The sequence below is a fragment of the Aotus nancymaae genome, unplaced genomic scaffold (genome assembly GCF_030222135.1).
Source record: "Aotus nancymaae isolate 86718 unplaced genomic scaffold, 86718_ANA_hifiasm-v0.15.2.pri h1tg000049l, whole genome shotgun sequence".
NCBI lineage: Eukaryota > Metazoa > Chordata > Mammalia > Primates > Aotidae > Aotus > Aotus nancymaae.
The window spans coordinates 8,633,363-8,850,120 of NW_026988463.1; the positions used below are offsets into that span (position 1 = coordinate 8,633,363).

Consider the following 216,758-nt stretch of genomic DNA (forward strand, 5'->3'; position numbering starts at 1 on the left):
TGCTTTTTGATATGATATCCACTAACTACCTGTTACTATTAGACCTCAAATTAAAATTAGATACAGGCTGGGTGCGGTGGCTCACACCTGTAATTCCATTACTTTGGGAGGCCGAGGCAGGCAGATCACTTGAGGCCAGGAATTTGAGACCAGCCTGGCCAACATGATGAAACCATGTCTCTACCAAAAATTAAAAAATTAAACAATTAGCCAGGCATAAACTTGTAATCCCAGCTTCTCAGGAGGCCAAAGCAGGAGAATCGCTTGAACCTGGGAGGCAGAAGTTGCAGTGAACTGAGATCGCACCACTACACTCCAGCCTGGGCAAAAGAGCACGACCTTGGCTCTAAAAATAAAATTAGATACAGTTAAAATACAGTTCTTTGGTGCACTAGTCATTGCTTTTTTAAAAAATTTAAATTTATTTTTCCCTTTTCCTCCTTTATTATTATTTTTCTTTCTTTTTCATTTTTATTTTTTGAACATCTTGGATACCAAGATTAGTCATTTCAATACCTACATGTGGCTAGTGGCTACATGAGACAGCACAGATACAGATATAGAGCACCGTAGAAAGTTACATTACACAGCATTGATCTAGCTCTACTTCATAGATTTTTTTTTTTTTTTTTTTTTTTTTTTTTGGAGACAGAGTCTTGCTCTGTCGCCAGGCGCCAGACTGGAGTACGGTGGTGCAACCTCGGCTCGGCTCACTGCAATCTCCGCCTCCTGGGTTCAAGCAATTCTCCTGCCTCGGCCTCCCGAGTAGCTGGGACTACAAGTGCGCACCACCACGCCCAGGTAATTTTTGTATTTTTAGTAGAGATGGGGTTTCACCATGTTGGCCAGGATGGTCTCGATCTCTTGACCTCGTGATCTGCCCGCCTCGGCCTCCCAAAGGGCTGGGATTACAGGCGTGAGCCACCTCGCCCGGCCTACTTCATAGATTTAACAAAAAGTAAGATAGTACCAAATATACTGTTTTTGCGAGTATCTTTGTTCACCTAACATTTTGAGATTTGTTTTGCTTTGCTTTTGAGACAGGGTCTCACTCTGTCACCCAGCTAGAGTACAGCAGTGAAATCTTGGTCCATAGTAGCCTCAAACTCCCAGATTCAAGTCTACCTCAGTCTCTTGAGTAGCTGGGGCTACAGGCATGCCTCACGTTGCCCGGATAATTTTTGTATTTTTTGTAGGGACAGTGTTTCGATATGTTACCCAAGCTAGACTTGAACTCTTGGGCTCAAGCGATCCTCTTGCCTTGGCTTCCCAGAGTGCTGGAATTATAGGCGTGCATCACCATGCCCAGCCCCATTCAATATTTGATACTTATGTTTATTGTTTAATTTCATGCAACAATTTCCCTTCTGAGTCCCTGCTGTTGTGCATTTAAGCTGTTCCCAGTTTTTCCCTATGATACAGAAAATGGCAGTAAACTACCATTTAATCTACCTTTCATTGTTTTCAGATAAGTTCATAGGGATTGGATTGATAGATCAAAGGGTCAATTTACTTCTAAGATTTTTAAAATAGAAATACGCAATTTCTCTCCAGAAAGGCTGTGATCCTACTCCCATCTGCAATACATGAAACTCCTTGAAGTCGTTGCAAATAATAGTAATTCTAATAATAAAACAAGGTTTTGCTGGGCTCGGTGGTTCACGCCTGCAATCCCAGCACTTTGGAAGGTTGAGGCAGGTGGATCACGAGGTCAGGAGTTCAAGACCAGCCTGGCCAACATGGTGAAACCCCGTCTCTACTAAAAATACAAAAATTAGCTGGGCGTTGTGATACACATCTATAATCCCAGCTACTCAGGAGGCTGAGGCAGGAGAATCACTTTAACCTGGGAGTTTAACTTGCCTTTCCCTGACAAAAATGTCACCTCCCATGTTTATTGGCGATTGTATTTCTTTGGGCAGGTCAAGGGTAGTAAAGGGGATGATCTTCGTGGGTTTGGTTTTAAGAAAAAAATTGCTAGATTTTCAACACAGACCCCATCAGGTTCTTCAAGCAAGGTGACAGTTACCCAGGCTGGAGGCAGTGGTGCCATCTCACCTCACTGCAACCTCTGCCTACCTGGGTTCAAGCGATTCTCATGCCTCAGCCTCCCACGTAGCTGGGATTACAGGCGCATGCCACCACCCCCCGCTAATTTTTGTACTTTTAGTAGAGACAGGGTTTCGCCATGATGGCCAGGCTGGTCTTGAACTGCTGGAGTCAAGTTATCTGCCTGTCTCAGCCTCCCAAAGTGCTGGGATTACAGGCGTGAGCCACTGTGCTAGGCCTCAATTATTCTTATTTACTGCTTTGTGTGTATTTGTTGGGGGGAGGGTACCCAGAGGTGACACTAGGAAGTGAATTATTTGTTTGGCAGCTTTCTATTTATATGTTTGTTTACTTTATGTTAATTCCTTAATTTCAAGGACTATAGCTCTTGTCTAATCAGAGACAGAGCAGCCTGGATTCCTGGACAGCTGCAGAAGAGACCTCAGGGTTCAAGACTCCAGCTGACCAAGTTGTCAGTGATCAGGCTGAGTGGGGAGAACCAAGCTGAACTCTTTCACCACCTTTTAAGGTCTGTAATTTCCATCCATCCATTCACTCATTATGAGCACTTGGTGATTGCCTGTTGTCTTGATGAGCAGCTCTTTGTGTCTTTGATTTTGTCACTGAAAGATTACATCCTCTTTCCAAATACCTCTAGAAAGCTGTGGGGGCTATCCATCCTTCACACCTGAGTATTAACTAGCTTCCACAAGGCATTTTCTACAACGGTGGAAAGGCACCTTCATCACATCTAGGGTCTTGTTTATACCCACGAAGGAGGTACAATCTCTGTTGTCCCAATTTCAGGAATTTGAGGATCAGGGGGCACAGTGACCTGCCCCAGGTCATGCAGAAGAAACCACCTCTGACTCCCAGCGCCCTGTTTGTCTTCCGGAGCGCTGGGGCCAAGCAGAGGAAAGTCGCTGGCAGCAAGAAGGGCTGGGAGGGCCCTGAGCGCCGAGATGGGGAGTGAGGTGAGGAGGGCGGGATGCTCCTTCCCTCTCCAGCAAAGGAAACCCTTCCGCAGCTACACTCGCTTGCAGCCCTGAGGGTGTAAAAAGCCCATTAAGATCCAGGTTAAATCAACCTATGGAGCTGCCCCCCCAGAGGGTCGGGGGTCCCCACAACTTGACGGGGGTCCTCAGCCGTCTCCTCCCTAGCCCCAGCACTCCCTCCCAGCCCTCGCGGTCGCTCCTCCCAGCCCCCGAGTCTGTCCCGCCCCAGCCCCCGTCTACCCAGCCCACGGAGGCTGGACTCTGCCCCCGCCGCGCCTGCCCCTCCCTCCCGGGGGCGGTGGCCCGTGGCGGGTGCGCCCATTGGCTGCGGCTAGAGCGAGGGTCGGGGCCGGCGGCGCTGATTGGCTGGGGCGCTCGACGGAGCCAGGGAGTCCGGCGAGTCGCTGGGGGAAGCCGAGCAGACACCCGGCGCTGCCAGAACTCGGAGCGCGCATCCCGCTAGTCGGAACCCGGGGGATCAGAGCCCGCAGATCAGAGCCGGGGCCTGGAGGTGAGCTAGAGGCGCCCGGTGGCTTGGGGCGGGCCCTTCCGAGGGGAGCCGAGAGGAGGTCTCTAGGTCTCTAGAGGAGGTCCTTCTGCCCTGCCCCCAGGGAGCAAAACCTGGGCATCTTCTCCTAGAAACGGAGCCCTCATCTTCCCAAGACGCGGGGCCCCTCCCCCGAAAAGAGAGGGGCTCCCACCCCCCAGAGAGCAAAATGCCTTCGTTTTTCCTTCAGAAATAGGCCTTTCCTCCTGGCCCCAGCTCTAGGCAGAAATCCTCTCCCTTTTACCCCTTGAGATAGAATGTGGCCCCCAAAAGTAGTTCCTAGGTCTCTAGAGCCCCCTCACCTCTTGGGAGACTAATGCCCCTTCTCCGTCCTTAAAAAACTAAGTTTGGGTGTTATCTTTCTCCCTTCTCTTTCGGAATAATGGGGGTGTTCTCAGCTCATAAATTACAGTGACCTCCACCTCCATGACAAATGGGAGCTCTCCTTCCATCATTAGACAAGAAAATCCAGGAGCAGAGACTCTGCAAGTCACCCTCCTACCCAAGATACTGGGCTCTAGAGAGAGAAATGATTCACCCTGAGCCCTGCCGAAGACCCCTTACCCGTTAGAGAGGCAGGGTGGCCTCTGATACCACCACTAAAGGCTTTTGGGGATTTACCCTCTCTGCCCCCGCCCCCGTCCCCCCGTAAAGATGTGAAATGAGGGACCTTCATATTCAGGAGCAGGGCAAAGGTGTGGCCACTCCTCCAAGTCATCCATCTCCCTCCATTCCTCCCTAGCCCTTTCACGCAAATCCCATCCTAGTAAGGCCCTGCACCATCCTCCACTGCTCCCAATCCCATCCTTCTCCACCTCACCCAACTCCACTTCCACACCTGGCTGCCCCACCTGTTTCATATCCCCTCACCTTCGCTCACCCACCCTGGCCCAGATAAGACCAGAGGAGGTTCAGTGAGATTTAGTAAGACTGGAACTCTTAAAACTGAGATTCGGGGCCTGGAGACCCTTCCAGGAGTCATCAAACTCTGACAGCAGAGATGGCCTCTGAGGCAGCAGGACAAGCAGGGACCACCCACCTCCTCTCCCCTGCTCCCCGCCCCAACACAGGCACAAAGGGCTGTGTTCATTACATCCTCTCTTGAGGCAGTCTGAGAAGACTGCTAGTCCTCTTCCGAGAGGGCCCCTATTTCCCCCCTAAACCGTGCACCCCTGCAAGTACCTGTGGGCATTGCCTGGTGGAATTCCCTGGGCAGTCACCCAAGAGAGATGGGTGCTGCTGGGCCTATCCACTGGGCAGGAGACGGTGTTAGCTTTGCTGCTTTGATGAAGCTAGACTAAGGGATAGGATGTTGGTGACCCAGAGTGAGGAGGGGGTGGAGGGAGCTCTTCTCTGGTGGGTCAGGTTGGGAGGCAGAAGAGAGGGAGGCAGTGAGTCGTGTCTTGCTCTTTTGAGCCTGTGCTGTGGTGTGGAGTTAAAAAGAAATGTGTTTCCTGGAGGCCCAAAGAGGTCAGTCCTGAGAAGAGGTCAGTGGCCCAGTCTGGAGTCCTAAGACCTAAAAGGGCTTCTACATCAAAGACATGGCCCCTTCATTTGACAGTTAAATACACAGAGGCACAAAAGGGGAAGAGACTTGATCAAGGTCACCCAGCCTGTGGGTGACAGCTGGCCCCAACCCCTCCAGGACCCTTATGGTGCTAGGATGCCTGACACAAGCCCCAGTCCTCACATTTACAACGGAGACTTGGGGACTGCTGGGCCCCAAGTTCCCGCTTGTCAGAGAAAGCGCCGAGCCTCTGCGAAGGTCATGAAGCCAGGAAGGGGCAGAGCTGGAACTCAACGCTGTCGTCCAGCAGGCTGCCTCGTAGAATCCATTTCTGGGTGTCGGTGCATCCCTGCTTACCCTGTGTGATCTCTGTATTGAGGCCATTGCCAGATCTAGGCTTGCCAAAATCCAAATTGACCCAGGATAGCTAATAAGATCAGTTGCAGCTAATGAGAATCAGATGCTGGAGTGGAGGCTGCTGCAGGAACCTCAGTTGCATAGCTGGGTTTGCTCCAAGAACTTTGGACAGGCCCCGAGGATGTCACGTTCCTCCCCTACAAGGTCCCCTCCCTCTTAGCCCATGCCCATGCCCTGTGGCTTTGAGTTCTCTGCATATCCTCTCATCTCTGTCCGGAGTCCTGCGTCTTTTCTCCTAGGGCATTGGATGGGGAAAAGAGCTGAAATTCTGGCAGATTCTCTAGGACTACCCAGCTGGGCAGCAGGAACCGAGTTCCTACAAATGAGAGTCTGAAGTAGGGGCTCTCTCTGTTTCTGCCTCTACCCAGTTCCCAGCAAAAGGATGGGTTGTTGTGACCCAACTTTGCCAGGGCAAAGTTCAGAGCATGAGGGGAACCAAGGTAGAGAGGCCAAGAGCTTGGTCCCTGGAGACATCTTATCTGGATCTAGAGCACAAATCTGCCACTTAGTGTCTGATCTTAACCTCTCTGTGACATATCCTTGAGGTAAAATGAGTTAATCCTCATAAAATATTTAGCACACAGCAAATGAGCAGAAACAATGATTACAAGTGCAAAGTTATCAAACCTTGGAAGTGTTGGAGGGGGGTGCTTATGCTTTAAGGCAAAACTTGTAACCCTTGCTGTAGATAATCTGCCAAGGCTAAGGTGTTGGGGGTAAGGTGATGTCTTCCCAGAGAGACAGTGAAGTATGTGGAATGGACCACAGACCCTGAAGTCAGAGGGAGCGGAGTGTTGGCCGCTGGTAGTGCTGTCTGTGGAGCCTCAGTTCCTCATCTTTGAACGAGGTTTGCTGGGGATGGACATCAGATAAGAAACAAGTCTAGACGAGGGGTTCTCATCTTGGGCACTGTTGACATTTGAGTGGGAGGATTCTTTATTGTGGGAATACCCTGCGTATTGTATGATATTCAGCAGTGCCTCTGGTCTCTACCTACTAGATGCTAGAAACACTCCTCACCCCATGAGTCATGTCCATCAGAAATGTCTGCAGGCATTGCCAAATGTGCCCTAGGGAGCTAAATCATCCTTTTCCTTCCCTGTTGAGAACTGCTGGTCGAATACATGGCCTTAAACATAGTTGATACTTCGCATAAAACAGCTTCCTGGCTGAGGTGGGTGGATGACTTGAGCCCAGCAGTGTGAGACCAGCCTGGGCAACATGCTGGGCAACCAGCACTTTGGGAGGCTGAGGCGGGTGGATCACCCATCTCTGCAAAATACAATAAAAAAAAAATCAGCCAGGAATGGTGGCAGGTGCCTGGGGTCCTAGCAACCTGGGAGGCTGAGGTGGGAGGATCGCTTGAGCCTGGGGAGGTCGAAGCTGCAGTGAGCCGTGGTCACATCGCTGCACTCCAGCCTGGGTGACAGAGTGAGACCCTGTCTCCAAAAAAAAAAAAAAAAAAAAAAACCCGAAAAAAAACCAAAAGCAGCTTCCTTCTTGCATAAGCTCCTTGTGTTGGTTTCTGTGTGATGAGAAGGGGATGTGTCCAGCTGCGGAGCCTCCCCGTGTTAATGACAATTTGAATTCCTTACATTTACACAGGACTTTCTTGTTTGGTTTTTGTTTTAATTTTTAGTAGAGACAGAGTCAGCTGGTCTCAAACTCCTGGGCTTAAGTGATCCTCCCACCTTGGCTTCCCAAAGCGCTGGAGTTACAGGTGTGAGTTACGGGCATTAGCCACGGTGCCCAGTCTACACAGGACCTTATCATCTCCAAAGCACTGTTGCGTCTATTACACTGTTTCTCACTCTACAAATAAGCAAACAAAGGCTGACAGAAGTTAAAAGACTTGTCTAAGATCATCAACCCCTTCTCCACCACCAATCAAAGAAACATTCATGCCAGAAATTGTTTGAGAAACAACTGAGTTCTGGGCCTTCTTCAGATTAGTTACCTTGAATGGCATGCCCTTTGGTCCAGCAATCCCATTTTGAAAAATCTTGCACAGAAACGCTCACACTTGCACTGAGATAACATAAGAATGTCCAGCCAGGCGCAGTGGCTCATGCCTGTAATCCCAGCACTTTGGGAGGCTGAGGTGGGTGGATCACCTGAAGTCAAGAGTTCGAGACCAGCCTGACCAACATGGTGAAAGCTCGTCTCTACTAAAAACACAAAAATCAGCCCAGTGTGCTGGCAGATGCCTGTAGTCCCAGCTACTCAGAAGGCTGAGGCAGGAGAATTGCTTGAACCCGGGAGGTGGAGGTTGCAGTGAGCCAAGATGGCGCCACTGCCCTCCAGCCTGGCAACAGAGTAAGACTCCCTCTCAAAAATGAAAGAATGTCCACAGCAGAGTTTACAATACTGGTATGGGAAGGGGTTACAGTATATGCATTCATGTGGGAGAATGAGCAGTCTTTAGAAGAATGAGGTGGATCTACATTCCTGACCTGGAAAGGTTCCTGAGGCATATTATTTACTGAAAAAGATGAAGTCACAGGATCAATATATCCAGTATGATCCTGTTTAAAGAGATACATGTAAATACGTATGAACATGGATAGTTAGGGAAGTGGAGAATTAAAAGGACCTAGGTAGTATATATGTATAAGAACATATTCATGGAGGAAGAAGAAGAAAAGAAATCTCCACCTGCTTCCCATGCATTAAAAATGAGGAAAGTGGACTGGCCACGTGGCTCACATCTGTGATCCCAGCACTTTGGGAGGCTGAGGCAGGAGAATAGCTTGAGCCCAGGAGTTAGAGGCTACAGTGAGTTGTGAACGAGCCACTGCACTCCAGCCTGGGCAACAAAGGGAGACTCTAAATATTAATCATAAAATAAAAATTAAAATGAGCAGAGCACAACCCACAGAGGTTGAGAGACTTGCTCACACCAGAAGTTGCCAGTGGTGAAATTCAGCTTTGAGTTTGCTGATAGTTCTGGGACCAGGAGACAGGAATTTGAGGCTCATCTTAGCAGGCCACGCTTCATTCCTTACCATGGGGGATTTCCTTCTCTGAGCACCTAGAGAAATCCTGGTGTCAGACTGACCTCACCTAAATCAGGTTTCCACCACATGATGACCTCAGATCAGCCACTTTATCTCTCAGTGCCTCATTTCTCTATCTTTAAAATAGCTAAAAGACAAAGGAAAAAACTTGAAAGCCAAAAACAAAAAAATGGTAGAAGGAGGGGACAATAGTAGAACCTCTCTTATTGGGCTGCTGTGAGGATTAAATAAAACCATGTGTTCAGACCCCTGGTCCTTAGTAGGTGGTTGATTAAAACAAGCCCTGGTCTCTCCTGTCATTTTCCCTGCTTGCCTGCTCCTTGCCAGGAGGCAGAAGACAAAAGCCTCAGAAAGGACAGGAGCGGGGCTGGGTGCTCCTGAGGCTTAGCAGGCTGAATCAGTCGTGCCCACTTCTTCACTCTGCCCTCGGATCCACCATGACCACTTCACTACAGGAGCTTTTAGCAGAAAGCCTGGGGGAGCATTCTGAGGGGATCTGTGCTCTAGCTCCTCCTCCCTGGGGTCTAACCATCCTTGCTTTCTCTAGACACTCCAAGCATTAAACTGTCTTATCCATTGCAGGGATGGGATGGCATCATGTGGCCTGTAATTATACATCCCTTCAATAATAATATCGACTCTCCAAGGGCAAGTTTTCCTCCTCCTTCAAAAGCTATCTCACATTGCATCTTTGATAGGTAGTCTTCCCTGACCTCCCCCCACCTCTAGCCAGGAAAACCATTTCTTATCCTCCCGACTCCTGTTCCTGAGTCCATCGCTGTTTGCTGAGTTTCCTCCCAATCCATAATTGCCTGGGAGCAGCCATCACATCCATCACATTTATTCCTGTGTCCCAAATGCATAGCCCACTTCCCTGTGCACACAGTAGATAAGGAGCATTGATTGAATGCAGAAATGGATTTTTTAAATTGGGGTAAAATACACATAACATGAAATTGACCATTTTCACCATTTTATTTTTATTTATTTTTTTGGTGCCAGGGAGAGTCTTGCTCTGTGACTCAGGCTGGAGTGCAGTGGTGTGATATCAGCTAACTGCAACCTCTGCCTCCCAGGTTCAAGCGATTCTGACTCAGCCTCCTGAGTAGCTGGGACTACAGGCATGCACCACCATGCCCAGCTAATTTTTATATTTTTACTAGAGACAGGGTTTCACCATGTTGGCCAGGCTGGTCTTGAACTCCTGACTTCAAGTGATCCACCCACCTTGGCCTCCCAAAGTGCTGGGATTATAGGCATGAGCCACTGTGCCCAGCCAGTTTTAATCATTTTAAAGTATACTTTAGGTGACATTAAGCACATTCACAATGGAGTGCAATCGTCACTGCTATTGAGTTCTAAACCATTTCCATCATCCTAAAAGGAAACTCTACCCATTATGCCATCACTGCCTATTCCCCCAGCCCTTGAAAACCACTTTGGCTTTCTGTTTCTACGGACTTGTCTAATCTGGATATTTCATATAAGTGGAATTATACAGTATGTGACCTATTGTGTCTGATTCTCTGTGATATAGCATGAACCTAGTACTTCATACCTTTTTAGGGCAGCATAATATTCTCTTGAATAGCTACACCATAATTTGTTTTTCCATTCATGAGTTAATGGCATATGGGTTGTTTTACCTCTTGGCTATTGTTTTGTTTTGTTGAGACAAGGTCTCATTCTGTCACCCAGGCTGAAGTGTAGTGGTATGATGGTGGCTTACTGCAGCCTCGACATCCTAGGCTCAAGGGATCCTCCCACCTCAGCCTCCTGAGTAGTAGCTGGGACTACAGGCATGAACTACCTTGCCTGGCTAATTTTTTGTTGTTTTTTACTTTTTGTAGAGATGAGGTTTCACTATGTTGCCCTAGCCAGTGTCAAACTGCTGGCCTCACACAGTCCTCCCGCCTTGGCCTCCCAAAGTGTTGGGATTACAGGCATGAGCCACTGTCATCCACATGTGTATGCCAGGCCCACCTTTTGGCTATTATTAACATGTATGTATAAGTTTTGGTTTGAGGACCTGTTTTTAGTTATTTTGGGTATATGCCCAAGAGGGGAACTGATGGTCATGTGGTAACTCTTCTTTTCAACGTTTGAAAAATGGAACTCTGTTTATCACAGCAGCTGTACCATTTTACATTCCCACTAGCCATGTATAAGAGTTCCCACTTTTCCACATCCGCACCAATACTTGCTTCCTTTTTTTTTTTTCTTTAATTGGGACAGAGTCTCGCTCTGTCACCCAGGCTGGAGTGCCATCACATGATCCTAGCTCCCTGCAGCCTCCACCTCGCAGGTTCAAGTGATTCTTATGCTTCAGCCTCCCAAGTAGCTGGAATTACAGGCGAGGGCCACCATCACACCTGGCTAATTTTTTTGTATTTTTAGTAGAGACAGGGTTTCACCATGTTGGCCAGGCTGGTCTTGAACTCCTGGCCTCAAGTGATCCTCTTGCCTCAGCCTCCCAAAGTACTGGAATTATAGGTGTGAGCCACTGTGCACAGCCTCCATTATTATTATTATTATTATTATTATCACTCCAGCAGGTATGAAGTGGTACCACATTGTGGTTTTGATTTGCATTTCCCTAATGACTGATGACACTGAGCATCGTATGTGTTTGCTGGTTATTCGTATATTATCTTTGAGGAGATGTCTACTCAAGTTATTTGCCCCTTTTTGAATTGAGTTGTCTTTTTGTTCTTAAGCTGTAAGAGTTCTTTTTTTTTTTTTTTTTTTTTTTTTGACACAGAGTCTCACTTTTCACCCAAGCTGGAGTGCAGTGGCATGATCATAGCTCACAGCAGCCTTGACTTCACAAGCTCAAATACTTCTGCCTCAGTCTTTCAAGTAGCTGGCACAACAGGTGCCACCACACCTGGCTAATTTTTTAAAAAACATTTTTGTTCAGATGGGGTCTCCTTACGTAGCCCAGGCTGGTTTTGAACTTCTAGGATCAAGCAATTCTCCCATCTTGGCCTCACAAAGTGCTAGGATTACAAGTGTGAACTGCCTCATCTGCCTCAGAGTTCTTTATGTAAATAAATGTTTCTTTATGTCACCATTTCTTCATCCACTTAAATATTTGCTGAGCTCCTGTAGGTCAGATACTGTCTTGTGATCCTGGGATACCAAGGTGGAAAGAATACCAGTTCCTGCCCATAAGGAACTCACAGTCTGCAAAGTTGCTCAGCCTCTACAACTTTTTTTTTTTTAAGAGGAAGTCTTGCTTTGTCACTCAGACTGGAGTGCAGTGGCATGATCATGTTTACCTGGAACCTATGAATAGGACCTAATTTGGAAATAAGGTCTTTGCATTAGTTAAAATGAGGTGTTCCTACATCAGAATGGCACCTAATTCAATGACTGGTATCTCTTTTTTTTTTAATTATTCGGAGATGGAGTCTTACTCTGTTGCCCAGACTGGAGTGCAGTGGCACAAGCTCAGCTCACTGCAACATCTGCCTCCCTGGTTCAAGTGACTCTCCTGCCTCAGCCTCCCGAGTAGCTGGGATTACAGGCGCCCACCACCATGCCTGGCTAATTTTTGTATTTTTAGTAGAGACAGCGTTTCACCATGTTGGCCAGACTGGTCTGGAACTCCTGACCTCAGGTGATCCGCCCACCTCGGCTTCCCAAAGTTCTGGGATTACAGGTGTGAGCCACCACTTCCGGCCAGCCTCTATACTGTTGACATGGAAGCAAGGCTGTCCTGTGCTGGGTGTTTAGCAACATTCTTGGCATCCACCCACCAGATGCTGGCAACATACCTTCCTCCAAGTTGTGACAACCAGGAAATGTCTCCAGGCATTATGAAGTGTCCCCTGGGGAACCAGATTGCCCCTGGTTGAGAATCACTGGTTAGAGGCTAAGACAGGCATGTGTATCTACAATTTCAGTCAGATTGCTTGTGCCTAACAGGATACACACACACACACAGGAGGCATTCAGGATGTATTTGTTAGATGTTAGATGGCTGAGGGTGTGGATGGATGCTTGGATGGACAGACACGACCCCTTTGTTGGTTGGATGGATTGATGGATGCGTTTGTGAATGAATGGATGAATAAATGAATGCAATTTACAAGCTCTACCATGGGAAAACAGAACACTATTCTTCCAGAATAGCCTACCCCTTTATCTCTGTCTAGCACAGTGGTTTTCGAAGTTTAGCATCAGAATCCCCTCAAGAGCTTGCTAAAACAGATTGATGCCTTCTGCCCACCAGAATTATGATTTAGTAGAATCACCAGGCTGGCAGAATGTTCCCAACTCTATTTCCATGTTCTCTAGGAATCCTGGACCAGCCCCGCGACCCCTGCCCACCTTGTCCATTCTCAGAGGTGCCATCACCTTCACTGCCAGTATCTCCCATTTAGGTGCTAACATCTGTTACCTTGGATATCGGCCACATGCTAGCACTCTGTCCCTTGGCTGCGCTGAGAATTCCTTCAAAGGTGGGACCTACCGTATTCCAGTACCTTGCTACTAAAAGTGTGATCCAGTGGCCAGCAGCATTCCATCATCTAGGAGCTAGATAGAAATGCAGAATCTTGGGCCCCACCCAGAACTACAGAATGTGAATCTGCATTTCAACAATATCCCCTAGGGTGAATTGTGTGCAGTTTTAAATTTGAGAAGCCTATTTTAGAACAGAGCTGTAACCGCACAATCAGAGCTAAGCTAGGGATAGCTTTGCTGATAAGTTACATTGACAGCATCTGTTACAATGTAATTGGTGCCTGAGTGGAGACATCCTGCAGGCATTATTGGTCATTTGTATCTTTGCCTGATGTTATCTCTTGAAATGTCTACACTGGCCTGGCTTTACCCATGGGAAAACAGAAGCCTATGGGAAAACAGAAGCCCATGGGAAAACAGGAGCCAAGAGGAGCAGTGCCTTGCTCAAGGTCACATGATGACCACGAAACAGAGTGGAGATCACTGTCCAGTCCTCAAAGGGAATGGGATGGCCAGGAGTGGTGGCTCATGCCTATAATCCTAGCACTTTGGGAGGCCGAGGTGGGTGGATCACCTGAGGTCAGGAGTTCAAGACCAGCCTGGCCATCATGGTGAAACCCCATCTTAAAAAAAAAAAAAAGGGGGAATGGGATCAAGAGGATTGAAATGCTGTAACCACTGAGCATGGTGGCACATGCCTGTAGTCCCAGCAACTCGGGAGGCTGAGGCAGGAGGATTGCTTGAGCCCAGGAGTCCTGGGCCATAGTGTACCATGCTAATCAGGTGTTTGCACTAGTTCGGCATCAATATGGTGACCTCTTGGGAGTGGGGGACCACCAGGTTGCCTAAGAAGGGGTGAACCAGCCCAGGTCAGAAACAGAGCAGGTCAAAACTCCTGTGCTGATCAGTAGTAGAATCACGCCTGTAAATAGCTACTGCACTCCAGACTGGGCAACATAGCGAGACCCTGTTTCTAAAAAAACAAAAGGTCAGGGGAGAGAAAGGAACTGAAATGCTGCAATGATAATGAAAATATGGGGTGGAGGGGTAACATTTTGAAGCTACTTAGGTCTGTCCTCTGAAAGTAGAGAAAGGGGAGATGACTTAAGAGTGGTGCAAGAATAAGAATGTATTCTTTCATTTATTCAACCAGTGTTTATTGGGTACTTACTAGACTCCAGGCATGGTTGTCTGGCATCTGTAGTATGGAACAAGGAAAGCCAGGCCTCCCTTTTGGTGGCTTATCTGGAGTGGACAGATGTAGCCATCTGGCATTCATTCATTCTTCAATGAATGTGTTCATTTATTGTATGATTTCCATGTACTGTGTACAGTAGTAGGGATATGTGTGTGTCTGTGTGTCTGTGTGTGTGAGAGAGAGACAGAGACAGAGCGATGGAGGGAGAGACAAAGACTCAGCTACTGCACCAGTGTCTCTTCTAGATTAGCCAAGCAGAAACAGGCCCCAAAACAAGGACCGCACAGTGAGGAGAGTGCCACAGGTGTGTGGGTGTGAATAGAGGCTCAAGCTCAAAGTGGAAAGAGGCTACTACTCCCTGTTCCTGGGGATTCTGGGGAAGCAATTTCAAGAGGAAAAGGCAGAAAAGAAGAGAAAGAGACTCTGGGCATGAGAGCGTCATAAACAAGCCCAGAGAGTTCATAGGAAGCCATTCCAAGAAAATTGCAGGGAAAAAAGAACAGGCGAGGTACGGTGGCTCTCACACCTGCAATTCCAGCGCTTTGGGAGCCTGAGGCAGGTGAATCACTTGAATCCAGGAGTTCAAGACCAGCCTGGCCAACATGGCAAAACTCTGCCTCTACAAAAAATACAAAATTAGCCAGGCATGCTGATGCTTGCTTATAGTCCCAGGTACTCAGGAAGCTGAGGCAGGAGGATTACTTGAGCCCAGGAGTTTGAGACCAGCCTGGGCAACCTAGCAAGACCTCTCAAGGCCCCTTCTCTACACAAAATTTTAAAAATTTGCCAGGTGTGGTGATGCGCATCTGTAGTCCCAGCTACTCAGGAGGCTGAGGCAGGAGGGTCACTTGAGTGAAGGAGGCTGAGGCTGCATTGAGCCATAATCATGCCACTGCACTCCAGCCTGGGAAACAGAGTAAGATCCTGTCTCAGAAAAAAAAAAGAAAAGAAAAGGTCGGGGGTAAAATCATGAATCTCATACAGATACAAAACAAAAACAAATGCTCAACAATTTTATTAGGCTCATTCAATGAGGGAACCAGGCAGACATTAGAACCAGTTCAAAGGAAAATCAAATAAAGCACAAAAATGTGAAGAGTCGAGGAATGTCTAAATAGATTCTAAACAGAGGCAAACATGGTTGGACGAGGCAGAATTTGCTTGTCTATCAGTTTTCTACAACTTACCAAGGTGTCAACAAAATAGTTTGAAAATAATGAAGAAGGTCAGCTCACACCTGCAATCCTAGCACTTTGGGAGGCTGAGGCAGACAGATTGCTTGAGCTCAGTTCGAGACCAGCTTGGGCAACATGGTGAAACCCTAACTTTAACAAAAATACAAAAAAATTAGTCAGGCATGGTGGCGCGTGCCTATAGTCTGATCTACTAGGAAGGCTGAGGCACAAGAATCACTTGAGCCTGGGAGGTGGAGGTTGCAGTGAGCCTAGATCGCACCACTGCACTCCAGCCTGGGCAAGAGACCATGTCTCAAAATAATAAAATAATAATAATAATAATAAACAAGGGCAGAATCAGATAATCCAAAAATTTGTGTTGTAAGTAGGCAATGCATAACTCTTTTCTATAAAACCAATGTTCAAATGGACAGGCATGGGTGGGTGAGGAGTGGCAAGTGGAGGCTGTACAAAGAGTGGATCACGTCCGGCCAGGTGACCCATGATCATGAATTTGGACTTGACTCAGAGACCCATAGGGAACCAGGGAAGAGATTTGAGCAAGGCGGTGATGTGATTTTATTAGCACTTGAGAAAGATCCTCCTGGAAGCTGAATGGAGAGGAGACAGACACCTTTTCTCACATGCCTTTGAGCGCAGGTTTCATTAGGGAAACAGCCAATTCCAGGGGCCGATTGCTGGCCTTCCTGCAAAAGGTTTTAGAACCTGGAAGCCCCTTCAGGATAAGGTTGGCCGAACACCAGCCAAATGAGCAAGGCACTGCCCCAGCAGGGTAGGGTTGTTTTGTGCATGGGAACAAAGCCTGCCTCCTCTCTCTTTGCCCAGAGCTGTAAATAGCGCTCTGCTGGCTTTGCAGGCTGAGCGCCGCTCTGGGGACAGGCTGGAAATGTGCACACGGAGGAGCATTTGTGCAAATGAATGCCTGTATGCAGATTTGCATGCTTGGCATCCTGCCCCAGCCCTAAGCGTCCAGTCCTGGAAGGGGCTGGAAGCAGGGCTCAAAAAAGAGCCACACTCAGGAGAGCGTGGACATTGTGACCTGGGGACAGGTTCCAGGAGGGATTCAGAGGCAGGCTGGCAGGATGAACGGGAAAAAATGCAGAGGACCCTGGACAGAGTTTTGGCTCTGGCTTTGCCCATGATAATGACAATGACCCATGATTAGTGGCCACTCACACTGGCTGCATACTTGTGTGTATTTGCTCACCTTGACACTCTCAACAGCCCTATGAGGAAAGGCTGACCAGATTTCAGAGACAGGAAATGAAAGCTCAGAAAGGATGACTGACTCACCCAGAGTCTCCTGAGCATTTCTAGTGAGAAGCAAGGCTTGAGGACTCTAAGACTTTGGAGCCCTGTGTCTAGGACTGACCCACATGGACACCTCTGCATATGCCCACTGCTGTCTCTGACCTCAGTTTACCCATCTGTCAGTGGGTGTAATAACGTCTTTTCACCAAATGATCACAGCAGAGTTTGGGAAGACCAATTAGAGGTCTGAAAGTGCGTTCCTTAGCCCCCAGAGACAGGGTGTGGAGTGCAAGGCTTACCTTGTTTGTACTCAGGGGCTTTGGAAGTGCAGAGTGGCCTTGGACAGGTGAAGGTGAAAGTGTGCTGAGGCTTGCTGAGCCACTCCCAGATCATAGGTCAGCCAGGTTGGGTCTAGTCTGTATTTCCCCTTTGAGAGGAAGAGATGGTGGGTGCCCCGGGGAGAGAGTGGGAAACAGTGGCCCTGAGGTGGGGATACACATCTGGATGTCAAGTGTTTGCCGAGAGCTTCTGGCCACCTGCCGTCCCACAGAGCAGGCACTAGTCTTGGGTCCTACTCTTCCGGGTTCTTCAGAAGCTGAGCAGCCTGCTGTTTGTTTGGACTGAGTGCTCCTTCCAGCAGCAGCTGCTGCCTGCCAGTGACTTGGGTCATCCATCAGGTCTCATGCCATGCAGCCCCTGAAAGGCCTGCAGTGGGGGTTGGGGTGAGCTCTGTGTCCTAGACCTGCAAGGTCAGGAGGAAGTCCTACATCCGCAGCTGTGATGCTGGCTCTGAGTGCCCTGGAGCCAGTGACTTCTGTCTGGACCTCAGTTTTCTCATCTGTAAAATGGCAACAACAAAACTACCTTTTGAAACATTATATGAATGGTTATAAAATTGGAAAAAACTGGATGATAAGAGCTGAATGGTCTTTTTTTTTTTAAGAGACACAGGTCTCACTCTGTTGCCCAAGCTGGAGTACACTGGCACCATCGTGGCTTACTGCAGCCTCAACCTCTGGGCTCGAGGGATCCTCCTGCCTTAGCCTCCTCAGTAGCTGGAACTATAGACACATTCCCTGCCCCACTATTTTTTTATTTTTTATTTTTTTGTAGAGGCAAGGTCTTACTATGTTGCCAAGGGTGGTCTCAAACTCCTGGCCTCAAGCAACCTTCCAACCTCGGGCTCTGAAAGTGCTGGTATTATAGGCATGAGCCACTGCACCCGGTCATAAGTTGAATATATATACACACACACACACACACACACACACACACACACATATGTGTATATATGTGTGTGTGTGTGTGTGGTCAGCACTTTGCTTTTTTATTTTTATTATTTTTTTTAGACAGAGTCTAATTTCATCCCCTGGGTTGGAGTGTAGTGACACAATCTTGGCTAACTGCAACCTCCACCTCCCAGTTCAAGCAATTCTCCTGCCTCAGCCTCTCGAGTAGCTGGGACTACAAGTATGTGCTACCACACCCGGCTAATTTTTGTATTTTTAGTAGAGAAAGGGTTTTGCCATGTTGGCCAGGCTGGCCTTGAACCCCTGACCTCAGGTGATCCACTCACCTCAGCCTCCCAAAGTGCCAGGATTGCAGGCGTGAGCCACTTTACCTGGCCTTTTTTTTTTTTTTTTTATCATTAATGTTATCACAGAGATGTTTTCTCATCTCTTCTCATGACTGCAGAGTATTCCACAGGGCAGAGGACTTAATTTATCCTCCAGTCCCTACTGATGGGCCTCTAGATGGTTTGTAATATTTTGTCATTACAAAGGAAGCCACCACAACAACTGCGTAGGTAGTCATTTCATACACGTGCAAATATTTTTGTAGGAGAAATTTTTAGAGGTAGAATTCCTACATCAAAAGGAATGTGTTTGTTTAAATGCCTTTTGTAAACTGTTTTCTTAGGAAATATAACATGTATATGGAAACATACCCAAAACCAAAAAGAACAGCTCAGTGAATTCTCATGAAGCTAACAGTCCTGTAACCAGCAACCAGGTCAAGAAGGAGACCACAGCCAGCCAGAAAGATCAGACTTCCTCACGTCCTTCCTCATCATCACCCTGTCCTGGAGTGGCCCCATCCTATCACTCACAGAGAATCCTTCCTTGCCCTTCTCTGGTGACCACTAGAGAAGGCCAGTAAGGAAGGGCTTCACCACCGAGAACAACTAACAGTGCATCCTTCACCATTAGAGTGTGCTTTGCTTGGTTTTTTTAATCATGTTATTTTACATCCATTTTCTTGTGTACACCATAACATCTAAGATGTAGGATTTATCTGTGTTGTTATCTGTAACTTTTGTTTATTCATTTTTTTTCTTTTTGAGATAGAGTCTCTCTTTGCTGCACAGGCTGGTGTGCAGTGGCACAGTCATGGCTCACTGCAACCTCTGCCTCCTAAGCTCAAGCAATCCTCCCACCTCAGCTTCCCGAGTAGCTGGAACACTACTAGCCATTATGCTGGGCTAATTTTTATAATTTTTGTAGAGACAGGGTTTCACCATGTTGCCCAGGCTGGTCTTGAACTCCTGGGTTCTAGTGATCTTCCTGCCTTGGCCACCCGAAGTGCTGGGATTACAGGCATGAGCCACCACACCTGGCCAACTTTTTTATTTTTTGCAGAGATGTGATCTTACTATGTTGCCCAGGCTGATCTCAAACTCTTGGTCTCAAGCAATCCTCCCGCCTCAGCCTCCCAAAGTGCTGGGATTACAGGCATGAGCCACTGTGCCTGGTCTTCTTTCATGGTTAATGCTTTTTGTGTCCTATTTAAAAAGTTCAAGGTCATTTGTATTGTTTCTTCATCTTCTGGAAGCTTTCATGTTTTGCCTTTCATATTTATCTCTACCATCCACCTGCCATTGATTTTTATGTATTCTATTAGGTAGAATCATAATTAATTTTTTTCTATAAGGGTAGTTCATTTGGCCCAGTATCACTACCACCATTGTCAAAAATCAAGTGTCCATATATTCATGTATGTGTTTCTATTCTCTGTTCAGTTCTATTAATCAGTGTGTTTAATCTTTGCCCCATACCATGTCTTGACCACTGTAGCCTTAGAATATGATAGTCATTGCCTCATTGGCCTCTAAAGAGACTGCACCAATCAAGACTTACTAATAATTCAACAAAAATGTATTGGGCTTCCAATACAGTGCCAGATGGTATCATGATGGGAATGCAAGTTTAGTCATATGCCCAGCTCCTACCTTAAGAAGTATATAGTCTTGTAAGTGATAAGACATAAACTAAATAATTACACAAATAGAGGTAACGTGAAAGTGATGGGGCCACAAAGGGGAGCTATGTAGGATGCTAAGAGAAAGATTTGATCTGGTGGGACAGGTTCAGAGATATCAAAAGTGTGAGTAGACATGAAAGAATTAGCCAGGTGTGGTGGCTCATGCCTGTAATCTCAGCACTTTGGGAGGCTGAGGAAGGCAGATCACAAGGTGAGGAGTTCAAGATCAGCCTGACCAACATGGTAAAACCTCGTCTACTAAAAATACAAAAGTTAGTCAGGCATGGTGGTGCATGCCTATAATCCCAGCTACTCAGGATGCTGAGGCAGGAGAACCATTTGAACCCGGAAGGTGGAAGTTGCAGTGAGCTGAGATTCTGCCACTGCACTCCAGCCTGGGTGACAGAGCAAGACTCTGCCTCAAAAAACAAAACAAAACAAAAGAAATGAAGGAATCAGAAGCAAGGGAAAAGCATTTTGGGCAGTGGGAACAGCATCTGCAAAGACTGAGTAGAAGCATTCCTGGGACAGACACTAGATCCTCGTGGTAAGACCCAGAGTCAGGGGAAGGTGGTGTGCACGGAAATTGGAAAGGTGATGGGAACCAGACCTCAAGGCCTTTAAACAATATTCAAGGGCTTGTTTTTATACCTAGAACAACTATCCTAAGAACAATAACAAGAGTCACTTTGAATCTTCCAGGTTAAGGGAAGTTCCAAGAGTCTTTTCAGCACAACTAGGGTTGCTTCTTAGCAGGAGAAGAATGTGTATGACAACCCCTGGAGTGACACATTAGTTTTATTTACTTTCATCCCCCAGCTCCTGGCACTGAATATTTCATTTTGCTAGCAACAGTTTTACTGTGCAGTCAGCCCGATTCTGCCAGCAGCAGCATCTGCCTGGCACCATCTCAGGTCTGAAACCGTTTTCTCCCCAACCTAGTGAGTGTCTTGCCTGCTGGAGTGTCCCTTAGGATGGGCCTGGTGCCAGCCACAGTGCTGTGAACTTGAACTGTTTCTCCTCATTCACCATCATCTCTACTCATCACCTTTGGAGGCATGATTCTTATTCTATGGATAAGAACACAGAAGCTTAGAGAACTTACCTGACTTGCCTAAGACCACACAGCTTTCAAAGGGCAAATATAAGAGTCTCCAACTCTATAATTTTCTAGATTTTTGTGGTACTTTTTTCCTTTTCAAAATATAGAGTGAGGCCAGGTGCGGTGGCTCATGCCTGTAATCCCAGCACTTTGGGAGGCCAAGGTGGGCAGACCACGAAGTCAGGAGTTCAAGGCTACCCTGGCCAACGTGGTGAAACCCCATCTCTAAAAATGCAAAAATTAGCCGGGCGTGGTGGCACACACCTGTAATCCCAGTGCTTTGGGAGTCTAAGGTGGGAGGATCACTTGAGGCCAGAAGTTAGAGACCAGCCTGAGCAACATAGAGAGACTTCGTCTCCACAAAAAATTTCAAAATTAGCCAGGCATGATGGTTCACACTGTGGTCCTAGCTACTTGGGAGGCTAAGGTGGGAGGATCGTTTAAGCCCAGGAAGTCGAGGCTGCAGTGAGCTGTGATCACACCACTGCACTCTAGCTTGGGCAACAGAACAAGACCCTATCTCTTAAAAAAATGCATTATAACTAATAAATAAGTAAATAAATAGAGTCCGTAAAATGCTCTCGGCAACATGGCTAAGAAGGAGGCAGTAGAGCAGGTGAGGTTTGGCTCTTGGAAGCTGCATTCCAGAACATTTCAATACTGCAGACTCATAACTTTTTTGCTAGAGGGATTGAGAGGAAAATCCCCCTCAAAATGGCCTGAAGTTCTTAATACTTGCCATGTCGTGTTCTTTTCTTCCTGATGGGAATGGAGCATATTCATAAATTCGCTTCTTTGCTGCTGAGCACAGTATGCCAAAGGCCACTGCACCTGGGCTTGCTAGCTGCATTTCTATCTTGAAGGAGCAAGCAAACATGCAAACCTCATGCCCTTTGTGCGGGGGTTTGCTGCCTGGCTGATTGAATGAACACTTCCCCCACTACAATTAAGTAGAGCTTGGCTTGGCTCAGACCTTTGAAGGATCCTAAAGTATTTATTTTTGTTTGTTTGTTTGTTTGTTTTGAGATGGAGTCTCACTCTGTTGCCCAGGCCGAAGTGCAGTGGCACAATCTTAACTCACCACAACCTCCACCTCCCAGGTTCAAGCGATTCTCCTGCCTCAGCCTCCTGAGTAGCTGAGATTACCGGTGCACACCACCACGTCTGGTTAATTTTTGTATTTTTAGTACAGACGGGGTTTTACCACATTGGCCAGGCTGGTCTCCAATTCCTGACCTCAGGTGATCCATCCGCCTTGGCTTCCCAAAGTGCTGGGATTACAGGCGTGAGCCACCGCACCGGATCCAAAGGTGTTTTGTAGGAGATAGTAAACTGTTACTGAATTTTACCAAGATGGGTAATCTTTAACCTGGAGAAGGTTATAAAATGGGGTATGCTCTTCCAGGGTTACCAGGAGAGTACCTTTAAAGTCTCAGCTGGAGGCTAGAGGCACCCCTCTGTATCCTTTCCCCCAACTTGAGCCACAGTGCTGAGGGATGCCCAGACATGAAGCTGACCACACGTGAGCCAACCCCGAAAGCAATGCTGGCAATGCAAAGGTTGCTCAGGGCTCTGCTTTTCATAGGGAAGAAAAGACCACAGGAACCCCTTCCACTGTTCTGAGCACTTGCCATGGATTATCATTTAACCCTCACAACAGCCTGCAAGGTAGGTCCTATTCTCATCACCATTTTACAGATGAGGAACCAACATTATATGCAGCAGCCGGGCACAGTGGCTCACGCATATAATCCCAGTGCTTTGGGAGGCTGAGGCAGGAGGATCACTTGAGGCCAAAAGTTAGAGACCAGCCTGGGCAACATGCTGAGACCCCTTCTCTACAAAAAATTTAAAAGTTAGCTGTGTGTGGTGGCATGCACCTGTAGTGCCAGCTACTTGAGAGGCTGAGTTGGGAGGATCCTCTGAGGGTGGGAGGCTGAAGTTGCGCTGAGCCTTGATTGCACTACTGCACTCCAGCCAGGTAAACACAGTGAGAACCTAGCTCTAAAAGATAAAAAGTAAAAAAGATTATATTCAGCTGAAATTCCCATCTGAATTAATTAAAATTGTTCAAGGCTGTCTCATCCAGAGAGACAGTTCCTCTGTTTTGGGGCTGGTCCCCTATCCTTCATGAAGGAAGTCTTCTCCCTGCCCCTGGCTGTGTTGCCCACTTCTCTTTGGGGAAGTCATTGGCCCACGCCTCCTTCTCACTTGAATTTACCACTCTCTGTTGTAATTCCCCATGCATTTCTGCTTCCAGCACTAGACCGTGAGTTCCTTAAGGAAGTAGGATGTCTGTGTCCTTTCTCTGCCTCCAGCATCATTCCGGGATATGGCATAAAGTGAACATGTGGTCCATATTTGTTGAATGAATACATAAATATTTTACTTGAATTAACTTTTTCAGAGAAATTGTTGGCAAGGTTTGGTGTATACAGTTGACTCTTGAACAACACAGGGGTCAGAGACACCAACACCCTTGCACGGTCAAAAATCCACATATAACTTTTTTTTATTTTTGAGACTGAGTCTCGCTCTGTTGTCCAGGCTGGAGTGCAGTGGCGCGATCTCAGCTCACTGCAGTCTCTGCCTCCCAGTTCAAGCCATTCTCCTGCCTCAGCCTCCCCAGTAGCTGGGATTACAGACACCCACCACCATGCCCAGCTAACTTTTGTATTTTTAGTAGAGAACAGGGTTTCACCATGTTGGTCATGCTGGTCTCAAACTCCTGACCTCAGGTGATCCACCCACCTCGGCCTCCGGAAGTGCTGGGATTACAGGCGTGAGACACCACGCCCGGCCTCCATGTATAACTTTATAACTTTTGACTCCCCAAAAACTTTACTACTAATAGCCTCCTGCTAACCTGAAGCCTACTAGTAACATAAACAGTTAATTAACTAAGATTAGTCTCTCTGTATATTTTATGCATCTATGACATACCTCGCTTTTTCTTAATTTTTTCAATGTTTCCTGGGCTACACAGTTTGTCTTTGAGTTTTCTAATCGTCACAAATCTCCAAAACTTTTCCAGTATATTTGTGGAAAAAAATCCACGTTAGTGGACCTATACAGTTCAAACCCATGTTATTCAAGGGAATACTCTTTATAGGTCTTTTTATTATTTTTATTTTTATTTTTTTGAGACAGACTCTGAGTGTCACTCTGTCACCCAGACTGGAGTGCAGTGGCGCAGTCTCAGCTCACTGCAACCGCTGCCTCCCAGATTCAAGTGAACCTCATGCCTCAGCCTCCCAAGTAGCTGGGATTACAAGCATGTGCCACCATACTGGGCTAATTTTTATATATTTAATAGAGACGAGGTTTTGCCATGTTGGCCAGGATGGTCTTAAACTCCTGACTTCAAGTGATCTGCCCACCTCAGCTTCCCAAGGTACTGGGATTACAGGCATGAGCCACCATGCCCCGCTTGTTTTTAGGTTTTGAATTTGCTTGGAGAGTTTCATTACGTTTCACCTTGCCCATTCTTTTAAGTAATTTTTTCTTTTGAGATTAGCATAGATTCACACACAGTTCTAAGAAATGATACAGAGAAATCCTATGTGTCCTTCATCCTGTTTTCCCCAACAGCACCATCTTACTAACCTGTAGAGTACAATATCACAACCAAGATATTGACACGGATACAGTCCATCCATTTTACTCAGAGTTCCCCAGCTTTACATGCATTCACCTTGCACGTCTTTTATTTGTTTGTTTGTTTTGTTTTTGAGACAGGGTCTTGCTCTGTCGCCCAGGCTGGAGTGCAGTGGTACAATCAACAGCTCACAATAGCCTTGAGCTCCTGGGCTTAAGCAATCCTCCCGAGTAGCTGGGACCACAGGCATGCACCACCTTGCCTGGCTAACCCTTTTATTTTTTGTAGCGACGGGGTCTCACCATGTTGCCCAGGCTGGTCTGGAACTCCTGGGCTTAAGCCACCCTCCTAACTCAACCTCCCAAAGTTCTGGGATTACAGGCATTAGCTACTGCACCTAGGGCCAGCTTTGAAAGATTTTGACTTGAGGTTCCCAATTTCCATTGCCACTTTACTGAAAAAAAGGGGCTCAAGTTCCAGTGGAGTGTGGAGTTGGCCGTGATCATGCATTCTCAAGGCTGAGACATCCCTAGGGTAACTTCAGGTGTCTGTTCTGGGCCGTATCCAGGCAGAGAAGGAAGCACAGGCAAGGGAAGGCAGGCCGCCACGTCCCAACACCTGAGCTCCAGTTCTGGACACGCAGAGAGCTCTGTGCTCCCGCCTACACTCTGCCTTCTCCGACTTCCTCCCCATTTGCTATGTTTCACTTGATTGTCAGGCCCAGCTGGCAACGTTCTGCTGGAACCACTGGGCCAGCAAGCCTGAGAAGTGATGAGTCATTAGTACCTGGAGACACCAGTGTTCACCCTTGTCTGGCCAGGGACTGTGTCCCCATGAGCTCAGTTCTTTGTTCTGGGTCTCGAGTTCTGGAGATCCCCAGCTTTGTTTGGGGACATCCTATGGAAGTAAGAGCAGCGTGTCAAAGTTACACGGTTTTGGGAGAAAGTGCTGAGTCTACCAGACATCTCCCCACTGGAGTTGGCATTGTGGGAGGGAGACAGAACTCTGCAGAGATTTCTGCTAAAAGTCTGGAATAAAAAGCAGATGCTTCATACTGGTTGAGATAAGAGGCCAGTGCCTTGCTGTAGTTTTAATTTTCTGCGGGAGCAAAATGAGTGTAAAGATTGTATTTCTCCACCTTTACAGAATCACCCCTAAGCCCTGCGTTCATGATTCTGCAGAAAAACTAGGCAGCCAGACAGACCTGGTTCAGTTCCAGCCACCACTTACTTATGGCAAAAATAGGATGACTTTTGCTTAACCTTGTCTCAGCCTCAGCTTCTCAGTCTGCAAACTGGCACCATTCCACTACATCACAAGATGTTTCAGAGCACCAGGGATGTCGGGAAATCATTTCGCATAGGGTGAATGTCGATAAAGCCTGATCCACTAAAGGGTCTTTCGCCTTTCTTGGCCTGAGTTTTCTCATCTGCTAAGTGGGAAGACATTTTCCTTGCATTGGAGTGATGTTAAGTCTCAGAATGCATAGCACTCGAAGTCAGTAGAGATACAGAGCAGTTTTCAGTGGTAACTGAACTGAATGGTTTGACTCCAGGACACCAGCTCAATGCCAGTTCTTGGGGTGGAGCAGTTGACCCGAGGAAGAGGACAGTCAGGCACTGCACAGGACCTTAGAACCTGGGACCATGAGGGATCTCTGAGCTGACTGTCCCTTTGTGCTTAAAGTCTCTCTCCTGCATCTTAGACAAGAAGGCATCCAGCCTCCAGAGTGGGTCCCACCCCAAGCCAAGGAGCTTTCTTAGTTATTGAACCAACAGCCGCCTTCCATTATGTAACTTATTGAAGATTGCAGCCATAGTACAGGACAGAGCTGGGACTCTAACCCAGGTCTGAGTGCACAGCCCATGACCCTAACACCTAGGCCCCGTTACCTCTGTCATTCAGGTTCCTACTGTTGCACTCCATTCTGTCCAGGACTCAGCACAGCACTGGGAACACAGCAGGATTAAAGAAGGACCAGGGTGACTGTGCAGGGGGACCTTGGGGAAGGAGGCTGCCCTCTGCTCAGGAGGTCTCAAGAAGTTTGGGATCAGGCCAGGCATGGTGGCTCACTCCTGTAATCCCATCACTTTGGGAGGCTGAGGCAGGCAGATCACTTGAGGTCAGGAATTCAAGACCAGCATGGCAAACATGATGAAACCCCTTCTCTACTAAAAATATAAAAATTAGCTCTGTGTGGTGGTGCGTGCCTGTAATCCCAGCTACTGAGGAGGCAGAGGCAGGAGAATCACTTGAATCCAGGAGGTGGAGGTTGCTGTGAGCCAAGATCGTGCCACTATACTCCAGCCTAGGAGACGGAACAAGACTCTGTCTCAAAAAAAAAAAAAGAGAGAGAGAGAGAGAGAGACGTTTGGTATCAGCAGCCTGACTATGGTCCCTGAGCTCTGGCCAGCCGTTCTTCTGGTTTACAGATGCTGACGGGCCCACGGGACCATCATAGGAGTGAGCAGGAAGTGTTCCCAGCAGCCAGGTGCCCTGGGGGTCAGATCGGAGAAGCCTAGTCTTGGACAGCCTAGTCAAGCCTAGTCTTGGACAGCCCAGGCTGTCCACTTGCCCTGTGGGGGAAGCTCCTTCGGTTGAACAATCATTTGTTGATTTTAATTTTTCCTCCTGGAAAACTGGCCTACTGCTCCCATCTCCAGAGGCGTCTGTGTCCCAGGAATTACTAACACTCAACATGTAACTTACATCGCATATCAACTGTGAAATCAAGGGGAACGAGAGGCGAGGAGCTTGCATGCTGGTGGAGAGAGACTGATGAATCATGAACGAATGAGAAAGAGGTGGATAACAGTGACAAAAATAAAATGTGTTGATCAGAAAGCAGTGGGGCTACTTTAAGCTGAGGTCAAGGAAGGCTGCTCTGAGCAGGTAGTATTTGAGCCGAGGAAGGAGACAGCCATTTCAGGCCTGGGGGGAAGCTCACTCCAGGCAGGGATGCGGCAGATGCATGGCAGGTCCCACATTGGGAGGACTTGAGGTCATCATTAGAAGGTTGGGTTTTATTGTCTCTGCAATTAGAGACCTTTGGTAGGTTATTAACTAAGGAGTGACATGATGTGTTTCACTTTAACACAATCCTTCTGGCTGCTCCGTGCAAAGTGGATTGAAGAAGACCTCAATGGCATCAGGGAGACCACTTAGAAGGCTGCCACAGCCAGTTACAAGTGGAAGTAGCTTGGATTCAGGTGGAGACAGGAAGAGAGGATGACCTGGAAATGCCTGGAACAATCCAGACACGTGCAATTACAGTCAGTGCCTAGGTTCAGATCTGAGCCCCTGTGAGGATGTATGAACTTGAACCTCCCTTTCCTCCTGTGCAAGTTTTTCGTTTTGTTTTGTTTTTGGAGACAGGGTCTTGTTCTGTCACCCAGGCTGGTGTGCAGTGGCACGATCCCAGCTCACTGGCAACCTCCACCTCCCGAGTTCAAGCAATTCTCCCCCTCAGCCTCCAGAGCAGCTGGGATTACAGGCACACACCACCATGCCCAGCTACTTTTTTGTAGTTTTAGTAGAGACAGGGTTTCGCCATGTTGGCCGGGCTCGTCTCAAACTCCTGACCTCAGGTGATCCACCTGCCTCAGCCTCCCAAAGTGCTGGGATTACACATGTGAGCCACCATACCTGGCCCTGTGCAAGTTTTAAATTGCAAGAGGTGATCTTTTGTAAATTGCAGATTTAGTAATTACTGACATGATTGGTAAAAATATTCACTGAGATCATACATTCACCTCCTGGGGCTGCTGCAAAAAATTGCCACAAACTGAGTGACTCAAAACAATGGAAATTTATTCTCTTACAATTCTAGAGGCCAGAAGTCCAAAATCCAGGGATCAGCAGGACCCTACTCTCTCTGATGGTTCTAGGGCCTCAACCTTGTCTGCTGCCAGAGGAGTGGTTGAGAGTAGCCGAGTGCTTGGCCCTCCTTCAGCAACTGCTTGGTTCTGTTGTATGGAGAGACCACATTTTGCTTATCTGCTCATCTGCTCATGGATCCTTGAGTTTGTTTCCATCTTCTGGCTTTTATGAATAGTGCTGCAATTGACCAGGTACAGTGGCTCATCCCTGTAATATCAGCACTTTGGGAAGCCAAGGTGGGCAGATCACCTGAGGTCAGGAGTTCAAGACCAGCCTGGCCAACATGGCAAAACTCCATCTCTACAAAAATATAAAAATTAGCCAGGCATTATGGCAGGTGCCTGTAATCCCAACTACTCGGGAGGCTGAGGCAGGAGAATCACTTGGACCTGGGAATCAGAGGTTGCAGTGAGCCGAGATCATGCCATTGCACTCCAGCCTGGGAGACTGAGGGAGACTCCATCTCAAAAATAAATAAATGAATGAATGAATAAAATAGGGCCTCATCTGTCACCCAGGCTGGAATGCAGTGATGTGATCTTGGCTCCTGGGCTCCTCAGCAACCTTGGCCTCCTGGGCTTAAACCATCCTCCCACGCCATCCTCCTGAGTAGCTGGGACTACAGGTGTGTATCACCAAGCCTGGCTAATTTTTTTTGGTATTTTTTATAGAGACAGGGTTTTGCCATGTTTCCCAGGCTGGTGCAGTGAATCTTTTTCTTTCTTTCTTTCTTTCTTTCTTTCTTTCTTTCTTTCTTTCTTTCTTTCTCTCTCTCTCTTTCTTTCTTTCATCTTTCCTGTTTGTTTGTTTTTTTTCCTTGAAGTGGGGCCTCACTCTGTTACCCAGGCTGGAGTACAGTGGCACGATGACAGTTCACTGCAACCTTGACCTCCTGCGCTCAGGTGATTCTCCCACCTCAGCCTTCCAAGTAGCTAGGATCATAGGTGTGTGCCACCTGGCTAATTTTTATATTTTTTGGTAATTTTTATAGAGACAGAGTTTCACCATGTTGCCCAGGCTGGCCTCAAACTCCTAGGCTCAAGTGATCCACCCACCTCTGCCTCCCAAAGCGCTGTGCCTCAGTTTTTCCTTTTGTGTAATTAAAATACTGATGGTCGCTGCATTATTCCACAAATCTCAATGATCAGTAGTCATGGAGCTCTGTGATCAGGGATCCTGCATCATCCCGGTGATGTTGGGGAGACCGAAGTAAAATAGGGGATACCTGTTAGGCAGGGAGGGGGAGAGGAGGGGAGAAGGAAGACAGAGGTGCAATTGAAAATCAGACAGCTAAGACCTGAGGAAGACAGGTCAGGAGCCCCCGGGTCTCTGTGGAAGAGATTTTTGGGCAGTGGAAAGGGCAGGAGTGGGCTCTTGGGTCAGGCTCAAGCATGAGGGGGCCTGTGTGGCAGAGCAAGAGTGGGTGGCAGGGAGGGGAAGGACGTGGAGGTGGAGCAGTAGGGGTACCTGCAGGCCTCCTGGAGGCCACTCTGTTGGCATTGGCTGTCACTCTGGGATGGAGGTATATTGGCTCATCCTCAAACTGCTATAAAGAAATACCTGAGACTGGATCATTTATAAAGAAAAGAGGTTTAATTAGCTCATGGTTCTGGAAGCTGTACAGAAAGCATAGCAGCGTCTGCTTGTGGGGAGACTTCAGGAAACTTACAGTCATGGCAGGAGGGGAAGGGGGAGAGCAGGCATCTTCCATGATCAGAGCAAGAGGAAGAAAGAGAGCAAAGAGGAGCTACACTCTGTCACCCAGGCTGTAGTGCAGTGGTGTGATTTCAGCTCGCTGCGACCTCCACCTCCTGGGTTCAAGCAATTCTCCTGCCTCAACCTCCCAAGTAGCTGGGATTACAGGCATGCTCCACCACGGCCAGCTAATTTTTGTATTTTTAGTAGAGACAGGGCTTCACCCTGTTGGCCAGGCTGGTCTCAAGCTCCCAATCTCAGGTGATCCACCCGCCTCGGCCTTCCAAAGTGCTGGGACTACAGGCATGAGCCACCGCACCTGGCCACACTCTTTTAAACAATCAGATTTCATGAGAACTCTATCACAAGAACAGGACCAAAGGGATGGCGCTATTCATGAGAAGCCTGCCCCCACAATCCAGTCACCTCCCACCAGGCCCCTCCTCCAACATTGGAGATTACATTTCAACATGAGATTTGGGTGAGGACATGGGTCCAAACCATATCCGGGGGCCATTGGAGGGTGTTGACCAGAGTGGGGACTGGTGTGACCGGACCTGACTTTTGCAAAAGACCACTCTGGCTCCTGTGTTGATTGCACACAGACTGCAGCCAATGACAAGAGCAGGTTGATGATGAGGACACCATGGCAGGAACCTGGGGGCTTGGAGCACAGGGGAGATGACAGAGGCAGGAGAAGTGGGCAGATTCTGGATCTATTTTCAAGGTAGAGCCAGCAGGATGTACTGGACTAGGTGTGATGCACCAGAGGGTGCCAGGAAGATGCAGTGACTTAGAGAGCCCCGTGCAGGCCCCAGGATCCAGGCAGAGTTAAAGAACACCTCTCTGTTGTCAATGCATTGTTTTTATGGGTATCTGGTATTTATAGGAAGGGATACTGGCTTTCTAGATACAATAATGATATAAAAGTTTCCACTTAAATTACTGCTGTTAAGGGCCTGGCGCAATGGCTCACACTTGTAATCCCAGCACTTTGGGAGGCCGAGACAGGTGGATCACCTGAGGTCAGGAGTTCAAGACCAGCCTGGCCAACATGGTGAAACCCCATCTCTACTAAAAACACAAAAAATTAGCTGGGCACGACAATGGGAGCCTGTAGTCCCAGCTACTCCGGAGGCTGAGGCAGGAGAATCGCTTTGACCTGGGAGGCGGAGGTTGCAGTGAGCCAAGATCATGCCATTGATCTCCAGCCTGGGTGACAGAGCAACACTCTGTCTCAAAAAAAAATTTACTGCTGTTAAAAAGCAAGATATTGATTTGCAGTAGCTTCGAAGGTCAAAAAAAAAAAAGCAAGATAATTTCAAGCAAAAGTCTTACAAATGTTGGTAAATAATAGAACAGTTAGGTGGGCAGCAAATGCTGACTTTGGAAAAGCGTGCTTTGTGTGTTGCTGACATGTGAGCAGAAAAAAGAGGTGGTGTCTGAGGGCAAAGGTAGCTTGGGTGTGTGTGCGTTCTCTAAAAACTGGACTCTGCTTGAAATTGAGTGAAATGGATCTCAAGTTTGTTATTAGGAAGATAGAGAAGACCTAAGTTTGAAGGCTTGGAATGTCTACATGAGGGACAAACTGTTTCTGTAAAGGGTCAGACGATAAACATTTTGGCATGTGGGCCATGTCGTTTCTCTCACCACTACTCAACTCTGCCATGGTAGCGCAAAGCAGCCATGAATGAATGGGTGTGGCTGTGTTTCAATAAAGCCTTATTTTAAAAATTCAGGCCACTGGCCATAGATGTGAATCCTTAGCCTAGAGTCTGCATCCCAGGGCACAGAGCCTCAAGAACATCCTGTGTCCTGGCCTTCTGGAAATTTGAGACGTCTTAACCCCGAGCTCTCCTTTCTTCCACTACCTCGGGTTGAGTTGAGAAGTCTTCCTTTGTGTCAACTGCAAGTGCAGTAAACTCCCTGAATGTGCTGACCTACTTTCTTAAGTATTTCCACCTGGGAACTGGAATCCAATTTGACCTGGTTCAATGCCAGAAAGCTTATGTTCTTTCTGTTATAGTCTGTTTGGAAGCTCATCTCCTCTTTCCACACCTTCGGAAACCAAACTGAACACAGATCAATTTCCAAGTGCCTCTGGGGCTCTCTGTTAATGCCATGTCAAATTACTCAGTAGCTGTTTTCCTATAATTAAATGTCTGGACACATTGGACTGCCGTCCACTGAAGTTACTCTCACCCTGGTGAAGTTTCTGTGTGCATATAATTTGAGAACGCTAAAGAATGCTTTTCTCCAAACATTTGATAAAATTAATAATACAGGTTATTAATGAAGAATCGCAAACTACAAAAAGGTGGAAACCACTAGACGGCCACTCCATAGCCTCATATTCAAGATGCAACGGTGTTAAATGGAAAACACATTTCTTTCCAACCTTCGTTTATTGTGTATCAGTTTATGATTTTGTTTTTTTGTGTCTGTAAAAAATTATAGCCAGACTGCATATAAAAGTTTATGTTCTTTTTTTCTCTCTCAATACATGGCTTCAAAAATCACTTCCCTGTCTTTTTACAAGTTTTCAGTAACTGCCATAGAATCAAGTTGTTGTACCACAACTTATTGGAGCAATCCTCTATCGCTGGTCATTTACACTGTTTTTTGTTTGTTTGTTTGTTTGTTGCATGCTTCTTTTTTAAAATTTTTATACAAATGGGGTCTCACTATGTTGCTGAAGCTGGTCTCAAACTCCTGGGTTCAAGTGATCCTCCCAGCTCGGCCTCGAAAAGTGCTGGGATTACAGGCATGAGCCACTGTGCCTGGCCTGCTCTTTAAATTCCACTGCTCTGAGCATCTCTGAGCATAAAACTATTCCTTCATGTAGTATTGTTTGCATTAGCTAAATTTCTAGAGTTGGGATTTTTTTTTTTGATGGGGGCGTATATTAGTCCATTTTCACACCACTATAAAAATACTACGTGAGACTGGGTAATTTATAAACAAGAGGTTTAATTGACTTACAGCTCCACATGCCTGGGAAGGCCTCAGGAAACTTAAAATCATGGCAGAAGGTGAAGGGAAGCAGGCACCTTCTTCACAAGGCGACAGGAGCGAGAGAGCGTGCGCATGCGGGGGAAACTGCCACTTTAAAACCATCAGATCTCATGAGAAGTCACTAACAACCAGGAGAACGGCATGGGGGAAATTGCCCCCACGATCCAGTTACCTCCCATCAGATCCCTCCTTTGACACATGGAGATCACAATTCCAGATGGGATTTGGGTGGTGACACAGAGGCAAACATACCAGGGGCTTTGCAGACTTTACTGGCAAATTCTACAGGAGCTGTAACACTGACTTGGAATTCCTTGAGGTCAAAATATTTAATATCTCTTTACGTTGTTTTCCAAATGGGCTGGATTCAGATACTCTCCAGCAGGGTCTGCTGGGAGAGGAAGAGCCAGAGGTGATGGTCTGGCTTTCAGACCTGAGATCGGACAGGCAGATAGCTGAACTCCAGGTAGTCTGTTGGTTGGCGGTTGGTTTGTTGGTTGGTTGTTTTTTTGTTCTGGATCTCATTTCAAAGAGAGCAGATTGACTCCACACCTAACACACATCCTCAGTTTCACAAAGCAGTTAAGAGGGAAGAGGAAGCTTTCGTAGCCCAAAAGATGCTATTCCTTGAGTATGATTGCGCACCAGCCATTATCCCGTGTTTCTTAGTAGAGCCTCGGTGCCCTTGGATTATGAATTTGCACACAGTGGAATTGCAATAATTTGTTTTATAGTTCTGTCATTTGGGGAGCGACATTTCTTTCAAGGCCTCAGCTCCCTCATGTATAAAATGGAAATAATAAAAATTCACTGGAATATTCAGTGTGCCTGTCGGGTGTGCCAGCCCCTGTGCAGTCCATCTCTGAGGCTAGCATGGAAGGCGTACATTAAAAAGATAGTCATGTTGGGTGCAGTGGTTCATGCCTGTAATCCCAACACCCTGAGAGGTTGAGGCAGGTGGATCACTTGAGACCAGTCTGGGCAACATGAAAAAACCCTGTCTCTACAAAAAAAATACAAAAAATTAGCCAGGCTTAGTGGCACACACCTGTAGCTGAGCCAAGAGGCTGAGATGGGAGGATCACCTGAGTCCAGAAGATAAGGCTGCAGTGAGCTGTGATTGCACCACTGTACTCCAGCCTGGGCAACAGTGTGAGATCCTGTTTAAAAAAAAAAAAAGGCCAGGCATGGTGGCTCATGCCTTAATCCCAGCACTTTGGGAGGCCAAGGTGGGTGGACCACTGGAGGCAATGAGTTCAAGACCAGCCTGGCCAACATGGTGAAACCCCATCTCTATTAAAAATATATAAATTAGCTGGGTGTGGTGGTGTGTGCTTGTAATCCAGCTACTCAGGAGGCTGAGGCACAAGAATCACTTGAACCTGGGAGGTGAAGGCTGCAGTGAGCTGAGATTGCTCCACTGCACTCCAACCTGGGTGACAGAGCAGGACCCTGTCTCAAAGAAAAAAAGATACTCAATGCAAATAAATGTGTTAAGTACTAACTGTGAAGAATGGAAAGAATTACACAAGGAGCTATAAGAAATGACAGCAAGATCATTGTATTTCCATAAGAAGGTTTATAAATGCTTCTCTGAAGAGATAACATGGCATGTTTGAGACCTGAGTGATTCCTAGGTTTTAGTCAAGGAGGAGTGAGGGAAGCAGACTGGGCTGCAAGAATGGCCAGTGCAAAGGCCCTGAGGCTGCAGAGTTCTGTGTCCTCCAGGAATCGGAGGACGGGATGGGTGGGGTGGCATATCAGGACTCAGGAAACAGAGGCAGGCACAGGTGGGTTAGGCAGGGTCCCAAGTGGCTCATGAAAGGCTGGGAGCCACCACTGAGCTGCGAAGTGACAGGCTAGGGGAGTGGAGGCTGGAAGATGGCTCTCTCCTTGTGCTAGTGAGCAATGCCCATGGTGATCTAGCAGAATAATTACTTTTTTGTTTGTTTGTTTTTTGAGACCGGGTCTCCCTCTGTCACCCAGGCTGGAGTACAGTGGTGCAGTCATGGCTTATTGCAGCCTCAACCTCCCAGACTCAAGCTATCCTCCCACCTCAGCCTCCCTAGTAGCTGGGACTACAGGCACACACTACCGTGCCAGGCTAATTTTTTTTTTTTTTTTTTTTTTTTTTTTACTTTTAGCAGAGACATGGTTTCACTATCATGCCCAGGTCTCTAGCTCCTGGGCTCAAATGATCCTCCCATCTCAGCTTCCCAAAATGCTGGGATTACAGGCGTGAACCAATGTGCCCAGTGCAGAGTTAGAGACATTTTAGGGGCAAATTATAGTCCCTTTTCTTCCTCCCTTCCCTAATTTCACCCTCAAGCTGATGACCATGTAATTGTGGTTATGTTCAAGAAGTGAGAGCTAAAATGTGATTTACCTTTATGCCACTTTGCAAGAGGCAAGAGAGACGCTTACATTTCTAAAACAGCAGCCACACTGTGGAATCAAAAAGCTCGCTGGACTTACACCAGTGCATCCTAGCCAGGAATTAGGAAACTTTTCTAAAACTTTATTTATTTTGTTAAGACAGGAGTCTCACTATGTTGCCCCAGCTGGTCTTGAACTCCTCAGCTCAAGCAAACCTCCAGCCTTGGCCTCCCAAAGTGCTAAGATTACAGGAGTGAGCCACCGCACCCAACCAGAAGTTAGGGATATTGACAGCCCCAGGTTATCATTCCAGAACCAGTCATAAAACTCATGAAATATCACCACCATCCCCATCTCCAAGAGAATCTAGCCAGTACTTGCATGTCATAATTCAAATCAGTGGTCAGCGTCGGCCTGAGTAGGAGGAGAATGCTGGCCCCAGTGGCCTTCCTGAGATGTGAGCCTGTGAAAGAATGAAGTCCGCCTTGTGTTCCAACAGGTAGCTGCTCTGGAGAGTGGAAACCTGAACTCCATCATTCCCTCCAATTGTCACACCATCTAGACAAAAGGAGCCCGTCTTGGGGAGAGAAATTAATTGCTTGGTTTATTATCAGTTCTTAAAGTCTCACACTGGTAAGAAGTTCAGAATTAGTTACATACTTTTCAACTAAAGAGACAGGGACTTGCTGTGTTGCCCAGGCCGGAGTACAGTGACATGATCATAGTTCACTGCAGCCTCAAACTCCCGGACTCAAAAGATCTTTGTGCCTCAGCCTCCCATGTAACTGGGACCACAGGTGCACGCCACCACATCTGGCTAATTATTTTCTGCAGAGACAGGGATGGCAGTGACAGGGTGGCAGGAGGAGGGGGGATGGCAGGGTAAGGGGTGTCTCACTTTGTTGCCCAGGCTGGTTTTGAACTCCTGGGCTCAAGCAATCTTCCCACCTCTGCCTCCCAAAGTGCTGGAATTACAAGTGCGAGCCAGTGCACATGACCAATCAACTTCTTTACGATTAAGCGCCACAAGTTAAACTCTTTTCTCAGGGATTTAAATTTTACAGACATGTGACTGACAGGTAATAGACTATTCAGCATTCATTGGCAGAAACAGGAGAAGCCAGGTTGTTGGATGGACTTTGGGCTTTGGGTCAAACTGCAGTTCCCCAGGTCAGTAGCTCCGCAATCTTGGGCATGTTCCTAAACTACCTGGGCTTTATTTTTTCCCTCAGTAACTTATAAGAGCACCTACTCCAGAAACTCAGGAAAATAAACAGCAGGTGCTCAATAAACAGTGGCCAGTATTGTTATTCAAGATTTAGACTCATTTTAGGTATATGTCAGTCCCACCTAAGCTACATTCTCCAATGAGTCACACCTGGCTACCGAGCGCCTGAAATGGGGCTCATCTGATTGGAGATGTACTGTACACGTAAAACACACATCTGGGCCAGGTGTGGTGGCTCCTGCCTGTAATCCCAGCACTTTGGGAGGCTGAGGTGGGTGGATCACCTGAGATGAGGAGTTCAAGACCAGTCTGACCAACATGGAGAAACCCCATCTGTACTAAAAATACAAAATTAGCTGGGCATGGTGGTGCAAGCCTGTAATCCAAGCTACTCGGGAGGCTGAGGCAGGAGAATCGCTTGAACCCAGGAGGTGGAGGTTGCAGTGAGCCAAGATCACACCATTGCACTCTAGCCTGGGCAACAAGAGCAAAACTGTGTCTCAAAATAAAGAAAAAAAAAAGCATATAATTTTGAAGATGTGATATGCCAAGAAGGATATCAAAATATTAACATTTCACTAATTAGTTTTCATATTAATTAGTTTGATGCTAATTAACATTAATTTCTTTATTTTTATTGATTTATTTTTAAATGCATTTATCTTTTTTTATTTTTGTCTTTTTCCATGTGTTCTAGAAGATGAAGTTCATCTGCTTCTTTTCTTTTTTGATGTCACCACTAGAAATTCTTAATTGGCACACGTGACTCGCATTTATATTTATTTTTATTTTCATTTTTTCTTTGAGACGGAGTCTTACTGTGTCACCGAGGCTGGAGTGCAGTGCAATCTCGGCTCACTGCAACCTCCACCTCCCAAGTTCAAGCGATTCTCCTGCCTCAGCCTCCAAAGTAGCTAGGATTACAGGTGCATGCCACCATGCCCAGCTAATTTTTGTATTTTTAGTAAAGATGGGGTTTCTCCATATTGGCCAAGCTGATCTCAAACTCCTGACCTCAAATGATCTGCCTGCCTCAGCCTCCCAAAGTGCTGGGATTACAGACATAAGCCACCACGCCCGGCCTCTGTTTATTTTCAGTAGTACAGGTCTAAAGACATGATTTAAAAAGCAGGAATAGTTAAGGAGTGAGAATGGCATGAACTTGGCAATCAGAAAGATACAGGGGCTTATCAGGGTAGCAGTACTCCCTGTATGCTATTAGATCAGTCAGTTAACTTTTTTTTTTTTTTTTAAGACAGTCTCACTTTGTCGCCCAGGCTGGAGCACAGTGGCACAATCTCGGTTCACTACAACCTCTGCCTCCCAAGCTCAAGCCATCCTCCCACCTCCACTGCCTGAGTAGCTGGGACTACAGACATGTGCTGCCACTCATAGCTAACTTTTGTATGTTTGAATTTTTTTGTAGAGACCTGCTTTCACTATGTTGCCCCAGCGGGTCTTGAATTCCTGAGCTCAAGGAATCTCCCCATGTTGGCCTCCCAAAGTGCTGGGATTACAGACGTGAGCCACCAAACTCAGTCAGCCTTTGTGTGCCCAATATCTGTGAAATAGAAGCAAAAATCCCTAGCACCAAAGCACTGTTTCAATCAATGAGATAGTATATGGAAAGTACTCAGCTCAGTCCTAGGTGCTCAAAGGAATTTATCTCAAATTTCTTTGTGCACAAATTTGAGCACAAAATAGGTGTTCAAACACAAATAAAGGTTATAGCTTTTGTTACATGTGTTAGGGATGTTCAGTATTTCGAAGGGGGCTAAGTAAACCCTGAAGACAAATGAGTCACAATAACTCTCATTTGTTTAGCAAGATGGACTTTTGCATGACATTTTTACCTCCATGTCAAAGTTTGATCTTCAGAATGACCTTGGGAGGTATGGACGGGCTCTTATTGAGATGAGAGGCTGGGCACGCTGGCTCACACCTTTAATGCCAGCACTTTGGGAGGCAAGGTGGCAGGATCACGTGAGCCCAGGAGTTCATAACCAACCTAGGCAACGTAGCAAGACCTCATCTGTACAAAAAAAAATTAAAACATTAGCCAGGCGTGACAGTGCATGCCTATAGCCTCCCAACTGCTCAGGAGACTGAAGTGGAAAGGTTGAGCTTGAACCCAGGAGGCTGAGGCTGCACTGAGCCGTGGTTGCACCACTGCACTCCAGCCTGGGCAACAGGGTGAGACCCTGAGAGAGAGAGAGAGAGAGAGAGAGAGAGAAATGAGATAGGCTCAGAAGCGAGCACCTTCACCTCTGAGCAGGAACTAGGACTAGCCCTTCTTGTGCCAACCCTCTTGGATTCTCTCAGGTTTCCAAGCCTCCAAAGTGTGTTGCTGTGTTTACCTCACTCTCTGGTTAGGTGGTTTCTACAGGGGTCTTCAAAACAAGAGAGAAGACCAACATTTATTGCAACCAGCAACCAACATTAATCACTTTCCCACATCAGCACATAAAGCGCCATCTCATTCTTTTCTTTGAATGCAGGTTACTTTGCGTGATGGATGTACCCGAGTTTATTTTAACCAGTTCCCACTGATGGACAATTAGGTTATTTTCCGTTTATATCAATGAGACAAATTCCTTCAACTAGAATTATGCTAGGAATAAATGGTTTGTGCACTTACAATTTTACAGATTTTGACAAATTGCTCTTCAAGACATTTGTATGAATTTCCTCTCCTGCCAGCAATGAATAAAGTGCCAGTTCCACTGCATCATGAACATGGCCAAATATTTCATGATAAAAAGTCTGTGGAAAAAGCAGAGGAAAAGTGAGATGGTGGCTGGGAGGCCGTCAGGAGGTGGGCGCAGCTGTCCACGTGGGAAACTATGGGTACCTGAACAAGGACGGAGGAAAGAGAGGGAGAGGGTGGAGCCCAGAGCTACTGTGGAAGCGAAAGTCAAAGTCTGTGGCGTGGTGGTGAGGGAAGATAACAGAAAGGAGGAATCAGATTTCTTGAGTTTCTGGCTTGAACAAATGAGTAGGCAGTGGTTCTGTTAAGGGAGATGCTCAACATGGGAAAGGAAATAGGTGTAGTGAAGAGAAGTTGAGGACTGTGAGAATATATTGCACTTGATATGCAGGACATCCTGCTGAACCAGGGAGAGGATTTGGGGATAGTGAATCATTTTTGGAAACCATGAATGTGCATGAGATCTCCCAGAGATGGGTGGGTAGGTGGGTGGGTGGGTGGGTGGATGGTTGGATGCATGGATGGATGGATAGATGGATGGATGGATGGATGGATGGATGAGTGGGTGGATGGGAAGGTGGATGGAAAGGTAGATGGATGGATAGTTGGAAAATGGATAGGTAGGAAGAGAAGATGGATGGAGAGATGGAGGGAGAGAAGGATACACAGATGAATGAATAGACAAACTGGCAAAAACAGAAACCTAGACTTTATTGCGTTTAGATTGAACCATATGAAGTTACTATTTTTGGCCAGGTACAGTGGCTCATGCCTGTAATCCCAGCACTTTGGGAGACCAAGGTTGGGGAGCAGATCACTTGAGGTCAAGAGTTTGAGACCAGCCTGGCCAACGTGGTGAAATGCCGCTTCTACTAGAAATACAAAAATTAGTCAGGTGTGGTCACTTGCACCTGTAACCCCAGCTACTCAGGAAGCTGAGGCAAGAGAATTGCTTGAACCTGGGAGGCGGAGGTTGCAATGAGCCACGATGGCACCACTGAACTCCAGCCTGGATGACAGAGCAAGATTCCTCCTCAAAAGAAAAAGAAAAGAAAGAAATTACATTTTTTTGTTTTAAAAATTATCAAGTGCTGGCTGGGCGCAGTGGCTCACACCTGTAATCCCAGCACTTTGGGAGTCTAAGGCAGGTGGATCACAAGGTCAGGAGATCGAGACCATCCTGGTCAACATGGTGAAACCCTGTCTCTACTAAAAATATAAAACTTAGCTGGGTGTGGTGGTGCTCACCTGTACTCCCAGCTACTCAGGAAGCTGAGGCAGGAGAATCACTTGAACCCGGGAGGCGGAGATTGCAGTGAGCTGAGATCGCACCACTGCACTCCAGCCTAGTGACAGAGTGAGGCCCCATCTCAAAAAAAAAAAAAAAAAAAAATTACCAAGTGCTTAATTTTATGCAGGCTGTAAATATTTTGGGAGGAAGGATATTGATGTCTGCAGTTAACTTCGAAATGCATCAAAACTAGGATGTGATAAAGCACATGTGGTACTCATGTTAATGGTAGAGGCTGGTGGTGGGTGTATAGGTATTTACTGTAAAATTCTTTCAGTTTCCTGTACATTGGAAAGTTTCATTAAAAATCATAGGAAATGGTTTTCATTGGCAAATATTGTCAATTTCATGTAGTTCCCCTCCATCTATTTTTTATTTGGCCAAAAAGATCCTTCCAGGTTCCCAATCTGTAGCATCAACAGATCTAATTTGTGGAGTCCCTTTTGGCCCTTGTTCTGCCCCGATTTGGGGGCTGGAGCCTGACATTTCTCCCTCTCGGAGTTCAGGTTGAATTGCCCTAACGTGCTGATTCCTGCACCAAGGATGCCGGTATCTGACTTGTAATAATTATAGATTTCCTCTGCGATTTGATCCCATTGGTTGCCTCGGCAACGGCGTAATAGCTCCACTGAAGCGCTGTCACTGTGATTTAGGACCACTGTGTCTCTCCTGCAGCCTCCATTCTGGGTGCCTCCACCCCCTTGCCGTCGTCATGGTAACTGATGAGCAGCATGTGACCGAAAGCTCTCTGCCCCGCCCCCACACGCCCTCTCCCCATCTTGTGATCATCCCCATTTCCTCTTCTGGGGCTCCTGTGGACCTGCGTTGACCCAGCATGGGCTACAATGGGGGAGCTGAGTAATTGCTCCCCGTAGGTTCCTCCCTACCCCCCAGAAGGGATCAGGCAGACCACAGGAGCCAGAGCAGCCCTTCTGCCCTGGGTGTCCTGGAGATGACTTGGCGCCCCTTGGAGCCCGGTCATGGCTGTGGCTGCATCTGCAATAGTGCAACAGCAGAGTCCCGGGGAAGCCATTTAGAAATCTGAAGCCCTGGATCTCTGCTTTGTGCCTTCAGGGGTTCCTGAGCGTGTTTAAAAAAAAATCTAGGAAGAGGCCCCTGACAGGGAAAAGGGGAGGGAGATCGCCTCTTTTACAAGGTCTGAGATGATGTGACTTACCCTTGTGGCTTAAACCGAGCTGGGCTTAAAACATCTTTTAAAAAGATGTGTATTCTATTTTTTTCTCTGTTTATCTCGCTCTTTCTGCCTCTGTTAATCTTTGTTTCTGTATGAGTTGTATCCTTTCTGTTTCTGTCTGAAAACCCTTCTCTTTCTGAACCCATCTTTCAGTCTCTCACGTTCTATTCTCCCCTCCTCCTTCACCTTCCCTCCATCCCTCTCCCTTGCGCACTTGCTGGGTACCAGCTGAGTGCATCCTTTTCCCAAGCCTCCTCTGCTTCCAAGGGGCCCTTCTCGGTCTCCTCCACCTGTGCCCATGTTTTGGGGACTGCCTGGAAATCCAGGGCACCCTCCTGAGGAGGGAGCTGGTGCCCAGCGGCTCCTCTTAGGATGAACCCAGCCGGCTGCATTCCTGGCCTCTGCAGAATGACATAGAGAAGGCATTTTAAGCAGGTGGGCTGAGCTTGCCGCAGGACTCCGACCACCAGGCATCGTGAGTGCAAATGTATATGTGTGTCTGTGTGTGCATGTGCACGTGTGTGTGAGCACGCACATGTGTGCATCCTTACGTTTGTATGTATCTGCTGGCATGGGGAGGTGGTGCCAGTGTCTGTTATCTGTGCTGTTGGGGTGTACAAGTGTGTGTGCACGCACCCTTTTGCACCTGTGTACATGTGTACCTGGCTCTCTGTGTGAAGGACACGCAAATGCACCTAACAGATTTTTCAAGGATGCTTTGTGAACACAGCAGGAGGAGACCCTTTAAAGTGGAGACAAAATAATGAAAGATGGATATAGAAGTGTTAGATAAGGAATTGCTTTTATCAGTAGGCTTGCAACAGCACAATCTGCCTGCATCTGGTCCTAGGAAATGAAGTGAGAGTCACCTTGAAGAGGCATTCGTGTTCAAGCCCCAAAATATATCCTTTCCCTTCATTCTAAGGACAAGAACAGCACAAACACAAACACCCCTTTCTCTTTGAAACTCAGGGGAATGGAAGGCCGGGGGTGGGGCGCTGTCACTGGGCATTTCAGGCAGAGTTTACAGTGAGAATCTCAGTTGACAGCCTGGGCGACTCACGCCAAGACTAGAAGTCAGGAAGGTCTGGACAGCCGCTCTCTTCACATCCTGTGGCTGATTAGAAGTTCATTTTGAATTTTTTCCCAGAAGCAGCCTATACCCAGGAGGCAACCAGAAGAAAGCAGTTTTAGAAAATGCAATTTCATTTGCAGGACAGGATGTGGGAATCCTGACAGGCTGCCGCTGAAGATCCTACAGTTGGTGTGTGCAAGCTGGCAGCCAGGCCGCTGCCGGAGGAAGGGGGTCCTTTGTGCTTTGCGTGCCCCTGGGTATTTGGGAAACTTGGCAGCCACTTGTTCCAAGTGAACCCTGACTCTGGAGTAGGCACTGGCCTGGGCACCCTGGTAGAGAGGATAGAGCCGGAGAAAAGGACTGGCCTCAGGAAATTTCTAGTTCAAGTAGGAATAGACCCGGTGACATGGTACTCTCACACTCAGAGACGTTCCTGCTGCCTGCATTTCCTGCAGGCTGCCATCCTCCTTCCCCTTCCCTGGCCTCTGTCTGTCACGGCCACCCTTGTCTACCTGCCACACTCTAATCATCATTAAACATCCCCTGTCACTGCTTTCTGGAAATCTTTAACTTCCACCCAAGAACAGCTAATGCTATACGCCCTCCTCTACCTGCTGAAATCACTTTGAGCCTCTGACATCACATGTCCAACCAACCTCTTTCCCCATATTTGCCCGTGAGCTGCACTTTATTTTGCAAGGGCATAAAGAAAACTATTCACGCAACTACATGCGAAATGACTGGCTGGGCTTCTTAAAATGCCAATGTCTTAAAAGGCAAAAGGGCTGAGAAATAGTTCCAGGTTAAAAGAGATTAAAGACGCATAAGCCCAAATGCAATGTTTGATCCTAGGATGAAGCCTGGATCAGGGGAAGAAAATGCATTTGTGGGCTGGGCTCAGTGGCTCATATCTGTAATCCCAGTATTTTGGGAGGCCGAGGGAGGAGGATCACTTGAGGTCAAGAATTAGAGACTAGCCTCAGGAATATAGTGAGACCCCATATCTACAAAAAATAAATATAAAAATAAACTAGCTGGACATAGTGGTGTGTGCCTGTGGTCCCAGCTACTCAGGAGGCTGAGGCAAGAGGATCACCTGAGCCCAGGAGTTTGAGGCTGCAGTGAGCCATAAGCCGTGATCATGCCACTGCACTCCAGCCTAGGTAATAGAGACCCTGTCTCTTAAAAAAAAATTATAAAGACATTTAAGGGATAAGTAGGAATATCTGAATACTAGATAATAGTATTTTCATGTCATGAATATGCCGACAATAAATAAATAAATAGAAGATAATTATATTTTATTAATGATACACTTCGTGAGAGTAATTTAGTATCTCACAACATTTGTACTGAGGTTATTCAGGAGAATGCCCTTGTTCTTCAGAAGATAGATAATACAGTGTGTACAAATGTGGCAAAATGTTAACAGTTTCTAGGATTACAGGTGGTTGTGGAACTATCTTCAGAACTTTTATGTGGGTCTGAAGATTTTCCAGTGTCCAGCTGGACACTCTGCCTAGCTTTGTGCGTGGATTATCTCATTTCATCCTCAGAGCAGCTTGAGGATGCGAGAGCTCTATCACACCCATCTTCCAGTGGAGAAAACAGAGGCAGAGCCGGATGTGAGCCCAAGTCACATTATGCCTCCACCCCCCTGGTTTTGCGAAATTTAGTACTAAAGATACTACATGGCTGTGTGATGTTGGGCAAATCACTTAACCTCTCTGTGTTCTGTTTCCTTTTTTTTTTTTTTTTTTTTTTTTTTTTGCTGAGACTTGATAATCATAATATAAGCAGGTTGTTCTGAAGCTTACAGGGATTATGATTTATAAAGAACCTAGAACAGGATTTGGCCTAAAGTAGGTGATCAGCAAATGTCTGCTGTTGCTGCTGCTAGTTGTATTTGTTGCTGCAATTGTGATCCCAGCACCCTCAGTTTGGCCAGTGATGGGTAAACCTGGAAGGTTTTTTTACTTCTGTACCCAGGGCCTGCTTCGTCGGTTTGTGACCTATGTGGTCACACAGGGTCCTGTGTTCAGAAGATCCCCCCATGTCACTGGCTTGCAATTTGTAACCATTTTCCAACAAGGGGCTTTGAATACTCATTTTATGCACTGGGTCCCACAAATCAGGTAGCCAGCCCTGTCTGCATTCCCTTTTCATTAGATCCCATGGACAGCCAGCCACTCCTGGACTAAACCACTTGTTCCTGCATCATTGCAGCAGACAGACCTAGGCAGGCCGTGGTATTGCAGCAGATCAGATTGTATGTTCCTATAACCATACTCCAATCCTGATGCAGTGCATCAGCCCACACAGGCCAGTACAGTAGCTGTTCATCACATCTGGTCATTGAGCATCTGAAACATGGCTATTCCAAACTGTGATGTGCTGTAAGTGTGAAATTCACACCAGATTTTGAAGATTTAGCGCACACACAAAAAGAAATGCACAATATCTTATTAATAACTGTATTGATGGCCAGGTGTAGTGGCTCACATCTGTAATCCCAGCACTTTGGGAGGCCAAGGTGGGCAGATCACATGAGGTCTGGAGTTAGAGACCAGCCTGGCCAACATGATGAAACTCTGTCTCTACTAAAAATACAAAAATTAGCCAGGTGTGATGGCACACACCTGTAATCCCAGCTACTCAGAAGGCTGAGGCAGGAGAGTCACTTGAACCTGGGAGGTGGAGGTGGCAGTGAGCCAAGATTACACCACTGAGCTCCCACCTGGGCAACAAGAGCAAAACTCCATCTCAAAAACAATAATAATAATAATAATGATAACTATATTGATTGTGTATCAAAATTGTTGCATTTTTATATACAATGGGTTAAATAAGATACATGAATAAAACTGGTTTCAGCTGTTTTTGGTTTTTTCATATGGCTGTCAGAAAATGTAAAATTACTTATGTGGTTTGCATTGAAAGTTTCTGTTATATTTCAGTTGGGCAGTACGGCCTTAGACCAAACTATCTGTGACTTCATTGTGACTCCAAACCAAACCAGACCAGTAGGTGACAGCCCAGTGAATAGATTTCTAAGTCACATTAACTACACTCTGGCCCTGGTGCTCTAGCTTAGACCAGAGCCTCCCAATCAATCCATCAGGCACCTCTTTCTGGTAGGATCTTTGCTGCCAGCTAACCTTCTTTTGTATTCCTTTCCCTCTTGAGATAGTCCAAGATGCTGATTTTTATACCCAGCAAGTTTGTCAAGTAGCCTAAAGATATTTTTGAGGGAATGTATTGAGTAAAAAGAAACTGAAGTTGGAATCAGAATAACTAATTTAAGAATTAAATTAAAATCCCAAATCACCTCTTTTTTTTCCTTTTAGAGATGGGGTCTTGCTCTGTCACCCAGACTGATCTCAATCTCCTGGGCTCAAGTGATCCTCTCACCCTGGCCTCCCAAAGTTCTGGGATTATACACCTGGTCCCACATCACCTCTTCTCCATGAAGTGAGCTTAGGCATGTTATTTCTCTGTGCAAGGAAGCAGAACAGCACTAGCTTTAAAGTCTCATGGACATGAATTTGAAGACTGGCTCTGCCATTGACAAACTGTGTGACACAGAACAAGCCACAACCTTCTCTGAGCCTCAGTCTCATCCTCGGTCTCAAAGTGTTGATGATGCCTACTGTGTAATACTGTTGCAAGAATGGAATAAGATGAAGCAGAGCAGCTGAGTGTGGTGGCTGACACCTGTAGTCTCAGCACTTTGGGAGGTCAAGGTGGGTGGATGTGGATCACGAGATCAGGAGTTCAAGACCATCCTGGCCAATGTGGTAAAACCCCATCTCTAAAAATACAAAAATTAGCCAGATGTGGTGGCAGGCAGCTGTAATCCCCGCTACTCAGGAGGCTGAGGCAGGAGAATAGCTTAAAACTGGGAGGCAGAGGTTGCAGTGAGCCGAGATCACACCACTGGACCCCAGCCTGGGTGACAGAGCAAGACTCCATCTTGAAAAAAAAAAAAGAAAGAAAGATGAAGCAGAGCAAATGCCCAACCCAGCAACTGATATATGGCAGGTGTGCCCTTAATCCCTGCATTCTTAGTGGGATCAGTATTCCCAAGAGGGTGAACATTGATTTATGGGGAAGTAAAGAAGTCTTACTCTTTATGAATAAAGTACAGATATAAAATATAATATATAAGTAGATATTATCTGTGGAATTAAAATTTCAGGGGGGATGTAGCTAATAAAGAATCTTCAGCGGAATGACAATGAAAAAAAGTTTGAGAAACATTGCGTTAGTCTGACGGATGGAACTCAGAGGTTGCTTTTCAGTTCAGTTTCTGGTTGTCAGAATATAGGGCTGAAACTCCGTGATTGAATTCAACAAGTGTTTTTGAGCACCTGCGATAGCCAGGTACCATTCTGGACCCTGGAAACGGAGGGCAGACACTGGGTGCATGCTTCCCAGAGCTGGTCTCTGAGGTCCCCTCAACCAGCTCTGCCTCTGGGAAGATGACCCCTAAATGGCAGCCTTCAGAGTTCTCAGTTTGAGGGCAGAGTTTTAGAGGCCTCCTCACGCCACCATAAACAATGAGAATAGATGTATTTGCCTCCCAGGAGTAGATTGAGATGGTGTATGTGAAACTTTGACATGGTTGGCATTCATTCATAAAATCAGAGCAGATACCTACACACACAGGCGTAAGTGAAAGATATTTTGAATTACAGAAAAGTTAAGGTCTTTGCAAGTAAATGTAGGAATGCTGCCAGGCACAGAGCGTGCCTCCAGTCACCAACAAAGTGTTTCCAAGTCTGGAGCTGTGCGGTCCTTGAAGGAGATATAAATGTTTCCCTTGTTATACTCTGTGATTTTTGCGTACTTAGCAGTTTCTGGAGTCCGTGAAAGTGGTTTGTTTTCTCTGAACAGGAAGTGCGTTTCCTTCAATCACGCCGACCTGATTTGTTTGTTGCTTGTCAGGCCTCCCCACGGGAACACAAGGTCCCATGGAACACAGCAGGATGTATCCTTGTTTACCGAGGTATCTCCGGGGCTCTGCACAGGTGTACAGAAAGCATTTATTGAACTGAACAAACAGATTTTACAAGCCGGACCTTCTGTGGCGTTGGCCTGGGTAGCTACTTCAGTGTGGGTACAAGCATCCTGTCTAAGCTAATTCCATTCTTTCACTCCTCCTCCTTTGTAGGATCAGAAATCCAAAACGAGCTTATCTTCTTGCAGATGTTTGTTTCCATGTTATTTCCTACCTTCAGAACAAAGGCTATCTGTGTCTCACATTCAGAGTGCTTGGATTTGAAGCTCCGTCTGTTCACTTTTCTCTCCAATTTTTCCACACGCTGGGTAACTGCCTGCCTGCTAGCAATGATGTGTTCACGCTCCCTGCATTCCTGATTGAGGTGGGCGAAGAGGACTCTGTCTGAGACAAGGGCATGGGAATGAAAGAGGTTGAAAGAGGCTGAGCAGACCAGCTTCTCTCGCATGAAACCTGGATGTTCAGGCTGGTGGTAGGACCACTGCATGTGCCATAGTCTTTTGCAGCTCATCGGGCCGTAGAAGAAATGCCTTTACCAATTTCAAGTCCAGCCTGGGAAACATAGTGAGAACTTGTCTCTCTCTGTCTAAAAACAGAAGACAAAGGACGAAGAGGAAGAAGAAAAAGGAGGAAGACGGAAAAGGAGAAGAAGGGAAGAAGAAAGAAGAAAACAAGAAGAAATTATTGTTTACAATTTGTATTTATTCATTTATTTATTTTTGAGCTGTAGTCTTGCTCTGTCGCCCAGGCTGGAGTGTAGTGGCACAGTCTCAGCTCACTGCAACCTTCACCTCCCAAGTTCAAGCAATTCTCCTGCCTCAGCCTCCCGAGTAGCTGGGACTACAGGCACCTGCCACCATGCCCAGCTAATTTTTGTATTTTTAGTAGAGTTGAGGTTTCACCATGTTGGCCAGACTGGTCTTGAACTCCTGACCTCAAGTGATCTGCCCTTCTCAGCCTACCAAAGTGCTGGGATTACAGACATAAGCCATCGCACCCAGCCAAAATGCACAATTTTAAAGAGCTCTTTGGAAACAGGAAATGGCTTGCAGCTGGCATCTCTTCTACATCCTGTGTACTTTCTTCAGTTGACCCTAAGTCAGTTGAGTGCCTTGTGACCTCACGGATAGGTTTTGTTCTTCCCATTTTACAGATGCAGAAACGAAGGCGCAGAAACGAAGGCGCTAATGACTTCAGCAAATTGTCTAGATAATATACATGACCCAGCCGCACATTAGACCCAATTTCTGGCTCATGTTGCTTTCCCAGCATCGTTCTCGGTCTTTCTTAGGGGTGGGCGCTCGCCTGTTTCCAAGAACATATGCCTGTCTCCCTATACAAGTCACTGATGATTTTAGGATGCCCAAGAGGCAGCTTATAGGAAGTTATGCAGGGAGGGCGGGCTGGGGCCCGTGCTGAGGGGAAAGTCGGGAGGGACTGTTGCAGCTGAAGTCGGAGGAGAAAGCTGATGTCAGATAAAGCCTCTGTCCCTGTGCCACCGCCCCTAAATGGGGCCTTGTCAGCCCCATCTGCAGAGGCCCAGGGCTCTGGCTTTATGGGTTGCCATGGCGACCCCTGGCCTTGACAACCAAAGTGCACTTGGCTGAGTGTGTCTTTGTGTTCCGTCGAGTCTGCAGAGAGGCAGCTGCTGGGGCTGCAGACGAGAAAGGAATGTCCCTAGTGTCTGCCAGCACTTTTGTCTTGGTCCCGAGGGCAGATAGGAAAATGAGAGGCGGGGTCTTCTCTAGAGCGATCTGGGGGGTCCATTTCTAGCCAATGATGCAGGCAAAGGGTTTATGTTCACAGGGCCTGAAAGCAGCAGGGTGGAACAGTGAGTCGGACACCGTCTTCGCAGGCTGCTTGTTGAGCGTTTGCTGCTTATCCAGTGACTGTTTGCAGCCAGGCACTGCTCTGGGGCTGGGGAAGCAGCAAGGACCTCTGCCAGCTCACAAAACAGTTTCAATTGCTAGTACTCCCATTTTACAGATCAGGAAACTGAGGCACAGAGAGGTTACTTAATGTGCCTGCGGTTATACGGCAGGTCAGTGAGGGGCCAGGGATGGCTAGTCTGGGAGTAAGATCATTTTGAAGGATGCAAGATTGGGGAGATGCCAGGAAGAAGCAGTTTCACATCTGGTACCTCGTGCTCCGGCTCCACAAGCGGCCACCACAGGCTTCTTTCTCCCTGTATCCCTGGGTTGTTTGACCTCCGATTCCAGGGATTTGAGGATCACGCAGACCTGTTGTCATATGCAGGGTCCACCATCTACCCTTTATGGTAATTAACAATAGTTCCGGCCTCCAAGCCTCCAGAGATCCCCCAGTGCCCAGGTCACACCTGTGAGACTCAGATTTACTTGGTCTGGGTGCGGCTTTGACACAAGTGTAAGCTTCTGGTAAGCGAGCATCAGGTGCAGACTAGAAATGTCTGGCTTTTAAACTCTAAGACCTTGAACAAGCCTTTTAGGCTTCTGAACCGGTTATAGAAGGCCAATCCTGCAGATGACCCAAATGGCATATGGAAGGTCTGTTGCGTGTAGTAGGTGTACAATAAATAAATAAATAGGAGCTGGTACTTTTACTACGATTATTCTTCCTCCAGAGCAAATTGCAAGAATTCGTTTCCACTTTCCCCTGAATTCCTCTCACTTTACGGATTTAAACACTGAACTCAGCCTCTTAGCTCATCTCGCCCCTCCCCCAAAGGCACCAGGCCGATGAAGGGAGCGGAGAGAGCTAATTAGCATTTTAATCGAAAGAAAAGGGAAGAGGAGAGGGGTGGGACTGACAAGCTCACTATCTAGCTAAACCAGGGTTTGACTTGTTTTGCCTGAGACGCCCAGTAAGGAATAGAACTTACTTCAGGCCCACCGCACGGCTGAAACAGAAATTACCAGCGTTTGTTATGTACCGTGACAATTCCTATTCTGTTTGATTTACTGATTGATTTAAATTTCTCTTTCACTTCTGATCATGTCAAGGAAAAGGTCCCCTTCTGATGCCAGCCTGCTTTTGATACCTGTCTGCTCTCTGCCAGTCTCTAGGGAAAGGAGACGGCCAGGCCCAGGGGCCGTAGCCTTGGACGGTCAACTCTGTCCAGCTTTTAATTGAATGACTTGCTTTGATTTTATTATGTTCTTTTCCCAGTTGCCTTTGTAGCAAATACAGCTTGAGGGGGGAAGGTAGCAATTAGGTTTTTTTAATTTGTTACGTTTTTCTTTGTAGAGACAGGGTTTCACCATGTTGACCAGGCTGATCTCTAACGCCTGACCTCAGCTGATCCACCAGCGTCAGCCTTCTAAAATTCTGAGATTACAGGCATGAGCCACCGCACCCAGCCAGAATGTAACACAATTAGAAAGGATTCTAGAAAAATTACTTTTTTTGTTGTTGTTGAGACAGTTTCACTCTTGTTGCCCAAGCTGGGATGCAATGGTGCGATCTCGGCTTACTGTAAACTCCGCCTCCCGGGTTTAAGCAATTCTCCTGCCTCAGCCTCCCGAGTAGCTGGGATTACAGGCGCATGCCACCATGCCCAGCTAAGTTTTTGTATTTTTAGTAGAGACAGGGTTTCACCATGTTAGCCAGGCTTGTCTCAAACTCCTAACCTCAAATGATCCGCCCACCTTAGCCTCCCGAAGTGCTGGGATTATAGGCATGAGCCACCACAGCTGGCCAGAAAATTACTTTTTTAAATTGAAAAAGCAAGTTGATTTCAAGAAAAATGTCAGCCGGGCACAGTGGCTCACGCCTGTAATCTCAGCACTTTGGGAGGCCGAGGCGGGCAGATCACAAGGTCAGGAGTTCAAGAGCAGCCTAACCAACATGGAGAAACTTGTCTCTACTAAAAATACAACAAATTAGCCGGGCTTGGTGGCGCATGCCTGTATCCCAGCTACTCAGGAGGCAAAGGCAGGAGAATCGCTTGAACCCTGGAGGTAGAGGTTGCAGTGAGCTGAGATAGTGCCACTGCACTCCAGCCTGGGCAACAAGAGCAAAATTCGGTCTCAAAAAGAAAAAGAAAGAAAAATATTAAGCAAACACAAGTCATATGAGAATTAAGAGCTCAAGGGAAGGGTAGCGTGCTGTGTTAAGAACTGAGATTAGGGAAATGCATGGGGGAGATTCGGGATCTCAGAGACCAGGAGGGCCAGCACCCAGCCTGCTGTCACTTCAGATTTTCGGATTTCTCCAACCTCCTTGGTCACAAGTTCAGGGCGTGCCAGTCCTCTGACAGCACCTCCCTTCTCAACCAGGAATCCTTCATCTGCTTCTTTCCCCAGATGTGCTCATCCAGGGTCCAGCAGATTGCAAAGGGCCTGGTAGAATAAAACAGGGAGATACTAATGCCACTTCCAGGTAGGCATAAGTCTTGGGGAGAATTTTGTGGCAAATTCTCAGTAAGATGGAACTCTTAGCACGCTTCCCAGGTGGTTTCTCAGAGTCCGAACGGGCCTTAGAAATAATCTCATCGGGCCAGGCGCAGTGGCTCACGCCTGTCATCCCAGCACTTGGGGAGGCCGAGGTAACTGGATCACTTGAGGTCAGGAATTCAAGACCAGCCTGGCCCACATGGCGAAACCCCATCTCTACAAAACATACAAGAATTAGCCAGGTGTGGTGGCATGTGCCTATAGTCCCAGCTACTCGGTAGGCTGAGGCAGAAGGATCACTTGAGCCTGGGAGGCAGAGGTTGCCGAGATGGCACCACTGCACTCCAGCTTGGGTGATAGAGCCAGACCTTGTCTCAGGGGAAAAAAAAAGCGACAAGCTTGGGGTCACACAGCCTGTAGCAGGTGGAAATTCAAGAATAAGTCTGTGTGATCAGAGTGTGTCATTACTCTACACACACTCCTTTGGTCCTCTCTCTTCCCATCTACAAAAGAGAGCCAACTCCATAATCCCTTTTTCATTTTTAAGGTAAGCATGACATATAACCTTTTTAAGTGCACAATTCAGAGCCTTTTAGAATACTCACAATGCTGTGCAGCCACCACCACTATCTAATTCCAGATCTTTTTCATCACCCAAGAGACCCCCACACCCATTAACTGGTCACCTCTTATTCCTCCCAGGCCCCTGGCAACCACTAATTTATTGTCTATCTTTATGGATTTACCTACTCTTGAAGGTTTCTGTAAATGGATTCATAGAATATGGGGCCTTTTACCTCTGCATTTATTCATATAGCATAAAAAATATTCTGAGTTACCCATGTTGTAGCGTGTGTCAGAACTTCATTCCTTTTTATGACTGAATAATATGGCATTGTAAGGGTAGACCACATTTTGTTTATCCATTCATCTGTTGATGGGCATCTGGGTTGTTTCCACCTTTTGGCGATTGTAAATAATGCTGCTCTGAATTTGCACGTACGTGTATTTGTTTGAGTCTCTGTTTTTAATTCTTTGGGTTGATGCAAAAGTCATTTACTTCTGCACCAACCTAATACTTGGGAGTGGAATTGCTGGGTCATATGGCAGTAATTCTATGCTTAACTTTTTGAGGAACTCGTAATTCTTAAAAGGCCGTGCCAACTCTAGGACTGAGGGTTTAGGAGCTAATCCCTGCCTTCTCACTCTGCATCAGCTCCCACCCCAGTGGGTGCCCTCTGACATACCTGCCTTGAGAACCCTCTCCCCAACTCAGTGACCCCAGCATCTCATTGACATGCTGACTGCATGTCCCCTGCCCCTCCCTAGGAGGCTGCCTCAGCACAGACTCTTCTATTCTTTCTATTTTTTGGGTACCCATTAACTATCCACCCCCGCTTTAACCCCTCACTGCCCTTCCAGCCTCTGGTAACCTCTGGTAACTTCTAATTTCTATGTCCGTGAGTTCAATTTATTTGATTTTTAGATTCCACAAATAAGTGAGAATATGCGCCACTTGTCTTTGTGTGGCTGGGTTATTTCACTTAACATGATGATCTCCAGTTCCATCCATGTTGTTGCAAATGACTAGATCTCATTCTTATTTTTTTTTGAGACCAAGTCTCACTCTGTCACGCAGGCTGGAGTGCAGTGGCTCGATCTCAGCTCCCTGCAACCTCCACCTCCTGGGTTCAAAATATTCTCCTGCCTCAGCCTTCCAAGTAGCTGGAACTACAGGGGTGCAGCACCATGCCCAGCTGATTTTTGTATCTTTGTGGAGATGGGGTTTCACCATGTTGGTGAGGCTGGTCTCGAACTCCTGGCGTCAGGTGACCCACCTGCCTCAGCCCCCCAAAGTGCTGGGATTACAGGTGTGAGTTACCGCATCCAGTCTGGATCTCATTGTTTTCATGACTGAATAGTACTCCATTGTGTGTATGAACTACATTTTCTTCATTCATCTGTTGTTGGACATTCAGGTTGCTTCCAAATCTTGGCTCTTGTAAACGGTGTTGCAAAAAACACAGAAATGCAGTTATCTCTTCCATATACTGATTTCCTTTCTTTTGTGTATTTACCCAGCAGTGGGATTGCTGGATCATATGGTAGCTCAATTTTTAGTTTTTTGAGGAAACTCCAACTGTTCTCCATAGTGATTGTGCTGATTTATATTCCACTAACAATTTACAAGGGTTTCCTTTGCTCCACATCCTCGCCAGCATTTGTTATTTCCTGTCTTTGGGATGTAAGCCATTTTCACTGGGGTGAGATGATAGCTCTTTGTAGTTTTGATTTGCCTCCTCTGATGATCAGTGATGTTGAGCACCTTTTCATATGCTTATTTGCCATTTGTGTGTCTTCTTTTGAGAAATGTCTATTCAAATCATTTGTCCATTTTTTGATCAAATTATGAGATTTTTTTCTATAGAGTTATTGGAGCTGCTTTGTATATTCAGGTTATTAATCCCTTGTCACGGGGGTAGTTTGTAAATATTTTCTCTTGTTCTGTGGGTTGCCTCTTCGCTTTGTTGATTGTATCCCTTGCTGGAGCGCAGACTGTTCTGGATGAGACTAGAGCAGCTGGGCTCCCTCCTCCCTTTGAGAGGGTCTCCAGAGGGCCCTATCAATCAAGATCAGCCTGGGAATTATTGCCGGGGATTGGCTCCAGCTAATCGCACCCTGTCCTTCCCTCCCAGTGCTCTATGATTTCCTACCACAGCCACCCTCACTGTTGTTATAAGTAAAATTCCGATGCTGCAAAAGAAATAGCACTCGAAGATAAATCCTCTCGGCAAGGCAGTTTACTTCTATAGAAGGGTATGGCTCACGGATGAAGCAATGGTGGCCGCATGCCTGGACAAGGATGGGAAGAGGTACTTATGTCTGATGGGGGTCACGCCTACTGCTGTGTCATTCCCCTATCAGCTAGGGTTAGACTGCACAAGCTAGACTAATCCCGATTGGCTATTTTAAAGAGAACAGAGGTCTGAGCTGGAGTGGCAGGGTGGGTGGTTTGGCAAAAAGGATGGTTATAGGCAGGTCAGAGCAGGAAGCCAGGGGTAACCTAGGTCAAAAAAGGTGACTAGAGCAGGTGACCCTGATGAGTCAGGACAGAGCTGGGGGCCAAGGAAACAGATGTGAACTACTGATTAGAACCGGTGGAGAAGGTTGTCTATGGGAACTACAAGGAAGTTAAACTTTAAAATAGAGAATTAAAGAATAAGACAGCTGAACATACTGACATACTGATTCCTTGAAGAGAAACTTGAGGTTCGCTATATCTAACGCTGTGCACCAGGATTCTTAGATCCACCATGTCATCATACACCTCTGAGCACTTGCCTTACCCCTGCTTTCTTCTTTGCCTTCTGAAATCTCCTAACTTTTGAAGGTGCAGCTCAGGTAACACCTCCCTGGCATTGTCACCCCAGCCAGAATTCATCTCTCCGTGTTCCCTTAGCACCTCACTCACACCAGCAAAATAGTCGTGATTCTGTTCTATCTTAGGCAGAATTTGTTGTTGATAGTGAACTGGAAAATTTTTATGTACATATCATGCTGGGTTATTTTAAGAAATTATTCACATGATGGGTAAAACAGCCTTGTACATTAAATTCTTCCATTTTTTTCCATTCATAGTTCTCTGCCACTAATGAGCTTCAGAAAGAAAGCATTTTGCCCATCTTAGTTTCTCCTAAGAGAAGTGATGCCTTAGCCGGGAGCAGTGCCTCATGCCTATAATCCCAGCTCTTTGAGAGTCCAAGATGGGAGGATCACTTGAGCTCAGGATTTCTAGACCAACCTGGGCAATGTAGCAAGACCTCATTTCTACTAAAAAGAATTTTAAAGTAGCCAGGCCTGGTGGTATATCCCTGTAGTCCCAGCTACTTGGGAGGCCGAGGTGGGAGATTGCTAGTCCCAGCTGCTTGGGAGGCCGAGGTGGGAGATTGCTAGAGCCTGGGAGGTGGAGGCTGCAGTGAGCCATGATCTCCACACTGCACTCCAGCCTGAGACACAGAGGGAGACCCTGTCGAGAGAGAGAGAGAGAGAGAGAGACAGAGAGACAGAGAGATGATATCTAAACAATACAGTGCCTTGCTGGTAACAGGTGCCTAATGAACTTTTGTTGATTGAATTAGTGGGTGATAGGGGGTGAATGAATGGCATTAACTCTTCCAATTATTTGAAATATATTGTGCTAAGAATTAATGTCTAACAGATCAAATTTTGTTATAAGGTCAATTTTCAACTGCAGGCCACCAAAATGTCACCACGGTATATTTTCCAGTGTGTCATTTTGTAATTGAAAGTGTGTGGGTTTGGCTCTCACTTTTGCAGAGTATTCAAATGTTGAGTTCTCTGAGATCCTCAGATTTTCAAAAACAATAATGGCTTCACTGTGTGAAGCCTCAGTGCTCCCTGTTTGAGACAAGTGGTTTTAAGGGAAAGACATCAGCTGCACTTTCTACATAGCTGCTGTGTTGCTAACTTAATAGGCTTGCATTGAGTTGGATATACTAGAATAGAAAAAAAAAATCCATTGAGTTATTAAGAAAAGAGTTTAGGACCGGGTGCATGGCTCATGCCTGTAATCCCAGCACTTTGGGAGGGTTAGGCGAGCAGATCACGAGGTCAGGAGATTGAGATTGTCCCGGCTGGCCAGGCGTGGTGGCTCATGCCTGTAATCCCAGCACTTTGGGAGGTCGAGGCAGGTAGATCACCAGGTCAGGAGATCGAGACCACCCTAGCCAACATGGTGAAAACCCATCTTTAAAAAAAAAAGAGAGAGAGAGATCATCCTGGCTAACATGGTGAAACCCTGTCTCTACTAAAAATACAAAAACTTAGCCAGGCGTGGTGGCATACACCTGTGATCCCAGCTACTTGGGAGGTGGAGGCAGCAGAAGCATTTGAACCTGGAAGGCGGAGGTTGCAGTGAGCCAAGATTGTGCCACTGTACTCCAGCTTGGGTGACAGAGGGAGACTCCGTCTCCAAAAAAAAAAAAAAGAATGTGGTTTCTCAGTTAATTCATGACGACACTTTCCAAGCCCACACTTTCTCAGAAGGTTTCCTCTGGTGTAAAGCAATAAAACTTATTCTCTGAACTAGGTAATTTTTATTCATGAAGCCTCATATCAACAACATGAGGGGCCGGGCACGGTGGCTTATGCCTATAATCTCAGCACCTTGGGAGACCAAGGCAGGAGGATCACTTGGGCTCAGGAGTTTAAAACCAGCCTACACAACATGGTAAAAACCTGGCTCTACTGAAAATACAAAAATTAGCTGGACATGGTGGCGTTCGCCTGTAGTTCCAGCTACTTGGGAGGTGGGAGGATGGCCTCAGGCTGGGGGAGGCGGAGGTTGCAGTGACCCAAGATTAAACGACTGCACTCCAGTCTGGGTGACAGAGCCAGAACCTGTCTCAAAAACAAAAACAAAAACAGCTAGGTGTTTTATTAGCTGGATTAACTGATGTTACAGTGAGTAAAGCAGGGGCTTTGGGGGTCAGACAGTCTCAGGTAAGCCTATGACTGAGGCCAAATGTCATAAGCTTTCTGAGCCTCCCTTTTATCGTCTCTGAACAGGGAGATACCCTACTTCTAAGGATGATTGAGCAAAGTGAGGGGAACAATGTACCCTTCAGAATGTCTCACACTGACTGAGCACCATGGCTCATGCCTATAATCCCAGCACTTTAGGAGGTCAGGGTGGGAGTATCATTTGACCCCAGGAGTTTGAGACCAGCCTGGACAACATAGTGAGACCCCTGTCCCCTGTCTCTTTTATATATATATATATATTTAAAAATTAGCTGTGCATGGTGGTGCATGCCTGTAGTCTCAGCTACTTGGGGGGCACTAAGGTGGGAAGATTGCTTGAGCCCAGAAGTTCAAGGCTACAGTGAGCCATGTTCATACCACTGCACTCTAGTCTTTCTTTTGTCTAGCCTTTTTTTGCCTTAAAAAAAAAAAAGACCCTGTTTGAATGCTGGCTTATCTCAGTAGGTAGAGGGTGTCAGGACGTTGGCCTAGCCCCGCCTAGTCAACCACAGCCAGTAGAGCCAGGTCTGCACCCCTGTAGAGGAATAGGGAATGGTGGAAACAGAGGCTTGGTGCCACAAAGAAAAATTAGCACTGAGACAAACAATCTCTCAGCAAGCAAGTTTTACTTCCTGTAGGAACAGTACCCTTGGTAGCCATCTTGCCATGAGAGTACAATGAACAAAGGAAAAGCAGACGTATTTATCCATTGTGCATTTGGGGTCGTCCTTATTGCTGTGTCTGATCTCCGTTGGCTGGAACCAGACCTCGCAATTTAAACTAAAACCCTATTGGCTAACAACTTAAAACTTCTTTAAACAGGTAAGGGGCATAGGCTGTGAGCTGGGACGTGCCTGTGAGCACGTCTAACACAGATATCTTGGTTAAAGTACAAGGACATAGAATATACTACGTGCCTGTAAGCATGTCTAACAGCTACATAGGATAGGACTTAACAAAGAGTTACTAGCACACTTATGATTTACTCTTTAACCAGAAAGGAAACTTTGAAGAGGAACTTTTTACTTTCCACAGGGAAGTGTCTGAGAATGGGGAGGATTGGTCTGCGGAGCAGACACCCTAGAAGATAGTTCCTGCACCCACCCCACCCCACCCATGATAGTACCTCAGTTGCCTGAAGACAGGATAATGACCTGCCTCTGTCTTCTAGGAGCTACCTCCTAGGGCTCTGGGGATGAAAGGAGATGGTCCTGCAGCACCATCTGAGACCCTGCACATAGCAAGTGCCCAGTACTCAATAATGCATGGAGGGCAGGAATGGCCTCTGATCTTTGTGTGCCCTTGTGTCCAGCACACAGTAGGTATACCATGAATGTTCGTAGAACAAATGTATCAATGGCAACCACCTCCCTCCTTTATTTACCCTTTCCTTCTAATAACACAGCCAACATTCTGTTAGCTCTGTGGGCAGCCACAGCGTGCTGCCAACTTGCCATCCTGGGCTCGGTGCCTGATTCTCCACACCATTTCTGCCCCATGCTGCTGAGCCCATGTGTGTCCCAGCACCTGTATTCTGAACCCAGCCTGTCATTCATCTTTGCCCTGTTCTGCCTCCTTGGATTCAGTCCTCCCCTTCAACTGTGGAATCTCTCTAGGTCTGTATTCCTCACCTCTGGTTGGCACTTCCTACATGCTGTCATCACAGGAGCAGAGGGGTGAGAGAACCCTCCTGGTCTTCACCCATGTCCAGGATGGAATTTCTATCCACTGTGGGGCTGGGTAGAGTTGGGCAGCCCAAGCCAGGGCCACATAAGGAGAAGGGTCTGTCACAGAGTAAGTTTCAGGTGTCACAACTCACATAAATCCATGCATTAGGCATAAGCCAGGACTCCTGAGCCAGGTATCTCAACCCCAGCGCTGGCTCCACCAGCAACTTGCTGTGTCCTGGGAAAGTTATATGGCTTCTTTGTTAAAAAATAAGTTGTTTTAATTTATTTACTGTCCAGAGTACTCATTAATTGTTTATTGATCGAGAGAAACTATTTCTAATTTGTTTTTTTTGAGACAGAGCCTCATCCTGTGGCCCAGGTTGGAGTGCAGTGGTGTGATCTCAGCTCACTGCCACCTCCGCCTCCCAGGTTCAAGCGATTCTTGTGCCTCAGCCTCCTGAGTAGCTGGGATTACAGGCCTGTGCCACCACAGCCGGCTAACTTTTGTATTTTTAGTAGAGAGGGTGTTTTACCGTGTTGGCCAGGCTGACCTCAAATTCCTGACCTCAAGTGATCCACCTGCCTTGGCCTCCCAAAATTCTGGGATTACAGGAGTAAGTCACCGCACCTGGCCCATAAAAAACAACTATTTCTTAGCCTACAATTTCATATTTCATAGTTCAGGAACACAGGTCAGTGATAAACTTCTAGGTAATTCAACCCAAAGAAATTCATTATATTCCAAAATCACTTTGCACTCTGAACAATACCCCTGTCCTCATCACCTCTGCATATGTCTTCTTTCTTGGTTCAGCCACAGCAAACTTATAGAGAGCTGCAACACTCAGGGATGCAATGCCTGCTCCAGCAATGTGAAATCACAGACATTGGACCAGAAGGCCACACACCTGAGTTTTGTCAAAGCACTGGAAGCTGTGATAGTTGTCCTTGATAGGTCTGTCAACCTCAACAACAATGTCTTTCCTGGATCACTTATTTTTTTTTTAATTGTGATTTTAAAAATCACCCACTTAACATAGAACATACCTTCTTCACCATTTTTGAGTATCCAGTATGGTAGTATAAGCACTTTTTTGGTATAATGAAGCTCTAGAACTTCATCCTCCTGCAAATCGAAACTCTAAACACAGTAAAGAACATCCTTTTTTTTTTTGGCAAGGGGGAGTTGGAGTCTTGTTCTGTCACCCTGGCTGGAGTCTTGTTCTGTCACCCTGGCTGGAGTGCAATGGTATGATCTTGGCTCACTGTAACCTTCACCTCTAGGGTTCAAGTGATTCTTCTACCTCAGCCTCTCGAGTAGCTGGAAATACAAGCGTGCACCACCATGCCTGGGTAATTTTTATATTTTTGCTAGAGACGGGTTTCACTATGTTGGCCAGGCTGGTCTTGAACTCCTGACCTCAAGTAATCCACGCACCTTGGCCTCCCAAAGTGCTGGGATTATAGGCATGAGCCACTGTGCCCAGCCCCTCTTTCCATTCTAAGAGGTTGACTACTGTAGATGCTCCATGTAACAGGAATCATGCAGTATCTGACCTTTTGAGACTGGCTTATTTCACTTAGCGTGATGTCCTCCAGGCTCATCCATGTTGCAGCGTATGACAGGATTTCCTCCTTTTTTAAGGCTGCATAATATTCCACTGTGTGGATATGCCATATTTTTTTCCAGTCATCTGTCAATGGACATCTAGGTTGCTTCCACCTCTTGGCTATTTTGAATAATGCTACAGTGAACATGGGTTAAAATACATCACTTCTGAGCCTCAGTTTCCTCATCTGAAAAATGGGGATAATCATCCCTGCCCCATTGTTGCTGGCACATGAAGGAAGCCTGATAAATCATGCCCCTAGCATCTTTCACTTTTCCTTCAAGGCACTTATCCCCACCATAATGATGCCCTTGTTCATGTTATGATTCATTTCACTTTCTTTGTTCCTCTTGAGGATGTAAGCTCCATGATTGTCTCATTCATCTCTGTATGTCTAGCCTGAGAAACAGTACTTGGTACAAAGTCAGCACTCAATGAAGTATTTGTTGCAAAATAAATAGATGGATTTTGATGGAGTGCTTGAGCTAAATGAGGTTTGCTGACTCTGGGGTCACACACATCTGGATTCTGCTTTCAGATCCACCACTTAACCTCTCTGTGCCTCAGTTTCCTCCTCTGTAAAAAGACCATGGAGCGTGGTTGTCATGTTAGTAATAGGAGCAAATATTAATCATACTGTATATAAAGCGTTTTGTGCAGTATGCGTCACACAGAAAGGACGGGGAAACAGGGTCTGTGAAGAGGAATGACACGTGAATGGTGCTCTCGTTGTTCTGAGATACAATATTTGTTCTGAGATAAAATACCGTTTATGTAAAAAATACGCATGCCAAATAACAAAACAGGTTTTTAGCAGAAAGATCTACAAACAGAAAGATGCACAGAAAACACATATAGATGGTGTTCTGGGGAGAGAGAACTGGGAGATGATAAAAGGAAACAAACAAACTGAAGGATGGGGGCTGCTCCAGGCTCCCAGTAAGAATAGCAACCAGGGCCGGGGGTAGTGGTTCACACCTGTAGCCAGGCCCGGTGGTTCACACGTGCAATCCCAGCACTTTGGGAGCCCGAGGCAGGCAGATCATCTTAGGTCAAAAGTTCAAGACCAGCCTGGCCAACATAGTGAAACCTGGTCTCTACCAAAAAAATAAAAATACAAAAATATAAAAACTAGCCAGGCATGGTGGCACACACCTGTAGTCCCAGCTACTCAGGAGGCTGAAGTTGCAGTGAACCAAGATCGAGCCATTGCCCTCTAGTATGGGCAATAGAATAAGACTCCAGCTCAAAAAAAAAAAAAAATAGTGAATTAAAATATGTATTAAGTATAATAAGTTTTGGGGGTTTGTTTTGTTTTGTTTTGTTTTTTTGAGACAGGATCTCACTCTGTCACCCAGGCAGGAGTGCAGTGGCATAATTGTGGCTCACTGCAGTCTCAAATTCCTGGGCTCAAGCGATCCTCCTGCCTCAGCCTCCTGAGTAGCTGGGACTATAGGTGTGCACCACCACACCCTACTGATTTTTAAAGTTTTTGTGAAGATGGGATCTTGCTATGCTGCCCAGGCTGGTCTGGAACTCCTGGCCTCAAGAGATCCTCAGTCTCCTAATGTGCTGAGATGACAAGTGTGAGCCACCTTGCCTGGGCTAATATATAAAGCACATGTTCAGTATAAAATCCAAGGATTTGACAATGTTAGAAGAACCTTCTCCACTAGGTGGGAAGTGGTGGGGATGGGATCTTTGACCTGGAGGGGAGTAGTCTTCATGAGCCTAAACCTGCATTTCTGGTTTCTTTCAGGGTGGCAGCCCACAAAGGGTGTCCCTGTCCCTCACGGGGTCATGGCCTCCATGTTGCTCGCCCGGCGCCTGGCCTGCAGCTTCCAGCACAGCTACCGCCTGCTGGTGCCCGGTAAGCCCTGGGGGTCTTGACAAGAACTGATCCTAATGGAAGACACCATCCAGACTAGGGATTCCTGGGCTGGAAGGGCCCTTGGGGATAAAGGGACCAGCAACTGAGTGTTTCTGGGACTGTCCCACTGTATTAGTCTGTTCTCATGCTGCTAATGAAGACATACCCAAGACTGGGTAATTTATAAAGAAAAAGAGGTTTAATGGTCTCACAGTTTCACCTGACTGGGGAGGCCTCACAATCATGGTGGAAGGTGAGAAGGAGCAAAGGCACGTCTTACATGGCAGCAGGCAAGAGAGTATGTGCAGGGAACTGCTCTTTATAAAATCATCAGATCTTGTGAGTCTTATTCAATTGACTATCATGAGAGTGGCATGGAAAAGACCCACCCCCATGATTCAGTTACCTCCTACTGGATCCCTTTCGTGACATGTGGGAATTATGGGAGCTACAATTCAAGATGAGATTTGAGTGAGGACACAGCCAAACCATATCACCCACTATCCATAAAACTATCACCATCGCCACCTCCTTTCCCTCTCCCATCTCGGCCATGTATATGATCCTGTCCCAAGTGCCTCAGTGGGATGGGACTGGATCCACCCTGGAGCCACTCTGCCTGCAGGTAGGTGATGGCCTCCACAGCCAGATGGTCCCAGGCCATCTCTGCAGGGACCACTGGGGAAAACACACATCTGGGGTTGCTGCTAAGGAACAAAGAAAGCCATAAACATCTCTGAAATTGACCTAAAGGCCAACTGTGCTTCAAGGTCACTGGATCACTGGACAGGAGACACCATCTTAGGAATGTCTCACCCCTACTCCACCCCACACCCATGGCCACCTGCACTGGCCCCTTCTTCCTTCTGTTTGACCTCTGAGATCTCCCTCCCTCCCAATAGTCCCATAAGGAAGGCTCAAGTGAATCTCATCTTACAGGTAAGAAAACTAAGGCTCAGAGAAGCAAAGCCATTTGCCTAAGGTCACACAGCCACTTGCATGCACCTCTGTCTGGCTCCAATGCTGAGTACTTCTCCATGTGCCTCCGTGTGGCTCTGGGAGACAGTCCCAGCAAGAGCCTCCCTTCGGATGCCCCCAGATTGGTCTCCCACAGAGATATAAAGTGCCTGGCTTGGGCCTGGCCATGCCATAGGTTCAGAAAGACCAATGAGCCTCCAGTCTGTCCCCAGCTCTCTCAGAGCCCCTGTGCTTGTCATCACAGTGTCCCTTGTTGTCAGGTGCTGGGAAAAAGGCTGACGCATGACCTGCTTATCTGGCACAGGATGGGAGTTAATGGAAGACCATGCTTCGTGTCCAAAGCAAGGAAGACCTCTTGGAAGCACCAGAATGTGGCCAGACTTGCTGGCTCAAGCCGCAGCCTTTTCCCTATCTGATTACTGATTGTATCTAAAGTAGAGCATGCTTTGTACCTTCAAAGGAAATGCCAGACCGCCACAGCTATAGGTCATCTGCATGATGCTTCGCTTCCTTTTCACCCCTCACATCCCTGAGCACATGCTTCTTTGTTTAAACACTCAATCAATAGTGTGTGAGGGTCTCCGGTGCTCGGGCCTTTGCATCCTCCTACTCGCTTGGGCCCCCTGGGAGCCCACCTTTATGCACTCTTACTCTTGTTTCTTAATTTCTTTGTCTCCGCCGACCTTCGTTACTTTCTAGGTTGTGTCTGGGCTGGATCCCAACAGTCAGGCCTTGCCGCCTTCTGAAGACAAACTGCTAGCCGTGTCCTTGGTCTGCATGTTGAATGCTGGTGTGTATGTGCTGGGTGTGTTCGCCCCTCCCTAAGGAGTATTAGCAGGCTTTATTTTAAAATAAACATCTTGGCTGGATGCAGTGGCTCAGGCCTGTAATCCCAGCACTTTGGGAGACCAAGGTAGGTGGATCGCCTGAGGTCAGGAGTTTGAGAGCAGCCTGGCCAACATAGTGAAACCCTGTCTCTACTAAAAATACAAAAGTTAGCCAGGTGTGGTGGTGGATGCCTGTAATCCCAACTACTCGGGAGGCCGAGGCAGGAGAATCGATTGAACCCGGGAGGTGGAGATGGCAGAGAGCTGAGATCACACCACTGCACTCCAGCCTGGGCAGCAGAGTGATACTCTGTCTCAAAAAATATAAATAAATAAATAAATAAATAAACATCTTATTTTGTATTAATTTTAGATTTACAGAGAAGTTGCAAAGATATTACAGGGAGACCCTATATGGCTCTCACAGTTTCCTCCCTTGTTAACATCTTACATCACCAAGATGCAGTTATCAACACTAAGAAACTAGCTGGCCAGGCACAGTGGCCCACTCCTGTAAAGCCAACACTTTGGGAGGCCGAGGCAGGAGGATCACCTGAGGTCAGAAGTTTGAGACCAGGCTGGCCAACATGGTAAAACCCCGTCTCTACTAAAAATACAAAAAAAATTAGCCTGGTGTGGTCGTGGGCACCTGTAATCCCAGCTACTTGGGAGGCTGAGGCAGAAGAATCGTTTGAATCCTAAAAGGGAAGGTTGCAGTAAACTGAGATTGCGCCACTGTACTACAGCCTGGGCAACAAAGCAAGATTCTGTATCGAGAAAGAAAGAAAGGAAGGAAAGAAGGAGGGAGGGAGAGAGGGAGGGAGGGAAGGAAGCAAAGGAAGGGAAGGAGGGAGGGAGGGAGAGAGGGAGGGAGAAAGAGAAGGAAGGAAGGAAGGAAGGAGAGAGAGAAAGAAAAGAAAAAAGAAAAAAAAAGAAAGAAAGAAACTAGCTGGGCACAGTGGCTCACACCTGTAATCCTAGCACTTTGAGAGGCTAAAGCAGGAGGACTGCTTGAGCCAAGGGGTTTGAGACCAGCCTGGGCAACATAGGAAGACCCTGTCTCTACGAAAACTACAAAACTTAGCTGGGCATGGTGATATGTGAGATTACAAATCTCAGCTACTCCGGAGGCTGAAGTAGAAGGATTGCTTGAGCCTGGGAGCTTGAGGCTGCAGTGAGCCATGATCACACCACAGCACTTCAGCCTGGGCAACCTTGTCTTAAAATAGTAATAATAGATAAATAAATTTTTAAAGACACTAAGAAGCTGACCTTGGTGTAAGGTTTAAATGAAGCAAGTGAGGTTTGAATGAGGCAACTGAGGCCAGTTATTGAAATAAAGAAATTTAATCGGCTCCTGGGCGAGGTTCTGCAGTCCGACAGGAGGGGCCGGAGAAGTCGCACTTGACTCCTCTTGGGTGTGGAGTTTTATAGGGAGTAGAGACGTTTTGATTGGTTGTGGGGAAGCAGGATGTGGGCGGGGTCAAGCTGCCGTTGGCAGGTAGGCGGGATTTCCGGTGAGCGAGGCGCCCAGGGGGAGTGGGACCTGGAAGGGGCAAAATGCTATTGGGCAGGTTCTGGCGGGAATTCTTTTAAATTTTGGCGCGGTTCTTCAACAGTTGGCTAGGTTCTGAGTGCAGAGGCCAGTGCCGAGTGCAGATTTACATGCTGAGTGCAGAAGTGGGCGTGGGGGAGTTTAACGATGGGCTAGGTGCTGAGTGCAGAGCTTGCGTGCTGAGTGCAGAAGTGGGCATGGAGTGGTGACGTGGTTTCTAGCCGGGGATGGGGGTGGGTGTGTCCAAGCTCCCGGCAAGGCGACTGGCCTTACACTTGGTGCATTACCATTAACCAAACTCCAGACTTTTATTCGGCTTTCACTCATTTTTTCTTTAATGTCTTTTTCGGCTCTAGGATCCAATCCAGGTACCCACATCGCATTGATTTGCCACTTCTTCCATGGTCTCCTCCAGTCTGCGACAGTTTCTCAGTCTTTTCCTTATTCTTCTTGACCTTGATAGTATTGAGAAGTTATCGATGGCTTTTGAGGTTTTTCTTCTTTTTTTCTTTTTCTTTTTTGAGATGGAGACTCGCTCTGTCACTCAGGCTGGAGTGGTGCGTGGTGCGATCTTGGCTCACTGCAACCTCCACCTCCCAGGTTCAAGCGATTCTCCTGCCTCAGCCTCCCAGGTAGTACAGGCACCCACCACCATGCCTGGCTAATTTTTATATTTTTTGTGGAGACGGGGTTTCACCATGTTGGCCAGGCTGGTCTCCAGCTACTGATGTTAAGTGATCCGCCTGTCTTGGTGTCCCAAAGTCTTGGGATTACAGGCATGAGCCACTGCACCTGGCCAAGGTTTTGCTTTATTTATTTATAAGAGAAGCATATTAATGTTTACCCATAATGATGTTAAAATAAACCAGAAAGATGTAGGTATGGAGGGTTCCAGGTCAGAGAGAGAGTCTAGCACAGACGATCCATTCATTTCATAACAAAGGCTGTTGAGCACCTATTATGTGCCAAGTACTGTGCTGAGTACTGAGGATGTGGCAGTGAATAAAGAGATGTGGTTCTTGTGGAGCTCTAGCCTCGTGGCCCATGTGGCACCATCTTTAAAGGTCATTCTCAAGGACATCTGAGCCTTCCTAAGGAGACACCATGGGAAAAGCTCTAGATCAAGATTCATATGATTGGGTTACCAGCTTCACCATGCATTGGCCAAGTGAGCCTAACTGATAGTACTTCTCCAAGCCTCAGTTTTCTCATCAGGAAAATGGGTCTAATAATAGTATCCTTCCTATTTCACAAATTTCTTGCATTAGAAGAAATGGTTCATATGAGCCAGGCACAATGGCTCACACCTATAATACCATTACTTTGGGAGGCTGAGGCAGGCGGATCACCTGAGGTCAGGAGTTCAGGACCAGCCTGGCCAACATGGTGAAACCCCATCTTTACTAAAAATACAAAAATTAGCTGGGCGTGGTGGCAGGTGCCTGTAATCCCAACTACTTGAGAGGCTGAGGCAGGAGAATTGCTTGAACCCAGGAGGTGGAGGTTGCTGTGAGCCGAGATTTCTCCACTGTACTGCAGCCTGGGCAACAGAGTAAGACTCCGTCTCAAAGAAAAAAAAAAAAAGGTCCTATGAAAGCACTTCAATTGTATTTACAATAAGGTGGAAGTGTCCTAACTCCCATTTTACAAGCGTGGAAATACAGGCACAGTGCAAAAAAATAAAAATAAAAATAAATAAAATAGAAATGGCTAAATCACAGAGTTCCTTACTTTTACCTCTTCTGCATTTTCTTGGCTGGAGTTTTGGCAGATTTATGATTTGGAAAACCATACAGTGAGATTTTGTCTTTTCTTTTGACTTATTGATTTGGCATATCTACTAAACCAGAATATGTTTTTTTAAGAACGCTAAAACACAGTGTTGGCAAAGATACAGGAATATGTGCCCTCTCATATGCTGCTGTTAGGCAAGTAGCAACCAGGGGAAGGGTTAAAAAATGATAGGAATTACAGCTTACTTTTAACCCATTTAGCCCTCACCACCACTCCATAAGGTAAAAGAAACTCTAAGTCAGAGAAATTAAGTAACTTACCAGAGCCACAGAGCTGGTGATTGGCTGAGCCAGACTTCAAGCTAAGCCAGGCTGGCTCCAGGACCTGAGCCACTGTGTTAGTTATCTGCTGCCACATAACAAATACCCCCAAATTTAGCATCTTGGGATCATGTTTATTATCTCACAGTTTCTGTGAGTTGAGAATCCAGGGGGGACTTAGCCAGATCCTCTGGCTCAAGGTCTGTCATGAGGGTGGAGTCAAGCTGTCAACTGGGGCTGTGGTCTCCTCTGACGGCTCAACTCGGTGGTTGGAGGATTCACTTGCAGGCCCACTCACGGGGTTGTGGCTGGATTCAGTTCCTTGGGGGCTGTCAGCCAGAAGCAACTTTTAGTCTCTTGATGTGTGGACCTCTTCACAGAGCCATTCACAATGTGTCAACTGCTTCCTCAAAGCAAGAGAGGGTGCTGAAAATGGAAGCCCCAGCCTGCCGCCACACCCACAGTGTTTCCATGCTTCTCCATGGCATCTCCGCCCATCAGGTCACTGTGAAGCCATTAAACCTGATGATAGTTAACGATCTGAGATGACATTCCCAATGGCATCCTTTTATGCCCCCCAAAAAATTAATAATCTTATGTCAGTAAATAGGATACAGACAGTGGGAGATGACATCAAAATCATTATCACTGGGTAGAAAATTAAATTTTCTTTTTTCCATGTTGCTTATTGGTATCTTCCTCAATGAGCATGTTATCATAAAAGAAGTGGGGTAGAGAGTTGCAGGGGCAGATACATTTTGTTTTTTAACAGAAAAACCGAACAAACAACTCCAGCTGGTCTTGACCTTCGTTCCGGCCAGGCTCACGCACAGAACTTTCGCCATTTGAGAATGTGAAATTCATTTATTACTCTCAGTCTAGAGATCAAGAGCACATTAAAAATGTTTGCTGGCTGCTTTATAGTTTGGAGCTAAAAATGGACTCCGGCTTGGCATCACCGTTGAGGGCTGTGAGCCCCAGAGGGCTGGGCTGGATGGACCATTCGCCCACTGCATCCGGTCTTGTATGTCGATAGCACACTCTTGCTTTCTGGGTGTGTTATTTTATTCATGAATGAAAATGCTTGATCCTTCCGTATTAATTCAAACTGGGTTTTTTTGCATCTTTATGATCACGATTAAAATTTGCCTTTGAGAGAAGTGTATTGTTTTGCTGCAAATGTTTCATTGAAAGGCTAGCGCTAGATGAAATCAAAGATGGCCTCAGTTCCCTTCACAGCTTCTAGGAAAGAGGTCGGATGGGCAAATTTCCTGCTAACCATTTGATAGCTGTGTGATCTCGGGCAAATTAATTAACGTCTCTGAGCCCTCAGTGTCTTATTCTGTAACGTAAGAATAATAACATTTACCTCATAGGAGTTTGTGAGAATTAGATGAGGTAAGCCATGTAAATTGCTCAGGATAATTCCTGGTTTGTTCACCCTAAGTGCTCAATACACACTTGAATCTGCTTCTGTGTCTTCATAGACGAGATCCAAGAAAAGGTTTACTTGTCCCTTCCATTTTTGTTCTGTTCTCTTGTGGTACATGGTGTTATATGTCATCATTAAGAGAATATTCATTGTAATAGTACTTATTTTCCTCTTTTGGAAAAGCCAACATTTAGATTAGAAGGGAAAGCAAAAATATTGAGATTGCAACAACCTGGGTTCCAATCCTGACTCTGCAGCTCATTAGCTGTGTGACACTGGGACAGTCACTTAACCTCTCTGATCCTCATCTGTAAACTGTGAACAATACCTATCTATATTGTTGTATTTATTTGTGGATTACTTAAAGCAATAGGTGGGAGTTTGCCTAGGTAGGGCCAGCCTAGCATTTTAGTAAAGGCTGAATATGTGTTAATTTCCCCATTTCCCCCCTTTCTGATAGCACAGTTGTGAGTAAACTTATGGAAAACACAATAGGAACTGATATAGTTCTGGGAACAGACCCATCTACCTTGCATCTGGTCCTCAGCGCTCCCAGTTGACCAGTTCTTGCCCTTTCTTTACCACCTCTCCCTGCCTCCCTGGTCCTATTCCCCCACGGCCTTGACATTCTCATTATTGCAGCTCCACTTGATCCCACACTCTCTGCTTATTTCTCTCTGGATCCATTCAGCTGCGGCTCCCCCTGTGAACTGCTCCCATTCCCAGTATCTCCACACTCCAGTTCCCAAGAAATCTGATTGTTACAATGCAATGTCAAGACGCTTTCTGGAGAAAAGAAAGGAGGACGTGTGTGTCCTCATTTAAGAACAGCTTGCTAATTTCTAATTTTTCATTTTCCCCCTTTGCTGGAAACAAAGCAAGATCTGCACCGGTGAAGACCTATTTTTATCAAAATAGGCATCCCTGAAGAGCTAACTGGAATCAACGCTGTCCAGTAATCCTGAGTTCTGGTCAAGGAAAAATAAACAGTTTAGTGTAAAAAAAATAGGGCCGGGCGTGGTGGTTCACGCCTGTAATCCCAGCACTTTGGGTGGCCGAGGTGGGTGGCAAAACCCCTTCTTTGCCAAAAATGCAAACAATTAGCCAGGCATGGTGGTGCATGCCTGTGGTCCCAGCTACTCAGGGGGCTAAGGTAAGAGGATTGCTCAAAACCAGGATGCAGAGGTTGCAGTGAGCAGAGATCGCACCACTGCACTCCAGCCTGGGCAACAGAGTGAGACCCTGTCTCAAAAAAATAAAAAAAAAAAGGAACCAGGCAAAGTGGTATGTGCCTATAGTCCTAGCTATGTGGTAGGCTGAGGCAGGAGGGTCGCTTGACCCCAGGAGCTCAAAGTCAGGCTGGGCAACATAGCGAGACCTCATTTCTTTTAAAAAAAAAAATCATATATTTTTATAATTATAAAATTTAATTATAAAATTATAGTTATATCATATGTTCTATGACCTTTAACTCTCTTCTAATGGAATACTCTTTAGGAATTCCCTTTTTCAGATCAAAAAGAAGAAAATAAAGGCTTGTTTTTTCATCTTTATGTAAGTGTAGTTCTGTATTTTAACTGTACTTTTTGTTCAAAAGACAGCATGATGTTACATAATTAATTCAGAAACCTTTTTTGATAACCAAAGCAATTATGGAAAATTAAGAGTGAATTTAAATATGTTTCCAAATCTCATAGCTTTGTATAGTTTGACAGGCTATATGAGCACGCGCGCTTGTGTGTGTGTATGTGTGGTGTATGTTACAGGAGATTTTGGCACATTTCTTAACTTCTCTGAGCTTTACAGTCCCCTCTTGTTTAATGGAAACAGTTTTATATATATATATTTTTATATATATATAATATATATATATATATATTTAAATATATTATATAATTTGTATGAAGTGTCCACTGATTCCCTAGTTTGGTACAATTATGGCAACCCCCATAAGAGGAACTGACACTTCCCAACCACCGAATAGTACCAGGAAGGTGAAAGATCAACAGTAACACTAGAGGGATTTCTAGGGGTTGCTGACGGGAAACCCCGACACACTTGTCCTGGAGTCACCACACCTGTCTTTCACTCAGGGATCGGCAAGCCTTGGGCTTGAGCTACCCTTTGTGTTTCAGCAACAAGTGGCGCTACAAGGATTTGTGGGACAGGAACCCAAACACCCCCTGTAAATTATTTATACATTATGTGGAAAATGTGAAATGCGTTTCAAACAAATGATGCATGACCATGTATTAGTCTGTTCTCGCATTACTACAAAAAAAATACCTAGGATTGGGTAATTTTTAAAGAAAAAAGGGTTCAATTGGCTCATGGTTCTGCAGGCTGTACAGGAAGCATGATGCTGGCATCTGCTCAGCTTCTGGGGAGGCCTCAGGAAACTTCCAATCGTGGTGGAAGTTAAAGAGAGAGCAAGGTGTCTCACATGGTGGGAATAGGAGCAAGAGAGCAAGTGGGGAGGAGCCACACATTTTTTTTTTTTTGAGACGGAGTCTCGCTTTGTCACCCAGTGTGAAGTGCAATGGCACAATCTCAGCTCACTGCAACCTCTGCCTCCCAGGTTCAAGTGATTCTCATGCCTCAGCCTCCCAAGTAACTGGGACTACAGGTGTGCACTACCACACCCAGCTAATTTTTGTATTTTTGGTAGAGATGGGATTTCACTAGTTGGCCAGACTGGTCCTGAACTCCTGACCTCAGGTGATCCACCTGCCTCGACCTCTCAAAGTGCTGGAATTACAGGCATGAGCCACTGCGCCCAGCCAGCCACACACTTTTAAACGACCAGATCTCAGCGAGGCACAGTGGCTTACACCTGTAATCCCAGCACTTTGGGAGGCTGAAGTGGATAGATCACTTGAGGTCAGGAGTTCAAAACCAGCCTGGCCAACATGGTGAAACCCTGTCTCTACAAAATATACAAAAATTAGCCAGGCGTGGTGGTAGGCACCTGTAATCCCAGCTACTTGGGATGCTGAGGTGCAAGAATCACTTGAACCTGGGAGGCGGAGGTTGCAGTGAGCTGAGATCGTGTCACTGCACTCCAGCCTGGACAACAGAGTGACATTCCATCTCAAAAAAAAAAAAGTTAAAAATAAACAACTAGATCTCGTGAGAACTCACTGCCTCCACAATAGCACAAAGGGGGATGGATGGTGTTATGCCATGAGAACCTGTCCCCATAATCCAATCACCTCCAACATTAGGGATTACATTTCAACATGAGATTTGGGCGGGTATATAGATCCCAACCATGTCAGACCAAAACTTTGTTTTTGAAACAAAAACCATTTATTAAATGGGACCATCTGAATTTAGAAATGTGATGATTCCTTCCTAGGTAATTTTGACTGGCATAACTGGGTGTGGGTGTTCCTGGCCTCTGGTGGGTAGAGGCCGGGGATGCTGCTAAGCATTCTATAATACACAGGACAGCCCCCCACAACAGAGGATTATCCAGCCCAAAATAATTTTCTCAAGGTTGTGAAACTTTGGGCTATATACATTTGGATGTAGCTTACATTTTTACAAAGTTTGGATAATATTTAGAATCTGACCTTTCCCATGCTAATACCATGGGCATCTTTCCATGTTCATGAATATTCAAAATGTCAACGTCAAAACAATGGGTACATAAGATTCCATGAAATGGTTGACTATGCCACATTACTTAGCTGACTTCTGGTGCTGGACATTTAGGTTGTTCGTTGTTTTTGTCTGTTTGTTGAGAGAGGGTCTCACTCTATTGCCCAGGCTGAAGTGCAGTGCTGCAATCACAGCTCACTGCAGCCTCAGCCTCCCAGGCTGAAGCAGTCCTCCCACCTCAGCCTCCCAAGTAGCTGGAAGTAAAGCTACCACCATGCCCAGCTATTTTTTTTTTTTTTAGAGATGGGGTGTCACCATGTTACCCAAGCTGGTTGTGAACTTCTGAGCTCAAGGGATCCACCCACCTTGGCCCCCCAGAGTGCTGGGATTACAGGCATGGGTGACCACATCTGGCCCTCTTTGCTGTTCTTATAGACAATACTATGATGAATACTCTTTACCTCTATCTTTGTACTGGTCCCATTATTTTCTTAGGATGAATCGTAAAAAATGAGATTTCTCATTTGAAAGCAACAGAAAGCTGGCATCAGGTCGGGCATGATGGCTCACACCTGTAATCCCAGCAATTTGGGAGGTGATGGCAGGTGGATTGCTTTAGCCCAGGAGTTTGAGGCCAGGCTGGGCAACATGGCGAAACTCCGTCTCTACTAAAATTATAAAAATTAGCCAGGCATGGTGGTTGCATGCCTGTAATCCCAGCTACGCAGAAGGCTAAGGCAGGAGGATAACCTGATCCTTGGGAGGTCAGTGATGGGGCCACTGCACTCCAGCCTGGGCAACGGAGAAGACCCTGTCTCAATAAAAAAATAAATAAAAAGAAAGCTGGCATCAGCTTGTACTCATGCCAGGAAAACAGGGGCCTGCCTATTACCCTACGACTTTGTTGACACTGGGTTTTCCCATTTTTAAATCTGCAGGGTCCTTGTGGTGCCCCACAGTGTTCTGGGGTGGTCTGGCTGGGATGGGGCTAAGGTCCTGGCACTACCTCTATTAAATACATGGGGCATTTGTCAGGGCAGAATCCTCATGATCTCTGCTGTCACCTTCTCATTGTCTTTGTTTACTGCAGGATCCAGACACATTAGCCAAGCCGCAGCCAAAGTCGACATTGAATTTGACTATGATGGGCCTCTGATGAAGACGGAAGTCCCAGGGCCTAGATCTCGGGTGAGTTGAGCACACCTGAGTGGGGTATTTTGGAAAAGGGAGAAAGGGGCTAAGAAGTAAGAACACGGCTAAGCTTAGGGACTTGTATTGATTGTCAGCTGCTTTCAGAGAGTTCACCACCAGAGAGCCGAGATATTCAATTAGGCCATTTTGCCCTAAGAAGCCAAAGAAGGACTGGGCACCTTGGCTCACGCCGGTAATCCCAGCACTCTGGGAGGTCGAGGCAGGTGGATCACTTGAGGTCAGGAGTTCAAAACCAGCCTGGCCAACATGGTGAAACCCTGTCCCTACTCAAAATGCAAAAATTAGCCAGGAGTGGTGGTGGGCACCTGTAGTCCTAGCTACTCCAGAGGCTGAGGCAAGGGAATTGCTTGAATCCAGGAGGCAGAAGTTGCAGTGAACCAAGATGGTGCCACTGCACTCCAACCTGGGTGACAAAGGTCCTTGCGGTGCCTTAAGTCCAGAGTCAAGGGCTACGGTACAATATCCAGCCATGGATCAAGACTCCATGTCAGAAAAAAAAAAGAGAAGTCCACAAAGAAGCCAAAAAAGAAGCATCACAGAGGAGGATGTATCAGTTGTCTATTACTGCAGTAATGCTGCATAACAAACAGCCACGAAAACCTCAGTATTATAGAGCATGCCAATTGCTCATGTATTTAAGGTTAATTGGGAGTTGGGTAGGCAGCTTTGTTGGGCTCACCTCCATTCCTGGGGAATGGCTGGCTGTCGGTTGATCTAGGTTAGGCATGGCTTGAATCACTGCAGTGATTTGGTTCTGCTCCCCGTGTCTGTCATCCTCCAGAAGGCTACTTCTCCTCACGGCAATGGCAAAGGTGTACAAAAGCAAGAGGAGAACATGCCATAGTTTTTGTTTGTTTGTTTGTTTTTGAGACAGTACAGTGGTGCGATCTCAGCTCACTGCAACATCCACCTCCCAGGTTCAAGCAATTCTCCTTCCTCAGCCTCCCAAGTAGCTGAGATTACAGACATGCACCCCCACACCCAGCTAATTTTTGTAATTTTAGTAGAGACAGGGTTTCATCATGTTGGCTAGGATGGTCTCGATCTCTTGACCTTGTGATCTGCTTGCCTTGGCCTCCCAAAGTGCTGGGATTACAGGTGTGAGCCACCGCGCCCAGCCCATGCTATAGTTCTGTTGAGGCCTGGGCTCTACATGGGTCCGCCATCACTGCTGCCTCCTTCTGCTGGCCAAAGCAAGTTATACCTTCTCTTAAGTCCAGAGTCAAGGGCTGGGGTACAATATCCAGCCAACAGTGGAAGAACCTGGCAATGTTACGTGGCACAGTGCTCAAAGATCAAATGCCCTTGAACTTGATCTTGAAACCTTTCTAATGCAAATTTATTTTTTTCTTTGCATATTTTGCATATTTTATCCATAGCGTCTTTTTTTTTTTTTCCGTCAAAACGTACTTCTTTTGTCATTGCAACTATTTTATAAATCCGGAAATCTTTGTATTAATGTAAGTGATTATAGTTATTTTGGATAGAGTTTTGCTAACAAAATGGGAGACATTTTAAATGCATATTTCTATTGGGGGTACAGATTTTAATCTAGTAGTAGTAAAATTCTTGTAATAACTTTTCGTATTCTTGTCATGAATATTATCCTGTGTTTTTATGTGGACATATATAATTTTTAGACACTAACTGCAACATCTATTTTATGTTGAATTACTTTTGGAGTTGACATCTTTGTAATATCAAAGCAACTAGTTTCTAATTCCCTGTTTCTGTATAGAATAAAGTACAAGTGCTTTATGGAGCATTTGGATTATAATTGTAAAAGGTTCTTTGATGTGCAAGTTAATATTTTCAGTTGTTTTATATTCTTAATGAGGTGTTAACGTCTTTTTTCCCCTAAATAACAGAGAATCTGTGTTTTTATGGGCACTAGATACACACCTTCAGTTTAAGATTTTCTTGCTAAATATTTTAATTTATCTTTCAGGTGTCTGAATTTCTAACCTATCTATTGTACTGATCATTTAACTGTGTAATGGAATAGTTTCCTGCCAACTATTTATATCAAGTAATTTTTAAAGTAAGATTGTTGACTAACTAATAAACTATTAAGTTATTGGCAAAAGAGAAAAAATGCCAAGACTTGGGAAAACATGAAAGACTTTAAGCTATTTTGGCAAGAGTGTGTACTTGCTGTAATGATTTTGTTCTTCTCGCCTGCAGGAGTTAATGAAACAGCTGAATATAATTCAGGTAAGTGAGGATGAGGTAACATTCCTTTTGTTGCTTCTTTATCACAATTGAGCTAAAAGCCAGATGCTTAATCTGTTCTGACTCTTTTTTTAAAAAATGTAGTTGACTTTTGTTCTAAACGTTTTTTCTCATTTCCTTTGTGATTTCTTCTTTGACCCATTGGTTATTTACATGGTGTTGAATCTCTGTGCTTTGGTAAATTTCCCAAATTTATTTCTATTATTGATTTCTAGTTTCATTCCATTATGGTTGGGAAACATATTTTTGTGATTTCAATCCTGTTAAATTTATTGGGCCTTTTTTTATGGCCTAGCATATGGTCTAGCTTGGAGAATATTCTATATGTATTCTGTAGTCTGCTGTTGTTGGGCAGAGTGTTCTATAGATGTTTGTCAGGTCTGGTTGCTTTTAGAATATTGTTCAAGTCTTTTATTGCCTTGCTAACCTTCTGCCTAGTTGTCCTATCCATTATGGAGTCCAGATGTTGATGTCTCCAACTATTATTATAAAACTATTTTTCCCTTTAATTTTGATTTTGCTTTATTCAGGGCTCTGTTGTTAGGTGCAAATATGTTTATAACTGTCATATCTTCTTAGTGGATTTACCGTTTATAATATTAATATTATAATATTCTCTCTTTAGTAACATTTTTTATAGTCTATTTTTTCTGATATGAATATAACCCTAGCTTTCTTATGGTTGCTGTGTGCATCAGATAACTTTCTCCATCTTTTTACTTTCAACATATTTGTGTTCTTGAATATAAAGTGTCTCCTGTAAACAGCATGGAGTTGGTTCTTTTTATCCAGTCTGAAAATCTCTGCCTTTTGATTGGATTGTTTAATCCATTCACAGTTAATGTTATTATTCATATAGTTGTATTGACAGCTGCCATTTATTGTTGTTCTCTACATGTCTTCTGTCTTTTTTGTTCTTTTATTCCCCTTTTAATGTTTTGGTTTTTTTTTTAATTTGAGATGGAGTCTTACTTTGTCACCCCAGACTGGAGTGCAGTGCCACACAATCTAAGCTCACTGAAACCTCTGCCTTCTGGGTATGAGTGATTCTCCTGCCTCAGCCTCCCAAGTAGCTGGGATCACAGGCATGCACATCTGGCTAATTTTTGTAGAGATGGGGTTTTTACCATGTTGCCCAGCTGGTCTCAAACTCCTTACTTCAAATGATCCACCTGCCTCGGCCTCCCAAAGTACTGGGATTACAGGTGTGAGTCACCACACCTGGCCCTCTTGTAATGTTTTATTATTTTGCACTAAGTGAGTACTTTCCAGTGTGACATTTTTATTTCTTTAATGATTACTATATATTTTTAGTTTTCTTTGAGATTGCACTGAGGTTTACCAAACATATCTTAACAGAATCGACTTCAGATTTGTATCTCTTTTTTTGTTCTGATGTATAAACCACATACAGAAAAATTCATAAAATATAAAATCACAGCTTATTGAACTGTTATAAAGCAGACCACCCATGCACTTAGCCAAAGCAAGAAATACATTGCCAGCACCCACAGATGCCCCTATGTGTCCATAGAATGGTCATGATATGATGTACGTCAGTGATTCAAGCTTGATTCTGAAGGACCACGAATCTAGGGAATGGCAGTGAGCCTGAGTTGGTTTCTTCTTTCTCCAAGAATGCAGAGGCTGTGCATTTTTTCTGCAATTACGAAGAGAGCCGAGGCAATTACCTTGTTGATGTTGATGGCAACCGAATGCTGGATCTTTATTCCCAAATCTCCTCTGTCCCCATAGGTAAGAGCTGGGAAATCACTCCTTGGATATCACCTCCATTTCTCTCTCTGCTAGTTGTGGCTATCCAGGTTGTAGGATGTGGCTTCCAGTAGGCACATCCCAGGGTGTTGCCTGACACTTCACTCAAGGGTAGGAAAAAAATAAGTAATTCATAAAGGGTATATTATTAGACATATTATATGTCCTCTCTCATCTACTCCTCTCCCAAACCCTACAAGGTAAGTATGTATTAATTAACAAAGCTTAGAGTGGTTTGGTAGGTTGCATAGGAATTATAGCTAGAATGCAAACCCATCTGTGTGACCACTGTGGCCACTATATAGGCGTCTTAGGTTGAGTTTCCCAGAAGAGCCTGAGGTGGGGATTTCTTTTTTCCCTGGTTTTTGTTTGTTTGTTTGTTTGTTGTTTGTTGTTGTTGTCGGAGTCTTGCTCTGTGCACCAGGCTGGAGTTCAGTGGCGCAATCTCAGCTCACTGCAACCTCCACCTCCCAGATTCAAGCAATTCTTATGCCTCAGCCTCCCAGGTAGCTGGCATTACAGGCATACGCCACCATGCCTGTATAATTTTTGTATTTTTAGTAGAGATGGGGTTTCACCGTGTTGGCCAGGGTAGTCTAGAACTCCTGCCCTCAAGTGATCTGCCTCTCTCGGCCTCCCACAATGCTGGGATTACAGGTACGAGCCACTATACCTGGCCTAATTTTTTTATTTTTTGTAGAGGTGGGGTCTCACTATGCTGCCCAGGCTGGTCTCAAACTCCTGCACTCAAGTGATCCTCCCACCTCGGCCTCCCAAAGTTCTGGGATTATAGGCATGAGCCACTGAACCCAGACAGAGAGGGGGATTCCTGGGCAGGTTATTGATTGAGGGAGAGCTCCCAGGAGAAAGGGGAGGAAGGGAAACAGCCTGGGGCAGGGGGAAGAAGCTAAGAAGGATGAGGTCTCAGCTGGAACTACCCACAGCCTGACCCCACTTGGGGCTCTGGGGCGTGCGTCACACCCCAGAGTTGGTCTTGGACTGAAGCAGAGGGCCCAGCTTTTTATGCTACTGTGCCAGCTAGTCATTGCCCATCAGCTGCCAGAGGGGAGAACTTGTGTAATCTCCTCTGCAAAGCAGCTTCCATTTGCCACGGGCAATTTTCCAGGCAAGGAGGCAGCTGGAGTTATTATCAACGAACACACACAGCAGCTGGGAAACGGTGACCTCCCCAGTGAAAGTGACCTCGGTGGGAGGCCCACAGCCTCTGCCTCCCCAGGCCTACCTCCCAGCCATATAGAGCGTGACTCACTGTGGAAAAGGGCACACAGACAGGATTGACAGGCCTAATTTGGAAATGCAGGTAGCTGCTATTTGCAGCTTGGTTGGTTAATGTTCCTTTGGCTGCTAGATTGCCGGTTGCCTTCAGTAAGTCCGTGGGCTGTGTCTGATGAAGCCTGTCCCTTCACAGTTGATGCTGGTTCTTCTGCTGCAGAGGAGCCCAGGGCATCCTCTGCCCCCCATCAGCACCTCCCACAGCCCCCCTGGTCAGCAGCCTGGAGCCTTTTTCCCTGAGACCCAGCCGTGGGTGTCCACTCCTCCTCTTCTTCCCTTGCCCATTTCCTCCTACCTATTGATTTCCCATTAAGACATGATTAGACAGTAAGCAGATGACTCATTCTTTTGGGGAAGTCCGTTATTCAGGGATACCTTGGCCACAGAAGGCATTTTGGAGACAAAAATTTATAAAACCCCATCTCCCCTTTGTGTTGGAGTAGAAGGGATGGGCTCTTGAGTTGTCCTGGGTTGAAATCCTGGCTCCACTGTGTATTAGCTGTGGGATAGTGACCCAACCCCCAGGACTCCCTCAGTCTGAATGTCCAGCTACCCACGGTGTGCGTGAAGGTCAGGGAATCAGATTAGCAGCATTTGTTTAAAAAACTAGAAGTTTGGTCCAGGACAGTGGCTCACACTGGTAATACCAATATTTTTGGAGGCCAAGGGAAGAGGATTGCTTGAGGCCAGGAGTTGAAGACCAATCTGGGCAATATAGTGAGACCCAACCCCATCTCTACAAAAAAAATTTTTTTAGTGCCTTTAGTCCCAGCTACTCTGAAGTCTCAGTCAGAAGGATCAGTGGAGCCCAGGAGATTGAGGCTGCAGTGGGCTATCATCATACCACCGCACTCCAGCCTAGGCAATAGTGCAAAACCCTGTCTCAATAAAAACAAAAACAAAAACAAGCCCAGACACGGTGGCTCATGCCTGTAATCCTAGTGCTTTGGGAGGCCAAGGCAGGTGGATCAGGAGATTAGGAGTTCGAGACCAGCCTGGCCAACATGGTGAAACCCCATCTCTACTAAAAATACAAAAAAAATAAGCCAGGCATGGTGGTGCATGCCTATAATCCCAGCTACTGGAGAGGCTGAGGCGGGAGAATTGCTTGAACCCGGGAGGCAGAGGTTGCAGTGAGCCAAGATCATGCCATTGCACTCTGGCCTGGGTGACTGAGCAAGATTCTGTCTCAGCAAAAAAAAAAAAAAAAAATCTAGAAATTCTAGAAGTTCTTTCTCTGGCCACCTGTTCTCCCATATCTGTAGTCTTTGAAAAGATTTTTTTTTTACATTAATACTTATTGTGGATTTACTATACATCTGGCATATTGCTAAGTGCCTTATATGTTGTCTCATTACATGGCTACAACTGCCTTCAAGTAGAGTCTTTTAACATCACCTCCAGTTGACTAACTGGCCCAAGTCTCAAGAGCTTGCAGGGTTTGCCTGGTATACACAGGGAGTCCAAGGCTAAGCCAGGATGTGAACAAACGACTCCCTGCCTCCCAAGCTTATTTCTATGGCAGCCGTCTTGCAGACTCCTGCCCCTGCCCTGCCCTGAAATGTGGGGGTCCCACGGCATCAAAAGCCCAAGGCAGAATTTCCCTGATCAGAGGGACCAGCTCTGCTTTCATCTCTTCTTCAGAAGCCCATAAGGCACGCCACCTCTGAGGCATAATGAGGTTTACCTGGAACAGGCTTATCTCCAGAGGCAGAAAAGTTCCAAACACACAGGCAATGTTGATAAGGACCCAGGGCTTAGCGACATTTGGCCCAAAAATAGTTGGAGAAACCCAGAGTGTTCCTTTCTTGAGTAAGGCTCACTTTGCAGCCTTAGGCCCAGCGTTCGTTGGAGTAGGACTGGGGAGTGGCAGGGGTGAATATTAACAGTCCTCCCTAGCCTGGGCCCCTCCTTGCCTCTCCCATCCATCTTCTTGACAAGGCAGAGTGGACCCCCAAGGCGTTTCAGATCACTTTCACTGTTTTGTTCTATCGAGGAGAAAGTCTCCCCTGGGTGATGCCAGGTCTTTAACACTGATCTCTTACTGTGGAGGAGTGTGTGACCCAGGCACAGAGGCTTGGGCAGGCAACAGATTGTTCCTACTGAATTCAACCTCTGGCCACATTGATATAAACTCTCCTTTCAAAGTAAATGTGTTTGGCTGGGCCCAGTGGCTCATGCCTGTAATCCCAACACTTTGGGAGGCCAAGACAGAAAGATAACTTGAGCTCAGGAATGTGGGACCAGCCTGGCCAACATGGCGAAACACTGCCTCTATAAAAACTACCAAAATTAACCGGGCATGGTGGTGCACACCTGGAAGCCCGGCTATTCGGGAGGCTGAAATGGGAGGATTGCTTAAGCTGGGGAGGTTGAGGCTGCAGTGAGCCATGATCACGCCACTGCACTTCAGCCTGGGCAACAGAGTGAGACCTGGTCTCAGAAAAAAAACAAAAGGTTCAAGGGGTGAATTCTGAGATTAGCAGGTGACTGGTGAAAGGAAAGGAGAAGTCTGGAAAGTCCTCGGGCATGGACAGTTGTCTCCATGCTACTGCAGAGATTGCATGTTCAAATTCTGTAGGAGTCAGCATGAACCTTGGGGGAGAAATTCAGGCTGTGACGTCAGCACACTCGTTTTGCACAAACTCGTTGACCATCTTGGTCCCAACAGATTTCAGCCTGTTTCTTCTTGATCTCATAAGCAGAGAGAGTTTCTGCATTTTCAACAAGTTGATTCCTTTCTTTTTTTTTTTTTTTTTTTTTTTTTTGAGACGGAGTCTCACTCTGTCACCCAGGCTGGAGTGCAGTGGTGCCATCTCAGCTCACTGCAATCTCCGCCTCCCTGGTTCAAGCAATTCTCCTGCCTCAGCCTCCCAAGTCGCTGAGATTACAGGCACACACCACCACACTGGGCTAATTTTTCTATTTTTAGTGGAGACGAGGTTTCACCGTGTTGGCCAAGCTGGTATCAAACTCCTGACTTCAAGTGATCCCCCCACCTTAGCCTCCCAAAGTGAGATTCCTTTCTTACCTGCTCTCCTGCAAACTCAAGAATTTCTGTTCCTTATTGGCTTCTTACTGGCTGGGGCACAGTTTCAGCTTTTTGGTAAGTTGTTTCTTTTTTTCTCTCTGCTGTCCTGTAAGCCCAAGAATGTAGTCACTGGTTTCTTTACCTCTTTGAGGCATGGTGTCAAGTCCTGGTTGGTGGCCACCATGGGTATGCTAACCCTGAGGCAGGTCTCCTGAGACTCCCTCCCTCTGGTCCTCTAGCCAGGGAGGGCCAGGCGCCACAAAGCATCCTGGGACTGTGGAGCAGCATCGCCATGGACAGGGGACTCTGTGTATGAGGCAGAAGTGGGAACGGGCATCATCCACCATCACATGGCCACTTTCCAGGGCTTCCAGACACATGAAAGTGAGGAGGCAGCTGGGCACGGTGGTTCATGCCTGTAATCCCAGCAGCTGGGAGGCCGAGGCAGGTGGATCACGAGGTCAAGAGTTCAAGACCAGCCTGGCCAAGATGGTGAAACCCCGTCTCTACTAAAAATACAAAAAATTAGCCAGGCGTGGTGATGGGTGCCTATAATCTGAGCTACTCAGGAGGCTGAGGCAGAAAATTGCTTAAACTGGGGAGGCAGAGGTTACAGTGAGCGGTGATTGCACCACTGCACTCCAGCCTGGGTGACAGAATGAGACTATGTCTCAAAAAAAAAAGTGAGGATGCATTCATCAGGGTGAGAGCTGTGATTTTTGGAAACTCAAGTCAAACAAATGAGGTCAGGTGCTGAGTTCTTTTCTCAGAGAGAGACCCTGCCACCCTGTTGTTCTCCGACCTTATGTGTAATTGTCTCCCAGTACTGAGTGAGAGATGACCTGTAGGGCAGGTGCATTACCAGGAGATAAGAAATAGCTTGACTTCAGGCCGGGTTTGGTGGCTCACACCTGTAATCCTAGCACTTTGGAAGACCAAGGCAGGTGGATCACCTGAGGACAGGAGTTCAAGACCAGCCTGGCAACATGGCAAAAACCCATCTCTACTAAAAATACAAAAAATTAGCCAGGTATGGTGGTGCACACCTGTAATCTCAGCTACTCCAGAGGCTGAGGCATGAGAATCACTTGAACACAAGAGGTGGAGGTTGCAGTGAGCCAAGATTGTGCCACTGCACTCCAGCTAGGGCAATAAGGCAAGACTCTGTCAAAAAGAAAAAGAAAGAAAAAATGGGGAGGAGGATGGAAGGGAGGGAGGGGAGAGGAGGGGCAGGGGAAAGGAAGGGAAGGGAAGGGGAAGGAAAGAAGAAAGAGGGGAGAGGAGGAAGAGGGCGGAAGGGAGGGAGGGAGGACAGAAGGACAGGAGGAAGGAAGGAAGGAAGGAAGGAGAGAGAGAGGGAGGAAGGAGAAGGGAAGGGCTTGACTTCATAGGGGAAGCCAACCTGCAATAGAATCATTGAGATTGTCTTTGAAGAAGCCCTAGAAGATTACAACAATCTTGCTTGAGTCTGACATTACTACAGAGTAATCATTATTAATTAACTTCAAACATTTTAATTTTATTTTTTTTTATTCCTTATTTAAAAAATAGGAGACATGTACAGAATGCACAGGTTTGTTACATCGGTATACATGTGCCATGGTGGTTTGCTGCATATATTGTCTCATTATTTTAATTTTAATAGCGTGGGGACCAGTGTCTTTCCTAAGCCTGAGCCTCTTCCCAATTCCTCTCCCAAAAGCAAAGTTATTATCAGCTTCTTCTAGAGAGATATTCAGTGCCTGCCTAAGCACACACATATCCTGCGTCTCTCCTTCTTCACTTAGCGGATATCTCAGAGATTATTCTAACTCAGCACAAATCAATCTCTCTCATCCTTTTCTACAGCTGATTTGTTACATTAGAAGGCTTATTTCCCTGACCCACTATTGATGGATGTTGGGTTGCTTTCAAGTCTTGAGATATGAGAGTGTCACAATTAGGATTCATGTTCATAGATCTTTATACACACTTGTAGGATAAATTCATAGAAGAGCAATAGCTGAATCTGAGTGTGCTAAGCCTTGTCGTGCAATGTCAGGCCCCGTCTGGATGGTAAATGCCGTGGGACTCTGGGAATAAGCAGATGTATAAAGGCAGGACAAGGCATGAGGGTCACAGATTGCAGGTGGTGTCACTACTCACTAAGTCCCTGAGCAAACATTTGTCGAATCTGACTCAGCCAGCAGGCGCTGGGGAGGAAGGTGAGGATCATATCTGCAATTCAGCGCACAGGCCTCTTGAACCACACTACCCAGCCCCAGGCTTGAAATTTTGTTTGACCTTGCATTTATCTACCCCCCTTTTTTCTCTCTTTTTTGAAACGGAGTCTCGCTGTCTCCCAGGCTGGAGTGCAGTGGTGCGATCTCAGCTCACTGCAACCTCTGCCTCCCAGGTTCAAGCAATTCTCCTGCCTCAGTCTCTAAATAGCTGGGATTACAGGCACGTGCTACCATGCCTGGCTAATTTTTGTACTTTTAGTAGAGACAGGGTTTCGCCATGTTGGCCAAGCTGGTCTCGAACGCCTGACCTCAAGTGATCTGCCCGACTCGGCCTCCTGAAGTGCTGGGATTACAGGCGTGAGCCACAGTGTTCAACACACTTTTCTCCCCTTATGTTTATATAGTCCAGTAGGTCTCAAACCTGAACAAGGATCAGAATCTCCTAGAGAATTTGTTGGATTTCTGGGCTGCCCCCTGAGAGCTTCTGAGTCAGGAGTGCTAGGTAGGGCCCCAGGAATCTCTTTTTGTCGACAAAGGCAAAAAGACCCTTTGGTGTTTAAAGAGAGTTGTGGGGGTTGGAGAGGAAGGGAGGGGGAAGGAGAGGTGGGAGGGGCACAGGGAACCCTTGGATGCAGTGATATCTCTAACAATACTCTCCTGCCCTCAGGTTACAGCCACCCTGCCCTGCTGAAACTCATCCAACAGCCTCAAAATGCGGTAGGTCTTGGGGTTACACCGAAAAAGGCACAATGTGTTCATGGCCATTCACAGACTCACTGGGCAGACTTTGGCAATAGTCCATTCATTCATTCATTCCAGAAATATTTACTGAGCCCATACTATGTGCCAGATATATAGAATACCTTGGTAAACAAAAATGCAGGCAGTCAATTAATCACACAAGTAGAGAATTGCAGCCATACTAAGTGTTACAGAGTAAGGTCGGCAGTGCTTTGTGGGCATAGCTAATAGTTAATGTTTATGGAGAGCGTAATTTGTACCAAATGCTATAATCAGCACTTTATAGCTATAATATTGAAAAGTCTGTGAAGCAAGTACTCTTGTTATCCCCATTTTACAGATGCAGAAACTGAGGCACAGAGTGGTTAAGTATTTGCCCAAGGTCACACAGCTAGTGGAGGCGCTGAGAATAAACCCACAGAAGCTGAGCTATTTGGGGATGGAGCGGGTGGGTGTCAGGGAGGCTTCCCAGGGAAATGACAGTTCAGCTGAGATCGGAGGAAGGTCTGGCAGGTTGTGAGTGAGTCGTGAGTCATTAGTCAGGAAGAGGCCTAGCAGGGAGGAACAAAAACCCAATCCTGGCCACAGTAGGGAGAAGAGGGCACTGGGGAAGGCAGCAGCGTGGCTGGAGCAGAGAGAATAAGGAGGGACCTGAGGAGGACTGGAGTAGCAGCAGGGCACAGCGTTTTCAGATGCCACCTAGACCAGGGGTTCTGAACTCTCGCACTGTGGATATCCGTAGCCAGATAATTCTGTGTTGTGGGGGGGCTGTCCTGTGTATTGGGACATTGAGCAGCATCCCTGGACTCTCCCCACTAAATGCTAGGAGCACCTCCCTCCTGAGGTTGTCACAACTAGAAATGTCTGCAGACATGGCCAGATGTCCCCTGGTGGACACAGTCACCCCAGGTGAGAACCCCTGCAATAGAAGACTTCCGTCTCTATCCTGAGAGAGGTAGAAAGCCATTGCACATTTATACTAAAGTATATGGCAGGGTGCGGTGGCTCAAGCCTGTAATCCCAGCAATTTGGGTGGTTGAGGCAGGCAGAACACTTGAGGTCAGGAGTTCAAGACCAACCTGGCCAGCATGGTGAAACCCCCGTCTCTATTAAAAATACAAAATTAGCCAGGTATGGTGGTGCGAGCCTGTAAATCCCAGCCACTTGGGAGGCTGAGGCATGAGAATCACTTGAACCCGAGAGGAGGAGGTTACAGAGAGCTGAGATGGTGCCACTGCACTCCAGCCTGGGTGACAGAGGGAGACTCCATCTCAAAACGAACAAACAAAAAAAGTGTAACCCCATGCAGACATGCATAGAGCCTAAATGCACCATTCAATGAGTATTCCCATGTCACACGGCATTTCACAACTTTATTTTGTTATTGGAACATCCCCTTAAGGAGCATTTTTAGACAGTATTTTCCTAATTGTTCCCTATCCTGAAATTGTAATACATAAATGCAGTACATATGGAGTGCATCTGTGTGTTGTATTTATGTCCGTGCTTTATATGGAACAGAGTAGGATTTTTTTCACTCCCTTTGAGAATGCACAAATTGTAACAGGAAATCAGAACATGTCCCCACCCGGTTATTATTCCTTCCAGCTAAATTAAGTAGACCACTCCCCTTACTTTTAACAGACTGCTGCATTTCTCCAGTTTTGTTTATTTGTCTTTCTTGAGACAGAATCTTGCTCTGCTGCCCAGGCTGGAGTGCAGCGGTACGATCATGGCTCACTGCAACCTCGACCTCCTGGGCTCAAGCAATCCTCCCACCTCAGCCTCCTGAGTAGCTGGGACTACAGATGCCCACCACCATGTCCAGCTAATTTTTGTGGGTTTTTTTGTTTTTTTGTTTTGTTTTTTTTTTTGGTAGGAGATGGGGTTTCACCATGTTGCCCAGACTGGTCTCCAGCTCCTGGGCTCAAGCGATCCTCCTGCCTCCATCTCTCAAAGTCCTGGGATTACAGGCGTGAGCCACCACGCCCAGTTGTATTTCTCCAGTTCTTTATCGCCACGTAAGTGGAGCTTTGCAGTGTGTATCTTTACCTTCTCTGGCTTATTTCATTCAAAATTATGTCTGGGTGATTGCTCCTGGTGCGTGTAATCGCAGACCATCTATCCTCACGGCTTTAGAGCGTTCCCTTCTGTGGATATCCTGCAATCTTACTGTCTGTCCATGGGTATTTGCATAGCTTCAGTTCAGGGCTCTTATGAAGACCGCTGCTGTGGCTGGTCGAGTGTGTGTCTTTTGCTGTACACGTGTGTGTGTTTATGTTAGCTGCGAAGCTCGGAGTGGAACTGCTGGTCATGTGCAGCTCCTGCAGATCCGGCCAGACAGCCTCCACGCCGATCGTACCAACTCCACTCCCACAGCCGCGGAGAGTTCCAGTCATCACTGGAGGGTTTTTCTTTGACTCAGAGAGTGACATACTTATCCACACATGACAAGGAACTTGATCCCAAAAAGAAATCTAAGAAAGGCAGAAGAGCAAAGACCCAATCCTGGTCAAAAACGGGATCCCTAGCCCTAAAACGTTCTTCCCTGTAAATGAACAGAGTTTGAGCTAATTTCCTTCTTTCTGAGTAGGTGTGCCCTGCCCGGGAGGGGCCGGGGACGCTCTTGCCTTTCGTTAGTTGACAGGTTTAGGGGCTGCTGTAGAGGGGACAGGTGTCCTCCTGAAGGTATCTGATGAGGCCCACTTCGGCTGGAGGCTCCCGGATGTGTTTACATCCAGAGCCTGGCTTTGTTTTGAAATGTTGTGCAGATCCCAGATGCCTTGGCAGTTGGTGCTTAAAAAAGAATGTGTCAACAAACATGTCAGACACATTTGCAGTGTCAACCGCCTACGGAGGCAGAATCGTCCCCAACAACCTGTGACGTCATGACCCAGAGATTCTGGCTGGGCGTAGTGGCTCATGCCTGTAATCTCAGCACTCTGGGAGGCTGAGAAAGAAGGATCCTTGAGGCCAAGAGTTGGAGACCAGCCTGGGCAACATATCGAGACCCTGTCTCTAGGAAAACTATTTCTAAAAAAAAAGTAGCCAGGCGTGATGGTGCATACCTGTAGTCCCAGCTACTCAGGAGGCTGAGGTGGGAGGATCACTTGAGCCCAGGAAGGTAAAGCTGCAGTGAACTGTAATCTCGCTGCTGCACTCTAGCCTGGGCAACAGAGCGAGACCTTGCCTCTAAAACAAAACAAAACAAAAACATATTTCAAAAACAAAGGCCCAGGGATTCTGATTTCAGGGAACAGTACTACCCTGTCCCTGCCAGGAATTTCACCGACTTTCCCTATCCCCCCTCACCTTTCACCTCTCTCTCACCTCTCACCTAGTCAGGGACTGGACCTAACCCTCCCATCTCCCACATGGATTTCTATCAACAACCTCTCCCCATCGATCCTTCCCACTTCCCTTCTCACCTCCTCCAAACCATCCTCCAAACTGTGCCATGCGTGGAACCCTTCCCCGGTACTCACTGCCTTCGGGATGTGTCCCGATCTCCTCTACCTCAAATACCAAGCCCTTGGAGGGCTGCCTCCCCTTTTCTTCTTTAGACTTATTGCTTGACATTTGCTCATTCATTGGTTGTTGACTGAATGCTTCAATGTGCCACACACTGTTTTCGGTGCTGGGATTTGATGGTGAATCCACGGTCTCCATCCCAGTCTGGGCTGAGTTGTTCTGCAGAGGAACTGAGTTTGAGGCTTAATGAAATGAGCACCCTGATGCAATCTTAGAGAGGTGGTAGCTGACCTCCAGAAGCTAAAAGGTTTTCAGCAGGACACGCCCAGGGCAGCAGGCTGGGCGCCTTTGGCTGACATCTTGGGTCTTCCAAGTTTTTGGCTAGAGATAACTCAGGTGATGACAATGGTATTCAACCTGTACAGGGCAGGTTCCTGCCAGGTCACCAAAGTCTTGAGAAGGGGTTTATCAACCCTTTTGCACCCCAAACCAAAACCTGAAACTCTGCCATATAATTATTTCATGTGACTTCCTAAAAATGAAACCATGTCCCCTGGATCTAATATCTGGGTTCCAATTATGATATATTTTTTTAAGACAGAGTTTCACTCTTGTTACCCAGGCTGTAGCGCAATGGCGCAATCTTGGCTCACCACAACCTCCGCCTCCTGGATTCAAGTGATTCCCCTGCTTCAGCCTCTTGAGTAGCTGGGATTACAGGTGTGCGCCACCATGCCCGGCTAATTTTTGTACTTTTACTAGAGACAGGGTTTCACCATGTTGATCAGGCTGGTCTCGAACTCCTGACCTCATGATCTGCCCACCTCAGCCTCCCAAAGTGCTAGGACTACAGGTGTGAGCCACTGCTTTTTTCTTCTTCTTTCTTCCTTTTTCTTTCTCCTTCCTCCTTTTTCCTTCTTCCTTTTTCTTCTTCTCCTTCTTCTTCTTCTTTCTTCTTTCTTCTAGCAGGGTCTCTCTCTGTCACCCAGGCTGGAGTGGAGTAGCTTGATCATGGCTCACTGCAGCCTCAAACTCCTAGACTCATAAGATCCTTTCACCTCAGCCTCCTAAGTGACTAGGATTGGAGGCATGAGCCACAGTGCCCAACCTCCAGTTACTATTTCTTATGTCACCAGGACCATCTCATTACATTGCCCGCAAGTTATAAAATAATCATGAAGATTGCATGTGCGCAGTCACATTGCAGCGAATGCACGTAGCACAGTAGGCCTGACCAAGTAAGACACCTGCCATCCTGTGACCTCTGGGCCTTTCTCTCTGCATGACTCTTCCTTTGAGACTGAACTCCTGCATCCTCTGTATGCCATATCATCTCACTGGTTCCTTACAAGCACCTAGTGAAGAGTCTCCAGTTTGGCAGATGAGAAAGCCAAAGCTCAGAGAGGTTAAGTGAGTTGCCCAAGGTTGCACAGCCACTAAAGCCGAAGCTGATTCTCTTCTTGCTGCACCCTAAGACTGCTGAGCTGACTGCAAGGATTTAGAAACCTATCCTCATCTGATCCTGATACCCGATGTCCCAGATAACTTCTGTTCTTACTGTCACGCTGTCTTGAACAAGAACATCACCCCCACATTGTTCCTAGACCCAGATAGGCTGTCAAGCTGCCAGCCAGCCCCGCTGTCCCCTTCTGGGAGCCACTTCCCTGCTGCCAATGAGGGCCAGCCTGCTTCTACCCTAATCTCATGATATGATTTTTTTAGGAGCCCCACTGACAGGTCAGAGCCAGAAGGAAATGCTCCTCAAAGTCCCCTCCAAGGTTGGGCACAGTGGCTCACCCTTGTAATCCCAGCACTCTGGGAGGCTGAGGCAGGCAGATCACTTGAGTCCACGAGTTTGAGACCAGCCTGGGAAACAATGGTGAAACCCCATCTCTATAAAAAAATACAAAAAAATTAGCTGGATATGGTGGGACGTGCCTGTGGTCCCAGTTATTTGGGAGGCTGAGGTGGGAGGATCGCTTGAGCCTGGGAAGTCAAGGCTGCAGTGAGCTGATATCACGCTACTGCATGCCAACAACCTGGGAGACAGAGTGAGACTCTATTTCAAAAAAAAAAAAAAGCCCCTTCAAGGCAAGCCAAGGTCTCTGGGCTGTGCCAAGCATGAGCATCTTCAGGTGGAGGCTGCCTAGAGTATCTGACAGAGAATGGCATCCAAAGTCAGCAAACCTAGATTTAAGTTGTAGTTCTGTCTCTTCTTGGCTGTGTGACTTGGGGCAAGTTGCTTGTACTCTCTGGTCCTCAGTTTCCCCAACTCTCTAATGAGGAGGGTTAACTTCCCTCACTATTTATCCTAGACCCCACTGAGTGATTGCAAGGCAGAAAAAGCAAGATGCAGGAATCTTCCAGTTTCTAGCAGCTCAAGCCAAGTCCGAAAGCCACTGGGAGAATCATCTCTGGGGACCCTTCTGCCCCTGCGTCTCGTCCTCTGCAGTGATGCTGCTATTTGGATTTGCACTGAGTGTATTACACTGATTTTGCCCAAGAGTCCCCAAATCCCAGTATAATCCTCCCATTTTTATTTTCTTTATTATCATTTTTTTTGAGACAGCCTCACCTCACCGTGTCACTCAGGCTAGAGTACATTGGCACAATCACGGCTCATGCAGCCTCGACCTCCCGGGGCTCAAGCAATCCTCCCAGCTCAGCCTCCCTAGTAGCTGGACTACAGGCCCATGCCACCACACCTGGCTAAAGTTTCTGTATTTCTTGTAGAGATGGGGCCTCACCTTGTTGCCCAGACTGCCTTATCCTTTTCCCAGTGGAGAAAGGTTTGCTTTGTTTCCATTTTTTGGCAACTGAGTTTAAAAGCTCCAGATCCTTCCACCTCGATCTCCCAAAGTGCTGAGATTACAGGCATGAGCTGCTGCACGCAGCCATTTTTATAACTGGAACATTTTATTTTAGAATAATTTTAGATGTACTGACAAGCTGTAAAGACAGTTCACATCCACCTTTCCCCAGCTCCCTCTAACGTTAGCATCTTACCTCACCAGGTACATTTGTCAAAACGATTTGTACAAATTAACATTGCTACCTGACACATCACAGACTTTATTTGTATTTCTTCAGTTTTTCCACTCACGTCCTTTTTTCTGTTGTTCTAGGATCCAATCCAGGATGCCACATTGCATTTAGTACAATCCCTTTTTTTTTCAGATGGAGTCTTGGTCTGTCGCCCACGCTGGAGTGCAGTGGTACGACTTCAGCTCAGTGCAACCTCCATCTCCCAAGTTCAAGCAATTCTCCTACCTCAGCCTCCTGAGTAGCTGAGATTACAGGCACATGCCACCACGCCTGGCTATTTTTTTTGTATTTCTAGTAGAGACGGGGTTTCACCATATTGGTAAGGCTGGTTTCGAACTCCTGACCTCAAGTTCTCCACCCACCTCAGCCTCCAAAGTGTTGAGATTTCAGGCGTGAGCCACCACGCCTGACCACAATCCCTTTTTATAACCCAAATCCACTTCCTTGTTAACCCACTGTTTATCCCTAGTGTAGACTCCTCCCAGAGTCTTCCCAGTCTCCACTGTGGCCTGACTCATCTCCCCCCTGGGGTCCCAAGGGCGACCCCCCTGCAGCCTCCACCTCTGTTTCTTCAAGAGCTGAACTATTCTGCATTCACTGGCTTTAACACATTTGCCACTAAATCTGATACAGCTGCATCCTTCAGAATGATAGCTTGTTCTGATCAGTAAAGGGTGACAAGGTTATTATAAGGATAAGTAGACAGGGCGAGGTAGCTTGTGCCTGTAATCCCAGCACCTTGGGAGGCCAAGATGGGAGGATCACTTGAGCTCAGGAGTTTGCGACCAGCCTGGGCAACATGGTGAGACCTCGTTTCTAAAAAAAAAAAAAAAAAAATCTAAAAATCTGGGCATGGTGGTGCACGCCTGTAATCTCAGCTACTCAGGAGGCTGAGGCACCTAGAACCATGCCTTTGTTTCAGATCCAGGAGGTGAAGGGTTTTCTTCAAGAACGCATCTGCAGGAGTGTGTCCTGTCCCTTGGCCAGGGTTAGTTTTAAGATATTTTTGGCCAAGATTTTAAGGTTAGAGCGCACTACAATCTGCATTTCTCAGTCAGTCACAGTGGCTCACACCTGTAATGCCAGCACTTTGGGAGAAGGATTGCTTGAGTCCAGGAGTTCAAGACAAGCCTGGACAAGATGACAAGACTCCATCTCTAACCAAATATGTATATATATATATACTGGAATTTGGTGGCATGAGCTCCCTCTGGCTGCATTTTTGCTCTGCAGCCACAGGGCAAGGCTGGCCTGCCCCTTACACAAACACTTCATCTCAGTCACCACACTCATTTCCTGGGCGACCCCCATACTGCTTAGAAATTTTAGAGCTGCCACTGCCTCATAATGCCTTTTTTCTTCTTTATTTTTTAAAAATTAGAGCACCATTTGTATGCAGTAAAATCCCCCTTTCTTAGTACACAGTTCTGTAGGTTTGGACAAATGCATAGGCATTAGTCACCATCAAAATCCAGACACATTTGCACACCCCTGTCCACAGCCACGTGATTGACAGTGGCCAACAGTTAGAAGCAACCTCAGTGTCCGTCGACAGGTGGATGAACAGTGTGGTCTGTTCATACAGTGGAATAGTATTCAACCTTAAAAAGGGAGGAAATTCTGGCCGGGCACAGTGGCTCACGCCTGTAATCCCAGCACTGTAGGAGACCAAGGCAAGTGGATCACTTGAAGTCAGGAGTTCAAGACCAGCCTGGCCAACATGGTGAAACTCTGTCTCTAATACAAATACAAAAATTAGCTGGGCATGGTGGCATGCGCCTGTAGTCCCAGCTACTCCGGAGGCTGAGGCACGAGAGTCACTTGAATCCAGGGAGCAGCGGTTGCAGTGAACTGAGAATATGCCTCTGCACTCCAGCCTGGGTGACAGAATGAGACCCTGTCTCAATAAAAAAAAAGGCGGGTGGGGGAAGGGAGTGGGGGAGGGAGAGAGAGGAAGGGAGGAAGGAAGGAACTGCCAAACTTCTTTCCAAAGCGGCTGCACCATTTTACCTTCTCACCAACTGGGAACAAGGATTCTAGTTGCCCTACATTCATAATAGTACTTGTTATTGTCCATTTTTGGTTTTTTTATTGAGGCTTTTGTTTTTTTTATTGAGCCTTTTTTTTTTTTTTTATTGAGGCTGAGTTTCTCTCTTGTTGCCCAGTCTGGAGTGTAATGGTACCATCTCAGCTCACTGCAACCTCTGCCTCCCAGGTTCAAGCAATTCTCCTGCCTCAGCCTCCTGAGTAGCTGGGATTACAGGCACCCACTACCAAGCCCAGCTAATTTTTGTATTCTTAGTAGAGATAAGGTTTCACTGTGTTGGCCAGGCTGGTCTCGAACTCCTGGCCTCGGGCAATCCACCCACCTCAGCCTCCCAAAATACTAGGATTGCAGGTGTGAGACACTGCACCTGGCCTGTTTTTCAGTCATTCTGATGGTTAAATATATAAAGAAAGAGTTTCACAGGAAGTTGCAGAAACCAGTACAAAGAGCCCTAAGTACCCTTTGCTCAGTTTTCCCCAGCGGCAGTAGCATCCTATATAACAACAGTGCGATATTGCAACCAGGAAATTGACCCTTTTATAAAACATCCACAGCAATCCTTGTGGATTTCTCTAAAAGGTTCAGGAAACCTGCCACGCCCCACACTGACAGAACATCACCGCCCGGCAACCCCACTGGGAGGCTTTTTGAACACAGCGGCTAGGAAAAATGCTGCTTGTGGGCAGGGAGCTGGGTCAGGCCCCCAGAAGTCACCGTTTGTCTCTTGGCCTTTTGCAGAGCACGTTCGTCAACAGACCCGCCCTGGGAATCCTGCCTCCGGAGAACTTTGTGGAGAAGCTCCAGGAGTCCTTGCTCTCAGTGAGTTCTGGAGTGGCAGTCCCACGGTCTTCAGATGCGGTAGTGGCAGAGAAAGGGAAAAATGGAGATGCAAACCATGAAGAATAAGGCGTTGTACGGAAATCCATCTCTCTGCGCCCATTCTTTCATGCAGAGTATTTTCAATTTCTCTTTTAAAGAACAGAAGGGATTCTTTGTGCAGGACAAAGGGAGCTGGGGAAACGCATATGTACCGCAGATAGGAGTTTTGCATATGTCCTTCAGTCCTGCCCCCGCTTCTCGGTTTTAGTTGTTACAAACAATTAAAGTCATTGGGAACCTCAGCGTCCCATCTGGAACGTGTAGGTGTCTTAGGCGGTGTCAGGTGTGTCAGGAGGGACACAGTGGGCTTTGCCACCCTTCTTTCCTCTCCACCAGCCTCAGGGCCTCCCTGAGCTTCTCCTCCACTCCTGGAAAGGCCTGAGTCCATCCTCCCAGTCCAGCGGCTTCCAGGACAGCCCTGGTTCCCTCCGTCCCCAGCGTGGCCCTGTGAAGATTCAGCCCTGGCCAGGGGAAGCAGGAGTGCAGGAGTCACGATGAGCCTCGGCTCACGGCTGTTTCCCTCCCTGCAGGTGGCTCCCAAAGGGATGTCCCAGCTCATCACCATGGCCTGCGGCTCCTGCTCCAATGAAAACGCCTTCAAGACCATCTTCATGTGGTACCGGGTGAGCTTTGGGGCACACACACACACACACAGCCTCCCCAGCACCCAGCCACATGCTCACCCCTTGTCTGACTGTTCATTCCAATGGACTGGAGTATTAGACATCAGTACCAGGGTTAAAATCCAGGGAAGGCCACTGCTGGATGGCACTTTCCAGACAGCCCAGTGGAGCATGGTGCAAAGGGCTGAGGCTTCGGCATCAAAATTATGTAGTGTGGGCTGGGCGCAGTGGCTCACACCTGTAATCCCAGCACTTCGAGAGGCAAAGGCAGGCGGATCACTTGCGCCCAAAAGCTTGAGACCAGCCTGGGCAACATGACGAAACTCCATCTCTACTAAAAAGAATTCAAAAATTAGGCCAGGTGTGAGGGCTCACGCCTGTAATCCCAGCACTTTGGGAGGCTGAGGCAGGCAGATCACAAGATCAGGAGATCAAGACCATCCTGGCTAACATAGTGAAACCCCGTCTCTACTAAGAATATAAAAAATTAGCTGGGCATGGTGGCATGCGCCTGTAGTCCCAACTACTTTGGAGGCTGAAGAAGGAGAGGGCTAATACCGTGAATCTACAAAGAATTAAAACAGATTTACAAGAAAAAAAACAAACAAACCCATCCAAAAATGGGCGAAAGATATGAACAGACACTTTTCAAAAGAAGACATAAATGAGGCCAACAAACATGAAAAAATGCTCATCATCACTGGTCATTAGAGAAATGCAAATCAAAACCACACTGAGATACCACCTCACGCCAGTTAGAATGGCGATCATTAAAAAATCTGGAGACAACAGATGCTGGAGAGGATGTGGAGAAATAGGAACACTTTTACACTGTTGGTGGGAGTGTAAATTAGTTCAACCATTGTGGAAGACAGTGTGGTGATTCCTCAAGGACCTAGAAACAGAATTTCCATTTGACCCAGCATTCCCATTACTGGGTATATATCCAAAGGATTATAAATCATTCTATTATAAAGACACACACACATGTATGTTCACTGCAGCACTGTTTACCATAACAAAGACCTGGAACCAACACAAATGCCCATCGACAATAGACTGGACAAGGAAAATGTGGCACATATGCACCATGGAATACTATGCAGCCATAAAAAATGGTGAGTTTGAGTCCTTTGTAGGGACATGGATGAATCTGGAAACCATCATTCTCAGCAAACTGACACAAGAACAGAAAATCAAACACCACATGTTCTCACTCATAGGCTGGTGTTGAACAATGAGAACACATGGACACAGGGAGGGGAGCATCACACACTGGGGTTTGTTGGGGGGTGCCAAGGGAAGGACAGCCAGGTGGGTAGGGAGGTCGGAAGGGATAACATAGGGAGAAATGCCAGATGTAGGTGACGGGGGGATGGAGGCAGCAAACCACATGCCATGTTGCTATGCAACAATCCTGCATGATCTGCACATGTACCCCAGAACCTAAAGTACAATTTAAAAAAAGAAACAGCTATGCAGTGTGACTATTCTATTTTATTTAAATATTTAAATTTAATTTTATTTAAATATTTTAAATTGCAGAGACAGAGTCCCACTTTGTCACCCAGCCTGGTCTCAAACTCTGGGTGTCCAGCAATTCCCCTGTCTTAGCCACCCAAAGTACTAGGATTATAGATTTGAGCTAGCACACCTGGCCTCCGTTCTTCCTGGCAAAACACATACAATCTCAGCAGATCTTAATCCAACAGATCTTCATCGTTGCTGATGGTGCTTAATGCATTCTGTGCGTTTGTTTCTTTTGTTGCAAGCATAGCCTTGTGTTTCAGTACAGACCTGTAACAATGAATACCTAAGATCAACTCCTGAAAAAGCACTTTCTACTTGTCTGGACTGAATATCAGTTTGGTTAGAAAGTTGAAGCCCCGACTACCCTAGAGCTTCTCTGAAATTATGTTCTGTTCTATTTTTTTTTTAGAGCAAGGAAAGAGGGCAGACAGGCTTCTCCCAGGAGGAACTGGAGACATGCATGATTAACCAGGTAAGTGCAGCTAGGTTTGCACCACATATATCTGGGGGAGCTGCACAGCATCCCTCGGGCTGTTGCGGGCTGGCTGGCGCTGTCCTTCTCAATTAGGAAGGGCCAGGCTGGGCACAGTGGTTCATGCCTGTAATCCCACCATTTTGGGAGGCCAAGGAGGGTGGATCACCTGAGGTCAGGAGTTTGAGAACAGCCTGGCCAACATGGTGAAACCCCATCTCTACTAAAAAGATAAAAATTAGCCAGGAGTGATGGTGCACGCATGTAATCCTAGCTACTTGGGAGGCTGAGGTAGGAGAATCGCTTGAACCCGGGAAGTGGAGGTTGCAGTGAGCCGAGATCGCACCACTACACTCAAATCTGGGCAACAAAGTGAGAGTCCTCTCAAAACAAACAAAAACAAAAGGCCACCTGCTGTGTCTCATGCCTGTAATCCCAGCACTTTGGGAGGCCAAGGCGGAAGGATCACCTGAGGTCAGGAGTTCCAGACCAGCTTGGCCAACATGGTGAAACCCCATCTCTACTAAAAATACAAAAATTATCCAGGCGTGGTGACTCGGGAGACTGAGGCAAGAGAATCACTTGAACCCAGGAGGCAGAAGTTGCAGTGAGCCAAATCACGCCATTCCACTCCAGCCTGGGCTACAGAGCAAGACTCCATCTCAAAACAACAAGAAAAAAGGAAGGGCTCCCCAGGCATTCCCAGTTTCCAGTCCGTTCCCTGGGTATCAAGGCTGATGGAGGCCAGGCACGGTGGCTCACACCTGTAATCCCAGCATTTTAGGAGGCCACAGCAGGCGGACCACTTGAGGTCAGGAGTTTGAGATCGGCCAGGCCAATTTGGTGAAATCCTGTCTCTACTAAAAATATAAAAATTAGCCAGTCGTGATGGCCCAGCCCTGTGGTCCCAGCTACTTGGGAGGCTGAGGCAGGAGAATCACTTGAACCCAGGAGCCGGAGGTTACAGTGAGCAGAGATTGAGCCACTGTACTCCAACTTGGATGACAGAATGAGACCCTGTTTCAAAAAAAAAAGGCCGAGTGGAGATCTCCCTGACCAGGTTTCACCAGTTTCTTAGGACAACTGCCTGAATTTGACAGGTCTCCAAAGGCCATTAACATATTCTCTAGAATAATCCAAATTGTCAGCAGGAATGTATACGCATGAGTATTCACCCCACTGGTGTTTATAGTAATAATAACCAGAAAAGACTAGAAATCACCAGTACTGGGGGAAAGATTAATTAAATGTAGGGATTCAAAGTGGAGCCAAAGAGGCCACTGCTGGGTATCAGAGGTGACTAGGGGCCGCAGGGAAAACCAGGCAGGTGGGATTCCAAGCTGCCTATTCAGCTTCAAGCAGAACAGGCCTGGCCTCCTCTGTGTTATTTATGAGGTCCCATTAAGATTTAGACAGAAGCGTCTGCTGCTTTAAAAATACATATATACTGTTTTATGATGATCTACAAACAAAAACAAAACAAAACAAGGCTGGGCATAGTGGCTTATGCCTGTAGTCCCAGCACTTTGGAAGGCCGAGGCAGGAGGATTGCTTGAGCCCAGGAGTTCGAGACCAGCCTGGGCAACAAAGTGAGACCCTGACTCAAAAAGTTTTTTTTTAATTAAAAAAAAAAATAGGAGCCACTGAACTTAATTACCCTCTGCTAACATTCCAATATTCTGCAGCAAAAATAGTTACTTAGGGTTTCTCTTGGCCTGGACGTGTTTGCTATATTGTGGAAAAGTAGAATGTAAATTGTATGGTCACTGTGCTTTCAAACAGGTAAATAAATATATAGGAAAATACTAGATGGAATCTTGCCAAAATGTCTATAGTGGCTTGCCTCTGGGTGGTGAGACAGGGTTGTTGTTTTTTTAAAATGCTTTTTTTTTTTTTTTTTTTGAGACAGAGACTCGCTCTGTCGCCAGGCACCAAGCTGGAGTGCAGTGGCATGATCTCAGCTCACTGCAACCTCCACTTCCTAGGTTCAAGCAATTCTCCTGCCTCAGCCTCCTGAGTAGCTGGGACTACAGGCATGCGCCACCATGCCCAGCTAATTTTTGTATTTTTAGTAGAAATAGGGTTTCACCATGTTGCCCAGGATGGTCTCAATCTCTTGACCTCGTGATCCACCCGCCTTGGCCTCCCAAAGCGCTGGGATTACAGGTGTGAGCCACCACGCCTGGCCATAAATGCTTTCTTAATATTTGTTTTTTCCTAACCACATCTCTTGCTAGCAAATGTACCTACACATTTCTCCATATTCAAATAAACTTACATTTTAAAAAGTTCTTATTTTTTTTTCTGGCCCTTTGATTATGGACCTTATCCTATCTCTCTTTCTCTCTCTCTCTCTCTCTCTCTCTCTCTCTCTCTCTCTCTCTCTCTTTCTCTCTCTCTCCCTCTTTTTCCTGAGACGGGTCTCACTCTGTTCCCCAGGCTGGAGTGTTGTGGTGCGATCATGGCTCAATGAAGCTTCAACCTCCAAGGTTCAAGCAATCCTTCTGCCTCAGCCTCCTGAGTACCTGAGGCTACAGGCACATGACACCACACCCAGCTAATTTTTTTTTATTATTATTTTTTGTAGAGGCAGAGTCTAACTATGTTGCCCAGGCTGGTCTCGAACTTTTGAGCTCAAGTGACCCTCCCGCCTCAGCTTCCCAACGTGTTGAGATTAGAGGTGTGAGCCACCTTGCCCGGCCTCCTACCGCTTTCTCTAACTCTGCTTTGCTTACTTGCTATCCATGGGCATCGTAGACCATCGACATTTTTGGAGCTCATTCCTCATCATTTGTGGCTGAATCCAAATATGCAAAATGATGTGTATATATTAATTACATGTACAATCAGGAGACAAACAAAAAAATGACAAGAGGCCGGGTGCTGTGGCTCATGCCTGTGATCCCAGCACTTTGGGAGGCCAAGGTGAGTGGATCACCTGAGGTCAGGAGTTCAAGACCAGCCTGATCAACATGGCGAAACCCTGTCTCTACTAAAAATACAAAAATTAGCCAGACGTGGTGGTATGCGCTTGTAATCCCTGCTACTCGGGAGGCTAAGGCAGGAGAATCACTTGAATCAAGAATAGCAGAGGTTGCAGTGAGCCAAGATCGTACCACTGTACTCCAGCCTGGGTGACAGAGTGAGACTCTGCCTCAAAAAAAAAAAAAAAAACAAAATGATAAGATGGTTTCTGGAATTTGTAGGAGGAGGTCTTAGGGTTTTTCCCAGAGGTCTCAGGGAATTGGTGCTCAGCCAGCCTGAGAAAATGCCAACCTCCCAGAGACTCGGGGTTCCCCACAGTTGCCTCTGAGGCACCTCCAGCGGTTCTGCCTGAGTCAGCTGGAAACATGTTTGGATTCCCTTGCTGAGCAAAGAGTCAGAAAACAATGCAAGGAGTGGCAGCTGTGCCATTTGCTTGGGGCTGGGAAGGGACAGGGCATCCATGCACCCCTCCTGAATCCGAGGTGCAGCTGCCATGGGCAAGCGCCCAGTGGGGCCCTCCCCTTGCCTGCTTTCTAGCACCGCAGAACTCTTCCAAAGGCCTGGAGCATTTCCTGCAGGGTGCCCGGCTCAGCCCCTTGCCTCAGGTTACCCTGGGAAGCAGGTGTGCACCCATCAACACCTGACCCGCCTGAGACCTGCAGAGGCCTGAGTAGTAGGAAGCCAGGAGGTGGGGAGGAAGTTGAAAGCCTGTAGAACAGGGGCTGAAAACCCAGGAGTCTCCAGCAGCTGGAGGAAGGTGGGCAGCGGGTGTTGTTTGGCCACCTATGGCTGCCACAGAAGGAAAATGGGTCCAAACGGTGCAGTCCTGGTGAGAAGCCAAAAGTTCAGGTATTTTTGTGAAATTTCTTGATTTTAAATTTTGCAACTTGTTTTTGAGACAGAGTCTCACTCTTGTTGACCAGGCTGAGGTGCAGTGGTGCAAACTCGGCTCACTGCAACCTCTGCCTCCCGGGTTCAAGCAATTCTCCTGCCTCAGCCTCCCAAGTAGCTGGAATTACAGGCATGTGCCACCACATCCAGCTAATTTTTGTATTTTTAGTAGAGACAGGGTTTCACCATGTTGGCCAGGGTGGTCTTGATCTCTTGTCCACGTGATCCAGCCTGAAATTTCTTGATTTTAACTTTTGTAACTTTTTTTTTGAAACAGAGTCAGGCTGGAGTGCAGTGGCACAAACTCGGCTCACTGCAATCTCCGCCTTCCAGTTTCAAGCGATTCTGCCTCAGCCTCCCTAGTAACTGGGATTACAGGCATGTGCCACCATGCCTGGCTAATTTTTATATTTTTAGTAGAGGTGGGGTTTCACCATGTTGGCCGGGCTGATCTCAAATGCCTGACCTCAGGTGATCTGCCTGCCACAGCTTCTCAAAGTGCTGGGATTACAGGCGTAAGCCAACGTGCCCAGCCTAAATTTTGCAACTTAAAAAAAAAAAATTAAGTATGTATGCAACACAAAACATGTGTGTCTTTGATATAGACTCAATGGTCCCATGTGTAACTTCTGCCTGAGAAGGATTCCTGGTTCTTCTGATAGATTTCTGTGTCCCTCTGGGCTTGCAGGGGCAACAATCCAGTTCCCCCATCCTCACAACTGTGACTAATGACCGATATGTCTTGGTTCTAGGCCCCCGGGTGCCCCGACTACAGCATCCTCTCCTTCATGGGCGCGTTCCACGGGAGGACCATGGGTAAGGAGTGTGCTCCCAAGGTGGCGTTTAGCGTAATAATAACGGCAGCTGTTGCGGCGGCTGACGTTGGCAGTTTACACATATTGTCCCACCGATTCCACAGTCTCCTGCAGAGTGGGGATTATTATTCCTGCTTTGCAGATGTGGAAATCAGGGTTCAAGAAGAGGAAGAATTTCTAAGACTATTCAGTGACAGAGCCGGGATTTGAACTCTTGACTCCATCTTCAAAGCCTGGGCTGCATCTGTGATTAATCGCAATGCAAACACGTACCCATGCACACATGCCAATTAAAGGTTCACAAGTTCCCGTTCAGCTTCAGGATGAGAACTGGGGTTCAGTATCAAAACATCTCATGTACTCCCCAAGTATTTACACCTACTGTGCACCCAGAAAAATTAAAAATTAAATGATAAAAAGAACCAGGCAACAGGCCTCCCTGCCCGTTGACAGCCTCATGCTGAAATGCCCATCATCTCCTTTGCAAAGATAAAAAGCGTTCCCCAAGCCAAGCGTCTGCTTTTCTGTTTTGCTGAACTCAGGTTGCTTAGCAACCACACACTCCAAAGCCATTCACAAGATCGACATCCCTTCCTTTGACTGGCCCATCGCACCGTTCCCACGGCTGAGATACCCTCTGGAAGAGTTTGAGAAAGAGAATCAACAGGAGGAGGCCCGCTGTCTGGAAGAGGTAATGCTTGTACCCTCGGGTTGTCCCTAAACACGAGTTCCATTGCTCTCGCCGCCCCAAGATGTGGCCCAGGAGAAGAGAAAGAGATGAAGGGTTTATCTGGGGATCCGTGTAGTGCTCCCCCAGAGGGACGTAGGGACACAGAGGCCTTGCATCCCAAATCTTCCATATTGGGAGAGGCCGTGAGACCGTTGTGTTTATCACAGCACCCATCACTCAACTCTGATACCAATTTCTGTATCACTTAAGTTTCTCGGGGACCAAGCATCAATGACTCTAAAATAAGAGAAAATAGATTTTTTGAAAAAATATGGGGTCAGGAGTTTGAGTCCAGCCTGGCTAACGCGGTGAAACCCATCTCTGCTAAAAATACAAAAATTAGTTTGGCATGGTAATGCACACCTGTAATCCCAGCTACTCTGTTGGCTGAGGCACAAGAATCGCGTGAACCCAGGAGGCGAAGGTTGCAATGAGCTGAGCTATTAAGCTACTGCAGTCCAGCCTGGGCAACAGAGTGAGACTCTATTTCAAAAAATACTTATATATACAAACAATAATAATATAGTCTTGCTAATCTTAATAGCAGCCACCACTTTCTGTGTGACACTGTGCTATATTTTCTCTTTGTGTGTGAGAGTGTGTGTGTGTGTACGTATGTGTGTGTGTGAACGTTCTCACCTTTATTTCTCTCAATATACCCGTGTTATAGCTATTTCCCACACAACAAGGTTAAGTGACAGGTGCATGTTCCGTGTAAAGCAGGCAGAACCACAGCTAAAACATCTAGCCCAGCAGTCAACTCATTGTGCCGCGTTTTCCCATTCAGTCCTCTCCATGACCCTGGAAGGTGGAGTCTGTCAGTATGCCCATAGGACACATCAGGAAAGTGAGGCTTCCGAAGGCAAAATAACTTACCCCAGGTTATTAGTGTGTATCCACCCAGGTGCTGGCACCAATCTCAAGTAGGATACATTCCCATCCACACATGAGGCTTGCAACAGAGCTAGGAAATGCACACAAACACATTTCCAATAAAATTGCATGGGGCTCATGGAACCCTAGATTCTCACCCACCGATACTGGTCGCAAGCCTCTGCCAGCGGTGGTCACTTTCACTTTTGGGATCCAGGTGGAGGATCTGATTGTGAAATATCGGAAAAAGAAGAAGACAGTGGCCGGGATCATTGTGGAGCCCATCCAGTCTGAGGGTGGAGACAACCACGCGTCCGATGACTTCTTTCGGAAGCTGAGAGACATCGCCAGGAAGGTCAGTGGACGGGGTCAAGGTTGAATGGAGCTGTGGGGCTTTCTGGGTTGAGTTCCCAGAGTAAAGGGCTAGCATAATCTCTGCTTTGGAGTCCCTGTCAACTTCCAGACTTGCAGAGGCTGTCTATCAGCATCATGGATGGAGAAGTTGGGGTTGGGGGAAGGATGGGAGATTCTTCCCTAAAACATATTTTTTATTTGAGACAGAGCCTCACTCTGTTGCCCAGACTGGCATGCAGTGGCACAATCTCGGCTCACTGCAACCTCCACCTCCCAGGTTCAAGCGATTCTCCTGCCTCAGCCTCCCAAGTAGCTGGGACTACAGAGGGTGCCACCACACCCAGCTAATTTGTGTATTTCTAGTAGTGATGGAGTTCCACCATGTTGGCCGGGCTAGTTTAGAACTCCTGACATCAAGTGATCTGCCCACCTCAGCCTCCCAAAATGCTGGGATTACAGGCATGAGATACCACACCCAGCCTTAAAATCTTTTTTAAAAATCTTTATTAATACATGATAGTTGTACACGTTTATGGGGTCATGTGATATTTTGATAAAAGCATGCAATGCGTCATGATCAAATCTGAGTAATTGGATATCCATCACCTCAAACATTTATCATCTTTTTTATTGGGAACATTCTAAATCCACTCCTAGTTACTTTGAAATATACAGTGGATGATTAACTATAATCACCCTATTGTGCTACTAGACAGTAGATCTTAGTTCTTCTATCTAACTGTACTTTTGTATACATTAACCAAGCCCTATTTATCTCCACCTCCCCATTAGCCTTGCAGGCTCTGATACCATTCATTCTACTCTCTTTCTTTATAAGGGCAATGTTTTTAGTTCCCACGTGAGTGAGAACATGCAACATTTGTCTTTCAATGTCTGGCTTATGTCATTTAACATAATGACCTGTAGTTCCATCCACATCATTGCTAATGACATAATTTCAGTCTTTTTAGGCTGAGCAGTATTCCCTTGTGTATATGTAACACATTCTCTTTTTCTTTTTCTTTTTTTTTTTTTTGAGACAGTTTCACTCTGTTGCCCAGGCTGGAGTGCAGTGGTGCGATCTTGGCTCACGGCAACCTCTGCCTCTGGGTCCAACCGATTCTCCTGCCTCAGCCTCTCAAGTAGCTGATTACAGGTGCATGCCATGACACCCGGCGAATTTTTGTATTTTTAATAGAGACAGGGTTTCGCCTTGTTGGCCAGGCTGGTCTCAAACTCCCGCCCTCAGGTGATCTGCCCGCCTCAGCCTCCCAAAGTGCTGGAATAAAAGCGTGAGCCACTGTGCCTAGCCGATGGTGTATCTGTACCATATTTACTTTATCCATTCATCTGTTGATGGACACTTAGATTGATTCTGTATCTTGGCTATTGTGAATAGTGTTGCAATAAACACAGAAGTCCAGGTATCTCTTTGACATACTGATTTCCTTTCTTTGCATTGCGTGTTTGTTTTAATGTGTTGTGCATATATAACTGGCAATCAAACCGGTAAGTTCATATATAAAAGTTGTAAGACGTGAGTTGATTTAACACGGACGCTGAGTTAGAAATAGCCCTGGTGATAAGCAGAACACAGCAGCTGAAGTCTGGGAAGCACATGTAAGGCCTCACTGTTGGACACAGCTCCTTCTGATGGGGTTGAGACCCGAGACGGAAGCCAGATGACATACTTTTCTGTGTTGGTGCAGGGAGTATTCGATGTTCTGGGTTTTTTTGTTCCAGCTCAGCAGTTTTAGGAAACATTCAGATACAGCTCTGGTAGGAACCACTCAGCTTAAGTGTTTTGATTAGTTTTGTTGTACACAGTTCGAACACATGGGGCTGGTCTGCTGTTCGGAAAACAAGCATTATGTGTGTGGACCTGGGGTTTGGCAGTTGGTTGGCTGCCGGGGGGTTATGAGTTTCTGGCCTCCCAAGGGTGTTTATTTCTCCCTCCTCTCTCTCTTCTGGCCAGCACGGCTGTGCCTTCTTGGTGGACGAGGTCCAGACCGGAGGAGGCTGCACGGGCAAGTTCTGGGCCCACGAGCACTGGGGCTTGGATGACCCAGCAGACGTGATGACCTTCAGCAAGAAGATGATGACTGGGGGCTTCTTCCACAAGGAGGAGTTCAGGCCCAATGCTGTGAGTCAGAGCAGCCTTCCTCTATATCCAGGGCAAAGAGGGGAGCGTCCCGTTCTCCTGTCTGTTCCTTTGTCACCATCAAGGGACTGGGTGGGCACCTACTGGGTCACAGGTTTTCTAAGACCCAGTTCTTATCAATGCAGTTAGCTGTGGCGTGCCCTCCCAGCTCTCTCCACAAGGCCGACTCTGGAATGGTCCACTGTCAGCCTTCTCCTGATTTCTCTGCGTGTACACACAAGAATATCATTAACAGCTGCCACTGCAGACTGAGCATTTGCTGTGTGCCTAGTTCTAAGTATTTCTCATATACTTTTAATCCTCCGAACAATCTAACCAAGTAGGTGTTATTTTTATCCTCATTTTACTAATGAGGATAAAATTTTACTAATGAGGCACAGAGAGGTTAAGTAACCTGTCCAAGGTCACACAGCCTATTAAGTGACAAAGCCAGGATTCCAACCCAGAGTCCATGCTCTAACCCACTACCCTGTGTAATGCCATGTGTACATACCGATTCACACACACACACACACACACACACACAGCCATCAGGGGCCAACGTCCTTTCACCATTCCTACATGTAGTTTATACCCTCAAGGTGCCTCATGGTCCAAAGTGGCTTCTGGTGCTCCAGGCATCACATCTCAATTCTAGGCAGTAGGAAAGAAAAAGAAGGGAAGGACAGAGCGGCCCCCTTCTTGTCTTTAGCATCCTTCCTATGAGTCTCACATAACATGTCTATTTCCAATACTTGACCAAGACCCAGTCACATGGCCACTTCTAGCCATAAGGGAGGCTGGGAAGGGTGTTTTAGTTGGCTGCATGGCTACTCTGAATCGTTCATGGAGGAGTAAAGTGGGTGACCTTTGAGAGTCACTGCCGGCAATCCAGTCCCAACTCTACCTATAAGCCACGTTTGCCTTAGACAAATTGCTTAGCCTCCCAGAACCTCAGCTTCTTCCTCTACAAAATGAGGGTTATAGGAGTTAAGGAACCAGCTGTCTTGGTTTCCTGGGACTGAGGGATTTCCCAGGGCATGGGACGATTTGGTCTCCCCATAGCAGTTCCTTCCTGCAGGGCTGCTGTTCGAAGAATTCAGTGAGATTGGATGTGTTCTCCTAGCCTCTGGTAGATGCTTACTAGGTTAGTTTCTCTCCTCTTCAAGAGAGGAGGAGGTGTGTCTGGGGGAAGTAACCCCTACAGGGTGTGCGCATGCGTGAACCCTTCCGACACCGCTTCCTCCTTCCAGCCTTACCGGATCTTCAACACCTGGCTGGGGGACCCGTCCAAGAACCTGCTGCTGGCTGAGGTCATCAACGTCATCAAGCGGGAGGACCTGCTAAATAACGCAGCCCATGCCGGGAAGGCCCTGCTCACAGGACTGCTGGACCTCCAGGTACCGCTGCCATGCCCTGCCCTGCCCCAGCCCCCACGGCTCCCCACAGCCTCCAGGACAACACTGGAGCTCTTCAGCGTGGTGTTGCAGTTGCTGGTCCAGCAATTCGGAACGGGCTGTGCTGTTTCTAGCCTCCGGGGCTTTGCACATGCTGTGTCCTCTGCAGGGAATGCCTCCCCATCCCTCCATCCCATTCCAACCCCTGTTCCTGAACTCTTGGTTTTGATTTTTCTAATATTGAGACACGGTCTAGCTATGTTAGCCAGGCTGGTCTTAAACTCCTGGCCTCAAGCGATCCTCCCACCTCAGCCTCCCAAAGTACTGGGCAGCACCTGCCGGCCGTAGTTACCTTATCTAGCTAGCTGGCTATCTATTTGAGACCTGTCTATCTATTTATTTATTTATTTGAGACCAAGTCTTGCTTTGTCACCCAGGCTGGAGTGCAGTGGTGAAATCTCAGCTCATTGCAACCACTGCCTCATGGGTTCAAGGGATTCTCCAGCCTCAGCCTCCTGAGTAGCTGGGACTACAGGCATGTGCCATCACACCCTGTTCATTTTGTATGTTGAGTAGAGACAGGGTTTCACCATGTTGGCCAGGCTGGTCTCGAACTCCTGACCTCAGGTGATCTGCTTGTCTCAGCCTCCCAAAGTGCTGGGATTACAAGCATGGGCCACCGCGCCCGGCCCTGGTTATCTTTTGACACCAAATTCAGACATCCCTCCTTTAAGAGGCCCCCAAGCACTCCCTCTCTCACCCTCTCTGGTGTGTTCATTATTCCCTCCTCTGTGCCACCTCTCACATACTTACCACTCAGCAGCACTGCTGTCCACTGCTGGGACTGGATCACTTTCTATCCTCAGGGTTTCATCATGGGCCAAAATGGCTCCTGGAGCTCCAGCCATTTCATCTCAATTCCAGGCAATTGGAAGGGAAAAGAAGGGAAGGACAGAGTGGCCCCCTTCTTGTCTTTAGCAGCCTTCCCAGAAATCTCACATAACACTTGACTAATAGCTGGTCACGTGGTCACTCCTAACCATAAGGAGGAGGTGTGTGAATGTGTATGTATGTGTGTGTGTGTGTGTGTGTGTGTGTGTGTAACTCACAGACATCAAGGGGTGTTTAAATGGAAGAGACTTTATTCTGAACCTCCCCAGGGCCACACTCTGGTGGAAGAGGGAGGGGTGTGTTCAAACTGCCAGCTCTCCAGTAATCGACAAGTGCAAGGAATGTGCTAGAATGAGTGCCAGAAGGACTTCTGAGCCTCAGTTTCCTCAACTGTGTAGACCAAACTGGGCCCTTCGTCACTGACAGGGGATTCAAGAGTGTGCCCACTGCCTGGCACAGGGGCTTATGCCTGTAATCCCAGGACTTAGGGAGGCAGAAGCAGGAGGATTGCTTCAGCCCGACTGAGTTTGAGACCAGCCTGGGCAACGTAGTGAGACCCCATCCTCCACAAAAAGAAAGAAAAGAATTGTGCATGTAAGTGTCTAGCACAGTTCCCGGCTCTGTCACCACCAGAACAGGACCGTGTCTCTAGTTTCTACCAAGAAGCTGCCGTGAAATAAGACTTGCTCTCCCAACTCAGTCCCCAGTACCCTAAAATTATCTGAGGTTTTCCAAACGCTTGTTTGCTGTCCTTCACATGGACAGCAGAGACTAAGGTGAAATCAAGGTCCTCCAGACCAGACGCCTGCATTCATCTCCTTGGCTGCTATAAAACATCATCACAAACTGCGTGGCTTAAAACAAGAATTTATTCTCTCACAGTTTGAAGGCCAAGGTCTGAAATCAAGGTTTCAGCAGGGTTGGCTCCTTCTGGAGGCTCTGCGTGAGAATCTGTTCCACGCCTCTCTCCACCTTCTGCTGGCTGCCGGGAAGCCCTCACGTTCCTTGACCTATGGATGCTTCCCTCTGCTTCCAGCATCACTTGTCATTCTCTCCACTGTGTCTGTGTCTCTCTGTCCAAATTGTCTTCTTCTTATAAAGATATCAGTCATTGAGCCGGGCGCAGTGGCTCGCACCTGTAATCCCAGCACTTGGGGAGGCTGAGGCAGGTGGATCACTTCAGGTCAGGAGTTCAAGACCAGCCTAGCCAACATCATGAAACCCCCGTCTCTACTAAAAATACAAAAAATTAGCCAGGCATGGTGGCGGGTGCCTGTAATCCCTGTTACTCAGGAGGATGAGACACAAGGTTGCAGTGAGCTGAGATTGTGCCACCGCACTCACTTCATCCTGGGTGACAGAGCGAGACTCCATCTCAAAAAAATAAAAATAAAAAAAAATACCAGTCATTGGATTAGGGGCCACTTTAATGCAGGAAGATCTCATTTTAACCTAATTATTTCTGCAAAGACTCTATTTCCAGATTAGGTCCTATTCATAGGCTCCAGGTAAACATGAATTTAGGAGGCAGTATTGTGGATTTTTTGTGTACTTACACGCACAATTTTTTTGTTTCTTTTTGTGGAGGAAAAAAAATCCACAAATACAGTCAATCCAGTATAGCTCCCATTCTCAAAGCCCTGAGGGAGGACAGGTATTTCTTCTAGAAGAACCACCACCTTTCTAGAAGCGCTGACAATGGAGACGGCTAACATCTTTGGAGCACCACCAAGGGCCCAGCCCTGGGCTTAGGCCTTAATGTGTGAAGCTTATCTTGCTAAAGTCTCACCACCGCCCACTGGGGTCAACAACATTTATATCCTTCAGTTTATAGCAGGGTAAATAGAGGTACTTAAGTGAGTCACCCAAGGTTATATAGTGAGAAAGAGACAGAGCTGGGCTTTGTTGTTGTTGGTGGTGGTGTTTTTTTCCCTCCACACAAGACAGATGTGTACAGCTGGGCTTTGAACCCCGGCCCAGATGTCACCAGAGCTCTTAACCCCCTGGAGGTCCTGCCAGTCCATGCAGAGGCCACGGCTGGACCATGGGAGGCCTTTGATGAAGCACAGCCATTAAGCCCAGCTGGTGCACAGTGATGGGCTTTGACGCTGGCTTTGTCTCCCCTACTGCAGGCCCGGTACCCCCAATTCATCAGCAGGGTGAGAGGACGAGGCACCTTTTGCTCCTTCGATACTCCTGATGAATCCATACGGAATAAGCTCATTTTAATTGCCAGAAACAAAGGTAAGGGGCCAGGAGCTGATGCTGAGTTTCATCTGATTCCAGTATTTCCTGCTGTAGCTGCAAAATGTTGCTAGGTACTCAGCAATATTTTGGGTGGGGGGTAGGTGGGACACAGGTCTAAAAATAGCCTGAATGCTCTTTCTCCAAAGAAGAGAACGTGACGCATGGGATTTCTTTATCCATTTATTTACTCGACAAGTGTTCGCTGAGAAGGCGAGTTGTAAGGGGACACTGGAGACAGTTACAGTGATGATGAAGACCATCAGAGCCCCTTCCTTCGGGAAGCTTGCAGTCTAGCAGGAAGGCGTGGCATTACACATGGCATTTCACAAACAGTCCATTGCAATTTTAAGTCCTGGGAAGGAGGAAATGGGGCTAAGAGAGCAAATAGCTGCAGCAACTGGTGAGGCTAGGAAATCAGGGAAGGCTTCCTTGAGGAAGTAGTATTTTACCCTAAGTCTCCATGAACAGGAATTAGCTGAGTGAAGAAGGTAAAGAAGAGCATTCTGGGCAGAGGGAAGGATGCATGCGATGGCCTGAGGAAGGATGGAGCTTACAGAGGTGGTAAAAGAGAAAGAAGGGAGCGTAATGGCCAACGGATGGGAGGGGACAAAGCTGGGAGAGGAGAGGCCAGGCCCAGGTCACATGGGCCTGCAGATCAGGCTTAGTACTCCAGACTTCGGGCTGGGCACGGTGGCTCATACCTGTAATTCCAGCACTTTGGGAGGTCAGGGTGGACACATCACGTGGTCAGGAGTTCAAGACCAGTCTGGTCAACATAGTGAAACCCACCTCTACTAAAAATACAAAAAATTAGCCAGGTGTGGTTGTGGGCACCTGTAATCCCAGCTACTGGGGAGGCTAAGGCAGAAGAATCGTGTGAACCCGGGAGGCGGAGGTTGCAATGGGCCGAGATCACATCATTGCACTCCAGCCTGGCAACAGAGCAAGACTCCGTCTCAAAAAAAGGTACTCCAGACTTCATCCTAGGAGCTGTGGGAAGCCACTGAGGATGTGTGTGGCGGGGGTAAGGAGAGAGGCTGTGGTGAGATCAGAGCGCCTGCTCTATGTCAAGCATAGTGCCAGGTCTTCTTCTTGTGCCATCTCATAGAATCCTTGCAGCAGCCTCAGAAGGGCGGGGAGAATCAGCCTCCATTTTTAAAATGAGAAAACGTGGTCTCAAAGGCATAAACAGGCCAAGTGCAGTGGCTCACACCTGTAATCCCAACAGGTGGGCAGATCACCTGCCGAGGTGGGCAGATCACCTGAAATCAGGAGTTCGAGACCAGCCTGGCCAACATGGCAAAACCCTGTTTGTACTAAAAATACAAAAATTAGCTGGGCATGTTGGTGGGTGCCTGTAATGCCAGCTAATCGGGAGGCTGAGACAGGAGAATTGCTTAAACCCAGGGGGCGGAGGTTGCAGTGAGCCGAGACTGCACCACTGCACTCCAGCCTGGGAGACAGAGCGAGACTCCATCTTAAAAAAAAAAAAAAAGGCAACCTAAAATGCAATTAAAAAAAAAAAAAAGGCATAAACAACCTTAACAAGGAAAGGACACCAGCTGTAACTGGTGAAGTCACCCTTTAAAATAAGCAGGGCCTGTCCTTCCTCAGTGATAGCTCAGCAGCTCGCACGTGCTTCCGACCAGCCTGTGGTTTTGTAACTTATCTGCTTACCTATTTTCTTTCCCTACCCCTCCATGACTTTCTGGAAGGCAAGGACTTTATCTCAGGATTTCTCTATCACCAGACCTAGCTGAGGGGCAGCAAAGCAGGCGCTCCAAGGAGAGAGGGAGAAAGGGAGAGAGGAAGGGAAAAAGGGAGGGTGGAGGGCAGGAGAGGAAGAAGAGAATGCTGGATGAGATACATGAAAGGAGAGAGAAAGGAAACGAAGGCTGGATGGGTGGGTGGTAGGAAGGACAGATGGAAGCCTGGGCTTCAATGATGGATGATGATAGATGGATGGATGGGCATCACCAATGGGTATCCCTTTCCTTCCAGCTCTCCCAGCACGAGACTTTGAGAAACCATGCTCCTAACCTGCCTCCTGCCTCTTCTTGTAGGTGTGATGTTGGGGGGCTGCGGCGACAAATCCATTCGTTTCCGTCCCACGTTGGTCTTCAGGGATCACCACGCTCACCTATTCCTCAATATTTTCAGTGACATCTTGGCAGACTTCAAGTAAAGAAGCCATTTCCACTACAGTGAGAAAGCCCCGATCCCAACAGTTGTCAAATTGATTAGTTTGCCTAATTCATGTTTTCACTTAAAAGTCTCAGAGGTGAATGGACCATGAAGGGTGATTTGTGGGGAGGGAACATTTTTGGTGATCTGGGGGCGGGGAGGGGAGGGAAGGGCTGGTATTGATTTTCCTCCCTGCAAAGCCAATGGTGCACATTGGTTTAAGCCCAGAAATCCTGCTTGAGCCCTGGACTCGTCTTGGGAAGGGCCGTGGGAGGTCCTGGATATAGTTCTGCCCAACCTTGACCAACCCCAGCAATTTTTCTGAAAGCCAGTCAAGGGCGTTGCATTCGCTCCCAGGACTGGCGGCTGGGCCTTCTGGGTGCCAGTTCATTTCAAGTGCCATATTCTGTGATGACAGATGCTAGCAAACACGCTCTCACCTCCTCTCCCAGCCCCCGGAGCTCTAAGCACACCCCACACATGGTGCAGGGAGGGACTGGGCAGGTCTGAGGAAGGCTGTAAAGCCAGGGACAGGAGGATTCAGCTCAGAGGCAGGGGAAGGGGTTCTCGCGCTCCCTAAAGACAAGAATCACTCCTCTCAGTGCACCTGGGGATTCCCCTAAACTGTGAATTTTGCCCTGGACAGGGCTTTGCCCTTGGAGGATCCGCAGGTGGCATCACCCATGGTTCTTACTTGGCATGTTCCATTGCCCAAACGCTCTCCTCCCTGTAAAATGTCAACGTAGACCTGGACCTGGGTGGGAGGAAACTGTAGCCTGAGTGTCCACAGGGACACACGTGAGCCCCAGCGTTAGAAGCACAAGCCCGTCACCCCAGGAGGGGAAGCCCAGGGTCTGTGGTAGCAGAACCACTTCATCATGTTTCCCAGGGCACTTTGGCGTCCGACTTTCGGCCCCCTGCCCTGAGAGGCTCTTCCTCTCTCTTTTGCTCATCCACCTTCACTCCACTTCTGAGCAGACCCCCAGGAACAGCTAGGCTGTTCCACTAGAGTGAATCATTGCTGGACTGGACTTCTTCTTGAGGGAAGCACCATGAATCAGAGGTGCCAGAGCTCCACGCATGGAAAAGTGGCCTGTTGGTTCAACGTGGTTTCCTTGTACTTGATCCTCCTGAAATTAGAGCTTTTCCTGAGATGATTGAATATGGAGATTACCAGGCAGATTATCCCAAAATGCTTAACAGGGCTATCGCTGAGGCTATAGTATCTCTGCTGGAGGTGAGACACTCAGAACTGATTTGACCTCAAATGCTCCTAAAAGAGGACTTGATAGCCTGACAGCAATGAAGTATTATTTGGTGGGGAGACTGAGAAAGCCTGTGTTGTTTTATCTGTCCAAAACGAAGCCTCTTCATTTCCTGGTGCCTTGGTTGACTATTTTAGAAGCTAGGCCTACCAAGATTCCTGATTCAGCACTTTGCTCTTTTAAAACGAATCGTCCAAAGATCTCAAAGTAGGGGGTTTTTTTTTAGCTTCCACTCTTCCACAGACTTGGTCATCGACCTATTTTTGTTGAGGAACGAAAGGCAATGACAAGTTTAATATATACAAATTCGTGAGTTCTAGTTCATTCTGCATTCCTGCAGTCAGTGCTAATCCGTCGTTCTTAATCAGGAGTTCTGCCATGTGTAAGGTCACCTGTGCTCCCACTCTCTACAAAGTTTTACTCATTTTTATATTCATTTATTTATCATTCATTCGTTCATTCATCTAATTTTCATTAAATACCTGCACCATCCCAGGCCCTGTGCTGAGCTTCAGGAATACAAAGATGAGATAAGACATTGTCCCTGCCCCCAGGGGCTCACATCCCACTGGAAACAATTCAAGCAGGTGGCAGGTGCTATGACAGAGGTGCAAGTAAGAGCCTCAGGAAATCGGAGGGGGTACCACAATTCACCTAAGCGTCAGAGGAGGTTTCAAGGAAAAAGTGGCATTGGAGCAGTGTTTTGCAGAATGAGCAAGAGTTCACCAAGCAGACAAGGCAAGGAAGGGTGTAGAAGAGAGGGAACAGCATATGCAAAGGCATATCAGTTGATGACATCACATCTTTCACTGGGGAGCCAGATTCCACAGGCAGTATCCCAAGGTTCAATAAGGCCTTATTTAACAAGCAAGCAAAATGCAAACCAAACCATTATTCCTCTATTGGCTTAAGTACGCTTTCTCCTGAAAACTTTAGCATGGGGTGCAAATATTCAGTATGGTTCTTGGAGTCCAGAGGGTTTTAAGCCAGGGCACAACCAGAAAATTGGCTCTCTTCAGTAGAGAGAGGGGCTCCAGTATTTCATTCTCTCCCCATGGGGCACTGACAGAGAAATGAAATTGTTTTATCTGGCAAGTCATTTCCAGATTTAGTATTCACTCCTTACCAAGGGAAGTTACTTCTTGTAAAAAATTTTAAGCCATTTATCAACAAGTTCTTGTTGATTCAGGGCGTAATGAGTTCCGGAGACATCCTCTTTCAGGGGGTGGGGGTTTATTTCCAGGAAAAGAATTCTCAGCAGAGCTCAAGATTGTAGAAACTCAGCAGAGGCTGGTAAAAAACATGGGGAGCCTGGAGGACAGGTTGCTGTCTAGGGCAGAGGCCAGGAAGAAGTACTTCTGTGGCCAATGGTCTGGAAGTGAACCCATCATACATTAGTGCCGTAGAGTTTAGTAACCGTCCAGCAAGTGTCGTCACTTTTACAGAAAACAAGGTCCACTAATAGCAAGTCTTAGCACATCCTCACTTCTATTATAAATGGGTGTTTTTTAAATAATTTTTACTGACGCTCAGTAACCATGCAAAATTGTGCATAGCGTTAATGTATCTATATATCTATACCTGTCTATATCTATATATCAGCTCATGATAGAATACCATAGCTAGGGAGCATTGCAGACTTATGCATACACAGTGATTCTGTTTACAAGTAATCTGGTGACAGTGCCAATAAATGATAAAAAAAGTTAACATGTCACGACGTAACTGATGACCATATTCACAATTCCATGAGTTAAATGTTTCCTGTGTTAGTCAGTATTCTTAAATAAAATTTATAATTGAAACATCAGAGTGAATGTGGACTTTTTTAGTGGAAAGGGTTTCATTAAATAATTATGTGACAAGTACTTATCAAACGCCTGTTATATACCTACCTCTTAGGGATGTCTTGGGGAACACTCTACGTGCATAACTCTGCCTTGGGATCGGGAAGTACTGTGAGGCCATTCATGTCATTAAGTAAATTAAGGGCACGCTATGTGACAAGGACATGGGGTGGACAAGGTGTGGTCCCTACTCGCAGCTCACATTCTCCTTTTTTTTTTTTTTTTTTTTTTTGAGACAGAGTTTCGCTCTTGTTGCCCAGGTTGGAGTATAATGGCATAATCGCAGCTCACTGCAACCTCCACCTCCCAGGTTCAAGCAATTCTCTTGCCTCAGCCTCCCAAGTAACTGGGATTACAGGCACCTGCCACCACGCCCAGCTAATTTTTTGTATTCCTAGTAGAGACAGGGTTTCACCGTGTTGATCGGGCTGGTCTGGATCTCCTGAGCTCAGGGGATCCACCTGCCTCAGCCTCCCAAAGTGATGGGATTACAGGCACCTGGCCACCATGCCTGGCTAATTTTTTGTATTGTTAGTAGAGACGGGGTTTCGCCATGTTGGCCAGGCTGGTCTGGAACTCCTGAGCTCAGATGATTCACCCGCCTCGGCCTCCTGAAGTGCTGGGATTACAGGCATGAGCCATAGCGCCCAGCCGGTTTTCTATATTCTGTCCTTCCCCTGGGGAGGCAGTGGAATGACCCATCTCTGCTGCTTTCTAGATGGGTGATTGGGGGTAAGTCACTCCAGTTCTCTGAGCCTTATTCTGCAAAATAAGGATGAATATAGGATTGCTATCTAACATTTATTGAGTGCTTGCCTGGACCGAGCACTATTTTAAGTGCTTTTCATGTAGTAAGTCATTTAATCCTCCCAGCAATCCTGGGTAGGTGGTGTTATTATCTTCACTTCACAGATGAAGAAACTGAGGCAGAGAAAGGGTACACAGCTGGGAACTGACAGGGCTGAATTCAAGCAAGCAAGAAGTTTTGCTTCAGAAGCTGCATGCTTCACCCAAACACTCCACCACCTCTCTGGGGTTCTCCAACTCAAAGTGTTGGCAGCCGATTAAACGAAATTATATAAGAATTTCCTGGCACACAGTAGGTGTTTAATACTTGCTAGTGTCTTTTACTGCTTCTTCTCCATGAATAACTGAGTGTGTCTCAAATAGTTCTAAACGGCAATATTACATTTCTGTAGAGTTAACTTCCCACTGGTAAATATTAAATCTACTTCCCAGCACAGGTACAAGCCCAACTTAATCTGGGTGTATATTTCAACTGTTAATCAGTAAAACGAACGTTTTTGTCCCTAGAGTTGGTATAAACGTGGCTAGATGGTATCAGCCTTGCCTGATGGACTCTAACCAGGCAAGCTTTTAGAGCTGAATGGCGCAGGATCAAAACAAGGCCATCAAAAGTTGGACTCTGCCTGGAGTTCAGAGGGATCCTGTTGCTTTCCATTTAGGAACTCACGAGTCTTGAAGTCATAAAGCAGTAACATAAAGCAAGCTCCCAACTCCAGTTATTTGGGCAATTCATCCAGGCTGTCCTCTGCAAGCTGCTCAGCCCACCAGATCTGTTTTGGGGAGTGTATTAAACATGGTTATGTAATGATGAGGTGGGGGATGCTGTAGACATCTGGCCCTACGACAAGGTAAGTCTCATTTTTAGTAACTGGCACGGGAAGGAGAACAATAGCTACCACTGGGTTGTGCTCTTCCACGTGCACAATGGGAGCATCGTCACCAGGTCCCCAGTTTGTGCAGACCTCATGCGTAGATGGTGGCCGTATGAAAACTGACATGTGGCCAGGTGCAGTGGCTCACACCTATAATCCCAGAACTTTGGGAGGCCAGGGAGTGGGGGGATCACTTGAGGCCAGGAGTTCAAGACCAGCCTGGCCAACATGGTAAAACCCTGTCTCTACTAAAAAATACAAAAATTAGCTGAATGTGGTGGTGGGCGTCTGTAATCCCAGCTATTCAGGAGGCTAAGGCAGGGAATCACTTGAACCCAGGAGGCAGAGGTTGCAGTGAGCCTAGATTGCACCATTGCACTCCAGCCTGGGCAACAGAACAAGGATCCGTCTTAAAAAAAAACAAAAAAAACAAGCTGGGCACAGTGGCTCATGTCTGTAATCCCAGCACTTTGGGAGGCTAAGGAAGGCAGATTAAGAGGTCAGGAGTTTGAGACCAGCCTGGCCAACATGATGAAACCCCGTCTCTACTAAAACTACAAAAATTAGCCAGGTATGGTGGCGTGCACCTGTAATCCCAGCTACTAGGGAAGCTGAGGCAAGAGAATGGCTTGAACCCGGGAGGCGGAGGTTGCAGTGAGCTGAGATTGCACCACTGCACTGCAGCCTGGATGACAAAGCAAGGCTCCATTATGGAAAAAAGAAAGAAAACTGACATGCTACAGACCACCCTAAGCATCTAAATTATTTACATGATTAGTCCCTTTGAACTCCAGGCATGGCAGGGAGAGGGGGGCAAAATCCAGACAGGAAGAAAAGCCACTCAACAAGAGACAAACATGGTTAAATCACCAGGTGCTTTAACCAAGTTTTCAACAACTGCATGTTTCCTTCTATCTACTCAGCTTCTGAGTCCAGAATTGGAAGTCATGGTTGAGAAACTTTTCTTTGCCTAAAAAGCTGGTGGGAGGAGGAAGGAACAGAAGAAGAGACTGTTTATTATTGCATTTTTCATTTGTTAGAATGAGTGACGTGCTCATTATAAACTTTTTAAACAATATTAGGTTATCATGTTGAAAGTGGAGTACTTACTGTCCCATCTGCCCCTCTCAGCCCCGTGCTCTCCCAGCACTGCTCACGATTTACAATGCATGTTTTATTTATTTATTTATGAGATGGAGTCTCACTCTGTTGCCCAGGCTGGAGTGCAATGTCGCGATCTCTGCTCACTGCAACCTCTGCCTCCTGGGTTCAAGCAATTCTCCTGCCTTAGCCTCCTGAGTACCTGGGATTACAGGTGCCTACCACCATGCCCAGCTATTTTTTGTATTTTTAGTAGAGATGGGGTTTCACCATGTTGACCAGGCTGGTCTCAAACTCCTGACCTCAAGTGATCCACCTACCTCGGCCTTCCCAAGTGCTGGGATTACAGGTGTGAGCCAATGCGCCCGGCCAACATGTATTTTTTTAAAAACACAATAAGATCACACAGAACACTATTCTGTGACTTGCTTTTTTTTTTTCCTACCTACCTCATGGTCTTTTCCATAGATATAGTTCAGTCTCATTCTTTTTAAAGGTTCCATGTATACCACAATATGGATCTACCAACATTTACTTAACCATGTGGCCCAGTAATAGAAACTTAGATGATTCCCAGTTTTTACTTTTCTTCTTTTATTTTTTTGAGATAGGTTCTCACTCTGTCACCCAGGCTAGAGGGCAGTGGCATAGTAATGGCTCTGCAGCCTTGAACTTCTGGGCTGAAACAATCCTCCTGCCTCAGCCTCCCAAGTAGCTAGGACTACAGACTTGTGCCACTGTATCCAGCTAATTTTTTAATTTTTCTTTTTTAGAGATGTGGTCTTACTATGTTGACCAGGCTGGTTTCGAACTGCTGGCCTCAAGCAATCCTTCCACCTCGGCTTCCCAAAATTCTGGGATTTACAGGTATGAGCCATCGTGCCCGGCCTAGTTTTTGTGATATTGGAAATATTTCAGTGAACATCCTTGTATGTACACTTCAGTATTTCTGTTAGATTATTGCTATATTCTGAATGTGTCACCCCAAAAGTCGTATGTTGAAACCTAATTTCCAATGTGATGATATCTGGAGGTGGGAACTTTGGGAGGTGATTAGGTTGCAAGGGTGGATCCCTCATGGATGGGATTAGTGCCCTATAAAAGGGATTTCAGAGAGCTCCCTCACCTCCTTTGCCATGTGAGACCACAGCAAGAATAAGTCTGTCTGTGAACCAGAAAACAGGGCCTCCTATACCATGAACTCACTGGCGCATTGATCTTGGACTTCCCAGCCTCCAGAACTATGAAAAATAAATGTGGCTTGAGCCATCCAGCCTGTGGTATTTTTGTTACAGCAGCCTGAGTGAACTAAGACAATTATGTTTAGAATTGTTGTTAAAAGCGGAACTATCAATATATTCACCACCCAAATCTAAAGGCAACTCCCATTTTCTAAGAAGCTGCTTTGCCATCTATTGCATGGCTTTGGGTGATTCTCAAAACTTGGGGTGCCTTGGAATTACCTGGGAAGCATAAACACATGCCCAGGTTCTACCAGATTCAACAAGGATTGGGCACTTGTCTTTCTGTTTTTTCAGACAGGATCCCGCTCTGTCACCCAGGCTGCGGTGCCGCGGTGCAATTTCAGCTCACTGCAATCTCTGTCCCTCTGGCTCAAGTGATCCTCTCACCTCAGCCTCCCGAGTAGGTGGGACTACAGGCATGTGCCCTACAGTTAGCTAATTTTTTGTATTTTTAGTAGAGATGGGGTTTCACCATGTTGCCCAGGCAGGTCTCAAACTTCTGGTCTCAAGTGATCTGCCCACCTCGGCCTCCCAAAGTGTTGGGATTACAGGCGTGAGCCACCGTGCCTGGACTTTTACTGCTTATGTTGTTGACTTTTAGTTGTTTGGGGGCAGCTCTCAGGTACTACCCTAACCGGTACATGACAGAAGCCCTAACACATTTCCTGTCCTCTGGTGGAGATGTATGATTTTAGCACAGGAATAAGGGGTTGGAACAGTACATTTGCTCTGTGTGCCCTCTGCTGGTACTGCATGAGCAGACCACACATTGAATGCACGGGTGAGAATCTGGCATCTCACTTCCCAAGGCAAGCCCTTGTAGACTTAACAGCGTGGTGACTTAACAGCGTGGTGAGACTTTAGGGGCAGCAATGGTCAATCCTGGCTGCATATTAGAATCACCCAGGGAACCGTGAAAATGGAAATGCCTGGTCCTGAGCTTCGACAATGGGGTTTTAAAAACGCTCTCCAGGAGATTCTACAAATAAGCCAGTGTTAAGAACCTATTCTTTAGGCAGAAAATGGGCCCAGGACCACAAAGTCCACAGAAGCACGAATCACTCTGGTGTCTTCTGTTCTAGTTGTTTATTTCAGAAATTCCCAGCCTGCCTAAATCTCAGAATTGGCTTCAAGTGGGTCAAAAAGACAAATCCTGGGGACCTACCCCAGACATAATCACAATATCCCAGGGTGGGACTCACTCAGGTCATTACTCACAACTAGCCCAACAAAGAGAGAATTTCTGGTTTCAATGAGGTTAAGGTGAAATCATTATGAATTCTTAAGACATTTTTTAGCCACAGGCTGTATGTCTTCATGGGGAAAGGATTCACAGTCACTAAAGGAACTGATAGGCAGGTGAAGGTGAAGTACAGAAGGAATGAACAGCCATGTGTAACTGCTGTGTACGCGTCTCTTCTATATAATTGAATCTTCACTATACTTCTTGAGCATAAATAGTACAACCCCTTATACAGGGAAGACATTGAAGGGAAGGCAGTTAGTTCTCTTTGCAGGTATCCAAGGAGAAAGCTTTCCAGGCAGACGAACTGTCAATGCAAAGACTTTGAGGCTGGATCATCCTTGATTACTGGAGAACAGCAAGGCCAGCGTGACCTGGCTAAATGATCTCCAGAGTTGCGGATGAGGGAGGAAAGGGGAGGGTGGATTAGGTCATCAACCTTCATAGCAGAGTGAGGTGACTGCATTTTTAAGGATCACTTTGACTGCTGTAAAAACAGACTCGAGTAAGGCAGGGATGCAAGCACAGGATAGAAGCATCGAAGTGAAAGGCCGGGTGCAGTGGCTGATGCCTATAACCCCAGCACTTTGAGAGGTCAAGGCAGGATCATCTGAGGTCGGAAGTTTGAGACCAACCTGACCAACATGGAGAAACCCTGTCTCTACTCAAAATACAAAATTAGCCAGGCATGGTGGCGCATGCCTGTAATCCCAGCTACTTGGGAGGCTGAGGCAGGAGAATTGCTTGAACCCTGGAGGCAGAGGTTGCGGTGAGCCAAGATTGTGCCATTGCTGTCCAGCCTGGGCAACAACAAAACTCCTCAAAATAACAAAAAAGATATATTTGCTAGGTATATCTTGCTACAGTTAAGAAAAATGAAAGGCTACACAATAAAATATTGTTACTGACTTTTGAGTGGCAAAATCATAAAGGTCACACCTTCCTTCCTCTTTACTGTTACAAATTGTATAATGAACATGTTATTAATTATGCAGAGCAGTGTATATAACTGGCTTTAGTTTATAAAATAGTGTACCAGCATACGGTCCATCTGGCTTTATTACACTGCAGGGCCATCCAAAGCAAGAGTCTCTAGACCTCTGGGTGGGGTTTCGTGCTCACCTGGATGACATCTCTGCTCGCTGATGTGTAGTTAACAGTCCCTTCTGGCAGTCCCTTCTGCCGCTGGACATGTAAGGGGGCACAGCACAGAGTTCGGGAAGTCCCTACTGACTGCTCAAAGCCTTTCTTCATCCTGAAACCTCTATACAAATGCTTAATATCTGCTCTGGGCTGTTGAGTCTGCAACAATTTTGATATTTATTGTTTATTCCCACACCCATCCCCTGAAACAAGCAGGACTTTCCATTTTATAGATGGAGGTTCAGAGAGGCTCAATAACCTGCCCCAGGACAAGTAACAGAACTGAGACTTCTGGCTCCAAATCCTACACTCCCCGGCCACACCTCTTTGCCTTCCCATTTCACAGCAATGGACTGTCTGGGTGACCTTGGCATAGGTTCCTTTAATAACTGGCTCCTAACAGAAACTTCTGGCCATTATCTAACTGAATGTCACACACAAGTGCTGTGAGAACGTGCACTTAGCCGGGTGCGGTGGCTTACACCTGTAATCCCAGCACTTTGGGAGGCCGAGGCAGGTGGATCACGAGGTCAGGAGTTTGAGACCAGCCTGGCCAACATAATGAAACCCGTCTCTACTAAAAATGCCAAAAAAGTTAGCCAGGTGTGGTGGCGAGCACCTGTTGTCCCAGCTACTCGGGAGGCTGAGGTGGAAGAAGCGCTTGAACCTGGAAGGCGGAGACTGCAGTAAGCCGAGATCGCACCACTGCACTCCAGCCTGGGGGAAAGAGCGAACTCCATCTCAAAAAATGAAAAGAACAAAAGAAGAACTTGCATTTAGAGCCTTTTTCCTAAACCTGGATACCAAATCTCGCCTTGTAAATTTCTACATCACAAAACACATGTTCCCAGGGGCCCAGGCAAAGTCTCCAAGTACTCAATCCCCTTTCTTCAACCTTGCGCACACCCTTGGCCTTCCTGTCAATCCAGGCAACCCAGGGTTACCCAGAGGTCCAGCTCCCAGTTGTTCACTTGAATGTCTGCAGCACCCCAAACACCTGTGTGAAACACTCTTTGTCCAGGATGTGTCCATGGCGCAGGGTGAGGTAGAAGGTCTGTTTCCCACTGTACTGCTGGATACGCATGAACAGCTCTTCAGGCCAGTCCTTGGTTTCCGTAAGGGGTATCACATCTTCCACGGGACAGTATGTGTCCTGCCTCCAGCCCCAGAAGTTCAGGTGGGCCACCCGCAGTATGGTGCCAGACTCGTTCAGATACAGGATGCCAACCAGTCTCCGAAGGAAATAGCTCATCCAGCAGAGCATGGCCAGAGCAAAGCATGACACCCCATTCATGATGCAAAGGGACTTGAGAGTCAGGAGGCCCTGGGAGTACCAGTAATAGCCTGGTGGCAAAGCTATCACTGTCAGGGCAGTCTGTGCCAACTTCAGTCGAGACAAGTACCCAAAGGCTCTGATGGCATCAAAACGGTAAAACATTCGGAATTTCTCTGTCTCTGCGTCTGGTGGTTTCTCCTTTGAGGTGGGTGACATGCTCCCCAGCCACCTCTTGGGATCCTCCTGCCCACTGCAGCACCACCACAGCCCATGGAGAGGCCGTCCCCTCGCAGTTTTTCCCGGAAACCTAGGCACAGCTCGGAGAAGGGCAGCCTGAAAGGGAGATAGTAGACCATTTCTCTCATGGAACTCAACCACATTAATCACACGGTGAACATCTGCAAAGCATCTCACTCCAAGACTTTCGCCAATCCTGCAAGGTCACCATTATTGCCAGAGAAGGAAGGGTAAAGCCAGATGCTATCTCATGTGAGCAACACAACAGCTATCTAACATAGGTATCCCTATTTCCACTTTACCACTAGGGAAACTATGCCCAGAGACGGTAAGATATTTACCCAAAACACACAGTCAGTGAGTGCAGCAGAGTCCGACTCTCAAACCGGGCCTCCTTTCACCAGGCAATTCCAAATAAATACAGGAAAGGAGGTACAGCCTTCATTAATTCAAAACATACCTAGGCAGGACAAACTCTGGGCTGGACAAGGGATCCACAAGGTGTTGTGAACATTTCCCGAAGCAGGAAACTAAATAATCAATGTCTTAGTGGGGAACTCGAGCAACGAATCTGTGAGATATTTATCCCAATAACTTTCCAATTCTGTTTGATTTATACGTTATCTTGGGTGCTAGAGGAAACTGCTGCTTTCTTAGCCTAGTATGGGGAAGCGGAAATAGCAGAGGAGGAGGAGCGAGGCGGGGAGGCCCCAACACATAGCACAAGGATATTATTAGGTGAGTAGTGAGGCAGTAAAAGTTCTGGTTCCGGTTCTGGCTCCAACAGTCACTGCCTGTGGATTCTTGAGCAAATTACTTCCTTCACACCTCTGGGCTTCCGTTTCTTCACCTTTCAAAATGGGGACTCAGAACACAGTGAACGAGAAGATGGTTTTAGAGCCCTCAACTTAGTACCTGATGCACTGTGAGAGCTTGGCCAGTTTTAGCGAGTACTAGTGCTGCGCACGTGACCCAAGGAGGGCAGAGAAAGCCGGGGAATGGCGAACTGTAACCCACGCTGGAGCCTCCTACTAGGGATTCTCCGAGTCCGAAAGTCGGGCGTCCTGCCTGCCCCAGCCCCGACCCCGATCCCCAAAAAACATCGCCCCCACAAGGCTCGTCACCCGCCTCCTTACCATTGTCCCACCGCCTGCTGCCGGAAGTAAATGCCACCGGCCCCCGGAACCTCTAAGAGGGCATGCTCGAACGTACAAGGCGGGCGTGACCGCGTTGCACTCTGGGAGTTGCGGTCCAGGAATCGTGGCTGGCGCTAGTCCCAGGCATTGTGGGAACAGAGCCTCCTCTTCCCGACGTGCCCTGCAGCTCGGGAGCCGAATCCGGAAGTTCCGGGCCGAGCTCCAGGTGCCATCGAGTCTCGTAAGGTGCGGCTAGAAACTGGGGACATGGCAGCGTCCGGCCCAGCGCTCTGCCTCTTCGACGTGGATGGGACCCTCACCGCTCCGCGGCAGGTAAGTGGCGCCCGGCGGGCTGGTAGCAGCCTACCCGGAGCCCGTGCTGTTCCCAGTTGAAGTTTTCGACCACCCAGGGTGGGCGCCAAGGGGTAGCTGAGGACCGCAGAAGTGTTCACGGGGGCTGAACCCTATTCTGGGTGCCCTGGAGGAAAGAGTGAAGCCCTGACCAGTTCTTCAGGAGCTCTTAGTGCTTGAAGAGATGAGACGGGGCTGAAGAACTCTTAAGAGCAAGAAACTTGTGCTGGGTTGGAAAATGCAATCTGGACTCACCGCTGGTCCTCGGGACTGATGGACCAGGATTTGTATCCGAGATCTAGCCCCCTTATCAGCTATGTGACATTCTTAGTCCTGTAACCAATGAGCTGTGCCGTGAATAATATTTTAAAAAGATTTCCAGGTCAAACAGATCTAGTGGAGTCTCGTCTTCACCTCTTGACAGCTGTGTGACCTTGAGCAAGTCATTAACTTCTCTGAGCCTCAGCAGCTACAGCTTTTTTTTTTTTTTTTTTTTTTTTTTTTTTTTGAGACGGAGTTTAGTTCTTGCCTCCCAGGCTAGAGTGCAATGGGGCGATCTCGGCTTACTGCAACCTCCGCCTCCCAGGTTCAAGCAATTCTCCTGCCTCAGCCTCCGAAGTAGCTGGGATTACACGCACCTGCCACCACGCCCGGGTCCTGCCTCAGCCTCCCAAGTAACTGGGATTACAGGCACCTGCCACCACGCCATGCTAATTTTTATATTTTTAGTAGAGCCAGGGTTTCGCCATGTTGGCCAGACTGGTTTCAAATTCCTGACCTCAGGTGATCCACTCGCGTCAGCCTCCCAAAGTGCTGGGATTACAAGCATGAGCCACCATGCCTGACCTCATCTTCAGCTTTAAATGGGGATATTACCCCCTGTGCCATATGGTGTCTGTGAGGTTCAAATGAGATTGCATAAATTCTTGAAACTATATTGCACATAACACACTAGGCCTCAATAAACAGCTACCTCCACCACACCCATCTCCAGCCCCTGCAGTGGACTCGGGAGATGCAGGACCCCTAGGTTATTAAAGGCTGCCTGCTGAGACCCTCTTTAGGGCCTTGGAAACTTGCTTTCCACTTCCAGATATTGTTGCTACGGGCACAGATAAGTTTCAGTTACAATCGGCCTTGAGATGAGGCTCTTCTGTCCACTTTTCAGAAATTGGTCACTGAACACCAGCCATTTGAACTTGAGACTGAGCCCCAATGGCCTCACTGTCCTCAACTTCTACCCTCATCCCTTGTAGTTTTTCGCTTGCGGTAACGGTGGTGTGCTCCAGAAGTCCACGTCAAATGCCCGTGACCTTAGACATATCAATTGCACTTCTCAGCCACAGGTTTGATCCACCTAGTGCTGACACTCAGCTCCTAAGTTCCTCAACGGTTTTTACTGACTCTGAGATTCAGCAGTCACACACTTGTGGGTTGTTAAAAGCCTATAGTGCAGGCCAGGCATGGTGGCTCACGCCTGTAGTCTCAGCATTTTGAGTGGCTGAGGCGGGTAGATTGCCCGAGCTCAGGAGTTCACGACCAGCCTAGGCAACACGGTGAAACCCCGTCTCTACCAAAAAATAAATTACAAAAAATTAGGTGTGGCCTCATGCGCCTGTAGTCACAGCTATTCGGGAGGCTGAGGCAAGAGAATTGCTTGAACCTAGGAGGTGGAGGTTGCAGTGAGCCAAGATCATGCCACTGTACTCCAGGCTGGGAAACTGAGGGAGACTCCGTCTCAAAAAAAAAAAAAAAAAAAAAAGCCCATAGTGGTCTAAAACTGCAGTCCCTAATTCATTTTTTGTAAAGGGTCATATAGCGGATCCTTTTGTCTTTGCAGACCATATGGTCTATAGTAACCACTCAGCTTTAGTGCCCAACAAGCCATAAACCCTATAAAAACTAGTCTGGCCAACATGGTGAAACCCCGTTTCTACTAAAAATACAGAAATTAGCTGGGCATGGTGGCAGGTGCCTGTAATCCCAACTACTTGGGAGCCTGGGGCAGGAGCTGGGCGTGGCAGCAGGTGCCTGTAATCCCAGCTACTTGGGAGGCTGGGGCAGGAGCTGGGCGTGGCGGCAGGTGCCTGTAATCCCAGCTACTTCAGAGGCTGAGGCAGAAGCAATAAAATTTTATTTATTTATTACAAAAACCAACAGCTGTCCAATTTGGTCTGTGGGCCGTCGTGGTCTAGGATTTACATTGCCAACTCTTTTTCATGGCATCACTGGACCCTCTCATTCTTCCTCCATCTTTCTTCCCAGGTAGAATAGTTGTTATTACTATTGTAAACATAAGGAAACAGACCCATTGAAGACCTAACCTCCTCAGTTTTACACAGCCGACCTTGTACAAGTCCCTGGGCCTCAGGACATTGGTTCTTGACAAGTTTGCCATTTCCTGTCCATGCGAAGATGGAAGCTGTTCTAGTTAGTGGGTATGCTGTTTAGGAAAGTGCTTCTGATTTTCTGATTTTCACAGTTCTAACTTTTTTTTTTTTTTTTTGAGAGGGAATCTAGCTCTGTTGCCCAGGCTAGAGTGCAGTGGCACAATCTTGGCTCACTGCAACCTCTGCCTCCCGGGTTCAAGTGATTCTCCGACCTCAGCCTCCCAAGTAGCTGGGCCTACAGGTGAGGGTCACCACACCCATCTAATTTTTGTATTTTTAGTAGAGACAGGGTTTCACCATGTTGGCCAGGCTGGTCTCTATTTCCTAACCCCAGGTGATCTGCCCACCTCGGCCTCCCAAAGTGCTGGGATTACAGACATGAGCCACTACATTCTGAGTCTTAAAGACTACTCCTAGATTTTGTCCAATAGGTCCAGATTCCACTGTGAGAGGTAGAAAAGATTGCACTCTATTACAAACCTGTCTGTACAATTTTATTTTAATCAAATTCATGTATTACTCTTAAAAAATTTTTTTTTTAAATCATTGGACCCAGGTGTTCTTACACTGAGGTTGAATTAAATGGTTTTTTGTATTTTCTAAATTTCTAGTAACTTTTTAAAAGAGATACTCAGCCAGGCGCCATAGCTCATGCCTGTAATTCCAGCATTTTGGGAGGCCAAGGTCAGGAGTTTGAGACCAGCCTGGCCAACATGGTGAACCCCTGTCTCTACTAAAAATACAAAAAAAATAGCCAAGTGTGGTGACAGGCACCTGTAATCCCCGCCACTTGGGAGGCTGAGGCAGGAGAATTGCTTGAACTGAGGAGGTGGAGGTTAGAGTGAGCTGAGACCACCCACTGCATTCGAGCCTGGGTGACAGAGCAAGACTCTGTCCAAAAAAAAAAAAGACATTCAATGTAAATGTACCACTAAGATTGCTCAAGGTACTGAGTTATAAGACTTGTAAAAATACCTAGGGAGGGTCAGCAAGGTGTGGGGAAGTTGGGGAGGGATAACATGGGGAGAAATTCCAGATGAAGGTGGTGGGGGAATGGAGGCAGCAAATCACATTGCCATGTATGTACCTAAGCAACAATCCTGCATGATCTGCACATGGACCCAGAACCTAAAGTACAGTTAAAAAATTGTGATGTGTCTTAATGTAGGGCTATTTTTTCATCTTAGTTTACAACTTTTTAAAAATTACCACACAGTGTAGAATTTACTGTAAGATTATACCATTAAGATCACTCTTTCTAGATAGGAGCTTTGCTTTTAGAAGAGATTAAAAATTCTAGTCATCTTACTCTTTTGCATTTTTTTTGTTTTGGGCAGTAAATCAGTTCTGAGCTTCCTCTTTAATCTCATTATGTTATTTTGTTTTAAAATCAACAACTTGGGCCAGGCACTGGGGCTCACGTCTGTAATCCCAGCACTTTGGGAGGCCGAGGCAGGCAGATCAGGAGGTCAGGAAATAGAGACCATCCTGGCCAACATGGTAAAACCCTGTCTCTACTAAAATAAAAAAGAAATTAGCCGGGTATGGTGGCACGTGCCTATAGTCCCAGCAACTCGGGAGGCTGAGGCAGAGGAATTGCTTGAACCTGCGAGGTGGAGGTTACAGTGAGCTTGAGATCATGGCACTGTACTCCAGCCTGGCAACAGAGCAAGACTCCGTCTCAAAAAAAAAAAAAAAAAATTTAAATCCATAAATGGTGTATAGTGTAGCATTTAAAAGGAAGGATGAGGTAGATCTGTGTTGGCATGAAAAGATCACTACAACGTAGCGCTGAGAAAGCCAGTCACTGCACAGTACATAGAATGATTCCATATATGTTTCAAAAATAAGACCTATTTCTATATGCGCCCATAGAAGGGTATTATAAATGCATAGAAAAATAGCTGGGACATTGCAGAACAGCTACTAATCTATTACCTGTGTGTTTAAAGTTTGGCAAAAATAACACAAGTTTATTCTGGTAAAAATGCCTCCAAATTCCAACTGAAATATTTCAACTGTGTACATTGCTGGTAACTGAATTGGCATGTGTGAAAATAAGCCTTGTAGGCCAGGCTCATGCTTGTTATCCCAGCACTTTGGGAGTCCAAGGTTGGCAGATCTCCTGAACCCAGAAGTTCCAGACCAGCCTGGGCAACATGGCAAAACTTTTTCTCTACAAAAAATTTAAAAATTAGCCAGGTGTGGTGGCACATACCTGTGATCCCAGCTACTCAGGAGGCTGAGGTAGGAGGATCGCCCAGGGAGGTCGAGACTACAGTGAGCTATGACCATACCACTGCACTCCGGCTTGGGTGGCAAGTGAGACCGTATACTAAAAAAATCTTTTTCTTTAATTTTTAAATAAAAAAATAAAACTTGTGTAATTGTGTTACCCTTAGAGTTTTAGTCACCTGATTGTTTTGTGGCTAATGACTGTTGTATTTTCCTTCTTGAAATTTAGAAAATTACCAAAGAAATGGATGACTTCCTGCAAAAATTGAGGCAGAAGATCAAAATCGGAGTGGTAGGCGGGTCGGACTTTGAGAAAGTACAGGAGCAACTGGGAAATGATGGTAAGTGATAGGTTGTTGATTATATCTGGTAAAACATTAACTTCTTATGAGGATATTGTGGCTGAATATCATAGGCTGCCCCGAATTCTTATTCCCATATGGCAGACTTTCTGCTTCCTTGTTTGGGAAACATTTTAATTTTTTATTTTTATTTTTTTAATTTTTGGAAACATTTTCTTCATCTTTCTTTTTCCTCTGCTTTTAATCCAGTAAGTTTCAAGAGTTACTGATGGAGAACTGGGTACTCAGATGTGTGAGTAGATTCACCTAGGAAGGTCAGCTGCTGTGTCTTTGCACATAGTAATCTCTCTGCCTGGAATAATTCTTACTTATACCCATTCACTGCCCTTCTAGCCCTAGTCCGGCCGGTGTTCCTATTGTCCCTCTGACAGCCTCTCTCACCTCCCCACCACTGGAACACAATTGCCAGCACAGGACCCTGGAAAACTGGAGAAACTTATTGACCCCTTTATTGGAGATTCTGACTTGATAGGTCTATGGGGCCTGGGAATCCTATCTTAGCAAGTACCTCTGAGAAATTCTAGTGCACAACCCTGTTAATGTAGCATTCTGTAATTATTGCAAACTATCTGATGATACGTTTTTGAAGAGCAGGAATATGGATTATTCATCTCCATACCCCAGGACCTCTTGGCCTATAAGAAATTGTTTTTTTTTTTTTTTTTGAGACGGAGTTTCACTCTTGATACCCAGGCTGGAGCGCAATGGCGCGATCTCGGCTCACCGCAATCTCTGCCTCCTGGGTTCAGGCAATTCTCCTGCCTCAGCCTCCTGAGTAGCTAGGATTACAGGCACGCGCCACCGTGCCCAGCTAATTTTTTGTATTAGTAGAGACGGGGTTTCACCATGTTGACCAGGATGGTCTCGATCTCTTGACCTCGTGATCCACCCGCCTCGGCCTCCCAGAGTGCTGGGATTACAGGCTTGAGCCACCGCGCCCGGCCCCTATAAGAAATTGTAAGTGGGTCAGGTGTGGTGGCTTACGCCTGTAATCCCAACACTTTGGGATGCCAAGGTGGGCGGATCACGAGGTCAGGAGATTGAGATCATCTTCACTAACATGGTGAAACCCCGTCTCTACTAAAAATACAAATAATTAGCCGAGTGTTGTGGCATGAGCCTGTAATCCCAGCTACTCGGGAGGCTGAGGCAGGAGAATCGCTTGAACCCAGGAGGCAGAGGTTGCAGTGAGTCGAGATTGCGAGAGCGAGATTCCATCTCAAAAACAAAAAAAAGTAAGTGCAGACATGGATGAATTGGTTGTTCTTTTATCCCCTATTGTCCCCTGAGTTGTCACATCTTGGAACCAGCTCCTCTAGAGCAAGATTTCTCAACCTCTGCACTATTGATGTTTTGGACCAGTTAGGGCTGTCCTGTGCTTTGTAGGGTATTTAGCAACATCCCAGGCCTCTACCCACTACATGCCTGCAGCATACATTCATGCACACATACAGCTATGACAACCAAAAATGTCTCCAGGCATTGCCAAATGACCTCCTTGTAAAATCACCCCCATTTGAGAACTGCTATTGTAAATATACCTTTTTTTTTTTTTTGAGACAGAGTTTTGTTCTTGTTGCCCAGGCTGGAGTTCAATGGTGCAGTCTCAGCTCAGTGCAACCTCTGCCTCCCAGATTCAAGCAATTCTCCTGTTTCAGCCTCTCGAGTAATGGATTACAGGCATGTGCCACCATGCCCGGCTAATTTTGTATTTTTAATACAGACAGGGTTTCTCCATGTTGGTCAGGCTGGTCACAAACTCCTGACCTCAGGTAATCCACCCACCTCAGCCTTCCAAAGTGCTGAGATTACAGGCAGGAGCCACTGCACCTGTCCTGTAAATATGGTATCTTACAGTCCAAATCTGTGTAGACTGTATTTACTGGATCACCATTACTAGAAGACTTAGCTCTGCAGTCCCTTTGAAACTCTCTGTTACATTTCTACTTCGTCTCCCCTGTAGGTCTTCTACTTAGAAATGCTGTAAACCATATACTGGGGATCATGAAGCCCTGAGAATCCTGTCACCTGCTCATGATCGCTCCTTCTGCATCTAGTTTTCTATTTAACCACTTGCTCAGGGAAGTTTTGTGTCAGCGTAACAGTGTCTGCACCTTTCAGAGACACGCAACAACAGAATCAAAACATTCACAAACTAAAAGACGGTTCAAGGCTCACCTGTATCAGAATCACCTGGGAAGCTTATTAAAATGAGTGTGGGGACCCTACCCAATGCATGGGGGATCTGCATTTTAACAGGTACCTAAAGTTTGAGAATCCCTTCATTCAGGTTGACAGCATGGATAGTTTCCAAAGCAGACTGATTATAAGAATCACCAGAGATTTTTTTTTTTTTTTTTTAAGACAGAGTCTTACTCTCTGGCCCAGGCTGGAGTGCAGTGGTGTGATCTGGGCTCACTGTAACCTCTGCCTCCTGAGTTCAAGTGATTCTTGTGCCTCAGCCTCCCAAGTAGTTGGGACTACAGGCGCCTGCCACCACGCCTGGCTAATCTTTGTATTTTTAGTAGAGATGGGGTTTCACCATGTTGGGCAGGCTGATGTCAAACTCCTGACTTTGGCCTCCCAAAGTGCTGGTATAACGGGCGTGAGTCACTGCGCCTGGCCACCAAAGCATTTTTTGTTTGTGACGGAGTCATGGACTATCGCCTGGGCTGGAGTGCAATGGCGTGACCTCGACTCACTGCAATCTCTGCCGCCCAGGTTCCAGTGATTCTCCCACCTCAGCCTCCAGAGTAGCTGGTATTAGAGGCGCCCACCACCACACCCAGCTAATTTTTGTATTTTTAGTAGAGACAAGATTTCGCTATGTTGGCCAGGCTGGTCTCGAACTCCTGACCTCATGATCTGCCCGCCTCGGCCTCCGAAAGTGCTGAGATTACAAGCATGAGCCACCACACCCGGCCCAAAGAGCTTTCTTAAAATATATGTAGCCTGTCCCTTGGTGATTCTGATTCAGGAAGCCGGAGAGCAGAGCTTGGAAATTGCATTTTCACCCACTGCCCTGGTTGCTGCTGGTGAACCGTCAGCGTCATGGACCAGCATCTTCCTCTACAGACGAGCAGGCTGAAGTCAGGGACACATGGTAATCTGTCACCAAGACTCTTATCTCCTGCCCAGTTATCATAGTTGAAATGTGTAACCAAAAAGAGCCATTAAAAAAACAATAGGAACGTTTTTCCATACTCTTCTCGTAGTTTGTTTTGATGAGATAGTCTTTCACAGTCCTTATTAGAGTTCAGCAGTTTTGTTGGTAGTCATTGTTCATCAAGGAGTAGAAACAGGTTTTGATTCATTGCATTGTTTTTGTTGTTGTTTTGATTGTAGTGCTTGAAAAATATGATTATGTGTTTCCAGAAAATGGCTTGGTAGCATACAAAGATGGGAAACTCTTGTGTAAACAGGTAGGTACTTGAGTTACTATGTTCTATTAAGTGTATTCTAAAAGGGCATTTCACATTGAATGCCTCTGGGGAGTTGAGGAATGGGGTAGAAATGAATCTTCACTCTGTATTCTTTTTTGTTCTCAATGTTGAACTATGTGACTATTACATATTCTAAATTGATAACTAAATTTTTATACTTTTAAAATCTAATATGTTTTTCTTTTTTTGTTTTGTTTTTGAGACGAAGTCTTGCTCTGTTGCCCAGGCTGGAGCTGGAGTGCAATGGCATAATTTTATCTCACTGCATCCTCTGCCTCCCTGGTTCAAGCAATTCTTGTGCCTCAGCCTCCCCAGAAGCTGGGATTACAGGCGCATGCCACTGTGCACAACTAATTTTTGTATTTTTAGTAGTGTCTGGGTTTTACCATGTTGGCCAGGCTGATCTCTAATTCCTGACCTCAAGTAATCCATCCACCTCGACCTTCCAAAGTGCTAGGATTACAGGCATGAGCCACCATGCCCAGCCTTTTCTTTCTTTTTAAAGGATGGGGTCTTGCTGTGTTACCCAAGCTGGAGCACAGTGGTGCAATCCTAGTAGCCTAGAACTCCTGGGCATAGGTGATCTTCCTGCCTCAGTCTCCCAAGTAGCAGGGACTAAAGGCACGTGCCACCTTGCCTGGCTTTAAATCTATTAATAACATTTCTGTGATGATAAAACTAGAGCAGGCTGCCTCTCTCTAAGAATTTTTTTTTTTTTTGCTTTTTTGTGACAGAGTGTCACTCTGTTGCCTAGGCTGGAGTACAGTGGCTCACTCTTAGCTCTCTGTAACCTCTGCCTCCTGGGTTTAAGTGATTCTTCTGCCTCAGCCTCCCTAGTGGCTGGGATTACAGGCATCCACTAGCAGGCCCAGCTCATTTTTGTATCTTTAATAGAGACAGGGTTTCACCATGTTGGCCAGGTTGGTCTCGAAGTCCTGACTCAAGTTATCCACCCGCCTTAGCCTCCCAAAGCGCTGGGATTACAGTTGTGAGCTGCCACACCTGGCCACTATAAGCGTTTTTAAGAGATAGTGTGTAGCTCTTAGTAGTAGTAAGATCATTCTGTTCAGCGTAAGAGAATGCCGAAGTGGAACAAATATATTTCCTAACAATATCTGGAGATATTTTAATTGAATGAAAGTGGCAGCAGTAAGCTTTTTGGGCCTTACAGGAAGCATTTGAACAATAATGAGTAAAAAATCGTGGGTAATGAAGCAGAAAATGCTTTTGACTAAAGCCTTTCTGGCTTGCCTGATGTTTTTGACCAGAGAAATAAGAGAAGGAATTAAACAGGCAATGGGGCATGTCACCAGCACTGCTACATCAGCCTAGTGATTTTCAACAATAGTGATTTTCAACAATAGTGGCTGAAGAGCCCGGGTTTATTATAAAGCTATTTTGAAAATGCTCCTGCTGAATGAAATAACTCAAGTATTTTCTTTGTCTAGAATATTCAAAGTCATCTGGGTGAGGCCCTAATCCAAGATTTAATCAACTACTGTCTGAGCTACATTGCAAAAATTAAACTCCCAAAGAAGAGGTGGGTTTGCTTTTAACAAAGAAGTATCACTGGAATATAGCGTAGTGTCATATGGTGGGTTAATGTGGACATTCTCCAAATAGGATTCTAAAAATCACCTAGAGTTTTAAAAACAAAATCTGATATTTAGCCCACCCTTTGGCAATTCTGATTCAGAAAGCCTGAGAGCCGAGCTTGGAAATCCATGTTTTCTCTGGCTGCCCTGGTGCTACTGGTTCACAGCAGGGTTTAGTGGCCACCATGGGCCGGCTAATTTAAATCCAAAGCCCAGCAGTTAGTAAGGAATAATTGGAAACAGTCCACAAAGCCAACAGTATAAGAATGATTGCATAAATGATGGCTTGTCCACATGACGGAAATTTATACAGCCATTGAAGACCGTATGCTTTCAAAGGCTGTCAGTGAGAGGAAACAGCAGTGAAACACCATGTGTACAAAAAGCAACAGAAACTAGATCTGGATGTCTCAGACAGGAAGCCTTTGGGCCAGATCCATGTAAAACACAAGTCTGGTTGGCCTGTAATGTTAAAGAAAATCTGGATGAATTGCCATCATGTAAAAGTTCAATTTTACATTTGTTTTATTATTTATTTTTTGAGACAGAATCTCACTTTGTGACCCAGGCCGGAGTACAATAGCAGGATTTTGGCTCACTGCAGTCTCCACCAGGTTTAAGCAATCCTTCTGCCTCAGCCTCCTGAGTAGCTGGGATTACAGACGCATACCACTGTGCCCAGCTAAGTTTATTTTGTATTTTTAGTAGAGACAGGGTTTCATCATATTGGCCAGGCTGGTCTCAAACTCCTGACCTCAAGTGATCAGCCCATCTCAGCTTCCCAAAGTGCTGGGATTATAGGTGTGAGCCACTGCACCCGGCCCTATTTTATGTTTTAAACATCTGGATTTCTGGCTTCTGTTGGCAAATTTGAGACCTGGCTACTTTGGGTCCCCATTCCCCCCTGGCAGCTGTCACCTGAACAGCTGCCACCTGACCCATGGACATGGGTCCAGTCTTTCACAGACTGTTTCTCTAATTTTCTGACTCCGTAGGCTTGCTTGCTTTTTTGAGGAGGGGGAGGGGAGAGAGAGAGAGAGAGAGAGAGGATCTTGCCCTGTTGCCCAGGCTGGAGTGCAGTGGCATGATCATAGCTCACTGCAGCCTCAACCTCCTTGGCTCAACTGATCCTCCCACCTCAGCCTACTGAGTAGGTGAGACTACAGGCTCATGCCACCACGCTGGCTAATTTTTTATAGAGACAGGGTCTTGCCATGTTGCCCAGACTTGCCTCAAACTCCTGGCCTCAAGCCATCCTCCCACCTCAGTCTCCCAAATGTTGGGGTTACAGTCATTAGCCACCGCCCCTGGCTTCCATCAGTGTTTGATTTGGGGACCTATCTTCTGCCGCGGGTGCTATTATTATCTCAATTCCATTTTTAAAATAATAGTAATAAAAATAATGATGAACATCATGCCCACAGTGAAAAGACTGGCAGGAAGTAGACCCAAATGCTAACAGTGGCTGTTTCTTGATGGTGAGGTTACAGATGATTTCTTTGAAATACTTCTCATTTTTTTCCCCCCAGTTTTCAATGCTTATTATGTAACACCTTAATCATCAGGGTCAGAAACATGTTTTAAGTGGCAGTTCAATTTCAGGGCAGTCTGTACTTCAGAGGCTGCTTTACACTATTAGGATTCATATTCATAACCCGAGTGCCTCCTGCTCAGCACCTCCATCCAGAGTGCAGGAACGTCCCTTAGCCCAACAGGAGGCCTGCATGAGACGGGCTGGACCTGCACTTGGTGATTGTTGCAGCTGGGTAGTGGGCACATGAGGACTCGTCCTATTCTGTTTACTTTTGTGTGTGTTAGAAATTTTCCATGGCAAAAAGATAAAATATGCAAATACCCCAGTTCAGTTCCATTTTTACTTTGGGCCGAGCACTAAGGGAGGATTAAAAAAAAGAAAAAAGGCATAGTCCTGTCCTCAAAGAGTGTATCATCTAGCGAGGGAGAGGAATGTGGAGAGCCATAATTGCAGAATAAAAGAGACCTGGTGAATCCAGGAGGCAGAACTGAGACCCACCTTGACCCACATCTTTCCACATTTGCCTGACAACACTAACCATATGCCCCATGTTGGCCAGGCAGATGCGTTAAGACTCAGAGAGCCCAGGTCTTCTGGGTGGAACTGAATGCTTGGTAAACCACCTTCATCCTTCTTTCTTTTCTTTCTTTTTTTTTTTGAGATGGAGTGGCACGAGCTCGGTTCACTGCAACCTCCACCCCCTAGGTTCAAACGATTCTCCTGCCTCAGCCTCCTTATTAGCTGGGATTGCAGGCACTGGCCACGATGCCTGGCTAATTTTTGTATTTTTAGTAGAGATGGGGTCTCACCATGTTGGCCAGGCTGGTCTTGAACTCCTGGCCTCAAGTAATTTGCCCACCTTGACCTCCCAAAGTGCTGGGATTACAGGTGTGAGCCACCACGTGCAGCCAGGGAAGGCTTTCTAAACTGTGTCAGCTTCTCTCTGTGCCTTGGAAATGAGAATAATAATATGTCCTTGAGTCAGGGGAAATGAATTGAGCTCTTTTTCTGATAATTAGGACCCATAGCCCTAGGGTCATCCAGGGCATGGTCACCAGTCCCCTAGTACCTTAGTGCACATGCAGAAGTGATAGAGGACAGGCTGGGCCTCCGTCATCTCTGAGACGACCTGGACATGGGATTGAGAGAGATTTTTAGGCTTGCAATTTTTGTTACATCATTTGCCTCTTTCTCTGCAATTTGAGCACAGCCGGGGAGAGGATCCCGCTGACTGAGATTCTGCTGTTTTTGCTTTGATGTGTATTCATTGCTTCCCAGTTTACAAAGTACTTTTACATAACTGGCACGTTTGATTTTCACAAGGCCCTTTGGTGGTAACCAGAGCGAGTGCCGTTAGCCTTTCTGTAGGTGAGTAAGAGGCAGCTTGGGGAGGTGCCCAGAGCCACACAGCCTCCTAAGAGGCCACACTGACATGGAATCAGGTCCTCAGCCCTGCACGTGGCATGTGGCCTTTCAGATGGCCAGTGCCTGGAGATCAAGTCTATGAGATTAAAATAGTAGAAAAAAATCAGGAAAAATATTTCCTAGGGTTCCCAGGCATCAGCGTTTAGAATTGGAAGATACTTTTCACTGCATAGTTTGTCAGAGAATGCTTAAATTTCATCTGTCAGAATGATACCTAATTTACAAGTTATCTGAACTTTTAAGAAACTGGGTGGTGGGGTTTTGTTTGTTTTGGTTGTGGGGTGTTTGTTTTTGAGACAGAGTCTCTGTCGCCCAGGCTGGAGTGCAGTGGTGCAATTTCAGCTCACTGTAACCTCCGACTCCCAGGTTCAAGCAATCCTCCTGCCTCAGCCTCTCAAGTAGCTGGGACTACAGGCATGCACCACCATGTCCGGCTATTTTTTGTATTTTTGGTCGAGACAGGGTTTCATCATGTTGGCCAAGCTGGTTCCTGGCCTCAAGGAATCTGCCCACCTCAGCCTCCCAAAGTGCTAGGATTACAGATGTGAGCCAGACTCAAACTGGAAACATTGGGAAAAAAAAACTTTGTTTTTTGAGACAGGGGTCTCCCTCTGTTGGCCAGGCCGTAGTGCAATGATGCGATCTTGGCTCACTGCAACCTCCATCGCCCAGGCTGAAACGATACTCCTGCCTCAGTCTCCCAAGTAGCTGGGAATACAGGCATGTGCCACTGTGCCTGGCTAATTTTTGTATTTTTTGTAGAAATGGAGTTTCACCATGTTGCCCAGGCTGGTCTCAAACTCTTGAGCTGAATACATCCACCTACCTTGGCCTCCCAAACTGCTGAGGTCACAGGTGTGAGCCACCGCAGCCAGCCAAAAGAACATCTTTAGACATCTTCATTTGAAGTGTCTAAACTAAGGTTCTCGTTTTCTGTGATCAAGTCAAATGTTTAGGAGCCGTCTGCCACTGGGCAGATTGAATTTCCTTAGTTATTACTAAGGCTCGTTGGACAATTCTCAGAACTTTTTTCTCTGTAGCTATGCTTAGTACTGTCAGTCTATTCAGAAGATCAGTAGCAAAATAGGTGTGTACTGTCAGTCTATTCAGATCAGTAGCAAAATAGGTGTCTGGTACATATATTTTCAAACTCCTCAGGGAGCTGACTGCTGTTGCCAGTGCTGGAATTCATTTTCATAGCTCTTTATTAGCCATAAAATTATCTGCCCAGTAGCAGCACTGTCCAACAGAAATAGAAAGTGAGCTGTGTATAATTTTCAATTTTCTGCTAGTCACATTTTGAACAAAAAGGGGTGAAATGAATTTTAATAATATATTTTGTTTAGCCCAATATATCTAAAATATAACCTTTTTCTTTTCTTTTCTTTTCTTTTTTTTTTTTTTTTGAGACAGGTTCTCACTCTGTCATCCAGGCTGGAGTGCAGTGACTTGATCTCAGCTCACTGCAACTTTTACCTCCAAGGCTAATATAATCCTGTGTCAGCCTCCCGAGTAGCTGGGATTGTACGCACGCGTCACCATGCCCAGCTAATTTTGTGTTTTTTGTAGAGACAAAGTTTCACCATGTTGTCCAGGCTCAAAACATAACCATTTTAACACAAAGTCAATAGACAACATGACTGATGTGATTGCATTCCTTTTTCATACTAAGTCTTTCAAATCTAATCTCAATTTCAGATTAGCCACATTTCAGGTCTAAATAGTCACAGTGGTTCGTGGCTACCATATCGCACAGCACAGAGCTGAGAAACATTGACCCCACCAGCCTCTGCTTTTTAGAATTTCCCGAGATTTTAGGCTCTTTATTTATGATGTTGCCCAAATAAATAATGTGTTTTGGGGAACCTCTGTCACCCTTTCATTCCCAGGGGTACTTTCATTGAATTCCGAAATGGGATGTTAAATGTGTCCCCTATTGGAAGAAGCTGCAGCCAAGAAGAACGCATTGAGTTCTACGAACTCGATAAAGTAAGTATTTCTGAAATATCTTTGGTGAATGGCTGGGTTTATGAAAATAAGATAAGACATGGCCCGATGTGGTGGTTCACGCCTGTAATCCCAAAACTTTGGGACGCCAAAACAGGAGGATCACTTGAGCCCAGGAGTTCAAGACCAGCCTGGGCAACAGAGTGAGACCTCATCTCTACAAAAAAAAAAAAAAAAAAAAAAATTAGCCGAGCCTGCTGGCTTGCATCTGTGGTCCCAGCTATTTGGCTGAGGTGAGAGGATCACTTGAGCCTGGGAGGTTGAAGGTGCTGTGAGCTGTGATCATGCCACTGCACTCCAGCCTGGGTGACAGAGTGAGACCCCATCTCAGAAACTAAACTAAATGAGTAAGTAAATAAGATATTCACCTTGTGGCCAGTAGTTAAAAGTACGCTTTCTAAACTGCAATACAAGAGATGGTATCTTTTTGTTTTTCCCAGAAACAAAATATAAGACAAAAGTTTGTAGCAGATCTACAGAAAGAGTTCGCGGGAAAAGGCCTCACATTTTCCATAGGTATTGTATATATTGTCTGTGTCCCAGACTTGGATACCCATTTCCCAGAGTGTGTTGTGGGCCAGTAAGCTATTGATAATGGAGTATGCACAGTTTTAGGTGGGTGGGAAGATTACGTGAGCAGTCCAACCTGTAGATGAAAACCAGCCACTCTCTTTTTTGCATTATCAGCCATAATAGGGCTTGCCTAGTCAGGAAACAGCTTCCAGACTGTTGGGCTTGGTCTAAATTCTTACCCAACAGGATTCCTCCTACCTGCACTTCTCTGGTCAAAAGAGGAGCGCTTTGATTACTAGAGTAGGAATTTCAGTCAGATGCAGTGGTTCACGCCTATAATCCCAGCACTTTGGAAGGCCGAGGTGGGCGGATCACCTGAGGTCAGGAGTTCAAGACCATCCTGGCCAACCTAGTGAAACCTCATCTCTACTAAAAATAAAAAAATTAGCATGGTGGTATGCACCCGTAGTCCCAGCTAGCTACTGAGGAGGCTGAGGAAGGAGAATCGCTTGAACCCAGGAGGCAGAGGTTGCAGTGAACTGAGATTGGGCCACTGCACTCCAGCCTGGCGACAGCGAGACTCCATCTCACACACAAAAAAAGAGGAACTGCCCACACCTTTGGGTGGAAGAAAAGCACAATAGTGAACTCTGTAAGAGAGACATGGAATTGAACCCCTCAGGTAAACTAGGCTGATGTTTTGGAATCATGTAACGTTTCGACAGCAAGGATGTTTGAACAGCAAGGAAGTGCAGGAGCCACTTGGGTTGCTTTTACAGATCAAGAAACTGAGGCCCAGAAAGGAGAAGAGACTTATCCAAGTTCACAAAACTGTTGTTTACGCAGCCCATGTGTGAACATTTCTGGTGTCTAATGCAGAATTCTTCCTGTAACATGGACGTCTCAGGCTTGTCTTCTGTTAGAATATGCCTGTCAAATGCTTCACACACCAATGTCTCTTGTCAGTGCAAATGAGTCATTGCTCAAAGCCTCCTCCTCTTCCTAGCTTTCATAAAGGTAGAGGTTGTAGGAACACTGGAATGGCAAAGGGATTATATTTAACAGATGAGTGGGTGGGTTGTTCTTGTGAACTGGGAGATGGACATCTTTCTGACAAAGCTTTAAAAGGGTTTTTGTTGCCCATGACAGCTGCCTATAAATCACCTTCAGTGAAGATTTTCATTTTTCCTCCAAAATATGCCAGATGCAGTCTGCTTCCAGGCATTTTCCACTGAGCGTGTGTTAGAGCTTGAGATAAGCACAGCAGAGTGAGGCTGCTATCAGATTTTTCATAAGCATGCTTCATTTAAACCACATGCTTAACAGGGCGCTTAAATGCAAATGCATTTCTCCCTCGGAGTTGGCACTCTGTGTCTCAATTTTAGACCGAGGTGAAATAATGCTGGAAAAAAACATAATGTAGAATGAATTTCTAGAGCCTGTCCATGAAGTAGTCCAAGTAGCAAACTAGGGTACTGAAAATCAACCTTGACAATCCATTAACTGACAAAGAGTAAATTGTTTTTTTCAGCGACGGATCATCAGCCTCTTTGTCACCTTTTGCTTTCGTGTCCCCCATCCCCACCCGGCAGGAGGCCAGATCAGCTTTGATGTCTTTCCTGATGGATGGGACAAGAGATACTGCCTGCGACATGTGGAAAGTGACGGTTATAGGACCATTCATTTCTTTGGAGACAAAACCATGCCAGTAAGTAGGGAACTGTTTGTGCAGCTTCATTGTTCCATTTGGGCTTGATGGGGAAAATTGACAAATGGGCTGTTTTTCCCACACCCGCAGTTGACCCACCAGCCCTGCTCAAAGTGAGCAGTGGCTTCTGTCCTGGAGATGGAGGGCATTGAGCCTCCTTTCCCTCTGAGCTCAGACCCCCGACACCTCCATGGAGGCGAGGGTCACACTGTGTGTTAGTCGATGCTTTTCAGTTTGGCTTTGGAGTTAAACGTTGGCCACCCCATGTGCCTTCTAGATCACAAGTCCCCAGTGCCGCCGTCAAGCCCTCTGCATTTCAAAGCTCTGGCTGTTTCCGTCTCACTTTTCTACTGCATTTGTCCCCCTGAAGCTTTCATTTGATGTTGAACATGGGGGGTCATGAACTATGGGAGGACAGGGAATGATCGCATGAGGCTGAAACTCAGGAGAGGGCATCAGCGACAGTGGAGAGGCTGAGTGAGTCCCAGACATCACACACAGTGGGTACTTGGAGCTGCCCCAAGGGATGTCAGAAATCCTGAGTCCAGGACCAAATCTAAACAGGGAACGGAGAGCAGAGCCCAGTGTTAAAGGCCAGGGCCAGCAGGAGGAATACATAGAAGAAATGTCCCCAGGCGTCCTCTCCCTGGGACAAGGTGGATCCCCAGCAGGTCAGAGAGGCATTGCTGCCATCAAGGGCCCAGCAGCAGTTGCTCACCACCCAGCTTAGGGCCAGCTCCTTTTTTTTTTTTTGAGACCATGTCTCACTCTGTCACCCAGGCTAGACTGTGCAGTGTTGTAATCTTTGCTCACTGCAACCTCTGACTCCCAGGTTTAAGCAATTCTTGTGCCTCAGCCTCCTGAGTAGCTGATATTACAGGCATGCGCCACCACACCTGGCTAACTTTTGTGGTTTTGATGGAGATCGGGTTTCACCATGTTGGCCAGACTGATCTCAAACTCTTGGGCTCAAGCCATCTACCCGTTTCAGCCTCTCAAAGTTCTGGGGTGACAGGCGTGAGCGACCACGCCAGGCCCCATCACCTTTTCAGTTCCTCTCATTGTCTGGGCCCCTCTGCCTCCCTCCCACATGCAGCCTGGGAGTGTTCATTACCTTGCCATCAGCAGGCCCCTTTCAGGCTCTCTCGCCATCCTGCACCCAGCAGGTGCATCATAAATGCTGCGTATTCAGAGTTTTTCATCCCTCTGATCTCTGGTCCACTCCAGAATCCCTGCTGCTCTGCTAAGATCTGCCCATGAAAGGTGTGCCTTTCAGCAGGGTCCCCATGCCACAGTCTCCCAGCATGAAGGGTACTTGGGGATAGTAGAAGCTTGTTTCTTGCTTTCAGAATGATAAAACTGGAACCCATAAAGGGCAAGGGATTTGCCCAAGGTCACACAGCTAATGACAGCTGGTGGTACCAAAAGAAGTCTACCTGTTCTTTGTATGTTTTAAATGGCTTTATTGAAGTATAATTGATAAAAGCTGCACATTTTTAACATTCAGTTTCATGAGTTTAATCATTGTGCCCCTTTGGTTTTGGGGGTGGTTTGAGATTTTTTTTGTTGCTATTGTTATAAGAAGACTTAACATGAGATATTCCCTCTTAACAAGTTTCTAAGTGCACAGTACGGTGTTGTGAACTATAGGCACTTCTGTTTGTCCAGCAGATCTGTTGAACTTACACATCTTACATAACTGAAACTTTACACCCATTGAACAACTGCTCTCCATGTCCCTCGTCCACCACCCGGTCCCTGGCAACCACGGTCGTTTTCTCTGCTTATGTGACTTTAGCACTTTTAGGTATCTGATACAAGTGGAATCAGGCAGTATTCATCCTTCTGTGAGTGGCTTATTTCACTCAATATGTCTTCTCGGTTTGCCCATGCTGTCGCAAATGGCAAGATTGCCTTCTTTTTTTAAGGCTGAACAATGTTTTATTGTATGAATATACTACATTTTCTTTTTTTTCTTTTTTTTTCCTTGAGGGAGTCTCACTCTGTCACCCAGGCGGGAGTACAGTGGTGCCATCTTGACTCACTGCAACCTCTGCCTCCTTGGTTCAAGTGATTTTCATGCCTCAGCCTCCCGAGTAGTTGCTGAGATTACAGGAGCCTGTGACCACACCCAGCTAATGTTTGTATTTTTAATAGAGACAGGGTTTTACCATGTTGGCTACGCTGGTTTCAAAATCCTGGCTTCAAGAGGTCCATGTGCCTCGGCCTCCCAAAGTGCTGGGATTACAGGCATGAGCTGCTGCGCACAGCCAGAATATACTCCATTTTCTTTCTCCCTTCTTCTGTCAGTAGACACATGAGTTTCCATATCTTGGCCATTATGAATAATGTTTCAGTGAACCTGGGAGTACAGTTACCTCTTTGAGATCCCAACTTCTTCCTTTTGGCCATCTACCCATGGATTAAAGACTTAAACACAGGACCTGAAACTGTAAAACTCCTAAAAAAAAAAAAAAAGGGAAAAGGTAGTGATCTTTTGGATGTGACACCAAAAATACAGGCAACAAAAAAAAGCAAAACAAGTGGGACATCAAGCTAGAAAGCTTCTGCACAGTAGGAAATAAGCAGAATGAACAAGCAACCTACAGAGGGGAAGAGAACATTTGTAAACCATGTATCTGATGTAGGGCTAGTATCCAAAATGCGTAAGAATCTCCAGCAACTCAGTGGCAAAAAAAAAACCCAATTTAAAAAATGAGCAAAGAACTTGAATAGACACTTCTCCAAAGAAGACATACATATGGCTAATGGGTATATGAAAAAAGACTCAACATCAGTGTTCAAGGAAATGCAAATCAAAATCACAATGAGATAAATCCCACACTTGCCAAGATGGCTTTTTTTTTTTTTTTTTTTTTTTTTTAAATTTTATTTTGACATGGAGTTTTGTTCTGTCACCCAGGCTGGAGTGCAGTGGTGCGATCTTGGCTCACTGCAACTTCTGCCTCCTGGGTTCAAGCCATTCTCATACGTGAGCCTCCCAAGTAGCTGACAGGCGCCCACCACCGCACCTAGCTAATTTTTTATTGTTAGTAGAGACTGGGCCATGCCTGGCCACCCTGGTCTCAAACTCATGACCTCAAGTGATCTGCCCACCTCGACCTCCCAAAGTGCTAGGATTATAGGCATGAGGTACCACACTCAGCCAGGATGCCTATTTGTTTTATTTTTATTTATTTATTTATTTATTTTTGAGATGGATTTCGCTCTTGTTGCCCAGGCTGGAGTGCAATGGCTTGATCTCGGCTCAGTGCAGCCTCTGCCTCCTGGGTTCAAGCAATTCTCCTGCCTCAGCCTCCCAAGTAGCTGGGATTACAGGCATGCACCACCACACCCAGCTAATTTTTGTGTGTGTGAGTATTTTTCTATTTTTAGTAGAGATGGGGTTTCTATATGTAGGTCAGGCTGGTCTCGAACTCCCGACCTCAGGTGATCCACCTACGTCGGCCTTCCAAAGTGCTGGGATTCCAGGCATGAGCCACTGCGCCGGGCCCAGGATGGCTATTTTTTAAAAAATAAATGTTGGCAAGGGTGTAGAGAAATTAGAACTCTTGTGTAGCGTTGTGGGAAATGTTAAATATCATAGCCATGGTGGAAAACTATGTAGTCGCTCCTCAAATTAAAAATAGCACTCCCACATGATCAGCGGTCCCACTTACAGATATATATCCAAAATAATTGAAATTAGGTTCTCAAAGAGATACCTGCTCTTTAAAAAAAAATAAAGACGGTTTTGCTGTGTTGACCAGGCTATACTCGAACTCCTGAGTTCAAGCAGTCATCCGGCATCACCCTTCCAAGTAGCTGTGATTACAGGCATGCACTACCACAACCAGTGATACCTGCTGTTTAAATGAGTGTGCTTTCCACTACAGTAAGCTCTCTCAGTGGGGTAGAGCTTGTTGTAAATCCCAGTGAACTGGGTACTTTGAATACATGTAGCATTCAAGTTTTTTCTTGCTGACAGTTAGAAATGGTTTTATAACCACATCCTTTTGTTGAAAGGCTTTTGATGCAGAAATGCTTTCAATGCAGGCTTTGAAAAAGATCACTATCTGACTCCATGTCTTCAAAAAAATTAAACTAATGAAATGACACCCAGGATCTAAGGAATGCCCGGAAGCTTCCTCCGTCCTTCTCTAGTTTGGTACCATTTCTTACAGACAGAGAGGACAGCTGTTGAGACACACTACAGCAGATTGTTCTGTAATGATGACATTCTTGCTTCATGTAAATAGCCGTCTAGAGGCCTCAGTTGGGACTTTGCAGAATGGAACGCAGTTCTTGGATAATCAGAAAATGACTTTTGGGAATTCTTCATTTGGGAAATGGAGAGTTTTCTATTCTGTTTAACCATTGCATTACCATGCTTAGATTCTGTTTTTAAAATCTTACCTACTTTTAAAAAATGAATATTTAATGGAAGGCTTTTTCCCAATTGTAAATTAAATTGTGCATTCATTATAGAAAATTAGAGAATCTGTGAAGAAGAAAAGGAGAGTCACCTGTAATCATCCAACAACATCCCAGCCTCTCTGGCTATATGATCCCAAAAGTGGGATCCTTACCTGTTCTTTTTGTTTTAGTTTTCTTTCTCTTAGCATATTTAATTTTTCTCATGTTAGTGACTGTTCTTTGCAGAGAAGATTTTTAATGGCTGTATAAGATCTCTCTCATTAGGCATACCCCGACGTCCCTAATAGAGGCACATTGGGTGGTTTAAGAGTTTTTGCTCTTATAACTAATGCTGTGGTGAACATTCTCGCACAATTCTTTGCCCCTTTCTCTGATCCTTTTCGTCAGCGGTTTTCTAGAAATGGAAATTAGCAGTCCACCACCTAAACCTTCAAACAACATATCAGTTCTTGAAATGCTAGGCACAGAGCAATCCAAATACTAGCCTTACACTTTGCATTTTCAGTGATAGACATTTAGAAAGCTGGGGCTTTTTCCTTTCCTAATGAAGCTTACTGCTTTTGTTGGCTTCCAGGGAAATGGCCCTGAGCTGAGAGCTGTCAGTAAAAAAAGCCATTTCTTAGCCAGGCCCTGAGGCTTAGCAGCCTGCCAGCAGCCCCTTCCGGCAGCACGGCCTCGAGGAGGCAGGGTCTGGTGTTACATAAAGGGTGCCCTCTGCTTGGAGCAACTCAGGAGAGCACAGTGAGGAAATCAGGCATTGGCCATTGCTTTTCAAAATACTTACCATCTTCAGAAACCCTGTCATTCTTCCCATCAGCCACAAAAGCCAGCATTTCTTAAAACCTGGCTCTGAGTTGAGCATGGAGGCTCTGGGCCTGGCATGGAGTACCTTGGTTTGCTGTAGAGAGAGATGGCAAAGGCAGAGAGGACAGCACCACACATGGTTCCACATGGCTTTCTGCAGGAATCACACTGGTTGGATCACCCTTCAGTCACCCTGAATTCACAGGCAAGAGAGCCTCTACTTATCCATGCTTTCCGTAAAAGTCATCTTGCCTTTAAGGCAGTTGCAACATGAATACTTTGAAACGCTTCATAAACATTAGCAGCTGGTTTAGTTTTTGACTGAGTGTTTCCATTTTGGGTAATTTGGCTATCAGTGCACTCAAGTATGTGTGAAAGATTCAAGCAGAGGGTTTGGGGTTGGGGACAGCCCCCGCCGCTCCTCAGGAGGCTGGCCATAGAACAGTGGTCTGTCTCAGCAGTGGGATACCATGTAGCTGTAAAAACACAGTCCATGTGGGCCCATCTCTAGGGCTTTTTGTTAGGCAAACAAAGCAAAGTGCAGGACAGTATAAGTAATGTGCTACATTTTTGTCCGAAGAGGAGAAAAGAATTTATGTTAGCTTATAAATGCATAAAAGGAATCTGAAAGGATAAAAATTATAGGGGTTACTATGGGGATGGGGACAAGGACTGGAAAGATAATTGCCACCTAGATCTAATTCTTTCTTAATATGTTTGAACTGTATGGATGTGCTACCTATTGAAAAATAAAATTTTTAAATCAAATTGAGAAAAGGAGCTAGGTAATCCCTGTAACCTTGGCTACTAGGGAGGCGGAGGTGGGAGGATCACTTGAGCCCAGGAGTTCAAGATTACAGTGAGCCAAGATTGCGCCGCTGCACTGTAGCCTGGGTGATAGAGCGAGATTCTGTCTCAAATAAACAAAAAATAAAATTAGCTTAAAAAAGCTTTGTATCAGTGTGGACCAAGTAGACCCAGATCTGGCCCCACCACTTGCCATGCCAGCCCAGTAAGGACACAGTTGCTCTTTTTTTTTTTTGGAGACAGGGTCTCACTCTGTCACCCAGACTGGAGTGCAGTGGCATAATCTTGGCTCACCACAACCTCCGTCTCCCAGGCTTAAGCGATTCTCCTGCATCAGTCTCCCAAGTAGCTGGAATTACAGGTGCACACCACCGTGCCTGGCTAATTTTTGCATTTTTAGTAGAGACGGGGTTTCTCCATGTTGGTCAGGCTGGTCTTGAACTCCCGACTTCAGGTGATCCACCTGCTTTAGCTTCCCAAAGTGCTGGGATTACAGGCATGAGCCACTACACCTGGCCTACAAAGGCCTTTTAAATGTAGCTATATGTATATATATTTAACTTAGATGTCCATTTTAGTTAAGCTGATTTTAACTGTAGAGCTCTTTTTCACAAAATCTTTTTGAATTTCTTATTACCAGACTCTAGCCATAATAGCCAATATTTCTGGCTTTTGAACTTGACCACAGGTAACTTCCCAGCAAACTTAATAATCTTATCTAAGATTATGACTTAACCACAGAGGCATAAGATGTCTCAAAGAGATAGTAAGCAGTTTTTTGTGGGTTTTCCTTTTTTTTAACAAGATTTAGAATCTCCCCAAAGGTAGTTTAGGGAAAGGAAAATTTAATGCAAGAAATTAGAAGCTGTCCATGGTGGGGAAAGAATTGATAAATGGCAAAAAAAACAAACAAACAAACAAACAAACAAAAAAAAACAACGACAAATAACAAACCAGAGAAGACCCATTCCCTAATCTGAGAACAAAACCCAGGCTACCACTATGAAGTAGCAGAACTTCAGCTGCGGAGCTAAAGCCGAGGGCCATTGCCACTGCTCCTCCCAGAAATCCAGGACAGTCATTTTCAAGCTTGCAAAGGACTTTACTCAAGAGAATTCTTAAGGCTAGATATGACACTGTCACATGTCCTCTCAGACCAGCCACCTGACATGAACCCAAAAATTCGTGCCCTCTGGATGCTGGATACCAAGAGAGGGTACCCCAACATGGTCCCAAAGTCAAGTTTTTCAGGACATAAAACTAGAGAAGAGGGAAACCGTATCTAGTTTGGGTTGCAGTAAAGTTTGGAAGTGGCCAGTTTGCCAGACTGGCTTGGACAGCGTGCTTAGAGGGCTCCTATGCCCACATTCTGTTCTGTGGTACTGCTCTCCATGACAGAGGAAGCAGCTGTGTGTGGGGTTGCTTTGCACTGTATCTCCAGCTGCTAAAGCAATGCTGGCAGGTAATAGGTGTTCTGGAAAGGTGTATCGTGTTGATGTGTGAATACTGATTCCCCCACCTAAGTCACTGAGTGAGGAGGGGAGATATTTGGTTCATGTGAGGCGTGTGAGAGTTGGCTGTGCCTTTGTTTTTTGTTTTGTTTTGAGACGGAATCTTACTCTGTCACTCAGGCTGGAGTGCAGTGGCGTGATCTCGGCTCACTGCAGCCTCCACTTCCCAGGATCAAGTGATTTTCCTGCCTCAGCCTCGCGAGTAGCTAGGAATTTGTATTCACAGCACAAAGTGCAACAGATTCACTAGTGCCTAAGACTAGACTCACAAGGTTTTTTGTATTAATGAAACCCTGGCAGAGGAGACAAACAGTGATGTTTTCCCTTCACACATAGCGAGAGGCCAGAAGCCTGACTGGTAAGAAAGGTTTACCCTTTTTGCTGGGATACCAGGTTTCTGGGTTCCCTTTCTCTGTCACTTCCAGAAAAACAGAGCAGCTCTTGATGACCCTGCTCACTGCACCCTCGCTGTGGGGGCCAAGCCACATTGCAAAAGAAAATCATCCATTTCTGTGTCATGGAACCACAGGCAAAAGCCTCTCCATTTTATTTATTTATTTAGAGACGAAGTTTCACTCTTGTTGCGTAGACTGGAGGGTAGTGGTGCAATCTCAGCTCACCGCAACCTCCACCTCCTGGGTTCCAGTGATTCTCCTGCCTCAGTCTCCCAAGTAGCTGGGACTACCGGTGCGCACCACCACGCCCAGCTAATTTTTATATTTTTAGTAGAGCCAGAGTTTTGCCATGTTGGCCATGCTGGTCTCAAACTCCTGAACTCAGGTAAACCACACACCTAGGCCTCCCAAAGTACTGGGATTAGAGGCGTGAGCCACCACGCCTGGCAGCCTCTCAGTTTTTCAAGATGCTGCCCAACAAGCTACATGGGAAACTGAATTAATGTTTTTCATCCTGGCCAGAGCAGAATACACATGGCAAAACTAGTCACTATGCTCAGTGCTCAACGTGAGCCTGGTAAGGCTCAAACTTGCTCCCATGGGTCCTTGTCATCTTTGATCCACTGCACTCAAGGTGGGAAGGGACGCCTTCCAGCCAGAATTTAGAGGATGATCTCTGAGCCAGATGGAAGAGCGATGGTCACCCTTGAGACAGGCCTGTAGAGCTTCCACTGACAAGTCCTTCAGGGTTCAGCGAATGTGACTAACCAGACAAACCAAGAGAGCCTGATGGATTCCATCACCATTTCCTTTAGACATCTCTGCAATGTAGACCAACACGTACAACAAGACAGACAAGCAAAACACCTTCCAGACAGATTCCAGACCAAATCACAAACCAAGAGTGTTCCTCCAAACGAGTTACCTATTCTCCATACAGTTAGGGCAGATACCCCGTGCTGGGGCTACAAACAGGTATCACATAATAGGGCTAGAGATGCCCTGTGATGGGGCTACAGGCAGACATCCCATGAGGAGGCTGCAGATACCCTGTGATGGGGCTACAGTTAAAGGAAGTTTCCCCAGGACTGTTTGTCTATTGCAGTTAAATCCATACAGCATGGGTTGGCAGCACCCCACCAGCAGAGACAGTGCCAGTGTCAGCCCCCAGTCCAAGAGAACTAGGTGGCTGCCTGGGCTGGCCTCTGGATCCATCACCAGTGATGGGTGGGGAGGCTACTGAATCTCTGGCAGGTAGCCACATGGGAGATCCCCGATCAGCCCACAAATTTGTAACCCCTCGACAGGTTCTCCTTGCCCACAGCCTAGACAGAGCCAATTTATCAAAACAGGAGAATTGCAATAGAGGAAGAGTTATTCATGCAGAGCTGGCTATATAGGAGACTAGAGTTTTATTATTACTCAAATCAGTCTCTCCAAGAATTTGGGGATCAGGGCCGGGCACGATGGCTCACACCTGGAATCCCAGCACTTTGGGAGGCCAAGCCAGGTTGATCACAAGGTCAGGAGTTCAAAACCAGCCTGGCAAACATGGTGAAACCCTGTCTCTACTAAAGATACAAAAAATAAGCCGGGCCTGGTGGCAGACGCCTGCAATTCCAGCTATTCCAGTGAATGAAGCAGGAGAATTGCTTGAACCCGGGAAGGGGAGGTTACAGTGAGCCAAGATCGTGCCATTGCACTCCAGCCTGGGCAACAGGGTGAGACTCTGTTGAAAAAAAAAAGAAGAATTTGCGGATCGGAGTTTTTAAGGATAACTTGGTGGTTAGGGGCTCTGGAGGTGGGGATTGCTGATTGGTCAGCACAGAGATGAAATCATGGGTGGAAGTGAGTTTTTCTTGCTATCTCTGTTCCTAGGTGGGATCAAAGAAGTGGTTGATCAAAGAACTGATTGAACTGTCTGTGTGTTGTCAACTACTGCATCAGAATGCAGGGTCTGCAAAATATCTCAGGCACAATCTTAGGTTGGTTTCACGACAGTGATATTATTTCCAGGAGCAATTTGGGAAGGTTCAGACTCTTGTAGCCCAAGGCTGCATGGCTCCTAAGCTATAATTTTTAATCTTGTAGCGAATGCATTAGTCCTACGAAGGCAGATTGGTCCCCAGGCAAGAAGGGGGTTTATTTCGGGCAAAAGAGTTGTTACATCTTTGTTTCAAAGTTGAACTACAGGCCAGGCATGGTGGCTCACCCCTGTAATGCCAGTACTTTGGGAGGCTGAGGCGGGCAGATCACTTGAGACCAGGAGTTTGAGACCAGCCTGGCCAACATGGTGAAACCCCGTGTCTACTAAAAATACACAAATTTTCCAGGTGTGGCGGTGCGCGCCTATAGTCCCAGCTACTTTGGAGGCTGAGGTAGGCGATTGCTTGAACCTGGGAGACGGAGATTCCAGTGAGCCAAGATCGCGCCACTGCACTCCGGCCTGGGCAACAGAGTGAGACTCTGTCTCCAAAAACAAAAAAACAAAGTTGAACTATAAATTCCTCCCAAGGTTAATTTAGCCTATGCCCAGGAATGAACAAGGACAGCTTGGAGGTTAGAAGCGAGATGGAGTCAGGTCATACCTCTTTCACCATCATTGTTTTCTCAGTTACAATTCTTGGAAATATGGTTTCAGTCCCTGCATCCGTAATACCTACAAATTTGGTGAATCCTTATTAAACAGTCAAAATAAACATCCGCAGCAAGAATCAACTATTAGGGATGGTGGTGCACGCCTGTCGTCCCAGCTACTCAGGAGGCTGAGGTGGGAGGATCGCTTGAGCCCAGGAGGTGGAGGCTGCAGCAAGACATGATCCCACCACTGCACTCCAGCCTGAGCAAGAGTGGGAACCTGTCTCAAAAATAAATTTAAATAAGAGTCCCGACCACGAGCTACAGAGAGTCCATCTGTGCTGTAGGAGGCGTCCACACAGCATGCACCCACCGCAATCTAGCCAGCTAAGCAGTTCACGCTGGCTATGATCCATGACGTTGTTCCTCTGGACGATTGGGGCTCACTACCACACTGCACAGGTCAGCCACAGCATGTACAGAAATGGGCTGGGGTGGGGAGACTCTTCAGCCCCCCAGCATCTGAACCTGGCCAACACTACATCTTCTGTTTCATCTGCAGACTTTGGGCCTTTTAGGGATTTAAATATTAATGCGCTGATTTCACTGAGCCGTGGCCTCCCTTTGTTGCCGGTCAGGTACACTGTAATGAGAAACTGGATCATTCTTTCAGGCCTCCCCCCTTCCCTTCCTCTCCAGGGAGCAGGGTTTTGTTCACGGAGCTGGCGAGTGGCTGCGTTCCTCAACCAGAATCAAGTGACTTTTATTGCATATGCAAATCCAGCATTTGAAATTTCTGGTTCTCTGAAGCCTTATTATTCTAGAGGGCAGCCAGCTTTCGTTCCATTTTGTTTAGGGTCTGCTCCGCCTGCCTTGTGCCTACTCTAGTATGCAAGCTCCACACAGCCCCTAGAAGGCTGCACCCGAGGAAGGAGCCCACCACGCTCTCGAGAGTCACAAAGGAGGAAGCAGACCCTTGGCGGGAGAAAAAGGAAGGCCTGAGGCAGGTTGTCTGTGATGCAGATTCTCCTGCCAGCCTTGCTGCTCTCTGAAATGGGGTGACCCAGCGAGGCTCCCACAGCTAGGGTTGGGAGGATTTTGCCTTCCTGGATGTGCTTTGATTCTCTAGACCTAGCTTTATTAAGTGTCAGCAGGTTACATGCACACAGCTCACTCAGAGTCCCCAGACACCTCCCCGCTAACCCCCAGCAGGACCACGGGCGACTCATGTCCCTTGCATGGGAAGGGCATGCCTAGCAGCTGTAGGGGGACTAGCATGAACCCTTTGTGCTTCAGGGGTCTCTTCGCAGGTAATGGCCTCTGTCTTCTTTGCACCCTGGCTGCAGGAGCCTCCTAACGGCTCCCCTTAGTTGCGTCCTCAGCCCTCACCCGTTCTCGAGAGAGATCCTGTTGTAAAGTAATCTTATCATGGTCCGGGCTTGCAGCCTTCAGGTGGCTTTCCATGAAATCCCAGGTCCTTGTCACAATCTAGGAGACCCTCTGTGGCCTGGCCCGGCCCCTGCCCATCTTCCCTCTTCAGCCTCTTCTCTGATGGACACAAGGCCTGTCCCCTCACTTCCCTCAGGTGCCAGGGTTCCCTCACCCTCCAGTCCTGGCAGCCCTTTCCTGCCTTTGTCCAAGAAGGCGCCAAGAGCTGTCTTCTCATGGCTGGTCTCCCCGACCAGACCACAGGCTCCCAAGACAGCTGTGAGTGGGTTTGGCTTGCGCTGGATCTCTAGCTGCTAAAGCAATGCCTGGCAGGTAGTAGGTGTTCTAGAAAGGTGTGTCGTGTTGATATGTGAATACTGACTCCCCCTCCTAAGTCCCTGAGTGAAGGGAAAGATGTTTGGCTCTTTTGAGGCATGCGAGAGATGGTTGTGCCTTTGGTTTTTTGTTTTTTTCTTTTGAGACAGAGTACAGTAGTGCATTTTCAGCTCACTGCAACCTCAGCCCTCCAGGGTTCAAGTGATTCTCCTGCCTGAGCCTCCCGAGTAGCTGGGACTACAGGTGCCCACCACCATGCCCAGCTAGGTTGTGCCTTTGTTAGGTTCTCCATGACTTTTATCCACCATGCCATTCTTGAAATAAATATTTTTTTAATTTTAAGAATTACAGTCAGGCATGGTGGCTCATGACTGTAATCCTGTAGCAGGAGCGGCCGCGGGAAACAGATCTCTGGAACACCGAATAAAGGAGGGAAGAGTTTATTCGGGCAGGAGACCAGGCAGTAATTTGTCGAAAGCCCAGCTCATCTAACAAAGGAAGGTTCTGCCTTTATATAGGCTTATACTTTAGATGTTACACGTGGAAGAATCTTAAGTTTATAGCTTTAGGAATTACATATGAAAGGGTTCTGGTTTACAGTTTTAGGACTCACATGTGAAAAGGTCTCTGTTTACAGTTTTAGGAATCCATATAAAAGGGTTCTGGTTTACAGTTTTAGGACTCACATGTGAAAAGGTCTCTGTTTACAGTTTTAGGACTCACATGTGAAAAGGTCTCTGTTTACAGTTTTAGGAATCCATATAAAAGGGTTCTGGTTTACAGTTTTAGGACTCACATGTGAAAAGGTCTCTGTTTACAGTTTTAGGAATTACATGTGAAAGTGTTCTGGTTTACAGTTTTAGGACTCACATGTGAAAAGGTCTCTGTTTACAGTTTTAGGAATTACATGTGAAAGGGTTCTGGTTTACAGTTTTAGGACTCACATGTGAAAAGGTCTCTGTTTACAGTTTTAGGAATTACATACGAAAGGGTTCTGGTTTACAGTTTTAGGACTCACATGTGAAAAGGTCTCTGTTTACAGTTTTAGGAATTACATACGAAAGGGTTCTGGTTTACAGTTTTAGGACTCACATGTGAAAAGGTCTCTGTTTACAGTTTTAGGAATTACATACGAAAGGGTTCTGGTTTACAGTTTTAGGACTCACATGTGAAAAGGTCTCTGTTTACAGTTTTAGGAATTACATGTGAAAGGGTTCTGGTTTACAGTTTTAGGACTCACAAGTGAAAAGGTCTCTGTTTACAGTTTTAGGAATCCATATGAAAGGGTTCTGGTTTACAGTTTTAGGACTCACATGTGAAAAGGTCTCTGTTTACAGTTTTAGGAATTACATGTGAAAGGGTTCTGGTTTACAGTTTTAGGACTCACATGTGAAAAGGTCTCTGTTTACAGTTTTAGGAATCCATATGAAAGGGTTCTGGTTTACAGTTTTAGGACTCACATGTGAAAAGGTCTCTGTTTACAGTTTTAGGAATTACATGTGAAAGGGTTCTGGTTTACAGTTTTAGGACTCACATGTGAAAAGGTCTGTTTACAGTTTTAGGAATTACATACGAAAGGGTTCTGGTTTACAGTTTTAGGACTCACATGTGAAAAGGTCTCTGTTTACAGTTTTAGGAATCCATATGAAAGGGTTCTGGTTTACAGTTTTAGGACTCACACGTGAAAAGGTCTCTGTTTACAGTTTTAGGAATTACATATGAAAGGGTTCTGGTTTACAGTTTTAGGACTCGCATGTGAAAAGGTCTCTGTTTACAGTTTTAGGAATCCATATGAAAGTGTTCTGGTTTACAGTTTTAGGACTCACATGTGAAAAGGTCTCTGTTTACAGTTTTAGGAATTACATGTGAAAGGGTTCTGGTTTACAGTTTTAGGACTCACATGTGAAAAGGTCTCTGTTTACAGTTTTAGGAATCCATATGAAAGGGTTCTGGTTTACAGTTTTAGGACTCACATGTGAAAAGGTCTGTTTACAGTTTTAGGAATTACATATGAAAGGGTTCTGGTTTACAGTTTTAGGACTCACATGTGAAAAGGTCTCTGTTTACAGTTTTAGGAATCCATATGAAAGGGTTCTGGTTTACAGTTTTAGGACTCACATGAGAAAAGGTCTCTGTTTACAGTTTTAGGAATTACATGTGAAAGGGTTCTGGTTTACAGTTTTAGGACTCACACGTGAAAAGGTCTCTGTTTACAGTTTTAGGAATCCATATGAAAGGGTTCTGGTTTACAGTTTTAGGACTCACATGTGAAAAGGTCTCTGTTTACAGTTTTAGGAATCCATATGAAAGGGTTCTGGTTTACAGTTTTAGGACTCACATGTGAAAAGGTCTCTGTTTACAGTTTTAGGAATTACATGTGAAAGGGTTCTGGTTTACAGTTTTAGGACTCACATGTGAAAAGGTCTCTGTTTACAGTTTTAGGAATTACATATGAAAGGGTTCTGGTTTACAGTTTTAGGACTCACATGTGAAAAGGTCTCTGTTTACAGTTTTAGGAATTACATGTGAAAGGGTTCTGGTTTACAGTTTTAGGACTCACATGTGAAAAGGTCTGTTTACAGTTTTAGGAATTACATACGAAAGGGTTCTGGTTTACAGTTTTAGGACTCACATGTGAAAAGGTCTCTGTTTACAGTTTTAGGAATCCATATGAAAGGGTTCTGGTTTACAGTTTTAGGACTCACATGTGAAAAGGTCTCTGTTTACAGTTTTAGGAATTACATGTGAAAGGGTTCTGGTTTACAGTTTTAGGACTCACATGTGAAAAGGTCTCTGTTTACAGTTTTAGGAATTACATGTGAAAGGGTTCTGGTTTACAGTTTTAGGACTCACATGTGAAAAGGTCTGTTTACAGTTTTAGGAATTACATGTGAAAGGATTCTGGTTTACAGTTTTAGGACTCACACGTGAAAAGGTCTCTGTTTAGTTTTAGGAATCCATATGAAAGGGTTCTGGTTTACAGTTTTAGGACTCACATGTGAAAAGGTCTCTGTTTACAGTTTTAGGAATTACATATGAAAGGGTTCTGGTTTACAGTTTTAGGACTCACATGTGAAAAGGTCTCTGTTTACAGTTTTAGGAATTACATATGAAAGGGTTCTGGTTTACAGTTTTAGGACTCACATGTGAAAAGGTCTCTGTTTACAGTTTTAGGAATTACATGTGAAAGGGTTCTGGTTTACAGTTTTAGGACTCACATGTGAAAAGGTCTCTGTTTACAGTTTTAGGAATTACATGTGAAAGGGTTCTGGTTTACAGTTTTAGGACTCACATGTGAAAAGGTCTCTGTTTACAGTTTTAGGAATTACATATGAAAGGGTTCTGGTTTACAGTTTTAGGACTCACATGTGAATAGGTCTCTGTTTACAGTTTTAGGAATTACATATGAAAGGGTTCTGGTTTACAGTTTTAGGACTCACATGTGAAAAGGTCTCTGTTTACAGTTTTAGGAATTACATATGAAAGGGTTCTGGTTTACAGTTTTAGGACTCACATGTGAAAAGGTCTCTGTTTACAGTTTTAGGAATTACATATGAAAGGGTTCTGGTTTACAGTTTTAGGACTCACATGTGAAAAGGTCTCTGTTTACAGTTTTAGGAATTACATATGAAAGGGTTCTGGTTTACAGTTTTAGGACTCACATGTGAAAAAGTTTCTTTTTACAGTTTTAGGAATTACATATGAAAGGGTTCTCGTTTACAGTTTTAGGACTTAAATGTCAAAAGGTTTCTGGTTTGATCTTGTTTTAAGTACAAATAGTGTCTTCCAGATAGTTTCCCCAAGACCAAGCGTGTTATTTTCAGGAAGGAGATTCAGGAGGCACCAGCTCGCCTGCTCTCTCTTCTATTGAGATGCACAGTGGATCACAGAGGGGGACGGAATCCCAGATGCCTGGGTCTCCTTCCTCAATCCCAGCACTTTGGGAGGCCGAGGAAGCAGATCACCTGAGGTCAGGAGTTCAAGACCAGTCTGACCACCATGGTGAAACTGCGCCTCTACTAAAAATACAAAAATTAGCCAGGCATGGTGGCGCATGCCTGTAATCCCAACTACTCGGGAGGCTGAGAGAGGAGAATCGCTTGAACCTAGAAAGTGGAGGTTGCAGTGAGCCAAGATCCCGCCATTGCACTCCAGCCTGGGTGGCAGAGCAAGACTCTGTCTCAAAAAAAAAACAAAAAACAAAAAACTAGCTTGGCACTGTGGCACACAGTCTTTGTCTCAGCTCCTCAAGAGGCTGAAGCAGGAGGTTTGCTTGAGCCCAGACTGGGCAACATAGCAAGACCCTATGTCCAAAGGGAAAAAAAGGCAAAATCAGAATTACCAAAACTGAGTTCACATGTATTCACATAGGTAGCAGATGGTGCCACGAAATGCAGGGCCGTCTGAAGGCCTCAGGCTCTTTGTGGTACAAAAGTGTGTGAGGCCAGTGCAAGGCCCCGGCAGGCTTCTCAGTGACTGGACTGGAAGAGATGGCAAGTTCATGGCCTCCTAACCTGACTCCACCCAGCGCTCCCTGGGCCCAGCGAAATTCCCTCCTGAAGCCTGAAACTTCACCTCCACCTGGGGAAGCCATCTGCCTGGAGATAGGTTCTTACGAATGAAATTTGCAGAGTTATTCTTGAAAAGGATGTGAGATTTTCTGTACAGAAATCATGGTTTCCATGTTGGCTTTGTGCTCAGTGCTTTATGAGAAAAATCCCTTTTCTCTGCAGTTGTGTTCATCATATTATAAACCAGTCATAGATTATTTTAAGGTTTGAGTTAGAGTGTTTATCCAATTTTATGAGGAAAATATAGGAATTCCACGATGAGAAAAGCAGGGGCTTACCTGCAGGGCTCAGGGTTGTGGGAGCAGCAGGTAGCCTGATTCATTAACCTGAGCCCAGCGGGATTGGTGGGGGCGATGGGGACACAGATTGGAGCACTCTACTCAGGCACGGGACCCTGGCAGAACATGCCCAGGTCCTCCTAGACATGGGCCCTTGCAGACTTGTTCAGGCCTCGGTTTCCTCATCTTACCAGGGTGTGACCCCCACCATCATCTCCTGAACTTCTGACCACAAAGCTCTGGCCAAGTTCCCACCATGACCCCACGTTGGAGATGGGGAGTTGCCACAGCCACACCGCTGGTCAGTGGGAGAACCAGTATCCAACCCAAGCCGCCTGCTCCAGAGACCCTGCTCTTAGCCAGCATCTCGGACCCCAGTCATGTGGGGCCATTTATTTATTTTAAGATGGAGTCTCACTTTGTAGCCCAGGCTGGAGTGCAGTGGCACCATCTCAGCTCACTGCAACCTCTACCTCCCGAGTTCAAGCAATTCTCCTGCCTCAGCCTCCTGAGCAGCTGGGATTACTGACGTGGGCCACCACACCCAGCTAATTTTTGTATTTTAAGTAGAACTGGAGTTTTGCCATGTTGGCCAGGCTGGTCTTGAACTCCTGACCTCAAGTGATCCACTCTTCTTGGCCTCCCAAAGTGCTGGGATTACAGGCATGACCCCCCTTCCCAGCCCACGTGGAGCATTTAAATTAAAATCAAATCAGCTGAGTTCCTCCATCGAATTGGCCACATTTCAAGTGTGCAAAGTCACACATGACCAGAGGCTGCCATCACCACTGATGTCGCCATGTCCCTCATCACGGGAAGATCCTTGGCAGCCCTGCTCCCAGCTCGCTGCCCTCCTGATCCCCTGTGTGACCTGTTAGAAAAGTATGGGCACAGGTTAAAAAAAACTGATGGCTGTGAGAATACTGTCACTCACTGATGCCTTCTTTATAGAAAAGTAAGCCTTAGAAAGATCTTCGAAAGAACGTCGTGATGTCTTTCATTGGCATAATTACATGTTCCTAGCCAAATTGCAGTTCAAGGGAAGGTTATAAATCTCTTCTCAGTAACAGTCGTACTCATGTTCTTCTCCTAGCAGCTAAGAGGAAGGTAGCTGAAGAAATTCTCTGTGCCCACTTAAGTCTTGTTTTTCTGGTAGTTTTGGGCTCCTGGGTCACATCAGCAATGGCCCGGGACAAACGAGAGGGAGACTTCATCTGCACTTGGTGTCTTTCCAGGGTGGCAACGACCATGAGATCTTCACAGACCCCAGGACCGTGGGCCACTCTGTGACGGCGCCTGAGGACACACGGAGGATCTGCGAAGAGCTCTTCTGACACCGGAGCAGGAGTGGGGGAGTCCTGGCTGACAAGGCAGCGTGGGGCATTCGGTGGCCAGAGCCGAGGGCCCGCCCACATGTGCTCACCCACCCACAGCCAGCCCAGCCAGGCCATGCGCCCTGTGCCAGGCACATGCAGTCTGGACCTCCACCCCTGACACGCCATGCCTCCACCTCCAGTGCCAGAGGCTTCCAGAAGGAAGGAGAAAACATTTGTGAAGAATGGCTCAGAAGAACGCCTCCCACAAAAGGTCTTCCCCACCGACCCCCAGCCCCCAGTCTAATACTTGCCTAATACATGCAATCACATAGTTTTGGGGAAATTTCCCCATCATCCTAGGATGATACAGAAAGAAAAAATGTGCCTGGACCCTCCCTCTTGGTGGTTCTTTTGAAAACATAAACAGTTTTTTGTTTTTTTGAGACAGTCTTACTCTGTCACCTAGGCTCTGGAGTGCAGTGGTACAATCTCGGCTCACTGCAGCCTCTGCCTCCCGGGTTCAAGCGATTCTGTCTTGGCCTCCCGAGTAGCTGGGATTACAGGTGTGTGCCACCACACGCAGCTAATTTTCTTGTATTTTTAGTAGAGACAGGGTTTCACCATGTTAGCCAGGATGGTCTTGATCGCTTGACCTCATGATCTGCCCACCTCGGCCTCCCAAAGTGCTGGGATTACAGGTGTGAGCCACTGTGCCCGGCCCTTAAGTGGTTTTAATGGACCCCTGCATCAGCATCAGAAATGGAGATTTGGTACTGAGAAACAAGGACAGGCCATCTGCAGTGACCCACCCCAGGACGAAGTTTACAAACACCTGCTGCCTGGGCATTGCCTTGATGGGGGCAGTGAGCAGGGCACGGTGACGCCCAGGGACTAGGTGCACTTTGTTTTCCCATGTTTGAGTCTGAGGCCTGCTTGTCAGATAGCTGGCCAAGTGGCAGCAGACCCCAGGGAGTTTGCACCTCAGCTGGCCCGGATTTGGGCTGGCTCTGTACTCATTACGCTTGGAATACCCGGGCTGCTTCTCTGTCTCTGAGATGGGAGGCAGTGGGAACCAGCAGCCCCACTGGAGAACTGGCACTGGCAAAACAGTCCTTCCCCAGGGGGCCAGTTCTCACCCAGGTCCAGAGAAACTAACGTGGTATGTCAGACTTCACCAAAAGGACCTTCTGGTTGGCTCTGGCTGGCTTGCCAGAGGCCTTCGTCTAGTTTCCCAGGGATCGAGCGAGAACCCAGCCAGGGAACAGGAAGAGGAGCTGCTCTTCTGCCTGCGCCCACCCAGGCCCTCACCCGGACTTGACGACCGAGGGGGCGAGTGCAGCTGCAGCCATGCCTGCGTCCCTCACTCTTTCTACCTTCTGCACCTTCTTCGTGAAACTGGAAGGATCCCAGGCCTCATCCAGAACACGGTGGAAGAGAACTTTCCTAGGAAATGGCTCGTGTCACTTTTCAGGATGTGGAACCACTGGGGCTCCATTGCTTGGTGCTGGGGCTATGTGGCCTCCACTGGGCACTTGCCAACCTGAGTCTGGGGCCTGAGTCTGAGGACTCTTGCCCCCAGCCCACAGCCAGGTACTTTCATCACAGCTAAACCTGTTTCCCTCCATACCTCCCAGCCACTCGGGCCTGTAGCTGTCTGCACCCCTGATTTGGTGGGGTGAAAGCAGCTAGCTCCTCATCTTGGCAACGCCCAGGACACGGCCATCCAGTGGCATTGTTCCTCGTTGAACTTTGCAAATGATACTGTAATGACCTTCCGAAATGAATAGCAGCACATTAAAGTGATTTTACTGTTTCCTATTTCTCATTCTGATGATGTTTTCCTCCAATGTTTGCAGATTCTGGAAGGGAACCCCAGCCCCTCCAGATCTGAGAGCCACTTTTTGCTCTGGTTTTCTGTGATGCTGGTGGCCCCTCCCTCTATGGAGTTGCAGGTTCCTGTTACTGACACAGAGACTCCTCTGCTGCTTTTCTGCCTATTGGGTGAGGGTCTGCTGTTCCTTACAGGTTTTCTTAAAGTATTGCATCAAAGCAAGACAGCTGAGTCTTAAACTTGTTTTAACTGGAGATGGAAGGTTGCTGCTGTGTCCCTGCCTGCACAGGGTTGACCTCAGGTGAGTACCCCAAGTCTGCCAGGCTGGGCGCTGATGCCCAGCAGAGGCGTGGGCCCCTGTCTTGCCCCTGTTCCCAAAGTGGCTGCTTCAGACCCTCCCCAGGCCCCTCAAGCGCCCCCTGCCCTGCCTGCCACTCCCTCTGCAGTCAGATTTGACACTCCCCTCCCCCCTCAAAAGGACTTTGAACTAACCCCTTCTTTCCACTTTCTTGTGATCACATTGCACCCCAGGCCAGCTTCCTGGGGGTTACTCCAAGGGCGTCTGCTTGCTAAATAACAGCTGACGCATGTGCAGCACTTCCTGGTGCCTTCCACGTGTCCCCAGAACAGCAGGTTCTACACATGGCAGGTAAGAGCACGCCCGCCAAGGCTCCAAGCCTAGTTCTGCTGCTACTCGCTGCTGCATGACTTAGGGTAAGTTCATCTTCGCCTCAGTTTGTTCATCTGTCAAATGGGATAGTCCTTACCACGTATGGCATTTAAAGCACTTTGAATAGTAATGTGAGCCATTACTAATTCAGTACCTCCCTCCCAACCCAGAACCTTATAAGGCAGGGACAGTCATTCCCTCTGCCTTAGGGGTTGGCAGGATAAAGACACTGTCACAAGCAATTTAAACACAGTAGGCAAGTTTTGAGCCAAAGCAAAGCACAGAGGTTGCACCTAGGCCAGCCTAGCGCTGTTGAAAGTTACCATCCCCAGCACTGCAGATGCTGACCCTGAGCTCAAGGTCACCCAGGGCTGAAGAAGCCTCAGAGGAAAGCCCTGGGTTGAACATGAGCAGCTGGTGAGTGCAGGGCAGGCCTCTGGCTCTCTGGAAGGAGAGGCTAGCCAGGAAGCTGACCTTGAAGCTGATCCTGAGGGAGGGACCCAGAGCACACTGCTGATCTGTCCACCTGTCACCCCGGAAGGTCTCTCCACTACTTGAAGGGGAGTGCCCATAGGGGCCAGGAGAGGAACTGGTTGGGCAGTTGGGCTGATGTTGCCGTAATCAGGACGTATGCTACGTGGTTTTGAATCACTTCCTCTCCACCCCTCCCAAGTGTTCTGGGTCTGGGCCCCAGCAAGCCACCTCAGCCCAGGCAGGCTCCTCCAACCCTAACCAGAGGCAGTTGGGCCTTCAGACTCCCCTGCAACCTCCACACTGCTCTCCACAGCACCCCAAATTAAAGATCAGAGCTCATTGTTCACCACCACCTTTACCCAAGGCTAGTTTCCCACATGTCTTCCCAGTCCCACCTTGAGTTTTTGGGGGTTTTGTTTGTTTGCTTTTAGAGATGAAGAAGTCTTGTTGTCACCCGGGCTGGAGTGCAGTGATGCAATCTCTGCTCACTGCAACCTCCCCTTCCTGGGTTCCAGCAATTCTCCGTCCTCAGCCTCCCGAGTAGCTGAGATTATGTGCACCTGCCACCACCAATTTTTGTGTCTTTTGTAGAGATGGGGTTTCACCATATTGGCCAGGCTTCTATCAAACTCCTGACCTCCGGTGATCCACCTGCCTAGGCCTCCCAAAGTGCTGAGCCACCATGCCCAGGCTTTATCTATTTTTTTTTTTTTTTTTTTTTTTTTTGAGACAGAGTTTTGCTGTGTTACCCAGGCTGGAGTGCAGTGTGGTGCAGTCTCAGCTCACTGCAACCTCTGCTTCCCAGGTTCAAGCGATTCTCCTGCCTCAGCCTCCCAAGTAGCTGGGAATACAGACATGTGCCACCCACCACACCCAGCTAATTTTTGTGTGTTTAGTAGAAGTGGAGTTGTACCATGTTGGCCAGGCTAGTCTTGAACTCCTGACCTCAAGTGATTGACCCACGTTGGCCTCACAAAGTGCTGGGATTATAGGTGTGAGCCACTGTGCCCATCCCCCACCTTTAGCTTTTGCCAACCCCTTCCTTGTGCTACCCATGTAGTACACCATATAGTAACTTGGCAAATTTCTCTGTTTTGAGCTAAGTGCCTACTTTAGCCTCTCCTTAAACAGGTTTGATGGGCTGGTTATAATTTTATACTTTTTCCCAGTGCACCTTGGAAATCATTGTATAATACTGGCAAGAAAAATGTCCATCTCGCTCATTGTGGTGGCTCATGTGGGTAATCCCAGCACTTTGGGAGGCCAAGGTGGGCAGATCATTAGATCGGAAGATCAGGACCATCTTGGTTACGTGGTAAAACCCCGTTTCTACTAAAACTACACAAAATTAGCCAGGCATGGTGGTGGGTGCCTGTAGTCCCAACTACTTGGGAGGCTGAGGCAGGAGGATTGATGCTTCAGATGGGATGGGACAGGACTGGATGGGGGAAGAGGAGAGGAAAGGAAAGGAAGGGTAGGCAAAAGGGAAAGGGAAGGAAGGCAGGGAAGAGAAGGGAAGGCGGAAAGGAAGAGAACGGAAGGTGGAAGGGAAGGGAAGAGAAGGGAAAGCAGAGGGGAAGGGAGAAGGGAAGGCAGAGGAGAAGGGAGAAGGGAAGGCAGAGGGGAAGGGAGAAGGGAAGGTGGAAGGGAAGAGAAGGGAAGGTGGAAGGGAAGAGAACGCAGAAGGGAAGAGAAGGGAAGGCAAAAGGAATGGGAAGGGAAAGCAGAAGGGAAGGCAAAAAGAATTGGAAGGGGAAGGCGGAAGGAGAGGAAGGGAAGGCGGAAGGGAAAGTGGGCGGGGGGGGCAGGGGAAGGAGAAGAAAGGGAGATTCAGGCACAAAGTGGATTGAAAAGATATCCAGCCTTGGACTCTCCTGGGACCTCAAGCCTCATTTGTTTCCAAGTCCACGGCAGGGAAGAATGGTTTGTGGTTGGGGCAGTGAGAATGAGTGTCAGAAGGTGGGGAGGTGTGAGAGCCCCCGTTCTTGGTTTCCAGAGCAGTGATGGGCCAGGGCCACTCTATAGGGGGCATTGTGCTCTGCTGGGAAGGTTTCGTTCTGGCCAGTGTGTCCCAAGGGTGATTTTGGGTGGTGCAGAGATGGACATTTTTCCTTTTTTGAGATGTAGTCTTGCTGTCACCCAGGCTGGAGTAGAGTGGTGCCATCTCAGCTCGCTGCACCCGCTGCCTCTCGGGTTCAAGCAATTTTCTCAAGTAGCTGGGACAACAGGCTAATGCCAACATTCCCAGCTAATTGTTTATTTTTGGTAGAGACCAGGTTTCGCCATGATGCCAGGCTGGTCTCAAACTCCTGAGCTCAAGCCATCCACCTGCCTCAGCCTCTCAAAATGCTGGGATTACAGGCGTAAGCCACAGTGCCCAGCCTAGCAAACATTCATCAAACGTCTGTAACAGCGGCCGGGCACAGTGGCTCACACCTGTACTCCCAGCACTGTGGAAGGCAGAGGCAAGAGGATGGGCTGAGCCCAGGAGTACAAGACCAGCTTTAACAATGTATCAAGATGCTATCTACAAAAAATTTAACTATTAACCAGGCATGGTAGCATATGCCTGTAGTCCCAGCTACTCAGGAGGCTGGAGGAGGACCACTGGAGCCCATGAGGTAAAGGCTGCAGGGTGACAAATCGAGACCTTGTCTCAGAAAAAAAAAAAGCACCTCTATAGCAGGAATGAGCCAGGTACTGTGGACAGTCTGCGCCTCAAGGCCAGTCCCCTCTTCTCACAGGTGTGCAGTGGGAATAAGGTGTAAGTCACACAACATCCTAAAAGCTTCAACAGGGTACTGGACGGCCGCTGACCAGGTCAGTGGCATTTTCTGTTGCCAGGAAGCTGCATTCTCCTTCCTGCCAAGCTTTCTTATGCTAGAGAATGATGATTAAAGAAAAACAGATGATCCCATCTTCTTATTCACCACCCCCTAAAAAAAGACTGCCAAGTGTGTCAGCCTTGCCCGAGGGAGATATCCTTACCTGATGACTTAAAGGAAAAGCTCCTCGGTGAGCCACCCTCCACACACACATGCACAGCTTTGCACAAAACACTTTATTGGGAGAAAGATGGCCAGTGGGAGGAAAGATGAGGATTCAGGAATCCTTGATTCTAGTTGTTGTTCGGGCAGCAACACCCTCCATCCCTCCCAGAACCTCCAGGATCTTCGCCTTCTGTAATCTGGTGTCGCATCCCTTCCAGTTCTGACATCCTGCAGTTCTAGAATAACTATTGATTTAAAGAGCCGTGGCCATACAGGAAGAACAGAGCAAGAGCCGCTGGCAAAGGATTCTGCCAAGAGAGAATCCAAAGGTCACCCCTCAATAGCAGAATGCAATCCCCCAGCTCACTGCTGGCCAGAGCCTGCCAGAGCGCCAGCACACAGGGTAACAGTGCTGCCACCGTGCCAAGGTGAGCATGGAGCGGGAGAGAGGCCTGGGGGAGTGAAGGAGCCCTCTCGGGTCTTGGCTTTGGAATTGTGGCTGTACCAGCAGATGGGCCCTCAGGAAGCCACCAGGGAACAATTCACGGCTGGAGAGAAAAAGGCCACCTTTGACCCAGCAGAAGGCAGAGGCAGGAAAGGAGAGTGAGAACCTACAAGGGGTACCGCGGGCGAAGAAAACACTTGATCTCACTGCGGTGGGAACTGGCTGTTTATCACACTCTCGCAACCAACACGTGGATTTGCCTGTTTTAAAACAACTTTCCACCCCTTTCAAAGGCAGCAGTTCTAGGCTCAAAGGACAAACCACAGCAGAGCTGGTAAGTACCTGAAGCCGTTCCTGCTTCCAGCATCAAACCATCCTCCCTCTTTTCTGACAGTTACTGTCTGCCCAAAAGCTATTCTTTACAAAAGGTTTGCTTCCATGTGTTGACAAGTGGATTCTTGATGACATACAGGCCATATATTTCAAAATGTAATGCCTAGCTATTTCTACTTTCAGATCATGACTAAAGCCAAACCAAAACCACAGCAAAGAAAATCTAAGGATTTGTTTACCAGAAATACCTACAAAGAAGTTTGCAGGCCGGGTGCGTCTGTAATCCCAGCACTTTGGGAGGCCGAGACGGGTGGATCACCTGAGCAGGAGTTGGAGACCAGCCTGGCCAACATGGTGAAACCCCATCTCTAGTAAGAACAGAAACATTAACTGGGCTTGGTGGCACAGACCTATAATCCCAGCTACTTGGGAGGCTGAGGCAAAAGAATCACTGGAACCCAGGAGGCAGAGGTTATAGTGAGCCGAGATGGCACCACTGCACTCCAGCCTGGGCGACACAGTGAGACTCTGTCCCCACAAAAAAAAAGTTAGCAATGTCAGCAGCAAGGTGCGGCTCTGGGTAAAAGCTTTAGTTATGAAAAAATAAGAAAAAAATCCCTAAGCATTTCTTAACACTAGTTTTAAAGAACCCCCCCTACCCCACCACCAAAGGTAAACTACTCCGCTTTGCCAGACTGTCAGGAGGTAAGCTACCTAGTCTTTTCTGGATGTATTGGGAGAAAGTTTTTAAAGAGCCTGCCCTCTCCAAAAGCCCTTCCCACCACCGTAATGACAGGGGCTGTGAAATGACTGTTGAGTGATGGTCACGTGACCAGAAGGCAGCTGAAAAGGTCAGGCACTGTTAGGGGTTCAGCTTCCCCATACCAGCCTGCTGTGCCCAGAGGTGGGAGTGCTTGGGGAAATGGTCTTCCCCAGACAGCCAGCTATGTAAGCCAACTCCCACTGCAAAGGCACCTAAAGGCAAAATCTGTCCAATCCAAAGCCCCCCACCCCCATTTTCCCACCTGCTTAAAGGCAGCTCCCCTAGTACCAACCAAGCCAAGAATTAGATTGCTTTGCCCAGTCCAAGGAGAGGTGCAAGGGGCACCTGTGTGGAAATTCGCCTTGGGGAAGTCACATGGGGTCCATGTCAGCTGCTAGTGGGCCAAATATGGGGATTTGGAGCCTGCAGCTCTGGGAGGAAGAGGGATACTGTGGGTTGAGCCCACGTGTCTGAGCAGCTGGAGAAACACCATCAATCCACTCCCTGGGCTGGGGTTGGAACCTCCCTGCAGCCACCAGTGGGGTCACCTCTACTTTTTAAATGCTTTTAATTCTCTTCAGGTGGTGAGAGGTGGTTGCGATGGTCAGAGGCTGTGTTGGTGGCCAAGAGTACCTCATGCCTGCCCCCCATATCCTTTCCTCCAGGAGATACTTGAAAGGGCCCATGCCCCCGCAAAGCCCCATCTCGTGTGGAAGAATGTCATCTCCTGGGTCTGCCGCCGCCTCCCCATAAAGTCTCCCACAGACACAGAAGGGGTGCTTCCAGCGTCTCCTAGGAGCTGACGACATGTCCGGACCAAGTCTCATGCTTGGTGCCCGGTGCCAGGTGGGTGATGACGACCTCCACAGCCTGCAGCTTCTCATTCTTGGGCGGGATGGAGCACATCTTATAGGTGACCTCGTCGCCTTCCACTGGGACATACTCCCCTTCCACGCTACCAGGGCACAATGAAAGCAGTTAGTGCTCACACTGGGAAAAGGCTCATGGACTACACACCCAAGACACTAGCACCCTTCTGGTCATAGGGCCACCAAAGCGGGCACCATCTGACCACTGCAAAACCCTTTCCAAAGAACTGCCCCTCCACCACAGGGAGCTGAGCTTGGCCTCTGTCCTAGCCCAGCAGGCCATGGGACTTTGGATACTGGCACTGAAAAAGCTCAGGCACCTGTGGGTGCTTGCATGGTGACATGAAATGTGGGAGGGAGCCTGGCCTTGTGGATGGAGAGTAGAGACAGCTGGTCCAAGCTAAAGAGAAATGAGGCCATGGCGGTGAGGCTTTTTTTTTTTTTTTTTGAGACAGTCTTGCTCTGTTGCCCAGGCTGGAGTGCAGTGGCGTGATCTCAGCTCACTGCTACCTCCATCTCCCAGGTTCAAGGGATTCTCCTGCCTCAGCCTCCTGCGTAGCTGGGATTACAGGAGCTCACCACCACGCCTGGCTAATAATTTTTGTATTTTTACTAGAGACGGGGTTTCACCATGTTGGCCAGGCTGGTCTCAAACTCCTGACCCCAAGTGATCTGCCCACCGTGGCCTCCTAAAGTGCTGAGATTACAAGCATGAGCCACGATACCCAGCCTCCCAGTGAGCCTTCAAGAAGGTCCCCTGGGTGCTTGAAGCTAGTTCCTGAAGGGGCCTCTCTCCCTGTGACCACCCCCAGAAAGATTCTCTTACTTTCTAGGGGACATGAGTCACCATCTCACATGAGATTGGCATCTTGATTCCCCTTGATAAGAATCGGAGTGTGGAAGGAAAATCCCCTTCAGACTGAAAATGCCAGGGCCAGCCACCTCCCCCAGTAAATGGTTTGTTTTGATTCAAGAATCATATGGTAAACAGAGTTTCCCTCTGATTTGGTCACCAGGGAGCTCAGAAATAAATCTGCAATGCACTTTTAGCAGCAGAACCCAGACATCGCAGTGTTTCCATCCCTCTTATTTGCCCCGACCTCTATGTTTTCCTTACTGATTCAAAATCCTTTCTGGGAAGCAGCAGCATGGAAATACATTTACACATCACTGCATGCATTCATATGTGAAATGCGTCGCCGTGGCACTTTTCTCCTGCCTGCCCGCCCATCTGATATGTACTGGGCAATTTGCGGCTCTGCTGTGCAGAGTAGGACTCTGTCTGCCCCTGCCTGAAGTAAAAGATCTGGAGGCGCTGGGTGCCTTCCAGCCCAGCCCTAGGATGTGTGCGTCCCGCCCCAGGCTCCCCGCAAGGGCTTCCAGATAGGTAGGAAGGAAGGACACTCTCCTGAGCGTGCAGCAGGAGAAAGGGGCCCACCCCACACTTCCTTCCTTGTCCCCTTCCCCCAAATGAGGGCAGGAAGCCGGCCTGGTCCCCAGGCCAAAAAGGGTTCCCCAGCCTCATGGGGTATCCTTCCCCATTGGCCAGATAGAGTGGGCACTAGGACTCACCCCAGCAGTTCTTACTGCTCGCAGACACACACCATGCATAGCTGCTACCACCCTGTCTCCCACTAGCATGGCTGGGCAACCCCAGATCCATGATGGAATACATACAAAACCTTACACACACACCCAGGCACAATTGCAAGTACTGTGACACCCACAGCCTCACGCACACCATGCACAGCTGTCACCACTCTGTCTCCCACAAGAAGAGTCACACAGGCCTGCCATCTGTCCTCACACCCAACACCGTCACACACCACCTCCACAGAGCCAAGGAAGCGCCCCTCAGCCAGGCCACCCAGACCCACCGCCAACTCACTCAGAGATGTGCAGGAAGATGTCGGGGCCGCCGTCAGCTGGGGTAATGAAGCCATGGCCCTTGGATCGGCAGAAACATTTGCAGACTCCTTTGTAGACAGGGCCCTGTGAAGCCCGCACGGTCCTGACAGAGAAAAGGGGAGTGTGAGGGGTCCCAAAAGCACTCCAGGACAGCCACCAGCTTCCCTGGACACACGAAACTCATTCCAGCCCCTGCCAACAGCTGTGCCCCAGGAAGCCCTGGCCAGGGCCGCCATGTACAGTCACACAGGCTGCACAACTGGGAGAGTTGTACAATCTCAGACCTGTTACCCACCTGGAAAGAGGGAGTTGAACTAAAAGATCACTGAGCATCCCTCCGGAAGCTAATGATAAATTACTTCTAACAGGAGCCTTCTCCACTCACAAGCCCGAAGGCCTGCATCTGCCTGGCATCGTGTGGGTCGTTTGCAGCCCTGGCACTGTGCCCATTTTGCAGCTGCAGAATTCAGTCTCACAGGGAAAGAGACTGTCATGTGTGGTTAAAGCCCAGTGATTATGACCCCAGCAGTTGCCCACCCATTGCCACTCCCAGCTCATAACAGGTTCTTGTGGGCTGGGCAGTACCCTGAATTTAGAAGGCACCATCCCAGTTTCTCATCATCAGTCCAGCTCCAGGTCTGCCTATTTGACAGCCCGGGACACCGAGTTCCAAAAGTGGCCAAAGACCCATCTGAGAAAGCGTCCCCATCCAGCTCTAGACTCACGCTGAGAAGGTCCTCGTCCGGCGAGTGGGCAGTGGGCTCGGGATCACATTGCCCCGCAGAGGGGATGGTGAGCGCTCTCGGGTCCGAGGGGTGTCCAGCAGCCCAGCTGAAGCCTGATGGGTAGGGGGCCGTGGTTGGGGGGGAGGCTCAGATGACATGCTGACCTGGAAAGAGATGAAGCTCTCAGGGACTCCTGCCTTGCAAAGTAGGGGCCCAGTGCTTACCCCCACGTCCAGGTCTGAGAGGAGTCCAGTATCTGAGGCCCCTTCCTCTCAGCCACCTCAGCACCACTGTCACCTTGTCTGGAAGGAAGCCTGGTGGGGTCAGGTGCCTCCTCTGGGCTCCTGAAGCAGCCATGAGCCCCCCTCGATCATAGCTCTTCATGAAAATGCCACATCCTCCCCCATGACCAAGATGGCATCTGTCCCCTGTGTCCCCAAGACAAGGCATGGACCCTGGCACACTTGGGGGACACATAGTGAGTATTCGTGGGAGGGAAGGAGGCAGGCCAGGACGGTGAGCAGAAAACCCAAAGCCAGGGGCCAGGCACAGTGTCTGCAATCCCAGCACTTTGGGAGGCCGAGGTGGGAGGATCACTTGAAGTCAGGAGTTGGAGACCAGCCTGGCTAACATGGTGAAACCTTGTCTATTAGCTGGGCATGGTGGCGGGCACCTATAATCCCATCTACTTGGAGACTGAGGCATGAGAATCACTTGCAGTCAGGAGGCGGAGGCTGCAGTGAACTGAGATCACACCACTGCACTCCAGCCTGAGCAACAGAGCAAGACTCTGTCTCAAAAACAAGAAAAAACCAAAAGCCAGGGAGATTTTTTGTTTGCAAACGTAGTCTCACACTGTTGCCAGGCTGGAGTACAGTGGCACGATCTCAGCTCACTGCAACCTCCACCTCCCGGGTTCAAGCGATTCTCTTGCCTCATCCTCCGGAGTACCTGGGATTACAGGCACATGCCACTTTAATGCCAACCACCTAGATCCAAACTCAGCCACTCCACAAACCCTCCCTGATGCTGCTATGAGCCAGACACCACAGGGAAGCAGGGGCGAAAACATGACCCTCAGGCAGCATCCACCTCCAGGAAATTGCAAAACATCACAGAGCGCTCAGGTGCCACGTTTGGATCCCTGAAGAGCTGTCACAAGCCTGCACCCAGGTCAGGGGAACCTGGCGGGGGAGCCCAGACGACCCAAATGGAAAGGGAAAATTTCCAAGGCTGCATCCTTCTCCATCAGGCCCAGTGAATTTCCACGCAGCCCAGGTCGCTGCCGCTGTTAATGAAATCAAATTCCTTCTGTGACCCCTAGTATGCACCCGAACACGGGGTGAGACCCGACTGGAGGGAGGGCATTCCTTAGCTGCTGCTGTGCTTTTGACAATTTTTCAAAAGCAGAGCACTCACTGTACACATTAACACTGAATACAAAGGTGTCGGCTCTAACTCAGGCTCAGCTCAAGGTTCAGAGAAAAGCAACGGCCCAGCAGTTGGAGGCCCTTGGGTAAGTCCTTTCCCCTCTCTGGACTCAGTTTCCACATCTAGAAAGTGGGGCTGCTGGGTGGGCGTCACTCGGCACCTACACAGGGCTGGTGATGGGGGCACAAGATAAATTAGGGAGGAGCCTAACTCAGGACACACTCAGTGCTCCACAGCCAGACGCCAGGAGGCACAGCAGCAGCCCTGGAGAGGTTTGACTCGGGTCCCACAGAGTTTTCAAATTTGGATTTGAAGTATAGGGCAGGAGCAGTGGCTCAGTAATCCCAGTACTTTGGGAGGCTGAAGTCAGAAGTTCTAAACCAGCCGGGCCAACATGGCAAAAACCCAGCTCTACTAAATATACAAAAAATTACCCAGGCCTGGTGGCGCGCTCCTGTAATCCCAGCTACTCCAGAGGCTAAGGCTGGAGAATCGCTTAGAACCTGTGAAGCAAGGGTTACAGTAAGCTGAGATCACGCCACTGCACTCCAGCCAAGGTGACAGAAACTCCATCTCAGAAAAAACAAACCCGGGCTGGAGTGTAGTGGCATCATCACAGTTCACTGTAGCCTCAACCTCCACGCCTAATTTTTTTTTTTTTTTAATTTACAGAGACAGTATAGCTATGTTGCCCAGGCTGATCTCAAACTCCTGGGCTCAAGGGATCCTGCCACCTCTTCCTACCAAAGTGTTAGGATTACAGGCATGAACCGCCACGCCCAGCCTGAACTATCTTTTAAACCTCCCAGCACTTTTCCTCAAAAGCCAGGTTTCCAGCTACTCGTGGAAAGAACTGAAGCTCTGGTAACCCTCAACCTCAGTTTGGCACCCAGGTGCCCTCATTTATAGAAGTCTTCGAGCTACATCACCTAGAAATGCCCCCACCGCCACCTTCAACCATAGCCACCCAAGAACCAGGCCTGATTACTCAGAGGGTAAGGGCTGCCCCCTCCCTGAAAGGACAAAGCCTCTCCCCCCACATTCCTCCACCCTCCCCTGTGGAGACTCAGTTCTATAGGGCTGGAAGGGGATGGCTGGCTGGCCTCCTGGAGGAAGTGGCATCCTACCTCCTGTCCCTTCTGTCAGCTGCAGCTGTGGCCAGGAGGGACCCTGAGTCCAGGGAGCCCCCACCTCAAAAAGGCCCCAGCTGCTGGCCTGGGAGTCAGGGCCTGGGACATAGGTCACACTGTCCTAGAATGTTCAATGCCCAGAGTTCTGGGAAGAGGGGAGGGCCCTGTCCAGGCCTCCCAGGACAGAAGATGGGACAGTGGCCTGGCGACTCTACTGTGAGAGGCACTGCCCTGCCTTATTCTATCCAGTCACCCTCTCTCCTTTCTCCGGCAGTCAAGCAAAGCTGAGTTCTTTTTTTTTTTTTTTTTTCTATTTTCTTTTTTTTTTTTTTTTGAGATGAAGTCTCACTCTGTCACCCAGGCTGGAGTGCAATCGTACAATCTTGGCTCACTGCAACCTCCGCCTTCTGGGTTCAGGCAATTCTCCTGCCTCAGCCTCCCAAGTAGCTGGGGTTACAGGCAACTGCCACCATGCCCTGCTAAGAAAGCATAGCTGACTTCTAATCCTACCCCTTGCCTGCTGTGTGATCTTGGGCAAAGTTACTTAATCTCTCTAGGCCTGTTTCCACATCTGGAAAATGGGAATTATAATAGTCCCGACACTTCACGCCATCAAGCTAAAGTGAAAACAAAATAATACAAAGCACTGGGCACACCATCCGCCCAGGTCCAGTGAGCAGTAATTTTCAGCCATGACTGTTATTGTCATCATCAAGTCACTCAACAGACACGTGCCCAATACCACGCCCTGTTCAAGGCCCTAGAGACGAAGAGCTGAACTTGAAGCCAGAGAACAAACAGATAAATAAACATAAACCAGATCATTACAGATCCCAAAAGGGCTGTAAAGAAACAGAAGGGGATGGGGGAGAAGGGTGCGAGTACACACGCTAATCAGGGTGCCAGCGGGACTTTGAACAGCAAGAACGGCGCAGCCATTTGAAAACCGGAGGGATGCTGTTCCAGGTATGGGGAACAGCCTGTGCAAAGGCCCTGAGGTTGCCAAGGACCTGGGTGGGATTGAGGCCAGTGGGGAAACCACATGGTGGGTGGGGGACTAGGAACAGGAGACAGGAGGCAGGAGAGGCGGTGGAAAAGGCAGGGCCCACTCAGGAATCATGATGCCTCATCATCGTCATCATTGTCACTGTCACCATCATCCTCCTGTCTTCCATTTGTCACCCCCATTTGCCTGTCTGCACACCCCTAATTATGCTCATCTTCCCCTGGGTGAATGGCACCAACCCAAAATGGGGGCCCCCTTCACCCCAGCCCCCTCAACACCCCAGGTGCACCTCATGCTTCAGAGATGCCAATGGAAGCCCATGGCCTGAAGGGATGAGGAGTCTGAGGGCAGCGCTGGGTCTAAGTCCCAAGAGCCCTGCACAGACACTGGCACAGAGCACGGTCTCGAGACAGTCCAGGAATGGCCCCAAGGCTGGGCACGGGGGCTCACGCCTATAATCCCAGCGCTTTGGGAGGCAGAGGTGGGTGATCACAAGGTCAGGTGATGGAGACCATCCTGGCTAACACAGTGAAACCCCATCTCTACTAAAAATACAAAAAATTAATTAGCCAGGCACGGTGGCACGCAACTGTAATCCCAGCTACTTGGGAGTCTAGGGCAGGAGAATCCTTTGAACCCAGGAGGCAGAGGCTGCAGTGAACCAAGATCACGCCACTGCACTCCAGCCTGGGCAACAGAGCAAAACTACGTCTCAAAAAAAAAAAAAAAAAGGCAGGATCTCACTCTGTCACCCAGGCTGGAGTGCAGTAATGAAATCATGGCTCACTGAAGCCTCTCAACCTCCTGGGCTCAGGTGATCTGCCCACCCCAGCCTCCCAGGCAGTGGGACTACAGGCACGTGCCACCATACCCAGCTCTGTTTTTGTATTTTTTGCAGAGACAGGGTTTCGTTATGTTGCCCAGGCCGGTCGAGAGCTCCTGGGCTCAAGCGATCAGCCTACCTCGGCCTCCCAAAGAGCTGGGATTATAGATGTGAACCACAGCACCCAGCTTCCAATGCTCATTCTTAGCCGGCATTAGGATCCAAAGCCCCAGCTGGCCACAACTGCATTAATGTGTGCTCAGCACCGTGCCCAACCCAGCAGTTGGTGGCTATATTCCTGCTCACCTGACAATAGAAGAAACTGAGGCACAGGGAGCAGATGTGACTGGGGCGGGGCCTCCTGGGAGACCCAGGAGCTTTATCCAGCCTCTCATGGCCCATCTGGGCTGGAGAGCAGCTGGGGTGGCCAGAGCAGGCCTGGCCAAGGGCCACCTAACTCCCCAGAAGGCCCAGCAAAGAGGAGTGAATGGCCTCAGTGTGGGGGAGGGCCGGGCAAAGTCCAGCCGGAAAGAAAATAGCTGGGGGTGGGTAGCCAAGCACCCAGGAGCCAGCTCTGAGGCCCTGGCCCGCCGCTGCTGTGTCCCCTCCACAATACACATGTACACCAAGATGGGGACACACAGCAGCCCCAGCCCCGCCCACCAGCACGTTCACTTCTAGCCAGTGACTGCTCTCCCAGCAACACCAGGCATGGCCTTGTAGTGTCCCCAGAAGGCAGGGCCCACCCTCTGTGACTAGCCTTCAGCTCCCCACAGCTGGGGAAGGAAAGAGGCTGCAAACAGACCTGCCTCTCAAGCCAGCTGGAGGCTCAGGGCCAGACCAGGGATGAGCCTCGGGCCTGCAACAAACTCGGACCAAATGTCACACCTAAGGCACGTCATGACTGCCAGGCTGCGTGTACACATGTGCTTGTGTGTGCACATGTATGTAGCTGTGTGTATGCACATATTTGTGTATATGTGAGCTATGTGTGTGTGTGCCCACACCTGGCTGTCCCTGCGTCTGAGCACACACACACGTGTCTGCATGCACAAACCTGTTGCTGTCTGTACACACAGGCCCATGGACCAGGGAACCTCCCTCACCTGGCACGCTGGGCGCTGTGCTGCCATAGAGGACCTTGAACACTGCCACTTCCTAGTCAACCAACAGATGGGAGAGTGGAACAGACCATTACTACCGCCACCACAGCAGTGTCCTGGGGCCAGCCTGCCTACTATTTACAACACTTCACACAGCTCAGCTCATTCCATCCCCATTTCACTAATGGGAGGACAGGACAGAGACAGAGACAGTAACTTGCCCAGGGTCGCCCAGCGAATGAAAACCCTGGTGAAATACACAGTATGTCAGACACCAGAAATGCTACGGAGAAAAAGCCAGCAGGGGAAGGGTGAGGTGCCCAGCTGGCCATGCACCCCCTTCCCCAGTCAGCCCCCAGGCTCCGATGAGTGCCCAGCCACAGGAGGAAGCCATTCCCACCCTGACTGCCCCAGGGATGGGTGTGTCAGCAGGGAGAAGGGGGCCTCGGCCCAAAATAGCCTGGGAATTTTCCATAGGCTCCACAGCTCCTCCTGGAAGGTTCTGGCGCTCAGCTGGGCACCAGGACTCTGGCTTTCCCAGCTCCTGCTCAGCCTACCCCTGTATCTGGAGACTTAGGACCCAATCATGCAGCACCCCTGTTGCCCACTCCCCAGTGTCCTGCCCTCCTGGCCTGAAAGCCCACCACCCACATCAACAGGGGTTAAGCAGCCAGGAGCTTACTGCAAGGAGGGCTTTAACAGTGCCATCAGCCATTTGTACTCTAGTGAGAGAGAGCCCTGACGAAGAGCACTATCAGCCATTTACACTCTAGTGAGAGGGAGCTCAGTGAAGGAGCCTCCATTCATTTTTCTGTGAGACAGTCTCACTCTGTTGCCCAGGATGGAGTGCAGTGGCACGATCTTGGCTCAATGCACCCCCAACCTCCCAGGTTCAAGCGATTCTCCTGCCTTAGCCTCCCGAGTAGCTGGGACTACAGGCACGCCCAGCTCATTTTTGTATTTTTAGTAGAGGTGGGGTTTCACCATGTTGGCCAAGCTGGTCTGGAACTTCTGACCTCAGATGATCTACCAGTTTCAGCCTCCCAAAGTGCTGGGATTACAGGCATGAACCACCATACCCAGCCAGAGACTCCATTCTTGACAGCTTCAGCCCCTTTATTGAAAACAGGACGATAGAAGGCAGGGGGTAAGAGTTCAGCTCAAATCAGACACCTCACTCTTGGCAAAGCGAGAACCTCTCCAACCCTGCTCTGCAAAAGGAGGGTGTCTTGAGCCTTCCATGGGATGCTGACTGGGGAAGGCCAGGGCCGGGCATCATGTTGAGAAAGCTTCCAGCCCAGGGTCAGACCACTGCTGGCAGGCGTTGGGGGTGGATACTGGCCCGCACTATGGGGACGGGGCAAGCTGTGCTTTCATTCATCCTACAGCCACTGTCTGCAGATTCAGCATCACACCCTGTTGGGGGTTTACAAACATCAACTACATGCATCTAAACATCAACCCAACAGGGGAGGCACTTTTAGTATCCCCGTTTTCCAGATGAGGAAACTAAGGCACAGAAGTCTAAGCCAGTGCTTCTACTTCTACTTTAGTGCGGTCGGGAATCTCTGGGGATCTTGTTCAAAGGCAGATTACAATTCAGTAGGTGTTGGGTGGGGCCTAAGATTCTTCATTTCTTTTTCTTTTTTTTTTTCTTGACATGGAGTCTCACTCTGTCAACCAGGCTGGAGTGCAGTGGAGTCAGCTCACTGCAACCTCTGCCTCAAGGGTTCCAGTGATTCTCCTGCCTCAGCCTTCCCAGTAGCTGGGACTACAGGTATATGCCACCATGCCCGGCTAATTTTTTGTATTTTTAGTAGAGATGGAGATTCCCGGTGTGAGCCAGGATGGTCTCAATCTCCTGACCTCGTGATCCAACCACCTTGGCCTCCCAAAGTGCTGAGTTACAGGTGTGAGCCACCACACCCGGCCCTTTTTTCTTTTTTTTGGTGGTGGGGGGGAACAGGGTCTTGCTTTGTCACCCAGGCTGGAGTTCAGTGGTGGTGCAATCATGGCTCACCATACCTCAATCTCCTGGGCTCAAGGGATCCTCTCACCAGCCTCCCAAGTAGCTGGGACTACAGGTGTGTACTACCATACCCAGTTAATTTTTTTATTTTTTGTAGAGACAAGGTCTCACTATGTTGTCCAGGCTGGTCTCGACCTCTCAGGCTCAAACAGTCCTCCCACTTCAGCCTCTGAAAGTGCTGGGATTACAGGCTCAAGATTCTTGGCCAAGATTTTACACTTCTAAGGAGCTCCCAGCAAGGCAGCTGTCCTCCGGCCCAGGGAACACAGCAGTAGGCCGGCTGTACTAGCCCATCTCACAGCCCAAGGCTTACGAGTGCAAGAAGTGGAAGGGAAATTGGACAGGGGCCGGGATGAGGCGCTACAAGAGTAACAAAGTTACTTTAGTGCACCTGGGTTCCTCCTCTGTAAACAGATACAGACACTGAGCTGACCCATCCCTGTCCTCAGCGCAGCTGAGCCCCAGCCTGACAGAACTGCGGGCACTTGGGTCGAGAGGAGGAGCGGGTCAGCTGAGCCCAAACAGAAGGGTCCCTAGTAGGGACAGAGACCGAGAACCAGCCAGAGAACCAGCCAGAGATTGACGCAGTAGCGTCGCGCTGGCCTAGCTACATTCCCCTCTATTGTTCCTGGGAGAGCTGGGGTCTGGCAAGCGAGGAGCCGAGAGAGATGGGGGAGGGACAGGAAGGGGTGGAGGTTGGAGAGTTCAGGGGGAGGGACGGGAGGCAAAGGGGAGGGGGCCGCGAGGCCGGTGCCAGCCCTCCGCGGGCCAAGGACCGAAGGCCAGCAGCACCAGCCACAGGGAAGTGCAAACAGGCAGGCGGGGAGGGTACAGCCCGGCGCCCACGTCCACCCGGAGCCCCCTCCCAGGCCCACGCCAGCTGGGAATAGCTCTTCCATCCTCAGGAGCTTCCTAGTGCTGGGAAGAGGCCGGAAACCCCGGAGTATACCGGGAACCGAAAGGAACCTCCAAGATTGCCGCTGCCTTTGCCCTCATTAGCACCCCTGGAAGGCCTCCACCGGTCGGGCGACCCCGCCCAGCAGGGAGACAGTCACCCCACGGTCACCACCCACCTGGGACCCTGCTCCCGCCCCAGCTCTCAGCCTGGACTGCCCCTCCCGGGGGCAGCCCAAGCCCTCCTTCTCACCAAGAACCCCACTCTACACTCTTCCCCCATTCAATCTTTCCATCCTTCCCTCTATTCTCGGGGGGTGGGGGGCTTTGGCTCACACCTGAGATTCAGCCCTAACTGCTCCCCACTCCCTCTGTGACCCCTGCCCAGCAACTGCACCATCCCACGTCTGAGTTTCCTCATCTGTCAAAGGGGACAGGAACAGTGCTGCGTCGCGGAAGTTGTGCAGATGGTGCCATGACAATGCCAGGCGCAAGGCGGGCTTAGTGAACAATAGTTGTGCGGCTGACAGTGGGACTCTCAGGCCTGGGCCATCTGAAATCCCCTTCCCTCCCACTCCTGCCCCTGCTGATGGAACGGAAACCAAATGCGCTGGCTTTGCCACTCCGAGGAACAAAGATCGTTCCCCCACCTAGGGGACCCGCCGTCAACCACCCTCAACCCCACCCCAGGGCCCCACGCTGGGCCTAGCTCAGCTCATTCGAATTCCAAAGCATCTACTCTGAGCCGGGATCTGCGACTCTTTCTTGCCCTGGAGGGACCAGTAACGAGAACCCACAGTCATCACCGAGGCCACCCAGGGAGTGCAGAGGGCGGTGGGGTATCCAAGGAGGACCCCAAGCCCAGAGGAGCACCAAAGGCCCGGAGAAAGGAAGGACACAGGCAAAGAGCGGCTGGACAAGGTAATGGCTGAAGATAACAGGAAGCCCTGCTGAGACGTCGGGACTTAGACGACAATGGCACTTCAGTGGACGATTTTCAACGGCGGCAGGGGAGGTGGGGGGTGATCTGAGCGGATTGGTTTTACAAGTTCCCTCTGGCTTCAGCATGAGGAGCAGACAAGAGGGGCAAGACTGGGCACAGAGAGACTGAGAAATATCAAAACAGCAAGTTAAAAAAATATAGTGGCGCCGGGTGCGAGGGCTCACGCCTGTAATCCCAGAACAACACTTTGGCAGGCCGAGGCAGGCGGAATCACGAGGTCAAGAAATCGAGACCATCCTGGCCAACAGGGTGAAACCCTGTATCTACAAAAAATACAAAAATTAGCCGGGCGTGGTGGCACGCGCCTGTAGTCCCAGCTACTCAGGAGGCTGAGGCAAGAGAATCGCTTGAACCCGGGAGGCGGAGGCTGCGGTGAGCTGAGATCACTCCACTGCACTCCAGCCTGGCGACAGAGCGAGACTCCGTCTTATTAAAAAAAAAAAAAAAAAAAAAAAAAATTGCTTACTTGTCTAGCCGCCTCTTTTTATTCTCACACACTCCCTTACATAAGGAAAAGTCAGAGCCCCAGTATGCAGACTGGGAAACTGAGGCTCCAAGACGCCTCCTATTTTGCAATGCCATTTCCTTACCTATGAGACCTGAGGCCCTGCCTGGAGCGGGACGTCTCCGCCTCCCCAGCACACACATCCACTCCAACCCCAGAAAACCGTAGGGCCCGAGGCTTCCTTTTTAAAAATCAAAAAAGAACGTTACATTTCCGGCCTGCAAACCTGGGCTGCCAGCGCAGCCTGCGCAAAGAGGGCATGTGGGCGCGGGTGAAGTTTCTCTCCAGCGCCGAGGCCACCCCATCCGGGCGCAAACACCCGGAGCAAGCGCGCCCGGCGGCTCCTCCTCCCGCGGAAGCGGCTAATCGCGCGGAGCCAGGACGGCTCCCTACCTCCCCCGCCGGGCCTGGCCGCCGTCCCAACCTCGAGCCACAGCTGGCGCGGCCAGGCCTGGCGGGATTGGCTCCGCTTCCCGCGTGCCGCGCCCTCCGCGCCTCGCCCACCGCCCCGCGAGTCCCGCGTCCACGGCTCCTGCCCGCTGGCAAAAGCGGCAGGGAAGGCGGGGAGAGCTCCCCCAGCTCGCAGAGAACAGGTGGCCGGGCGGGAAGTGCTACCCGACGTCCGCCGCGAATCCCTCCAGGGGCTGCCACACCCACCCCTTGCTCTGAGGAGGAGCAACCCGCGTTCCCCAAACAAGCCCAGAGAAACCCAGCCCGGAGCCCCCCCGCCGCTGCCGAGCTAGAAGACCCTGCAGACTGGGGGACGATGGGGAAGGCGGCGGCAGAGGAGGCCGAGGCTCCAGCCCTGCGGCTCCTCGGGCCGGGGGCGCCCACCACGCCCCTCCTGGAGTCCCCGAGAAGAGCTCCCTACCTCAATATCCGTTCTGCTCCACCAGCCGCTTGGCTCTGACTGAGAGCGCAGAGCTGGGGAGGGAGCGTGGCCCACGGGCCCGGGTGGGGCGGCGAGGCCCCGCCCCCGGGAGCTCCCGGCCAATGGAGATGCAGGAGGGAACCCAGGAAAGTAGGGGCGGGCGGGAGTGGAGCGGACAGGACCTTTGTGTCGGCGCCGGCGACTGGCGGGAGCGCAGGGCGCAGGTCTCGGGCGGGGCGGGGTTGGGCTGCACCCACCGGCAGAAAACACCCCTGAAAGCTGGTGGAATTGGGTCCCTACGCCCGCGCAGTTCCTTCCCGTCACCACGCGAGCCAGGTGCAACCCCCACCTGCCTTTGGCTTCGGAAGCCTGATAAGCTCGGGGTGCGTCACTTTTAGCATAAAGGAGAAGAAGGAATGAAAAGAAAGAAGAAAACAAGCAAAAAACAGGAGGAAAAAGGAAATAAAACATGCGCGCGCGCACGTACACACACACACACACACACACACACACACACACACACACACAAACACACCAGGAAAACGAGTTTTTTCCCGTTTGGGATGTTGGGTTTTTTCTCTTTTCTTGTTTCATTTCCAGCCTTCCTTGAGTCCTCTGTTTTTGGCGGTAAATGATGTTACTTCTGTTTTACAGGAGAGAAAACTGAGGCACAGAGAGGCGACAGCCAGTTTCCATATCAAAAAAATTTTTTAAAAATTAATAAATAATTCACTTGGGCTGGGCGTGGTGGCTCACGCCTGGAATCCCAGCACTTTGGAAAGCCGAGGCAGGAGGATCTCTTAAGCCCAGGAATTCAACACCAGCCTTGACAACAGAGTAGGACCCCTTCTCTACAAAAATATATTTTTTTAATTAGCCAGGAGTAGTAGCACCCACCTGTAGTCCCAGTTCCTGAGGTGGGAGGATCCCTTGAGCCCGGGAGATCGAGGCTGCAGTGATCCCTGATTGTGCCACTACACTCCAGCCTGGGCAACAGAGTAAAGTGTATAGCAGTATTGCTCATAATAGCCAAAAGGTAGAAACAACTCAGATGTCCATCAAGAGCTGAAAGGGTAAACAAAATGTTGTGTATCTGTCTATACAGTAGACAAGTTCGGTGGTCAACAGGAGTGAAATCTTGATGCATACCACAACAAAGAGGAATCTTAAAAACATGCTAAGAAGTCAGAAACAAAAGGCCACACGTTGTGGAGTCCATCTGTATAAAATGTCCCGAATAGGGCCTGGCACGGTGGCTCACACCTATAATCCCAGTACTTTGGGAGGCCGAGGCGGGTGGATCACCTGAGGTCAGGAGTTCAAGACCAGTGTGGCTAACATGGTGAAACTCCAGTTCTACTAAAAATACAGAAAATTAGCCGGGCATGGTGGTGTGTACCTACAATCCCAGCTACTTGGAAGGCTGAGGCAGGAGAATCGCTTGAACCCAAGAGCTGGAGGTTGCAGTGAGCCAAGATTGCTCCAATGCACTCCAGCTTGGGCAACAAGAAGGAAACTCTGTCTCAAAGAAAAAAAAAATGTCTTGAATAGGCAAATCCCTAGAGACAGGAAGTAGGTTAGGGGTTGCTAGAGGCTGGAGGTGGGGTGGGGAGTGTAGATGGTTGATACTTGAAGGGTACAGGGGTTTTTCTTGAAATGATGAAAATGTGCTGCAATTGATGGTGGTGATAGTTTAACAATTCTGTGAATATACTAAAAATCATTGAGTTGTGTGCTTTCAATGGGTGAATTGTATGTTGTGTGAATTATGACCCAGTTAAGCCGTTTATTAAAAAGTCAAGGCTAGGCAGGGCGTGGCAGCTCATGCCTGTAATCCCAGCACTTTGGGAGCCCGAGTCGGGTAGATCATGAGGTCAGGATTTCAAGACCAGCTTGGCCAACATAGTGAAACCCCGTCTCTACTAAAAATACAAAAATTAGCAGAGCATGATGACATGTGCCTGTAGTCCCAGCTAGTTGGGAGGCTGAGGCAGGAGAATTGCTTGAACTCAGGAGGTGGAAGTTGCAGTGAGCCGAGATTGCACTGCTGCACTCCAGCCTGGACGACAGAGCGAGACTTCCTCTCAAAAGAAAAAAAAAAAGTCAAGGCCAGACACAGTGGCTCACACCTGTAATCCCAGTACTTTGGGAGGCCGAGGTAGGAGGATCACTTGAGCTCAGGAGTTCAAGACCTGCTTGGCCAACATGAAAAGCCCATCTCTACTAAAAACACAAAAATTAGCCCATCGTGGTGATGGGCACCTGTAATCCCAGCTACTTGGAAGGCTGAAGCAGGACAATCGCTTGAATCCAGGAAGTTGAGGTTGCAGTGAGCCAAGATCACGCCACTGCACTCCCACCTGGGTGACAGCAAGTCCCTGTCTCAAAAAAAAAAAAAAAAGTTAAAAATAAATTTTAAAATTATTTAATTGTTGGGCTGGGCATGGTGGCTCACACCTGGCAGGAAGCAGGAGGATCTCTTAAGTTCAGGAGTTCAAGACCAGCATGGACAAAAAAAAATTTTTTTAATTAGCCAGGAATAGTAGCACCCACCTGTAGTCCCAGTTCCTGGGGAGGCTGAGGTGGGAGGATCCCTTGAGCCCAGGAGATCGAGGATGCAGTGATCCGTGATTGTGCCACTGCACTCCAGCTTGGGTGACAAAGTAAGGTTTATTGTAGTATTATTCCTAATAACCAAAAGGTAGAAACAGCTCAGATGTCCATCAGGTGATGAAAGGATAAACAAAACGTTGTGTATCTATACAGTTGACAACGGTTCAGTCATCAACAGGAATGAAATCTTGATGCCTGCCACAACACAGAGGAACCTTGCTAAGGGAAGGAAGCCAGACACAAAAGCCACATGTTGTGTGATGCCATCTGTATAAAATGTCCTGAATAAGCAAGTCCCTAGACACAGGAAGTAGGTTAGGGGCTGCCTGGGGTCAGGGTGGGGGATAGACAGTTAATATTGACAGGGGTTTCTTTTTGATGAAAATGTGCTGAAATTGATGGTGGTCATAGTTGCACAAGTCTGTAAATACACTAAAAATCATTGAATTGTGTGCTTTCAATGGGTGAGCCCTATGGTGTTTGAATTATGACTCACTCAGATAAGCTGTTTATTAAAAAAGTCAAGGCCGGGTACAGTGGCTCATGCCTGTAATCCCAGCACTTTGGGAGGCTGGGGCAAGCAGGTCACTTGAGGTCAGGAGTTCACAACCAGCCTGGCCATGGTGAAACCCTGTCTCTACTAAAAATACAAAACTTAGCCCAGCATGGTGGTAAACACCTGTAATCCCAGCTACTCAGGAGGCTGAAGCACAAAAATCGCCTGAACCTGAAAGGTGGAGGCTGCAGTGAGCCGAGATCGCGCCACTGCAGTGCAGCCTGGGTGACAGAGCCAGACTCCATCTCAATAAATAAATAAATAAATAAATAGTCAAACAAGTGGGGACCCTGGGATGGGCAGGGGGAAGGCCATGACCAGGAGGGGCACAAGGTGGGATTCTAGGATCTGGCAAACTTGTGTTCCTCAGTCTGGGTACATGGGTGGGTTCACTTCATGAAAATTCATCCATGGCCAAGCACATTGGCTCACGCCCATAATCCCAGCTACTTGGGAGGCCAAGACAGGAGGATGACTACAAGCCAGGAGTTGTAGACAAGCCTAGGCAACATAGCAAGATCCTGTCTCTAAAATTAAAAAAAAGAGAAAGAAAAGGAGGGAGAGAGGGAGGAAGGGAGGGAGGGAAGAGCGAGAGAGAGAAAGAAAAAGAAAAGAAAGAAAGAGGGCTGGGCAAGGTGGCTCGTGCTTGTAATCCCAACATTTTGGGAGGCTGAGGCAGGCACATCACTTGAGCACAGGTGTCAGAGGTTACAGCGAGCTCTGATCATGCACTGCACTCCTGGGCAACAGAGTGAGACCCTGTCTGTAAAAAAGACAAACACGGACTTTGTTTTTTAAGGCAGTTTAGGTTCACTGCCAAATTGAGTAGAAAGGGCTGGGCCTAGTGGCTAACACCTATCATCTCAGCACTTTGGGAGGCTGAGGCCGGAGGATCACCCAAGGTCAGGAGTTTGAGACCAGCCTGGCCAACATGGTGAAAACCTGTCTCTACTAAAAATACACAAATTAGCTGGGCATGGTGGTGACACCTATAATCCCAGCTACAAAGGAGTCTGAGGCTGGAGAATTGCTTGAATCCGGTAGACAGAAGTTGCAGTGAGCCGAGATCATGCCATTGCACTCCAGCCTGGGTGGCAGAGTGAGACTCCATCTTAAAAAAAAAAATTAGCTGGATGTGGTGGCACACACCTCTGATCCCAACTACTTGGGAGGCTGAGGCAGGAGGAGGACAGATTGAACCCAGTAGGTCGAGGCAGCAATGAGCCATGATTACACAACTGCATTCCAATCTAGCAACAGAGAGATCCTGTGTCAAAACAAACAAAAACTGAGCAGAAAATACAGAGATTTGCCAGACACTCCTGACCAGCACACATGCACAGCGTCCCCCGCCATCAACATCACACACCCGAGTGGCGCATTTGTTACAGTGGGTCAACCTGCATTGACAAGTCATTGCTCAGAATCCATGGTTTAAATTCGGGTCACTCCTAGTGCTGTATGTGCTGTTTCTTTGAAGAAATGTGTAATGACATGGATCTCCCATTACAGTTTCATACAGAGTGGCTTCACCGCCTGAAAAATCCTGTTTTTCTTTTGTTTGTTTGTTTGTTTTTGGAGATGGAGTCTCATTCTGTCGCCCAGGCTGAAGGGCAATGGCAAGATCTCAGCTCACTGCAAGCTCCGCCTCCCGGGTTCAAGCGATTCTCCTGCCTCAGCCTCCCAAGTAGCTGGTATTACAGGTGCGCACCACCGTGTCCGGCTAATTTTTTTGTATTTTTAGTAGAGACAGGGTTTCACCATGTTGGCCAGGCTGGCCTTGAACTCCCGACCTCGTGATCCGCCCACCTTGGCCTCCCAAAGTGCTGAATTACAGGCGTGAGCCACCTCGCCTGGCTGAAAAATCCTGTTTTTAAACCGCTTTAATGAGATATAACTGACATTCTATAAAATGCACACATTTAAAGAGTATAGTCTTTGCTGTTGTGGTTGTTGTTGTGACGGAGTCTCTGTCATCCAGGCTGGAGTCCAGTGGTGCGATCTCGGCTTACTGCAACCTCTGCCTCCTAGGCTCAAGACATCCTCCCACCTCAGCCTGCCCAGTAGCTGGGACCACAGGTGTGGGATACCACACCTGGCTAATTTTTTTTTTTTTTAACTTTTAGTAGAAACCACGTTTTGCTATGTTGCCCAAGCTGGTGTCAAACTCCTGAGCTCAAGCAATCCACCTGCCTCCGCCTCCCAAAAGTGCTGAGATTACAGGCCTGAGCCCCCGAGCCTGGCCTCGTGTACAAGTCTTCGTAGGGACATGTTTTCATTTATCTTGGGTCAACACTAAGATTGGAGTGGCATTTATCACATCTAGAGGCAATAGAATCCATATGAAGTAGTGAAATATGTATTCATGTGTAGTGTGTAAAGATTTTACTGTAAATTGCTTTTTAATTTTTCTTTTATGTTACCATTAGGGCATTACAATGAACTTTGTGTTTTTTTGGAGACAGAGTCTCACTCTTGCCCAGGCTGGAGTACAGCCACGCCGTCTCAGCTCACTGCAAACTCTGTCTCCTGGGTTCAAGTGATTCTCCTGCCTCAGCCTCCCAAGTAACTGAGATTACAGGCACATGCCACAATTCTCGGCCAAATTTTTTTATTTTTAGTAGAGATGGGGTTTCACCACGTTGGCCACGCTGCTCTCAAATTCCTGTAATCACCTCAAGTGATCCTCCCTCAGCCTCCCAAAGTGCTGAGATTACAGGGGTGAACTACCGCATCCAGCCTCAACTTTTTCTTAACATATGTGTTAACAAACATATTTCTATGGATTTCATCCCGGGATGGCAAAGGGCCCATTGCAAATGTTTCTTTGAGAGCGGGGATCTGGTGGCTGCTAGGATGAGAAGTACAGCTCAGGGCTTATGCCAGAAAACACCCAAGAGGCCCAGGCTCGGCTGGAGCTCCTCCTGCTGCGGAGGGTGGGGAGCAGGCAGAGGCAGTGGCGGGATGGGGCTGGGGCCGGGGGCACTGCCTGTCTCTGCTTCCATGTGGGCAAATCTGACCCTCTCCCTATGTGACTTCTGGGGTTTTCACCTCACCCTGCTGATAAGGTCAGACATATATTCTACAGCATTTCCTGTTTCTTTCTTTTCTTTTTGAGATGAGATCTTGCTTCATCGCCCAGGCTGGAGTGCAGAGGAGCGATCACCGCTCACTGCAGCCTCGACCTCCAGGATTCCTCCTCAGCCTCCCAAGTAGCTGGGACTACCGGCACCTGCCACCACACCGGCTCATTTTGTATTGTTCGTAAAGACGGGGTTTCACCATGTTGGCCAGGCTGTTCTCAAGCTCCTGACCTCAGGTGATCCGCTTGCCTTGATGTCCCAAAGTGCTGGGATTATAGGCACTGAGCCACTGCACCTGGCCCCAATTTCACTCTTGTAGTTATTTTTAAATATACAGCTGGGCTTTGGTGGCTCACACCTGTAATTCCAGCACTTTGGGAGAGTGAGGTGTGGGTGGATCACTTCAGTCCAAGAGTTCGAGACCAGCCTGGGCAACAAGATGAAACCCCCATCTCTATAAAAACTACAAAACTTTAGCTGGGCATGGTGGCATGCACCTGTAATCCCAGCTACTTGGGAGGCTGAGGTGGGAGGATCACTTGAGCCTGGGAGGTGGAGTTTGCAGAACTGAGATCGCATCGCTGCACTCCAGCCTGAGAAACAGAGGGAGACCCTGTCTCAAGAGTCAATAAATAAACTAAAATGTGCAATAAATTATTGTTAACTATGGTCACCTGGTTGTTCTATCAAACACTAGATCTTATTAATTCTAACTACACTTTCATCCCATTAACCATGTCTATTCCCCCTCTCAGCTACCCTTCTTAGTCTCTGGTAACCATCTACTCTCTTTCTCCATGAGTTAAATTGTTTTAATTTTTGGCTCTGCCTGGCACGGTGGCTCACACATGTAATCCCAGCACTTTGGGAGGCTGAGGTGGACCTCACACATGTAATACCAGCACTTTGGGAGGCTGAGGTGGACGGATCACGAGGTCAGGAGTTCGAGACCCGTCTGACCAACATAGAGAAACCCAGTCTCTACTAAAAATACAAAATTAGCTGGACGTGGTGGCGCATGCCTGTAATCCAAGCTACTCGGGAGGCTATGGCAGGAGAATCGCCTCCCCACTGCATTCCAGCCTGGTGACAGAGTGAGACTCTGTCTCAAAAAAAAAAAAAAAAAAAAAAAAGAACGTGTCTGGTGTCTGGCACCTGTTTCCTCCACCAAAATGTGGGCTCCTTTGGGTAAGCACCTCATCTGCCTTGCCTTGCTCAATTTTGTGTGCCTGGCATATAATAGGTGCTCAATAAATGCACATTGAAGAAACAAGGGCAGGCCAGGCATGGTGGCTGACACCTGTAATCACAGCACATTGGATGACCAAGGCAGGAGGATCACTTGAGGTCAGGAGTTTGAGAGCAGCCTGGCCAAATAGTGAAATCCTATCTCCACCAAAAAAATACAAATTTACATCAGACTCAGTGGCTCATGCCTGTAATCCCAGCACTTTGGGAGGCCAAGGCGGGTGGATCACAAGGTCAAGAGATTGAGACCATCCTGGCCAACATGGTGAAACCCCATCTCTACTAAAAATACAAAACTTAGCTGGGCGTGGTGGCACATGCCTTTAGTCCCAGCTCCTTGGGAGGCTGCAGCAGGAGAACTGGTTGAACCCAGGAGGCGGAGGTTGCAATGAGCCAAGGTTGCACCACTGCACTCCAGCCTGGGCAACAGAGTGAGACTCCATCTCAAAAAAAAAAGACAAATTTACCCAGGCGTGGTGGTAGATGCCTGTAGTTCTAGCTACTTGGGAGGCTGAGGCAGGAGAATCGCTTGAACCTGGGAGGTAGAGGCTGCAGTGAGCTGAGACTGTCCCCACTGCACTCCAACTTGGGCGGCAAGAGCAAGACTCTCTCTAAAAAAAAAAAAAAAAAAAAAAGCTGCTTGACACACAGACACTCCACATACCCAGACCTCCCACACAAACACACAGGTGGAAGCACACACGACCACACTCTCCCTTCACATCCACACCCGTAGGCTTTCTCAGTCTGGAGCTGGCCCTTCCTCCTCCACCAGGCAGGCCTCCAGGATCTGAGGGAAGGGGACAGAAGGATGGATGGATGGACAGATGGCAGCTGCTGGGGAAGAAGTGGCCCTGACACTCCCATCCCTTCAGATCGCGGGGCCTCCATCAGTACCTGGGAAGGAGAATTCCACCTCCTCTGTTGTCTCCCTGAGCCAGCGATGTGGCTGGAGTGGCGAGGGTGGCACCTGCAGCAGCCGCTAGACCTCATTCACCCCCACCCCGACCCATCCACTCCTCACCGCAAGCTATAAGATAAGGCAGTCAGGGTGGTGAGCAGAGCTGGAAATTCAACCCAGAGTGGTTGAGGGAGTCCCCAGACCCAGCAAGTCCCCGCCCTGGGGCTCCAGGGTCCACACGCACAACAGGTATATGGGACCCCACTGCTGAGCCAGAGTGAGGAAGGGAGGGCTCCAGGCAGGAACAAGCCCCTGCCCCATCTCCAGGCCCCTCTGTCACCCAGCCCCCCACACCGATTGTGCAGTCATTACAGGCACAACTCATTCCTCCGAATCCTTCTTCCTCATTATCTCATCGCCTCTGCTCAAGCTGGGCCCTCTGGGAAGGGAGGATGAGTAGGAAGGAAAAAAAGTCCCATCTCCTTTTCCCATGAACAACCGTGGCCACAGAGTCTTCCTGATCGCACGCAAAGAAAGCGTAGCCCAGAGAGGGCGAGTCTGGTGCCCTGAATCACACAGCAGGAAAGGCACCACACGGGCCTCCTCAGGTCCCCAGGCTGCCAAAAGTCCAAGCTCATGGCATTCCTGGGTGGCCTACCCTCTACCCTGGCCTTTGTGACTCTGCTAATTGAATTTATTATGTCATGGTTCTTGTTAATATGTTAATTGCCAACTTACTGTAAGTTTTCCATGTGCCGAGTATGGAGCTAACTGCTTCATGTGGCTCTGGGTTTTGTTTTTCTTTTTTTTTTATCCTTTTTGAGAGTCTTGCTCTGTCACCCAGGAATGCAGTGGTGTGATCTTGGCTCACTGCAGCCTCCACCGCACAGGTTTAAACGATTCTCCTGCCTCAGCCTCCCGAGTAGCTGGGATTATAGGTGCACGCCACCACGTCTGGCTAATCTTTGTATTTTTTGTAGAATTGGGGTTTCACCATGTTGGTCAGGATGGTCTCGATCTCTTGACCTCGTGATCCACCCGCCTTGGCCTCCCAAAGTGCTGGGATTACAGGTGTGAGCCACTGAGTCTGATGTAAATTTGTATTTTTTTGGTGGAGATGGGGTTTCACTATTTGGCCAGGCTGGTCTCGAACTCCTGACCTCAAGTGATCCTCCCACCTAGCCCTCCCAAAGTGTTAGGATTATAAGCATGAGTCATCATGCCCAACCCATGGATTTCTTTCATTCTTCAGTCATTTGAACAATTTTTCTTTTTTGAGATGGAGTCTTGCTCTGTCACCCAGGCAGGAGTGCAGTGCTGTGATTCAGATCACTCCAACCTCCGCCTCCTGGGTTCAAGCAATTCTCCCTACCCCAGCCTCCTGAGTAGCTGGGATTACAGGCACGCACCACCACACACAGCTAATTTTTTAATTTTTCTAGATACAGGGTTTCCCCATGTTGGCCAGGCTGGTCTTGAACTCCTGACCTCAGGTGATCCACCTGCCTCAGCCTCCCAACGTGCTGGGATTACAGGCGTGAGCCACCACGCCTGGCCTGAATAATCTTTATTGAGCATCTATCACAGGGCAGGCAGTGTGCAAGGAACTGGGAAGACAGCTATGAACAAAATTGACATCCTTACCCTCACGAAGCTGACATTTTAGGGGCAATACAGAAAAATCAATTAAACGAAACATGAGCAACCACCTACTTTGAGAAGGTAACTGCTGTCAGCACCGAACCAGGTGATGTGATAGAGGTGACATGGGGTCGGCTTCTCTCATCCAAGGGGCCACAGCAGCTCTGCACGAGAAAGTGACGATGAAGCCAGGCACGGCGGCTCACACCTATAATCCCAGCATTTTGAGAGGCTGCTTTGGCCTCCTCCCCTGCAAAATAATAATACTTTCTGCTGAGAGTGTTATGAGCGGAGCATGGTGCCTCTCGCCTGTAATCCCAGGGCTTCGGGAGGCCAAGGTGGGTGGATCACTTGTGCCCAGGAGTTTGAGACCAGCCTGGGCAACACAGTGAGACGCCCATCTCTACAAAAAAAAATAGGAAAAATTAGCCAGGTCTGGTGTCACAAGCCTGTAGTCTCAGCTACTCAGGAGGCTGAGGCTGGAGGATCGCTTGAGCCTGGGAGGTTGAAGCTGCAGTGAGCTATAATCATATCACTGTACTCCAGCCTGGTCACCCTGTCTCAAAAAAATAAGGAAGGAAGAAAGGAAGGAAGGGAAGAAAGGAAGAAGTGAGGGAGGGAGGAAGGAAGAGAGGAAGGGAGGGAAGGGAAAGAAAGGAAGGAAGGAGAGGAAGGAAGAAAGAAAGAGAGAGAGAGAGACCAGGCGCGGTGGCTCACGCCTGTAATCCTAACACTTTGGGAGGCCGAAGCTGGCAGATCACCTGAGGTCAGGAGTTCAAGACCAGCCTGACCAACATGGAGAAACCCCATCTCTATTAAAAATGCAAAATTAGCCGGGCGCAGTGGCTCAAGCCTGTAATCCCAGCACTTTGGGAGGCCGAGGCGGGTGGATCACGAGGTCAAGAGATCGAGACCGTCCTGGTCAACATGGTGAAACCCCGTCTCTACTAATACAAAAAATTAGCTGGGCATGGTGACGCGTGCCTGTAATCCCAGCTACTCAGGAGGCTGAGGCAGGAGAATTGCCTGAACCCAGGAGGCGGAGGTTGCGGTGAGCCGAGATCGTGCCATTGCACTCCAGCCTGGGTAACGAGCGAAACTCCGCCTCAAAAAAAAAAAAAAAAAAAAAAATGCAAAATTAGCCAGGTGTGGTGGCGCATGCCTGTAATCCCAGCTACTTGGGAGACTGAGACAGGAGAATCGCTTGAACCTGGCAGGCAAAGGTTGTGGAGAGCCGAGATCGCCCAACTGCACTCCAACCTTGGCAACAAGAGTGAAACTGTGGGAATGGGGGAAGGGAAGGGGGAAGTGAAGGGAGAAAGGAAGGGAAGGGAAGGTGGAAGGGAAGGGAAGGGAAGGTGGAAGGGAAGGGAAGGTGGAAGGGAAGGGAAGGCAGAAGGGAAGGTCTGTCTCACTGAATTTTCACAACACTCTTAACTTTTTTTTTTTTTTTTTGAGACAGGGTCTTTCTCTGTTGCCCAGGCTGGAAGGCAGTGGCACAGTCACGGCTCACTGCACCCTCAACCTCCTGGGCTCAAGCAGTCCTCTTGCCTCAGCCTCCCAAGTAGGTGGGACTATGTTTGTACACCACAATACACAGTTAATTTTTTTTGTTGTTGTTGTTAGAGACAGGGTTTTGCCATGTTGTCCAGGATGGTCTAGAACTCCTGGGCTCAAGTGACCCGCCCACCTCAGTCTCCCAAAGTGCTGGGATTACAGGTGTGAGCCACCACGCCCAGCTCATAACACTTTCAGCAGAAGGTATTATTTTGCAGGGGTGGAAACTGAGGCTCAGAGAGAAGACACCTGTCCAGAGTCACCCAGCTTGGAGTGGGAGTCCACGATTTGACCAACTTCATCTTCCTCGGTGCCAGGATTTATTTAGGGGATGAAGAGGTTTTTAAAAAACAAAAAATTGTCGGGTGCATGGCTCACACCTGTAATCCCAGCATTTTGGGAGGCCGAGGCAGGCGAATCACCTGAGGTTGGGAGTTTGAGACTAGTCTAACCAACATGGAGAAACCCCGTCTCTACTAAAAATACAAAAATTAGCCGAGTGTGGTGGCACATGCCTGGAATCCCAGCTACTAGGAAGGCAGAGTCAGGAGAATCGCTTGAACCGGGGAGGCAGAAGTTGCAGTGAGCTGAGATTGCGCCATTGCGCTCCAGCCTGGGCAACAAGAAACTCCATCTCAAAGCAAAACAAAACAAGTCTTCCAGAAGCCATGACCCATGCGACTTCCTGGGTGCTGAGGGCCTGGGGTCTAATTCAGCTCTCCCGCAGCCATGCTCTGTGACCTGGGCTGGCTTTGCAACCTCTTCAGCGAGGACTGTGGGTGATGAGGACTCCTTGCCCCATGGCAGGGTTCGGGGCATACAACCTGCAGGGGAAGAAATTGAGGTGGACTCACAGCATCCCCCAGGTGGGCAGCTCTGGCCGGGATGGGCAGAGCTGGAGAGCATCCCCACATCAGCTTCCTCACCCATTCACCCTCAAGGCGTCCCCAGTTCACACACCACGCCTGGGGCCCCAACCTGTGTTAGGGGAACCATCACTTCAAAATCCACAGGCGGGCTGGGCGCGTTGGAGAGGAGTCCTCATCCCATGGCAGGTTTTGGGGCATAGAACCTGCAGAGGGAGAAATTGAGGCGGACTCACAGCAGCCCAGTGCTGCCCCCTTGTGGCGATGGCCGGGATGGGCAGAGCCACAGCGCAACCTTCCATCAGCTTTCTCACCCATTTACCCTCAAGGCTTCCCCAGTTCTGACACCACGCCTGGGGTCCCAACCTGTGTTAGGGGAACCATCACTTCAAAATCCACAGGCGGGCCGGGCGCGGTACAGAGAGGACTCCTCACCCCATGGCAGGGTTTGGGGCATAGAACCTTGAGAGGCACAAATTGAGGCGGACTCACAGCAGCGCAGTGCTACCCCCTTGTGGCAATCACCGGAATGGGCAGATGCCTCTTCCCATCAGCTTCCTCACCCATCCACCATCAAGGCTTCCCCTGTTCAGACACCACACCTGGGGTCCCAATCTCATTACGGGCAACCATCACTTCAAAATCCACAGGGAGGCCGGGACCTTTGGAGAGAAGAGTCCTCACCCCATGGCAGGGTTTGGGGCATAGAACCTGCAGAGGGGGCCGAGCAACGTGGCTCACGTCTGTAATCCCAGCACTTTGGGAGGCCGAGGCGGGCGGATCACCTGAGGTCAGGAGTTTGAGACCAGCCTGGCCAACATGGCGAAACCCCGTCTCTATTAAAAAAAAAAAAAAAAAAAAAAGCCGGGCGCGGTGGCTCAAGCCTCTAATCCCAGCACTTTGGGAGGCCGAGGCGGGTAGATCACGAGGTCAAGAGATCGAGACCATCCTGGTCAACAAGGTGAAACCCCGTCTCTACTAAAAAAATACAAAAATTAGCTGGGCATGGTGGCGCACGCCTGTAGTCCCAGCTACTCGGGAGGATGAGACAGGAGAACCGCCTGAACCCAGGAAGCGGAGGTTGCAGTGAGCCAAGATCGCGCCATTGCACTCCAGCCTGGGTAACAACAGCGAAACTCCGTCTCAAAAAAAAAAAAAAAAAAAAAAAAACCTGCAGAGGGAGAAATGGAGGCGAACTCACAAACAGCCCAGTGCTGCCCCTTTGTGGTAATGGCCGAGATGGGCAGATCCGCAGTGCATCCCGCATCCGCTTCCTCACCCATTCACCCTCAAGACTCCTCAGTTCTGACCTCACTCCTGGGGTCCCAACCAGGGTTAGGGGTACCATCACTTCAAATTCCACAGGAGGGCCGGGCGCGGTGCAGAGAGGACTCCTTACCCCATGGCGGAGTTTGGGGCATGGAACCTTCAGAGGGAAAAATTGAGGAGGACGCACAGCAGCTCAGTGCTGCTCCCTTGTGGCAATAGCTGGGATGGGCAGAGCCGGAGCACATCCCCTCATCGGCTTCCTCACCCATTCACTCTCAAGGCTTGCCCGGTTCAGACACCACGCCTGGGATCCCAACCTGTGTTAGGGGAACCATCACTTCAAAATCCACAGGGGGGCCGGGCGCGGTGGACAGAGGACTCCTTACCCCATAGCAGGGTTTGGGGCATAGAACCTGCAGAGGGAGAAACAGGTGGACTCACAGCAGCTCGGTGCTGCCCCCTTGTGGCGATGGCCGGGATGGGCAGAGCTGGAGAGCATCCCCCCCATCGGCTTCCTCACCCATTCACCCTCAAGGCTTCCCCAGTTCACATCTGGGGTCCCAACCTGTGTTGGGGGACCATCACTTCAAAATCCACAGAGGGGCCAGGCGCAGTGGCTCACGCCTGTAATCCCAGCACTTTGGGAGGCCGAAGTGGGCAGATCACGAGATCAAGAAATCGAGACCATCCTGGCCAACATGGTGAAACTCCGTCTTCACTAAAAATACAAAAATTAGCCGGGCGTGGTGATGCGTGCCTGTAGTCCCAGCTACTTGGAAGACTAAGATAGGAGAATCGCTTGAACCCAGGAGGCAGACGTTGCAGTGAGCTGAGATCACACCATTGCACTCCAGCCTGGCAACACAGCAAGACTCCGTCTTAAAAAAAAAAAAAAAAAAGGAAAAAATCCCCAGGGAAGGAGGCAGACTCCAACCATTCCAAAAATGTGTAACTTCAAGTCTATCCAAGAAGCCTAGGCCTGGAGCAATGCCTCGTGCATGTAATTCCAGCACTTTGGGAGGCCAAGGCAGGTAGATCACATGAGGCCAGGAGTTCAAGGCCAACCTGGCCAACAAGGTGAAACCACTTCTCTACAAACTACAAAAATTAGCTGGGCATGGTGGTGCACGCATATAGTCCCAGCTACTCAAGTGGCTGAGGCACAAGAATTGCTTGAACTCACGGAGGCCGAGGCTGCGGTGAGCTATGATTGTGCCACCGTACTCCAACCTGGGCAATAGTGCAAAACTCTGTCTCAAAAAAAGAAAAGAAAAAAAAGAAGTCCAGACCGTGGGCTGTGACATCCAGGGATTTCAGACCCAGTGGGTGGACCATGATGAGTGGTACAAGCATCTCATTCATTCGTTCATTCATTTGTTCAGTCACACATTCGACCTGGGGGATGTAGCAGGAAGCCATGTAGGTAAGGTCCTGGTCCCTAGGGCTCCACAGGGACACAATCATCCGACCTCAGATACTGGCACACAGAGGAAGGGAGATGAGATGGATGTACGCTGAGCGGCCAAGGTCAGTGCCAATGGAGCATCAAGGACAGAGCCAGAAGATGTGTAAGGGGCAAAGGAGGCGGGTCTCCCAGGCAGGGATGCCAAGTTGAGATTTCAAGACAGGTGGCTGGATGTGGCCAAGGGTGGCATGGCAGGGTGAAAGGGCCCTGGGTACGCAGCAACCGATTCACTCAAGATGCTGGTAAAGGCTGCCTCCACACCAGAGGGCATGGGGTCTGTGAAGTCCATGGAATAAGGAAGGGGTTGGAGGAGGAGGCAGTTGGAGATGAGGTTTCAGACAGGAGCCAGTTGACCAGGGTAGGCCTTGTTTCTCAGCCTTTCCCCACCCCAGACCCATGTGCAGAATTTGGCCAGACATGGGAACTGCCTGAATTACTGATTCACTGGACACCTTTTTGAAAAGCTGTTCCCCTTGAAAAGGTTTTTTTTTTTTTTTTTTTTTTTTTTAAAGACAGAGTCTCGCTCTGTTGCCCAGGCTGGAGTGCCCTGCTGTGCTCTTGCCCAATGCAGCCTCCACCTCCCGGGGCTCAAGTGACTCTCCTGCCTCAGCCTCCCGAGTAACTGGGATTACAAGTGCATCCCACCACGCCCAGCTAATTTTTGTATGTTCAGTAGACATGGGGTTTAACCATGTTGGTTGGTCAGGATGGTCTTGAAGTCCTGACCTCCAGTGACCTGCCTGCCTAAGCCTCCCAAAGTGCTGGGATGACAGGTGTGAGCCACCGTGCCCGGCCTCCCTTTTAAAAATTAAGCACATTCTTTAAAGACAAAACATTTCTATCTCTACCATAAAGGAAAACCAGCATCTCTTGTCAGAAAAAAAGGGTAAAGCTGGCCGGGTGCAGTGGCACAGTGTCTATGGCACCTCAGAGTTCAAGGAGCCTATGCTAAGACTCACCAGGGTGCAGCCGGCCTCTTTCATCCTGGCTGCCTCCAGCTGGTGAGCTGAGCGCCCTTTCCCCCACAGCGAGTAGAGGCAATGGTAAGTTGGCAGTGCTCTGGGTCCCCACTCCGCCCCCGGGCAGAAAAGCCTCGGAAAACTGCCTGAAGCAGGAGGAGCGCAAACTTTGAGGTTTGAGTAGGCTGGGACCCCGGCCAGAAGTAACGTATGCGTCACAGGACCAGGGCAGAGGGCGTCTAGCAGAAGGCCTGGAGAAGGGTTGGCCCTCTGGATTGGGGAAGATGAAATCCACCAGCCATCCTTGAACTTTGACTTCGTGAAATTGACCAGCCCTCTCTATAAAACTTAGAGTTCTCCATTGGGAAACTGACCACCACTAACAACTCCTCCAGTGAAACTGTCCAGCCCTTCTCTGCCTAATTGCAAACTGAACTACCCTCTCTCTTGACTGTTAAGAGAGCTGGGGTTACCGCCTCAGCTGCCCCACTCCCCCGACCCCAAATAAAGCCTTTTCTTTCAGGGCATTAAAAAAATGGTATTCCTGGGTTGCAATATCCCACAGATATTGCAGCTCCCCCGATTGTAGCAGGATAAGAACTGCCTGTTTCACCAACTGGCCATAACTTTTAGTTTCTGCCAATCTGATAGACAAGCAGTGCTGTCTTCAGATGTTCCTGATACACTCCGGCATGATGAGACGCCATCCAGAATCCTGCCTAAGAGCTAGGATAGCATCAGATTGGTGCCCCATGGCTGCATCTAATTCATTGCGTCTAATTTGACTTTGACCTTCCTGGCTGTGTCCTTGTGTAACCCCTTGGCCTGCCCTTGGCACAGAGGATGAGATCTATAACTGGGAGTTCCTCTTCTGAGCTGTTCAGGCCATTTGCATTTTACAGTAATAATGCTGGCTTCATTATGAAGGAAAAAAGAAAAAAAAGAAAAAGAATGCTGACTTCATTGACCACATCAAGAGCAGACCCTTCACCTGGATTATCACTGACTTCACAACATCTGGACTAGCAATGATTTCACCTAGATTATGTCATTGGATTTCACAACAACCCTATGAGTTGTTATTATCCCCATGTTACAGATGAGGAAGGGAGGGGTTGGAGGTTTAAAGAAAGGTTGCGGGGGCGGGCCTGGTGGTTTACACCTATGATTCCAGCACTTTGGGAGGCCGAGGCAGGAGGATAACATGAAGCCAGGAGTTCAAGACCAACCTGGGCGATATAGTGAGACCCCATCTCTACTGAAAGTAAGAAAAAATTAGCCAGTCACAGTGGTAAGCACCTATAGTCCCAGCTACTCCAGAGGCTGAGGTGGGGAGGATTGCTTGAGTCCAGGAGTTTGAGGGTGCAATGACCTGTGATTACGCCACTGCACTCCAGCCTGAGCCACAGAGCAAGACCCTGTCTCAAGGGAAAAAGAAAAGAAGAAAAGTGGGACCGTGCCTAAGCTCATAAAGCTGAATAAGCAGGAGGCAGATGGGACTTTTGAGCAGGTAAACACACACACATATACACACGTGAATATGTGTGGACATACAAACCTATACATACGTACATTTATTTATTTCTTTCTTTCTTTCTTTTTTTTTTTGAAACGGAGTTTCGCTCTTGTTACCCAGGCTGGAGTGCAATGGCGCGATCTCGGCTCACCGCAACCTCCACCTCCTGGGTTCAGGCAATTCTCCTGCCTCAGCCTCCTGAGTAGCTGGGATTACAGGCACGCGCCACCATGCCCAGCTAATTTTTTTGTATTAGTAGAGACGGGGTTTCACAATGTTGACCAGGATGGTCTCGATCTCTTGACCTCGTGATCCACCCGCATCAGCCTCCCAAAGTGCTGGGATTACAGGCTTGAGCCACCGCGCCCGGCCTCTTTCTTTCTTTTTTGAGACAGAGTTTCACTCTTCTTGCCCAGGCTGGAGTGCAGTGGCATGACCTTGGTTCACTACAACCTCTGCCTCCAGGTTCAAGTGATTCTCCTGTCTCAGCCTCTCAAGTAGCTGCGATTACAGGCACGTGCCACCACACCCCGCTAAGTTTTGTATTTTTAGTAGAGACAGGATTCCACCATGTTGGCCAGATTGGTCTCGAACTCCTGACCTCAAGTGATCTACCCACCTTGGCCTCCCAAAGTGCTGGGACTACAGGGGTGAGCCACCATGCCCGGCCGGTCCGGCCACATTTCTAAGAGGACATGAACATGCATCAGATTTTCACATACATAGGGTTAGCTCCCTCAGGATAAATTCCTCCAAACAGAATACCTGGGCTCTAACAGGACTCTATTTTTCAGACCCTTGATCAGTTTCCCTACCAAGCCATCAGAAATCTCCTGGAAATCGTGGTGGTCACAGAAATGTGGAGCGGGGCCATCTCCAAAGCTGTTCAAGCCAAGCCCACAGGAGGCCCATTCCCCCACCTCCTCCTGCAGGAAGTGAGGATGAGGCCACAGTGAAGGCACACATCACAATGGCTGTTCCACTGGAGCCAGGCCCAGCAAGAGGTGGCAGCTCCCGGCAACCGGGCCTCATCATGAGAACCCCTCCAAATAAGCACATCAGCACTCAGAGCTTGGAACGTGGTGCTGCCCGGACACCATTGCTGGGACAGAGGCCCACCAGAGCACCAGGATGGAACGGTCCCCAGGGTGAGGGCTCCCCTCATTCAGGGGCCAGGGCTGACAGGGACCGGGGAGTAGTCGACACTGGAGCCTGCAGGAAGCAGAGAGGAGACGAGGGTCCCTGTGCTGAGCCGGGGGCTGCCCTCAGTCCTCACCACCCTCCCCCCAAATCCTACTGTCCCCACCAAATCCGGGGACCACAGAACCCAACAGAGACCATCGGGCAGTGGGGCCTTCAACATCCTGTACTCTCTCTTAAAGGGTTGCAAGGAAGTCACCAAATAAGGCTAATGACTCACCCACATCAGGTATGACACTCATGCCTGTGGCCAGAGACAACCCAGGCTGAGCGTGGAGGCGGTGGGAGGGAGAGGCGGTCCTGGCCCTGGGACTCCCATGTTGTCGTGGCCTTGGGAAAGTTACCGAATCTTTCGGAACCTGTTTTCTTACACAGTGTAGACTGTGTGCAATGGTTGAGAGGATTAAGAAGGCTGGCCAGGCATGGTGGCTGACACCTATAATCCCAGCACTTTGGGAGTCTGAGGGGGAGGATGGCTTGAGCCTAGGAGTTCCAGACCAGCATGGGCTGCGGAGGGAAAACCCATCTCTACAAAACATTTTAAACTATTAGCCAGGGGTGGTGGCACACTCCTGTAGTCCCAGCTACTCAGGAGGCCGAGGTACAGGATGGCTTGAGCCGAGGTTGAGGCTGCAGTGAGCCGTGATGATGCTACTGCATTTCAGCCTAGGTGACAGAGCGAGATCCTGTCTCAAAAAAAAAAGATGGTCGATGTAGGGCTGGGCAGCAGGGCAGTTGCTAACTAGGCCTGAGATCAGAATGACTTTCCAGCTGGCAGCCCTGGGCCAAGTCCTTAATTTCTGACCTTCAGTTTCTTGTTTTTTTTTGTTTTTTTTGAGACCGAGTCTCGCTGTGTAGCCCAGGCTGGAGTGCAGTGGCCTGATCTCAGCTCACTGCAACCTCTGCCTCCTGGGTTCAAGCAATTCTCCTGCTTCAACCTCCGGAGTAGAAGGGATTACAGGTGCGTGCCACCACACCTGGCTAATTTTGGTATTTTTGATACAGACAGGGGTCTCACAATGTTGGCCAGGCTGGTCTCAAACTCCTGACCTCAAGTGATATGCCCATCGCAGCTTCCCAACGTGGTGGGATTACAGGCGTGAGCCACCACGCCCAGCTGACCTTCAGTTTCTTCATCTGTAAATTGAGCATGCAGGACAGCCCTGGGTAGGGCTGCTGGGGCACGGGATAGGCATGAAACCACTTTTGTCCCTCAGCGCCCAGATTGTGTGTTATGAAGTAGCAGCGGGCGGAGCGGGGGCAGGGGAGGCTTGGTTCCTGCTCTTTGAGTGCGCCCGGGTCCTGGGAGGGAGCAGCAGGAATTAGGTCTCCAGACAAAGCCCAGGTCCTCATGCAACGCACCCACGTGGTTCTCAGTGGAAACTCATCATCCACACAGCATTAATTGATCAGCCTCCCATCTTCCTCACTGCTGGACCACATACTCTGGATATCCAAGATCTCAGAATTCCTTGTCCAAACAGCCACAAGCCTGCTTCCAGGTCTGCAGGGACTCTTCTGGAGGCCCCAGGACCAGCCAGGCAGTGGCTACTGGGAAGCGAGGGGATGCAGCTGGGGTGTCCACACATTGAGAGGTTCCTTGTGGTTCACTGGGACCCAAAAAGGCCTCCTTTGAAGGAGTAGAGGGAATGCAGCCCCGTTTGGAGTCCTCCTGACCAGAGGCAAAGGCATAGGGTTTGCAGCGCAGGCTCTGGAGTCAGGAACATTGAAGTTCCATCCTTGGCTCTGATGCGTATTGCCTGGGTGACCTCAGGCAAGTTACTTATCCTGTCTGAGCCTCGTCTCCACACCTGCAAAATTCTAATAATACCACATACTCACCTCAATGATGCTTCAGCAAGAGTAAATGCAGTGACGTGTGTAGTGCTTAGTACAGGGTGCAGCACGTAATAAACGCTCAATATATTTTTTTTAAGATCAAAAGGCCCCGTGCCATCTCCACATCCTGAACTTTCTGGTGCTACCTCTGGGAAGATCTTATATCTTAAGACATGAGGGCACAACTGGAGTCAGAAATGCCTGGGTTTGGCTGGGCGTGGTGGCTCACGCCTGTAATCCCAACACTTAAGAAGGCTTTGGTGGGTAGATCACAATGTCAGGAGTTCGAGACCAGCCTGGCTAACATGGTGAAACCCCGTCTCTGCTAAAAGCACAAAAATTAGCTGGGTGTGGTGGCACATGCCTGTAGTCCCAGCTACTCAGGAGGCTGAGGCAAGAGAATCAGTTGAACCTAGGAGTTGGAGGCTGCAGTGAGCCCAGATTGCACCACTGCACTCCATCCTGGGCGACAGAGGGAGACTCTGTCTCAAATACATACATACATACATACATACCTGGGTTCAAGTCCCAAGTTCTTCTACCTCTAACCATACAACCATGGGCAATTTTATCCATTCCTGTAGGCCTGTTTGCTTGCCTTCTTTTTTGTTAGAGATAGGGTCTCACTCTGTCACCCAGGCTTGAGTGTGGTGGTACAATCACGGCTCACTGCAGCCTCAAACTCCTAGGCTCAAGCCATCCTCTTGTTTCAGCCTCCCAAGTAGCTGGGACTAAAGGCATGCACCACCATGCCCAGCTAATGGCCTCAGTTTTCTATTCTGTAGTATGGGTGCCTACCTCAAGCTGGCCAAGGTTTTTGAGATGGAGTCTGGCTGTGTCACCCAGGCTGGAGTGCAGTGGTGTCATTTTGGCTCACTGCAATCTCTGCCTCCCAGATTCAAGTGTTTCTCCTGCATTAGCCTCCTGAGTACCTGGGAGGAGACGGGCGTGTCACCATGCCCAGCTATTTTTTGTATTTTTAGTAGAGACCGGGTTTCGCCATGTTGGCCAGGCTGGTCTCGAACTCCTGATCTCAGGTGATCTGCCTGCCTTGGCCTCCCAAAGTGCTGAGATTACAGGTGTGAGCCACTGCATCCAGTCTGAGTTTTAAGCTAAGTCCCTGGCATATAGTGAGCCCATGAATCTGAGGATGTTTTTCTTCCTCTCTCCTAAAGGTCCTCATCGTGCTGGCCCTCCAATTACCTATGGGCCTCCTCCCCGGACGTACTTTGAAGGCCCTCGAATTTTTCACACAGGTGAGTACCAGTGCCAACCTTCTCTCCTCGCTTTCTGTCTCATGCTGGGAGGTGCCCAGAACATTCCCTTTCTGGACCACTGATCAAGACTCTGCCCAAACAGCTGGCCAGCTGCCTCTGCCACTGCTCCCATCCTGGCTGTGTTGCCAATGACCACCAAAGCATCTCTCTCCAGTGGAAACTCCCTGATGGACAGGGGTGGTATACAATAGGTGCTCAGGAAATGTTTATGGAGTCGACTCCCATTCTTTACTCTGCAAACACACCACCCCCCAGGCCACAGAGGAGGGGAAGGCAGAGTCCCCCAGGTGGGGCCTGGGCTTCAGGATTTTAAACTCATTTCCCAAGGAATTCTCAGGCAGTCTCCAGATTCAGAACCGCTGGGTTGGATAAATTCCTGGAGGGCACAGCGAAGATGACTTCACTGTTGAAAAGCGCCCTTCAGGCCGGGCACAGTGGCTCACACCTGTAATCCCAGCACTTTGGGAGGCCAAGGCTGGTGAGGTCAGGAGTTCAAGACCAGCCTGGCCAACGTGGTGAAACCATAGCTATACTAAAAATACAGAAATCGGCTGGGCATGGTTGTGCATGCCTGTAATCCCAGCTACTCAGAAGCTGAGGTAGGAGAATCTCTTGAACCTGGAGATGGAGGTTGCAGTAAGCCGAGATCACACCACTGCACTCCAGCCTCTCCGTCTCAAAAAAAAAAAGAAAAAAGAAAAGAAAAATGCCCCTGGGGCCCCCTGGAAACCCCAGTTCCAGCTAGAAACACTTCTTTCCCGAGCTTCCCCCAAACCAGGCTGGGGGATCCGCACCACACCCCGCGTATCAGGGCCCCACTCTCCAGATCCCAGCCTCTCCTCATGTCAGTTGAGCACCAACAGCCTGTGGGAGGTGAGAAGCCACAGGGGGCCTGGCCCAGGGGGTCCCACCTGCTTCCCACTCCCCACTCCCAGAACTGTCTGCCAGCATGCCTGTGTTGCGGACGTCCGTGCCGGTGCAGGCCGTGTGTCCCTACTGTGGAAACCTCATCATCACGGTGACCTCCTTTGTCCCGGGCACCCTCTCCTGGCTGCTGTGTACCACCCTCTTCGTGTTCGGGTGAGTGGCTGCCCCTCGGCCGCTGCAGAGGCCTGAGCATTGGTATGGGTTGGTCTGGGTGGGTCCCTGCAGGGTATGGGGAGCTTTCAGGGAAAATAGAGCAGGATCTGGCATAGGGGAGGCCTGTTGGGTGGCCATTACCTCGAGAGGAGGCTGCAGCCCTGTGACCCAGGAACCCCCCATGAGAACAGCAGGGAGCGCAGGGGTGAGTGATGCCCGAAGAGCAGCTGGCTCAAGGCACCCATGGCAGCTGCTGCTGTCACTGACAGGTGAGAACACGTGGGTTTAGGATGGTTCTCACCTCTCAGCTGAGCAGTTTTAAAACATAAAGAGGGGCGGGCATGATGGCCCATGCCTATAATCCCAGCACTTTTGGAGGCTGAGGCAGGTGGGTCACTAGGGGTCAGGATTTCGAGACTAGCCTGGCCAACGTGGTGAAACCCCATCTCTATTAAAAATACAAAAATTAGCCGGGTGGTGGCATGCACCTGTAATCCCAGCTACTTGGGAGGCTGAGGCAGGAGAATCGCTTGAACCCGGGAGGCGGAGGTTGCAGTGAGCCGAGATTGTGCCACTGAACTTTAGCCTGGGCAACAGAATGAGACTGTCTCAAAAACAAACAACAAAAAAACTCAAACACACACACACACACAGGCCCGGGCCCCTCCCAGACTCTGCCTGAGCCCCAGGGTCATCCATCGTGCAGCAGGAGAGGTGGCCCCAGCTCACGCCCAGCCTCCACTCCGGGCTGCAGGTGTGTCCTAGGCTGCTGCCTCCTCCCGTTCTACGTAAGGACTGTAATGGACGTGAAGCACTCGTGTCCCGTGTGCCAGTGTGAGCTCTATCACTACAGCCGTCTGTGAGCCCCTGAGAAATAAATGCCAGGGGCACTACCTGGGCATGCCTGCGTCTGTGTCCTCACGTCCTGCCCTCCTCTCAGCCCGGGAGGTTGGGTGGCTGCCGGTGCTCCAGGAGCCTGCGTCGAGCGATGGGAGCCGCACTGTCCGTCCACCTCCATCCTCTTCTGACCCCTCAGAGCCACAGTCCACAGCTCAGCCCCATCTTTCTGGGCTTCCTCCCATCAGCCCAAACCTCTGCCTCTTTGGGAAAACCATCTCCCTCAACCCCAGCTGGGAGGAAAGGAAGACCCTGTTCTGTTACCCACATCCTCACCCACCGCACGCTCCTCAACCCACATCCAGGCTCACTCGGGGCACTGCCCCTGCCTGGCTGACCAATGGCTCCGTTGCTAAGTGCAACATCCAACGGGCACTTGCTCCTTCGCTCCTTACCTGCCTGGGTTCTCTGCAGCGCTTGGCACTCACCCTCCCTTCCCCCAGAGACCCCATCTCCTGGGCGGCAGTGGTACTCCAGCCCCTCCTGGCCGGTGCTCCTCAGGGTCTGGCCTTGGCTTCTCCTGTCACACCCGACTTTTCCATCCTCAGCTCCGGCATCCCACCCACAACCTTCTCCCTAGGATGCCTGGGCCCTGCAGACCCAACAGGTCCCACAGTGACTCCCTCTTCCCTCCTCCTGGGCCTGCCTGGTGGCTGGGACGAGAGCGGGTGGCGGTCCCCCCTCCAGGGCAGCCTTTCAGTCCTGTCCTTCTTGCCCTGCGGTGATTCCTTCCCTCCCCTTTATCCGCCATGGAAGGAGGCAGCAGCTCCGAGTCTCCCTGGAGTCTCACCCGCTCCCGCTGTTCTCCAGCAGCCGGTGGCCGGTGCCCATCGGGTGATTCTTGTGGGCAAGGATCCGGAAGTCCGGCTCAGACTATCCCAGACACCTGCCGATGATGGGCCTCTCCCAGCCCGAATCTACATGCTTCCCCTGGGGCCCCTCGAGGCCATCTGTGAGCTGGCTCCTGATCCCCTGCCCACCCCAGCCAGACAGGACCGAGTGCTACTGTCCCCAACCAGTCAGCCCCTGCCCTATCACAGTCTGGTCACTAGTTCTCTGTTCTGTCACTTTCCCCAGGTGGTTCGTGAGGTCTTGGCCAGGGCCTGCGGGGACAGGTGGGTTATAGAAGCTAGGATGGGGCAAGTCTACCCAGATCTGTCTGGCTTCCCATCAAGAGATTTAACCCTCAAGACTCCTTCACAGCTGCAGCCTTACAGCACGGCAGAGCTGCTGCGGAGGAAGGTGGACGTTAACAGGCCCCAAATAAGCTGACGAACCCCTTTCAGGGTCTGCCTGCAAATAAGGTCAGGAAGGGGATGATGGGATATGGGAAAATCCAGTATCACCACTGAAGGACTTAAATTTTGCAAAATAGTCTGGCATGGTGGCTCATGCCTATAATTCCAGCACTTTGGGAGGCTGAGGTGGAAGGATTGCTTGAGACCAGGAGTTCTAGATCAGCCTGGGCAACATGGCAAGACCTCATTTCTACTAAAATGTAGGGGAAGAAAAAAATTAGCAGGGCATGGTGACATGTGCCTTTAGTCCCAGGTACCCAGGTGGGTGAGGTAGGAGGATTGCTTCAGCCTGGGAAGTCGAGGTTGCACAGATCCCTAATCATGCCACTGCACCCCGGCCTGGGTGACAGGGTCTCAAAAAGTGAATACATTTTGTAAAGTAGAAATACTGTTCTACTTGTCATGTTTTCAAATAAGATGAATTTCACGGAGGGGAGAAAAGAAGTGATGGAAGAATTAGGGGGAAGAAGAGGAGTAATCAGGAGCTGGGGGCACGTGAAGCAGTCTTCACTGAAATGTGGCTGAGAGACGCTATAAGGCTCACACCGATGGGACCAAATAGTAGCTTAGTAGCAAAGGAGACACAGATGCGGAAGCCGCGGCCGAGGTGAGTAACTAGATCAGCGCTGGAGACATAGTCTATCCACCTCAGGCTCCAGCATCAGGGCGGAAGGTGCAGAGGTGAGGGTGCATATGTGGGTGTGGCTGAAGGCCTAGAGGGAGGGTGTGTGTCTGTGTGGCTGAAGGTCTGGAAGGGGGTGTGTGTGTATGTGCGTGCGTGTGGCTGAAGACCTGGAGGAGCAGTGAATGAGTGTGTCTGTGTGGCTGAATGCCTGGAAGGGTGTGTGTGTGGCTAAAGGTCTGGAAGGGTGTGTGTGTGTGTGTGTGTGTGTGTACACGTGTGTGTGTGGCTGAAGGCCTGGAGGAGGGGAGCATGTGTATGTATGTGTGGCTGAAGGTCTGGAAGGGTGCATCTGTGTGTTTGTGTGTATTTGTGTGTGTGTGCGTGTCTGTGGCCAAAGCCCTGGAGGGACAGAAGGGAGCATTACCTGTCTTCCATCATGTGGTCTTCAGCAGGTAGAGGTTCTGGAATCCGAAGGTCCGTCAACACCCAAGTTGGTCAAAGCCAGGGTGATGGGGCTGGCAGGTCCTCAGGTCATATCGGCTCTGGGGAAGGCCAAGTTCCGGGACAGGTTTCCCTGGAGTAAAGTGTCCGATGCCTGTGCCTCTGCCACCACCCAGAGGCCTGGCTAAATCAGAACAACTTCCCTGTCCATACCAGCTGCAGGCCCCAGAGCCTCGATTTCCATATCTAGACACTCAGCAAGATTTTTAGGGTTGGATGGTGAAGTTTCTGACACAAATTAGGCACCTAGTACTTGGGAACCCCAGTAAGTCCCTGAAGACAAAGGAAGTAACCTCTCGTTTGTAATAAATGACGCAGGGGCACAGGTCAACACAGGGAGACAGAAAAGGCCCTGGTGGACGAGTTGGTTGGTCATTGATCCAGGCTCTATCTCAAGACGAGACGCTAGGGTCTCACCCAGGACGAGGGCCCAGCCACTTGGCCTCCACTATCCAGAGGGAGAGACTTGCTGGCTCTATAGAGCAGCCAGGCTGTGGCAGGCGACAATCAGGGGGCTGCTTGGTCCTGCTGGCAAGGGCCCCGTGCAGCCTGAACCCTCCATCTGCAGAGTTCAGATGGAGCCCCTTGTTCTGATTCCACACAGCCTGCTGGCTTTGACTTGGATTCCCAGATGGCTCCACAGACTGGCGTCTGCAGTCCAGGAACAGTGTCCGACCATGGCCAGGCTCTGCTCACTCAGTGTGGACTAACTGGGGTCAGGTCCTCCTCAGTCACAGGAGATCTTTCATCGGCCTCAGTCGGTCACCATTGTGCCTTCAGAGGTGGCCAGGTCCTTGGCATGGCTGCAAGCTTCTGCCGTGACTCTATGGATGAGTTCCCAGGCCTTCTGAATGCAGACTGGCTCGTGTGAGAAAACATCACTTGCCAACTCTTAGAAGTAGAATCCACATCAAAAATCCAGGATTTTAGGCTTGGCAAGGTGGCTCACACATGTAATCTCAGCATTCTGGGAGGTCAAGGCGGGATGACCACTTGAACCTAGGAGTTTGAGACCAGCCTGGGCAACATAGGGAGACCCTGTCTCTACAAAAAATTTAAAAATTAGCTGGGCATAGCAGTGACACCTGTGGTCCCAGACTTGGGAGACTGAGGCAGGAAGACTGCGTGAGCCCAGGAGGTCAAAGTTGCAATGAGTCATGATTGCACAGCTGTACTCCACCCTGGGAGATGGAGGGAGATCCTATCTCTAAAAAACTAAAACAAAACTAAAATTGTTTAAGTCCAGGCTTCTCAGGTTCTGTTGTCTGAAGGTGCAGGTGCAGAGGACCTGGGGTCTTGAGAGGCTGGACGTCATCTGTCCCCTGGCCCACCTCCCTGGAATACCCCCAGACCCAAGCCTCAAGGTCTCTGTAGTCACTGCCTTAGAAAACAGGACCTGTCGCCATTTGAGTTCTCTCAGTGTTCCAGTGTCTGAGGCCTTGTCCCAGGGAAGCCTCGGTTCTCCTATGCCAAGACTTGGCTGCAGGGCCAGGCAAGGCCCAAGCCCCCATGAACTCAGGGTTCTGGCCTACTTTGGGCTGCCAGACACCTCATTGTTGACCCCTCAGGGCTGGCTCACCGTGCACAATGATTATCACCAAGGGGTTTCTTGCTACTGTCTCTCCTAATTAGCCAGAGTCAAGAGTCACAACAGCCCCCTCCTACCTTCTCACAAGAGTCCAATGGGCAGGCATGGCACTGGAGCCGGCTCCTGGGCAGAACTCGCTGGTGCCCTTCCTCACAAGGCCATCCATACCACTTCCCAACTGGAGCTCTCGGCTCAGCCAGGAAACAAAGATGTGCCCAGTGGACCTCACCTCGAGCCATGCCCTGTGGGGTAAAGGGTACAGAGAGGCCATCATGACCATGCTGAGAAGCTTGAGCAGCTCCTGGACTAACCCTCCCCACCAAACAGGGGCTGGCCTTAACCACCTTTCCCTGACTCCTTGCAAAACCAGCTTTGTAGCAGTAAGTCTGAAAGGGCTGAGTGGCACTGACTACTTGTGGGGGAAGGACAGGCAGTGTCATCTTTATTTTTATTTAGAGATGGAGTTTTGCTCTTGTTGCCCAGGCTGGAGTGCAGTGGCATGATCTCAGCTTACTGCAACCTCTGCCTCCCGAGTTCAAGCAATTCTTCTGCCGCAGCCTCTCAAGTAGCTGGGATTACAGGTGTGCGCCACCATGACCAGCTAATTTTTGTATTTTTAGTAGAGATGGGATTTCTCCATGTTGGTCAGGCTGGTCTTGAACTCCTGACCTCATGATCCAGTCACCTCGGCCTCCCAAAGTGCTGGCATCACAAGCATGAGCCACCATGCCCTGCCTGCAGTGCCAGTCTTACTACAGGAACACGACTTCATGCGTGATCTGAATCCCTAACTTATTCCCTCTCCCAAGTGGTCTACAGGCTGTGCAGGCATCTTGCTGTGAACGCCTGGGCCCATCCCCAGATCCAGCCATTAATAGCTGGCAGCTGGTAGGGTCAGTGACCCCCTTGGAGCTGATAAGGGGGGAACCTTCCCTTTGGAACCTGCACAATTTTGCTCTGACCATTCAAGGCCTCCAGGGCCTCCAGCTCCCAGGCCTCACCAGTTAAAGGCTGTGAAAGGCCAGTCAGCAGAAGACGCACAGGCACCCATCTCCTCCAATGGCCAGACGCAGGAATGGGGAACGCAGGAATGTCCTTTAAACTGTTCTCATCCAGAAAACCAATCTCCCGAAAGCTTCCTTTAGGAAGGAAGCCATAAAGAATGACCACTCCAATGCATGTCCCACTTTATATCGCACTCAACAGCCCTCAGATTAGTCACTGTAACTCACAAGATGGATAATGTTTTGTTACAATGGCATACCCACTATGGCAGGCATCAGACACATGTGCAAACCAGAATAAAATTAAAAATCAACCACTTTGCCACTTAAGCCACATTTCAAGGGCTTTATAGCCACAGGTGGCCAGTAGCTTCACCATGACAGAGTTCTGCTGAACATGACTGGGTGAGAACAGGGTGGTAACAAGGCTGGCCAGAAACACTACCCATTATTCACACAAAAGCCCTAGGATGTAGTCCAATGGTGTTGGGAACACCTGTGTGTAAACATTCTTTAGTAAGGGGCAAAGCCTGGTTCTATGTCATCTTGACTCCCCTCCTCCCCCAGGGCACCTACCTACACCACTAGGAGGTAGTGACTCAGCTACCTAATCTGAAGCTCTCTTGGCCCAAGAGGCCCTTGTATCAAGCCATGAAGACAGGTTCATTTCCCTGCAACTCAGGGTTAGCAAACCTACAAAAGACCTGTTTTGAAAAATGAAGCTCTGGCGGGGCGTGGTGGCTCATGCCCGTAATTCCAGCACTTTGGGAGATGAGTGGATCACCTGAGGTCGGGAGTGTGGGACCAGCCTGACCAACAAGGAGAAACCCCATCTCCACTAATAATACAAAATTAGCCAGGCGTGGTGGCAGCCACCTATAATCCCACCTACTTGGGAGGCTGAAGCAGGATGATTCTTTGGACCCGGGAGGCAGAGGTTGCCATGAGCCGAGATCGCGCCATTGAACCCCAACCTGGAGAGCTGGAGCAAAACAAGAGCAAAACTCAGTCTCAAAAATAAACAAAAAATCCCTAAGCTTTGTGGGAACAGCCTCACCACTCAAGTGTTCTCTGTGGCTGCATTTGTGCTATGTTGGCAGAGCTGAGGGTCCCAACAGACACCATCATGCAGTATCTACTTTCTGGCCTTTTATAGAAAGTTTACCAACCCTGAGCCAGATGAGCGTGGTGGCTCACGCCTGTAATCCCAGCACTTTGAGAGGCTGAGGTGGGTGGATCACTTGAGGTCAGGTATTCAAGACCAGCCTGGCCAACATGCAAAACCCCATCTCTACCAAAACACAAAAATTAGCTGGGTGTGGTACTATGCGCCTGTAATCCCAGCTACTCAGGAGGCTAAAGGAGAATTGCTTGAATCTGGGTGACAGAGAGACCCTGTCTCAAAAAGTTTACCAAACCTTACACTAACATCTTAAGCTCAACCCACAGGAGAGATGTCGGTCTTACACACCTCACCTTAGTAATTCAAGGAAACTTCAGCTGCTATGGCGTTTTTTGAGATGAAGTGTCGCTCGTTCCATCAGCCAGATTGGAGCGCAGTAGCACGATCTCGGCTCAAGGTAACCTCTGCCTCCGGGGTTTAAATGATTCTCCAGCCTCAGCCTCCAGAATAGCTGGGACTACAGGTATGCACCACCACAACTGGCTAATTTTTGTGTTTCTAAGTAGAGACGGGGTTTCACCATGTTGGCCAGGCTGATCTTGAACTCCTGATCTCAAGTGATCCACCCATCTCAGCCTCCCTGTGTTGGGATTACAGGCGCGAGCCACCACGCCCAACTCAGGTGCTACAGTTTTGACTGCATTTGCTTTAACTGTGAAGTTGGTTTCAGACTTGAGGCTTTAGTATAAGCTACTCACAATTTCCATCCCTGGCACCATGAACATTTGCCTCACAGCAAATCAGCAACGTTATGTATGACTCCAAATGTCCTTGCCACCTCGTGAGAGAGAAGCTGGGTTAGGGTCTGCATTAGGAAGTGACGGTGTCTATGCGCTTCTTGCCACTGTCACGGACACTCACATCGCAGGACTCTGTAGGATCCCATCGTGTCACCTTTGGGCTTTGCTCCTCCAGTACAAAGCACACAGACACGTTGAACATAATCACTTTTATTTTCACACACTGCCAGCTCTTCCTGCTGGATACGCTGGTCCCCGAGATGGTCGGCTCAAAGCTCTCAGAGAAGCTGGTTTTCGAGACAAGAGCAGGGATGCTGAGAGGACAGGATGCCTTAACGCTGCAAAGGTAACAGCCTGCACATAGAAAAATGCTGTTAAAGATGAACATGCTGAACCCCATACCTTCACATGCTCTTCTCATTTGAGACAGTCTCGCTCTGTTGCCAGGCTGGAGTGCAGAGGCACAACCCCAGCTCACTGCAACCTCCGCATCCTGGGTTCTCCTGCCTCAACCCGAGTAGCTGGGACTAGAGGCGTGTGCCACCACACCCGGCTAATTTTTGTATTTTTAGCAGAGACAGGTTTCCTCCATGATGGCGGGGCTGGTCTCGAACTCCCGACCTCAGGTGATCCTCCGACCTCAGCCTCCCAAAGTGCTGGGATTATAGACGTAAGCCAGTGTGCCTGGGTGCTCTTTTCATTTTCAAATGAGACTGCTTCAAAGCTTGCTGTCCTGTGTAGGGTTTGCGGAAGGGCTACTGTGACTGCAGTGGTTTTCAAGGCTCCCCCCACCCCCACCGGGAGGACTCCGAAAGCTGTCAACAGATGGCACCCACACCCCATAGAGGGAGAGGACACAACAGTCCCAGGGGTTTATAGTGAGACCAGGGAAGTAGAGTTCATTTTTCTTTAAAATTTCAATCTGTCTCCCCCAATCCAGTTTAACGAACTTGAACTCCTGACACTGTAACTGTGAGTGGAAAAGGGAACGCGGCACACAGCGGAAACATTACAACATGTTCTTTGGAAAAAGAGTCATTTAATATCTTAAGGGAGAGTAGGAACTTTCAGTTACCTAAGACTACAGTCAACCCCCAGCCCAGAACAAAAACAAAACAAGACACCTTAATGTTCATTCAAAGACAAACCCACAGCAAAGGGCTCCCACGTCCCTGCTCTAACTCCTCTTTCTTGGGGAGGAAGGAGGGAAGGGCCAGGTCCCCAGGGGCCCTTCCTCCCTGCTTTCTATCACACTGGTAACAAGGCAGCTCTCAGAGCAGAAGGCACACATGCTGCAGTGGAAGTTGAGAAAGGAAGTCACTCCAAAGTACACACTGGCCCAGAGACCAGGAAACCATGCCACAGAGCTGGGCGGCAAGGCCAAGGGGACCGTTCGAGGACCATGCCCACGACAGCACCTGCTGCCCCCGGAGGGGCCTCGTGACATGTCAGGTCACATCTCCAGTCACCTTACTTGTACACAGTTCCCTCCTGGAAAACCTTTAAGAGCAAATGTGACCAGAGGCAAAAAAAAAAAAAAAAAAAAGACCCTGTCCCCCCAAAATGGAATTAGACAGAAAAGTACATCTCAGTGAAACCTTGTTACAGATGCCAAGGTTTCCCAGGCCCGTTTCCAGGGAAAGTAGAAATCTTCCTTCACTTCCACGTCACTCACTGAATTATAATTTTTATAGAAAATTTTATTCAACATACAACATTTTCCAGCAAAAAGGCAATATACAAGAGTTGGTGTACACTGCTCCCACAGAAACAACCCAAAAAATACCGGAAAAGGATGAAAAATAAGAGTGATTTGCTGATTCTATTTTACTGCACTCAAAACTAGACACGCAGCTGGCATTAGCTCCAAAATAAAAGGAAACGGGGCTGAGACTGAAATAAAACTACACACAATGAGTATCAACATCAGTGAAATTCACTTGCAGACTCACCCAACAAAAAGGAACCTCCTCCCAGTGGCAAATTGTACATGTTCATTCATTAAATATACAATTTCATTTTTCCTTTTTTTCATTTTTAACTTTTGTACAAAGTCAACAGCTTACTAACCACTAGTGAGCATGCCCTCTTGCTAAAAGGCTTGTCTGTTCCACTTTAACGAAATTCTATTTATAATTCTTTCACCTGTTCATATGAACTGTTGAGATCATT

At 48.1% G+C, this 216,758-nt stretch overlaps 4 protein-coding genes and 1 long non-coding RNA gene across 10 annotated transcripts; 3 read left to right on the top strand and 2 right to left on the bottom strand.

Annotated features, from left to right (window-relative positions):
* The first annotated feature begins 2,489 nt into the window (after window positions 1–2,489).
* ABAT (4-aminobutyrate aminotransferase) lies at window positions 2,490–116,758 on the top strand. Of its 4 annotated transcripts, none has more exons than XM_012448277.2 (16): window positions 2,490–2,578; window positions 63,046–63,156; window positions 74,696–74,793; window positions 77,002–77,031; window positions 78,687–78,804; window positions 86,036–86,085; window positions 95,411–95,491; window positions 96,082–96,174; window positions 98,114–98,176; window positions 102,805–102,868; window positions 103,410–103,558; window positions 104,688–104,825; window positions 106,800–106,967; window positions 108,218–108,364; window positions 111,385–111,496; window positions 113,563–116,758. In XM_012448277.2, exons 2-16 carry the CDS (start codon window positions 63,087–63,089, stop codon window positions 113,682–113,684), a joined length of 1,503 nt encoding a protein of 500 aa, XP_012303700.1. In that variant the 5' UTR covers window positions 2,490–2,578; window positions 63,046–63,086; the 3' UTR covers window positions 113,685–116,758. The 4 variants fall into 4 exon arrangements, with proteins under 4 accessions (XP_012303700.1, XP_012303698.1, XP_012303699.1 ...); XM_012448275.2 differs by lacking the exon at window positions 2,490–2,578 and adding an exon at window positions 3,466–3,555; XM_012448276.3 differs by lacking the exon at window positions 2,490–2,578 and adding an exon at window positions 41,839–42,469.
* A 5,132-nt stretch (window positions 116,759–121,890) lies between these two features.
* Window positions 121,891–125,880, bottom strand: TMEM186 (transmembrane protein 186). The gene is made up of 2 exons (XM_012448282.2): window positions 125,855–125,880; window positions 121,891–124,814 (listed from the first exon to the last, which is right to left on the bottom strand). Exons 1-2 carry the CDS (start codon window positions 125,855–125,857, stop codon window positions 124,173–124,175), a joined length of 645 nt encoding a protein of 214 aa, XP_012303705.1. The 5' UTR covers window positions 125,858–125,880; the 3' UTR covers window positions 121,891–124,172.
* A 138-nt stretch (window positions 125,881–126,018) lies between these two features.
* On the top strand, window positions 126,019–163,695 carry PMM2 (phosphomannomutase 2). 2 transcript variants are annotated; one of them, XM_012448283.2, is made up of 8 exons: window positions 126,019–126,187; window positions 131,060–131,171; window positions 134,538–134,614; window positions 136,084–136,175; window positions 141,079–141,178; window positions 141,637–141,712; window positions 143,302–143,417; window positions 161,797–163,695. In XM_012448283.2, exons 1-8 carry the CDS (start codon window positions 126,122–126,124, stop codon window positions 161,893–161,895), a joined length of 738 nt encoding a protein of 245 aa, XP_012303706.1. In that variant the 5' UTR covers window positions 126,019–126,121; the 3' UTR covers window positions 161,896–163,695. The 2 variants fall into 2 exon arrangements, with proteins under 2 accessions (XP_012303706.1, XP_064218516.1); XM_064362446.1 differs by lacking the exon at window positions 141,637–141,712.
* A 1,864-nt stretch (window positions 163,696–165,559) lies between these two features.
* LOC105714340 (uncharacterized) lies at window positions 165,560–171,316 on the top strand. Its single transcript, XR_002479018.2, has 4 exons — window positions 165,560–168,621; window positions 168,804–168,991; window positions 170,049–170,229; window positions 171,086–171,316. It is a non-coding gene; the product is annotated as an uncharacterized LOC105714340 (long non-coding RNA).
* CARHSP1 (calcium regulated heat stable protein 1) lies at window positions 167,899–183,064 on the bottom strand. 2 transcript variants are annotated; one of them, XM_064362448.1, is made up of 4 exons: window positions 182,895–183,064; window positions 172,886–173,049; window positions 172,141–172,263; window positions 167,899–170,338 (listed from the first exon to the last, which is right to left on the bottom strand). In XM_064362448.1, the coding sequence occupies exons 2-4, from the start codon at window positions 173,041–173,043 to the stop codon at window positions 170,176–170,178; spliced, it is 444 nt and encodes a 147-aa protein (XP_064218518.1). In that variant the 5' UTR covers window positions 173,044–173,049; window positions 182,895–183,064; the 3' UTR covers window positions 167,899–170,175. The 2 variants fall into 2 exon arrangements, with proteins under 2 accessions (XP_064218518.1, XP_012303707.2); XM_012448284.3 differs by lacking the exon at window positions 182,895–183,064 and adding an exon at window positions 177,582–177,606.
* Between the last annotated feature and the right edge of the window lie 33,694 nt (window positions 183,065–216,758).

What these genes read in the sequence shown, in the direction of transcription:
- ABAT (XM_012448277.2), top strand. Translation starts at nt 63,087, where the DNA reads ATGGCCTCCATGTTGCTCGCCCGGCGCCTGGCCTGCAGCTTCCAGCAC. An exon ending in CCATCTTCATGTGGTACCGG is followed by an intron (nt 96,175 to 98,113) that starts GTGAGCTTTGGG and finishes TTTTTTTTTTAG; the next exon opens with AGCAAGGAAAGAGGGCAGAC. An exon ending in CAGGACTGCTGGACCTCCAG is followed by an intron (nt 108,365 to 111,384) that starts GTACCGCTGCCA and finishes CCCCTACTGCAG; the next exon opens with GCCCGGTACCCCCAATTCAT.
- PMM2 (XM_012448283.2), top strand. Translation starts at nt 126,122, where the DNA reads ATGGCAGCGTCCGGCCCAGCGCTCTGCCTCTTCGACGTGGATGGGACC. An exon ending in GGAGCAACTGGGAAATGATG is followed by an intron (nt 131,172 to 134,537) that starts GTAAGTGATAGG and finishes TTTTGATTGTAG; the next exon opens with TGCTTGAAAAATATGATTAT. An exon ending in TTGGAGACAAAACCATGCCA is followed by an intron (nt 143,418 to 161,796) that starts GTAAGTAGGGAA and finishes GTGTCTTTCCAG; the next exon opens with GGTGGCAACGACCATGAGAT.
- CARHSP1 (XM_064362448.1), bottom strand. Translation starts at nt 173,043, where the DNA reads ATGTCATCTGAGCCTCCCCCCCAACCACGGCCCCCTACCCATCAGGCT. An exon ending in CGGACGAGGACCTTCTCAGC is followed by an intron (nt 172,264 to 172,885) that starts GTGAGTCTAGAG and finishes TTTCTCTGTCAG; the next exon opens with GACCGTGCGGGCTTCACAGG. An exon ending in ATCTTCCTGCACATCTCTGA is followed by an intron (nt 170,339 to 172,140) that starts GTGAGTTGGCGG and finishes GTGCCCTGGTAG; the next exon opens with CGTGGAAGGGGAGTATGTCC.